The following is a 288,358-nucleotide window of genomic DNA, read 5'->3' as shown; positions in this document are numbered from 1 at the left end:
AGATCTCCTGGCCGGTATGGCTCAGTGGTTGAGTGTTGACCCATGCACCAAGAGGTCACCGGTTCAATTCCTGGTCAGGGCACATGCCCAGGTTATAGGCCAAATCCCCAGTGGGGGGCATGCAGGAGGCAGCCAATTGATGTTCTCTCTAATCGATGTTTCTGTCTCTCTCTACCTCTCCCTTCCTGTCTCTCTAGAAATCAATAAAGAAAAAAAATCTGAACAGATTTTATGTTTGATTTTAAACATTGTGAACAAAAAAGGACAGATTTTTATTTTTCTTCTTGGGTTTTTGCTGGAAACCTGGGGGTTTAATCTCTTGAGGGAAAGTTATTAGAGGAAGAGAGCATACCAGAAAGAAAGGAGCAATGGAATATTATTCAGCAACAAAAAGGAATGAAGAACTGTTACATATTACAACATAGGTGAACCCTGAACACATTAGTTAAGTGAAAAAAGCCAGTGACAAAGGACCATATTTCTATGCTTCCATTTATATGAAATGTCAAGCATAGGCAAATTCAGAGACAGAAAAATGATTAATGGTTGATTGCCTAGGCCTAGAGGAGGATGTGGGGAATGAGGGTATGGAGTTTCTTTGAGGGTGATTAAATGATCTAAAATTGATTGTGTTGCCCAGCTGGTGTGGCTCAGTGGATTGAGCATCATCCCATGGACTACGAGGTCCCAGTTCAATTCCAGGTCAGGGCATATGCCCAGGGTGCAGGCTCTATCTCCAGTAGGGGGCGTGCAGGAGGCAGTCCTGAATTGATGTTTCTCTCTCACATTGATGTTTCTATCTCTCTCTCCCTTCCTTTCTCTCTAAAAAAATCAGTAAAAACATATTAAAATAAATAAAAATAAAATTGATTGTGTTGATGGTGCCCAACTCTGAATATACTAAAAACCATTGACTGTACATTATAAATGGTGGATTGTATGGATGCAAATTATATCAGAATAAATCTGTAAAAGAAAGAGAGAGCAAAAAGTAGAAGCAAAAAGTATTGCATCTGATTTAGGGGGCATAGAATGAATCCGTCTGGCTGGTTTTAAGGAAGCAGTTAGAAATGAAGCTGAGGCCTAATAACAAAGGGCCTAGAATTTCATGTCAAAGAGTTTAAACTTGATCTTACAGCTCTGAGCTGTCAAATATAGTAGCCACTAGCCATATGTGGCTACTGAGCACTTAAAATGTGGCTAGTCCGCCCTGGCCAGTTTGGCTCAGTGGTTAGAGTGTCCACCTGTGGTCCAGAGAGACCCGGGTTCAGTTCCTCCTAAGAGCGTGTACCTCGGTTGCAGTTCGTCCCCGGCTCTGGTTGGTCGTGCGAGTGGCAGCCACTAGACGTGTCCCTTTTACGTCGGTATTTCTCTCTCTCTCTCTCCCTCCCACTCTACCTGAACAAAAAATGGAAAAATGTCCTCGGGTGAGGATAAAAAAAAAAAATGTAGCTAATCCAAATTGAAGTGCGCTGTAGGTACAAAATATACACCAGATTTTGAAGACTTAATATAAACAAAAGAATGTAAAATTTTATTAATAATTTTTATATTGATTACATGTCAAAATGATAATATTTTAATATATTGGGTTAAATAAAATATATTATTAACCTTACTTTTAAAAATAACTTTTTAACATGGCTACTAGAAAATTTTAAATTATATATGTGACTCACATATTTCTATTGGACAGCACTATTATAGATAGTGGGAAGCCATTGAGGGCTTTTAAGTCAGAACAGGGTTTGGCAAATGTTTTCTATCAAGGGCCAGATGGTAAATTTTAGGACTTGAGGGCCTTACAGTCTTGTCACAACTACTCATCTCTGCTGATGTAGTGCAAAAGCAGCACAGACAATGCGTAAACAAATGAGTAGCTGCGTTCCAATACAACTTTATTTATGGATGCTGGAATTTGAAACTCATATGATTCTTACATGTCATGAAATATTATTATTCTGATGTTTTTCTTCAATCATTTAAAAATGTTTTTAAGAATTCTTATTTTGTGAGCCATACAAAAACAGACAGAGAGAGGGATTTGGCCAGTGGGTCATAGTTTGCCCATCTCTGAATTAGAGAGTTAGGCTGGAGTCTCTGAAAATCTTTTGCAACCAGCAACACCTTTGGTGCTCTCCCCACACACAAGCACACAGTGCTTGGAAAACTCCTCCTTTGCAAGCAGCATGGATTCCCATAACATTTGATCTGGAAGGGCCAGTAGGGATCATGTACTCCTACCTTCTCATATTACATTTGAGGAAACTGAGTCTCAAAGAGGTAGACTCACATAAACAAGGTCACATTGCAGCGAAGAGGTTCCAAAGAATGGGAATAATTGCAAGACTATCAGGCAGCAGCTGGCAAAAAAAGGAAGGGTCTAAGGTCAGACCGAGTGCCTAGGCCCCATTCAGGGACTCTAAATTTTAGCTTTTACATCCATCCATTCATCAATTCTTTCATCACTTATTTCTTGAGATGGCCTGGGTGCTAGGCCCTATGTGAGGCTCTGGGGAGCCCAGAACTAGTTAATTTGTTTACTGACCTTGAGGAATACATAGTATAGAAAAAAAAGATACTTTAAAACATATATCCTGGGGAAGGGGGAGGAGACAGGTATCCTGGAAGGGTAAGGGAAAGGACCTCTGAGGAGATGTGGTTCAAGCAGTGATCAGAAGGACAAGTAGGAATCAGCCAAGTACAGGAGAAGATGGGAAGAGTGTTCTAGGGAAAAGGAACAGCAAATGCAAAGGCCTGGAAAGTGCTGGAATGTTTAGGGAACTGTAAATAGATCATGGGTGTGGAACATTAAGTAGGAGGTGAAGTGGGAGAAGTGAGCCTGGAGGTCAGTAGGACCCAGAACATGAAGCTCCTCTGTTTGAACTTTAGGCACTTGGTCTTGATTACAAGGGTGATGAAAAAACTCAGAGAGGTTATAAGAAATGAAATGACACAGTTAGATGGAGTTTTCAAAAAATCACTTTGGCAGTTTATCAGGCAGAGGGGAGAGAAGAGGATTCTCTGTGGAAGAAACAGCCTGTGCAACGGCCTGGGAGAGCGCAAGGACCAGTATCAGCAAGTGATGTGGCGTAACTCAGGCATGCGACGTATGACAAGGACTCAGAAGAGATAAACCTAGGGAAGAAATTGGTACAGATAGTAGAGGGGCTTCAATTCCAGGTGAGGAGTTTGAATTTGATTCTTCAGGTACTAGACAGAAGTAAGAACCTCACAGCAGTAAGTATGAAAACAGAATACAGACTTAAGGTCCAGTTTTCCTAACTCTGCCATTTATTAGTTAAGCATCCATTCCCTCGGAGGCATAATGGAGGAGATAAAGCAATGAGGCTTAAGCAAAAATAATGTATAAAAAGTGCTCATTACTTTGTAAGAACCTGCACAAAATAAGCACTCAAATGTCAGCTCTAAACTTATAGGGACACATCACATCAAAGGGCTCTTAGTACAAGGCTCTGGGGTGGGGTTTCCGTGCCCCCTTATTTTTCAAATTTGGCTAACTTTCCATTTTTTATGTGGAAAAATTATTGTGGGGCCACAGCTAGCCACATTATGGTGTAGTTCAGAGGTACGTCTATTCCTGCCTCTCACATTCTGCACTGCTCCCTCCTAAGCAGAGCGCAGGAAGCCAGCAGCTCAACTAAAGACTGCGGGGCACTGTCCTGGTCACAACATTCGGGTTCTTAGAGTCCTCCCAGCACTGATCATCTGTTCGTTTCATATTCATTTTTACATGGTCTGTATTATAGAATAGTTTCTATATCAAATATGAGAAAGGAAAAACATATTATGCATATTTTCATATATGCATAGACTAGCTCTTAAGAACCTGGTCATTGGTCCTCTCTGGGAATGATGTGTGTAGAGACAGAGGTTGCAGAAGACATAGTTTCTATTCTTTTGTACCTTTTGAAGAACCACATAAATGTATTATCTATTCAAGCAAATAAATTTTTAAAATATAAAAGCATTTTGCTTTTCTATAACAGAGGTATACCAGATCCACGGTTGGTTTAATCTCCAGTTTTGTTTTCTAATTCCTTGCTCTTTAGTCCAAAACCAGAGCAGTGAACAAGAGGGTGAAAGTCTTGATTTCCATTCCCCACTGCAGGGCATAGAACCTTTCTGTGACCCAGGCCTCCCAGCTGGGGAATGAGGAGAGCAGCACTTGCCACATTCCCCACAGGGTAGCACTGAGAACTGGCTATCTATTGGTAAAGGATTTCAGGATCTGGGAATGAAAGAGAATATATTAACACAAAATACTCCTGCTTTTAAACCTCACATAGTCTAGGGAAATCTAATATAAAGGCTTCAGATCCATTTACAGTTGCTGCACTAAAGATGAATGTTAATTAGTGACATTGACAATTGTCATTTTCTTTGTAAACCTACTTGATGACTGGGAGCTGCAGGAATCTTGCTATATGAGCCTCCTTTCTTTGAAGAACAAAGTCTCAGTCTGACCTACGTGAAACAGACAGGAAACCTGCCCACCTCAGTTACAGGTCTCAACTGAGAAGCAGGGTTTGGTGTCCACACAGTCTATCTAGACAGTATTTGCCTAACTGGGTCCAGTGACTGTGACTTATTTTTTAATGAGGTTCTCCTTGTTTCCTTTCTCCAGTGCCCTCGCCCAGGGTGGGATGCACACCAGGTATTTAAAATATGATGGCTGAACTGGTGACTGCCTAGCTGGTTTCGGGAATGCCCTCGTTTTATAGGTAGGAAAACAGAGGCACACAAAACTGCACTGCCTTGCATGAGTTCCATTATGTAATGAATCACTGGTTCAGGCAGGACTCCCAGTTCTACCTCTAAAGCTCATCTCTTCTACTTTCTGAACAGTGAATGCTTGAGAAGCTTCTACATTTCTATCTTCAAAGTCAGGCAACTAGGAGAAGCAGCTGTAACCTAGACAATCCAAGTAAATAACTAAGCCACCATCCCTCCGCGATCTCAGCTTCCCCATCTGTAAATTAACAGTATGAGTAGGATGATCGCTGAAATTCACTCGCATTCCTTCTGGTCTCTGTCCACAGTCCTGTGTACATCAGCTACCTTGGACCATTTCTTCCTCCAAGTTGTAGTTCTCTAATTCTTTGAGTTTCTCAAGAGTTTCAAGGGGGCGCTGTGAAATGATGACCGGGCCACCAGCAGGCTCTTCCAGGGAGCTGCCTAGCTGCTCTGTCTCCCTGCTGGTAACCAAGCCCTGTTCGCCTTTTGAGCAACCCAGCCCTTTCTTATTGTGGCTGTCTGTTTCCATTTGCTCCTTTTATTCTCCAGGTTTTCCTTGACTCTGATGTTTTTCCCCCTGCTGCACAACAAGCTCTTCTGATCTCTGTGAAAGGCAAACCCGTGTCATTCTTCCAAATCATCATTGTATGACATGTTTTTATATCAGCCGGACAAAGGAGCTATTTGATCAGGGGGTATGGTGTGTGATTGTAAGAAATTCAGCTAGTCGGTGGCAACCATTGTTCCCCAAGCGGCTCCCTGACCCCATTCTGTTCCAGGAAAAACTCCCTGAGAGTGGCCTCTATTCATGGAGTAACACCAGTCCCCAGCCGCGCTCCAGGAGCATGCTCAATTCCTAGCGGTGTCACCGATAGCTGCCCGCAGCCACCCTTTAACTCTTTCATCAGCATTAGGTTTCCAACCCCACAGCTGTTATCACGGCCGTGAGCTTAGGGGGTTAGAGATATAGGCATGCTCTCTGCTCTCCCTCTTATCTTTGAGAAATTCAACCTTCCTTTGAAATGGTCATTTGGAAATTACCCGTCTGCTGCTTTCAGCGTGGTAGGCCTGGCTAGCACACCCTGCCCTCCTCAGTTTTCCCGGCCGAGTGTTTGGCAGATTGTTAATCAGTCCCCTAAAGATGAGGAAATACTTCCACACGCTAACAAATATTACTTGCTCAGCCTCCCCTTCCCTTCCTTCCTGTACACACGGGGCTCCTGTCTGGGTAAGGTCTTGTGTTGGGTATCGTAGGAGAGACAGAACTGGATAAAAATTGGCCCTTGGCCCTGGAGACTCAGACATTAGGGGAAATAAGACAAGTAGGCCTGCATCCGCAGAAACATTCATAACATTTTCTCATTGTGAACCCTCTGCTGCTAAAACAGTGTGAGGTATACGCAAACTACTCTGACCTCACTGCCCAGCACACAGACTACCCAGCTGATTGGAGTGCTCAAAACCACACACAGTGTGAGCCATATATATACTTTTTTTTTCATACTCACCTGAGGACATTTTTGCATTTATCTTCAGATAGAGCAGGAGGGAGAGAGGGAGGAAGACAGAGAGAGAAACATCGACTGGTTGCCACCTGCACAACCCCAACGAGGCCGGGGACAAACTGCAACCAAGGTACATGCCCCTAGCTAGAACCCAACCCAGGATTCTCTGGTCTGCAGGCTGACGCTCTAACTGCTGAGCCAAACTGGCCAGGGCCATATATATATATATATATATATATATATATATATACACACACACACACACACACACACACACACACACACACACCTTTTAAAAGGCCCATCCTGCCCTAAGTATGTGGATCTTAGCACTACACATCTACAGAACAGCCTAGAGAATACTGGAAGATTCTGTGAATTGTCTTAAAACCTAATAGCTTGGGATTTTCCTTATCATGGTGCTCATTTTATAGAGACTAGAAATAGAAGGACCCATTCAAGATGGTGCATAGCCAGTGGCTGAGCAAATGCACAAATCCAAAGCCTGGGATTAATTTCTCCCCTGGTTCATTTTTTTTTTGGTACTTGCCCCTAGCAGGAACCGAACCCAGGACTTTCTAGTCCGCAGGCTGACGCTCCAACCGCTGAGCCAAGCCGACCAGGGCTCTGGTTCATTTTTTTTTTTTTTTATCCTCATCCGAGGATATTTTTTCCATTTTTTGTACAGATAGAGTAGGAGGGAGAGAGAAGAAGGGAGAGAGAGTGAGAAACATCGACGTGAAGGGACACATCGAGTGGCTGCCACCCGCACGACCAACCAGGGCCGGGGACAAACTGCAACCGAAGTACGTGCCCTTAGCGGGAACCGAACCCGGGTCTCTCCGGACCGCAGGCTGACGCTCTAACTGCTGAGCCAAACTGGCCAGGGCTGGTTCATTTTTTTAATTCATTAAGTTCTGTTTTTCTCCAAGAAGCTGGCAATAGATTAGGCTGTTGCCAGTTCTCTGTAACTAATCAAAAATGTCCTCAGGTGAGTATATAAAAAAAAAGGTATAGATATGGCTCTCAGGGAGTCAAGGACCTCAAAGCCAATAAAAATGCCAACTCGAGAGTCTAGTATCCTAATTGAGGCTCCTTCTCTGTCTTATCCCCCCTCAGTGTTTCTGTGCCTTGAGCCAACAAAATGGCCTCTCCAGTAAGACAGTATTAGCCTGGCTCCTCTATCTCATTTCCTCTTTGACTCCAAGAGAACACCCACAATGCAATAGCTGCAATATCAACAGCTACGCTTAGAGTGACTGAGTAGTTTATTATTCAAAGTACTAATTCATGTTACAACATGGATGAATCTTAAAAACATTATGCTACGTAAAAGAAGCCTGACACAAAATGCCACATATTGTATGAATCCTAATATATGAATAGTCCAGAATAGGTAAATCCATAAGGACAGAAAGTAGATTAGAAGTTTCCAGGGACTGGGACGTGAGGCAGGGAGAATGGAGAATGACCACTAACAGGTAAGGGTTTCTTTTTAGGGTGATGAAAATGTTCTCGAATTAAATAGTGGTGATGATTGCACAACTTTGTCAATATACTAAAGCCACTGAATTGTACACTTTAAAGGGGTAAATTTTGTGGTATGTGAATTATATCTCAACAACAACAACAAAAATTGGGGGTAAGCAGTGAATACTACCTAAAAAAGAAAGTTTGTCATCCAAGCCAGGACCAAGACACTTTTGAGCTATTAATAATTACCCTAGGAAAATACAAGGTGGGACAAAAGTAGGTTTACAGTTGTGAGTACGCAAAACACAAGAGTTTTTTTTAATATTATTATCTATTATTGTATTATTTTCCATACGAACAAACTATAAACCTACTTTTGTACCACCCCGTATGTATAAACGAGGACATATGGTCACTCTAGCTAGAGACAATGAACCTGAGCTCTGCATGCCATCTGCCTTTACATCTTCTCCAAGGAACCTAAGAATGGCCTAGAGTCTACCCAGTCAAGAATTCTGTGGCCACTGGCAGCCCCAGAGACCATATGAATTGGTGTTCTCAGTTCTTCATAGCTTTTCTGCTCCTAAATCTCCCAAGACATTTGAGATTCTATTTCCTCTTAAATGTACCTCCTCTTTTGTAATAAGATTTAAAGGTTTCTCCACTCTGTGATACTGGACCTCTTCCCACTCACCTGAGACTTATCCATTCATCCATTTTTTCATTTATCAGACAATTGTGTGATGCTTGCTGTGCCAGGCAGTCAGTATACGGGCTGAGGAACTTATAGATGAAGTCAAGTTTCCTTCCCCCCAGGAGTTCACTTTCTACTGAGAAGGCAGACATTTAGGTAAAAGGAAGAGCAACTATTTTTGAGATAGAAGAGTGTATTGGGTACTGGGAGGCCCGAAGAAGAGGAAGTTTGTTTTTCTGAAGCTGGGAGTTTCTAGATGCCCACTGCTTGACTTCCCAGGACTGTGATGGGGCCTTCTTTGGGCATTCCACAGGAGAAAAAAGGATGCTTTCTTTGTCTTTGATTTCCTGTCCCATTCGCCCTGGTTCCTGCTCCTAACTGCCTCTCAGCCCCAGCCGCACATGGGGACACAACCACCAGCAGCCCTGGAGTCTCTTTCCAGGGTGACCTATGCTCCAACTCAGACTCCCATTCTCTGGATCTTTCCTTCCTAAGTACATTGTGTTCTTGCCCATTTTTCTACCCACTCACAAAGGCTTATAAGGTTAAACTCCTTGACTGAGGTCACACAGCTGGTTAGTAACAAAAGCCAAGCTAGAACCCAGGTTCAGTCCTCAAAGTGAAGTCCTTCTGAGCTCCCAGTGAGGGGTTTTATTTTTCTAACACAATGTCTGTAACCTGAAGAGGGAATCCCCAGTCGATCCTAAGTCAGTTTTTAGTTTAGTTTTGTTTTCCTTTTTTTTTATTTGAGCTGTCAGCCTAGGCCATTCCAAGGGTCATAAGTAATGATTAGTGACCTTCCTCCAGGGGTGCATGTCAAGGTCTCAGGACAAACATCGAGCTGGGACTTCTGATCTCTCATAGCCTGCCTTTGCAACCCCAGTCTGTATGCCCTACAGCTCAGAACGCACAGGCCAGTGGTGTTTCTAACTAGGCAGAAGAAACAATGGGGTTTGGTTCCCTTTCACACAGAAGAAAAAGTTTATACTTGGGGGAGTCAGAGGCAGAAAACCTTAGAAATTAAGAACTTGGGTTTTTGCCCTGGATGTTTTTGCTCAGTGGTTAGAGTATCAGCCCATGTACTGAAGGATCACGAGTTCAATTCTGGTCAAGGGCACATATCTGGAGTTGCAGGTTCGATCCCCTGCAGGAGGCAGCCGATCAGTATGATTCTCTCTCTCTCTCTCTCTCTCTCTCTCTCTCTCTCTCTCTCTCTCTCTCCCCTTCCCTTCCATTCTTAAAATTAATGGAAAAATATCCTTGGGTGAGAATTAACAAAAAAATATAAAAATAAAGAACCTGAGTTTGAAAGGCCAATAGATCTGAGTTTAAATTCTGGCTGCATAACTGTGGGAGGAAGAGATCCCATTACTTTTCTGAACCTGTTTCTCCAGTTGTAAGATAGGGATAACAACTTAATTAGGGGATAAAATCCTCACAAGGATAACAACTACCACAGAGTACTGTGGGAATGAAATGAGGCATGTAAGGGGCTTTAGCATAGTCCCTGGTAGATAGTAAGCACTTAGTAAAGAGCAGCTATTACTATTATTTCTTTTTTAAAACTACCGCTAATTTCGAAGGGTCCAAAACTCTGGAGATTGTTGGTCAAGTCTCCTTAATCATGGTTATAGCCCTTTATTTATTTATTTATTTATTTATTTATTTATTTATTTATTTATTTATTTTTTATCCTCACCCGAGGACATTTTTCGATATTTTGTTCAGATAGAGTGGGAGGGAGAGAGGGGAAGAGAGAGAGAGAGAGAGAGAGAGAGAGAGAGAGAGAGAGAGAGAGAGAGAAACATCAACGCAAAACGAACACATCGAGTGGCTGCCACCCACACGGCCGGGGAAAAATTGCAACTGAGGTACGTGCCCTTAGCAGGAACCGAACCTGAGTCTCTCTGGACTGCAGGCCGACACTCTAACCGCTGAGCCAAACTGGCCAGGGATACAGCCCTCTTATTTGCCCCATAATGGCAAGACCAAGCATTAAGGCATTCAGATTGGACTCCATTTATTCATTCACCAAAATTTATGAAATACCTACTATATTCCAAGATAACTTGAAGAATTCTAGTTATCAATAAGTAGTTATAACTCAGTGTTATAAACAGAATAATATGCGAGGCCACAGAGGATTGCATGGGAGACACAATGGGGAGAAGACAGGTTTTGAAGGGTACATAGGAGTTCATCTAGACAGAGGCAACAACATGTGAAAAGATAAAAGCATGAAAGAGCATGGGGCATTTGGGAAATGGTAAAAAGAGATGTATCACTTAGAATCTCCCAGGAAAGTTGAAAGAGATAAGTTTGGAACATTGTGGCCGGACTGAGAAGGGCCTCCTATGCCCAGCTGAGGAATCTGAATTTTATCCCGTGGTCAAGGGGGAACCATGGAGATTTTGAGCATGCTGATGACTTGAAAAAAAATCTTCAGCTTTGTTTAGAAATTTTTGTTCTGGCTGCTTTGTAGTGGAGAGATTGAAGAATGAGCCCCAATCTTTGGGAACAGGGGAGGAGGTCTTGGTCCACAAGGAAAGTGGAGAAAGTTCTGCTGCTGCTCGTCCCCCGAGAGAGAGAAGGTTTTTTTCTCCATTTCCTGCACGTGCCTCTAGTTCATTCAAATTTCACGGAGGTTCTAAGGGACTTCAAAGATTTCAGAATTTTTTCTTTAACAAGACAGAGCTGAGGTGGATTTCTCTCAAAGTTTCATTGTCAGTAGTATTCAAAACTGATATTGATCTCAGATTGTAGACATCTGAATTCTACCTCCGACTCCAGATTAATCAGCTGTATGACCTTGGGCAAGTAAGTCTCTATTCTTCAGTGCTTCTCCCCTTCGACTGGAGCAAACATCCCTCTCCGAAATCCCCTAGCATCATGTTGGTACCTGTCTTAGGTCACTTTTTTCATTAGATTTGCGCTGTATTGTTAGTCATTGGTGTGCTTGCAGAGTAGAAAGACTAGAGTCAGCAGATCTGGCTTCAAATCCTAGCTCAGCCCTGGCCAGTTTGGCTCAGCGGTTAGAGCGTCGGCCCGCAGACCGGAGAGTCCCGGGTTCGGTTCCCGCTAAGGGCATGTATCTCGGTTGCAGTTTGTCCCCACCCTGGTTGGGGTCATGTGGGTGGCAACCACTCGATGTGTCTCTCTCACATTGATGTTTCTCTCTCTCTCCCTTCCGCTCTATTTGAAGATAAATGCAAAAAAAAAAAAAAGCAGATAGAAAGAAAGAAAGAAAGAAAGAAAGAAGAAAGAAAGAAAGAAAGAAAGAAAGAAAGAAAGAAAGAAAGAAAGAAGAAAGAAAGAAAGAAAGAAAGAAAGAAAGAAAGAAAGAAAGAAAGAAAGAAAGAAAGAAAGAAAGAAGAAGAAAGAAAGAATCCTGGCTCAGCCACTTGCCAGTTGTGCGGTTTGGAGACATTATTTAACCCTGTTGACCTCTAATTTCTTCCTCTGTAAATATAGAATATTGAAACATAACACACTGGATCATTAGAAGGTCAATAGAAGGAATACTGGAATAATGTATGTTAACACAGTGACTAAATATAAGGCACTCACAAAAGAATATGTATGTGATCGTACCACACACACACACACACACACACACACACACACAGTAGTCTTGGTACCTAAGCACTTAAAACATTTATGAGTATGGACTCAGTATCAATATTGACATTGCATGTATGTCTTAATTTTCTTATCTTTAAAAGTTAGTGATACTATCTGATTAATCTGCACTGAATAGGTGGGATAAAAGGAAAAAGTACACCCATTCGTGATTGCCCAATTGATATCCAACCGTCATTTGTGTATGTAGTTTCTCTTACTAGACTGCAAACTTCCCAGAACAGGAACAAAAGCATTGCTTTCCCTGTGGATAAGAAGTGAAGTGGAGCCCAGAGCTTGGTGCATGGCAGTGGGAAGAATCTTATTTATTTATTTATTTAAATATGTTTTTATTGACTTTTGAGAGAGAGAGGAAGGGAGAGAGAGATAGAAACATTGATGTGAGAGAGAAACATCGATCAGCTGCTTCCTGCACACCGCCCCAATGGGAATTGAGTCTGCAACCCAGGCATGTGCTCTGACCAGGAATCAAACTGGGACCTCTCCGTCAATGGGACAATGCTCAATCCACTGAACCACACTGGCCAGGTGGAAAAATCATATTTAAGCCCCACATTCCACAGGGGGCCAGCCCCCCAGTAGGGAGCTGCCCTTCTGCCTAGCCTGCTACTCATTCTCAGTTGCCACCTTCTACTGACTGCACAGGCTCAAGCATAGACATCACAAACACTGACTTCAAGTTTGTCTTTGAATGTGGTATCCTTAGTTTCTAAACCCAAGCCCTAGTCACTAATGGCAGCCAGAAGCCAGGTCTTCAAGTAGCCAGATGTTGAGAAGAAGTGAGCAGGAGCCAGAAGGACCTGTACCTGTGGGGCAGAGCCAGTCCTTGGTGCTGGTCCTAGAGGAGTCGGCTGGGAAGCCTGAGCTTGGGAGGCTGCAGGTGAAAGGAGGCAGCAGGACACAGCCTCTAGCTGAGCTCCTGGCCTTTGGCACAGCAAACTACTCCTTTCCAGAGCCCAGAGTTACACGCCATTTAGCAGTACTACAGGGAGTCCCACTCTTAGACAACAGCCCAGTCCTGAGACCCAGCCCTACCACCTCACCTTTGCCCCTTTCTCAGGTCTGCTCAGCTCCAAGGATCCTCCAAAAGGGAGCATTCCGCTGGATTGGGACTGACAGCCTTCAGTGATGGGGAGGGGGGCGGAGTAGCTCAGCTCAGCGCCTGCCTCCCTTACATGGAGGACGTGGTGGCTCAGCCACTGAGGGCCTTGAACTGCTCTGGAGGTGGGAGCAGAGGTTCCCTGTGGGCTTCCAGAACATCTCAAAGGCCTTAGCCCCGTGAGGGGCCTTCTAATCTACACCTGAATACTTAGAGGCAGGGAGGGAGGGCGTTGAGTTTAGGATAACCTACTTGGCCTGCTGAGGGCGTCTTTCTCAGGGCTCTGAGCTCCTGGGGCGAAGGGGAAAGGGAACTCTTCTAACAACAATAAGAGCATTATTGAGAGCTTCCTCTGTGCCCAGCACTGTTCTAAATACTCTACATAGCCCTGGCCGGTTTGGCTCAGCAGTTAGAGCGTTGGCCTGTGGTCTAGAGAGACCCAGGTTCGGTTCCCGCTAAGGGCACGTACCTCGGTTGCGGTTTGTCCCTGGCCCTGGTTGGGTCGTGTGGGTGGCAACCACTTGATGTGTACCTTCACGTCGATGTTTCTCTCTCTCCCTCTCCCTCCCACTCTATCTGAACAAAATATCGAAAAATGTCCTCGGGTGAGGATAAAAAATAAATAAATAAATACATGCGTCGTCTCTTTGGCCCTCCACCTACAAGTAGGCACTTTTACAAATGCGGAGACTGAGCCCAGGAGAAGTGAAATTGCTCTCACAATGTCACAGAGGTCCAGGCTAAAGAAAGAACCACTCATAGCATTTCCTTTGTCTCACAACATGGTTTAAAGAGGAAGAAAGAGTTAATTTGGAAATTCACTAAGGCCCTTGGGCTCTAAGGAGGGATTTTAAGACTGCAGAGAATGGAGTGGCAGAAAACACTTTAGTACTTCAGAGTCCAAAAGCCCTGGGTTCAGATCCTAGGTCTACCAGTAACTAGCTCTATCACTGGGGACAAATGGCTTAACTTCCCTTAGCCTTGATTTCTCCATCGGTAAAATAGGACCAGGAGCACGGACCGTGCAGGGCTGTCATGAGGATTAGAACCGATCTGTGCAGCACCTGGCATGTGATGGGTGCTCGGTAAATGGAACCTATGGTTATTACACTTCTCTCCCCTCCCCTGGGTACACTGACCGCTCCAGCAGCCCACTGGAGTAAGGGGAAGCAGCTGGGAGGGGGTGGGGAGAGAGGGGAAGGGAGGGGGCAGCTTGAGTGACTGCAGGCCAGCCCTGAGGGCCTCACAGGGGATATTGGCCCTGGCCACAGGTGCACCAATTACTCTCCCCTTGAAAAGCCTGGGGGGTGCACTTCCCCCTCATTTTCCCACTCCACTCAGCCCAGCCTTTGGTTCTGCAGAAGGCAGTGGCAGCTCCACAGCACCAGTCCACTGGCTGGTCGTTTGTCTTCGGGTTTCATGGCCTCCCTGAGGCTCCCAGTGCTTTGGAAGTTTTCCCTCCCTTTCCCAGCCACTTCCCAGTCAGCCTGGGAGCAGCTCGGGTTTCATTCCTGGGAGCTTTGTTCTGAATGGAAGTTTCTGGTTAAGATAATCCCTGGGTATGAGTGGTCAGTGCAGGAAGAGACAGGAGCCTCTCTAAGAAGCTGTGGGAACAGCCCTACTTGTCCAGGTGCTCTGAGGAGGGAGCGGGCTCAGCTGCTCATCCTGGAGGCACCTTCCCAGCCGGGCCAAGGGGGTGGCCCTGGACAGGGGTCCTGGAGCCCACCCAGCCCTTCCTTTCTGGAAGGTCCTTGCCATCACCTTACCCTGGATGCCTGAGTGAACCCTGAAGGGCTCAGACGCTCTACCTCCTTCACCATCTGCCCCAGCTGAGATGTTAGACACGAAGGAAGGAGCTGAGGGGATCCCAATCCCTGAGCCCACCCAAACAAACATTGTGTTTTTTTGTTTTTATTTTTGTTTTCTTTACTGATTTGAGAGAGAGAGGAAGGGAGAGGGAGAGAGAGATAGAAATATCAACAAGAGAGAACATCGATTGGCCACCTCCTGCATGCCCCCCACTGGGGATCCGGCCCACAACCTGGGCATGTGCCCTGATGGGGAATCGACCTCTTGGCGCATGGGTGGATGCTCAGCCACTGAGCCACACCGGCTGGGATAAACAGTGTTTACATCTATTTTTTTTTTTTTTTTTTTTTTTTTTATCCTCACCCGAGGATATTTTTCCATTTTTTGTATAGAATGGGAGGGAGAGAGAGGAAGGGAGAGAGAGTGAGAAACATCGACGTGAAGGGACACATCGAGTGGCTGCCACCCGCACGACCAACCAGGGCCGGGGACAAACTGCAACCGAAGTATGTGCCCTTAGCGGGAACCGAACCCGGGTCTCTCCGGACCGCAGGCCGACGCTCTAACTGCTGAGCCAAACTGGCCAGGGCCAGTGTTTACATCTATTTTATGAACTAGGCTTCTATACAGGTTTTCTTCCTGAAATAAGGTTCTGTTGTCAAAACATGTTTTTTTAAAAGAAATAATCTAGTTCAAACCTTCCACCTTCTAGATAAGGAAGTTAAGGTTCAGGAAAGATAAATTTCCCTGAGGATTCCACAGCTGCTCATTCTCAACTCCTGTCTTCTCTGTGATTGCCTTTATGATTCGGTCAATGGGAATACCTGGTGCCAACCCGCCCTTTGCCCACACCATGTGGTATGACAGCTATAGTCTGTGAACCCCAATACATGAGGCACCCGAAGTCAGGGACCTTGCCTTGTCTCCCCTTTATCTCCAATAACTCAATACTCGGCGTGCACGGAATGAAGTTAGGACTGAGATGAGTTGGGCTGATCTCCATCAGAACCAGCAGAGGGTCCTTCACCCCCTCAGGCTGCCTCAGAGCCAGCATGGCCTTAACTCAGCACGGCTGCCCTCCTCCCCTAGAGCCCTTCCTCACACAACCCTTCTCCTCCCGTCTCAGCCTGTCCCACACTTCATTCAAACTGGGGCCATCTGCACTGGATGGGAAGCTTTGGGGGTCAGGGGTCTATCTGGCTTGTTCACCCTTGCTTCCCAACACTCTCTTTAATGCCTGGCATAGAGGAAGTGCCCAGTGAATTTCTCACGTTAGCGCAAGGCCCTAGGGAAAGGAAAAAGTTGGCATTGGCTGGGAGGAAAGATAAGAAGCCTTGAAGTTGACTCTGTTGTCTGTGCTCCTCTCCTTCCATTCTTTCCAGCTCCAGACAACCCAGACTTGACTCTCTCCCCAACTTGTGTAGACTGCTTTGGGGTTTGGGAGAGGGGGAACCAAGCCAGGTCTAAGGAACAGAGTGGTAAGGAGCTGCATCCTGGCCTCTGAGAGTGAGCAGGAAGCCCCTCCCCTTGCAGAACACCATCTATCTGCCCCCTCTGGTCTCCCAAGCCTGCCGGGCCTCAGGTCTTTGGCTGCCACACCTGCTGGGATGAAGTGGGGCTTTAAGAACATGATGGACTTTGCCCTTTATCTCACCCAGCTTCCCAGCTACCTCAGGCCCTGGGGCAGCCAGAGCTGTTTCCTTGGAAAACTGCTCCCTGGAGACTCTGCCTTCCTCCTGGCTCCTCAGGGTGCCACTTGAATGACCACTAAGCAAACCTGGGCTTGCAGGGACTTAGCTCAACTGCCCTCACCCCCCAGAGTCCCTCCCCACAGTAGCCACCATTTGTTAGCAATTGTTAAGGCCCTCTGTTAGACACCGTTCATTCTCCTGGAGACTAACCTCCATGACAACTCTATCGGGTAGGGTGGGCATCCCATTTTGCAGGTGAGGAAACTGAGGCCTAGAGAGGTGAAATGACTCACAGTTTCCACAGTTAGGGAGCCAAGATTCAAGCTTAGTTCTGTCTGACTCAAAAGCCTTTAACCACCTTGCGGAGCCGGAGCTGACCTCTGGCTGCTCCTGTAGTCATTTCTCTGAATTCCTTCTTTGACTTTGCTGAGGCCTGGGAGGTGCCACATTAATGTCACTGCAAAGTTCAGGGGTGTTGGGGACAGTAATGAAGATTCCCTTTCCCTTCCCTCTGTCCACCCACACTACTGGTTGATGGAAGTGTCCCCACGGAGGCCTGCTTCCTGGGACAGGTTCCTGGAAGAGGACCTGCGGCCAACGCCAGCCCCTCCCCTCCCTCACACACCTGTGCGCACTCCCATCTCACCAAGGTCCCCAGGACAAAAATCACAATTCCAGACACCCGTGCTAGGGTTCTCACCCTCCTCACTCTCAGTAGCAACCTTGGGCTTTAGCCTTTGGTCATGGCTTCACCTTGTCTTCCCTCTTTTATTCAGAGCCCCGACTACCAGTCGTGCCTCACCTAGAAGCACCCCTAGAAACCACCTCTCCCTCCCTGGGCTGCTAGCACCTCTCCTCAGGAATCCCAGGCCCCACCCCACCAGAGAGGGTCAGGCTTGGCTTAATGGAAGTGGCTGGAACTTGAGCCCAAATGGAGAAGTCAGCACAAACCTTTAGAAGCCTAAGACCCAGCATCCTTCTGACCCAGCCTCTCCTATCGGAACAGAGATCTGGCAGACCCTACATGGTGTATTACCCACGATGAATGTTTTATGAGCGTGCTCTTCATTACTGCTGGCTGCAGGAGCTGGGGAAGGGGAGGGGAACCAAACCGCCCACTGAGACACTGGGCAGGGAGACGAGGTGGGAGCACAGTAAATGGCCGGGAGTAGGTTGTGATGGGAAAGGGGATTTCTCTGTGAAGAAAGATTTAGCGCCCTGGCCAGTTTGGCTCAGCGGTTAGAGCGTCGGCCTGCGGTCCAGAGAGACCCGGGTTCGGTTCCCGCTAAGGGCATGTACTTCGGTTGCAGTTTGTCCCCGGCCCTGGTCGGTCGTGCGGGTGGCAGCCACTCGAGGTGTCCCCTCACGTCGATGTTTCTCTCTCTCTCTCCCTTCCTCTCTCTCCCTCCCACTCTCTCTGTACAAAAAATGGAAAAATATCCTCGGGTGAGGATAAAAAATAAATAAAAATAAAAAAAGAAAGATTTAGCAAGAGTTGGTGGTGTTTGTCCAACTGAAATGATTAAATGTCGGTGGCTGGAAACAAGAAGCAGTCCAAGAAGGTAGAGGTTTTAAGCCTGGGTTTGGGAGCTGTGAGCCTGTGGGCAGACAGAAGGACAGCTGGAATTTGGTGTTGGCCCTGGCCACTCCCACCCTTGAAACTCACTGGCGGGTTCTCTGGGCAGTTGGCTGGGGTCTCAGGACCAGTGCCCTGGCTCCTCCAGGGCTTGCCATGCTGCCTCTCCCAGGCGCTTTCTGGCACTCTGGGCTCAAGGGAGCAGGAGGCACAACCACACAGAACCTGCGGGCTTGGACTTGCCCTCTCCAAGCAGTGTCAGTCTTGAGCCCTTGTTCTGAGCACCTCCAGCCAGGCCCCACACTACAGTCCACCTGATCCTTCATGATTAGGGGCCTTATCCCCAAGTGCCAGAGCTAGGGACCTTGTTTGACATAGGCTAATCCCCTGACTCCCCTCCTCTTCATGCCCTCCCCCAACCTACCAGTGCACCATCCACAACTGAGGGAAGCAAGGACAAGAAATGCAGCTCCCAAAGCAAGCCAGGGGCTCCAGCTTGTTTCGCTATTGCTGAGAGAGGGACTGTGCAGGGGGAAGGGACTGTAGGACTGAGCCTGAGCCCTTCTCAGCATCTGCCAGCCAGTAGATGGGAGACATGCGTGAGGGTCAGCTCTGGGTCCTGCTCAGATGGACAGTTCATTCTTGAGGGTCAGCAAGAGATTCAGATGGGGCAGGGGGCAACTAAAGGGACCTTAATGGCACAATGCTCCACAGTAATGTGGGACTTGGGGATCCCCCCAGAGTTCCTGCCAGCTCCCCATCTGTCTTGCTACCTCTTACTCCGCCTTTTTCCTCTGCTCTCTTTGGCTCTTAATTCCCCTTCACTCTCTCTTTTGAAGTCCCCTGGTTACTATGGAAACCCAGTGGCAGGGAAGGAAGCAGAATTTTGGGAGGTTCTAAGACGTCCATCCCAACAGTCCCTACTTAGATATTTGTTTGTCCAGGTTTTGGAAACATTATTGCAGTTGAAGAAATGGGGGTGAGCCTGGTCAGACAGCTTTGGGCCTTCTTATTTATTTATTTATTTTTTATCCTCACCCGAGGACATTTTTCCATTTTTTGTACAGATAGAGTGGGAAGGAGAGAGAGGAAGAGAGAGAGAGAGAAACATCGACGTGAAAGGGACACATCGAGTGGCTGCCACCCGCACGACCAACCAGGGCCGGGGACAAACTGCAACCAAGGTACATGCCCTTAGTGGGAACTGAACCCGGGTCTCTCCGGACCGCAGGCCGATGCTCTAACCACTGAGTCAAACTGGCCAGGGCTGGACCTTCTTTTTTTTGTTTGTTTTGTTTTTTTTTTTATCCTCACCCGAGGACATTTTTCCATTTTTTGTTCAGGTAGAGTGGGAGGGAGAGAGAGGAAGGAGAGAGAGAGAGAAACATCGATGTGAAAGGAACACATCGAGTGGCTGCCACCCGCACAACCGACCAGGGCCGGGGACAAACTGCAACCGAGGTACGTGCCCTTAGCGGGAACCGAACCCGGGTCTCTCCGGACCGCAGGCTGACGCTCTAACCTCTGAACCAAACCGGCCAGGGCTGGACCTTCTTTTAGTAAAAGTATGCATGTCTAGATGGGCTCAGAGGGTCATCCATCCCAAGACTATCCTTAAGTCTCCCCTGACCTTCCAGCATTTCCTAAAGCCTGACCCAAGTCCTAGTTACAAAGAACTCCCAAACCACCTCCTCCACTCAACAACCTCTGAGTCTACTCACATTTTATTAGTTATTGCTTCGACCAATGTTGACCGCACACCTGCAATATACCAGGCACTGTTCTAAGCACTGGATAATCATCAATGAGCAAGTCAAAGTCCCCACTCTCTTGGGAGGGATGCAGAGACCAAAAGCAAGTATATAAATAAATAACAGGATAATATCAGATAGTGATAAATATGATAAACATTTGCAACAATATGGACACACTTAGAGGGTATTATGATGCTAAGTGAAATAAGTCAGACAGAGAAAGGCAAATACCATATGATTTCACTTATTTTGAAACTTCAAAAAGCAAATTAAATGAATAAATAAAACAAAACAGAAACAGATCCATAGATATAGAGAAGAAGCTGATGGTTGACAAAGGGGGTGAGAGAATGGAAATTTTTAAAAAGTTTTTAATTAAATAAATAAATAAGATAGTGGTGAAGCCACTATCTCAGGAGTAAACAGAAAAAGAAAACAGCCCAGGCCAGTTGCTCAGTGGTTAGAGCACTGGCCCTCAGACCAAAGGCTCTTGGGTTTGATTCTCAGTCAAGGGCAGGTACCTAAGTTGCAGGTTTGGTCCCTGGCCCTGGTTGGGGTTATTTGGAAGACAACCAATCAATGTGTTTCTCTCACATCAATGTTTCTCTCTCTCTCCCTCCCTCCCTTTCACTCTATCTGAAAATCAATGGAAAAATATCCTTGGGTGAGGATTAACAACAACAAAAAAGAAAAAGAAAACAATGACAGACTTTTCTGTAATGGTCTGTGTAATCATGTGATTCACATTACTAATATATATTATTATATTATATTAATAAAATAAACAAAATAAAGCAGGGAGGGATAGCAGAAATCTACATAATGAACAGTCAGCCATCCAATTACCTAGAAGAACATTCCAAGCAGAGAGAACAAATGCAAAGGCCTGGCTGTTTTCTTTTTTTTATTAATTTTTTTTCTTTCTTAATTTTAGAGAGAGAGAAAGGGAGAGGGAGAGAGAGAGATAGAAACATCGATGAGAGAGAACATCAATTGGCCGCCTCCTGCCTGTACCCAACTGGGGATAGGGCCCACAACCTGGCATGTGCCCTGACCGGGAATCGAACTGACGACCTCTTGGTGCGTGAGTCAACGCTCAACCACTGAGCCACACCGGCTGAGCAAGGCCTGGTTTTTTTAGCTGGAGGGCAGTGTGGCCAGAGGGCAGCAGGTGAGTGGGAGAGTGGCCAAGGAGTAAGGTTAGGGCAGACAGGATACATAGGCCATGGAAAGGAATTTGAATTCAATTCTAAAAGACACAGTCACAGCCCTTCAACCCCTCTAGATATGATGGTAACATGATTAGATTTATGTTTTAAAATTTGTGCAGAGTACAGAAAGGATTGTAGGGGGTTAAGAGAGGAACCAGGGAGAGCAGTTAGGGAGCTGTTCCCATAAACCAAACAAGAACTGAAGAAGGCTTGGAGAGGGTGGTGGCAGTCATGTAGAAGGCTAAATGTATTGAATTTGAGATTTGCTCTGGAGGTAAAGGCAGCAGGGAGGCAAGGGGAGGCTGAGAGAAGAGTCAAAGAGACTCTCAGGTTAAACCAAGTCTATTTTGTTGGCTGCTTTCTCTTGGCCCTGGGTTAGTGGAAGTAGGGGGAAGGGAGACAGTTGATGACAATAAAACTTCACCCTAAGCTCACTTAAAAGTTTCATGCTCAGAGATTGTTCTTTGTCCTATATCACCAGGACAACACATTCTCCTGATTTTCCTCCCACCTATCTCACGGGTTACACTTCCTCAACCTTCTTTGCCGGTTTCCCCCTTCAGCCTGACCTCTAATGTTTAGAGTATACCTCAGGCTTGGAGCTCTCCTATCTCTATCTATGCCCACTCCCGAGGTAATCCATTCCATCTCTTGGCTTTAAAAATCATCTGTGTGCTGAACACTCCCAAATTTATATCTTCACACTAGACCTCTCCCCTGAATTCCAGGCTCATACACAACTGCCTACTCAACATCTCCACTTGAATATTCAGTCAGCTCAGATTTAACATGGCCATCCATACCTACTCTTCCCCTCAGAATCTCCCTCCTGGAGTCTTCTTCACCTCGGGAAATGGCCCCTCCATCCTTTCAGTCGCTCAGGCTAGAAACCTTGGAAACCCTGCTAATCCATCAGCAAATTCTGTCATCTCTACTGGCCAAAAACAAAAGTCCAAAATTCCAGTCTCTTCTGTCACCTCTGATCCACTATTATCTCTTGTCTAGATTGTTGCAATAATTTCATAATTGGTCTCCCTTGCCTCCCTACAATTTTCACACAACGGCCAAAGCAATCTTGATAAAACTTAATTCAGATCATGTCACTCTACTGCTCAAAACCCCCCAAAGTTCTGCTGTCTCATTCAGGGTCAAGACTAGAGTCTTTTCAATGGCCCTACATAATCTGCCCTCCACCCCAACCTCTTTTATCTCTCAGGCCTCACCTCAGCTTCTATCATTCTCTGTACCTTTACCCACCCCTCCCACTATTCTCTCTCTCTCTCTCATAACCTCCCTTCACTTGGCTCACTGGCCTCCCTCCTCTTCCCCTAATGTAATAAGCCTTTGCACTTACTGTTCCCTCTACCTGAATGGCTTCTCCCCCAGATATCTGAATGCCTGACCTTGGTCAGCTGTCTGCTCCAACATTAAGCTTTCAGTGAGTCCTTCTTGGACCAGCCTATTTAAAATTGCTACTACCCTACTCCACCTTTCACACTCAGCCCCTTCTCGGCATTTTTCTCTTTAGGGTTGGCAGTGTCTGCTATACTACACACTGTCTGCTCTGCATTTCCCCCACCCCCTGCCCCAGAACTAGAATATGAGCTCCTTAATAACAGGGCTTTTGTCTCGTATTCCCTGCTTTGTCCCCCCTACCCAGAGCAGAGCCTGGTCCATGATAGGCACTCAGTAAATAGTGAATGAATGAATGGACTTAGTCCTCAAGAAGCAGCCTGGATCTGGGAATTAAGACATGATTTCTGGTACTCGCTCAGGCACTAGTTATGTGACTTGTGGGCCTCACATTTTCTATCTGTACACAGTGGAGAACTCCTGGTCCTTGGCTGCTGCAGCATTCTAGAATGATGCTTAGCCATAGACCGCCTGCTGCCATCTGGCTGAGGGTAGAAGGCAGGGATGGACCGAACCTGTTGGAGTAAAGGGGGAGAACTCTCGCTCCTTTCTAGTCAAGGTTTGGGTGGAGTCTTCATGGCTTTGAAATGAGAGGCAAGGTTCTGTCTGGCTCGGGCTTTGTGCCCTAGTTAGGGAAGAACAGGTGAGGGGTCCAGCCCCACCTGCTGAGTGGGGACAGACATAGGACTGGCCACTAGGCCAGGGCGCCTCCTCATGGGAAATCTGTCCCTGTGAGGGCCTCACAGGAAGTGCTGCTATAAGAAAAGGAGGAGAAGGGGAGGTGGGAAATCAGGATGGGTAAGAACTGAGAAGGGATGACTGGAAAGGGCCTTCTGTGTGGATCACCTGGGCCCGCACACTGGTTTTCAATGGAGTTCTGCCAGATGAAGCCTCCATGCAGACCTCAACCAGTCCCCAAGACTCTCAGAGCCAGCACCCACTCCAAGACAGAGTGGCAGGCCTTTTGGCTGAGGAAAGCCCAGCCCTCCTCCCTTTTTTGGGCTTTGCAACAGCTCCCTGCTTGTTTCCCCGAAATAAATGGGCTGAGCATATTGGGCCGGCAATAACCCCTTGAAATCAGTTGTTATCACAGTTAACAACCAGTTTGGCTTCAGTTCAGGCTGTTAACTATCAAACCACTAAGTGCCGGTAATGATTGATTCTTGGCCAGTTGCAGCTTGAGTGGGCCGTAAAACTCCATTAGCGAGGGTTCTGTGGAGGCAGCAACTCAAAGATAAACAAGGTGGTGGGTGCTCTAGCCCAGCCTAGCCCACTGCTTTGGGCTCTGCCCAATGGCACCTTGGCCTGAGGTCCTACTAGGATTCAACCCCTTCCCAAAGCCTCAGGCAGCCTCATGGACCAGATACCCACCGTCCTGTCTACCTCTACTCTCCCCCACCCCCATTATCATCTCCCTCCTCCCTATAGGCAAGTCCAGCTCTATGAACAGCCCACCTCTTCTCCTTCATCTGAACCATGGTACAGTTCTACCCCACCACTCTGGAGTACTCAGGCATCACAAGCCTAGGGGATTTAGAGGTAGCTTTGGCCTAGCCAGTGACCAGCCTTGGCCCAGCCTGGCTCTACTTTGTGGCCAGGATCACAGGCAGGGAGAGCCTGGCATTCCACCCCACCCCATAGTCCCTCCTATCCTGTGGCTTCCCCCAGAATTGCTCTCAAACAAATGAAATGTGGGTAATTACTGGGCTAGGGGCTGGACAGGCGGCCCTGCAGATGAAAGCATTTCCTGGACGGTCTCTTCATTTGCATGGCATCAGAAGCTGCTCAGAAGGTGTGACTTTTCCCACAGTGAGACCCCAGCTCCTTGCACAATAAAGCCAGGCTGCTCACCCAGAATTAATTAAAGGGGGAGGGGAAGGGATGGAGCAGAGAAGGAGGCACTAAGAGCTGGAGGAACTGGAAGAGAGATGTCCAGAGCCCCCTTCCCCAACCTCACGGTATCTATGAACCAGGAGAAACGTACTCTATCCAGAACCCCTCACCCTCACAGCAGGCTAGAAGAAGTGACGTGGACAAACCCCAGGGTATACCAAATCCCTCAACTCCAAGGCTTGAGGCCTGAAATTCCTGATCCACCTGGATGGCCTGAACCTGGGACTTGCAGTTGCAACTCTGGGAGGCCCATGTGGTTAGAAAGCCTTGGGGTGCTCCCCTCCCAAAGGAGGTACCAAAGAACAGAAGCCCAGAGGGAAGAAGTTTCTGGATTGGCCTAGGAACTGGGCACCCTCAAAGAAGGCAGCAGAAGCAGCTAGCATGAGAGCCCTTAGTTACAAAGACTGGGCCAGCCCTGCCCTCAGACGACCTGCTGCTTCTGGGTTTGGGCTCTTCATCACACCATACAATGGTGTGATAGATGCCAGTGTCACCAGTCCACATCCAAACACACACCTCTCCACCCCCCATAACCTGCTCTACCAGCCTGAGTTCTGCTCTTGACCCAAGAGCTTCCCATTCCATCCCATGCCCAGTTCCTCTCCCTCCAGGCTCCATCTCCCCCAGGGGGGCAGCCTCTCCCTAAACCACAGACCCCTGGGCTCTTTTGCAGCACCTGAGCTCAGCACCTTCTATTCACAGCTCTCTAACCAGATCTCCCCAAGCTAACACTTGTTCTGTGTCACAATTGTCAACACCAGCCTTGGAGGTCCCCCGTCTGACATGCCCCCCACCTGGGACCCTGGCAGTTGCTCTTTTCTTTCATTTTCCAGAACCTGATACTCAGAAAGAATGAACTTTGGCATCTCCTGTCTCCTTCGCAGACCTAGGCACACAGAGAGGCACTTCTTTTTAGACTCAATGAATCTATTATCACAACTCTGGTCCTAGTAGAGTCATCATTCTGTCCCAAAGGTGACTTGGGGAAGTATTAGCAATAACTCCTGTTGAACACTAGGAAGTACAGCCCTGGCTGGTATGGCTCAGTTGGTTGGGCATCGTCTCATGCACTGCAAGAGGTTGCTAGTGCAATTACTGGTCAGGGCACCAAAAAAAAAATTAAAAAATAAAGCTAGGAAGTTCATGTCTCCCAGAACCAGCTAAGAGCCTCTTCTTGCTCCTTTCCCTGCTCCTGTCCTCCCAGGAAAACCCTCCAGTGACAACGATGGGGACAGTGACAGACATGGGTCCTTAGGCTAAAGGGAGGCTATAGCCAGAGCTGGGGCCTGATTCACTGCATCTCTCAGTTCCCCCACCAGCTGGGGCAGGGCAGGGGGAGGGAGATTGACCCCAGCAGGACTCACCCTCCAACACACATTTTTAATATGCAAGTTAAATATTTCAGTCATTTAATAGCAACTAATACACAACCTCCCCACCCCCCCTGACACCCACCCTTAAAACACCTGACCTAAATCCCTACCCTTTCCTCCCCGCCCCCACCTGGGGGTGCAGTGGAGTTCCTGGCTGCCTGGCCAGCTTGCCCTGCAGGTACTGGGGGCTCAGGAGCACCCCTACTGGATTAGAAAAAGCTCCCAAGTCCCGGGTACCCCCCTCCCCTAACCCCAGTCTTGGCCACTAACCGGCCTTCCTGAGAGTTAAGAAGACACCACAGCCAGGTGGAATACAAAAATAGAGCCTCTCTTTTGTTTAAAAAAAAACAAACAAAAAAAACAACAACAGCAAACAATTATCAACAACTAGAACCCCGGGCTCCCCCAGCTCCTCCCCAGCCTTCAGTAGCGCAGACCTCATCTTGCACGAGTTTCTCTGTGTGTGTGCTCCCCCGAAATGGAAATCTCTGCGCTGGGAGCTGCCGGAGGGGCCGGGCAGGCGCCTATCGGGGCTCAGGGGCCCAAGTCCTCTGGCTGCCGCGCAGGCTGCGCGTGAAGGGCGGGTAGTTGAGGAACTCGAAGCGCAGGCTCTGCTCTGTGGTGTGGTGGCCGCGGGGCAGCCGCTTCATGAAGTGAACCTCGCGCTGGTGCTGCCGCGTCTTGGAGCCCTTGCGGGGCCGGCCCTTGCGGGTGAAGGCCATGTACCAGCCCTCGTACTTGGCGTTCTGCAGGGCCGTGTAGTTGTTCTCCAGCACGATCTCCGTGAAGACACAATCCTTGCCTTTGCCGTTGCTCTGCAGGTAGGGGGGCCAGACACAGCGTTACTGGGCTCTCTCCGGAGCCCCCCCCATCAGAGGCAGAGGGCAGGCGGCCCCAGACAGCAGGTGGGCATCCCAGCAGATGGCAGGGTGGGCAGGAGCTGCAGCCCCACCCCCTGCCTGGGCACCCGCTCTCTAATCCCTCACAACCCGCAGCCCACCCGGCAACTTCCTGTCCTCCTGGGCAGCAGTGACACATGGCTATCTACTGAAAGGGCTGGGCCCCAACACAGAGAGGCAGAGAGGGGGCCCAGACCCTGCCTGCCCTGGCCTCCTGCCCACCAGTCTGGCCTGCGCTGCTAGCACCCGTTTCCCCACCTGCGCCCCTCAGGAGTCCAGGGCCAGGGCCCCTGGGCAGCCACCTTATGGGGGAGGGGAGGCCTGTGAGGAGGCGCTGAGCCCCAAGCCCCAGAAGCCCAGGAATCGGGGAGCTCGAGGCTGGAGAGGAGCCGTGACTAATGGGGCCATTTCAGAGCTAGGCCGAGGGGCTGGGCCTGCGGCTTACTGAACATTCCAAATGCTGGTACCATGTAATTGGACATAATAGCAAAGCAATTTGGCGATTTGTTAAAAAGATATATGGAATTTACCAACCTCCCCCCCAGCCCCTTTCCTAGCCTTCCTTCTTCCTCCTTTGCCTTTATAGCTTTTCATCTCTCAAGCAGTTTCTTCCTCTCTCACCTCTCCCTCCCAATCATTAGGTAACCCCAAGGTGGCCCTGTGTCTCTCTGCCCACTTTGTTGATATCCTGCAGGAGCTCAGCCAGCCCAGACCACTCCCCAGGCCCCAGCCCTCCCCCTCCCTGGACTCCTCTCCTTCTGGGGCTTCACCTTGGCAATCAGCTTCCCCTTCTTGTTCATGCAGATGTAGAGGCCCGTCTCAGCTCCTCGAACACGAACCCGGCTCCCAAAGGTATCTGTTTCCACAATGAGCTTTGCTGTCCAGAGGGGACAGAGGAGGAAAGTTATTGGAAGTTCCCTGACCCCCACTGTTCCATGTCCTCACCCCAGCTGGCTCACAGACTTGTCACATCCTAGCAGTAACTGCTCCAAGGTTCAGGTACCCAAGAGGTAGGCTTCGGCCCCCTTAGTAAGGTCAAATCCCCCTTCTGGGCCCCAGGCCCCTCACCTAGGTTTACAGAAGGGGATGGATAAGATCATGGTGTACCAACTGGATTCTGCAGAGGGGTCTTGGGCTATCAAATTAAAAAGATGCTCTTTTAAAACCAGATAGTAATGACTTTTATGTCAAGACTTCATGACTAGGGTTTTCCTGCTAATCAAGAGATCTCTGAGGATCCTTCCAACTCAAAATAGTATGCACTCACAGATCATTAGATACATCTGGGTGCAGTTGTGACCTCCAGTTCTGAGGCTAAACATCAAAGCATTTTCTCCTGTTTCTGGTACCTCAGGTTTGAACTCACAGCCTTGGCCAACCACCTACCCACCTTCACTGCTGCTCTGCTGAGAAGGTGATAGGGATGGGACAGTTCTGCCTAACACATCCCCTAGCCAGCTGCTTTCCCAGAACTCAGACACCAGCTGGGAGGGTTCTGACTCTTCCCCATGCTTCCCAGTCACTGAAGTCCCCAGCCCCAGTGTCCAGAAATCAACAACTCAGTGATCTTTCCTCTTTCAACCTCTATCACAGCTAGGCTTCCTATCCCAGTGACCCAACCCTTTCTGGGGGTGTGGAGGGAGAAAATCAGTCATGCTTGCCTCAGTCTGGAGAGGAAACATAGAGCTGAATTTTGTGCCTTCTTCCCCCTCCTCCTTCCCCTCAGACAGCCAACTTGCCACAGAAGCCAATTCCTGTCCATTCTCTGCATAACTCCTCCCTTTGAGGCTGTCCCCAAGAAGGGAGTGAGGGCTGACTTAGCCCTTTGGGACAGAAGGGGCTGGGTCTCCTGCCCTCCCTACTGTAGAGCCCAGCCTCTTCCCTCCTTGAGAAAGCAGTCCTGGGACTCCCAGAGCTGCCTCCCAGCCTACACGGACAAGGTGGCACCTCCTCTGCTCCAAAACTACTGGGAAGATGGGCATCAAGGTCAGCAAGACAGACCTCAAGGCTCAGCCTGTGACTACCCACCCCCTTCACATAAGCACAGAGCTGGGACCCAGCGGCCAAGTCCTCAGTCTGGCTCCAAGTCAGCTAGGGGAAATGCAGCTGTCACCTCTCCTCCCACCCATCTCCTTTTGGACCCAGTTAGTCTGTTCATCTCCTCCTGGTCTGCCTTCCAGAGCAAGGAGTGGCTGCTGTTAAGGGCCATGAAGGACACTGACATGCAAAGGACAAGAGAGAATCCCACTCAGAGGATTCTGGCTAAATGGGACAGATAGGAATGGAGTAGGCCCCTCTGTCACTTTCTAGGGCCCATAGGAAAGCAGCTAAGACTTCTCTGCTGTTCTTTTCCAGACTCTTCCTGTCCTGGCTACACACCCTAAGTCTCTGCTCTTGGGCCGTCCAGCTTCTACTCCTGTTGGGCAGGTAGGGACCAAGGAACCTGGGAAGCCTCCTATAAATCTAAGGAAAGAAGTAGTCATCAGACCTTTGATGTCTGAAGATGAGTTCTTCTATGGCCAGCTTAGCCTCTTCTTCCCTCCCCAAAACCCAGGATGCTGGACCATTTGTTCTGATGGAGTAAACCTAGAAGGAGCCAGGCAGGCATTCGTTCCCTTTCCTTGGAAGCTGAGAAGGGCAGCTAGCAGCCACTTTGGAAGGACAAAGGGCTGATAGGCTGGCCCTGCCAGCCCAGTGGGGGAGCTCGGCCACCGTGCAGTGCAGGCTGCCCCCACCCCCACCATCAAGAGCCCCCACTCTCCTTCCTGGATGTTTCTGGGGAGCTGGGGCTGCAGTTTACAGCGGCTTTCCCGACCAGGCTTTTGGAAAGCTTAACATTTTCAAACCTATTCTTCCACCCAGTGACAGATTTATCCCAGGAAAATTATGTCTCCTTCTCCAGCTTTGAAGGGAAGTCAGCTACGTCGACGCAGAAAAAATGCAGCGAGACATACTCGATCCCCCAAACTGGCTCGAGAAGAGGAGAAAGTATTCAGGAAATGTTAAAAAAGGTGAAAGTAAGAAGAGTTTTAATCGCTCTGCCAGACGCGGGGGTCTCTCCAGAGATTCATAGAGAACAATCTTGAACCTCTTTTTTTAACATTTACAGACTTGCAACTCTTTTCAAACTCCACATCTGAAAAAAGACTCGTTCTTTTTCTGTTTTATATCATTCTTCATTTTTCTTCTTAGCTCTTAAAATGCCTCACCTTTTTATTACATTTTAATAGAGTCTTCCCCTCTCCTTTCATGCTTGTTTAACTTGGTCATTATTTAAAGGTTTTTAAACTCACAATAATCGCTCTCTAAAAACAACACCAGCCGCCCAGAGGGCTTGCTTTTCTCTGGGTACATCAGGACTCTGGAAATTGGCCTTGTTTCAAGGCAGGAATATTGAATGTTTTAGAAATCAATCAGTCCTCAGCCTCTCCACCCGGCAGTAGCTCCCTGTACTCACCACCCCACCGGGAGTCAGCTCTGACCCACCACCTGGGTTCCTGGGTAAGTGGAGCAGGGAGGGCCCCTTCCCGAGCCTAGTCCCCATGTGTAATTGACCCTTCTGATCAAAACATTTAAAGGTTCACAGCACCCCCATCCCAAGCTGGGAGAGTTGGGGGGACTTCTCTCCCTTCTCTTTCCCACTCTCCTTTTGTGGGCCCTGGCGACATATCCTCTTTCAAGAGCTTCCCTTAAACCTGGCCCCCCTCCTCCTGAACCCTCTGCCTCCACCTGCAGCTGGGGAGGGGTGTATGAAAGGGGGAGGTGTAAAGGGAAATTCCTGGATTCATTCATCTGCTGGGCAGGGAAGGGGCACCTGTGGGCCAAGTACTCCCCAAGGTCCCTTCCCCAGACCTCTCTTCTCCAGATGACCCCCAAAACACTTTTCTGCCTTAACCCCTTGCCTTCTGAGCTGGGGAGCCTGCAGGCCCCTGGTCCGCACAGTTGGGGCTGGCGGTTCCAGTCACAGCAGGCAAGCTTGGGGAAGGGGGCATATTCACAAGCTACCTTTAGCCTACCACAGTGCAGCTCGCCTTACCAAAGGGGTCCCCGTCTTCTGCCATGGCGTTGATGCGCTTGTTGGCCAGGACCTGCACGTGCTTCCCGCTGGTGCGGCTGTAGAGCTGGTAGGTCCGGATGAGGCGGCGGCTGAGCTGATCGGTCACCAGGCTCTGCTCCCTCACATGCTGTGTAAAATTAGGTGAGGACTGAACAGTTACCTTTAGGAAATTGAAAAATACACAACACGCCATTATAATGCTACTCTGCCCAGGGGCCCAAGTGGCCCCCATTGCCCTGTACCCCCCTCTACTGCCCCAAGCAGCTGGCAGGGGATGGGGGTCCCCCCAACATGCCAGCTCAGGCCACCACCACCCACCCATGAAAGTCGGACAGACCCAGCCCTAATATGGATGAGCCCGGGGATGGGGAAGGATCTGGACCCACCTGTTGGGAAACACCCTGGGACTCGCGGCCGGCTCGGAACAGGGAAGCCAGCTCCCTGCCCAGCGCAGGCCCCCCGCCCGGGCCTTCCTAGAAGAGCAGGGCGCTTTTAAGTAGGGAGGCAGCGCTGCCTGACCCCTGACATTTATAAAGACAAATTTACGGAGCAAATGTTGAGAGCGCATAGGGCCTAGGCACCTGATCTTTCCCCCAGACCTGCCACAAGCCTCCCCCAAGAGCCGGTGGAGAGGGTCCCTATGTCCGTCACGGGGACTTCTGACAACGAATGCCCCCTAGCCCCAGCCTGCCCCCTTCCTCGGCGGCCAGGTGTGGTGCCCATGAGTTCCCCATTCACCCCTAACCTGGCTAGAATGCGTGAGAGACAGTGCTGGACTCAGGCCTTGGGTTCTAGCTTCGCCACTCACTGGCTGTGTGACCTTATGCTGGGCGCTATGTCTCTGTTCCTTAGCTCCCGGAATGGGGATAGTTCAGGGTTGGATTTCTAAGGTTCCTTCCAGCCCTGCCGCGCTGGCCGCAGCGTAGGTCCTGGTGCCCCTACCCAACCTGGCCAGCCAGCCCCCTGCCCCCGGTCCCCGCTTCCACGCAGTGCGCCTTACCTGGGCTTGGAGGCAGAGAACCAGCAAGTGCAACAGCCTGTGGGAGACAAAAGCGGGCGGGAGAGAGAGGGGCGCAGGGTGAGCGAGGGGCGCGGCGCGCAGCCGGCGGGGACGGGGCGGCGGTACTCACAGGCAGCTCAGCGCCGAGCGGGGGCTGCCCATGGCGCGCGGCCCGGGGAGCGCGGGGAGCCCCGGCGGGATCACGCCGGCCCGCAGGCGCAGGAGCCAAGAGTGGCAGCGAGTGAGGACTGCTCGAGGGCGGGAGCCCAGCGGCGATGCCGACTCGGCTCCGCGGATCCCGTGGAAGGTCGAGCTGACCGCGCCGAGTCGCTCTGCGCCGCTACCGGAGCCGGTGGCCGCTGGCTACTCAGGAGCCGGAGCAGGCGGAAGGTAACGGGCCTGCAGGGTGGGTGGGTAGGTGGGAAGGGGAGGGGGGGAGGGGTGGGGGCGGGGGGCGCCGCACCGGGCGCAAGGGGGGAGCATGGGGCGGGCGGCCGGAGCCCGCAGCCCCGGCTGGGAGCTGGGGCCGGGACGCAGCCCGGGGCAGGGGCGGGGCGGCCGGGGCGGGGCAGCCGGCGGGTCTGGGATTGGGGGTCTGGGCCAGGGGAGGGGTCTGGGTACCCGCCGGAGGGGCGTGGGCGACAGGAGTGGGCGCTTCCCCCACCCATCCCAGGCCTGTCCCCTCGCGCGGGCGCGCTCGCTCTTTAAGTCTGGACACACGGGGATGGGGGTGGTGCCTCGGGTGCCCGCTCCATGGGGTCCTGAGACCCTCCGCAGGGGCTTCCTGGACCGCCGGTGTGGCTGAGTTGGAAGGTGCCAGGGCTCCACCGAGGGGCCCGGTACACTCATGCCTCCGACTATGCAGCTGAGCCACCTACTGTGCGCTCCTGCTGGCCTGTCCCTGGGAAGTGGCCGCTGACAGTGGACTGAAAGGCTGTGAACTCGGCTCTTGCCGACAGTGTGTGCGCGTGCGACGGGGAATCAAGCACCCATCCTCCTGCCAAGTACCCCGCCTTGCCTGTCTCTCCTGTCTCGCTCAGTCTCCAAGAAACCCTGAGAGAGAAATGTCTCCTTCTCCCCCTTCAGCCCCTGCTCCCCCACCCCACCCCATACAGATACACACCCACGCTAGCCTGAAACTTGGGAAGAACCAGGAGCCACCTATGTGGGAGAGCCCAGAAGTCCCTGGCAAGGGACCCCGGGGTTCTGCCAACCCCCAATGCAGCAGGCATATGGGTCAAAAATAACGACTCTCAGCGGCTTTTCCTGGGGAAGAGAGACTTCATCCAGGCCGCTAGCTTTTCTCTCGAGTCCCATTATTTGTGCACTTGAGGTAATTTACACACCTACTGTATACTAGACAGGGTCTGGTGCTTTGTGTCAACTGGGGCAGGGGAAGTGCCAAAAGAGGAGGTATGGACTTGTCTAAGCCTTTCCCAGACCTTCATTGCTTTCCCCTCCCTGGGGCAGAGGTGGGGAGCTTCTGGAAACCCTGAGCCATAGTGCTTCTTCGGAAGCAGCTTGGGTGGGCAGAGGTGCCCTAGGATAGGTACTTTTGAAGAGCAGGTGGAGCTGCTGATGCCCAGCCAAGGTGCTGCCTTTGACCACACCTCCCCTGCCCTACTGGCCCCTTCATGTCCTTGGGGGTTGGGCTGGAGGGGTTGGGTGGTCTCAGGAAGCCATCAGGCCAGAGGCAATAAGTAAGCAGGCCCCTTTCCAACAGCACAGCCAAGTTCTGCCTACCTCCCCTTTTTCTTTGCCCTACTTCCCCCCACTCCCAGCCATAATGTTAACAATGAGCAATGTACAGATGGGAAAACAGAGTCAGAGGACTTGTCCCAAGATCTCATCCCTCCTCAGAGGAGTGGACTTCCTGAGCCCACCTTTTACCCCCTCTGTTCACTCAGCTGGCTTTTGCCCAGACCTCCAGGCAAAGACCATGCCCTACTAACTCAGAATTTGCAGCTCCTTGCCCCAACAGGTTAATAATCATAAGCACTACCATTTATTGAGCGCTTATATTTGCTAAAGGCTGGGCTTGCTCTATCTCCTCTGAACCCCATTGGGAGATGGTCCCATTGAGTAGGGAGACAGGTGAGGTGGGCTCCAGTGCCTACAACCCAGACCAGCCCTTTTTCTTTATTTCACTCCTCCCTGTTAGAGGCCTGCAGGACACCTGTTTAGTGTTTATGTCCCCAGCTGCACTGTTTCAAGCAGGCATGATACTCACCATTCTAACCTCATGCTTGCACATAGTAGGTCCTTGATAAAGTTTATTTGCATACATCAATTAATGAATGAGTGGAGAGATGGAGAGCAGAGGATGAGAAGGGCTTTCTCCCAACCAGGGACTCAGCCCTCTGAAAATAGTCTGATGGGAACAGGGAGCAGAACCCAGGCATCCAGTCCATCCTTAGTGTGTTGTGCATAGTCCAGGAGTCACAACCAGAGGCACTCTGGGCACCAGCCCTTCCCTGGTATGGGGGTGAAAGCCAGAGCTTCTGGCTCAGGCCAGGGTGTAATCAGGGTTCTGGAGTCCTCAGGAGGTTCTGAAGGCCCTGGGCTGAGCCTCAGTGATCTTAACTCACCCCCCCCCCAAGATGGGCATCTGGGGCCTAAAAGTGTGGAGATCAGGGTTTTAGTCCTACACCTTAACCCTCCACCAAGGTCCTTCCTCTACAGGACCAGAATTCCTTTATATTTGGAGAACTTCCCCTGAACTTTGTCCTCCTCAATTTGGGGGAATTCATCTCATCTCCCCAAAAGTCTGTGTCTCTAGAGGGGGGCAGATAGGGACACATCCTAACCAGGCCCCTGGTATTGCCTGAGCACACTCTGTGAGTGACAGATGCAAATATTCCTTTGGGTCCCAGCAGGCACTCTCTCCCTCCCTCACTCCCTTGCTTGCCTCCCAGCCAGCTCGCTCTTTCCTTTATCTTATCAAAGCCCCGTAATTACAATTGCTATTTTGTTTCCTCGAATCTGCAATCAGAGCTCCCTGGCCCTGATGAGGGAGCGCCTGTCAACCTGATCGCTGAGTGACAGCCCCGCCACCTTTCCCGGACGCCCCCACAATTCGAAAACACAAATACTCTCTCTCTCTCTCTCTCTCTCTCTCTCTCTCTCTCTCCCCCCCCCCCCCTCTCTCCTACAAACACAAACACACTCCTCACCAACACAAACAGCTTCTCTCGCAAACACGCCCTCGCGGAGACCCACACACACACCTTCAGCCTCTTTCCAAACTTATCCCTCACCCCGGAGCCCACTACAGACCCTCAGATCCACACCAGTTTGAGCGGGCGGCCAGTATTACTGACTCTAGCTCCATCGCGTGCCTCCTGTGCCCTGCGTTCAAAGCACCGCGGACTCTCTGCCCACTGTTCAAATGCAAATTGTCGAGACTGGGTTAAGCACCTTGGACACTGAGAGTCGTCCCCCATATCCCCACCAAAGGCAGGCCTGCCCTTCCTCCAGTGGTCTGCAGACCCCAGTGTAAGCCTTCATCCCTCAGCGCTCCGGGGCTGGAAGGCATTGGCAGCGCTCCTACTGTGTGCCGAGGGTGCAGAAAGGGGGATCCGGAAGAGACCTGGGGGAGGAGGATGAAAAAATAATTCCTAGCTCTATCTGCGGGGCACCTGGCCAGCCGAGAAACTCCTGGACGAAGGGGCAGATGTGGATTGGGCCCCCACTGCGGGCAGGAGTGCGCTAGGCGCGGGCAGGAAACTCACTCGCGGAGATCCAGAGACAAAAGTCAAGGCACACAATGAGCCACCAGCGGTGTCGCAGGAGATAAATATTTGAGTGGAGCCACACGCAGGGGGTAGGCTGGGTCAGCCTTCCCTTTCCACTCCCAAGAGATGACTTTTCCCAGAATCCAGCGGGTATCCTGCGCCTCCAACCATTCACATGCGGAGGGCTTTGGAGGCCGTAGGGAAGAGCTCTGAGCTCTAACAGGAGCTCTTCCAGTGAATGATGATGGATGAACAAACGAATGAAGTCGGCCTTAGTAAGTTACTCCCTCGCCTTCCCGCTGAACTTCGGCGGCCCAGACCTCTTGTGAGGCACGTGGCCTCTGCACGCCTAAAGCCCCTTAAAGAGGAGACGTGGGGTAGCAACACAGCCACAGGCGGTTTCAATCTCGCCCACCAGAGGGCACCAGCTTCCCCTTCCCCCTTCCTCTCTACCCCGTGCTGCGGGAAGGTGACTGGTCTCAAGCCTGGCTGAGCCCCTCCACCCTGGTTCCTGGTGGAAGCACTTCAGGAAAGTCCTTCTGGGGAGGAGAAAGGGGCCTGCGACCCCGATCACTACAAAACACAGAGGAATCATCTTCCATTATCTTCAACTTGAGGAAAAAGGGAGGTTAAAAAATGGACCTCTTTTCTCCTCACCACAGAGGGGGGGGAACTCCTTCTAGGGATATTGAAGAGGGAGTGCTTTCCAGAGACATACTCTCCAAAGCTTACCTCAGCTGGCCCAATACCATCCCCTCCAAGTTATCTAGGGACCCCTCTTACTTGCTCACTCATTTGTGGGAGGGAGAGGGCCTGGCCCTACCAGACACTGTTCTCTGTCCATCCTCAGCATGTCTAGCCCCAGGATATCTCAGGAGGTAACCTTTTATTTGTTTGTTTGTTTGTGGGCATTGAGACACCCCCACCCCATCAACACAGCTGCTGAACTACTGACCCCAGAGTTAGTCACTTACACATCAGGCACATCCCTCTCTCCTTGGCATATCAGCAGCCAAGCCCCAGAACCAGAGACCCCAGACCAGGTGTGTGTGTGTGTGTTTGGGGGTGGGGGGGGGCAGAAACTCCTTAACCCAGGAGGCTGAATCCCAGGGGCTCCTCTCTGCCCCCATATGCCAGGCCACCCGGATTCTGGTTTCCCTGTCACCCAATCTGGCCAGCCCCCTCCATCTGGTCCCTGGAATCAGGTTTCTAAGGGCCCAGACCAGCACAGAGACAGTCTGCAAGACTAGGAGGAGGAGCAAAGACTGGCCTCCTCCCTACCCTGAGACTCTTCATGGGGTTAGAGATGCACATTCCTTGGGCTGCTTAAACCCCCTTATCTGTCCCCTGCCCATCAGCCTGAGTGCTGACAGAGGCCCAGACCCCTTGTTTGGATGCTGATAACCTCCTGGGATTGCCCTCCCCCACCTGTAGTAACTGGGAATGGGTTTGGTGTTGGGAGGTCCTCTTTTAGCAAGGCAGTTTGGGCCTAGGCCTGGCCTGAGCAGGATCCTATATTTCTTCACCCTCCCCCAGGCCTGGGGCCACCCTCAGTGCTGCCACAGTGCCACCTGGTGGTCCCTAGGGGAATGCCACCCTAGCAGGGAGAGAAGCCACACAAATAGTTGCAAAAAAAACTCTACACCACTTTATTTCACCCTTTATCCCAAAATGTAATAAGTGTTTAAAATGTGTAGTCCTGAGCTTCAGATGCTGACCTCCAACCTCAAAGGCAAGTAGGGAGAGAGGTCAGGACAGTTCAGAGTTCCTCCCACTCCTGGAGAAAAGGGAAGCCCTAGGCATGGTATAGAATTATACCAGGACCATATGGAGAATGGCTCCCTTTTCTCCTAGCCCAAGACTCTGCCCCCACCCCACCCCTCCTCTTCAATGAAGACATTTTAAATTCTTGATAGTTGTACAGCAACGTGGTGCATGGCATGTATGGCAGGCAGCTAGCTGACCTGAGGAGAGCAAAGAAGAGATCAGCATCTAGGTCCTTATCCACTCTGTCGGGCCTCCCAGACCCTGCTGGGCACCCTGCCCTCCCACTCACCAAGGAGGGCTAGGACCTGCCCCTCTGCTTCTTAGCAGGCAGGATGGGGCACAACTCAGCTTCCTCCGCCTTTTCACTCCCCTCTTCTTCCTCAGAAACATCACTGCTTACAGTAACTGGTGTATACACAAGTAGTAAAGGAAGGGAGAGGGTTAAAGCCAGATCTCTTTCATACCACAGGTCATTTATTCATGCACTGTGGTGCTAGGCTTCCCTGAACACCCTCCCACCCCTCACCCCCCCGCCGGAGTTAATGGTCTAGATGGGAAGAACCTCAGATACTAAACTGGGTGACAAAGAGCCAAAGGATTACACATCACTGGAGCTGAAGAAGTTGGAAACGGTTCCATGAAGGAGGTAGGCATGAGTAGGACAGAGAGTGGAGGACACATCATGCAGAACCTGTATGGCAGCTACACTGGGAGATAAGGCTGGGATGGGGCAGAAGTGTGGAGTGGGGGGTGGGGGGGCCCTGATAGAGAGTCCACTGAAGAAGGCAAAGGAGAGGACTCTCACCAATCTGGTGCCGGCCAGTGATCCGCACAGGACCAGAACCTGACCTCAGGCGGAAGGTTACAGGAGGCTGGAGCTGGAAGTCATCCAAACTGAGCTGGAAGACAAGGATGAAGGCCTAGCCCACTCCTGCCCTCCTCTTTTCCCTCCCTCTCCCCCCAAGGTATGGCCAGGGAACTCACCATGGGTTGACACGACAACTTGAGGTTGGCCACAGGGACTGCAATCTCCTGGTGGTCATGGTTTTGGGCCACAATCTCTACCACATTACATTCATCTTTGGCCCCCTCGGTGAGGCAGAGCTGGGAAAGGTACACAAGGCCTTGAGGTCTCCCCAAGCAAGTGTTGACACCACAGTAGAGGCATCTACCCTAGAACTTGCCCAGCCTCAGGGGTCTCTGAACTACCTGGCAGAGGGTTTGGGAAGAGGAGGTGACTCCCAGTAAAGGAGAGGTTGGGGACCAAGAACAGGAAAAGGCCCACCAGTTGCCTTGCTCAGGCCAAGCTATTCATCGCCACCCCCTTCCCCACCCCTCACCATGGTTAAAGCCAGCACGTGCTCCGCATCATCTTCTTCCTCTACCTTGAAGGTGAAAGAACGGGTGTGGCCTGAGAGCTCACAGCCTGGAAGAGAGAATAGGGAGTGTACCTAGATGTGAGTGTGCATGTATGTGGGGGGAAATGGGGCGTTTCACCGAAACTCCATCACGTGTGGCCATGGGCTGACCACCATCTATCTACACGCCCACTTCTCCAGAACACATGGGGCGCTAAGCCCTGAGCCCCACCCGGCATATCTGGGGCAAGGGTCTCACCCCCCACTTCCGCTCCAGCTGCCGCGTGCGAGCCCTCCTCCGCCCCACCCACGTCGTGTACCCATCTGCATTCCTGTTGCTTGGGCCTTCCTCTTACCGCCCCAGGACTACCCTCATCCCCTCCTTTTTCAGTACCGAAGAAAAAACTGTCCACAGTGACCGGAGCTGGGGCCCGCAGCCCCACAACACCCCCTGCCCGGGCTCGGCTCTCCTGACTTAAAAACGCTAAAGCGGCGGCGGCGCCGGCGGCCATGCTGCAAGGTCCGCCTGGGAACTCCGCCTCCGACACGTACAAAGGAGGGAACTCCGGCCGGCTCTGGCCCCGCCTATTAAAGGGAACGCTAGCCATTGAAAGAGAATCCGAGACACCGCAGGCCCAGGGTTTCTGTGCCCAACCTCGCCCAGGATCCCGTGGCCTCTGCTCAGACCAGTGGGTCGAGATCGCAGAAGCATGGCTTTGGGATTAATGTCCCGTTCTTGCTCATTATAATAACCAACGCTTTCAGAGGGCGGCCCCTACCTCTACTTTCTCCAGTTCCTCACACCTAGTGTCTCCCTCTCTTCCAACCCAGGGTAAACTTCCGTCAAAGGGAAACTAGGTATAAAAATGGAAACCTTTCCAATTCCCCCAGCAAACGTGTTACAGGGCAGAAATTTTATAAAAGCAAAGGAAATGCGCTCAGATTTGGGTTTATATGTACACACACACACACACACACATATAAATATATACTTTTTTTTTTTTTCTTTATTGCTTTTAGGGACATAAGCATCGATGAGAGAGAATATCAATTGGCAGCCTCCTGCATGCCTCTCACTGGGGTTTGGGCCCACAACCTGGGCATGTGCCCTGACTGGAAACCAAGCCGGCGATCTCTTGAACGCATGGATCTTCCCTCAACCATTGAGCCACACCAGCGGGGCACTCAGATTTGTCTTTGCTCCAAGTGAGCTGGGGAGCCTGATGTGACTTTTAGCTCCGGGAATCTTGTTCCCTAATCACTCCATCCTCTCCTGGATATGCTTCCTGTTCCAAGGACCTTGCAACTTACTATCCAGATGACATATCTTCACTGAGCTTCAGATGCTGGCTGCATGCTGGTGCTTGATAGCAGAGAACCAATTCCTGTTCCTGGCAGACACAAGCTTCCGAGCTGGTACTTCCCCATCAGCCCAGAACCATCCTTCCACCTTGGACTCCACTGTCACAATTTGGGTTTCTCCCCCAGTCTTTTAACGTTTGACTAAAGAACCTATTTGATGGCAGGAACTCACTCAAACGAGTTGCCCCAATTTACACCCAAGTTGTAACTGGCAAAAGGGTGGCTAGGCCAAGAACTAGTCTACTTTTCTTATCTTGGGCCCTGCCTTGAGGAAAACCTTAAAGTATTTTATTGGCGGTGGGAGGGGAAGAGGACTGCCTTCAAGAGCCAGTCCCTAACTTCAAACAGTTGTGAAAAGGAGGAATACTTGCTTGTAGGTGAGGCATGACAGGAGAAAAGGCAGGAGGCAGAAACAGGAAGTAGGTTTACACAGTACACCACACACATTCACTTCAAGTTTTATTTTGCCTCTTGCATGATCTTCAGATAATTTACAGTCCATTTTCTACAGGAACTGAGCTGTGATCTAAACAATCAAGGAAATGCCATTCCAACCTTAATAAATATTCATAACCATACAAGGTAGCATAGCACTTGACAATCCTAGTGATGAATGTATAGGCCTAGACATCTGTTTCACAGTTAGCATCTGTGACCAGAAGACCAGCCAAAGTTATCAAAAGCCAAGAAAAAGCTACAAGCAATGCTAAAAATCTTGATTCCATAGGAGGTTGACCCTGAAGTCCTCCAGATAAAATGCCACAATTGTCCACTAATGTAAAAAATGTATTCAAGGAGAAAAACCAAGTGACACTAAGCCATTTAAAACAATATCTTGTAGAAATATTCCTTTCACACCTCAGCCCTTGAAAATGCAAACTTGGTCCAAGCTTTCCAATACTCTTATTCTATCAGTTAGAGGTTTCTACCCTGAAAATGAGGTGGCCTCCTTCCTTCCCTCCTTTCATCTCACCTATTCAGTATATACTCATGGGCCTTAGTTAAAAGTCACTAGTGGTACCAATCTAGGTACGTACCACTCTTAAGACTCTCAAAGCACACCCTGATGGAATTCTATGAAGGAAAATGTTTCAAGTTTCCTTCTCCTTGCCCTTTCTCTCTCAGCTCAAAGTTAAACAGCTGACACAAAACTACAGGGAACCTGATAATAAAATACTGCTATGAATCTATGGAGAAGTCAGCCAGCTATGATGAAAAAAAATAAAGAATCCAGCAGATTACCTGCCAGCCTCATGCTTAGAACCCTTAAATACACCAAATCTAAATTAAAATACATGAAGCTTTCAGAATCTGTGGTTAAAAAAAAAAATCATTAAGTCATTGGTTAAAGTATACTCATTCTTTGTCTCTTAAAAATTCGATACAAACATGCAAGAATTAGACTCTGATTTAATAAAACCAGTAGTAACAGGTCTTGAAATTAATGGACAACTGATCTGAGGGCAAATGGGACCAATCAGCCCATGAACCCTACTTGACAGATGTCAAACTAACATTACACATGCTGACCTCCATTGAGGTTAATTTCTAGAAGTGACTGCACTTGCAACAGATTGATTGAGTCCTATGAAGTTAGGCTCTTGTACCCAAAGTGGTTGTGGCCTAGCCCTAGGTGGGAGGCACTTTAAAAATAAAACTTCTAAAAAAAACAAAAATAAAAATAAAAACCACACACACAAAAACAAACCAGAGACAAAAGAAAAATTTACCTTTCACTGATTTACATTATTGAAAGTGCCATCCTGAATCACACCCTTTCAGAAATTTTCAAAATGAAAAAAAAAATTACGAAACAGTAAACATAAAGTAGGCAGATCACAGCTAGTTTATATACAAAAATTTACAGGTTTGTCATTTTTAGGCTTTTGCCACCAACAAGTGCACATTTGTCCCTACAAAGCACAACATGCCTGACCCAATCATCACTACAGGAGACAACTGGCCATGGCTTTACAAATAGCAGAAAAATTGCCCCAAATTGAAAGCATTTATTCAGCTTAAACTATGCCACAACCATCCCACTTGGAATTTCCACCCTGATGCCTCTGAAACCCACTAAATATTTCTCATCATCTCTTCCATGTCCCCAAAAAATGAGACATTTCATTTAATATGCCAAGGAGGATGACAAATGATTTTGATTAAGGTGAGAAATGCAACCACACTGGATGCAGAAAACAGTGCTGACTACATTTATTAAAGACCCCTCCCTATAAGCCCATGTAAGACGTCTTAACACCTAACACAAGACCCAAAAAGGAGGCCCATATCTCTATATCACATAGGATTTGCAGAAGTACTATCTTCCAAACCAGTGAGTAGTCTCAAAGTATGATGAGTGAATTTTACATTGTCTCTTCTTTGTTTCCAATCCCAACTGGCTGATCTGTGGCCGCTCCAGAGGCTGAACTGTATGAAGACCCCAACCACCACCCACCAGGTGAAGTTAAGAGATTTTCGGACAGTTCATAGTGCCAACAAATGTCACAGGCTCCGACCAAGTATAACCACATCCTTAGGAAATCCTTCCATTTTTGCGATTTCAAAACAGCCTAACTTGCTGTAAAATTCCAGAATTCTTTTATCATCTGGTCTCACTTCACAGAAAGCCCCCCGAGAGCCTAGAAATAAAAACAGATAATCAAAATGTTAATTAGTAGAATTATGGATATAAATTGTGACTAATCTTTAATATATTTCAAACAGATCACAGTGGGAGCTTGTCTATACCAGGACCTAAATTTCATACCACAACTTTTTAAATATGTATTAATATTAAATGAATATTAATAGCCATCATTAAATATTGCAATAACTATCTTAAATTATGATTATGTTAACTAGCTTGAATGTGGATATTACTTCACAATGTATTTCAAATCATCAAATTGTACACCTTAATATATACAATTCTTAAATCAAAATATACCTCAAAAAAATTCAACCATCAGTGAAACTCTTCTCCACAAAGAAAACCTTTTGGAGAAGGGCTGTAAAAAATCTCAAAGCAGAGTACCTGTTTAATGTTTTAATATAAAGTACCTCCGAGGGGCTCACAGAGCATAACCTATTCCAGCGTGTGTCATAAGCCAATATAACCAGAATGTGTATAGTCTAAGACATACTTCACATACCCACCTGCGTGATTCAGTTCCAAGCACAGCACTAAGAATTATGCAGAGCTGTTCAAATTACCCCACAAAGGAACAGTGACTCAAATGACACAAAAATGCAACAACTGCACTCTCATGTATCAACATTCCTTTAGTGCAGTGGTTCTCAACCTTCCTAACGCTGCAACCCTTTAATACAGTTCCTCATGTTGTGGTGACCACCAACCATAAAATTATTTTCGTTGCTACTTCATAACTAATTTTGCTACTGTTATGAATCGCCATTGTAAATAAGTGTTTTCCAATGGTCTTAGGCGACCCCCAAAGGGGCCGCAACCCACAGGTTGAGAACTGCTGCTGTAATGAGAGTTCAAAAAGCTGCCCACTTTTGTATTGCCCAAAGGCTGAACTGTTTTTTACATTTTAAAAATATAATTTTTAAATGCCTACATTAGCCAGGATGGCATGGCTCAGTGGTTAAGAGTCGACCAAAAGGTCCCCAGTTGATTCCTGGTCAGGGCACATGCCCAGGTTGTGGGCCTGATCCCCAGTGAGGGGCATGCAGGAGGCAGCTAATCAATGTTCTCTGTCATCCGTGTTTCTCTCTCTCCCTCTCTCTTCCTCTCTCTCTAACATCAATAAAGGGGAAAAAAAAGATTTTTTTTTTAATTAAAAAAGACTGCAACAGAAACCTTATGTGGCCCTTAAAGCCTAGAATACTTAGTATCTGGCCCTTCACAGAAAAAGTCTCCATACTAATGTAAAGACAAGTATTTTTGAAGGTTGAGTTTAGATAAACTCAAAGAAACTGCTGACTCTGCATTCCTAAATAAAATTTCTCCCCACAGTTCATTTAATTTTCAACTATCATTTATGAGTTTCCTGGCAAAATAAATATAACCCCATGTGTTCACTTCTCATTTAATTGAGGCTCAAAATAAGCATTCACCGTGTAAAAGAGCAGCATTTTTCAATGATTAATACTCATGCAAGCCCTGGCCGGTTTGGCTCAGCGGTTAGAGCGTCGGCCTGCGGTCCAGAGAGACCCGAGTTCGGTTCCCGCTTAGGGCGCGTGCCTCGGTTGCAGTTTGTCCCCCACCCTGGTTGGTCATGCAGGTGGCAGCCACTCGATGTATCCCTTTCACGTCGATATTTCTTTCTCTCTCTCTCTCCCACTCTATCTGAACAAAAAATGGAAAAATGTCCTCAGGTGAGGATAAAAAAAAAAAAAAAAACACTCATGCAATTCTTGCACAATAATTCAGAAGCCGAATCATAAATGGTGGGAAAGGGTATGTAAATTCACTACAATTCACTTTTTATCCTAAAATACAGTCCTGTCCCCACCAACCCAAACAACATTAACTCCACAAACACATACTCACCATTAGCCTTCAATGAAGACAGGAGGCAGGCCATCATGCTTTTGGCTACACTTGGGTCAGTTACTTTTTTGTGAATATCCATCTTTATCAGGGAAGGGAAGTTGGCAAGGAAAGTTTCCGGCAACACTTCCTGCTCTTCATGGAAACTCAACATTATTTTCTAAAAATTAGAATTTTCTAAAAATTAGAATCTCTTTTGACTTTCAACTACCACTCATTATACATCTATATCCAAACTATAGAACTCAGTAATGGGAAAGGAAAATAATACTCAATAACACCTCCAGTCATATAATTATCACACAGAATTAATTAGCTTCTAGTTAGAGCTGAAGCGTTTTCACTTTTAAAAACTTTGTCTAAATATATGGTATATGTTGGATTGGATCCTGAGACAGAAAAAGGACTTTAGTGGAAAAACTGGTAAGTAAACAGTAAAATTTACAGAGTTGCTAGACTTGAACAAATGTAGAAAATGGGCAAGGGATATACACAAAACTCTGGATTATCTCTGTAACTTCTTAAAAACTAAAATTATTCAACATAAAAATTTTAAAGTCTGTATGGCTTGTACATGTATTTAACACTGCTGAACTGTACTTAAATGGTTAAGATAACTTACATGTAATGTTTATTTTACCACTAAAAGAAAGTTTGTCCATTCTTTATGTTTCTATGCTAAAAACTAATTGTCAGATATGGAACAGCAACACATTAACAGCTCAATCACCAGCATGCTACAGTCAGTGTCAATGGAATCCCTTAGTGAGGCCATTCCAAACAAGCCTCTTATTACATAGCCATCTATCTGGTGAGGGGAGAAGGTAAAAAAATAATTTAAAAAACTATAAAGAATGTGAGTCTACTAGTGTGGGGAGAGAGGTAGAGAATTTCAGAAAAGGAGAAGAGGAGCAAAGTAAGAATCCAAATATATACCTGAGAGTATCTATTAAACATAAAAATTGTTCTTAAGAACTGTTTTTAAAAAATACACATGCTGGAGGAAGGGGCAGGAGGCACCATGTCCGGCCGCGAAGGTGGCAAGAAGAGGCCCCTGAAGCAGCCCAAGAAGCAAGCCAAGGAGATGGGCGAGAAAGATAAGGCATTCAATTCAAGCAGCAGCAGAAAGAGGAGCAGAAGAAACTTGAGGAACTAAAAGCCTTCAAGGCTGCGGGGAAGGGCCCCCTAGCCACAGATGAAATTAAGAAACCTGGCAAAAAGTGAGCTGTTTCTTGTGCCTGGCAATGGTGATCCTTAATTCCATTCCTTTTTTTAACATCTGGATTCCCTGCCATAACATCTCTTGCCATCTATAGCTAGAATGAAGTGTTGTCTTGGAGCCTGTTGTACATTTAAGAATTAACTTTTGGCCCTGGCTGGTTTGGCTCAGCAGTTATAGAGCGTCGGCCTGCGGTCCGGAGAGACCCGGGTTCGGTTCCTGCTAAGGGCATGTACCTCGGTTGCAGTTTGTCCCCGGCCCTGGTTGGTCGTGCGGGTGGCAGCCACTCGATGTGTCCCTTTCACATCGATGTTTCTCTCTCTCTCTCTCTCTCTGCCTCCTGCTCTATCTGAACAGAGAATGAAAAAGTGTCCTCGGGTGAGAATAAAAAAAAAAAAAAAAGATTTAACTTTTGTAAAAAAAAAAAAAAGTAATAATAATCATGCACTGGCTCATCTCTTCACTCTGCCATTTCAACCTTAGCTGTAAGGTCAGAGTAAACCCAGCTCAGAATCGTGCCCAAGTGCGTTCTTCAGTCTTTGTTCTATTTGGAATTCTATACCATCTGGAATTAAACTTAACTCATTTGAAAAAGTAATAATAATACACATGCTTCCCTGGCTGGTTTGGCTCAGCAGTTAGAGCACTGGCCCGTGAACAAAGAATCGTGGGTTCAGTTCTGGCCAGGGGCATGTACCTCAGTTGCGGTTTGGTCCCTGGCCCTGAGTGGGATAGTGCAGGAGGCAACCAACTAATGTCTCTCTCTCTCTCGCATCAATGTTTTTCTCTCTCTCCCTCCCACTCTATCTGAAAATCAATGGAAAAATATCCTCGGGTGAGGATTAAAAAAAAAAAAGTCAACCAATGACTGAACAAGTTAAGTGGAACAAATCGATGTCTCTCTCTCTCAAACCAAGTTTAAAATAGCGATGTTGTGAGACTAATGCTAATTATGGGTGAAGATGTAAGTAAAATAGCATTAAAAAAAAAAATGCGCCCTGGCCAGTGTTGTTCAGTGGTTAGAGCAACGGTGGGCACAGAGGGGTCTCGGACTAGATTCTCAGTCAAAGGCTCGTACCTGGATTGCATGTTTGATCCCCTGCCAGCTGGAGCATGTGCAGGGGGCACCCAATTGATGTTTCTCTCTCACATCAATGTTTCTCTTTCTCTCTTCTCTCCTCATATCCCCTCCCTCCTTCCCACTCTCTCTCAAAAAAAAAAAAAAAATCAATGGACATTTTCTATTTTTTTATCCCCACCTGAGGACATTTTTTCCATTTTTTTGTTCAGATAGAGTGGGGGAGAGAGAGAGGAAGAGAGAGAGAGAAACATCGACGTGAAAGGGACACATCGAGTGGCTGTCACCCGCACAATCCAACCAGGGCCGGGAACAAACTGCAACCAAGGTACACGCCCTTAGGGGGAACTGAACCCGGGTCTCTCTGGACCGCAGGCTGACACTCTCACCGCTGAGCCAAACTGGCCAGGGCTTTTTTTTTTAAATCCTGGACATTTTCTTAACCCTTATTTTCACTGTCTAGATTAGCACTGTCCAATATAAATATAACACAAGCTATATGTGATTTTGTAATAGCCACTGGTAATCAGTAAGACTTTGACACAGCTGCCTTAGATCTCTGGAGTCTTACAGATGTCCTCTGTCTAGCTAATCCTTCTAGGTTACTAGTAACCAGATAGTTTGTGATCACATGATTATCTCTGTTCCTGTTATATAGGACTGACTGAAATGACAACTGGATTGAGCAAAAAAGAAAAAAAGAAAAAAGATATCAAAGAGTCAAACTCCGGAGAAACTAAGGCAGTGTGTGGAAGGACTCAAAGCATGTGAAATTCCTTACATAAAAATTTATTAACTTTAGCCCTGGCCGGTTTGGCTCAGCAGTTAGAGAGCGTCAGCTTGCGGTAAAGAGAGGGCCCTGGTTCGGTTCCCACTAAGGGCATGTAACTCGGTTGCAGTTTGTCCCTGGCCCTGGTTGGGTCATGCAGGAGGCGGCCACTCAATGTGTCCCTTTTGTGTCGATGTCTCTCTCTCTTTCCCACTCTATCTAAAAAACATTTTTTAAAAATTTATTAACTTTAAATAGTTGTGCCTATGTTACAAACAATAAAAACCTTTAACATTTTTTGTAAAAAATAAAAATAAAGAAAAATGGAAAAAATATCCTCAGGTGAGGATTAACAACAAAAAAAGCATATGTGATGTATAAACCAAAATAAGCATTAATTGACCTATGTGGGGCAAAACACTTTAAAGAGGAAAGATTCACTGAAGTTGGAACAGACATATAACGAGGAGTGCTTCTATAAGAAAGCAGACTCTCAGAGCTCACCCCTACTGTTGTTTAATTACAATGAGAAAAACATTACTAAGAAAACCAACTTAGCAGCCTGACAACCAAGTAAATGAGATTTTAATCAACTACATTTGCCCTGAGTACCCAGAAAAGAGATCATTAATGCTCTTAAGTTTGGTGCTTCAAAACAGGGAGAAAAAAGAAAGGTCCTTTAATAGTCTATATTGTGTTTTTACTCAAGAAAGTATTACAACAATGCTTCCAAATAAAAAACTATCCTTCCTAACACTGAGGGAACAGTGGAAAATAGCATGCTGAGAATAAGCCTTGAGAATTCTTTTCTGTAAGAAATTCAGAAAGCCCTGAGATTTTAAGAAGTAGCTGCTTTAAAAATATCTGGTTTTTAAGTACTTATTAAATAAAAATTACTATTGTATAATTCTAAACTTGTGCATTACCTCTGCCTCAGAGAGTTCTTTATCACCATTTGGCTTGGTATACTTTTCCTGCATGAAGGGAATCCAGGAAATTTTACATTTTTTAATGAAGGGGGTCACATCTACAGTGCCCAGGGCATAACCACATATGCCATCTTCATCTTCTAGGACAAAGCAATAATCCAGGCTGAGGGAAAGCAGCCCTCCTACTAATCTGCTCAGAAGAAAAGAGGCCAGAATGAGTTTAATATGTTACTAACCACAAAATGCAGACCTCAGTGATGTTAAGGCCCAAAGCACTTGAATGACAACCTATGGAAACTACACTTGGTATAAGAAAAAACTGGAAATATACATATTAATATTCAGAATTTATTAAAAGTCAAGTAGGGCCCAGCCAGTGTGGCTCAGTGGTTGAGCACCGACAAGGTCACGGGTTCAATCCCCAGTCAGGGAACATGCCCAGGTTGTGGGCCCAATCTCCAGTGGGGGGCATGTGGAAGGCGGCCAATGTTCTCTCTCACTGATGTTTCCATCTCTCTCTCCCTCTCCCTTCCTCTCTCTCTAAATCAATAAAGAAAAACTTTTTTAAAAAGTGGGCCCTGGCCGGGTTTCTCAATGGTTAGAGCACCAGCCCTTGGACCAAGGAGTCTCTGGTTTAGTTCCAGTCAAGGTCACATACCTTGGTTGCAGCCTGGTTGGGGGTCAAGCAGGAGGCAACCAGTCGATTTGTCTCTCACATCAATATTTCTCTCTCTTTCTCCCTCCCACTCTATCTAAAGATAAATAGAAAAATATCCTCAGGTGAGGATTAAAAAAAAAAGTAAAGTGGGATTTCTAAAAAACTGTATTTCCAATCATAATCTCCCCTCAATCTGATAAACCTGGCTATGAAATGTCTACTTCCCAAATCCAACAAACCCAAATACTTCATCACATACTTGTCTCCGATAAGGTCAGGCTGACTTTGAAAAGGTAAACCCACTCCATCGTCATACATTTCTCTGCAAATCTTGTACACGGAAGCCTGAAAATATAATCTAGTTAAGTAACAGATCAAGAAATATGGCAACAGAATTTAGTGACAATGTGACTCATAAGTCAGACTGGACTTCTAGTACAGGAAGTAACAAAATGTCTGGCCTGTCATAATTATCACCTTTGCTTTGTTAAATAAAGATTTACTTATTGAGTCATAGTTGTAAAAACAGTTGAAAGCAGCATATAGTAAACACTGAGAAGTGCTTTGCAGGGGATGGTTATAGGCAGTAAGTAGTGGATTCAAAATCCAGCAAACTCTAAGACTGTCTCCGTTTTCTGAGACATGTTTTAACGATGTTATGGTCTTTAAAACAGGCTTGCTTTTCTCTGTAGCTGTCAATAGCCTGTAGGCACTTTCCAACTGAAAATTACAGAATAGTAACACGCTGGAGAAAATCAGCCAAGGACAACATATCATTTAGACACACTGACTGTTTAGTAATTTCAACTCTGAATACATTTCATCTGATTTTTTTAAGGGAGGAATTAAAAAATTTAGCACAAGATGTTAAGAGTCTGAACTCCTCAGGTTTTTCCTTAAATATCTCCCATCCCCCATGATCAATGTTTAGTTAACTCCATCTGAAGTTTGTGTTTTAAGATAGATAGAACTGATTCTTTTAACCAGGAAGATCAAAGAAAAAGTACCAATGTGCACCAGTCATACAATCGGGTTGGTAGGTAGACAAACAATTACCTCATCTTTAGGAAAATATGGTCTGATAGTATAAACTTTGGAGGTAGGAGTCAGGGGGGGTGGTTGAAAAAAGAGATCATTTGCCCCATCAATTGGCAGCAAACGCTGTGGGAGGGAAAAAAAAAGGAGATGGATTAGTGTTGAGAAGATATCCATTTCTTTACATGAGTGTGCACTGCAGATTACCAACTTAATATTAACTGGCTACTGCAGGCAGACCTAAAGAAGAGGGGTGTACTATGCTTTACTAATATAAACACTCTTTGCTGAGGGAGGGGAGTGCTTCTGAATAGAAATTACCCAAACTGAGTTACATAGTTTTAGAGGCTTATTAATAGGGATTTAAATTTACAGTAAAATAAATAAATAAATATCAATTCCAATTATGGACAAATTTCTTTTTTTTTTAAAACCAATCTCATATAGACCATCTTTCTACTAAAAGATGGCAGAACAGAATGTCAGAAGGAGAGGTTTGGTCTGAAGAGGGTTATCTGTCCAGGAGACGCTTTATTCCCAAAGCAATGCGCTTCAGTTTGCTGTGCGCAGCAGAGCACCTGTTGAGGGGAGAAAAGTAGAGCACCTGAAAAGTCCATGAACAAATTCTGATACCAAAGTGCTTTATATTTTGTTCACATTTTCATTAATAGTCTGTTCTTTCGAGTATAAGTTTTATTTATAAAATTGCGAAAGTATCCAAAAGCCCTTTCACCGTTCACTTGCACAATTGTTCATCCCTTTTGCTCATGGAGTTTCCACTGGCAGACGAGCATGCGCGCATTGTGCATTGCGGGCGCAGATTAAAATGCTGTGCGACCTGCAAAGAAACAATGTGAAGTGTACACCTAGAGCCGCTGCGCTTCGCAGGCGCGGGGGGAATTGGCAGCATCTCCTTCAGAAATTACTGTGAAAGAGGAGGAAAATTTGATTTAAAATCCAGCTATGTAACTAAATTGAATTTGGGACTAGAAAGCCTTCGGCAGACCAATCCTTCCAGCCATCTGATGCGCAACATAAGGTTTCTCATAAAACAAAGAAAATGTCAATTCAGTTGTGAATTCATATTGATACCTGGAACTCTCCTGCTAGACCACCTCTAAAGGCCCAGGGTTCTTGGTCTCCAATTAAGAACTGTGCTGAAGAATGACTACGACACCCTGTTGAGATCAGATCCAAGCGGAGAATGTTACGAAAAAGGGGATTTCCTGGGGTCTCAAACGTCCAAAAAACTAACAAACACTTTGTGGAAATAGCTCTCTAACAACAATCCAGGGTTTCAGGACAAGGCTGTGATAATAATTTTTTTTTTAATTCAAAATGGAATTTCAATACTGATGTTCCTTTTTCTGATTAACAAATAATCACTGTTAAGAGTTCCACCCTTTCTTTCATTGTTGAAAGGAAAGCAAGTCTCAAGTTTGTCTGGGCCAAACAAACAGCTATAAAAATCAAGTCAGTTGCTTGCTCTGTAGTGAAATTACAGTAAATATAAAGTGAAATGAATGAGACAGATAATGAGACATTTTATTATCACAGCCCATGAAGGAATTAAACCTGTCTGAAGTCACATTTTACATTTTGAGAAAAGGTACAGGAAAGGGGAAATGGGAAGAAAAGGGGTTAATCTTGTCAGAAGACTAAGATCAGCAAAATAAATAAATTGTTCACCAAGCTGACCACAATGAGAACAATATTTTTTTTCTAACAAGGACAATCCAAATTCAGACTGGGCTAGTAATAATACCAGCCTGATAGAAACCAACAACTAAGGAGAGCCAACTGATGCTCCTAATTTGTCCAGAGCTAAGACATACTTTTCTTACAAGTATGACAGTATCTGGTTCCTCTGATTGACCATTATGATCTCTGCAGTGCACTGAACACATACATGAAGTAGTAGCAGGCTCTGAGGTCTAGAAGGCAACTTTAAGGTTCACCACTTAACCAACTTCATAGTCATATGCAATAAAGACAGTTAACAGTAAGTGATAATTAAAGGCAAATATTTGGAGGCCAAATCAAAATCACCTGCCTAGTCTTCTGACAAGATAAGCAGCGCAATATAGTTCTTTTCCACTTGAAGACAGCATTCTACCTCCTGTTCAAGTTAACAGTCTCATCAGTACAAGGTATAGTGTGCTAGTCAAACAGTCCCAAAGCAAACCAAATTTTTTATTGACAATTCAGGCCCATTAAGAGGTTATATCCAGGTTTGTCATTTTGTAGAGGTAGGGGTACTTAAAAAAAAACATATATAGTGTAATATTTGTAAAATAAATATGATATAGGGTCAAAATTTAGGTTATGAAGAGAACCTGCCCCATTCCATAGCTCAGTGTAAATTTACACTGCAGGAAAAAACTATTACCTCTCGAACTTTAAGATCAGCCAATTTCCCCTACCCCCCACTTTGAGACTACAACATAACTAGCACTTCCAACTATTACAATAAAAAGCTGCATATACGAAGAGCTGTGTAAATGAAAACATGGTTAATGCCTCAGTCGCTGCGCGAACGTGACTTCAGTTCATGTCTATTGCCCTTAAATCTACCTGAGCTACCTCACAGATAGAACCTTTCAATTTAAACTAATTAATCATGACGCGCTGTGAACATCTGCCGCTGTCCATCCAATAGTAGTAGACACTTGTGATGAGGATTCTCCCATCTGTACACAATGGGGAAGAAGATAATAGAAGTCATTAGTAATCAAAAGTACTGCATAGCCACATTTTTTAAAGGACTGAATGCCAGCTGGACTGGAGAGAAGAGGAAAACAAAGGGTTCTAATCAGTAACTCCCTGAAATCACTCTAGAACCATGAAAATACTCTCGTCGTGAGCTTTTTTTGTAAGCTATGAAAAGATAATAATTTAAAACTTCTAAGATGCTCTGACCTTGAGATTATACAACAGCTATCTATTCAATTTTGGAAAGCTGCCCCATAATTGCAAAGTACAAAGGTAAAGTCTGAGAGGAAACACAGTATCTATATAATCAAGAATTTAATTTTTAGCCCTGGCCGGTTTGGCTCAGCGGTTAGAGCGTCAGCCTGCGGTCCAGAGAGACCCGGGTTCGGTTCCCACTAAAGGCACATACCTCGGTTACAGTTTGACCCTGGCCCTGGTTGGGTTGTGCGGGTGGCAACCACTCGATGTGTCCCTTTCACGTCAATGTTTCTCTCTCTCTTCCTCTCTCTCCCACCCATTCTGTCTGAACAAAAAATGGAAAAATGTCCTCGGGTGAGGATTTAAAAAAAAAAAAGAATTTTTAATAATTCTTGAAGTAAAAGCTGAGTATCAAAGATTTTAAGAGATACTTTCTCAAACTCTATAATCTAGATTTCAGAGTGGAAATTTAAGATTTAAATTTCTATAAATCTCTGGCCAGAAGCCTAGATGGAAGGCAATTGCTTTCATCAAACAACCAACATAGAGGTTTTTCCTGAGCCTAAGAGCTGACATCTATCACAGAATACAGGTATCTCTTGGAGCCTTTTAACAAAAGGTCAAAATTCTCTCTTCTACTTGTTGTACTAAATATACAGGAACCCGAAGGTCTATATTTTCAAATTAATAATTAGAGACTACTCTTAGCTGCTAATAAATTGTATCACAGGGAAACTATTATTTTTTAATATTTAAGAACCCAAAGCATAGCCCTGGCCGGTTTGGCTCAGCAGTCATAGCATCAGCCCGCAGAACAATGAGTCGCAGGTTCAATTCCCGTCAAGGTCATGTACCTCAGTTGCAGTTTATCCCCAGCCCTGGTTGGGGTTGTACAGGAGGCAGCCAGCTGATGTGTCACTCTCATGTTGATGTTTCTCTCTCTCCCTCTCTTTCTCCCCCTCCCTCCCACTCTATCTGAAGATGAATGGAAAAATATCCTTGAGTGAGGATTAAAAAAAAAAAAGGAACCCAAAGTATATAGGCAGAAAGTGAGAAATCTCATTGCTACTACTCCTTAGTTAATCTAAGTTCACAGTGTTTTACACATCTACTTAACAACCAAGACCATGTAGCCCATCACAGTATTTGTGACTACTATGAAAACCATGACGCGTCAGTTAGCCTTGCTGCCTGCTGTGTGCTGTATTGTAAGTCCATTATGTATTCCTTACAGCTGGCTTGATAACCTGGAAATGAAATGAGGTCCCTAGAGAAACCTGGCCATGCTGGTGCTTTTTACCAAGTTTGAACATTTCCCAAAATAAAAAAAATTGTTTAAATCGCTGTTTTCAAAGGTGACATACAAAAGTCCATTTAATAAACAGAAAGTTTTTAGGGGACTATAATTTTCATCCCCTGCTAAAACCAATTACTTGGTACAGAAATAAAGAAAAAGCCATGTGAAATAATACTAAGTAGCACCAGAATAGCCCACCACTAAAGCTCGCATGCGCACAGGGCTGGGAGGATGGCTTCCTCTTGCCAGGCCCCTTAGGTCATTTAGGCAATTCTGTTAAACAGCATTAATGTTATCAAGACACAGCAAGCAGCAGAGAGCTTACAGAGTCACAATTCATAGTGTCTCATCTCCAAATCAAACACAAGTGGGATAAAGGGTTCCATCCAGGAAGCATTCAGTCAGAGCAAGTTAAAGTCAGTACTTTCTAACACATTTTCAAAATATGTATGCTGAATTACCCCAAGGGAGAAAAATCAATGTGCTCGATGTATTTACTGAGACTTGCACATCAAGTATGCAACAAAGGCTACTCGTTTGAAAAAACTCTAGGCAAAGAATTTAAAGAGTCTGAAATTTGCAAATTCCCTAAATGTTTTTCTCCCTGTGGGTTAATCTGTCTTTTTTCTTTAGGAGACAATTTATCTGAGAAGACATTATTCCTGGTGCACCTACCTAACCACTGTACAAAAGACTTCACCATAGACATTATACTCTTGATATCCCAAACATAGGAGTACATGTCATAAAGGATTGTCCTGTTGGCACAATTGGAAAGCCGAGTGAACATTCCCATCACTAGTCCGCACATCTCTTCAAACTTGGCTGCACGTGACCGCCATTCTTCAATCTATTGAGGATCAATAAAAAGACTCAAAAATTTGCACATTTAACAAAATAATCTAAAGCATAATTATAAACGAAGCGGCTTGTTATCAGGTGCTTGCAATTTACCCTAACCATTAGAGAATCACTGAGCTTAAACTCTTTAGATGAGCAATAAAAGTTTGTCTGCTCAAACTGACAAATATTCCTAAAATAATCAACTTTAATTTTCCTTCATTCCTAACTGTAAGGTCAAACTATGGTCAAACTATGTATGTACCAGATTTGGTAGAGTCCACATCCACTTTACAGAACATATTCTAAGATCTGGTCAATTTTCTGCCAGTTACCAGTATACTCATTTAATACTTCCTCTATAACATCAACTTGGGGACCCATCCAGGCTAGAAAAGCAGGGAAATTAAGCATACTCACCTTTTCAGAGTCTTTTCCTTTACAATTGACACTGACAACACTGCTATTTGCTCGAAGCCACTGGAATTCACGTAACATCTGTGCTCCTTTGGGTCCATGCTCATAAGGTAGGTAGAATAGATCAGCAAGTAACTGCAAATCCTCCAGAGTCACTGGTTCTACAGTGTACAAAGGCTTTTCATTTGGACCTGGCACAAACTGCTCTTTGTTTGTCTGTTCATCAGTCTGCATAGGGGCAATATCACTGATGCAATCTTCCTGCATAGACATCTCTGGGGATTTTGATTCAGCTAGGCTCTCTTTATCAGTATCCATTGGTTTCAATTCCTCTGCCATTTTAGCTTCTACAATTTCAGTTAATATTTGATTGTCATTCTTGTGGTCTGTTTCTTCTTGTTTTTCCACTACCATGTCCATGGGTTCCTCATCTGGCTGTTTCTTTTCTTCTTCCTTGGTCAGAGCTGTAGGCTCGCCACTCAAGGCTGCTCCCTGGCTCATAATGGGCTCCTGGTAAACTGTTGTAACTACAGTTGTAGCATTTAAAGAGGGTGCTGTAACTAGGGGAGTCCCATCAACTACACTTGCTTTAGCTCCACTGTGTGCAACTTGCCTACCTACAAAAACAAATTGCCACAAAAATAACCAGAATTAGAAACAGAACAAATTAGATCTAGAGAAATGTTTTCTTATTATATCTGTAACTGGAACCTCAATTTGAGCTTTCAAATAATATGAGCCCTGAGAAAAGCACAATTTTTCTAAAATCACCAGGGAAGTAGGGAAAGAAGAAACAGATGATAAACATTCCTAAACATATTAACACCTATTATCTTCTCTTTTGAAGATCTGTATTTAAAAACAGTTAAATGACTATTTCAAAATAAACATTTTAAAAACAAATTAGCATTCCATCAAGATAAAAGCTATTTAAGACCAAAAATAAGATTTAAAATCTTACTTTTCTCTAGATCCCTAATCATTTTGTTCAGTGGGCCTACAGCAAAGCACATCACAAATTTTTTTACTTTGTGACTCAACATATGATCCAACCCCCTTTACAAAAAATGATCAAAACTCACTGCTATACTGATGAGGCACTCCAAAATCCTGCAACCATTCTGTTAAAGCTAACTTTAGAGCCATCTGTGGACTATAAAGTACATCAGTTTCAATATCTTCATCACTGCCTTCATTTTCTAACTTTATTTGGATTGATACAGTACTGTCTTCACTGTCAGCTGCAAAAAAGAGAAAGAACACAAAAACAGTTTTGATTACAAAAGCTTCCTGACAAGTGAGGGGTAGAAATGCAAACAATAGTTGTTACAGTACAACCAGAGAAGCAAAGATATAGAACAAGAACCTTAAACATAAAAATGCAAATGTGACCAAGACCCTTCAATAAACAACTTTACCTAGAATAGTACGGTAAATGTATTGCTAAATGTAAAATCCCAATTGAAATAAAAAACACTAATTTTAGATATACGGGAAAAGTCATTCTTAAATGTCCAGTATGAATTATTGGGAATGCAAGGTTAAAGGCACTATGCTTTTCATAAAGAAAACATTCCCTAGCCCTTCAGGGGTTTATAGCATAGTGGGCAAATAATTATGAAAAAATAATGGACAAATTAATAAATGCATTGGGAAGAAAGAGTAAAATCAATTACAGAGCTCACATATGAGTACAGAAAATAAGCAAATAATAAAGTTCTGAACCAGGATAGTGGTAGAAAAACTTAAGTCTGAACTCTGGCTTGGTATTCAAACCCTCTATTCTCAGCTCTCCTCCTGATTTCCCTGTACATGGCCCAGTCTGGCTAATGTCTATTACTCCTCAACATGCGTCGTGCCCTACCTTAAAAGAGACAGGAGCCAAGTGCCATGAATACAGAAGGCATGGAGATTATATCCCTAATTTTGTGTTTTTTATTGGTTAGAGAGAGGGTAACAATGATTGAGCTGTAAAGGGAGGCAGTAATTCAATAAAAAAAAAATTAGAAGTAGAGGTACAGAACTATATACCAAACATATGATGACAAAGATAATTTGACTGTGGGTGGTGGGCACACAACGCAATATACAGGTCACGTATCACAGAAATGTACACTTAAAATCTATATGATATTATTAACCAATTAACCCCAATTAAAACACACACACACACGCCCAGCCGGTGTGGCTCAGTGGTTGAGCATCAACCCATGCACCAAGAGGTCGCTGGTTTGATTCCTAGTCAGGGCATATGCCCAGGTTGTGGGCTTGATCCCCAGTGGGAGGCATGCAGGAAGTGGTCAATCAATGTTCTCTCTCATCAATGTGTCTATCTCTCCCTCTTCCTTCCTCTCTCTCTAAAATCAATACATACAAAAAAATTAAAAATGAGAATATGTTCCATAAAAGTAAGCTAATTTAAATGATATACGAAGTAACTCTGATAAGAATAACTAGTCATCTAAAATATCCCATTTAGCTCTGGCTGGTTTGGCTCAGCGGTTGGGAGTGTCGGCCTGTGGTCCAGAGAGACCCGGGTTCGGTTCCCGCTAAGGGCACGTACCTCGGTTGCAGTTTGTCCTCGGCCCTGGTTGCCTCGTGTGGGAGGCAGCCACTCCATGTGTCCCTTTCATGTCAATATTTCTCTCTCTCTCTCTCTTCCTCTCTCTCCTCCCATTCTATCTGAACAAAAAAGGGAAGAATGTCCTCGGATGAGGATAAACAAACAAACAAATAAAAATAAAATAAATAAAATATCCCATTTAATAAAAATAACCTGAAAACACAAATTGAATCAGAATTCTGAGGATAACATGAACACTAAATGACTAGTCAGTCTAACAGTCAGACAAAAGCTAAGTCACATTTTAAAACTCCTCAAGAGGACTATCATCAAGTAACTTGTCTAAAGCGACTCAGCCCTTCTTCAATCATTTATGTACACATCTCATTCATAGAACTAAATAACACACCTTTAAAAATACCTCTTAAATTGTGATAATGAACACTTACTTGCCAATGTTTCTAGTTAACCCCAGCTCTTCTCCCAAGGTCAAGGGTTAAGTAGTCTACTTACTCATCACTACATCTTTTCTCACTCCATTCATGTTTGATTTGTACCAGGTGGCAAGGGTATGGATAGCAACATAGTTGGCTTCAAATTCGCAATTTGGATTAGTCAGGACTCCTTTCAACCGCGGAATGAGTTCTGTGGATCTTCCTTTGTATGGGCCCAGGAACAGTCTCTTCTGATCATAATCATTAGCATGAATGTTATCCCAGATTACTGGAGCTCTCTTAATAATCTTAGAAACTTCTTCAATGGACTCTACTGAAATTTCTTTAGAAACGACTTTGGGACCTAGAAATAATGACCACCTTTTGTTAAAAGACTCTCATGGTTCTTCAAAAGATACTGCATACAATATTTTATTGTGTTTTCTTTGTTATTTGTATACTTTCTAACAACTTTTTATTCATTTTATTGATTTGAGAGTGAGAGTGAAAGAGAGAAAGAGAGAGAGAGGGAAACATTTATTTGTTGTTCCACTTTTTATGCATTCATAGGTTGCCTCTTGTATGTGCCCAACTGAACATCAAACCTGCAACCTTGACATAGTGGGACAATGCTCTAACCACGTAAGCTACCCAGCCAGGGCTAACAATTTTTCTTTGTATGTTAATACTGCCTGGCTGGTGTGGCTCAGTGGTTGAGCATCGAACCATGCACCAAGAGGTTGCCAGTTTGATTCCCAGTCAGGGCACATGCCCAGGTTATGGGCCCGATCCCAGTGGCAGGCATGCAGGAGGCAGCCAATGGATGTTCTCTCTCATCGGTGTTTCCATCTCTCTCCCTCTCCCTTCTCTCTCTCAAAATCAATAAGGAAAAAATGTTTTTGTAAATAAATTAACATAGCAATATGTCTTTTTACTCGGTTTTATTCACCCCCCCAACCCCCAATATTCAGACTTCTAGACACAAAATTAGTCAAAAAGGTATGAATATTTAAGGTTTGGGCAAGCTGCCTCAAACTGATGTTAATAAGAAACAAATTTTCATGTAAACAATGTCTTTTTCCATTATAATACAGTATGTCCTTAATTAGATCCCAATTAACCTAAACTCTGGGAGGGTTTCTGACTTCAGTTCTTAGGAAAAACTAACACAGCCTGTTGATTATTAGCTGTCAATCTAGCATGACAGCTTTCATTTTATAAAACAAAACAGTTTCTCCCTGGCCGGTCTGGCTCAGCGGTTAGAGCGCTGGCCTGCGGTCCAGAGAGACTGGGGTTCAGTTCCCGCTAAGGGCATGTACCTCGGTTGCAGTTTGTCCCTGGCCCTGGTTGGTCGTGCAGGTGGCAACCACTCGATGTGTCCCTTTCATGATGATGTTTCTCTATTTGTGTATCTCTCTCTCTCCCTCCCACTCTATCTGAACAAAGTATGGAAAAATGTCCTCGGGTGAGGATTTAAAAAAAACACACACACACACACAAAAAACAGTTTCCTAGGGCTGGTACCAATACCCTTTAACCTGGTTCCCTATAGATTATTTATCAGTAAATGATATTTAGGGTCACTGGAAATCCTCAGGTTATTTTCTATACTAAGTGAAGAATGTATACTTTGTAAAAGAGAATTTTAATAACAAGGTTTCCTCATTAAGGCTCAGGTTTTAAAAAGTATCCAATTAACTAGAACAACCAACTTCTCTAGGTCCTAGTTAATAAAAGTTTCACTGTATACAATTAAAACACTTACCTGTCCAAAGCACCTCAATTCCAGGTAGAAGCTTTTCACCCACAGTCCTTAAATAAGGAGACTGAGACACATTTGGATAACAGAAAGTGCCACAATATTCTGAATGTAAAGGGAAACATAAGTAAAATAGTCAGGAGTAAAATGGTCATGAGTTTTTAAATGGGGGGGAAATGTCTACCAACTCTAAATTCTTTTCAACCAAATGATAAAAGGCCTCTGTGTTATGCCCCAAAGGAAGGAAACACAAGTGGAAAGTTCAGTTAAGAATCAATTCATTAGCCCTGGCCGGTTTGGTTCAACGGTTAGAGCGTCGGCCCGTGGACCAGAGAATCCCGGGTTCGGTTCCCACTAAGGGGATGTATCTTGGTTGCAGTTTATCCCCAGCCCTGGTTGGGGTTGTGTGGGTGGCAACCAGTTGATGTGTCCCTCTCACGTCGATGTTTCTCTCTTTCTCTTCCCTCCTCTCTCTCTTTAGCTCTGATGATAAATGCAAAAATGTCCTCGGGTGAGGATGAAAAAAAAAAATCAATTCATTTAAAAAAAGGTCAATTCATAAAATTTGATATTCTTCCTCCAAGAGTACAGACCAATCCTAGGATCACTCAAGTTTACTAAAGAAATCATCTAAAATGTTAGCATTTTCTACATAATTCTAACTTGTCTACATTTCTTGAGTTACAGTCAGAGGCCAAATAGACTGAATTGATAACATCGTAACAAAGAATGCAACACTATGGCTATTAGTACTCAACTGCAACTAAATCATAATTAATATATGAATTAAGTAATTCCCAGTATAATCTTATTGAACATTATTTGAGTACTCATGTAGTATAGACCACCAAGATAAGGTTCATGGCTCACAATACTCAAGACAGACATATAAAGTTAAATAAATTTTCTAAAATTTCTTATAAGCTCAATTTTGAGAAGAAACTAAAAAAGAGACTAAAATATTTTCAATGGAAGGAACTAGGAAAGGAAAGGGGAGGAAAAGTGGAAAAAATTATTAAGTTTTATATGCTGACTTCTGAAAGTAAGAGCCCAGGAGGAAATGGGAGGAGCAATAAAGGACACAGGTGCATGGGCAGAAAAAAAGAACAAGCAGGAGGAAATGCAAAATGATTAGGTTAAAAGCTATGTAAATTTGCTTTTTTCTCATTTTCATTTTGATAATATGTAATGTTCATATACAGTAGCCACCCCCACCCCCACTTTATCTGCTGGAGGATCTGTTCCAAGACCCCAGTGGATGCCTAAAACCTCAGATGGTACCGAAGCCTAAATATACTATGCTTTATATAAAGTTTAATTTATAAAGTAGGCACAGTAAGAGATTAACAACTAATAACAAATTAGAATTATAAGAATATATTGTAGTAAGTGTAAATGTGGTCTCTCAAAGTATCTTACTGTACTGTATTCACCTTTTCGCTTTAAAGGAAGTACTTTACAGCTTCTCTTTGGTATATCTGAACTGCCAGCATCACTCCTCTTTCCCTTTGGGGCCATTATTAAGTAAAAAAGTAAAATAACAATTACCTGACCACAAACACTGCAATACCTCCACAGTCAATCTGACAATCAGATAGCTAAGTAACTAACAGCTGGGTAACATATAATATTTTCCAACTGTGGCCGACCATGGATAATTGAAACTGAAGAAATCAAAAACATGGATGGGGCGGTGGAGGGACAACTACTGTATTTCCAGCACTAGAAAATACATAAAATATTTTGCCTATTCTGTTGTCATTTATTAGGCCCTAAAATTTCTCCAGTTTAAGACCTTGAGAAATATCTTCTAGAAAAAGTATTCCTACCTTTATACATCCAAGAGAGAGGGGAATGGCACAATAAAGCCCACATATGGTCCTTTGAAAGTTATATATTTCAAGATTAGTTAAATATAAAGCTATTATATACAATACCTGTGGGACAGAAGAGGAAAGTTTCTGGCTCTCCTAGGTACTGATAAATTTCATTTGTGATGGAGACTTGGGCATGAGCAAAAGAACTAAACACCTCTTTGTCTGCTGCACACATATTATGGTCAATATCATCAAAAAGCAAGGCAAATGACCTGCACCCAAACTGAGAAACCTAGAAAAGGAAAAAAGCAAAAGGCCTTACCAGCTCATTTAGAGTAAAAAATACAGGATTCCAAAAGTTAAAGTATATACTTAACAGTTATATTTAGAAGTCAAATGTTTTCCTTAGTAAAATGTTCAAAGCCAAACCTATTGTTTTTATATTTTCTATGTTAAAAAGCTACACAGTTTTGGGACCCACTTTTTTCATTTGGATTTGAATGCAATATGATCCAACAAAGGTGTAACTATGTGGTCTATTTACCCCCTTAACTACTAATTATAAAAGACCAAACTCTCAGAAAAATACAAAAACATAAGTAAACTCAACACATAAAAAACCCATACCTATTCTAGTCCCGAAAGACACATTGATCCTAATTAATCTCTGCACATAAGCTTTAACAAGGCCATGAATCAGAAAGATCATCACAACAGAATTTGATCAAATAGGGAAATAACCTCTTAAAGCTCATTCATGGAATTTACCTTAAAATTTTACCAGCCATTTTAATGTCACAAATAGCATAAACCTTTGTCTAATATATATTTCAGCAAATATATGTATCTGCGAACTTACTTTACAAAAAAGTTGCACAGCTTTTATGTTAAGTAGAATTTAGACTTCAATCTGGTACCAACAACTTACATGTTTACCTAGTCTATTTTTCTTCTCATCTTGGGAAACTAATCATTTCCAGACTGAATTACTTCTCTTGTCCACATAACTGAGCAAACTGATGTCTAACAGGTAAAACCCTCTGTTTCATACTCAGTCACAAATTCAGTCAAGCACCCAATAGTATGTATACAGAGTTTCTCAAACTGTCATTCTGGACCACTTATTGCAGAATCACCTAGACTCAGATAACTCCCCATCCCAAATCAGTATAAAAATCTATTAGTCAGAATTATTTCAAGTATCACTTGTAAGCATTCTTTTAAGGAAGTTCTTATGCAAAATAAAGTTTGAGAAGCACTGATACTTCCAGTAAACTTTAGAAAATACCCCTCCATCAAAAACATTAAAGCAAAAAATCTGTACAGAAATTCCTTTTAGAATCATAAAAGCAATTCAGAAAACTTAGTTTCAGGTACTGTTTCAGAGAAAAATAATAAAAAAGTTAAGGAAGTTTACCTGGTCCAGCTTGCGTTTCAATGTAGAAACTTCCTTTGGATTAGAAAAGGTAATATCCAATCCAGGTGAGATAGCATAGATGAACTCTATCTCATATTCCCGTGCAGCAGAGATGAGAGTCATAAGTTGTTCTAAAGAACAGAGTCCATGTTTTTAGAAAGTAGCACAGAAAACTAAAAGAACCTCACCTTTCAAATGAGGTCATTTTCTCCAATTTATAATGAGTCAAGAAAGGGAGTCCCTTAATTTCACCGAAGTGTCACATTCAATGTGACAATAAAAGAAAAATGTTTTCTTAAAAACCAGGGTTAAGTCATGGCCTTAACATCCTGACCCCTCATCTTTGTAACTACAGATTTCATTACAGATTTTAAGTTTTTAAAACATGATAGTTTTCCTGAGTAAACTGAAATACCTTTCTATAACACGATATATCTTTAAATAAGTTTCAGTAGTATCTCAAAATATATTTTGATTATGGATCACATTAAAATTCATTACCAGCATCTCCAGAAAACAATTAAGTTGAAGACACACTTATATAAAGTAGTAAACAACACTCGATGGAGATGGGATTAAGTTTTAACTGCTTCTTCATAATTTAAGAAAACTTTGTCTTCAGTGCCTTGGCTTGGCTCTGTAACCAAACATCTTGTTAGCTACATGTGTATATCATTTAATTGCAAGTATAAAAATGTTTTCCCCTTCACTCAAGTCCTCCCCCCCACCGCCCCAAAAGCACCATTTGTCTAATTTACAACGAGGTTCTGTGATGTACTACTTTATTTACTAATTTTATATAATTAACTCAACATAAGCACACACATAACAAGGATAGTTTAAGATTGCTTTTCACTTCAGCACAAGCCTGAATTAGGGTGAGGTCTTTATTTTAAATAAAGACAGGATTAATAATAGTAGTCAAGTGGTCAAAACCAAAACACACTTGAGCCTAAAGCAAAAGGATCAAATAATACTGATCCTGTCTTTATTTACAATTTCGGTATTTTTGTTCATGGATTTTTTTTTCTTTTTTTTGCATTAACCTTGGTTTTAAAAAACTGCATAAAATATTATTTATCCCTATTATTATTATTATTTTTTTTAGTTCCATAAAATTTGCACCCGAGATGGGTGTCTCACTTCCCTGGCCCTAGGCCTAGCCCTATTTCATCCAGCGCCCCACTATTAGACCACTGGCAGAAGTTAAAATGTACAATTTATGACCACCGAACAGATGGAGACAGACTAGCATACCCATGAATCACACCATGGCTATGAATTGTTAGCACTCCTCTTTCAATCTGCACTAACTCTAGTAGTTACCAAATAGAAGAAAAGGAAACTACCTACAGTGAAAATAAAATACTGAATAAAATTCTTGTACCACTACATTAAAAAAAACAAAAACAAAACTGTTTTCTTCACATATTCTGAATTTATGAATTAAAAAGAAAAAAATTACCAGCTTCTTCCACTGAATACATCTCTCGCCAAAACATCCTATGTTTGTAGTCATCTTTTGGAGCATACAAGTATGTATTTAATTCCCATTTCTGGAGCCTTAAGGGGAAAGAAAATTACATTATACATAAACAGGCAACATACAAGGCTGTAAATCTTAATTTTTCCCCTTTTCTAAAGCATCTGTATCTCTTAAAAAGCTAATAACATTCTGGGGCAGTAGCTTTTAACCTTTTTGTAATCCGGTGGAATTGTAAAAAAATATTACAACAAATGTCAGCATATTAAACAATGTCAGCATATTAAACAGTCTTAACTAAAAACACAGCTCTGGGTGAGGCAGGTGAAGTCCAAAACCTACTCAGCTTCCCCAGGAAAGTTTGAAAACCAATGGCCTAAGTTTAGAAGAGGTAAAAGACTAACTTCTGCAACTGAGAAACCATCAAATTGCACCTGGCCTATTGTTAGTATTTTTTCAAACAAAAGAAGGAAATGTTAACAGTTTAAGACTATCCATCATAAAATAAAAATGTACCTTCTAAAGAGTTCTTTTCTTTGTTCCATAACCCAAGGTCTTCCATAAAATCCTGGATTCAAGGCAAGAATGAAATTATTTTCAAGTTTCAAAATGTGTTAAACTGTTTGAGAAAAGCAGGTTACAAAACATACAATACAATCCCATTTTGTAAAAATGTGTATAATTAATACCAAAATCTGAAGTGTATTTAGTAAGTAAAACACTAAGGTGTCTTTGGGTGGTGATACTATAAGGGGATTTTTATTCCCTTTTAGCTTAGGCAAATTTTCTGATTTTTCTACCATGAACACATTACTCATAAAGTTATTTTAAGTCAGCTAAACAGCCCTGGCTGGTGTGGCTCAGTTGGCTGGGCATCATCCCATGCATGGAAAGGCTGGCGGCTGATTCCCAGTCAAAGTACATGCTAGGCTCCATCCCCGGTAGGGGGCGAGCAGGAGACAGTGATGTTTCTCTCTCCCTCTCCCTCTTTCCAAAAAATCAATTTTAAAAATCTTAAAAAACAAACAAACAAACATAAAAACAGCTAAACATTGTCTCTTTTCACTGCCAGAAAAAGACCAAATATAATTAAATCTAACTCTTAAAAAATAATCTTAATCTTACAATGGAGGAAGGGGAAGGAAAGCAATCCAAAACACTGCTATTAATAACAATTACTACCTAAGAAGGGAGTTAAACAGCTTTTAAAGAAGGAAAGGAAGCCCTGGCTGGTTTGGCTCAGCAGTTAGAGCACTGGCCCAAGGACCAAAGAGTTGTGGGTCTGATTCTGGTCAAGGGCACAATTCTGGTCAAGGGCATGTACCTTGGTTGCAATTCAATCTCTGACCCTGGTTGAGACTATGGGAGATGCAACCAGTGTGTCTCTCTCACTTTGATGTTTGTCTGTCTCTCCCCACTCCACTCTATCTAAAAAACCAATGGAAAAATATCCTCAGGTGAGGATTAAAAAAAAAAAAAAACAAGGAAGGGGTCCGGCCGGTGTGGTTTAGTGGTTGAGCCACGATCCATGCACCAAGAGGTCCATGCACCGGTTCAATTCCTGGTCACAGCACATGCCCAGGTTGTGGGCCCAGTCCCCTGTGGGGGCATGCAGGAGGCGGCCAATCAATGTTCTCTCTCATTGATGTTTCTGTCTCCCTCTCTCTTCCTCTCTCTCCAAAAAAAAAAAAAAATCAATAGAAACATATTTTTTTTAAAAAGGGGGGGGGGGGACACCAAGAACAGAATTAGAAAAGAATCTGATTGACCTAACTTCATAATCACATTTTTTAAGTTCCCGATTTAATAAAAAGGACCAAAAAAAACCACCTTAAACTATATTCACAACAAATTCAACAATGGAACTGGCCCAACAGGAAGGTCTCAAGCAATCTCAGTTCCAAAGCAAAGGTTTGAATAACTGACAATTCAAGAACATGACTTGCTCCAGTGTCCCAGGAGAGGGTTGAAGGAGCACAAAGCACTAGTACTGCACATGCAGGAAGCAAACATACACACTGGTGACTTACTTAGTGGTATAAGCACCAAACTGGTATTGGAGCTCACTGTTGTGCTAATCACACTTTACTGCTTGCCTAATCACACTTTTCCACTTCTCTCAATCTAATTCATCTGAAAGAGGTAAGGACAACTTCTCACAAGTACCATGAAGATGGTTATAATTGCATTTTGAATACAAAATGGTCTCCACACACATACACGCATGTGTGCACCCGCATCCACACAGTCTACCTACCTAAAAGACTAACTTAAAACGAAAATTCCTAAAATGTATTCAATTCCATTATCTAGACAACATGGTTACTCTGCACCACAAAAAAGGACAACGGCAGACCAAAGAAAAATTCATTACATACCAATATATGACAATGTATTCAATCTTGATAATTCAGTGTTACCCTTTTACAGGTTGGTGATCAGTCTCTTAAGGTGATCTTGCCTAAAATAGTAGGCAAAATTTTTAAAATATTTTTATTGATTTTTAGAGAGAGAAGAATGGAGAGAGAGCAGAACATCGACTGGCTGCCTCCTGCATGCCCCACACTGGGAATAAAGCCCACAACCTCGGCAAGTGCCCTGGATCGGAATCTAACCAGCAACCTTTTGGTGTATAGGACAACACCCAACCAACTGAGCCACACTGGGCAAGGCTAAAATAGTAGGTAAATTTTATACAAGGCCTCATAGCTTTCTTAAACACTTAAGCATTATCATTTTTCTCTTAAAGGAGAGGCATGCAATATCCCGTTAGAGTTGCTTCAATACATAAAAGAATCATTTTCAGAAACTCTATAATCCTCTTTGAGAGTCAGACTGGTTTTGGTTAATTGGCATAACAAAGAGGAAGCAGTGCTGTTATACAGAAGGTAAAACCAACAAAGGTTTGCAAGAGAAAGAAAACAAAAAAGGAATCCTAGCAATATCTATAGTAATTCTATCCTCATTCATTTTAGGAATGGTGCCAACTTACAAGCACAAAAAAGAAAAAAATCAGGTGTTTAGATGCCACCAAGAAAATATAGGAAGGAATAAAATGGAGAAGGGACAACACATAAGAGACAAGATAATTCTACTCTCAAAGTGGAGTAGTTCCCTTTCAATACCATTCTGAAAAACAAATGAATTTATTCCAACTATAACAAGTTTTTATCCATAATTACTGAAGGCAAGTTTCCTTAGACTTACTCTAGTCTTTTCTAGAATCTGCACTCAAACAATGCCAATAAATATATCAATGGTAAGTCACACAAAGCAACTGTGTTTTCATAAACTTTAACTCCAGTCAAATACCAAAGTAGTTTTCCTTGCCCTGGCTGGTTTGGCTCAGTGGTTAGAGCATCGGCCTGCGGTCCAGAGAGACCCAGGGTTTGGTTCCCACTAAGGGCATGTACCTCAGTTTGCCGCCCCCCCACCACGTTGGGTCGGGCCGGAGGAGGCGGCCACTCGACGTGTTCCTTTCACCTCGATGTTTCTGTTTCTCTCTTTCGCTCCCTGGCTCCCTCGCTCCCTCGCTCCCTCCCTCCCTCCCCGTCCCCCTCCCATTCTATCTGAACAAAAAATGGAAAAATGTCCTCGGGTGAGGATTTAAAAAAAAAAAGTAGTTTTCCATTCTGACTTCCCCCAAATTCTGCAACTTTGCTGAACTGTTTCACTCCTTACTGAAAATTAGTCTGTTCTGCCCAACAATTTACCTAAAATACAGTATCACCCATCTTTCAAATGAATACACTATGCCAGTAATTTTTCAGAGAGGAAGGGAGAGGGAGAGAGATAAAGACATCATGAGAGAGAACATCAATTGGCTGCTTCCTGCATGTGCCCCACTGGGGATCAGGCCTATAGCCTGGGCATGTGCCCTGACTGGGATTCGAACCAGCGACCTCTTGGTGCATGGGTTGATGCTCAACCACTGAGCCACACCAGCAGTGTGCCACAAGAATTTTTAAAACATGCAATACCTGACATTTAATCAGGGGCAATAACCCTTTTTCCCTTAGACTGTCAAATAAAAAACTTTTTTTTTTTGTCAGATTGGCAAAAAAATATATTTTGGTGTGCCACATAATTTCAGTAATTAGTTTATGTGTACCATGAGATGAAAAAGTCTGAAAAACACTGCTCTATATACTGTTAACTGGCAGGGCAACTCTTCTTTCTTTTTCCATACCTTTTGGTTTTATAAAGCCTAATTTTTACACACTTTTATTCCCATACATACCATTACATATAGGATAGACTAAAGCAGACAGCTTGGAAACCCTGGGTCGCACAAATACTTCAGAAAACTAAAATACATTTGTATATGCTGTACTCCAAAAAACAGTAACAATGTAATTGATTAATGCTTCCATAGAATATAGGGCCGGATATTTGTCCATTATTTTAATAAATTGTGATACAATGTTCTAGTAATTTCCCCCAACTACCCAAAAAGTCGATCATTCCTTTTAAATGGAATCTCAAGAAGGGCATTTTAAACCTCTTCTGCAGTCACAAAAATTAAAATTACCTATCTCAGGTATTAAAGTCAAAGCTTCTTCCCTCCGGGGCCAAGCACAGTAGCTGGCAAAAGGCAACTTTCAAGCGCAAATGAATCTTCAAAGGGTGGGAGGTGGTGATTGGCCAGCAAAAAAATTTCTAAGCTAAGAGGAAATAGTAAAACTATAGCCCCTCTGTGCTTCTCTTCACTCCAGGAATACAAGAAGCATATATTTTTTCCCGAAGAGTGGCGACAGCACCACTATACACATTTTTCCATTTGAACACTTATTACCCTAGGGAATAACGTCTCAAGGGACAAACACGTAAATACAACTCAAGAGCCTAGCACCAGGCTCCTTACTGACGCCTCCACAGGAGAACGCCTGGCTCCAAGCCCTAGGCGGGTGGGGTCAGGCTTAATTGCCAGAGGGGAATTCGACGCCATTTAATAACGAGGGGAAGACTTGCCCACCTTCTCGCCTCTCCCCTCGTGTTAGCAGGGTCAAATTTCAAACCCAAGGGTGTAACACCTTTTTAGAGCTCCCCCCTCCCCCAGCACCGCCGCCACCCCCCACAAGAGGACAGAACCTGTTAGGACTGGGGCGAGGCGGGAGGGAGAAAGCTCTTGCCCAGCCCGCGCCAGAACGCTCACCTTCCACCACGCCACACAGGAACCTCCGAGCCCCTCCTGACGCCCCGGACACTGCTGCTCCCCCGGCCCCCGTTGGGTTGTCTTCTCCGGGGGCCGGAGTTGCCGGTGGCTCCAACGATGCCCCCGCGGAGGCGGCAGGGTTAGCGTTGAGCTCGTTCTCCCGCTCCTCCAGCGCCGCCTGGCTCTCCTTCTGCACCATCCTCCTGCCCTCGACCGCCGCCACCTCTATAGGTCCTCTTCGGCCTCCGCGTGTTGGGCCGTAGGCCCAGAGCCCTGGAGAGGGCCTCGGCTCCAAGAGCTCGCTGCTCCTGCTCCTGCCCTTCCCCCTCTGCCCTTCCCCCCTCCCACTCCGCAGGGACCCGAATGCCCGGATGAGAAGGGCGGCACCGGAGCGAGTCCTTTGTCAGCTTCAGCCTCAGCCTAAGGTGGTGAGCAGGAAGCCTAAGCCAGGAGCGAAGCTGCACCTCTCGTTCCTTGGAGGCAGATGGCAAAAGCTGCTTTTCTCGTTCTCAGTTAGCCTCTGTTGCCTTCTCTATTATCTTAGTTCTTCCGCTGTTTCCCCCCGAAACCCCAAGATTTCTTCTGCTCCTGCCTCTATCACCAGCTTCCTGTTTATCCGCACTGCGCCTGCGCTGGAGACCGGCTCAGACCGGTCCCCTTAGCCCGGCTCCCCCTCCTTATTTAGGACCAGCCTATTGAGCTTCATTCGGTAGGGAGAAGTAGAATAGAGGAGACGCGAAAAGCGGAAGATAATGAAAGCAATAGGATGTACCATTTATGTTCGCCACCCTCCAGAACGAGCCAGGCGCCCTGGGACGTACCATTACCCCACCCAAAGAAAGGGACTATGGGAGGAGGCAGCAGTCGGTTGGGGCAATTGGGATAAGGGAAAAGAGAGATATTGACTCTCTCAATGCGCAGGCGCGGAAACGAAGCCTCTAGTTCTTAAAGACGTAGGAAGGAACTGACCTATTTCTATTGAAATTCTTCCAACAGGTTGGCTCATTATGATGGCCTGACCCAGGCTTGGTTCTGTAAAGACAACACTACAAGGAGCTCAGCTAACCCCTGTGTCTTGAATCATTTTCCCCTACCCCCAGCTTGTCACTACCCCTTTAAAAAATTCAATCATTCGTTCCTTCCTTCAGCCGACTGGGCTCTTGAGCCACTATGAGCTCACAGTATAGTGGTAAAGACAACCAAGTGCAAGTACACACATACTCCCCATAAGGTGTATCCAAGTGTTGCCGGAGCACAGAGAAGGACCTGATTTAATCCTCTTTTGAGAAGAGGCAGTGTCTATGGATGGTTTTGCTTTTTAGTTGGATGTTAAAGGATGAGTAGGAGTTAGCCAGAGTAAGTACTGAGGAAGGGAAGTGAACACTCCGGGCAAAAGGAACAGGGTACAACTGTAGGAAGGGGTATAAAGGCCTGGCTTGTTTGGCAATGGGGAGCATGAAGTGTGAGGGAGAAGTGAGATCTATTGGGCCTCGGCATAAACGTCAGAGCTCCCTGTAGTCCTGTTATAATGCACTTGTAAAAAAATGTTTTTTCCTTTATTGATTTTAGAGAGGAAGTGAGAGGTAGAGAGAGAAAAACATCTATGAGAGAGAACATCGACTGGCCGCCTCCTGCATGCCCTGCACTGGGGATCGGGCCCACAACCTGGGCATGTGCCCTGACCGGGAATCAAACCCGTGCCTGGGTCAATGCTCAACCACCGAGCCACACCAGCCAGAGTATAATGCACTTTTACATTTATGTTGGAAGATGTCTTGAATTGTGAGGTACAAATGTGAAATAAGCATCTCAGTCTTTCCGATTAGTAAGGCTTCGTATTGTCCTCTTTCACTTCAGTTCCTCCAGTGGTAGCCCAACTTGTAGTTTTAGGGACTCTTATAGTCCATCTTCTTTTCAGTCCTAGAGTGTTGAGATTGGGGTTAAGGGCAAGCATTTAGGGGACTTCCTGTGATGACAATGGGGTTCATAAGCAACTTCACTGGATACTATGATCACTTGGGGGATTTGGTGCTGTCATTCCAGCCGACCCCAGCCCTTAGTCTCATGATACTTTCCTCTTTGCCTCACACCTCACTTCTGCTAGCAAGTCAGAAGCCACAATTTTATCTACTCTCCACACTTCAGACTCTGGGGTCTGTTGCCCATTTTCCATATCTGTACCTCTCAAACTTGAAGGACAGTTCTTTCCACACACTTTCTTTCCATACTATACCTATAATATGAACCAAAGTTTAATAGGCCTATGATAAATATTTGTGTAATAAATGGAATAGGGCCTTGCTCTCACAGAGTGTACATTCTAGTTGAGGAAACAGACCATAATAAATTCATACATAGGAACTCAGTTTGTGATCAGTAATATGAAGGGAAGAAACTGAGAGATGTGATAAAAAACATAACCACAGCAAGGAGGGGCAACTTCAGGTGGAAGAGCACATAGTAATCCAGGTGAGTGATGACAGTGGCTTTGACTAGGGAACAGCAGTGGAATAGGTGTTGCACCTTTGGTGTTGGAATTGGTGACTGATTAAAGGGGGGTAGAGGGAGAGAAAGAAATGAAGACATACTTACACATTTTGACCTGAGCAACTAGGTGGATGGTGTCATTTATTGAAATGAGGAAGACTAGGAAAGCTTGAATCAAAGCTCCATTTTGAATATGCGAAGTTTGACCATTACAGGTCCACATGAATATGTCAAATAGGCAGTTGGATATAGGGGTCTTGGGGCTCTGACAATTCTGGAGCTATAAACTTAGGAGTCCTCTGCATATAGATGGTATTTAAAACATGGGGTTTAGATTTGGAGAAGAGGCTCAGGTCTGAGCTTGTGGGGCCCGACATTTGAAATTCCAGTTGAGAAGAATGAGTCTGCAAGAGAGGGGTTAGAAGGGGCAGCCAAAGATGTAAAAGGAAAAACAATAAAATACTGGAAGGCAAGAAAGGAGGGTATTTTGAGATGGAGCAGCTGACAACATTCAGAGTCCAACCAATGGCCAAAAAAAAAAAAAAAAAAAAAAATCAGAATACTAACCTGTTTTTTTCTGGTTCCCATTTGTGTGACACTTCCTACTTCACTAAAAATTCTCAACTTCAGAATTCAATTTCCCTTAAATTTGGATCTGCCCTAAAATATAGAGAATATCTCCATACTTAACCAAGTTATATACACATACTCACCCTGCTCATTCATCCAATTATACAGTTATTGAATGCCTATTATTTGCCAGGCCTCAACGATAAGATGGGAGGAGGCCTCAGGAGTTTACAGTGTATCAAAGAAGACAAATTATCACTTAAATAAGTACATAGTTACAAGCCAGCTGGTGTCGTTCAGAGGATTGAGCATCATCCTATGGACTGAGAGATCCTGGTTTGACTCCTGATCTGGGCACATGCCCGGGTTGTGGGCTCAATCCCCAGTAGGGGGCATGCAGGAGGCAGCCAATCAATGTATCTCACCTCAATGTTTCTATCTCTCAAAATAAATAATAAATAATCAATAAAACATGTTTAGCCCTGGCCAGTTTGGCTCAGCGACTAGAATGTCGGCCCACGGTCCAGAGAGACCCGGGTTCAGTTTCCGCTAAGGGCAGGTACTTCAGTTGCAGTTTGTTCCTTGCCCCAGTTGGGGTCATGTGGGTGGCAGCCAGTTGATGTGTCTCTCTCATATCGATGTTTCTTTCTCTCTTCCTCCCTCTCTCTCTCCCACTCTATCTGAAGATGAATGCAAAAAAAAAGTGTCCTCGAGTGAGGATAAAAATAAATAAATTTAAAATGTGTGTGTGTATGTGTGTGTGTGTGTGTGTGTAGTTACAAACTGAGAAGCACCATGAAGAAAACGTATAGGGAACCATGAGAGCCTGTCACAATGTAATCTTTAGATTATGCATGACAGGCACAAAATCCATCATTCACACACAAATCTTTACTTTGTCACAAGGCCACCCTGAACAGAGACTTGGGATACTGGGTCTAGTCTCAATCCTATAAATGTGCCTGTTTCACCTGGCCAATGTGGCTCAGTGGATTGAGCATCATTTCATGGACTGAGGTCCCAGTTCAATTCCCGGTCAAGGCACATTGCTAGGGTTGCAGACTCCTTCCCCAGCATGGGGGTGTGCAGGAGGCAGCTAATACATGTTTCTCTCTCACATCTGATGTTTTTCTCACTTTCTCCCCTTTCCTCTCTCTGAAATAAAAATAAAAACAAAAACATTTTTTAAAAATGTACCTGGTTCCTCTTCTGTACAATGGAAGGTTGAAAGGTAGACTAGATCACAGATTCTTAACTTAGGGCCCATGGATGGGCTTCAGGGATACAAGAATAAATAAAATAGTGTGCATTTTTTCCTCCTGGACTGTGGGCCCAAGGTTTTAATCAGGTCCTTCAGAGGGGTTGTGACCTAAAGAAACCCGAGGGCGTAAGGAGTAGATAATTGTGTAATGTGATCAGGGACAGATGACAAAATGATGTACTGTGGAAGTATTTGTTTCTTGGACACCATGCCTCTCCCTTGACCTTTTCAGTGTATACAGTAATAGAAGGCCTGATCCCCCTTTTATGGATGGTTAAGCTTAGTCACTATATAATGGTACCCTTGAGAAAGGATGGGAGGAACTTACCTTTGGTGGCTACCTCTCCAGGAACAAAACAAAGGTTCCCACCCCACACAAGAAGTCTCTAGTACCCTAGTGTCACCTACTCCATGGCAGCCTTCCCTGGATCCACTCCATCTGATCCCCCATCATTCTTGGCTAGAGTATAGACACAAATGTATGTCCATACTGGAGGCATGGTTGGGATGTTTACATGATGAAATTTTCATTAGAAACTAAAGGGAATTCTCCACCTTAAAAGAAAGCACTTTGAGATTAACTGATGTCTATAAATTAGAAATTCTTGATTCAATTTGTAATGTCTAGACAAAAGACAGCTGGTCTGGCACAATCTTCAGGACATCAATATCCTGTCTCTTCTTTGTATCCTCTAAGGGGAGAGATTCACATGGGTGTTTCTCTGAGGTCAGGTAGGTTTCCAACCCTTCCAGAACCTGTGCCTTGGTTTCCTGCCAAGAGTTGGCCATACTATGAGAAAGAGAGGCACTTTCTTTGGGATCGACAAGGCTGCAGGTACATGAGTTAGAGATTGTGAGGTATGTGTGGGTAGGAGGGACAAAAAGGTGGAGACAACAGCCTGTGCATAGCCATTGTGTTTTATTGGATCTGGTGTATTTCTTATTTTACAAAATATACAAAGGAGCCAAAAATGCAAAGCAGTCAACAGTGTTCTGATGGGAAAGAAAGCTTCCTGGGGGCCCTTCCCCTCAGATCATGGCTAATGGGATAAGCAGTTATATTAAGGAGTGGCAGCATGGCAGAGTTGCTGATGATGACGTGGGACCTGGATCCTACGGTTCCTGCCTTCTAGGTGTGTTCAGGGGCATCTCAGAGTAGATTTAATGGAGCAAGAGGAGACCCTAGGTGGGAATTGAGGAGGCTATGTGGGGGGTTGAAATAATGCCATGGTAGAATAAAGATTCTAATGAATGCCACTGGGTTCAGATGCTATGCCTGCCTCCCTCCTTTCCTTTTCTTCTAATGCATCCACTGGATGGTCCCTGACTCATTCCATGCTGGTAGGCTGAACCTTTGATAGGAATCAGCCAGGACGTCTCCCACCCATATTCTCCTGCTGCCATACAAACAAAAAGGAAGGAAAGAAAAAAATTCTAGGGATGAGCCAGACTTCACAACCCCAGACTCTCTTGGGATACTGAGCAGTGTATGGAAAATTTCTGGGGTATTTCCAAGGAGAAAAAGTCTTTGAAAAGCCTGGAAACTCATATTCTGACTGCTTGATGGTAGACCTGTGGAGCTCAGAGTGATAGCCTGGCATGCCTTAGCTCTCACAATCTCTAGGCCTTTCTGCTCTATACTCCAGCTACCTCCTAGGACCTAACCACTGGCTCAAGCCCAAGATTTCTCTCTTTACATTCTTGTCCCTCTCTTACAGAGCTCTCAAAGGCCCTGGTCTAAAAGGCCAATTAGTGCCAAGGACAGAACAGCCTCTTTGAGAAGGGACTTTAGGAAAAATGTTTATGAGATCAGGGATAGGGGAAGCACCATAGCAGGAAAAATTTGTCTAGTGTTGTGGTTTCTAGAGTTGGGGTGGGAGGTGGAAAACCACTTAATTCCTATAGCAGGGGCACCCTTAGCAATGAATGTCAGGAAGGGAGTGGGAGCTGTTGGGAGTTGGGAATACCCAGATGATATACTCAGCCCACCCCTGGCCTCTTCAGCTCCAATGATCTAAACCACTGAATCTCCAGGCTCTTGTATTCCTAAAGGCCCTAGGGCAGGGCTAGGATGAGGAAAGAGGTGGAAAGAGAAGGATGAGGTCCGACTGGACTAGGGCTAGAGCATGTCCCCCCTGGACAACTGATCCCCTCTCCTGGGGAGCTAGATGACATTGTCAAAGAGTTGCATGGACCTCATGATGTTCTCATCCTGTAGCCATGGTATAAGAGAGGCAATTGGAGAAAGAAAAAACAAGAGCTGGTCAGAGACAGGGAGAGAGACATCGAGTCATAAATGGGGACATTCAGAGACACAGAGAGGTAACAACAAGGAAGGAGACACCCATAGAGACCAGAGGTGAAGAATGACAGGCCTCCCCCAGTTGTGAAGGAAAAGGATTGGGAGTGGGGGTGAGTTAAGGAGATGACATTCTGCCCAAAGGAGCCTTCTCCTATATCATTGAATTAGGCCCTGAGTCCAGACCAGAAAAATGTGGAGGGTGGGGACCTATACCTTTTGACAAGACTCAATGAATTCTTCAATGGTCACCACACCATCCTTGTTCCTGTCCATCTTCTGCAAAAAGGTAGTCGGGGGGAGGGAGAACAGGAGGGACGGCAGGAGAGAGGCAGGTAGAATTCAGGTAAGTTCTCTACTGGGACCTCACCTTCTTCCCTTCACTCCAGGACCCTCCAGCCTACGCAGTCCCAAGCACCTGGAAGAAGCTCTCCACATGTTCCCTTGGGGCCTCCTCCCGGAGTGCAGGATACGTATACTTGCCCATCATATCATAGATGGACTTCATGATATCAAGCATTTCCTGTTAGGCCAAGAAAGAAGAGGATCCCTCCTCAGAGCCTCCAGCCTTCAAACCAGGAGGCATAGGGCCTAGGGCAGGCATCACCCTGCTGGTGATGCATATGTGGGTCACATTTCCTTCCTATGGGCCTTTTACACCTCCCCTCCAGCTTTTCAGTTGCCCTGCACACCTCCTTGGTGATGCAGCCATCCTTGTTGAGGTCATACAGGTTGAAGGCCCAGTTCAGCCTGTCATCTATGGTTCCCCGAAGAATCACTGACAAACCAGCCACAAAGTCCTGGGAAGGAGGCAGGGGGGGAATGTATCTTCAGATACCCTTCACCCAACCTCCTCTCTGGGTTTGTTCTATAAATTCTGGCCCTGAAGCCCCAGGCCTCCCGGGCCCATCTCCTCCAGCTCACCTCAAAACTGACCGAGCCGTCATGGTTGGTGTCAAAGGCATTGAAGAGAAAAGTGGCATATGTGCTGGAGTCTGTAGAATAAGTGGGGATCAGTAAGCTTAACTTCCAGATCACAAAGGATTTCCTACCTCTATGGGTCTCCCCAAATACTTCTTATCACTTGGCATTCCCAGACCCTCCAGAAATGTCTCTCTAATTCAACCTAGACATGGACAGCTGCTCCTTTCAGGCCCTGTCCCCTCACCTCCTTGAGGAAAGAACTGAGAGTAAATTTGCTTGAAGTTCTCCTCATTGACAATTCCGCTGGGACATTCCTGTGAAGTGGGGAGACCATACTGTGGACAGAGCTAAAACCCACTTCCACTTACTCCCCTTCCATACCCCTCTCCCCTCCTCGCCCAGAGATTCTCAGAGAAGGACATCTTCATGTCTCCAGGGGGCTCACCATGTAGCTCTTCTAATGGAAGGCAAAACTTCTCCCAGTGCACAAATAAAAAACAGAACTAACCTGATAGTCTACAGGCTCCGCCCCATCTCAAACAGGCCAGAACTCCGGCTAGAAGTTCGGTCTGCTGGAGGGGAGTGGTGGGGTTGGGGGTGGGGTTTCCTCCCTTCTCCTCCCCCCCCCTTTCCTCTCACACCCCAAAGCCAGGCCACCTTTCTGAGAAGTCCTGGATAGGTCCCGCCCCACCTGTCCCACCCCTCTCCCAGTTTGGCCTGGGTTTGCACTCACGTTCTTGAAGCCTCGGTACAGGACCTGCAACTCTTTGCGAGTGAACTTGGTTTGCTCTTGCAGCTGCTCCAGACCTTCAGGTCGGTGACACACGGTGGACAGTTCAAACTCATCCTCCACGCTGTCTGCGGGAGTTAGAGGTGGGGCGAGGGGAGGGAGAGCCACGCCTCAGGACCCATACATCCCCCTTATCTCTGACACTAGAGACCAGCCTGGCTGTTCACTGACCCCAAGCCAAGTACATCAAGGCAAGGGGAGAAGATGCTGGTCAGCTTCAAGATTTATCAGCGGGCCAGGCCCAAGGACAGGTCTGGCTCCAGAGCCAGGGATCCCACTTGGCCCTGGTCCCTGGTCCCTTGGTCCCTGGTTGGAGAGAAATCCTCAAGCCCATCTTCATCCCTGAAGGAGTTGGAGTAATAAAGACAGGCTCAAGAAGAGGCATCTGTGGATCCCAGCTCTGGGCCTTCCCTGACCAACTCAGATCCACCCAGTCCAGGTCTTGCCTCTCCCAGAGCCATCCCTCCCGCTAATCCCCGCCTACCCCAGCCATGCCTGAGCCATGCCCCGCCCAGCTCCAGCCAAGCCCCATCCAGACCCCACCCTTGCCTCCACCTCAGGTTAGCCTTAGCCAAGGCCCCACCCCATGGCCCCATCTCAGCCCCCAACATCCAGTCCCCAGGCAAGTGACCCCCACCCCGTGCTCCCGAAGTCCCCCCCTCCCCGCCCCCGCCCCCACCAGGAGAGTAAGTCACCTGGGTCCAGCGGGCGGGGTCTGTGGGGGCGTAGGGAGGCTGGGGCGGCTAATGCTGAAGGGAGTGAACTGTCACCGAGAAAGCTGAAGACCTGGCCAACTGCAGACACACACCTCGCTCCTCACACTCACTGCAAATCTCACAGACCTGCGTGTTACAATGCACACACCCAAGGCCCGCGCGCAAAAGCACACGTGACAAACGAGCACAGACACACACGAAATGGACCCCACGCACACTCTCGGCTTCCTTGAGGGACTCACGCCTGTCCCTTTTCCGAATCTCCCCCCCAAGTGGAATCCAGTATCAAACAAATACTCTCAAATAACTACAAAATGGGCCTTTATAGATTGAAAAATGGAGTATGATCCTATGACATTGACAAGGCCCAACTGAGGAAATAGACCTTGAGACAAACGGAGGTCATTCAACTGGGAACCAGGCTGCCACCAGAAAATCCAAGCATCCTGGCATCTGGTGGTGGGCGGGCTCCATTCGCATGGGTGACATACATCTCGACAACCAAAATATGCCCAGGGACAGGGCAGGAGGCCAGAGTCGCAGATACTAACCCAGCTAAGCCACGCACAGACCCTCACAGCCGCCTGGCCCCGCCCTGCCACAGTGGCCACAGCACTGGGCTCCAGCCCCAGCCTTACCATACTAGCCGCGCCCAGACACACAGGTCCCGCCTATTTCTCAAACTGGCGACGCCCACAGACACTAGGGACCCGCCCCCAAACGGACCACACCCCAACACTCGGCTTCCTTTGAGAGCAGTAGCTACTATGCCTGCTCACTCTCATGCCAGCCAGTGCCCACCCTACCAGTGGACACAACACATTGTTCACACACACACACACGCACACGCACACACGCACACACGCACGCGCCCCCGTCACACTGGTCCCATCCCACACAATGGGCCCCGCCCCCGGAAATACAGGAGCGGCACTTGCTTTCACTGACTGAGGGCAGGGCTTGGGGCCCGCAGCACGGCAGCAGCTTGAGGAACCGCTGCTTCAGCGCTTTTTTAGTAGGCCCTGGAGGGTGGCCTGGGAAGAGAGAAGACCCAGGAAGGCACATTAACCCCATTGCCCCAACGTTCCCTGTCCCTTTCCCACCATCACAAATTAACCCCGGCTGGGGGCAGGTGTTGGGGGAGGATTGAGGGGAGATTGCCAGGGTAGCTGGAGCTGGCTTAGGGGAGTGCAGTGGGTTTCAGAGGCATGGACCCCCCACCCCCACCCCAGACAGATTGGGCACTTTGCATAATAAAACACAGCTGGGGACAGTGAGGCTGGGGGTGGGGGGGTTGGCAATGGCTTCAGTGTCTGCTGACCCAGTGCCCTGGCCTCCGGTGTCATGGCTGGACCTCTGAGGGTGATGTCCAACCCAAGGATTGGCTGGCTATGAACACCATTCTCACACACACACACACAGATAGGCATGTATAGTGACACACAGAATGATAAATCACAGAGTAATGGTTGCCACACAGTGACAGCCTGATACCCAGTAACTCACACCCGGTGGGATAATTAAGCATTTTTCAACACATGCTCGAACGAGCGCACACACACACACACACACACACACACACAATGCCTTAAAACTCCTTAATACAAACATATACAAATGTGACCTAGGAAAAACATGACACATATACATGAGGACCTCTACAGGCCATCTTACACACTGCATGATCAAAACACACAATGACCCTGGGACATCACGACACAATGTGTTAATGACATACTAGAACCTTATATGTTATGACACATATCAAGGTCACCATGTCACATACCTATTATCATATTGTGACCTATGTGATGTACCAATGGCACCCAGATACCTAAGGCTGCACCTCACATATATAACCTTCATCTTTCCTGGGTACGCCCACCTTTCTGTTCTACAACTCTTCATTCCAAGTCACCAAATCTTCCTGCCAATCGGTCCAGAAGTCCTCATCATCTAACACATCCACCCTAAAAGTGTCCCTTCCCAGTCCTTTCCGATATGGCTTACTCTTTGAAGGTGAAATGATAGGGAACTTTGAGGCAATAACAGAACTTGAGTATTTTGATGTAATGTGGGGCTATTACAATTCCTCTCCCTTCGCCTTATTTACACATATGTCCTACAACTCTAATTGCATCCTAAGGAGACCCTCCACATTCATGTGTGTCTGTCTTCCAGTTGCACCAACCTCCAGATTCCAGGGCCAGTGCCCACAGGTCTTGGCACAGAGAATGAGGTTGACCTCAGTCCATTCCTGGAGGGGCCCAACTTCCTTTGGTTGTAGGTTACTTGGGCATTTTAGCTCCCACACAGGCACTGCCCTCCCAAGTCAGTCTCCACCTCAGATAAGGCCCTGCTCCCAGGAGGTAACTGCCAGAAATTATAGCCTTCTCATCCTCCACTATGTCCTCTCTCCGTCCTCTGCAGCAGGAGCTATGGGGAGGTGGGAAGGAGGTTGTGGGTTGGGTGGGGGATCAATGGCGGCCTGGACCCTTGCCCAGGGCTCCATTAGCCTGGACTTTGGTTTCCCAAAGCCAGATTGTACCTGGGGCCTCTGGTGGTAGAGTTGCCACCAGACTGGGGGGCAGCTCCTGCCCTCTTCCAACCACCTCCTTTTCACACATCCTCCTTACCTGTCCCCAGGACTCAATCTCCTCTATGCTCCTCTGAAGGTAGAAAGAGAAAGGGACTGCCTTCAGCTTACAGGACACTGGATTTCCTGAATGACCTCTTTTCCTACCAAATAGTCCAAAGGGGATGGCAAGTTAGAGCTCAGCTGATTTTATCTTTTCAAGATTGGATGAACCCTAGTTCATCTAGGATCAGTTCCTGGTCCTCACCCCATCCCGATAAATACAGCAGAGGATGGAGAGTGGGCTAGTTTTCCTCTCTTACTGAACACTAGAGCAGACGATTCATGCACCTTCCTCTTGTCCTTAGCTCCTTTCACATCTTTTTTGTTCTCCCCTGCAGTCCTCCTATCATGATTCTGCCTGTTTTCCTGATCCTGGTGAAACTGGGGAGCAGCCATGCTATGAAGCTGCACAGTTAGTTCTTGGTGTAAAGAGGAGGGAGAGGCCAAAACTCTCCAGGGGTGGCAGAACATATTCCCCTCTCTACCTCCAATATCACTCTCCCCACTTGACTTTGGAGTAGAGTGGAAAATTGATTTCCCACCTCCAACGTCTAGGACCTGGAGACCATTCTACCCTTAGATCCTGAGAAGAAATGCAGGTTTTGGAAGCAGGGTCCCTCAGCTGACCCAGGGTCCCTCACCCTCCTGCCAGAACTGATCTATAAATGTCTCATTCACAGTCTTACTATTCCTGTCCCTCCAGAACCTACCTACATCCTAAGTCTTGGGTATAGAGCTAGTATAGTCTCAAAGACCTCTGGGAGCAGCCAGGCACACAATCTGATAACTAGAGAGGCTCAGCCACACACCCTGTCCCCTCAGGCACAGTCACATCCACCATCCAACAAAGCCACAAACCCTGTCACTCTGACACATTAAATCACATCCCTGTCACATACACAGGCTTACACAGCCACACACTTTGTCCTTTCTCATCACATACATGAACACACAGTCACACCCCCTATATCTCTCATGCACTGAGTCCACACACATTCTGTAACCTATACCTGTAAAGATGGAGATGTGGGGAGTCATACACATCATCTTCAGAGCCATTTTGGGCACCTGGACCCAAAAGGGACTCCCCAGCAGTCTAGCGTTATCTCAGGACCCCTAGAACCCCCTTCCTCTATCCCAGATACCCCCGCCTATCTCCAGATCTCTCCTCATGTCTCCCAGACTCCCCTCATCTCCATACCCCAGTCCTCCTACACTGTAATCCTCATCACTCCCTCAGATACCCAGTCCCCTAGATTCCCCCCTCACCTCCCCAGATGCCCTACCCCAGAGTCCCCTTCTTTACCTCTCCTCATGTCCTGTTTCCCAAGCACTCTCCTCATCTCCCGGAGATGTCCTAATCCCATCACTCACCTCAGCTTGAGTCATAAAAGTCAGAGTAGCCCCTCCCCAATGCTGCTGGCAGCTGTCCCTCCAGCCAGCAGCCCAGACCTGCCCAGACACCTGGGTTACCTTCCAAGGAGACAGGCTCAAAGAGTCCAAATTGCTCCAGGACCTTGACAAACAGAGCGAGGACCACAAGCACTGCAACCATCTCCAGCCCTTCCAGGTTCATGGTGGACCTGGGGCATGGCTCCCAATGGCTGAGACTCAGACAAGCCTGCCAGCCCTCCCCTTCAGGCTCCCAACCTGAGTAGGATGCCTGCAGCCTCCCTCCCCTTCTCCCTCCCTGGATCTCCTCCTTCTCCCCACTTCCCTTACCCCGCCCCTGCCCCATTCGCTTCCCAGCCACAACCTCCCAACCACAGCCTCTTCCTCTTCACAGGCCACCTCAGCCTCTGGACTGGCATCTTCTCGGGTGCTTTTGGTGTGACGGATATGGGCCAGGCCTTGCCAGGCCAGAGGAGGGAGGGAGTGACCTGTCTCTGTCCCCAGGACAGCTTCCCCAGACACCTTGTGGCTACTCTGTGCCAAAGGGAGGGGGGAGGGAGGAGCTCAGGGAAAAGGCAGGGAAGGGCAGTGTGTATGAGAAACTATGAGCTGCACATATATAAGGAATAGATGTGTGGGTCAGAATATATTATGGGTGTCTGGGTGTTTTCTTGCTTGTATATTTCTATGTTTGTCTGTATGGAGAATATGTGTCTGTGTGTTTACACGTGATTGTGCACCTATTAGGTGTGTATCTTGTTTATAGGGTTTTGTGACGGGGTGTCTATGGTGTGTGTGTTAGAGTGTATTAGAGTACTTCTGAGTTTGTATGGGGTGTGAAGTGTCTTTGTTTTAGTAGGATTGTGGGATGTGGATCTGAGGACCGGCAATATGGATGCGTCCTATAATTAGGAGTACTTGTCTCTGGTGGTTGTGTAATTGAATCTGTATGAGAATATAAGAGGGAAGAAGGCAGTGACCTCTCCAGTCAGGAGGACACTACCAACATTGATCTACAGTTGCCATGGAGACTGTGGGGAGGAGGGAAGCACTCTCTTCCCACAGGACACAGATAGAGAAACTGAGGCCCAGGGAGGAAGAATTAGATCCAATAGCCTGTACAGGAAAAAGTCTGCTTAGCCCTATCAGGACCCTCTGGGGAGGAAACTTATTTCGGCTGCCTTTGGGACCAAAAGATACAAGTTTCTTGGGAGAGGAGGAGGAACAGTGCTCTTCCCTTCCTCCTGGCTGGGGCCTTGCCCAGGAGCTGCCAAAGCCCTGTCTGCTCCTAGGGAACCATTACTGAGCAGATGGAGAAGCCCAGAGAGAAGAGAAATCTGAACCCTCCGAGGGCGCCACTCCACCCCACCCCCTGGAACGTTCTTGGACCCTCCTCCCCTATCTTCCCAGTTCTGTCTCAGTTAGTGATGGTGGTGGTGGTGGGGGGGAAGGCCCACAGAGGCAGTGAGCTAGAAGACTGAAGCTGCTGAGTTACTGCATAGGTGACTAATGCTAACTGAGCACTCACTATGTGCTAGAAAGAATACTACATGCTTATAGACATTATCATCTTGAATTTTCACAATAAACCTGTGAAGGCAGTACTATTATCCCCACATTACAGGTAGTGAAAGAAACTAAGGCAAAGGGAGGTAAGATCAGTATCAGAGCCTCAATTTTAAACCAGTCTAACTGTGAGCCTGCTGCGCTCCAAACTACACCACTACACTGGCTCCCTTCTTAGACAACTTGCCCACCCAGGAGGCCAATTTAGGGTGATGGACCCCCAGAGGAAGCCCTCCTTCCTGGTCCAGCTCTGGGATGAGTGTGTCTGAGCCCCATTTGTGGGGTGGGGGTTGGGTGGGAGCTGGTCCCATGGCTACATTTGTGTTTCACCGATCTGTAGTTCTATAGGCCACCACTGGGGGTCAGGCCATATGTTACCCCTTTACTTTACCCCACCCAACATCCCTGGAAGGTTTTGAAAGGATTGGGAAGGAAGGGTAGCCTCAGGCAGGCTTGACCCTCTACTTCCCCTCATCCCCTACCCCAAGAAGACTGCTTTCAGATTCTCACGCTTTAGAGATTACAGATTAACAGGTGAAACCAGCAAACACCTTCCCATCACCGTGTAAATCCCCCTTACCCTCATTAGCAGATCCCTTTTTCTTTCAGCCAGATTGGCCTCCTCACTGTCCCCTAAATCCACCAAACTTGGCTATCTCTGTGCCTTTCCCTTTTGCTCTCCCTCTGTCCTACAGTTCTTAACTACCCTTTGGAGGCATCTAAAATTCCTTTCCCTTCAGAGATTCCAGCCCAGGTGCCTGAATTTTTACTGAATTCAATGTTGGGCCCTCAAAACTCAGCACACAATTTTGTAATAGTATTAGTGGGAACAATAAAAGGAGACAGCCTAGCATGCTAGGTAATAGTGTGGGCCAGCATGCTAGACTGGGTTCAAATCCCAGCTTTGCCACTTAATTTAATTTGCAATTAAATGGACAAGTTCTCAACCTATGTGTGACTCAGTTTCCCATCTCATAGGGCTGCTGGTTGGAGTAAATAAGTTAAAATTGGAAAGCTGATAGAATAACTCCTGGCACAGAGTAAGTGCTGAAGTGTTTGCAACCATTATTAATAACATGCCCCCTTACTTTTCTATAGCTCTTAACAATTCACAAAGCATTTCCATATTGTTCTCTCAGTGGCTTCTCATGACGACCCCATGAGGTAGGCAGAGTAACTAGTGTTGTGCCCATTTTACTGATGAGGTAAACAAGGGCCAGAGAGATAAAGGGACTTGCTCAAATTCACCTAGTTAAATGATGCAGATTTGAACCCCGATATTTCTGGATCAATCCTGCTTCATCAAGTAGATTCCAAGTTCCTAGGGTGCAAGAATGTTTAAAAAAAAAAATTGGACCTATACTAATTGAATACCAGGCTCTGAACTGGAGCCTGTGGAACAAAGGTGAATCAAACAGGGCTCTGGCTTCCACTGGGCAGGGAGAGACTGCCCACTGAGAGAACTATAGCCATCTATTCATTCAAAAAATATTTGTTGCATGCCCACTGCATGGTAGGAACTGTTCTAGGCAAGCCATGAAATGAGCTATAGTAAAAACTTTCTAAGTGGGAGGCCAGGCAAAACTTGGAGAGGGTATTTTTTTTTTTTTAATCCGAGGACATTTTTCCATTTTTTGTTCAGATAGAATGGGAGGGGGAGAGAAGAAGAGCGTGAGAGAGAGAAACATCGACGTGAAAGAGACACATCGAGTGGCTGCCCCCCACATGACCAACCAGGGCCGGGGACAAACTGCAGCTGAGGTACACGCCCTCAGCAGGAACCGAACCCGGGTCTCTCCGGACCGCAGACCAACGCTCTAACCGCTGAGCCAAACCAGCCAGGGCTTTTTTTTTTAATCCTCACCCACCCGAGGACATTTTTTATCTTCAGATACAGTGGGAGGGAGAGAGTGGGTAAGAGAGAAACATCGACTTGAGAGAGACACATCGAGTGGTTGCCACCCACATGACCCCAACCCAACCAGGGCTGGGACAAACTGCAACCCAGGTATGAGGTAGGTATGTGTCCTTAGGGGGAACTGTTTTTGTTTTTGTTTTTTTTTATCCTCACCCGAGGACATTTTTCCAATTTTTGTACAGATAGAGTGGGAGGGAGAGAGAGGACGAGAGAGAGGGAGAAACATCGACGTGAAAGGGACACATCGAGTGGCTACCACCCGCACGACCAACCAGGGCTGGGGACAAACTGCAATCGAAGTACGTGCCCTTAGTGGGAACTGAACCCGGGTCTCTCCAGACCGCAGGCCGATGCTCTAACTGCTGAGCCAAACCGGCCAGGGCCCTTAGGGGGAACTGAACCCGGGTCTCTCTGGTCCGCAGGCTGTCACTCTAACCGCTGAGCCAAACCGGCCAGGGCAGGGAGAAGGTATTTTTTTTAGCTGACTCTTAGAGAATGGCTAAAATGTCAAAAGTCCATCTTAACAAAGAGATCAACATTTATTGAGCACATATGTCCTAGATACTATATATATATATTACCTAACTGATTCCTCATAATAAACCTGATAGGTAGGATCTATTATTCCTGTGTTTATAGCTTACATGGTCAGAGTGAGTAGTAATATACCTATTTTGCAGATGAAGGAATTGAGGCTCAGAGAAGTGATTTTCCCAAGACAGTACAGGAATGGATCAAAACTTGAACCAGAACCAAAGATCCAGGGACTCCCTCAGGCTGTCTCTCCAACACATGTGGGTGTGTCAAGGAGTCCTGGGTGACTAGCTTAGTTACCTAGGGGGAGCTAAAAGTGATAAGACCAAAATAGTCAGATTCCACAGAGCCTTGAATGCTAAGCCAGATTATTTGGATTGAAAGAGGCAGCACAGCAACATCTCCCTGATCTCTGATGCTGTTTCACAGACAAACTGACAACCTTGCAGCCAATCATCCTGTCCCTGACCCTCCATTTCCCTCTCCCGCTCCCTCACTCAACCTTCAGAAGCCTTGACCCTCACAGGAACTCAAGGTGGGAAGATCTGTCAAAGTGAAAGAGTGAGGTGTTTTTCAGGTTCTTCCTTCTCCCTACTCAGAGACCTCTCAAGTCTCAGGGCCCTGTGAGAAATTTGCCCAGATCTGTCCTTCTCTATCACGCCCATGCCACTTAGCTCTTTGCTCAAAGGAGTGAAGTCTTAATGGAAGTACTTCAGGCAGAGTGAAGTCTTAAGGGAAAACTTTCTCGAAGCATTAGGTGGACCCTCCCTGGGTCTCTTAAATCTCAAGAGAGATACTCCTATCATTTAATTATTCAAACTTTATGGGGGGACCCACCCTGTGTAACTGTCCCACTTTCCCATCTATCCTTGCTCCCTCAGTGAAGATCCCAGCCACTGAAGAGCCCAAGTCATTCTCTCTGAGTCCTCCGACCCCAGTCTCCCCCAGCCAGGCCAGAAGACACAGCAACCCCCAACTGTATCAGGTGATTAATGAACTTCCTAGGCCTTAGGGCTATTTTGGGGCCTGGAAGTCATGCCTGCTATGATTGAGAGCTGGCCCCGCCTGGCTCTAGCTATCTGTCACTGGAGACAGGCCCAAGCAGTGGGCTTGGGGGACGCATGCTCCCCAAGCGATTTCTAAGTATGGCTCTGGCTCAGCCCCATCTCCCCTCCTTCTGGGGAGTTCATGGCAAGGAGAGGCCTGCCTATACTCCTGGGGCTCAAGTGGATACCATGGAGAGAACCAGAGAACAGCGGGGCTAGGCTGTTTGGGTCTCCCCAGGCCATCTGGGAGGGGATGCTGGGTTCTGTGGGGCCTGCCCAGATAGCCCTAAGGAAACCCAAGTGAAAGTGTGCACAAATAGCAGTGCCATGATATGATATCCATAATACCCATATCATAAATTCCACAAATCCCACACCAAAAGTATAAATTTGTGAAGGCTACACAACCAACTTAGTGTGACTCAGGAACCCCCCAACCCAACTCTAATGCATAAAACTCATGTACATGCAGTTTCACTATCACAGAATCCCAGGGATATGCAACCCAAGGGACACACAGCCCCAGCGATGTTCACAACCTCAGTGACGCATGCACAACCCTCTTAATACAGACTCCTAAAGATAGACAAAACAGTGACATAAAATCTTTGTGCCACACAAGTTTATCCATCCCATCATGCATGAGCTCACTAGCTTAGTTCATGTTGGTCCAGTCCTACCTCAGATATTTTTCCTTTGGACACTCAACCCAGTTATTTTAAGATCCCAGTAAATTAAACAATTCAGTAAAGGGCTGTGCCTTTTCCCTGCTCTGCTGCAAGCTTCCTCCTTTTATCCCTGTGAGGGGCCTTGCCTCTTACATTCACCGGCTTGAGGCCCCCTCCTCCACCATTGTGAAGGACCATGATGCCCCTCTCCTTTCCTCCTTGAGGACCCCTATCTCCTTCACGTCCTCTGTAAGGAACCCTATCCTTAGTTCCACTCTGTCAGGGGTACTGCCCTTTAAACCTTTTTTTTTTTTTTTTGAGGGATACTGCTCCTTCCATCTGTGAGGAGCCCTTTCCCTCCCTACCTTTGTAAGGCTTCTATCCCACTTCGCTTACTTTTTTAGGGGTCCAGCCCCTTCCTCCCTTCCTCATACCTGGCGACAGCGACCCAGTCACCAGCTGGTAGAGGGATCGCGCTGCCTGCCCCAGTGGGCTCCTGCACCTGCGGGAGCAACGGTTCATGATTCCGCTGAGAGCACCAGTGGCCAAGCTCCGCCCCCAAGGTGGTCGGGTCTCCACCGCGCACCCTAGTGGGCCCTGTGTGGGCGGCGCCAAGGACCAGACCTGCAGGACCAGGACCTCAGACCGCAGAGATTCGTTCCACTCCAGGTCTCCTCCGGACCGCACGAGGGAACGGGCCCTGGACCAGCATCTGAATCATTGGACCCCAAAGTTCCTAGACTGAGGCTGAAGGGGAAGGTGGGGTGGAGACCCGGCGTGGACTCTCCTTATAGCCTTCTTTGGGAACATTTTCTGGATTTCAGCTGGGGAAGGGCGGCACCCACGGGTTTTGAAAACGGAGTTGGGGGGAAATGAACCTTATCTTTCATTGCCCTTCTCCAGCCCCTCCTCTACTTGTCACACCCCTCCTCTTTGCATTTTGGCAGAAAAAAGAAGGGGTAAGAGGTAAGAGGACATAGTTGTCATGGCAACTTCCCACACTTCCATACTTCCTGGACCAATGGGAGAGAGAGCAGAAGGGAGGAGGAGGAACTGGCCAGTGTATTGGAGTGGCAAAGAAGAGGTGGCAGGGATGTGCCCCCACTGGTCTGTCTCCTGTCTCCAAATCCCTTTCTCTCATAGGTGTTCCTGTTTTGTGTCCCCTTGTTCCAGCGGGTTCACAGATTCTCCCATCATAGGCTGCCAGCCAAGTATATCAGGAGAAGCGCTCCCCCCCCCCCCCCTTTCTCAGTCCAGTCCCGGTCCTGATCTCTTTCCTGGATTCATCCCCATGCCAAAGTAAGCCCTTTCCATCACCCACTATTTCTTCAAACTGCTAGGACAGCCTACAGAAGGGACATAATTCCAGTCCTTCGACTGGATCCCGTATTTTTTAGCTGAAAATATAACATTTACGAGACGACAGTCACATCCGAATTCCATGCAAATCTTGCCCCTTGATTTGGTGACATCCCCAGTAGGATCAGCTCCGCAAGCATAGCTCCTTTATTACCACACGGGGGCGCCCCAGTCCAGGGAACCATATTTATAGCGTGAAGGACAAGAACAATATTATGGCATGAAGGGAGATCGTAGGCCCAGGGACCCGAGCTCAGGTCTTGGCCAGCCAGGTCCAAATTCTCTCCTCATGTTCTTCAGTCCTTTATTTGCTTCTAGCTAGGAAAGGACCGCCGCTGATCACTGACTTTTCCCGCCGCACTGCCAAGCAGGCCGGGACCTACCGCTTGAGGGATTAGATGTGGAACAGGATAACTCTCAGACCTCCCCCGGCCCCATGAAAGTCTTCGCTGACTGCACAGGGAAGATACTTTGGGCACTCGGATGGCCCGGCAACACCTCCCTCCGGCGAGTTCTTCAGCACCGCGGACAACGACTCCCCTTGAGGCTTCTGCTCAGTCTGCTCAGACTTGTCCAAGCACCCAGTGCTTTAACACAGAGGGTGTCAAAAACCCATTTGTCTCCTGCCACAAGATAAGCTGTCCTTCGAAAGGAGAGCTCCTGGTAGTCCTATTTCTCTTTCCAAGTCGTGTGTATAGCTATCTACAGAGAGGGTGCTCATGACAAGGAACATAATTCTTGATGTTTGCCAACATTTGATCCTATTTCTATTGGGAGGCTGATAGGCAGGAGGTAGTATTCCCCATTTTACAGATGAGAAAAGTGAGGCCCAGAGAGAGCAAAATCATACATAGCTGGTATTCACACTTCCATTCCTGCACCTTCTAGTACAAGTGCTTCCCCACCTTCACCCAATCAATCTCTGATTCAAATAGCCAAGTGGGGAGGGGCTGATTCCATTGAAGGGGAGAATCAATTAAAGCAGGAAGCAAACACTGACTAATGTAGTGCTAATGAGGGCTCTGGGGCCCCTACTACTCTCAAAGGTCCTGAGATGGTGAGAACAGTACAAAGCAGAAATAGACAGCTGGACCTTTGGATTCCATCCAAGTCTGAGGCACATCTAGGGCACACCTGGGGCCTGCCTGAGTGGAAGGGCTTCCCCTTCTGGGAGTCTTGGCTTAGGGACTAGGACCTCCGCAGGGTCAGTGAGTCAAAGAGACACTTTCTAAAGGTATTACATTCTAGTCCTCTCCCCCATCCCAAGTCTTGACCTCATTCCCCTAGGGACAGACAAGGATCATGGCCTCCTTCATGTCCCATTTGTTTCACACACATGGGAGACAGTCTCCCTCCTCCCATTCTCTGTTGGAGTTCTTGAGCAGTCTGCACAATGAGAGACAGAAACACACATGTACATGGAAATGTACACAAGGTGTCACCCACACAAACACATGGATCTGCCTACCAAACCCAGGATTGGGCACAGGCACAGATGTATTGGGCCTCTCATGCCTCCCCAATGGGAAATAGAGGGGATATCTGGGCAGCAAAGTGGTTTGGGGGACACTTATAAGGGGAGGTCACATGGCACCTCCCAGACCTAGAGCTTCTATCTCTGGGTCTGGAAGGGAAGCAAAGGAGTGTTTCTTCCTCTGGTTTAGGGTGACATTCTAGGAGGGTTTTTGGGTGTTGAAAGAGCTTCAGTTGTAAGAATGATCTCTGAATGCTTCATGGGGAGATAGGGGGTCTCACCAAACACTAAACAAAGCCCATGGACAGGGGCCAGGTGCTGCTCTTAGAAGCCAGGCTGAGCATCTGGACACTAGAGTCCCTCCTTGGGTCCATCTGAGCTATTTGTGGAAAACGTGGGGGAAGCAGTGGTGTGTACTAAAGATCCCCTTCTGCGCCAGGAAGCTAGAGAGGCAGCTAGGGTAACACACGTCATAGACACTCACAGAGCCCCACTAAAGACACCACCACATCAAAGTACACAATCAGCATCAAATGCCAATATAACCCATGTAGTCTCACAATCACAAATCACAACACAACCCACTTTAACAAATGCTTGCCCCAGGAAGTTCACAAAGTCTTACAAAGAGACATACCACCATAAAGTGAAGCCCTGACACGTTCTGGTAGTTACATGCCACTTCATACAGAATCACACACTCAAAGCACATAAAACAGAAAGACATGGTCAAACAACTTCATTAGCACAATCAGGGTACTACACAACGTCACTCAAACATCTGACGAGATCATACAATCCCAAAGCCACATACAATCACATTCACCCTGGCCATCTGTCACCAAGCTCAGGGCACATGGCAACCAGCTGTGGGAGGCCACACACATACACACAGACACACACAAAGAATGACAGGCGCTCACGCACGTAACACCTCCCACCAGAACCCTCCTCGCCTTGTGTCATACCGGCCCACACCTGCTGCCTCTCCCCACCTGCCCACCTGCTTTCCTCCCCTCCCCCGCCCGCCCTACACCACCGTGGGATCCAAGGCTTTGAACCCCCGTGTCCTGGGCCCAAAACAGCCAGGAGGGTGCCTGGAAATGGGGCAGAGTGTGGGTAAGGGCTTGGCTAGGGTCAGAGGCTTAAGGGTCTGGAGGGATGGAATCGACCCTCCCTCCTGCAAACCCCGATCCACCGACTCACCGGTGAGCTGGTCATAGGATCCGTCCAGGTCTCGGGAATCGGACAAACTCTCCTTGCGACCCTGGCCCCGCATGGCCCCCAGCAACCCCCTCCCGTCCCACCTGGGCCACGGGAGGGGGCGCCCGGTGACCGGGATAGGGCGCTCACACGGCGCCCCCTGGCGGCGAAGCCCGAGGCCGGGGCTGGGCGCCAGGTGAGTCCGGACTAAGATTGAGTCTGGGGACCCGGAGTGGTCTAGGGCCCACCCAGGGGTCCTGGGGCAGGAACAGAAGGGAGGCTTGGGCAGTGCTGAGGCAGAGCCGAGCTGAGCGCAGAGCTGAAGCCGAGCCGCCTCTCTCCTCCCGCCCCCTCCCAGCGGCTGTCACCGCTGCCTCCCCCCTTTGGCGCTGCCGGGATTGGCTCCCCCTACCCCCGCCCCCTCCTCTTTGCAGCTCAGGGGAGGCACCCGGTGAAAGGGTGAGCTGGAAAGTGCGGGGAAGGCGGCTAGCTCTCTAGAAACACTACCCCCTGAACTTGAAGTCAAGAGTCTTGGGGGAGAAGGAGAGAGCAGGACCAGAAAGACCTTACAGTGAGAAAACCCCGCCCCCAATTCTTTGGCACCCCCCCCCCCCCCCGCAACGCCAGCACTGGTTGGGGTAAGTCTCTGTCTGAGTTGCCTGTCAGTCAGCCTCCACGTAGCCCCTATTTTCCTCTGTTGTTCTCTTCCCATGTATGGGTCTCTGTGCATCGCTCCCCGCCCCCCCCCCGCCCCCCCCCCCCCCCCCGTGCCCACCCTTCTTGAAGGGGCTGGGGATGCGGAGGAGCTGTCAACCTGGCCTCTAATACAGGTTTATCTCAGGCTAGTAGACAATTTTCTCTTCTCTCCCAAGTACCCCAACCCTCAAGCACTCCAGGACCCTTTCTCTGGACCCCATTCATTCTCAGTGTGCCTTCTTTCCTGATCTAATGATCCACATTGGCCAACTGGGGAGAAAAGGAAAAGAAAGTGAAACAGGTCAGTTTTTCAATTCTTTCTTGCTTTTTTTAATGAGAGAGGAAAGGAGAGGGAGATAGAAACATTGATGGGCTGCCTCCTGCATGCCCCCCACTGGGGATTGGGCCCACAACCTGGACATGTGCCTTGACTGGGAATCAAACCAGCGACCTCTTGGTGCATGGGTCCATGCTCAACCACTGAGCCACACCAGCTGGACTTGCTCTTTTTTTTTTTTTCCCTTCAACTTTCTTGGCTTTGTCTATCACCTGCTCTGTCCTAGATTCCTTATGTTTTCCCACAAGATTGGGGGGGGGGGTAAACTGAAGGTTTGGGGATCCAGGTGGGGACCCACAGTGGGGAACAAATGCTCTTGCTATGAGCCCCGTTCCCTTACTTTTCTGAAGCCAGAGGCTAGCAGAGAGCTGGGCTACCTCTGGCTCCCAGGAATGGCTCCTGAATGACTGAGCCTATCTGCCTGATCTTCCCCAAGATGCTGCCTGGCTCTTAGTCCAAGAGCCCCCTGCCCTCATGAGGATGGAGGGAAGACTGGGCAGTGTCTGATGGGTCTGGATGGTATGGTGGCAGTATTCCAGGTAATCCTGCCTGCCCAATAGCTCCTTTGGAGGAATGACCTGTTGAGACTAAAAACTTCAGCTAAAATGACCCCAACTTAATGTCAATGGGGGGAAAAGGAGAAACATCTGTAACAAAAATAAATTAATTTTAAAAATTAAAAGAAAATAAAATACAAAAAAAGAAATGACCCCGACACATTTAATTTCTTCAATTGGATTTAATGTCCAAGTATTTGATTAAATTAACCCAGCAAGAATTATGGTGGAAAACTAGGCATGAGAAGCCAAAGGAACAGCTGTCTTTAGGAGTAATATCCTGCTCCTCTCTCTCCCCTGGCTCTGGAGGGTCCTCCGCAGACCTGGCAGAAACAGTGGGAAATGGACAGAACATGGGCAGCTTCTTTTGAGGTTCAATTCTAGGAAGGGATCGGACTCCTGTTTAGAGTTCTTAGAATAAGGTGTATAGGCCAGCGACAGATGGGCCTTTACAATGGAATCCTTTGTTTATTACCTCATGCTCTTGACCTGTCCTTATTTACTTCATAGGAAAGACTAGCAGGAATCCATAAGCATCCCAAATGGGCTGGCTGTCCTCCTCAATACCAAGTTTGGAGATAAGGGAACTTTCTTCTCTCTCCTTTCACCCAGAAGGCAAGGGAGACTACACCTCTCTGAACCGAATTTGCTTCCTCTGTGGCCAGGAGACTCCAGATGAGAGCCTATAAGGACAGGCAGGGCCCCCCTAGCTAGATGGGATCAGATCCTGGAAGATTACCTTAACTCTGTCTTTGAGAAATGAGTTCTAAGTAAGAGATTAAGGGGGAAAAAAAGACACTAAAAAGACTGTCCCATACAATTAATTTTTAATCATTTCAGCTTGCCACCAGCTTCCAGGTCCAGTTCCTCTAGGATTTATCACTATGAAAAATACTAAATGCCCCAGGTTGAGCGATCCATCTAGTGATCAGAGGTGACCCAGCTGCTGATCTCTTAATCTACATCTGTCCATGGCAGCATTTTGGTGGATTCTCTGGTACTAGTGCATATCTGTCCAATATTTGAGCCAGAACCTTGGTTCCAAGGCTGGGCAAGTATCTCTCCTTTGAAGCTTAAGTGGAACAGCAACCAGGGAGATCCCCAACCTTCTCTCACTGCTGGATTCCTGCACTTATTCCTAGACTTCCTGTGCTGCTTGCTCCCTACCATACCGAGGCTTTAGAAAGTGTTTTAGAAAGGGAGAATCTCAGAGCAGCAGCTACTTAGGAGGCAACTGTAGTGTAGGGAAAGCCTACAGTAGTCCCATGGAGGCTGTCCAGAGGAGGAATCACAGGCCGAATTTCAAATGTCAGGAGATCTGCTGATGGCTGCAGCCAGAATATAGGTGGATGGAATGGCCTCTCCATGATGCTCACCTGGCCTCCTTCAGATGAAGGGTACTCTGCCCCCAGCAGGTTCTTTCCTTCCCAGCCACCAAACCACAGTAGGAACAGATTCCTCCCCAGAGGAAATTCTCAGGCAGGCTGGATGTAAACAACAGCCGAGTGAGGGGGTGGAACTCATGGAGGAGAGCTCAGCAGAGGCAGGAGAGGCTCCCAGAGGAGGGGGTGGCTAGGGAGGTGGGGAAGCTGCTGGAAAGTGAACCAGCAAAGTAGGCACCTGAGGGCTTCAAAAACCTGTCAATGTTTATTTCACACACACACTCACTCACACACACACACACACACACACACACACTAAAGACAGTTTAAACCAGATTGAAAGTGAAAAGCTAAAGTTGTGACCCTATAGTGCTGACAAATCAATGGGTTGGAAGGTAAGAAAAAGCTAACAGATACTCCTGGTACCAAGAATCAAATCCAGAAAGTGGTGGCCAGACAGCAGAGCACTGGGTGGATTCTAATCTTCAGTCTCCCAGAGAAGTCAACTTTGGATTTAGAAAATAAAAAAAGTACTCCATTCCTACCCTACCCTAAACCTGAGCTAAGAGTCCTAATGACTGGACAGAGTGACAGTGCGAACAGGGGAGATAGATTTCAAGCCCAGCTCAGCCCCAGGCCAAGAAAGCAGAATTAGTTCCACCTACATCTGAGAGTTGTCTGTTTTCAGAAGTCTAGGAGAGCCACCGATCCTCAGGGTGCTGGCACCACCCTAAGGCTTACCCCAACACCCTGAAAATTAGTCAGTAGCCACAACTTGTAATTGTAGTTGGAAATGTGAGGGGACATCCAGGGAGCCCACCCTGGACATCCCTACATTCTTGAAGGCTTCTCTCTATGCCCACCCACCCCTCCCCAAAAGACTATCCCTGGCGTGCCCCTCCTGTCCAAGCTCCACTGAAGTTCGGCCTTCATTGAGAGAACTCAGTATCTGTGTTGTTCTCCAATGCTGGGGACAGCCCCTTCTCCCTCACTCCCCTCTCCCTCTCCAGCCCAGAAGCTTCATGGGTAAGGGCAGTCAGTGGCTGCTGAAGTTGGTGTGGCCTCAGGAAATAGTGGAGAACTCCTTGAGCAGGACTTCCTGGCTGAGTGTGTGGAAGGCCAGGTTTCTTCGGACATTGGTGCTAATGGAGCGAACCTGGGAAAGGGTGGGGAAAGGTGGGAGAACACAGGCAGAGAAAAGAGAGGAGAGACCCGTTACAAACAGTAGAGGGCAGTGCCTGAGGCACAAGGCCAAGATTCAGTGCTAGAAGTTTCTCACAGGAATGAACCCTTAACAGCCACTATCCCTGCAGGCAAATGAGCAAACAGTTCTGTGATAGTGGGAAGAGGAGGGGCTGAGAGACAGAATAGGTAGAAGCTAGCACAGACATGGAAGGAGGGCGAGGCAGGCCTTTGTCCTTGCCTCAGCAGTGCTCAAGGGTGACTGGTCTGGTCAGTGGTCTGATGAAGAAAAAACTGATGCTAGTGGACTCACGCTGTGGAGCTACCTCCCTTTGGATGTGTTTCTAGTCTCCTCTCTCCCTTTTTATTTACCTACTATTTTGCGTTGGAAAGAACGTTTAGAAACACAGCCCTTGTCTGGCATAGATGGCAGGAGTATGATCTAAGGAGAACAATGACCAGGATCAGGTCATACAGCTTTTGAGTCCCAGGCCGGGCACAGAACCCAGGTTTCTTAATTCCTAGTCCAGCACTCTTTCCAAACCACAAATATGCCTCCCCACTTTATTTTATTTATTTATCCTCACCCGAGGACATTTTCGCATTTATCTTCAGATAAAGCAGAAGGGAGAGAGGGAGGAAGAGAGAAAAATCGATGTGAAAGAGACATCGAGTGGCTGCCATCCACATGACCCCATCCCGGGCCAGGGACAAACTGCACCCGAGGTATGTGCCCTTAGGGGGAACTCCAGTCCGCAGGGCCGATGCTCTAACTGCTGAGCCAAACCGGCCAGGGCGCTTCCCTACTTTAGAAGAAAGTCTGGGGTGTACCCCTGCTGTGTCCTTTCTGCTCACCTCACATTTTCTACCCACAGACCCAGAACCTTGCAGGAAGTGGTGCCTGTGTCAACAGGGAAAAAGATCAATGGAGAAGGGGTCAGAGGGCCTAACTCCCTACTCTGAGTGCATTCTAAGAGGAATCCAGCAGAGGGGGAGATTCATTCACAGGATATAGATGGGACTGCTGTATGAGAGAAAAGGGAGGGGGCCAGGAAGGAGAAAAAGAGTGTGTATCTGTGCTGGGCCCCAAGGTCCAGGGGGTCGTGTCTTCCTTCAATTTCTTCTTTGCTATGGGAAAGTAAATGAAGCTGTCGGGCTGGAGCCAGAGGAAAGGGCAGCTTGGCGAACAGCAGGCAGCTCAAGCTCTTTAGCTCCAAACCTAACCAGACCCTCTTTGCTCCCCTATGCCAGAGGTACAGATGTAAGGAGAACTGAGTGAGGTAGCAGCTAGGGTCAAAGAGCCTCTAACTTTCTCCTCCACGACCATCTTCATCTCCCAATAACTTACTCTCTTCGATAAGTCTGGGCCCCCAGTAATTCCCCCACATTACCCTAAAGACTTGCCAATCACCCATAAAAATACTCTGTCTTCTTACACTAATGGCTTCCCTTTTCTCAACTAACTCAACCCAGAGGATGTCCTCCTCATCCTGGGGAAGTCCAAAGTCCCAGGAAGATCATGTCAGGGTCAGAGATGGGCTGTGTTTAGCACAAGACAAGACAGATGAGCTAAAATCCAGCACCTTCATCTCAGACTTGGCAGAGATGACATAATTTCTGCCCAGAAGTGGGAGGTCTGAGGACATGGGAAGTAGGTACAAAGGCCTGTGTGTCCTGGTCTCAGCCCCCAGCCAGGACGTTCATGTACAACCAGGCAGGCGGAGTGGCAGGACTACATGGAGGCTGAGCTTTTCCTGAGAGTAGCCTTGAGCATGGTGTAGGAGAGGGACCATCAACAGGGAGAGTCCAGTGGGAGGTGGAGTAGGAGGCAGAGCAAATGCTCACTGGCTCCAAGTGGCCAAGGGTGGAGGCTGCAGGAAGCTGAGCAATTGGAAAGTGGGAGTGGGACAGAGAGCAAAGACTGGAGAACTAGGTGGGGGGAGGAGGGATCGCACAGACAAGGAGCCAGTTAGGAATCTAGAAGTGACTGCAGAAGGAGAAGAAGAATCAATTACTCTCATTAGTTGCTCTGAGGACAGGATAAGGAGTAACCAGCCAGAGCTACCACTGGGAACACATGTCAAACCCCAGGTCCAGCTGGAGCTGTGCAAGGGCTGTCTCTATGGCTACAAAAGAGACGTGGACAATGCTGCCTCAGGTTTTTCATCCTTTCCAACCTGGCACCAGTACCCTGGGGACTATCTTCTCTCACCGCCTGGTCCTGAATTGCTTTGGGAGAGAAGTTGCACACCCAATCCCAGCAGACCCCTCAAATCGTATTTCATCAGCCTTTGGCGAACTGCAGTTGTTCCCTAGATGCCTACCTAAACAGTAGAACCCAGTGGCTGGGAAAGGGTCCCAAAAGACACAGGTAGAGATGGAGGCGGGGCAGACTTACCAGCTCTTTGAAGAAAGCAGCTTCCTTGTGCTGCTCCGAATAGCGCTCATACTGGTCCAGGCCATCCTGCAGCTTCAGTGTGAGTGTGTCATAGTTGGCTCGCACTACCTCCAGCACCTGGGGAGGCCAAGGGCCAGGCAGGGCTTAGTCTAGGCAAACTATAGATCACTGCCCCACCTGTGCTCCTCCTGCAGCCCTACTGCATTGAATATAGTCTGGGGCAATACCCTCAAGAGATATTGCTCACTACTTATCACCCAAAACAAACACACACACAAACCACCCCCCTGTCCACAGGGAGCAATTCCTCAGGGTTCTGCGATCCCTTTCTAATCTCTCCTATTCCCCACTTTTCCTAGTCCAGCCTGGCCACCAAGGATATTTACTCTGAGTATGGTAAAAGAGTGTGAGAAGAGGTGACAAATAGTGAGTGTCTAAGCTCACCAATGTCCCCATACCACAAAAGTGTTCTCAGCCATATCCTACAACTTTCTCTGGCCAGGCTGTAACAGTTGCTCAGTAAGACTTGCCCAATGTCTCCTTCCTTTTTCCTTTTTGGGAACCATATTTCTTTAGTCCTGGGATGTTCCTCAGCACCATCTGCCATTTATTTACATCTCTCAATGCCAACTCAGTCTTCCTATACTGGCCTGGATCGAACTTTTGGGTGTCCCAGTCTTGGGGTGTAGGGAACACTTTCTAGACTAAGTTAGAGGTAATCTATCTTTTGTCTCTCCCCCACCATGCCTCTTTCTGATTTTCTATGGTGGAGATTCAGACCTCCAATGACTCCAGGAACCTTGGATTTCTATGGTTCCAAAAGGAAGGGTCCTGATGTGACTTCAGTTTATAAGACAATGAATTAAAAGCAAGGACAATTAGGAAGAGAGGGACTATATAAAGTTAGAAAAAATAAGCTGGGCAGAAAAGAGAGGGATTGACTGGGCAGAAAGAAGAGATCAGGAAAGGGAATTACTGTTCATTCTGATAATCTGGGTGATAGCTTTTTTTTGTTGTTGCTAATCTTCACCTGAGGATATTTTTCCATTGATTTTTAGAGAGAGTGGAAGGAAGGGGTGGGGGTGGGGGGAGTGAGAGAGAAACATGGATGTGAGAGAGACCCATCGATTGGTTGTCTCCTGCATGACCCCGGCCAGGGATCAAAAACCTGAGAGGGAAGTCTAAAATGTCATGGAGAGCTCCCAGCTCAGTAGGGGGCTTAGGAGATAAGTGAGGAATGAGGGAGGCTTAGCTCTAACAGCAGGTAGGTGTGAAGAGGGTAAACTAGGGTCAGGACTGGTCAGAGAGATTGAGGATGAACTCCTGAGGGGAGCAAAGGTGCCTCTGGGCTGTTCTCACCAATTCAGTCTTGTGCCAGGGCAGACTTCACTTAGAAGCAAATACTTCTGCCTGCCAAGAATTCCTGAGGAGAGAGTATAAATGGAGAACACAGGGAAGGCTGTGACCCCAAGTTTGGGAGAAAGGATAGGTAGGGCAAAAGTCTGACCCAGGCTCTGGGTTCACTACCTCCAGACACTGAACTCCTCAAAGTGACTTTGCCTGACTGTATCCCAAGACCCCAATATGGGCTGGCACCCAGCAATGGCAGTCATCTACAGAGTAATCTGGTCCTCTTATGCACCTGGGCTGTGCTCATGGCTGGAATATCTATAGCCAAGGTCTTGATTCAGAAGCCAATGGCTCAAGCCCAGAAAAAGGCAAAGCTCCTCCAAGATGGAACCAGCTCCCAGAACCCAGGCAGAATAGAATACATGCCTTCTAAAACTATGAATAATGGGCAGCCTCAGCAATGTCTATGGCCCAACAATGTGGGCTCAGCCTTCCCTGAGGGGTTCCAGGTGCCAAAAGACAAATACCATGCTAAAGTCAATTTCTGAGATAAGTGCAGCATGTCAAGAGATGCTACATCCCGAGAGTCTCAGGTCTCAAGCAAGGCTGCCTTGATCACCTAGGTTTTCTCTTCTTGCTAGGGCAGAGTGGAAGGTCTAAGATCTCACTCAGAACAGGGATTTTCCTTTCCCAGTAAAGCTGACTTTTGCCAGAACAGCTTAGTTCAGTTTCTTGCAGGGAGGTGAAAGCAAAGAAGGCCCCTACGCTACCAGCTCCTTGGAAGAAAACCACAGGCCTCACTGGACTTAGTGCATGATCTTAGTTCTCCTCTGTCCAGACCTTTCTTCCTTTTGCTCTGTTTTACCCAGGGGTAAGTTACTCTTCTGTTCACCCAGCCTCTGCCACCTCCTGCCCTCGTCATTACTCTTTTTGTTTTTTTTTTATCTTCACCCGAGGACATTTTTCCATTTTTTGTTCAGTTTGAGTGGGAGGGAGAGAGAGGAAAAGAGAGAGAGAGAGAAACATTGACGTGAAAGGGACACATCTAGTGGCTGCCACCCGCACGACCAACCAGAGCCATGGACAAACTGCAACCGAGGTATGTGCCCCTAGCGGGAACTGAACCCACATCTCTTTGGACCGCAGGCCAACATTCTAACCACTGAGCCAAACAGGCCAGGGCCTCATCATTACTCTTAAATTCCTAAAAGAAGAAGACATTCTAAGCTCAGGTCTGGGCTCTGGCTCATTTAGAACTTTGGAGCACTGGGTACTTTCATAGTTTGCTTTGCTTTCTGTAGCTTCAGACTTTAGGAACATGTCCCATTTGGGCCTCACATTCAACACTGGCCTGGGATGTGGCAAGGGCAGCAGTTAGAGGGCAATCTCCCAGAGCCCTTGTGCCTAACGGCCTTAGGTTTTACCATAATTTTCAACATCACTCTCTAGCTTCCTGGCTCCACCTAGGCTGAGATCCCTCCCTAATCCACAGGTAACAGTCTATCTTCCAAGTATAAGCCTACCTTCTTTCATCAGCTGTTGGGCTTGTGGGCTTCCTAGGACCATGCCCACCACCTCAGCTCAAGGTGGCTCCCAAGTCAGTAAATCACCCATAAGTCATATGCTCTCTAAGGAGTCCATGCCCCTGTGACCCTTACCAGACAGGAAAATGGGTCCTGGCAAGGGGCATGATAGGATGGAACTGGGATTTCCCACTCTTACTATGGGATCTCAAACAATTCACCTAAACTCTCTGAGCCTTAGCCCTTCTCTCTATAAAACTGAACTTGAATTCGTCTTCCTAAAATGACGTGTGAATAAAAGTTTTGAGTTCCTGAAAGTAACATACAATTAATGGATACATTATCATCCCAATGGATAAACAGCTACCTGGACAGCTCTTGGGAGTCAAGAGTAACCGTCTTCACAGCCCATTTCAAACTATCTCAAAGATCTTACGTGCATAAATGATTCTTCACCACAAAGGAACATCTTCTGGATTTAGGTGGAAGGCACAAATGGCCTCAGTTTAGAGAAACAAACTGGGGGATGGGGTAAAACTAAATCCCTCCCCTGAGGTCACTTGAGGGCAAGGGCAGAAAGACCTCAATTTTGGTCCCATTGACACTAATTAGCTATGTAAACATATACATATTACTTAATGTCTTTGAGCCTCAGTTTTCTTTTTTTGTATGTTTGTTCTTATTTATTTTATATTTTTAAAAAATATTTTTTCTTTATTGGTTTTAGAGAGAGAGGAAGGGAAAAGGAGAGAGAGAAAGAAACATCGATGAGAGAGAACATCGACTGGCCACCCCCTGCATGCCCCCACACGGGGGATCAGGCCCACAACCTGGGCATGTGCCCTGACCGGGAATCAAACCGGTGACTTCTTGGTGCATGGGTCGACGCTCAACCACTGAGCCATACCAGCTGGGCTGCTCATCCTTTTTGTAGGACTTATTGTCAGCATCAGAGCTGAGCTTGAACAATCTGCCCTTGAAGTGGAGCCTAGACTGTCAGTGCCAGAGTCACAGACCTGTCAGAGGTAGTGGCCCTCGCCACAGCTGCTGTCTCAGGGGCCCTGCTTTCAGAATTAACTGACACAGTAATGTAAAGTGGAGGAGGTGGTAGACAAAATAGTAGAGACCTTAAATTTCTTCATTTTCCCTGCCTTAAAAGGTGTGACATGATTTCAACCTGGTTGCCCACTCACTGGTTAGTTTTGCAACTGACTCCAAATCACACTTCATGCTACTGGCTCAACCCTGTTATGTGCTTTACATCTGTGGGTATGCCCTTCATGGTGGTTTATCTTGATTCCCTATTTTGCTTTTAACTCCTTAAAAGCAGGACTTGGCTCTGAGAGGTTTAGAAACCTATCAGAGTGCTGAGAACAGTGCTGGGTGTACTGTAATAGCCTAACTCTAATCTTTTTGTGTGACCTTGATGAGAGATTCCTTTCCTTTTTAGTTGGACCTGAGTGTTACTAAATTAGTCCACAAGCATGTTGAATGTTTACTGTTTCTTAGGACTCTGGTAGGCATTGTGAGAAACCTATAATGTAACAGTGGGTCTCTCCTCAAAGTGCTGAGAATAAAGGTGTAACACAATAAGGAAATCAATAGTACCATGTTTGTTTCTCCAGGAGAGGTCCTGCTACTCTGCCTGTCTACACTTGCTAATGTATAAACCATAAAGCAGTGTGTTCTTTTCTCCACAGTAAATCCCTCATTGGTAAGCCTGTAGAGGACAAGTCTCTTCCAGAAAGTCAGGGAGAAGAGCATTTGCTCATTTATGGCAGGAGTTAGCATTTTAGGTCCTGGAAAGCAGTTATTCATGCAGTCATATTAAAATGGAAGAGATAATAATAACAGCTAAGGTTATTAGGCACTTTCTTTTTTATTAGGCAGTATGCTTGACCCTTTATATACAATACTTTATTTAATCCTCACTACTGGCCCTATATGATAAACATTATTATCCCCATTTTACAGATGAGTTAACTGAGGGTCACCCAGCTTCACCCTGCTAGTAAGTGGTGGAGATAGGATATGAGTTCAGGAAGGCTGACTCTAGAGCCACATCATGAACTATGTTATCTTAAAAATTACTAGCTATTGGTTGAAACTCTTTCTCAGGGTCCAGGCACTAGACCTAACAGTGATCCACCAAGGTCTTTACTTGGAAAACATCTTTTCTTTGTAGTGCTTTTTTAAAATCCTTACCCAAGGATATGCCTTTCACTGATGATGATGATGATGATGAGAGAGAGAGAGACAGACAGACAGACAGACACTGATTGACTGCCTCCTGTATGCACCCTGACTGGGGATCTAACCCGTACTCTGGGCATGTGCCCTGACCAGAATTGAACCTGTGACCTTTGGTGCATGAGATGACACTCAACTAACTGAGCCACACTGGCCAGGGCTGCAGTGCTTCTTGTTTAGCTTTAACTAGTTCTGAATCTGGAGGAATAAATATAGATCATGGAGAAAGAAGAATTGGCTTTTTGCTTCTCTGTCATCAGAATTTCCCTTCCAAGCTGTCCAATACCTGACCACTTAACTTAGTTGTGAGAATGCCACTGACAGCCCATCCTTAGACTGGTGAAATTACGTTAGGGACAGACCTTTATTGCTGCTGGAAGAAAAGAGGATTGTTCCTCATTGTTCCTCATAACCAGTTCTGGGGAAGGTCTGGTTTTGGCTAAGTAAAGGAAGGTGGGAGGCTAGATTAGATCCCTTCAGAGAAAAGGAAAGACCAGAGCTCTAATTTCTTTTCAGTCTCTTGTCAAGATTATAGAGCATTTCAGCCCTATAACAAATATAGAGAAGGCAGTTAGGCAATGCCCTGAGTAAGTCATTCTCATTTTTATAGGAAAAGTTATCTTCTTTTGAGTTTGAGGAAGTTTACCAGGTAGTAGAAGGAAAAAGGTTTTTGTTTTCCTGGCTGAGAAAAGGTACATCTGACTTATGTTGTTCCTCCACAGATGATGCGAGGGAGATCTAGGTCTGCATTTACCATCAAAACTGCCTGCAGCTACTTGGATCTTCTCCTTTCTGGCAGTCCCATTTGCCACTGACCATTATTGAAGGACTACTCTGTGCTCAGCACTATTTCTTCTATAGACAGAACATTATGCTAGAGCAATAAACAGTTTAGAGGGATGGCACAGGGAAGAAACCTGCCAATTCAGACCTTGGTTCTGTGGGTACAAGGATAAGTTTGTCCCAAATCTGGAATCATTGTGAGGGACGAACTTCATTTCCCAACAACTTTCTTTTTTTTTTTTTTTTTTTGTTCAGATAGAGCGGGAGGGTGAGAGAGGAAGAGAGAGAGAGAGGGAAACATCGATGTGAAGGGACACATCGAGTGGCTGCCACCCGCACGACCAACCAGGGCCGGGGACAAACTGCAACTGAGGCACGTGCCCTTAGCGGGAACCGAACCCGGGTCTCTCTGTACCGCAGGCCGGCGCTCCAACCGCTGAGCCAAACCGGCCAGGGCCCCAACAACTTTCTATGAAACAAAATCTTTTATTATTTTCTCTATCATCAGCCTGCAGAATAAGCAGTACCCACTCAGCTCACTCTAACTGGTGGGAGAAAGGAGCAAAGGCAATGTCTAGACTTATGACTGGTGATGTTTTTGTTTGTAGTTTCAGAGCTTAATCTCTCAAATTGTACTTTCCTGCTTTGTGGAAGAAATAGGGCCAAAAATCATAATCTCTAATTAGTGAATAAACATCTGAAAGAGATCATATGACCAAAGGCCAGTGGGAGAGATAGATGGAGATCATGAAAAATCCTTTAAAAAAGCCTTCATCTTCTTCCTTCCTTTACACTACTATATCTGTTTCAAATCATCCAGAGATTCATTTTTCTATGATTAGGAATTTGGCTGGATTAAAGTGTGAACAGAGTAGTTATAGTCTCTTTTGGAGAATGGAAAGTTGGCCCTGAGGTATGAGCATTCCTTGTAGAATGGATTCATTGAATCTTTTTAACACCCACCCAAGCCTAGAGATCACCTGACAGCTGTGGCCAAAGAATCCCAATTGATTAAAGACCTTTGAATTTCAAGCTCCTAAAAGGGTATTCAGTAATTAAAACCAGATTTTGCTAATAATAAGTTTGGAGTGGTCTGGAAAGTTTTGTTGGTGGTTTACACCAACTAGGACAGGGTCTTCACCTGCTACTGGTGGAAACTGACAATCCTTGGATCTCTGAGGACCTCGAAATCATTAAAGCTCAAACATCAAACCAACCTTTCCCAGCTCTCCAGAGATCATGCCTTCCACTTCCTAGGAGTGAATTTGATTTCCTTGAATGTTTGTTCTCTGAGAGATCAAGTTTAGTCTGTAAACTTAAGGATGTGCCTAGGCTGCCAGTACAGGAACAGCCCTGGATTAGGAGTAAGAAAACTGTTTTTTAATTTCAGCTTTGTGTCTTTGGGCAGTTTATAATCTTTTTGGACATCTGTTTCTTCCTATGTGAAATGAGGGCCGTGGATTAGTAAGTGATTTCAAAGGTTCCTTGCAGAACTATTATTTCAATGGTTTTATCCCTATGTAACACTCTGCCAAAAAGAAGTATGCTTGCCTTCCATGTCCCTATCCTCAAATATTAGCGATAACTTCATACTTTCCTGGCCACTATTTAACCATCCGATTCATCTTATTTGACTACATCAAATACTTTCTCTTTCCATTTTTCTTTTTTGATTCCATCTTAATAGCCTTCATTCAATTGGCATATTCTATTTGCTAGATAGTATCATTTATATTTTTATGTTTATTTTGTATATTCTTTCTCTTCTTAAAAATGTTTTTATTGATTTTAGAGCAAGAGGAAGGGAGAGGGAGAGAAACATGGATATGAGAGAGAAAAACATAGATTAGCTGCCACCTGTACGCTCCCTACTGGGGATCGAGCCAGCAACCCAGGCCATGTGCCCTGACTGGGAATTGAAGAGGCAACCTTTTGGTGCATGGTATGACACTCAAACAACTTAGCCATACCAGCCAGGTCATATATTATCTTTAATCTTCATAATATTATTGAAAAATTTATGATGATGACAACTATTTTACAGATAAGAAACTAAAGCTCAGACAGTTCAAGGTCATATAACTAGTAAATGATGGTGTCAAAATTTGAACCCAGGTTTCTAATTCCAGGGCCTCTTTTCCATTACATCCCACTACAGTCTTCTTGTTATGTTCCATATTTATTTCCTATTCTATAAGAAGTCTCAATAAGTTTCTGTATTGGTACCTTGTGGTTTCATCCTCATTTGGCAGCCTGGCATAGAAAGCCATACATGTTGTCTGGACTGGGAGTGGGCTGGTAGCAGCCTTAAATACCCTCCCCAGATAGGTTATACTGTAGATGTCAGATCAAACTGAGAAGAAGGAAATGAACACAAGCTTGCTGTCAGGTCACATCCTTTTACTTAGTTGTCCCCTAATTCTCTTTCTGCTGGGAATTCAGTCCAACAGAGATTTGAGACTATGCAATTTTTTAGGCACAGGGCATCCAACCTCTGACATCAAGGTTGGATAGCCATAGTGAGGAACTTTTCTAAATTTAAAACTGAGGAAAGAAGATAATTGACTCTTTAAAGCAAAAAAGAATAATAATGTACTGTGAAATTTATAACAAACCTTGAAGAAAAATGTATGACAACACTAGTACAAAGGACAGGAGGGAGGCAAATAGAAATAAACTACTGCAAGGTTATTATATGTTACATGAAGTCATATAACATTATTTTCGAGGGTATACTGTGATAAATTTAAAGATGCATATTGTAGCCCTGGCCGGTTTGGCTCAGCAGTTACGAGTGTCGGCCTGCGGTCCAGAGAGACCTGAGTTCGGTTCCCGCTAAGGGCGCATGCCTTGGTTGCAGTTTGTCCCCGGCCCTGGTTGGTCGTGCGGGTGGCAGCCACTCGGTGTGTCCCTTTTACGTTTATGCTTCTCTCTCTCTCTCTCTCTCTTCCTCTCTCTCCCTCCCACTCTATCTGAACAAAAAGTGGAAAAATGTCCTCGTGTGAAGATAAAAAAAAAGATGCATATTGTAAGCCCTAGGGCAAACACTAAAAATAAATAAAATGAAGAGGTATAGCTAAAAAGTCGATAGTGGACATAAAATGGGTACTAAGAAAAATTCAGTTAATCCAAAAGAAGGCAGAAAATCAAAATCAAAAAGAAAGAAGAACAGATGGAGAAAGAGCAAAAACAACCCAAAAAACAAAAAATAAAAACCCGCAAGATGGCAGATTTTAACTCAGTGTATTGATAAATTGAATATAACATTCTAACTAAAAGGCAGAGATTGTTAAACTGGATATAAAGTGACACCTCAACTACGGGCTGTCTAAAAGAAATCCATGTAAAATATAAAGACATGTATGTTAAAAGTAAAAGAAGATTAAAAGATATGTTATAAAACACTAATTGAAAGAAAGATTTGCTATATTAATATCTGACAAAGGAGACTTCAAAACAAAGAATTTATCAAGAATAAAGAGTGAAAATTCACAATGATAAAGGGGTCATTCCATTAATAAAACAAATCTATATGTATGTATGTACACCTAGTAACACAGCTTCAAAATTCTGAATGAATCAAAAGTGACAGAACTGAATGTAGAAATAGGTACGTCTATTAGAGTTGTAAGTCTCAATACTTCTCTCAGTAACTGACAGAACAACTAGACAGAAAATCAGTATATATAAAAGATTTGAACAATATTATCAACCAACTTGATCTAAAGGCATAAATATAGAAAATTCTACTCAACAATAGCAAAATGCATATACTATTTTTTTTTTTAAAGATCTTTTAATTGGCCCAGCTGGTGTGGCTCAGTGGTTGAGCACTGACCCATGCAACAAGAAGTCACTGGTTCGATTCCTGATCAGGGCACATGCCCAGGTTGTGGGCTTGATCCCCAGTGGGGGGCATGCAGGGGGCGGCCAATCGATGATCTCTCTCATCAATGTTTCTACCTCTCCCTCCCCCTTCCTCTCTCTAACATCAATAAAGGAAAAAAAATTTTTTTAAATAAGATTTTTAATTGATTTTTAGAGAAAGAGGAAGGGAGGGGTGAGAAAGAGAGAGAGAGAGAAACTGAGAGAGAAGCATTAATGTGAGAGTGGAACATCCATCAGCTGTCTCCTGCACGCCCCTACTGGGGATCAAGCCCGAAACCCTGGCATGTGCCCTGACCAGGAATCGAACCAGCAATCTTTTGGTGCACAGGACAATACCTAACCAACTGAGCCACACCAGCCAGGGCCAGAATACATATTACTTTATTTATTTTTTTAAATGTTTGTAGTGATTTTTCAGAGAGAGAAGAAGAAAAAGAGAGAGAGAAACATCAATTGGCTACCTCCTATATGGTTCCCAATGGGGATCAAGCCCACAACCCGTGCATGTGCCCTGACCAGGAAACGAACCGGGACCTCTCAGTCCGTGGGCTGACGCTCAATCCACTGAGCCACACCAGCTGGGAAGAATACATATTATTTTAAAATTTATATAGAACGTTAAATAAGACAGACTACATGCTGGACCATAAAACAATCTCAATAAATTTAAAATAACTGAAAATGTATATTTTTTCAGCATACCTGGAAATTAAATAAAAAATTAGTAACAGAAATTTGTCTGGAAAATCCCCAAATAATGAAAACAAAACAATACACTTCTAAATATCACAAAAGAAATGAGAAAATATTTTTTAACTGAATGAAAATGAAAACAGAGCATACCAAAGTTTGTGGGATGTTGCTAACATGGAAAATTTACAGCACTAAATTTTATATTAGAAAATATTAATTAAAGTCAATGACTAAGTTACCATCTAAAAAATGAAATAAAGACCCCTGGCTGGTTTGGCTCAGCGGTTAGAGTGTTGGCCTGTGGTCCAGAGAGACCCGGGTTCGGTTCCCACTAAGGGCATGTACCTTGGTTGCAGTTTGTCCCTGGCCCTGGTTGGGTCCTGCGGGTGGCAGCCACTTGATGTGTCCCTTTCATGTCGATGTTTCTCTCTTTCTCTCTCTGCCTCTCTCTCCCTCCTACTCTATCTGAACAAAAAACAAAAAATTGTCCTTGGGTGAGGATAAAAAAAAAAAAGAAAAAGAAATAAAGAGCAAATTAAACCAAATCAAACATAAGGAAATAACAAAAATAGTAATATAAATCAATATAATAGAAAACAGAAAAACAAAACAAAACAAAAAAAACAATGAGCCCAGCCAGTGTGACTCAGTGGTTGAGCATTGACCCATGCACCAAGAGGTCGCCAGTTCAACTCCAGGTCAGGGCACATGCCCAGGTTGCAGACCAAACCCCCAGTCGGGGACATGCAGGAATCAGTCAATTGATGTTGTCTCTCATCAATGTTTCTATCTCTCCCTCTCCCTTCCTCTCTCTCTAAAATCAATAAAGAAAAATAAAAACAAACAAAAAAAACCCCTATAAAACAATGATATCTGACTTCAAATTATACTACAGAACAATGATAATCAAAACAGCATGGTATTGACAGAAAAACAGACACAAAGACCAATGGAACAGAATTAAGAGCCCAGAAATAAAACCACATGTATATGGGTAAATAATTTTTGACAAAGGAGTCTAAAACATACAGTTGAGAGAAGAAAGCTCCTTCAGAGAACATTTTGTTGGTTGCCGTTGGGAAGGGGGTTGGGAGAATGGGTGAAAAAGGTGAAGGGATTAAGAAGCACAAATTCATTGCTAGACTGACAAACCTCAAAGGGAAAGGGGTTGGGGGGGTGGGAAGAAATAAACCAAAGAACTTATATGCATAACCAATGGACACAGACAATAGTGTGGGAAAAGGTGGGAGGGGGGCGGGAGTGGGGAGGAGGGGGTCAATGGGGGAAAAATGTGGAACATCTGTAATACATTTTACATCCAACAATAAAGATTTGAAAAAAATAAAAAAATAAATGGTGCTGGGATAATTGGAAAACCACGTGCAAAAGAATAAAACTAGACTACAGTTTGCCCCCATGTATAAAAATGAATTCCATTTGGATCGATGACTTAAATATAAGCTCTGAAATAAATTACATAGCAGAAAACATAGGTGCTAAACTTGTAGACCTTGGTCTTAGAGAAGATTTTATAAATTTGACCCCAAAGGCAAGGGAAGTAAAGCTAAAAATAAATGAATGGGACTATATCAAACTAAAGAGCTTTTGCACAGCAAAAGAAACCACCAACAAAACAAAAAGGCAACCACTGACTGGGAGAAGATATTTGCAAACAACAGCTCTGACAAGAAGTTAATGTCCAACGTATATAAACAACCATACAACTCAACACCCAACAAATGAACAATCCAATTAAACATTGGGCAGAGGACCTGATCAGACACTTCTCCTAAGAAGACATACAAATGGCCAACAGATATATGAAAAGATGCTCAACTTCATTATTAGAGAAATGCAAATGAAAACTACAATGAGATACTACCTCACAACTGTAAGAATAGCTATTATCAACAAGACAAGTAATAAGTGTTGGAGAGGTTGTGGAGAAAAACCAGTTCATGAGAATGTAAAATGGTACAGCCACTATGGAAAACAGTATGGAGGTTCCTCAAAAAATTAAGAATAAAGTTACCATATGACCCAGCAATCGCACTTCTAGGTATCTACCCCCAAAATTTGAAAACATTTGCAAAGATATATGCACCCCTATGTTCATTGCAGCATTATTCACAGTGGCCAGCAAATAGAAACAACCAAAGTGTCCTTTGATAGATGACTGGATAAAGAAGATGTGGTACACATATACAATGGAATACTACTCAGCCATAAGAAAAGATGAAATACTGCCATTTGCAACAACATGGATGAACCTTGAGAATATTATACTAACTGAAATAGATCAGTCAGAAAAAGCTAAGAACCATTTGATTTCACTCATATGTGGGATATAAAAGTTAAACTCATAGACAACAGTATGGTGGTTACCAAAGGGAAGGGGGTTACAGGAGTTGTAAAGGGTAAAGGGAGCCAAATAAATGACGGAAGATGATTTAACTTTGGGTGGCGGGCATACAATGTACTATACAGATCATGTATCATAGAAATGTACACTTGAAACTTATATAATCTTATTAACCAATAAATTTAACTTAAAAATAAAATAAGCCCTGGCTAGTTTGGCTCAGCGGTTAGAGCACTGGCCTTTGAACCAATTAGTCACGGGTTTGATTCCGGTCAAGGGCACATACATTGGTTGCAATTTGATCCTGACCCTGGTCAGGGTCATGTGGGAGGCAACCAGTTGATGTGTCGCTCTCACATCAATGTTTGTTTCTCTCTCTCTCCCCCTTCCCTTCCTTCCATTCTCTCTAAAAAGCAATGAAAATATATCCTCGGGTAAGGATTAAAAAATAAACACATACGTCCAGTAAATCATGACTAGTCAAAAAAATATATAGCCATGGCAATAAGCTTATGGGTTTTTTTTGGTCTTACTATTTCATTTTTGGGGCAAGAATGATTCATACTGATGTGCCAGTCACTCTGAGCTAAAAGTGCTTAGTGTTTCAACAATGCCAAGAATTCCCCTCATGGTTCTCCTCCCTTCTACTCTTCCACCACTGGCATTCTTCCCTGACAAACTAAATGGACTCTGGGGTAGCAATCAACAATATTTAAAATAACATTCAGCCGGGCACTAGCCACATGAGTTTTTTTTTAAGTGGGTACACTTAACCTGGACTTTCTGGCAAACTCAAACATTTGCCAAGTTTAGGGACTTATATTATGGACATCTACTGAAGATTCTGCTTTTGCCTTTTTAATGAAACTGAGGCAGGGATAAAAGATATGAGATGATCATAGCTCTCCATGTGGAGATTCACTCCAAATAAGGGTCATTAGCTAACCTTTTATGGATTTATAATGAGGCAGTATTTCACCAGAGTACAAGTACAAGGAGAACAGGGAGGTTTATTTGTCCTCCTTAGACCTGTAAAGGGTCACGTGGGGCTAATGCAAGCATGCCAAATACATCACGCAGCGAGGTCTACAGGGGAACACACAGGCAAAGGTCTAAGCAAGAAAGCAGTGATCCTGATTCTTACTGTGAAGTCCTCAAGGTTGGGCAGGTATGATTTTTGTATTTTTATAGCTCCTGGCTTGGCACACAGCAGATATTTCTTATGCACAGAAAAAAATAAAATAAAATCTGGGGAACTTGAAGCTAGGGCACCCATTATTCCTTGTCTTATTGCACTAACTAAGGACATTCAGAAGCAGAGAATTCTCAGATCAAAGCGGGTTCTGAGAGACTCCTTGGGGGGCAAGAATTGGTTCTTTTTCAGAATCAGCACAAGGTGATTGAAAAAAGAAAACAAGCCAATAGCACAGAAATCAGAACAAATAGCAATCTGATAACAAAATCATAGACCTCACTGAGTGAGCATCCCTCCCTCCAGTGGGTGCTTTCAGTGATTTTCTGTCCAAGATAACCTGCATATCTTTCCAGGGCACAATTATCCAATATAATTGTTTGGAAATAAGGATCTAAAATATGGACATCTCTTAAGCTAAAAAATATAATACCCTTTACAAGGGTAACTGTTTCCTCTATACAGGCACCCTACTATAACATGCAGAAGTTTTTTTCCCTTTCTATTTTCATCTCATATACTTCAGGACCAAACACAATTTCAGAACCAATTTAAGTTGTTCAGTTCTCCCAGTCCATCCATGTCTTTCAATCCTGCTATCAAAGGGCTCTCCAATGCCCTGAGATTTATTGATCTGACAGACTGGCTCTGCCCTTCAGCAAGGTGGACCAGATAATGAACCTCACAGTGGGTGATTAGTGAGAGGCCATCAGTTGGTTCAAGTAGTAGTGACAGTGACTTTCTTTAATTTCCCCGGGCAGTTGCCCCACCTCTCTGACTTTATTTGGTTGAAGCCCTAGACACCCTTAGTGAAGCTTTTCTTTGCACTAATTACAGATCCACCATGCCCAGGTCCTTACCCTGCACAAGCAAGGTAAGTAATCACACTAAGAGACAACCAAGATGATGAGGGTGGGAGAGCATAACACTAATATCACATCAGGCCTTCTCATTCTCTGTGGTTAATGCAGGGGGGATACTCTGCCCAATTCAAACCAAGATGCAGATGTCTCTGTTCTCCCCACATGAGGTTTCTTTCCTTGGAAACATATCACATTAATTTTGAGAGTCTTCATTTTGCCTTTTTAAAAAACAAAATGGGCCCTGGCCAGTTTGGCTCAGCGGTTAGAGCGTCGGCCTGCAGTCCGGAGAGACCCGGATTTGGTTTCCGCTAAGGGCATGTACCTCGGTTGCAGTTTGTCCCCGGCCCTGGTTGGATCGTGTGGGTGGCAACCACTCGATGTGTCCCTTTCACGTCGATGTTTCTCTCTCTCTCTCTCTCTCCCTCCCACTCTATCTGAACAAAATATCAAAAAATGTCCTTGGATGAGGACTAAAAAAAAACAAAATGGACCCAGCCAGTATGGCTCAGTGATTGAGCGTCAACGCATGCACCAAGAGGTTGCCAGTTTGATTCCCAGTCATGGCACACACCTGGGTTTCGGGCTCGATCCCCAGTAGAGGGCATGCAGGAGGGAGCCAATCTATGTTTCTGTTTCTTTCTCATTAATGTTTCTATCTTTCTCTCCCATTCCTTTCCTCTCTCTCTAAAAAATCAATAAAAACATATTTTTAAAAAAGTTTTTAAAATGGAGCTACTTTAAAAACAATTAAAATTCAGTGAGCAATATTTTAGATTCTGACACATATATTATCTACTAAAAAAATAAATAAAAATTTTTTAAAAAATCACCATGTTCCTTTGATGTGTGAGAAAGTTTTATTTCTTATTAGTGATCTTCCTGGCATGCTTAGATTGAATAAAGAGACTCTTCCCTCACTTACAAAGTTATCATACTGTGCCAGGAGCCTCTATGAAGGCATTTCTGCCTAAATGGCAGCAAACTCTCCAGACCCTGTGTTCAGTGCTTTTTTTACTCAACTGAATAAGTTCTTCCTAAACCAGGATCTTTCCCTATCTCCCAGGAATGAGCCCTGTTATTTTCACTCTCCCTGCTTCTCCACCCACCTTCCTATCCCTGACTAGCCTCTTCCTTCAGGATACCTGTCAAGATCAGCTTGTCAAACATGCCTCAGCCTAGGGAAAAAAGAGAAAAGAAACAAATGGGACTACATTAAACTAAAATGTTTTTGCACAAGAGAAAACCATCAACAAAATGTAAAAACAACCCACTAAATGGGAGAACATATTCACTGATACATCTGATAAGGGGTTAATATCCAAAATTTATAATTAAAAATCAATAAACATATCCTTGGGTGAGGATTAAAAAAAGGGGGGGGGGGGAGTAGGAAATCTTATCTTTTTCAACAGTATGGGTAGACCTAGAGAGCATTATGCTAAGTGAAATAAGTTGGTCAAAGAGCAGGGAGCAGGGGGTCAATGGAGGAAAAAAGGAGGGACATTTGTAATACTTGCAACAACAAAGATAAAAAAATAAATAAAGGCAAGGGATTGTAAGAATTGGGTATTCTAAAATTCTTAGAAATATGGAAGCTAACTCAAATGCTTTTCAAGTTCATGTGATCTAAGATTCAGTAAATAAAAACTAGCTTAAGTTTGTTGGTTTAAGAAAAAAAAAGTCAGAGAAAGACAAATACCATATGATTTCACTTATATGTGGAATCTAATGGAAAAAAAAACCCACAAACAAACAAAAACAGAAACAGATTCATAGCTGTCAGAGGGGAGGGTAGAAGGGGGCTGGGTGAACAAGATGAAAGGATTAAGAGAAAAAAAAACTCAGACTTTGGTTTCAGACAAACCTAGGTTCACATTATGGTTTTAGCACTAATAGCTGTGTGACCTTGTACAAATACTTAGTCTCTTTAGTATCCTTATCTATAAAATGAGAATAATGGTACCTACCTTAAATAGTTGATGTAAGAATTAAGTCAATAAGCTATGTAAAAGTGCCTAGCTTGATAACCACTAGTTGTTCCTTTCCTTTGATCTCTTTGTCTTTTTAAAATCCAAGATACTTCTCCCCTATTTCTGGTAGTACTGCTTACCTCCTGGTCCACATAAGAAAGTGGCCATCCTGAGCAGCACATAATCAGCTATTACATGAACATTCTCAAGATGCCCTATTTCACATAAAGTTGATTTCTAAGGTTAAGCAGCTGTAGGGAAATGAAAATCCCTCTGCTTCTGACTCTGTGCCTGTCTTGCTTTAGTGGATCCAGTGAACAAACAAGTCACATCATGCTTTTTTTTCTGCCAAACAGATGAAGTGAAATGCCAGAATCTAAACAAAGTCAAAAAGGAAGTCAGGGTCAGACAGCCAACACTTGTGTCACATGCTTGCACTCTGTAAGAGTTCCCACAGCAACCATTACTCAGGGTTACAGAGAGGCAGTGCAAAACTATACACTGTTTACACTGTTGTAGAAAAACATGATGCCAAATACAGGAAACTGAGTTATGGCTACCGTGGGTGTCTGAAATCTCAGCTCTCCAGGATGTCTCTGCCAAGAGCTGCTCTAGGATGAGAAAACATCATAGGGCTCTCGGAGTGGGCTGCTCAGAGGCCTAAATTGCCTGAGAGAGAACTTTACTTGGCTGGGTCCCTTGGGGAAAGTGAACCATATTCACCTTCCTGCTCAGAAATCCCTAACTCACAGTTTTACTGCCCTCTTCTCCCAGTCTTCCTGAACCACCAGTGGTGTGCTGGAGCTGGCTCGTGCGCACTTGGCCTGTGAGAGCTGAGTGTTTAATTTTCAAGCATTGTGAGAGCCACTTGGCTTCACATTGGTTGCCACGGTGGGAGCATTCACATACAACACTACAAATCACTCCCTTCCTGCCACTCACCTCCTCTACCAGTTTAAATATTTACTAGCATGCCTAGGGCCAACAACTCTAAAGCTGAAGTATCAGGCTCCATTTTTCTCATAAGCCTGGAAGCTCTTAGGATATTTCTCCAAGATCTTTCTGGGCTTTCTCCTAGATGTTACCAAGTAATAGGTGCCCCCAGGGCCCCTAACAATGTTTGCCCCACAAACTAGGGCTCTCCTCTTACTCATATATCACTCCTCACTGGGAAGATAAGGCTAGGTTTCATTAGGATTTGTAAACACAGTAGTTATTTGTAGTGGCTCTTATCTTAGGATCAGGGGAAAATAAAAAAGTCTACCAACAGCCCAACCAGTATGGCTCACTGGTTGAGCATTGACTCATGCACCAAGAGGTCACTGGTGTGATTCCTGGTCAGGGCACATGCCCAGGTTGTGGGCCAAATCCCCAGTGGGGGCCATGCAGGAGGCGGCCAACTGATGTTCTCTCTCATCGATGTTTCTCTCTCTCTCTCCTGCTCCCTTCCTCTCTCTCTAAAAAAACAAAACAAAAACCTACCAACAGTCCTGGCTGATTTGGCTCAGCGGTTAGAGCATCAGCCCGCGGACCAATGAGTCCCAGGTCCAGTCCGATACCGGCCAAGGGGATGTACCTCGGTTGTGGTTCATTCCCAGCCATGGTCAGGTCATATGAGAGGCAACCAGTCAATGTGTCCCTCACATATCAATGTTTCTCTCTCTCTCCCTCTCTTTCTACCTGAAGATAAAAATGAATGAATGAATGAATGAATGAATGAATGAATGAATGAATGAATAAATAAATAAATAAATAAATAAATAAATAAATAAATAAAAAGACTACCAACAGATGAAAATAATACTTAGCTTCCAAGGCAACCTTCACACTCATTTAACTGTGAAGCATTTTTTATTTGTTTCTCTAATTTTCTTTAACTTACTCCCCAAAATGAACAATACTCTGCTTTGTCATAATACTTTTGAAGATACCTCTTATAATATATAACACTATATAGGCCTCCTCTGAATCCAAAATCCAAAGCTCTAGTAAGGCTGGAGACTTAAAGAAATAATGGGAGGTGAAACTGCATAAAATTCCTAATGTAGAAACCCTTGCAATCTGGATACAGTGTCCTACGGTCCTTGACATACAAGGGTACCAGCAACCACCTTCTGATCATCCCAGAACATTTCTAAATGTGTACATAGATAAATTTCTAGCAGGCCACTGATTGAAAGGAAACCAGCTCCAAGACAGATTTGACCACTCTTAGAAACAGAAAGAATGGTGGTTGCCACAGGCAAGAGGGGGTGATGGGGAGGAGGAGATGTTCAATGAATAGTCTCAATTTTGTGAGATGAAAAAGTTCTAGACATGAACTGCACAACTATGTGCATATATTAACAATACTAACTGTACATTTAAAAATGGTTAAGATGGCCCAGCTGGTGTGGCTCAGTGGTTGAGTACTGACCCATGCACCAAGAGGTCACAGGTTTGATTCCCAGTCAGGGCACATTCCCAGGTTGTGGGCCAGGTCCCCAGCGAGGCACATGCAGGAGGCGGCCAGTCGATGTTCTCTCTCATCAATGTTTCTATCTCTCTCTCCCTCCCCTTTCCTCTCTAAAATCAATAAAGAAAAAAAAATTATTTTATTTTTAAAATTTATTAAAAAAATTTTTTTTCTTTATTAATTTGAGAGAGAGGAAGGGAGAAGAAAAAGAGAGATAGAAACATCAATGAGAGAGAACATCAACTGGCCGCCTCCTTCATGCCCCCCACTGGGGATTTGGCCCACAATTTTTTAAAATGGTTAAATTCTTGCCCGGCCGGTGTGGCTCAGTGGTTGAGCATCAACCCATGCACCAGTTTAATTCCTGGTCAGGGCACATGCCCAGGTTGTGGGCCAAATCCCCAGTGGTGGGCGTGCGGGAGGCAGCCAATTAATGTTCTCTCTCATCAATGTTTCTATCTCTCTCTCCCTTACTCTCTCTCTAAAATCAATAAAAAGAAAAAGAAAAAAAAAAGATGGTAAATTCTGTTAAGTGCTTTCTACAAAAATTTTTTTAAAAATGTATCCCTCAAATGTCTATCACAATCTTCTGAAGCACACAACAGGCACTAAAAGCTACAATACTGATCCCAAATGAAGGTGCGAAAGGAAGAGTGGGCCAATCATTTACTTGCTTTCCAGTGGGATATTTCTTTTTTTTTTTTAATCCTTAACTGAGGACATTTTTCCATTTTTTATTCAGATAGAGTGGGAGGGAGAGAGGAAGAGAGAGAGAAACATCGACGTGAAAGGGACACATAGAGTGGCTGCCACCCGCACAACCCAACCAGGGCTGGGGACAAACTGCAACCGAGGTACATGCCCTTAGCGGGAACCGAACCCGGGTCTCTCTGGACCGCAAGCTGACGCTCTAACCACTGAGCCAAACCGGCCAGGGCTCCAGTGGGATATTTCAAAGAAGCAAAACCAGTCATGAATGTGACTGAAAGCTTAAGGAACTAGGTGCTCAGAGAAGGGTTTTTTTAAAAAAAATTTTTTTCTTTATTGATTTAGAGAGAGAGAGAGAGAGAGAAACATCTCTTGAAGAGCTCTTTTATTTCAACATAGTTCTATGAAGGGAGCATTGCATCACTAAGACAGATGTCCTCAAAGCATCCAAACCCAAGACTTAGCCTGGGGTCAAAAGTTTCTCTTAAATACTTTCCATCTACATTTATTTATTACATTACATTTATTTAGTACAGACAAAAGGGTCACTGGGATTTATTTATAAAACACAGGTTGTATGACTCAGCTATCCTAGGAAATGAAAATCAGGGTGCAGGCCACTGGTGGGGGAGGAGCATATCAAATGATTCTCTATCTAGGGACAGGTCCTTACCAACAAGCCATATTGGGGAGAGAAAGGAGCTAAAGCTCAGTTGAGGGTGGGCAAGGAGCCTGAAGGGCAATTTTTACAAGATGTACTAGAGACAAGCAAACCCAATAGGGAACAAACTGGGAGTAGTTTCATAGTTCTTGGAAAAACAAGCTGTATCTTCTCAATAATCTTTATTCATAAATGTATGTGAAATACAAAAAGGTCAAATGCCCTTACCAAACACCACATACAAATATTAACTCAAAATGGATCAAAGAATTAAATATAAGAGCTAAAACTATAAAACTCTTAGACGAAAACATAGGAGAAAAGCTTCATGACATTGCATTTGGCAATGGTTTCTTATATATGACACTAAAAGGGTAGGCAACAAAAGAACAGACAAGTAAAACTTCATAAAAATTAAAAAGTTTTGTGCATCAAGTGACACTGTCAACACAGTAAACCAGCAACCCACAGAATGAGAAAAAATATTTGCAAATTACATATCTGAAGAGGAATTAATATCCAGAATATAGAAAGAACTCCTAGAACTCAATAACAAAAAAACAAACAACACAATTAAAAAATGGGCAAAGGGCTTGAACAGATATTTCTTCCAAGAAGATAGGCAAATGGCCAATAAGCACATGAAAAGACGCTTATCTTTATTAATGATTAGGGAAATGCAAATCAAAAGCACAATGAGATACCACTTCACACCCATTGTGATGGTGGCTATATATATAAGAGCCAACAGCAGAAAACAAGTGTTGAGAAGGATGTAGAGAAATTGGGATGTAAAATGGTACAACCACTGTGGAAAACCATATGGTGGTTTCTCAAAAACTTAAACATAGAAATACCATTTGATCCAGCAATTTCACTTCTGGATGTATATACAAAAGACCTGAAAGCAGAGACTCAAAACAGCTATTTGCACATCGAAGTTCATAGCAACATTCTTTAAATAGCCAAAAGGTGGAAACAACCTAAATGTCCACTGATGGGTGAATGAATAAACAAAATGTACACTCTCTCTCTCTCTCTCTACACACACACACACACACACACACAATGCAATATTATTCAGTCTTGAAGAGGAATGAAATTCCAGTACAAGCTTCAACATGGTTGAACCTTGAAGACATTATGCTAAGTCAAATAAACCCAATACAAAAGGACAAATATTGCATGATTCCACTTATATAAGCCACCTAGACTATTCAAATATATAAAGACAGAAAGTAGAACAGTGGTTACCAGGGGTTGGGAGGAGGGGAAATGGGGAGTTATTATTTAATGGTTATAAGATTTCAGTTTGGGAAGATGAAAAAGTTCAGGAAATAGATAGTGGTGATGGTTGCACAAAATGTGAATGTACTTAATGCCATTGAACTGTACACTAAAAATGGTTAAAATGGTAAATTCACACACACACATAATAAATATATTTTTATCAATTTTTTTTTATCCTACCCTAAGACATTTTTGCATTTATCTTCAGATAGAGTGGGAGGAAGAGAGGAAGAAAGAGAGAGAGAGAGAAACATCGATGTGAGACATCGACTGGCTGCCACCCACACAACCCCAACTGGGGCGGTGACAAACTGCAACCAAGATACATGCCTTTAGTGGGAACTGAACCCAGGACTCTCTGGTCCACGGGCTGACACTCTAACCACTGAACCAAACCAGCCAGAGCTATTTTTTTTTTTTTTTAAATCCTCGCCCGAGGATATTTTTCCATTTTTTGTACAGATAGAGTGGGAGGGAGAGAGAGGAAGGGAGAGAGAGAGAGAGAAACATCGACGTGAAGGGACACATCGAGTGGCTGCCACCCGCACGACCAACCAGGGCCGGGGACAAACTGCAACCGAAGTACGTGCCCTTAGCGGGAACCGAACCCGGGTCTCTCCGGACCGCAGGCCGATGCTCTAACCGGTGAGCCAAACTGGCCAGGGCATCAGAGCTATTTTTATCAAATTTTTAGAGAGAGAGATAGAAACATCGGTGTGAGAAAGAAACATGGATTGACTGCCCCTTGCATGCCCCCCCACCCCATGGATTGAGCCTGAAACCCCCACATATGCCCTGACCGGGAATCTAATTAGGACCTCTCAGTCCATGAGACAACACTCAATCCATTGAGCCAAACTGGCCTGGCAATTCACACATACTTTATCATGCACAAAAAAAAGGAGTTAAAATGAACAAGCTTCACAATCAACTTCAGACAAATATGACACCTGTGTATACAGTATAAAAATGCATGCACTTCATTACATTAGTAAATGCACACCATTCAGTCACACTGAGGGTATTAACTGATTAAAAAGCTTTGCCCTCCATGACGCCAATGAGAAATAACAGAAAAATGTCGTCTATCTTTTGGACAACAACAACAACAAAAAAAAACCCATGTGAAAGAATGGACTTTGTCTAATAAGCAATAATAGATTTATAAGCATCACCTTGAAATGCCTCAGAGACTGGAATGTGTCTGGGGGCTGTCAGAACTCAAAAACTCACAAATCTCTTGCCAGAAGAAGTGACAGGCGGGGCAGGCAGATCTAACAAAGAGCCCTCTCTGGTCTGCTATCTTACTAGGTGCCATAGATTCCAGTTAACACCTATTTATGGTCTTTAGGTTTTATTGTAGGAGTCCTTTAGAATCTACTTAGGGATTTAGTTCCTGATTTTTTCTTTCTACTTAGTTTGCTGCTAACAATTGCAGGGCCCTACTGCATCTCAAAGCCAGCTTTTTGGGAAGCTGTGAATACACTTAACATTAAGTGATATTCGCATTAATGTTTATAAGTGAAGGGAGAGAAGTGCTCCAACACATGTTGGAGATTAACAAGGCAGTCAAATACTTCTAATCTGATAGTGCTGAGAATAAAATCAAGTGTATCCTAAACTGTCATGTAGTGCCCTTCAAAGTCAGTTAGGAAAGAGAAGCAACAACTATTTTGAGAGCAGTTTTGCAAAGGGTCCCAGAATAGTATCACCCTTCCCCCACTTCCCAAGTGAAAAGGACTGGTAAGAGAGGTAACGAGTGTACAAAAACACCATGAGAACAAGGACTACACTTAGATTAATCACCACTGTTTCCCACTACCCAGCAACATACCTCGTATACAGCAGACCTATAATTATTTATTGACTAAATAAATCTTTGATAGCTGTTACCCTTTCCCCTTTCTCAAACAGAACTGTCTACTCTCCCGCTCCATAGAAATTGTCTCATCTCTGGTTTGTGGACTCTTTCTGAGAGGCACTTTCATCACTTCATTTAACTTTGAAAGAAGTTGGAGGAGGGTGAGGACATGTGCTTGCTAATTATCCTTTTCCAGATTGCCTCATGCACCAGAATGGATTTTTATTATTGGTCTGTGGCTGCTACTGCTGTAGAAAGATTTCAGTCTGACCTTCCCAAGCTGCTGGGGGATGAATACTGCATGTGGCTGATAGGCAAAATGTGTCTTCCTTTCTTTTTAAAGCTTTTAGACTAACCAGAGCTCACTGTGGTAGGAAAGTCACCCCTTCTCTCACTGAACAAACTCAAGATGCTGAATTCTTTTGTATAAAAGTGGTATAGTGTTCTGGCTGGTTTTGCTCAGTGGTTGGAGCATCGGCCTGCGCATCAGAGAGTCCCAGGTTTGGTTCCCGCTAGGGGCACATACAAAAAAAAAAAAAAATTAGTTAAAAAAAATGGTATAGTAAAACCGATCTGAATTGGTCTATTAGAAAAAAGGTAGCATCTTGAAGCATCTTACTGAGAGCAGTGGTATCAAAGAACAGGATTCAGGACTGCTCCATAGGCAGAATAGAAAGAAAGAAAAAAAGAAAAGAAAATGAAGCCATTTATAAAGATAGTTTAAATAAGAGGATGAATTCTCACATGTGGTTCTCACAAAAGAGAACAAATATGTCAAAGGGAACAATTGATATACTGAGTCCTATCTATCTGGCTGAGGAAACAGCCACTGGTGGGTATACTGAGAAGCTTGTCTGTTAGGAAAAAAGGTTTGTTTGGTGCTTCACTGGGAAAACGGAATAGCTTTTAGGAACACTGGAACACATGGTCACATGGTAGCTGGCTCAAAGAAGGGATACACTGATGCACTGGCAAAAAAGGCAGAGCAGAGTATATGTGGGCTTTTAAAAACTGACTTGGAGTCCTGGCTGGTTTGGCTCAACGATTAGGGCACCAGCCCGCAGACCAAAGAGTTGTGGGAACTCAATCCTAGGCAAGGGCACGTACCTGTTGCAGTTCGATCCCTAGCCCTGGTTGGGGTCCTGTGGAAGGCAACCAATCGATGTCTCTCTGTCTCTCTCTCCCTCCCTTTCTCCCTTCCACTCTATCTGAAAATCAATGAAAAAATATCCTCGGGTGAGGATTAAAAAAAAAAGTAGGCTTGGAGCCTGTATACCTAAACTCTCATGAATACTCTGGCCCTCATTTTGTGCTTTAAAAAATAGGACTCAAGAGTCTCATTCTGAAACATCAAGTTCAAGCCCATGCCATGAACTAAAGTCCCATCTCTACTTTTATATAATGCAGAGCCGAGTGCAGGCACTTTGGGAGATGGGGAAATCAGGCCAGACTCAAGGAAAACAAACACACAATGCTATCTGCATCTCCAATTCAGTCCATACTATAGAAAAGCCTACTCAGAAATAAATGAGGCAAACAGAACTCAATTACTAAGGAGAATCTACCCAATGAGGGCTCATGTTTTAACAGGCCAACAGCATCAAATTAAGCTGAACTCAGGATTTTTTCTAACTGGCAATTTCATTCATTTCTAAGTTTTCATTTCTTATTTTCAAAAATCAAAATGACTCTCTGCCCAAAATATAAAAAAAGAAATGCCTTATCACCCACTCTAAAATAAGAATTCTCCAAATTTTCACCTACATATCTTCTATATAATTAAACAAACCTCTCATATGTTACAAAAGCCAAAGCCATTACTATTTAAAGTACTATCAACAAATCCCTTACTAATTCCTTTTAGCAGCCTGCTCTTGCCACTCCCACTAGAAGCTCAGTCACAGAATCACTCTGCTATTAAAAAGAGGGCAACTACTTGATCCTAGCCACCAAGCAGAGTCACTCTGGAGAGAGTATTGGCTTACCTGCTCCTCTGACAGTTGGGATATGTGATTCACAGCAGCATAAGATTCAATTTTGGGGTTAAAGTGGTTGATGATGGCTCTGAAACAAAGAAAGAATATTAATATAACACCAGATCGAAAAAAAGAAGAAATGGGTTAAAAACAAGTATTGTGTACTCTCCGGTTTAGAGTACCAGTGCATGGGAGTGATTGTCAGAGGGTAATTGTCCTCTTACTGAACATGAGATCACATGGGGGTGAACTAATAACTCTGAAGTGAGAAGGGTTTAATAATGTATAAGAGACAACAAAATTAAGCATTTCTGCTTTGCAAATGAACTAGAGAAAATCTCACAACACAACAAAACAAAACCAAGCATCCTTCAGACAAAAACAGGACCCAGTGAGCTGTCCACTAGGGGGCCGTGGTGTTTCAGTCAGAATGAAAAGCAGTTTGCTCGGCTCTGACTTGGGAGAACAGGGCACTTAGGATCTACATGTACGTTAAATATGGTCTCTGAAGAAGCTGAGCTTTGTCAAAGCCTAGAATCAACCTTCATACTTGTTAGTTAATATTTCAAATCAAAATTTTATTTCCAGCCATTGAAACCAAAATCTGAGTGTCATTTTCAAACGCTCCCTCTCCTTTACTCCCTCACATTCAAGATCACCAAGTCTTATCAAATCTCTCTCTTAAGAAATCTCTGAAATCTGAAAGAAATTTATCTGAAACCAATGCCTTGGCATAGGTCCTTGTCGTTTCTTGTCTGGTGTAGCAGAAAAACACAGGTTTTAGATCTAAGTTTAGTATGAGTCCATATTGTTATGAAAATGATTAAATAATTAGGGAGAAGAGACAAATCTTTCAAACAGAACAATTTCAAATAATATGTGTATATAACATATCCTCTTTATGAGGTGGAGTTTAGTTCCCTTTCTCACTGAAAGTAGGCTAGACTTAGTGACTTATTTCCAAAGAATATAGTAGCAAAAGGGAAAAATAGTTAGCTTTACAGTAAAATATCCTAGAGAACACCACTTTAACCAAGAAATGAAGGTGAACATCATCAGTGATGTCAGGTAACCCCTAGTATGATCGAATGAGAAAGGGAACTTCACTTCTTTTGTGTATTTCCCAAAACCCATAACCTCAGTCTGAGAAAAACATCGACAAACACAGATTTGGGGAGACTGTCAAGGTTGTGAAGAACAGAGAAATTGTCACAGACCAGAGGACGTTTGGGAGACATACAAATAAATGCAATGTAATACCCTGCATTGTATTCTGGAGCAGAAAGAGGATGTTACTGGATGAACTGAGGAAATCCAAACAAAATATGGAGTTTAGTTAATAGTAATGTATTGATGCCAGTTTCTTACTGTTGGTAAGTGTACCATGGTAATGTAAGATGGAGGAAACTAGGTTGAGGGGCAGATGTTGCATTTTTTCTGTAGTTCTAAAATTATTGCAAAATAAAAAGTTTATTAAAACATGTGTGTGTGATAGCATAATACAAGTCAATGTTTTCTTTAAATATAACTTATTGTCAAGAATTACAGAACCATTTAATCTAATAGAGGTAATAAAAGTATAAACCAGAAACTTCACAAAAAAACATGGTTTGGAATCCTATTTTGACCACTTATGATTCTGAATGATTTGGGGGAAGCTATATGTTTCACTAGAAGGGAAAAAAAGGAATAATAATACCTATCTTAGCACTTAGCAAGGTACCTAGGAATAATACATTGTAGGCATACAATAAATGTTTGTTGAAAAAGTAACATCTTAAAGGATTCTGGTAACATTTATATAAGGCAATGTCAAACATCTAGCACAATGCCTGGCACACAGCTGGTGCTCAATAAATATTCAATGGATAAATTAAATATGACAGAAACAGGTCATGGCCCTATGCTTTATGCTGCAGAGCATATATGCTGATACTGTTGGCAGAGGGTATGACAGATTTCCCACTCTGGGAATTTATATTTGAAATGAAGATAAAATCATTCTCCAACCTGCCTGGTGACATTCTCATCCCAGAGCTTCAGCTCTCACCAGGTGATTAAGGTCTCCACCAGGCAATCTGAGGGACTATTTAGAAACCCGAGAGATATGGAACAGTCTTAATCCAGTTAGTAGTCTCTAACTCAATACCCACAAAGGGCATAGAGTGTATGTCTCTGCTTTACTTTTCTTGTTGTTTCTTTGGGACTGTTACCTGAAATATCTGAATACTAATCTGAACTACTAGAAATGCCAGGTACAGGGCACTAGGCTTAGGAGGTAAGAAAAATAGCCTGACACTGGCTGTTCTCCCTTCAGATTCTTTGGCAAAGAATTTGATAGCGGGCTTGGGAGCTTCATACTATTGAAACAGAAATATGTCTGAGATAGCAGAGAGATGACAAAACACTGAAACCAGGCTAAGTCATCCCAAACACTGATACATGCCTTTGCAGTGACTGAAATACTTACTTCTCCTTCCCCAGGAAGTTTGGAGGCTACTAGGGCTCACCTGGGTTGTGATTCCACACTGCCCCCACCTGGCGGTGGCCCTAGACTGGGACTTATGCCTGACTAGCTCTCAATGGAAGAAAGATGAGGTACCAGATTTATGAATGAGGGAGCAGTCTCTCTCTTTTTTTTTAAGGATTTCCTTCCCACTGATATCACCTCCAAAAGAATTTACTACCATCTCTTCTGAACACTGTGCGGGGTGAGGGGTCTCCTGAAAGATTCTAATAGTAGCTCTCTCATTTTTACTGATCAAAACTTGACAGACAGCAACTGTCCAGAGCTAAAGTCTAAAATTTGAGTGTTTCAGCACAGAAGAAAGGACATTTTTTTCTAAAAATGAATGAGCAGAATATGAATTTAATTCCCTCCTACCCATTCTACTCAAACCTCCACTCTACAAAAAGGGCAGGTTCAGAGAAGGTGAATACTCAAGCAGGACATAAGTTCCTTGTCCCTGACTAGCCTGGTATAAAATAAAGCTCAGAAAAGGTAGTTGAAGAGACCAGGAAGAGGAGTCTTGCATGCGAAGGAGACTAGGGCAGACTCTATCAGGGCATTCCCCACTAAATTCATATAAATTGAATATTTGCCCCCCCACCTGCAAATTCATATGTTGAAGGCTTAATCTCCAATGTGACTGTATTTGGAGAGAGGGCCTTTATTGAAGTAATTAAGGTTAAATGAGATCATAAAGGTTGGGAACTGATCTGCGCGCGCGTGCACACGCACACACACACACACACACACACACAGAACAGAGATAATGCCTGAAAGGACAGCATGTCTGGGCATCACCATACATGGTAAAGAGATGCGCATTTTCCCTTTTATTTGCATTTTAAGATTGTTTTTCATCTAATCTCAGCCCTTCAGGTATTTAAACAAAACCTAATTTATGCCAGTCAAAAACTTTCATGTTAAAGAATATTTTGAAAAGGGAGACTTGAAGGGAAGAAGAGGAATAGACAGAAGAAGAAATTTGAGTGGGTAATAAATCATTAAACATAGACATTATGAAAAGATTAAGGCTTCCCTTTGACAAAGGTGGCAAGACAATTAAATAAGGAAATAATAGTTTTTTTCAAGAAACAGTGTTGGGACACTTGGGTAGCTACATGCAAAAAAATAAAGCTGGATCCCTACCTCACACCATATACAAAATTAACTCTAAAATAGATCACAGATCTAAATGTAAGATCTAAAAACTATAAAATTCTTAGAAGAAAACATAAGAATAAATCTTCACAAGCCTGGGTTAGGCAATGATTTCTTGGATAGGACACCAAAAACACAAGTGACAAAGAAAAAGTAGGTCAAACTAAAATGATACCATCAAGAAGGTGAAAAGAAAACCCACAGAATGGGAGACAATATTTGGACATCATACACTGGATAAAGAAACCCAATGAGATACCACTTCACACCCAGTAGAATGGCAATAATAAAAAAACAGTAACAAGTGTTGGCAAGGACATGGAGAAATCAGAACTCTCATACATTGCTGGCAGGATTGTAAAACGATATAGCTACTTTGGACAATGATTTGGCAGTTCCTCAAATGTTAATACATAGAGTTATTGTATGACTCAGAAATTCTACTCTTAGGTACATACCCAAAAGAATAAAAACATTATGTCTATAGAGAGCCCTGGCACGGTAGGTCAGTGGTTAGAGCATTGTCCCAATACACCAAGGTTATGGGTTCAATCCCCAGTCAGGGCACAAACAAGAATCAACCAATGAATGCATAAATGAATGGAACAACAAATCAATATTTCTCTCTCTCAAAAATCAATTAAAAAAAACATTATGTCTACACAAAAACTTGTACACAAATGTTCATAGCAGCATTATTCATAATAGCCCAAAAGTAGAAACACCCAAATATCCATGAATGGATAACTGAAGAATCGGTAAACTGAAGAAAGGATAAACAAAATGTGGTATAACTATAATAAAATACTATTCAGCCATAAAAATAAATGCTACAACATGGATGAACCTTGACAATATTAAGTGAAAGAAGCCAGACACAAAAGGCCACATATTATATGATTCCATTTATAGGAAAGGTCCAGAAGAGGTAAATTATTATACATAGAGAAAGTATATTAGTGGTTGCTTGAGGCTGAGGGGAAGGTGAGAGGAAAAATGAAGACTGGCTGATGATGGATAAAGAGTAACTTTTGGCCCAGCCAGTGTGGCTCAGTGGTTGAGCATCCACCAATGCACCAAGAGTCGCTGGTTTGATTCCTGGTCAGGGCACATATCCAGGTTGTGGGCCCAATCCCCAGTGGGGGGTATGCAGGAGGTGGCCAATCAATATTCTCTCTTGTCAATGTTTCTTTCTATTTCTTTCTCCCTCACCCTTCCTCTTATTTTTAACACTCTTGACCACTTAAAAAAAAGAGAAAGAAATGGCTGAAGCTGCCTACATTACTCAGAGAGCCATCCATCCAGGACTACGAAGAGGGTTTAAAGAAATAAGGCCCGCCCTGGCCGGTTTGGCTCAGCGGTTGGAGCATCGGCCTGTGGTACAGAGAGACCCAGGTTCGGTTTCCGCTAAGGGCACGTACCACGGATGCAGTTTGTCCCCGGCCCTGGTTGGTCGTGCGGGTGGCAGCCACTCGATGTGTCCCTTCACATCGATGTTTCTCTCTCTCTCTCTACCTCTCTCTCCCTCCGGCTCTATCTGAACAAAAAATGGAAAAATGTCCTCGGGTGAGGATTAAAAAAAAAAAAAAAGAAAGAAGGCCCAAGAAAAGGGAAAGGATTCTGGGGGCAGAACTTGGTGCACAAAGGGGGATATAATTTCTAACCAAACTTCTAGCTTTTCTTTTTTTTTTTTCTCACCCGAGGATATTTTTCCATTTTTTGTACAGATAGAGTGGGAGGGAGAGAGAGGAAAGGAGAGAGAGAGAGAAACATCGACGTGAAGGGACACATCGAGTGGCTGCCACCCGCACGACCAACCAGGGCCGGGGACAAACTGCAACCGAAGTACGTGCCCTTAGCGGGAACCGAACCCGGGTCTCTCCGGACCGCAGGCTGGCGCTCTAACCGCTGAGCCAAACCGGCCAGGGCATCTTTTCTTTTCTTTTCTTTTTTTATCCTTCACCAAGGACATTTTTGCATGTGTCTTCAGATAGAGGGGTAGGGAGAGAGGAAAGAAGAAAGAGAGAGAAACATCGATGGTGAGAGAGACACAATGACTGGGCCAGGAACGAACTGCAACCGAGGTACGTGCCCTTAGCGGAAACTGAACCTGGGACTCTCTGGTCCGCCGGCCAATGCTCTAACTGCTGAGCCAAATTGGCCAGGGCTCTAGCTTTTCTTAAAGTGGAACTAAATGTTCCATGAGAACAAGAACCAAATTAATTTTGCTCACCAAAGTATTCTCAGGCCTTTAGCAAAATGCCTGGCATACTGACATATTTTATTTTTAAAGTTAAACAAATGAATGCAAGTCTAAGAAGGTTTCTGTCCAGTCTCACCACAAGCAAGGAGGTCCATGATCACCAGATATTCTCTAAAAGTATGAAAATAACAGTAAATATATTTTATGCCCATCCTGGGTGAAAAGGTGTCTCAGACATGAACAGCTGTATTCCAAAGAAGTAACAAAAGTTGTCACTAAAGACAGTAAAGGTTTTTCATTTTAAGTCATACCAGGAGGCCAGAGAAAAACTTTCTGGCATTTCCTATTAATCTAGTATCTTCTAAAAGTAAAGCCTAAGTTTTTGTTTATTTGGGGGTGGGAAGTGGGAGAGCAGTGGGGGAGTGTGTTACACTCTGGTACTTGGTCTCCTAGTGCAACTGAATTAGTCACAAAGGGGAAAGAGAAAAGAAAAAGACAGTAGCATAATCAAGGAAAATTGTGAAAGCCAGCCATAGTGAGGGATGACTCTGCACCCAAACACCTTTAATGGCAAGAATCTGGGCCACCCTTCAAGCAACTGTCAACTTCTGACTGCTGAAGACAGGGGTCACTTATACAAACTGAAGCAAAATGAAGTGGACAGATGGAATAGCAAGGCCAAGTTGGGGATTTCTTGGTCCATTTTTAACTTATTCTCTCTGACTCATGACTCTGCAAAGCAGCTTTCTTTTCCCTAGTGCTGGATGGATGATGGCTAAAACACATAGTTAAAGCCCAACTTACCCAAGATATGCATGGAAACGTTGCATTAACAATGTAGGCAATGTAGCTTAAGAGAAAATGTGGATTTTTCCTCATATCCAATGTAAATCTAAAACAAATCCTCCAAAGATGCAATTTTTCACAATACCAGCTATCTCCCACAGACAAGGGAAGCATCTAAGGGTCTTTTATGAAACAATAAATAAATAATAGTTTCATTCAGGAGCCCAGAACATGGTGATGGTTTCCTAACTAAGCTATTTGAATGAAGCAAGCTGTGTCTGAAAGCTGCCTATGTAAATCGTACAGGCAGAAAGGAGAAAAACAGCCTGGCCAGGTGGCTCAGGTGGTTCGACCATTGTTCCATATACACCAAAAGGTTGTCAGTTCGATTCCTAGTCAGGGCACATACATAGGCTGTGGATTCAATCCCTGGTTGGGGCACGTATAGGAGACAACAGATTGATGTTTCTCACGTCAATGTTTCTCTTTCTCTCTCTCCCTTCCTCTCTATAAAATCAATAAATATATCCTTAGGTGAGGATTAAAAATATATATGTTATTTAAAAAAAACGAAAGGAAAAAAACAGGAAAAGGTTGTTTACAGGAAAAGGTTTTATAGCTCTTATTCCAAGGGAAGAAACATAACTGGTATACTTAACATGGTGCATACTGAAAAGATTCTTAAATGTTTCACCCTGAAATTACTCCTATAAGGTTACCAGATTTACATTAAAGAGATTATGAGTAAATATCTGAAGTCTGATAAAAAATAAATCTGGATCTCAAGCCTCAAACTCATAAGAGCTACGGCCCTATATTTTTAAATACTTACTAAACATGTACAACTGGATGTCATGCTTTTGTTTACATGGTCTTCTTCACATGGAATGCTCTTTTATCACCACTCAAAAGCCTAAATCTTACTTTTCCTAGAAGACTCCATTAAAATACCACTGCTTCCCTGAACAACATAGTGTGTGTGTGTGTGTGTGTGTGTGTGTATAAAATGTAAAAAGCAAGGCTTTAGAGGTAGTAGATCTGAGTTAAAATCCTGATTACTCCACTTCTAAGCTGTGTGACCATAGGCAAGAGAACAACCTCTCTGAGTACCAGTTTCTTCATCTGGTTGAATTTCCTTTCCAAAGCTTTCGTGTTTTCCTATACAATCTAACATAAGCTAAAGGGAACCCCGCCCCAAAGTAGCTTCCCTTTTTCTAGACCCAAAAGAGCAGTCCAGTGATCTATACCAGAGTATATTCTCAGATAATTTGGAGTTAAAGACAAGAAAACCTGCCTGGCCAGTGTGGTTCAGTGGTTGAGCATTGACCAAGAGGTCACCGGTTCGATTCCCAGTCAGGGTACATGCCCAGGTTGTGGGGCAGATTCCCGGTGGGGGGCATGCAGGAGGCGGCCAGTCGATGTTCTCTTTCATTGATGTTTCTGTCTCTCTCTCCCTCTCTCTTCCTCTCTCTCTAAAAATCTCTAAAAATCAATAAAAGGAAAAAAAGGAAACCATCATATTCATAATTGCTTCTACCTGGGAAACCTTCAAACATACAAGTAAAAGACTGGCTCTGGCCCTGGCCAATTTGGCTCAGCAGTTAGAGCGTTGGCCCACAGACCAGAGAGACTGGGGTTCGGTTCCTGCTAAGGACGTACCTCCTTTGTCCCTGGCCCTGATTGGAGTTGTGTGGGTGGCAACCAGTTGATGTGTCTCTCTCACATTGATGTTTCTCTCTATCTCTCTTCCTCCCTCTCTCCCTCCCGCTCTATCTGAAGATAAATGTACAAATGTTCTCAGGTGAGGATTAAAAGAAAAAAAGACTGGTTTTGGAGAAGGGGTGAAAGTATGACTGAGTAGTATGTGGAAGTGTTTAAAATGGTTCATCTGAGGTTGAGTTACTTAATTCCAAACTAACATTTCTTTTCATCTTCAGAATTGCCTCAACATACTCCCATTTCATGCAGTAATAAGCTTCCTTCTTCATGGAGTCAATGAATCTTCAGTCCATCCAATTCAACAACAACAACAACAAAAAAGCAATTTCCCCTGACGCCTGTTAACAGCAGTGTATTACAAGCCTCAGAGACTCTGCTAATTAACATTAAACAAAATAAAACCTCAAATAAGAATTACCTTCTAACCTTTTCACTTTGAAACTATCTAGTCAAAACTTCAGTGACTGACCTGTTAGGGTTATTCCTCTTATTCCCTATGTATCAGGTCTTAACCCTTTCATGCCAAGTATCTCCTTTCTTATACTGCTGTTTCTGTGGCCATTCATTTTAGGACCAAAGACACAAAAATAGAACCTTACTGTAGAAGCCATTTTGACAACCATCAGGAAGAATGAGCTACTGGCCAGTATATCTAGTTGCTTGCTTTACTCAATGATCTAACTATGTAAATTGGCCCAGTTACTAAAGAGAACTTGATTCATTTGTGTACACAAATTTACTGGTTGAAGGGAGTAGAACAGAGAATGTATATCATTGACTGCAATACAGAACCCTCATATTTTAACCTGGGGAATGATTTGAGTCAGCATTCCTCTTGATTTCTAGGTGAGAAACACAGGTTACACCAGGTGAGTTATTCACCCACTGGACAACATTTTCATCCAGGCACTTGCATTGGACCAATGAAGGCTCAGAATTCATTAACTGAAGTGAAACAGGAAAGAGTTAATGTATATGAAATATACATGCACACAGCCTGAGAGGCAGTTGCCTCATTTTCTGAAGCTATGTGCATCACTATGCATTTTGGCAGTTTGAGCTTTCTACTTTGATGCATGACTTTGTTCACTGTAGGTTTCCACCTCATCACCTGCAGGAAACTGGGCAATTGGTTATAGCTACCTTGCTTGAAAAATGAGTCAATTTCTAGTTACTGTGGCCCCAAACCGCATATTTAAGCCAAGTAAGATGCCATGGGCTTTACACTTTGGTTAAATTATCTCCTCTAGCACTGCCATAAGAGAAGGATAAAATTCTTTCTTTTTAGATACCAACCTGACATTTTTTCACTGTTTACGTAATCACAATGAATGTAAATGGAAAATAAACCACAGGGGTTGAAGGACCACAAAAGTCAAATGTTTCATCTATATTTCCATAAAATATATTACTTACTTCATTCCCCATAGAAACACCTACTATTTTTTTAATGAAAAAATGTTTTACTTTATTGATTTTAGAGAGAGCAGAAGGGAGAGGGAGAGAGAAATAGAAACATCAATGAGAGAGAACATCAATTGGCCATCTCCTGCATGCCCCCCCTCCCCCCACTGGGGATCAGGCCCACAATCTGGGCATGTGTCCTGATCAGGAATTGAACTGGTAACCTCTTGGTAGATGGGTCAACTCTCAACCACTGAGCCACACCAGCTGGACAGAAATGTCTACTTTTATTAAAGCTATCTCTCAAAAAATGAACAGAGGCTCCAAAAGTTTCCCAGGGATAAAAGTTTCCCAGGGATAAAACATCTACAAGATTAGCCTATACCTGGCCCTGGTTGGGTAGCTCAGTTAGATAGAGTATCAACACGATACACTAAGATTGTGGGTTTGATCCCGGGCAGGGCACATACAAAAATCAACCAATGAATGCATGAATAGGCTGAACAAGAAATCGATGTGTTGTTTTTTCTCTCTCTGTCAAAAAAAAAAAAAAAAAAATTAGCCTATCCCTGCTCAGATCCCATTGCTCTGTGCTTCAGCTTCCCTTATTCTGCCTCCAGTGGCAGGCCAAGGACAGGTGTTGGTGGCAGAGTTCCTGGGAGTACGAATGCAAACCTTTGATAGCTTCTGTAATTAGTTTGGCCTTGGATTTCCTATCTCCAGAAGCAAGGCCCCTCTAAACTCTCAAAAATATCTACTGAATACAAAGGAACACAATGGGCCATGTGAAAATGTCTATTAGATTTTCTGTCCCACTTCAGGGCACAAGAAAATCCTAGTACATATGTGGGAAGACATCTCAGGCAGTAGAGATCAGCTCAAAACCCCAAGAAGTAATCTAATTTTAATTAATGGTGAACATTCCAATCCCCTGAATGTGACTCAAAAACTTTTTAAAAACTTGCCCCAGCCGGTTTGGCTCAGCGGTTAGAGCGTCAGCCTGCGGTCCAGAGAGACCCGGGTTCAGTTCCCGCTAAGGGCACGTACCTTGGTTGCAGTTTGTCCCCAGCCCTGGTTGGGTGTGTCCCTTTCACATCGATGTTTCTCTCTCTCCCACTCTATCTGAACAAAAAATTGAAAAATGCCCTCGGGTGAGGATAAAAAATAAATAAATTTTTTTTAAACTGCCATAAGCCAAAAATCTAAAATATGTTAAATATATCTCATTCCCACGAGCACATTAATTTATTGTAAGACATTTCACTTTAAGCAGGAGGGCAAAAAAATTAGCAATTGGCTTAATTAGTCTTTTTTCTTGTCACTTCAAAAATAGAGGTAAATTATTTTAGTGGATCACATGCTGGACTGGAGAGAGGAAAATTGTCTGTGGATCCCATACTAGTTAGAGGAAAAAGGTATATGGATCTCAGAATAATTAGAAGAGCTGTGCACATCCCTCAGTGGTGGTGAAGGAGGAATGGGATCTCATGTGGACAGAGGAGGTGAAAAAGGCTGTCGTCAATATTGCTGAGTGGTCCAGTGTGGGCCATACAGACACCATACTAGACAGGAGAGGTCCTGATGTTCATGCAGCAGAGAAGGGATGGTAGACATATGGATCACATACCAGTTTCCAAGTACTCTAAGTAAAGAATGAAATTAAAAGACACAGAAAGAGGTTTATGTTTCATCCCAGGGGTACCTTTTGGAACTCCTGAGGAAAGGCAATCAGCGAGTCTGCCAAAGTAATTAAGCAAGCGAACATTTACCATAAAGCCCACATTAGTTAAGTGAACAGAGATGAATCTTATTACAGTGCACTGTCAGCTCTGAGCCTGCAGGTACTAACCATTGAGATGTGGCACTACTTGGCCCTGTCTGCTAGCTCACCCACCGTGAAGGAGAGCTTTGCCCTTCTTGTCAGCTCTGAAAAAGCAGGCTGCTTTCACCTGCTCTGGAAGTGACTTATGTTGCCTACAGAGAGGCCCTAGCACTCGTGGTTTGATGTAAGAAGCCTGGCTATAAATATTGGAGGGAAGAGATGTGGTTGGCTAGAGAAAGGAGAAGCCTTAAGAGATAGAGAGGTAGAGGTATGGGAGAGACCAGGGGAGCTGGGTAGTAGTTCAGTTAGTAAGGTAAGGAAAACGGGATAGGTTAGTATATCAAGAAGTAAATGAAGCCCTGGGCAGTGTGGTTCAGCGGGTTGGAGCACCGCCTGTATATCAGAAGGTTTCAGGCTCAATCCCTGGTCAGGTGTGTATGGGAGATAACTGATAGATGTTCTTCTCTCTCCCTTCTTCTCTCTAAACATATCCTCAGGTGAGGATTAAAAATAAATAAATAAATAAATAAGGAGAAACATCTGTAATAAAACTAAATTAATTAAAAAATGTAAACCTAAAAATAAATAAGTAAACAAATAAATAAAATAAAATAAGCACTGCTTTAAAGAAGAAAATAACTTTTTAAAAAAAGGTAATGAAGAATAAATAAGCTGCTCAAAGTATTGAACCATTCTGCTTAGGTGAAGTTGATAGTATCTCTCTCACTAGATAGGAAAAAAAGTAAAACTTCATTGCAATATACTTTCTCTACAGGAAAAAAAATACTACTGAGGCATGTTGCTTTTCCAATGTTAATGGCAGACTCAGTATCAGCTTATTAATGAGTTAGCTCCAAAGCTAAAGGGTCAGATTTTTCTTTTCTTTTTTTTAATCCTCACCCGAGGACATTTTTCCTTTTTTTCTGTTCAGATAGAGAGGGAGAAAGAGAGAGAAATAACAACGTAAAAGGGACACATCGAGTGGCTGCCACCCACACGACCCAACGAGGGCTGGGGACAAACTGCAACCGAGGTACATGCCCTCAGCGGGAACTGAACCTGGGTCTCTCCAGACCGCAGGCCAACGCTCTAACCGCTGAGCCAAACTGGCCAGGGCAGATTTTTCTTAATAACCTAATCAGTATCTGTTATTGAACAAAATGCATTATTTGCTAGTAAAATGGGTATTTATCAATTATCCTGAGATTTACAAATGGCACCTGGCACAACTTTGGGCCCTATTTCTTTCTGAAAATAATTATGAGAAACAAAATGAAAGCCCCAAACTGCCTAACTGGCAGCCCACTAAGTCAGGATACTCACAAGAGGAACACTATAGGTGTACCTGTGGAGACAAATGAATAAATCATACAACATTTAAAAAACTCATCAAAGGCTATGTGTCTATCACTCAGAGGAAAAGGTAAGAGTAGACAGGTAGGTAGGTAAGGCTCCTGTGTTCAGAAACCAATAAATCTCTAACTCATTATAGAGAGATCCTATAGAGATTGCTGGGAGACAGACATGATCAGCCAATTAAAGAAATGACATGAAATAGGCTTGTGATTGAAATTGATGGAGGTCTCACAACAAATACACGTATAGGTGCTCATACATATGAGCTTCTCTCTAGGCCTAGAACAATAGCAAACAAAAGAGCTATGGTAGATGATGATTTGCAACTGTACTTTCTATCACAGAGCTTTGTTTGCAATGAGGCCTGCAATTTCCATACGTTCAAAGGCAGTGGGAGGTGGGAAAAGGAGGGGAGACTAGATGTCTATTATTCAGAACCAAGCAGCACTGCCCAGGAGAAGACTTAATGGGAGGATAAATCTAGGGCCTGACTCTTTGACAGCACCTCCAGTAATAGCTGGTAAAGCAGGGGTGAGAGCCAGCACCAAACATTCATCATAATAGTGCAACAAGATGAACGTCTTTGGGGGAGAGTCTATGAAATTCTGGAGTAAGAAAATGAATCCCGTGTGGAGCGTGAGGCGGTTGGCTATGGCAGATTGTCTCTACAGGAGGCTGGGTATAATTGTTTTATGCTCACGAAGAGGTTATTAGCTGCTTTCTCTCCAATATACCAGAAATAGTGGTAAGTTTTTCCCTTCCTGAAAAGGAGACCCTACCTAAAGGAGAGATTTCATTTTAAAGTGACTACAGAACTTTATATTACCATGCACCATTTTAGAAAGAGAGAACTTCTATGGTTTCTCTTCCTCCCTTATTCTGCAAATTGACTGCTTTCCCCACTTGATCTTAGCCAAAATGCCAAGAAGTGATGACTACTTTCTCATATAGTGAAGGAACACTCTATGCCTAGAAGAAAGTTCTATGGTTTCTGAAGCTAAGGGTTTGCTAGTACAGCCACTGACTGTTGATAGTTCAGTTTGTTTGACAGACATCTGAATATCTCCTATGTGCAGGTACTATGCTAGGAAATGGAAGAGGCAAATGAAATTTGATCCCAAATAGCAAGGAATATATAGATTAGTGAAAAAGACATATGCCACAGACAGGAAATTTCATTATGATGTGGTAAGGGGGTGGACAAGCAAAAATCAGACAAACGGTATCATGGGAACATGGTGGTGGTAGGGGAGTATTTAGCCCTACCCGGGGACTTAGAAAAGGCATCCTGAAGGAGATAGTACTTGAGTCAAGTATTATTTTAAAGCTTTTCCAGCTGAGTCGCAGCAGGATACCTTTGTGCAAGCCACCAGCCTGCCAGGATCCTATTTGCACCTTTTTGCTCAAAGATGCTCATGGAGATAGGCTATGGCAGGTTATATAATTCCTCTCACCCAAAACTAACTGTAAACACAAAGCAGCTATCCAAGCTAAAGGCAGGCCTTTCAATCTCATCTCATATGGGAGTGAATGGATCTCAGCTGTGCTGTGCCCGCCCTCTACAGTGTGTCAGTCTCCAGCTGGTGATGCAGCTGCTTCACTTAAAGCCACACTAAAGCCTCTAGTCTCTGATCTCTACCAAACCGCAATGAAGAGAATAAATGGCTCTGCTTTGCAGCTGCCCGTTAATTATAATAGCCTCCTTGGTCCTCTTTGGCTTATGAGACAATAATATACATTGGGAAGGCTCTCAATAAGAAATACATAAGAGAACCTTTAACCTTATAAAGAGCCTGAAAAAACACCTACTGCCAACAGCAGAAAGGCATCCAAACAACTAAAACAACAGCACGTGAACCAGCATCAGAACACACAGATTCCTTCAGCAGGGTCTCTAGTTTACATAAATGACAGCAACCCATCACTCAGCCAATGAGAGGGTTGTTGTTTTTTAAAGGCATCCTTATAAAATCAAGTTTTAAATTCAGTAGATCTGCAAGATAAAAAAAGCATTAATTGCCTTGACTTGTTACTTAAAAAAGGAAGAAAAACAGCCCTAGCTGTTTCCTCAGTTGAAGCGTCTTCCTGTACACCAAAAGGTCGTGGATTAGATTCCTGGTCAGGGAAGATACCTAGGTTTTAGGTTCGGTCCCCAGTTGAGGCGCATATGAGACACACACACACATCTTCAAGTGAGGATTTAAAAAAAGAAGGAAGCCTGGCTGGTGTGGCTTAGTGGTAGAGCACTGACCCATGAACCAACAGGTCACTGGTTTGATTCCCAGTCAGGGCATATGCCCAGGTTGTGGGCCAAATCTCCAGTGGGGGGCATGCAGGAGGCAGCCAATCAATGTTCTCTCTTATGGATGTTTCTATCTTTCTTTCTCTCTTCTTCTCCCTCTAAAATGAATAAAGAAAAAAAAATTTTAAACAGAGAGGAAAAACAATGCATAATGCTATCAATAATTCACTTCAAAGTGGCTTTGGTTGTTTCAAAGCCCCATTCCAGATAACTGAAACCTTTTTGTTGTCCTCTTGTTACCCTGGAAGGAATTAGAAGTCAGTAAATTCTACTGTGTCGGGATAAACAACTCAACTCATCAATGAGAAAAGGGACTCTTTTGATAATTCCAAGGCATAGTTCCTGGCTATACTAGATTAATTCAGAAACTGCCATGAATGTACTTCCTGTTGTCTATTGTATGATAAATGGGAACACAGGCCCCCTCCCACTCTGTGGGAAATATAGTAAAGGCCACCTGTAAGCAGACTGTGAGAACTTGAGAACCTGACCAGCAACTAGGTCTAAGAAAGGCCAAAGAGAAACTGCTTCTAGATGTGAGCCTGGGTTGTAAACAAATAGTGTTTTGATCTCACAATGCACATCTCCCTACCCTTGCATGCCATTTTCCTCTGTTTTCTGTACTCTATAGAACCTTGTGTTGGGAAAGTCTGGGTGCAGCAAAACAATAGCACTGGTCAGTTGCCCTGGGTATAGCCTGTCTACAGGCTGGATGGGACTTAGCAGGACAACTTCACTGGTGGCAGCCAGTGTGCCAGTAAACTTCACCAGCTGGCCGCCACTGATGCACACATAAGTCCTAATAAACCCATGTCTCTCACAGCCAGTCCTCTAGGTTATTTCTTTGGAATCCACAAACAATACGCTGAGGTTTTCTGGGACCTCAGCACTTTGCATAACATCTATTAAGATCTGAAGCACTGCCCTGGTCGGTTTCGCTCTGTAGTTAGAGCGCTGGCAGGTGGACCAAAGAGTTGTGGGTTCGATTCCAGTCAAGGGCATATACCTCGGTTGCAGTTCGTCCCCGGCCCTAGTCAGGGTCATGCAGGAGGTGACCAGTCGATGTGTCTCTCTCACATCGATGTTTCTTTCTTTCTCTCTCTCTCTCCCCCTCCCCCCAACCCCTCCACTCTATCTAAAGATAAATGGAAAAAATATCCTCAGGTGAGGATTAAAAAAAAAAAAAAAAGATCTGAAGCACTCTTTTATAATGGGGCTCCACAGACATAATCAGAAGGGGACCCCTGAAAACACTTAGGAATCTCAATATCCACTTCCCTAGTGTAGGACCTCAGGTCAGCTGATGACTCTGTAGGTGGTTTCTCATTTGCTTGCTATTAAAGACAATGGTGGCGATAGAAGGCCTTGAAAGATAAAACCATTCATTCCAGCCATCCACTCATTCTTCTATTGTACCATATTGCACTATGCTACGGACAGATTATAGAAGTAAAACAAAACATAGTTTCTGTTCTTAGGATCTCACCATCTAGTGATGAACAGACAGGTAAATGACCATACCACAATGTGACAAGTGCTTTAAGAGAGAAAAATATAAAAGAAGTCCTATGGTAATACAAGTGGGAATCATTTTGCTTCAAAGAATCCAGAAGCCTTTCAAGGAAAGTGACATCTGAGCTAGATTTCAAAGCATAAACAGGATTTTGCTAGGTGAAAAGAAGAATGGGAAGACATTCTAGATAAAAGCATGTGCAGAGGTATGACATTTGAGATTTTGTGGCCGACTCTAACTTGGCCAAATGGTAGGACAGATGGGAAAGTGATAGTAAATAAAGCTAGAAAGAAAGGTAGACTGAAGTCAAGATGTCATGTGAAGAAGTTTAAATATTTTTTCTTTATCGATTTTAGAGAGAGAAGAAGGGAGAGAGAGACAGAAACATTGATGAGAGAGAAGATCGATTGGCCACCTCCTGTACGCCCCCCACTGGGGATTGGGCCTACAACCTGGGCATGTGCCTTGACTGGGAATCGAACCAGCAACCTCTTGGTTTGATGCTCAGCCACTGAGCCACACTGGCCAGGCAAGAAGCTTCCAGACATTATCCTTTCCCTGTCAAAGACAGGGAATCATGTAAGATTTAAAATCTAGTGATTTTTAAAATGAAATATTTCAGATGTGTAGAAAAACGTGCAGAAAAGAATATACTGAATGTTTGTATACCCAATATCCACTTTAAGAAACCATTATAATTACCTTTCAAACCCTCCACATACCTCTTCTTCTTCTTTTTTTTTACATTTATCTTCAGATAGAGTGGGAGGAAGAGAGAGATAGAGAGAGAAACATCAATGTGTGAGACACATCGAGTGGTTGCCACCCACATGACCCCAACTGGGGCTGGGGACAAACTGCAACTGAGGTATGTGCCCTCAGCTGGAACCAAACCCAGGACTCTCTGGTCTGCGTGCCGACGCTCCAACCGCTGAGCCAAATTGGCCAGGGCAACCTCTTCTTGACTGCATATCTGTCATTCTCTTTCCAGAAGTAAACAGTCTCTTGATTTTGTTATTTATCATTCCTATATACAGTTTTATTCTTTTACTAAATAACACATTACCGTTTCTGTGTTTTTAAACGTTTTGTGCACATTATTTTACATTCTACAACTTACTTTTTTATTCAATATTATATGTGTGAGATTTTGATTGATTTGTGTAGCTCTAATCCAACTTCAATGTTGTATAATATTCCATTGTACAAATACACCACAATCCATTCTGTTGATGGAAATGTAGGTGGTTTCTCATTTTCTTGCTATTAAAGACAATATTGGCCTGACCAGTGTGGCTCAGAGATTGAGCATCAACCCATGCACTAAGAGGTTACCAGTTTGATTCCCGGTCAGGGCACACACCCAGGTTGTGGTCCCAATCCCCAGTGGGAGACATGCAGGAGGTGGCCAATCAATGTTCTCTCTCAAGGATGTTTCTATCTCTCTCTCCTTCTCCCTTCCTCTCTCTCAAAAAATCAATAAAGAAAAAATTTTGGATTCCAAAATGGTGGTGGAGTGAATGGAAGCTACACAGACCGTCTCCCAGGACCAAACTGGAATTACAACTAAAATAAAGACAAATTGTAGGGAAAAGGCAACAAAAAAGCAGCTTGCAAGGATCATATAACCAGGGACACTGACTCACTCCTCATAGCATTGCGGAGGCACAAGAAGGGGGCTGGGAGCCCACAGACAGCAGTGGTCTTAGCTGTGAGCAGTGCCCTCTGGTTAAACTGCCAAGCGGCTCCACACTCCAGAGCTGCGAGAGATGCTAAAATAGCCACAGCCACTCACTTTGGGCTCCGGCAGAGGGCGGGCAGACTGGACTGGAACTGTGTGGGGACACTCGGGATTAGGAGGGCACTCAGAGTTTTTGCTGAGTTGCAGCCACGTAGGATGGTGGCCATCTTACTCCTTCCCAGGGCTCTGGGGAGAGGCAGCAGCCCCTCCCTTGGAGATCCAACCCCACCCAGGTGGGGCATTGAAATGCAAATTGAGGCTCATTAACAACCAGCATCTGCCCCACCCTCCGGAAATCCCCTTACACTGAGCACTTCAGGGAGTTTTTCATTCAACTAAGAACCCAAGGCTCTTCAAGCAACCACTACTGATAGCCTCCAGGCAAAAAGCTAGAGGATAACTGAACCATTCCTGGGCTTGCAACTCTAACCAGGAAAGTAAGACTTGACAGTGGTGTTTAATGTGCGTCCTCCTTCACTCATCCAAACCCAGGAGAGGGAGCCACAAACAGCAGAACATCAACACCCACAGTGAATATTTTGGCAGGCTCCAAAGCCCACCGTGATAGCCAAAATGGTGAAACAAAAAAAACAAAAGCCAAATAAAATAACAAGAGACCTCTACTGAATACGAGATAAATGTGGAGCAGTTAAGCAAGTTAACAGAGCTAGAATTCGGAGCCATGATCTTGAGGAAGCATAAGAGCATGAGTAAGGACATCAGCACCATGAGTAAAGACATAGAAATATTGAAAATCAACCAACTGGAAATGAAAAACCACCAAGAAGAAATGAAGAATGACATATCAGAAATAAAAAACACATTGGAAGATCTAAACAGCAGAGTAGAGGAAGCTGAGGACAGGATTAGTGAATTAGAAGACAGGGTAGAAAAAAATGAACCAATCAGAAAACCAAAAGGAAAAAACAATTAGAAAACAGAAAGACAGCTTAAGAGAACTGCGGGACAACTGGAAACATAATAATATTCGCATCATAGGAGTCCTCAAAGAAGAAGAAAATGGGCAAGGGTTAGAGAATATATTTGAAGAAATAGTGACAGAAAACTTCCCTAATTTGGTGAAGGAAGGAGGCATTCAAGTATAAGGAGCACAGAGAACCCCAAGTAAGAAAAACCCAAAGAGGCCCACACCAAGACACATAGTAATTAAAATGTCAAAAATTGCCCTGGCCAGTTTGGCTCAGCAGTTAGAGCGTCCGCCTGCGGTCCGGAGAGACCCGGGTTCGGTTCCCGCTAAGGGCATGTACCTCGGTTGCAGTTTGTCCCCGGCCCTGGTTGGTCGTGCGGGTGGCAGCCACTTGATGTGTCCCTTTCACATCGATGTTTCCCTCTCTCTCTCTTCCTCTCTCTCCCTCCCACTCTGTCTGTACAAAGGATGGAAAAATGTCCTCGGGTGAGGATTAAAAAATAAATAAATAAATAAATAAAATGCCAAAAATTAATGACAAAGAGAGAATCCAAAGAGCAGCAAGAGATAAGCAACAGGTTACCTACAAAGGAACCCCCAAAAGGCTATCAGCTGACTTCTCAACAGAAACACTACAGGTCAGAAGGGAATGGCATGAAGTAATCAAGGTCATGAAAAACAAGGATCTGAATCCAAGACTACTCTACTCAGCAAGGCTATCATTCAAAATAGAAGGTCAAACAAAGAGCTTCCCAGACAAAAAGAGGCTAAGGGAATACATTAGCACCAAACGAGCCCTGCAAGAAATGTTAAAAGGACTGCTGTAATTAGTAGAAGAAATAGGAAGAAAAATATAACCAAACTAAGCTAAAATGGCAATAAATGAGTACATATCAATAGTCACCTTAAATGTGAATGGATTGAATGCTCCAATAAAAAGACACAGAGTAGCTGATTGGATAAGAAAGCATGACTCATCTATATGCTGTTTACAAGAGACCCACCTCACAAAAAAAATACGCACTTAGGTTGAAAGTGAAGGGATGAAAAAAAATCTTCCAAGCAAACAGAAAGGGAAAAAAAAGCTGGGGTAGCAATACTCATATCTGATAAAATAGATATGAAAATGAAGGCCATAACTAGAGACAAAGAAAGCCACTACATAATATTGAAAGGATCTATCCAATAGGAAGATATAACCTTGATAAACATATATGCACCCAATATAGGAGCACCAACATACATAAAAAATCTTCTGGAGGACTTCAAAGGAGAAATTGACAGCAATACAATCATAGCAGGGGACTTCAACACCCCGCTGACATCACTGGATAGATCCTCTAGACAAAAAATTAGCAAAGAAATAGAGACTCTAAATGAAGCACTAGACCAAATGGATTTAAGAGATATCTACAGAGAATTACACCCCAAAACTACAGAATTCACATTCTTCTCAAGTGCACATGGAACATTCTCAAAGATAGACCACATGTTAGGACACAAACTAAATCTATACAAGTTCAAGAAGACTGAAATCATATCAAGCATCTTCTCAGATCACAATGGCATGCAACTAGAAATCAACTGCAACAAAAACATTCAAAGACATTTGAACACATGGAGTCTAAATAGTATGTTATTAAACAATGAATGGGTTGCCAAGGAGATCAAGGAAGAAATTTAAAACTTCTTGGAAACCAATGAAAATGAACACACAACAACACAAAATCTATGGGATGCAGCAAAAGCAGTTCTGAGAGGGAAGTTCATAGCACTACAGGCCTATCTCAAGAAACAAGAGATATTTCTAATAGACTATCTAACCTCACAACTTAAAGAATTAGAAAGAAAACAAAAAGAAAACCCCAGAGCAAGTAGAAGGAAGGAAATAGTAAAGATCAGAGCAGAAATAAATGACATAAAGACCAAAAAACAATTCAAAGGATCAATGAAAGAGATGGTTTTTCGAAAAGAAAAACAAGATGGATGGACCCTTAGCTAGACTTACCAAGAAACAGAGAGAGAGAACTCAAATACACAATATCAGAAATGAAAGAGGAGAAGTAACAACTGACACCACAGAAATACAAAAGATTGTTAACAACTACTATGAACAATTATATGGCAACAAATTCAACAATCTAAGCAAAATGAACAAATTTCTAGAAACACATAGTCTCCCAAAACTGGACTGGGAAGAGATAGAAAACTTGAACAGACCAATAACAACTAAGGAAATTGAAGAGGTAATCAAGACTCTCCCAGCAAACAAAAGCCCAGGCCTGGATGGCTTCACGGGGGAGTTTTACCAAACATTCAAAAAACAACTAACACCCATTCTCCTCAAACTATTTCAAAAAATTCAAGAAGAAGGAAGACTTCCAAACTCGTTTTATGAGGCCAGCATTATTTCAATTCCAAAACCAGAAAAAGACACTACAAAGAAAGAAAACTATAGACCAATATCCCTGATGAACATAAACACTAAAATCCTGAACAAAATACTAGCAAATTGAATCCAGCAATACATCAAAAAAATTATTCACCATGACCAAGTGGGATTCATCCCAGGGATGCAAGGATGGTACAATATTCGCAAATCAATAAATTAACACACCACATAAATAAAATGAATAAAAACCACATAATCATATCAATAGATGCTGAAAAAGCATTAGACAAAATCCAGCATCCATTTCTGATAAAAATGCTCAGCAATCTGGGAATAGAGGGATCATATCTCAATATAAAAAGGCCATATATGAAAGACCCACAGCCAATATCATACTCAATGGGCAGAAACTAAAAGCATTTCCCTTAAGAACAGGAACAAGACAGGGATGCCCACTTTCGACACTCTTATTTAACATAACACTGGAAGTCTTAGCCACAGCAATCAGACGTGAAGAAAAAATAAAAAGGATCCAAATTGGAAAGGAGGAAGTGAAACTGTCATTATTTGCAGATGACTGACATGATATTATACATAGAAAACTCTAAAGAGTCCATCAAAAATCTACTAGACTTAATAAATGAATTTGGCAAAGTAGCAGGATACAAAATTAACGTCAAGAAATTGACGGCATCCTTATACACCAATGATGAACTCACAGAAAGAGAAACTGAAAAAACAATCCCATTTACCATAAAAAAATTAAGATACTTAGGAATAAACTTAACCAAAGAAGTAAAGGACCTATTTGCGGAAAACTACAGGACATTGAAAAAAGAAATAAAGGAAGACATGAAAAAGTGGAAGGGGGGGGGCGGGGACAGTTAGCCTGGGCTGCTGAGGCGTGAGGGGGGAGGCGGCCGCAGCGTGGAATCACGGGATTGTGACCTCCCGGGGAGCAGGGGGAGCGGCCGCGGCTCCCACTCTCCGTGTGGCCCTCTGGGCGCACCCCCTCCCCTGCCCGGGAGGGAGTCAGGGGGCACCCGGGGCCGCCATGAACCCCGGCTTCAATCTGTCTCGCTGGAACCTGCAGGAGGACTTTGAGCTGATTCAGCGCATTGGTAGCGGCACCTAAGGCGACGTTTACAAGATAAAGGGAGAGAGAAAGAAACATCGACATGAAAAGGACACATCTAGTGGCTGCCACCCGCATGACCCAACCAGGGCACGGGGAGAAACTGTAACCAGAGAGGAAGGGCGAGAGAGATAGAAACATCAATTGGCTGCCTCCTGCACTCTCCCTACTGGGGATCAGGCCAGCAACCCAAGCATATGCCCTGATGGGAAATCAAACCTTGGCTTCTTAGTTCATGGGACGATGCTCAACCCACTGAGCCACACCGGCCGGGCAATCATCTTTTAAAGAGATTTGAAAATTAAGAAAATAAATATTTTATATTTACTATAAAGTGGAAGCACATACCTTGTTCATGGATTGGAAGAATTAACATCATTAAAATGTCCATATTACCCAAAGCAATCTATAGATTCAATGCAATCCCCATCAAAATACCAACGACATATTTCACAGAACTAGAACAAATACTTCCAAAGTTCATATGGAACCAAAAAAGGCCCCGAATAGCCACAGCAATCTTGAAAAAGGACAAAGTAGTTGGGATCACAATACCAGATATCAGGTTATACTACAAAGTTACTGTAATCAAAACAACCTGGTACTGGCACAAGAACAGGCATATAGACCAGTGGAACAGAACAGAAAACCCAGAAATGGACCCAAGACATTATGCTCAATTAATATTTGACAAAGGAGGCAAGAGCATACAATCAAGTAAAGACAGCCTCTTTAATAAATGGTGTTGGAAAAATTGGACAGCTACATGAAAAAAAATGAAACTAGACCATCAACTTATACCATACACAAAAATAAACTCAAAATGGATAAAAGACTGAAATGTGAAAAATTCTAGAAGAAAATGTAGGCAACAAAATTTCGGACATCATATGCAGCAAAATTTTCACTGATACATCACCTAAGGCAACAGAAACAAAGGAAAAAATGAACACATGGAACTACATCAAACTCAAAAGGTTCTGCATAGCAAAAGAAACAACCATCAAAATGGAAGGGCAACCCACTGTATGGGATAGCATCACTGCCAATGATACATCAGATAAGGGGTTAATTTCCAAAATATATAGAGTACTTATACAACTCAACAAAAGGAAGACAAAAAACCCAATTTAAAAGTGGACAGAGGATCTGAATAGACACCTCTCCAAAGAGGACATACAAATGGCCAAGAGACATATGAAGAAATGCTCAACATCACTAATCATCAGAGAGATGCAAATTAAAACAACAGTGAGGTATCACCTCACACCTGTCAAAATGGCTGCCATCAATAAATCATCAAACAAGTGTTGGCGAGGGTGTGGAGAAAAGGGGACTCTAGTACACTGCTGGTGGGAATGCAGACTGGTGCAGCCACTATGGAAAACAATATGGTGTTACCTCAAAAAATTAAAAATTAAACTGCCATTTGACCCAGTGATCCCACTTCTAGGAATATACCCTAAGAATCCTGAAACACCAATCAGAAAGAATATGTGTACCCCCATATTCATAGCAGCATTATTTACAATAGCTAAGATATGGAAACAGCCCAAGTGTCCCTTCAGTAGATGAATGGATAAAAAAACAGTGGTACATATACACAATGGAGTACTATGCAGCTGTAAGAAAGAAAGATCTCTTATCCTTTAAGACGACATGGAGGGACCTGGAAAGTATTATCCTAAGCGAAACAAGCCAAGCAGAAAAAGACAAATACCACATGATCTCACTTATTTGTGGAATATAATGAACATAACAGTCCGAGGAATAGGGTAGACCCATAGAAATGGAAGTAGGGTATAGACTGACAACCCTCAGAAGAGGGGGTGGTGGGAAGAGATAAACCACAGAACTTGCCCTGGCCAGTTTGGCTCAGCAGTTAGAACATCGGCCTGCGGTCCAGAGAGACCAGGGTTCGGTTCCCGCTAAGGGTGCGTACCTCGGTTGCAGTTTGTTCCCGGCCCTGGTTGGTCGTGCAGGTGGCAGCCACTCCATGTGTCCCTTTCACGTCGATGTTTCTCTCTCTCTCTCCCTCCCACTCTATCTGAACAAAAAAATGGAAAAATGTCCTCGGGTGAGGATAAAAACAAAAAACAAAAAAACCCCACAGAACCTATATGCATGTACGCATAACCAATGGACATGGACAACAAAGCTGGGGACAGGGTTGGGGGGTGGGGTGGGGAGGAGCATGTCATTGGGGTAAAAAAAGGAGAAACATCTGTAACAAAAATAAAGTTAAAAAAATAAAATAAAATTCAAGAAAAAAATTTTAAATACTTTAAAAAAAAAAGACAATATTGAATAAATGTTCTTATTTATATATCCTTCTGATCATTTGGGAAAGTGTCTCTGGAAATATACCTAGGAATGAAATTATTGTCATAAGGTTTGGGCAACTTGGACTTGACTAGATTTTTGCCAAATTGCCTGCAAAATGATGGTACCAGCATATACTCTCACCAGCAGCGTAAAAACCTATGCTTTTGAAATTCAACTCTAGTGACTGAATAAACTGTAAGGAAAAGACTAGAGGTAGAGAACAGTTAGAAGGCTCTTGTAATGTGAGAGGTTATGAGGCTTTGAACTAACATGGTGGTTGTAGAAACAGAGAAGAATTTAGAAATATTTAGTACTGAAGAAATATTTAGGAGTTAAAGCTGAAAGAACCTACCAACTAATTGGGTAAAGGAGAGAAGGCTCTAAAGCAACACTGAGATTTCTACTTTTACTTTAGGTAACTGAACAGATGATGATCCCATTAATTGAGATAGTCAACATAGCAGGAGATGCTTCTTAAATTGTGGGGTGAGGGCAATAGGTATATTCCTTGGAATATCAAGTTTGAGGTACTTGTGGGACATCTACGTAGGGGATGAAGTTCAAGAAGCAAGACCATGCTGGTAGTAAAAAACTGAAGCTTGTTTATCTAGGGAGCAATGACAAATTAGATATGCAGGCTCAAAACAGTTAAGAAAAAAAATAAAGAGGCCCTGTTTAGTTTGGCTCGGTGGTTGGAGCATCGACCCATGGACCAATGAGTCCGGGTTTGATTTCGGTAAAGGGCATGCTCCTCGGTTGCATGCGGGAGGCAACCACTCGATGTGTCCCTCTCGCATCAATATTTCTCAATCTCTCTCTCCCTCCCTCCCACTCTATCTGAACAAAAATGGAAAAATATCCTTGAGTAAGGATTAAAATGATAGATGATAGATAGATAGATAGATAGATAGATAGATAGATAGATAGATAGATAGATGGATGGATGGATGATAGATAAATAAAACAGCACTTTCATTAGTTAACACCAGTTTCTCTATTCCAGGGGGAAAAAAGTCAGTTATATGCCCCATGAAACAAAGTAGGTTCACTCCCCTTAAACTAACTCTATATATAATATTCCACCTGTCTAAAATAAAACCTTCAGCCTAAGATGGAACAAGCAGGGATGAAAGAAGACAGCCTTATAACACTAGACCTCAAAAGGCTACCAAGCTGTGCTTTAAGTGTTATTATCAAAGAGGAGTTGACCTGACTTCCTCTTTGACAAAGGAAACATGCCTTCACACCTTTGAGTGTATTCTACTCAGGCAGTTCTATAATTTGTTGTGTTTTGAACTCCTTGCTCTTCCAGATATATGAAAAGGTGCTTTTTAAAAAAAAAATCCTCACTCCAGGATATGTTTTTGTTGTTGATTCTAAAGAGAGGGAGGAAGCCCTGGCTGGTCTGGCTCAGCAAGTAGAGTGTCAATCTGTAGATCAAAGGGTCTCGGGTTTGATTCCCAGTCAAGGGCATCATACCTGGGTTGCAGGTTTGATCCCCGGCCCCGGCTGGGGTCATGCAGGAGGCAACCAATTGATGTGTGTCTCTCACATCTATGTTTCTCTCTATCTCTCTCCCTATCTAAAAATCAATGGAAAAATATCCTTGGGTGTGGATTAACAATAATAACAAACATTAGATGTCAAATTCTGAATTTCCTAAATGACTGACAAACAAAAACCCAAAACAAAGCATACTTCCACACGTACACATTATCTCTGGAAGACCATCCAAAAAGGGTAGTGGGGGAAGGAATTCTTGCTCTAGCAGAAAGCCCTTGTTTGAAAGGTCAGATAGAAGGAAGAACATCAACTTTAGCTAAAGTCAAGAAACGCCCCAGACTCTGGTGGGCAAATATTTTCAAGAGAATTGTTTGGTTTAGTACTTAAAGTAACCTCCTCCTTCCTAGAGTGACCTCCATGACATCACAGGAGGGAGGGAACACTTCAGAAACTATCCAGAAGCAAATGATGGGTGATTATCTCATCTCCTCATCTCCTGGAGCTTTTCAAAGGAGCTATAGTGGGAACATCCTACCTCAGGTACAACATGATTAGACCCTGGCCTTCAGATGTCCTTCCAAAGTCTTTTAAAAAAAATCTTCATCAAAGGATATTTTCCCATTAAATTTTTTATTTTTTTAGATAGAGAGGGAGGGAGGGAGGGAGGGAGGGAGGGAGGGAGGAAACGAGAGAAACATCAATGTGAGAGACAGAGACAAAGATTGGTTGCCTCCCACATGACCCCGATGGAGTTGCAACCAAGGTATGTGCCCTTGGCCGGTAATTGAACTCTTTGATCCAAGGGCTGATACTCTAACCACTGAGCCAAACCAGCCAAGGCTCAAAGTCTTAATTATAATGGTACTCTACCCTGTGAAATATTGCCATGTGGTACTCTCAATGCAGGTCAGAGGCTAATGTCACAGGGTTGGTACATAGGAAATACATAAGTAATTACTGACTAATTTAGAGTTAGCCGAGATGGCCCTGGCCGATTTGGCTCAGCAGTTAAGAGTGTCGGCCAGAGGACCAAAGAATCGCGGGTTCAATTCCAGTCAAGGGCACGTACCTCAGTTGCAGTTTGTCCCCAGCCCTGGTCAGGGTCGTGCGGGAGGCAACCAATCGATGTGTCTCTCTCATATAGATGTTTCTCTCTCCCCCCCGCCCCTTCCACTCTATCTAAAGATAAATGGAAAAAATATCCTCTGGTGAGGATTAAATAAAAAATAAATAAAATCATCCTTAGGAAAAAAGAGCCAAGATGGACTTGCATTTCCCAGCTGGATGAAATGCTGTAGGTCTACTACATACAGTCAGTACATTTCACTTTAAATCTCTTCTGGGTAGGAGGGGAATAAAAATATAGGATTAAGATATGATACACTGCCAACATAAGCCCTTACCTACCTCACAGTGTTTCATTATCACCTATTTATCCAGTCAAAAATTTTAAATCTCATTTTATATTTTCTCTCCCTAATAAAACATAATTTTTAACAAGGTTAATTACAGCTTTTTAATTACTACTTACTAGACCCTGCAAGTATTAGTGAACATGTTAAGTCAGAAAAAGAAAACAATATGCCACTTGATATAGATGGCTATTTGAGAAAGTCCAATTTCTGATTAAATTCGTTTAATTCAGCCCTGAGCAAAATGATTAAAGTGTTGCTCCGATAGTAGATTTCATCTAGTATATCTGCATTATTTATCACAATAGAAGGAGAAGAAGGGATAGATTTTTGTAAATAGGAATACAAATCAATATGAGGTTTTAACCAGATGGAGTCTTGGTTGGGGGCCACAGCAGCCCCTTTAGGTCCAGTACTGAAAATCATTCAGCTGTAAACACTGAAATACCCAGAGACATTTGATCAGCAAGTCACTCAGGAAATCAGCATCATGCTAAACGTAATCTTTCCAGTCTGGGTCAGAATGATGGCTACACATCTATCTGCTCAGGGTAGTCAGCACACTAAGCTGCAGCCAGAAAGCTATACTGAATATTATTGCTGCAAGTAGTATAATACAACCACCATACAATTGCCCCCACTGAAATATTTTTAGAGAGACTGAATAGTTTGGCATTCAGGAAGGTGCTTCAAGGTAGACATGAGAAGCAAGCACTATACATACACACAGTTTAGATCATTGAAGACATGGGGAAGAGGGGCAAAGAGGCACAGCAGCTATCAGCATTGGTTTAGTATTGGCGGTTCACCTATCCACGAGTCCCCGACATGGTGCAAACCTGAATTAGACACCCATAGTGTGACCAAACTTTTTGTTCCAGTCCAAATGCAGAGACTTACAGAAGTTGTCTCCGAAGTTGCTCTGGGACACAAATATCCCTGGCATTCCTCTGTGGCTTATAACAATTCAACAGCGGGAGGGACCAGACAGAAGAAATAAACAAAGTTTTAAAACAAAAATTAAATCCACAGAAACCCAACTAATTGGATTTGATCATAAATTAGGGAAATGATCCTCTTGTCTATGTCTGATGGCTATTAACAAGGTCCAAGAGCTCCTTAACTGTGATTTTCTTCTTAAAATAACCCTCTCATCAGTACATAGGTTTATATAACACTGACACCTAAGAAAAACTACCACAACCCACCCTCCCATTTCTGCTTCCACTCAAGAAAAATAAAAAACAAAAAACAAACAAACAAAAACCTTGGAATTTGTAAGCAACATGAGGAAAATCCTCCAATTCCTCCAATTCTAGCTCCTGTTACTCAAATTATCATCATTATTATTATTTTAATCCTCACCCGAGGATATTTTCCCATTTATCTACAGATAGAGTGGGAGATGGGGGGGAGAGAGGCAGGGAGAGAGAAACCAAACCGGCTAGGGCACTCAAATTGTTTTTTAAAAGTTGACATATATGCCCCGGCTGGTTTGGCTCAACGATTAGAGCATCAGCCCACAGACCAGAGTCACAGGTTTGATTCCAGTCAAGGGCACATACCTTGGTTGCGGTTCCATCCTGGCCCTGGTCAGGGTCATGCAGGAGGCAACCAGTTGATGTCTCTCTCTCACATCAATGTTTCTCTCCCTCTCTCACCCTCCCTCCTTCCCACTCCATCTGAAGATAAATGGAAAAACAATTTCCTCAGATGAGGATTAAAAAAAAAGTTGCCCTGGCCAGTATGGCTCAGCGGTTAGAGTGTCGGACCGCGGACTAAAGAGTCCCGGGTTAGGTTCCGCTAAGGGCATGTACTTCGGTTGCAGTTAGGGTAGTGTGGGTGGTAACCACTCGATGTGTCTCTCTCACATTGATGTTTCTCTCTCTCTCCCCCTCCCGCTCTATCTGAAGATAAATGCAAAAATAAAAATAAAATAAATAAAAAATGGCCCTGGCCAGTTTGGCTCAGCGGTTAGAGCGTAGGCCTGCAGTCCAGAGAAACCCGGGTTTGGTTCCCGCTTGGGGCACGTACCTAGGTTGCGGTTTGTCCCTGGCCCTGGTTGGGTTGTGTGGGAGGCAGCCACTCGATGTGTACCTTTCACGTCGATGTTTCTCTCTCTCTCTCTCTCTCTCTCTTCCTCTCTCTCCTTTCCACTCTATCTAAATTAAAAAATTAAAAAATGTCCTTGGGTGAGGATAAAAAAAAACTTGACAGATATAAAGTATGATAGTGATGGTCAAAAGTTGAATTTCCTACCTTTCCATGTGAAGACATATTTTTTTTCTAATTTTTAAACTCAGGTAAAATTCATTTGCAGGAAAATTTACCCTTTTTAGTGTACAGTCTACAAGTTTTGAAAAAATGCATACAGTCATGTAATCAACACCACAATCAAGATACAGAACAGTTCCATCACTCATAAAGTTCCCTTCCCTGTGCCACTCCTCCCAACTCCAGCCCCTAGCAGATAGGAATTCTGTCCTTACAATTTCGCCAGTTCCAGAATGTCATATACATGGAATCATACACTATGTAGCCTTCTGAGTCTGGTTTCTTTCATACTACATAACCCAACTGAATTTATCTATGTTGTTGCCTGGTTTTATGTATGCTATTTCTATACAATAGTTAGGTACTTTCCCAATGGAATATCTGTGATGCTATTTCTGTAATGCTTCTCTTCCTGGTCCATCTATATCATTTTTTTGCCTTCCTGGGTATAAGAAACATCTCCAAATCATTATCACTTGCAAACTTCATTAACACTTTGTTTACCATCAGCCTTAAATCATTAATAAAAATGTTAAATATGCCTGATTTCCTTAACACCCTGCAGCATATTATAAAACAACCCTCATTCCCAACCCACACACACTACCATTTACTTTACACCTGATTTATAGCACACATTGCATCAGTAGCTTCTCCTCTATATTCTTAATCAATTTTCAATTCGCTCACCTTTAATAACTACAGGAAAACCAGAGCTTTCCCCAATTCATTTGCAGTTAGTTTATTTTCTGCACATCATAGACACAGACAACAACCAATACAGAACATACTCAAATATTGGAGCTATTATTCTCTAACTCCTGCCTAAAAGCAACATTGAGCTTTGTCCTGCTAAAACAGTGTCCCACTCTAAAAACAGTCTTTCAAGTAAATGCTGTATTAATTAAACTAGAGAAGAGGAAAAAAATGTCACCATAATTAACACACAAAGCAACAGTATGGCCTAATTAATCACCATGAAGAGCAATCGAATAAAATACTATGCATTTCTATGAAGCAATTTAATATGGCAAGTAATTAATCACAAAAACACTAAGCAAAACAAATGGATTTCCCTTTAAGGAAGTCACATTTATCATCTGTAACGTATCCCAAACTCTAATTTGTTATCCCGACTCAAAATTGTCCAGGAGACAATGAATTGTCAGCCTTACAAGAACACTGATTTCTGATGAAAAAGAAGAACACTGAGCTTTTCAAATCAAGCTACAGTCCCCGAGCAACAAAAGAGCTAAGGTTACAGGGCAGATGTACATGGCAATGGGCATGGAGGTCTTAACCTCAAGAGTTCTAAATCTAGGTCAGTTATCTATAGATAACTGCTAAATGACTCATGGGAAAAACAAAAACAAAAAATGCTTAGCATTAGGAATGACTATTATACATCCCAAATATTACCAAAACTCCAAAGGGAGGGCCCTCAATAGCTGACAACAGAGGTAAAACAGCTTTTGAGCTTCAGAACAAGGGGTGGGGGCGTAGGGGTATACATTTCAATGTAGTGAAATTTAACTCAAAAGGTTAAGTTTCCTGCCCGCCCAGTGTGGCTCAGTAGTTGAGCATCCACCCATGCACCAAGAGGTCGCCAGTTCGTTTTCTGGTCAGGGCACATGCCCAGGTTATGCGCCCGATCCCCAGTGGGAGGCATGTAGGAGGCGGCCAATCGATGTTCTCCCTCATCGATGTTTCTGTCTCTCACTCCCTCTCCCTTCTTCTCTCTCTAAAATCAATAAAAAAATTTTTTGGAAAGAAATCTCCTGTACTCTTTTCTTCTGTCTTTAAACAATGACCCACTTTCCCTGAGCCCCAGTAACTTTACCAGTTTGAAGAATGTCAGCAGGCTGATTTTTAAAATGGCCTCAATTTTCAAAGATAGAATAACACATGTTAGCTAAGAAGGTACAAGAGGCTATCTTCATAACTCCTTCTTCCCTCTCGGCTTAGCTATATTTGAACTGTACCCTTCCCCTGTTTTGTTTTGTTTTGTTTTGTTTTGTTTTGTTTTGTTTTTGGAGGGGGGGACCAAGGAAGCTAATGGCATTTATAAGCCTTTAATATTCCCATCTCTTGCTGACGTTTTCTTCTCTATGTACTGGTCTTCAAAGGCTATGTCTTTCCTTCTCTCCTTTCTCTCTCTGTCTCTCTCTCTTTTTTAGCAAACTCCTACAGAATTAAAGCACCTGACAGAGTCCCAGGCATCTGCTGGCTGCAACCAAAGTGGATTTCTCTTTACTGACCTGCTAGATCTCCAATGCTGGGTCCCCTAAACATTCAATATTTATTCAACTATAAAGAGAAAGATGTGTTTTTCACACTTCCACCCTGACTGTGTTTACAATTTGAGAAAAGCTATCGCCCAGGGCATTTTCCTCTAGATTTTAACCCTTGCCCTCCTTCAAACCGTTTTGCTCTATTATCCTTGGCATATACCAATGACTTATATCTGAACACTTTCACTCTGCCTGGCCCTTCAGTCCATTTCTCTTTTGAGAAGTCTGCCTGGCATTTTTGTTCAGTGATTCTCTGAGAGGCTGTCTCTGAATTGCCCTTATGGGCCCCCTCTATCAGCCCAACTGTATGGAAGTGCTTTTACTCCTAGCCCATTCCAGATCAGGCCCAGCCAGTATCCTGAATCCCCACTTGTCTAAGAGAACAGAACTCTATGTTCAACAAACATTCATTGAACACAGGCACTGTGTCACTTAGAAGAGTAAGGCATGGATGCTGCCTGCCTTCAAAGAGCTCACAACCTAGTAAAGAAGACAAAAAGACAAAGCAGTTACTACTGTAGTATGGCCAGGCCTGGCTCTAAGAACAAAGTGATGCTCAACATGTACTATTTCAGGAGGTAAGCTGACAAGTTGGGGAAGGAAATTCAAGGCAAAGAGGAATGACATATGTACAGGGTCAGGAGTATAAAACAGTTTGTTCAGAAAACTCTAAGTATCTCTGGTTTCTCCAGAGAACTGGAGGTGGTCTGGCATAACTGCAGTAAGGACAGAGATTCCAGAAAGCATATTAAGAGTAGAATTGGATGCCATGCTATAAACTTAATTTTTACTCTGCAGGTGTTGAGGAATCCAGTGAAGAGGACAAGCACAGGAAGGAGCTCAAGAGAGAAAGAGGCAGAGAAAATGACAAGACTGTAGGCTTAAAGGCTATTTACAATAGCTAAGATCTGGAAACAACCCAAGTGTCCATCAACAGATGAGTGGATAAAAAAGCTGTGGTTGCCCAGCTGGTGTGGCTCAGTGGACTGGGCATTGTCCCACGGACTGAGAGGCCCCGGTTGATTCCTGGTCAGGGCACATGCCTGGTTTCGGGCTCCATCCCAGGTGGGAGACGTGCAGGAGGCAGCCAATAGATATTTCTCTCACACATTGATGTTTCTATCTGTCTACCTTCCCCTCTCTCTAAAAAAAATATATATATATATATATATATATATATATATATATATATATATATATAAGCTGTGGTATATTTACACAATGGCATATTATGCCGCTGTAAGAAAGAAAGATCTCTTACCCTTTGAGATGACCTGGAGGGATCTGGAGAGTATTATGCTAAGTGAAATAAGCCAGTCACAGAAAGACAAATATCACATGATCTCACATATTTGTAGAATACAATGAACAAAATGAGCTGATGAACAAAATAGATCCAGAGACATAGAAGTTGGGAACAGACTGACAAACCTCAGAGGGAAGTGGGGGTGAGAGGTGGAGGGTGAAGAGATAAACCAAAGAACTTATATGCATATATGCATAACCAGTGGACACAGACAGTGCGGTGAAGGTGGGCACAGGAAAAATTGTGGCATCAAAAAAAACAAGAAAGAAAATACATGTACAATATATTTTAAACAATTTTACTTTATTATTTTTAAAAATTTAGTTAGTGAGCCCTAGCCGGTTTGGCTCAGCGGTTAGAGCGTCGGCCTGCGGTCCGGAGAGACCCGGGTTCGGTTCCCGCTAAGGGCACGTACCTCGGTTGCAGTTTGTCCCCAGCCCTGGCTGGGTCAGGGCCATGCGGGAGGCAGCCACTCAATGTGTCCCTTTCACGTCGATGTTTCTCTCTCTCACTCTTCCTCTCTCTCCCTCCCACTCTATCTGAACAAAAAAATGGAAAAATGGCCTCGGATGAGGATTAAAAAAAGAAAAAGAAAATGAAGAACAGGCAAACTAATTTATGGTGACAGAAGTCATAAAAGTGTATAGTTCAGAGGAGAAGAGGGTTGGCAACTGGATAAAAAAAAGTGAAGGAATTAAGAAGTACAAATTAGTAGTCACAAAATAGTCATGAGGATGTACAATACAGCATATGAAAAATAGTCAATAATATTATAATAATTATGTATGGTGTCAAGTGGGTACTGGAGATATTGAGGAGAACACTTTGTTTTTGTTTTGTTTTTTTTGGTGTTTCGTTTTTGTTTTTATCCTCACCCAAGTATATTTTTGCATTTATCTTCAGATAGAGTGGGAGGGAGAGAGGGAGGAAGAGAGAGAGAGAAACAACAATGTGAGAGAGATACATCTACTGGCTGTCATCTGCACAACCCCAACAGGAGCCAGGGACAAACTGCAACCGAGGTAACTGCCCTGAGCGGGAATCAAACCGGGACTCTCCGGTTCCAGGCCAACGCTCTAACCACTGAGCAAAACCGGCCAAGGCGAGGAGAACATTTTGGAAAGTATGTGATTGTCTAACTACTACATCTGAAACTAATACAAAATAACATTAAATGTAAACTGTAATTGGGAAAAAAAAAAATGCCACCCTGGCCGGTTTAGCTCAGCAATTAGAGCATAGGTCCACAGACCAATGAGTGACGGGTTTGATTCTGGTCAAGGGCACATACCTCAGTTCCGGTTCATCCCAGGCCCTGGTTGAGGTAGTGCCGGAGGCAATCAATCAATGTGTGCCTCCTGCACACCCCCTACTGGAGATCGAGCCTGCAACCCTGCAACCCGGGCATGTACCTTGACCAGGAATTGAACTGAGATCTCTCAGCCCATGGGATGACGCTCAGTTCACTGAGCCACACCAGCTGTGCTTATTCATTTTTTTTAAGACAGAGAGAAACACTGCCCCAGCTGGGGATCCAACCTTCAACCTAGGTATGTGCCCTGACTGGGAATTGAACCTGCAACTCTTTTGGTGCATGAACCAACTGAGCCACCCAGCCAGTGCAACATTCTATTTCTTGAGGTGAGTGGTTCACTGGCTCATTTTAGGATCAAGCTTTATTACAAATATGTATTAATATAAAGCACTCTTTAGAATTTATCAAACAGATCTTTTTTGGGGGAGGTGGGGGGGGACACTGATGTGAGAGAGACACATCAATTGGTTGACTCCCGCATGACCCTGACCGAACCAGGAACCAAACCGCAATCGAGGTATGTCCCTTTGACTGGAATCGAACCTGAGACTCTTTGGTCTACAGGCCAACGCTCTAACCACTGAGCCAAACCAGCCAGGGCTCAAATAGTTCCTATTTTTAAGGAGAAAATTAGTTCAGATTAAATGACCAAAGGGACAGATTTTAATCTATCCTATCTAAATCCTATCTAGTAAATTATTCCATAAGAAAGATGAGGTATAGTCAAAACCCTGTTCAAAAATCTTCCACCCCCTTCTACCCAGAATGAGCTCCAACTACAGATGGCTATTCCTGCTGCCTTTTCAGAGGCATTACCAAGTTGAATGCAGAAAAGGAGAGACAAATGAGAACCAACTGTCTCTGGAGCTTCCTTGAGACTGAGAATTTTCATCATATGAAAATAGTGTCAAATGAGAGATAAATTAATGTTCTTTGGTGTACAGGATAGTGAAAATACATCAGCACACCCTGTGTTTGACATCCCACTCATGTTATTGGTTTTAAAAGAAATTATATAGAAACCAATTAGAACACAAAAATCTCATTAAAGCTCTTACAACAGGAGCACACTTTGCTAAAGCATGCACAATATATGGGCTCCAGGGAGAAATGTATAATCGAGGTAAAATTAATCAAAACCTACATAAAAAGAACAGCAAGAGACAGTTTAAGAAGAAAATCTTTCCTCAGTGTTAGAAATTCCTGAAGTCTGATCACTGAGTGCATAATTCTTCTTATTATTATCTTCTACTATGTAACACTACATTTATAATTAGGCTGATATCACAGTAAAATGACAGTACAATGCAGACACAATTCATTTAACAATTAATCTACTGGAGCTAAAAATTCTTACCATGTCATTAATTGCCTGCTTAAAACGCTGCCTCAGTTTTAGTTCCAGATTATCACACACCTTCTTTAAAAACCCAGGGGAAATGTGATGCACAAGGCAAGGCTTGTTTAGGGGAGAAATAGCAGGCAGCAGTGAGCTTCACCACACTTTTCCCTCCCAATGGACCCCAACTCAGAAGAGACTTCATTGTGACCACCAAGCTTACTACTGATAAAAAGAGAAAACAGTAAAGAGCATCTTCTTTCTCAGTAAAGCTCTCCCACCCACTCTCACCCAAACTGCCTTTTCACTATCCTTCACCTGTCCTCTCTAATTTTTCAATATAAGAACTAATACTAGCTACAATCTTTTTTCTTTCTTCTTCTTCTTTTTTAAATATTTCAAACAGCAAACCTTTCTGGAGGGGTTTTGGGAGAGTAGGAGGATAGAGAAAGATATGAACCACTTTATGAAGGTTGACGTCTCTGATTTCTCTATAAAAAGATTTTATTTTTCTAGCCTGGCCCTGGCTGATGATTCTCCACCCACAGTTTTTGCTTTGCAAATTTATTCTTTACAAAGAGCTTTGCAGTTGACTCCTAGGGAATTTTTTTTCAGTCTTTGAGTCCATTTTATATAAGAGCAGCAAGCCAAAACCCAGGAAGGGGAGAAATTATTCTCAAATCATCCACCAAATCAGTAGCAGAGTTAGGATTAGATGAAAGCATCTGGACAAGAATTTAGAAGGTATATTTATCAAAAGTGCTGATGATACAAAGCTCAAAGGAAAACCAATATATAAAATGACATAATCAGGCCTCAAAAGATATTCTAATAGCCCTGATAGTGTGTCTCAGTTGGTTGGAGCATCATCCCATATACCAAAAGGTTGTGGGTTTGATTTCTGGTCAGAGCACAAACCCAGGTTGTGAGTTGGGGCTCACACAGGAGGCAACCGATTGATGTTTCTCTCTCTCTTTCTCCTTTCCTCTCTGTTTAAAATCAATAACATATCCTCGGGTGAAGATTAAAAAAAAATTATATATATGTGTGTGTGTATATATATATATACATATATATATATATATCTCCTAATAAACTAGAATGATAGGTTGCAATAAACAAGATATATTTAATAAGAATACAGAATTTCAATAAGGTTGGTTTAAAGAAAAAAAATTAACTAGAGATGTTCAGGAGATTCACCAAAATAGTAATAGTAGTGATCTCTGAATGGTGAAATCTTAGGTGAACTTACTTTATTTTGTTCTTTGTACTTTTCTGCATTATTTAAAATTTCTATATCATTAAAACAAATTAATACAAAGCAAAACATTATTACCAACTGAAAAGTTACAGGATGGGAGAGAGTTAGCTTGATAATAGGTCACTTCCAGCGGTTCTCAAGCTGTTGATCACAACCCCTTTGGGGGTCAAATGACCCTTTCATAGGGGTCACCTAAGACATAACAGTAGCAAAATTACAGTTATGAAGTAGCAAAAAAAATAATTTTATGGTTGGGGGTCACCACAACATGAAGAACTGTATTAAACGGTCGCAGCATTAGGAAAGTTGAGAACCACTGCAAGCAGATTTGAATGTTTTAGTAGGACATAAGCTTGTTTTGAAGCAACAATGTAATTCAGCTGCTGAAAATCTCATGCAATTGGAGGCTGCAAATAAAATATGTCCATATACCAGGAACTAATAGTTTCCCTATAATTTAAGATGCTCAGATTACATTTGGATCCAGTTTTAGATGTCATTCAATTTAATCAACATTTACTGAATGCTTATTTGTTATAAGGCACACCCTAACACCATACTTTAGGAGGTAAATTGAGAAGTTAGAATATATCTAAAAAAACAGTCACAGTAGCCAGAGATTTTGAAACTATGTCATAGGAAGAACAATTGAGGAAGAAAGGATGTTTTGCCTACAGAATGGCAATCATATACATATTAGCTCTCTGAAGAAGTTCACATGTAGAAGACAGGAAAATGGTTGTGCTGCATCTGAAGATAGAAATAGAATCAATAGATTCAGGTTATGAAAAGGAAAATTCCAATGAGGAACAGATTCCCATCCCTTAAAAAACTGAACTGAATAGAGCCTCAAGTATTAAGCACTGATTTACTAAGTGTTCAAGTAGAGGCTGGATATTACCTAACAGCTTTGAGGAGACCAGAGTAGATGGCCTCCTAGGTTCTTTCAATTTTTAAGGTACTGTGATCCAGGCACTGCTAATCTGCAAGATGAAAGTCTGATAAAAAAATTTTTTTAAAAAAGAGGCGATATGGTACCTTAGCCACTCTGGTATAAATCTGAGAATTTAGAATGATTAAGCTTCTATGGAGCCCAAAACACTTCTCTTTTTGTTCACAATAATCCAAAGACATCTAAAGTTTCATCTGCTGATGCCTGTTTGGGTTTGCTGATAGGATAATATATTGCTACCCAATAGTAATGGCTTTTTCCTCCCATTAGCAGATTAATAGTCTACTATTCAACATAGTTATAATACCTGAATTATGTGACCAGAGTTCTGGTCTGACTTTTGGAAAAGATAAATAGAGAGGTGAAAATAAGGGGTAAGATGAAGAACAGCCCACAGTTTTAAAAGACTATTTTATAAAGTACCCTAGATATGAGATGCAAAAAGAAATAAAATTATGGACCTAAATGAAGCCTATTGATCCCATTTGTGGCTAGCCTTTTTGTAAGTTACAACTAGAAACCATCAGTTTGTGAACTAAGCCATGATTAAATGTCTGTATTTCCTACATTTTTTTTTTAAAAAAAGCAACCTTTTTCATATAAAAGCAAAACTTTTTTTCTTACCTTGGGATCAATAATTAGAGAGCAGCACATCCCTTAATAGACCAGGGATTGTTGTACCAGCAAAAGCAGGCCGTCTCCAGAGAGCCAAAGGATGGGAAGAGCTGGCTGGGAAAAAGCAAAGGCCCAGGAATGATAGGCTTTGGACTACTGTAGACTCTGGCCCCTTCTAACCACTATCACCCCATTATATAATGAGTCGATTGGAAATAACTTTCTTCCTGACCTCCTAAAACAGAGAAGCAATTCTAGGTTACCTTGACTGCCCCTTAGTTTTCAACTCCTAGTATTTAAAAACAGTTGTAAAGATAAGGAAGCAGTGACAAGCAGAATAAAGAAATGCTCCTAAAAACCACAGGATTCTAAAGTAAGGATCCCAGATCTGTCTCACACAAACACACCATACTTCCTCTTATTCATTATCTTTCTCTCTCTTCCCAGGTTTTTGATGCTTACCTAAAGAAACTGGAAATAAGATAAGTAGTTCCTGTTGATTAAAAGATCAGCAGAATAAAGGATGTACATTAGATGGCTCATCTTAGATACCCATGAAAAAGTTAATGCTGGCCTGGCCGGTGTGGCTCAGTTGGTTGAGCATCCTCCTGTGCACTGAAAGGCTGCTAGTTCAATTCCTGGTAAGGCACATACATACCTACGTTGCAGGCTCAATCCTTAGTCAGGGTGCGTGTGGGAGGCAGCCAATTGATGTTTCTTTCTCATATTGATTTTTTTTTTCTCTCCCTCTCCCTCTCTTGCTAAAAAAATAAGTAAAAAGGTATTTTTTTAAAAAGTTAATGCTTGCCCTGGCCAGTTTGGCTCAGCGGTTAGAGTATCGGCCCGTGGACTAAAGAGTCCTGGGTTCATTCCCACTAAGGACACATACCTCGGCTGCAGTTTGTCCCCGGCCCCGGCTGGGGTCTTGTGGGTGGCAACCACTCGATGTGTTTCTCTAATATTGATGTTTCTCTCTCTCTTCCTCTCTTCCTCCAGCTCTAGCTGAAGATAAATGCAAAAATGTCCTCAGGTGAGGACAAAAAAAAAAGTTAATGCTAATTTAAAAACCGAAAGTTAATTTACCACACCATAAAATTATAGGTAGGATATCCAATTAATTACTAATGGGACAAATGCAAACCAAAGACTTTGCTATGTAAATAGATATTCACAGAAACAAAGAATGTTGTGAGACTGTGGACCTAAAGAGAGAGGAGAGAATTTCGTCTCCTCTCACATGGGGCCATTCACTCACATTCTGGAGGAAAATGCCAATCATACATTTCTCCTACAGTGCTCTCAGCAATTTCGTTTGCAACTGTCTGCTCAGAACAAAACCCTTCCAACTTACCTCAAGACCCAGGGACTCTTAATTACCTCTCGTGGACAGGAAACAGCTACTCCATTATCACTGGCTCAGTCCAGTCCCTCCAAGTCACCTCAAAAGGCTCAAGTTAGTAGTTCTTGGTATAATTCATTAAGAAAAAGAAATGTAGCCCTGGCCGGTTTGGCTCAGCGGTTAGAGCGTCGGCCTGTGGTCCGGAGAGACACAGGTTCGGTTCCCGCTAAGGGCATGTACTTCGGTTGCAGTTTGTCCCCGGCTCTGGTTGGTCGTGCGGGTGGCAGCCACTCGATGTGTCCCTTTCACGTCGATGTTTCTCTCTCTCTCTCTCTCTCTCTCTCTCTCTTCCTCTCTCTCCCTCCCACTCTATCTGTACAAAAAACGGAAAAATGTCCTCGGGTGAGGATAAAAAAAAAAAAAAAAAAGAAAAAGAAATGTATCAATGTAATTAACAAGCAAAGTGTAGTTGTTTGCCAAAACAACACTCAAAGCAAGGTCACCAGACACACACAAGGTCTTTCCCAACTAATTCACAATTACAAGGTTCCTCAAGTTGGCGGTTCACATCCCTATAAAAACCTAGCTTTTACAAAGAATGAAGCTCCACACTTAGGAGGCCTCAGATGACACTCTCAGAGCATGCACCTGGAACCCACTAAGGAGATCCTATTTCACAGTCCAGTAGTGTGCTTCAGGACAGTGGGCTAGGCTGCTCACGGCTGATTCCTTTCCTCCTAAGAGCCATACTCCAGAAATAGTCCCTTATCTGAGCCAATAAAAACAGGCCACAGTCAACAGCCTCTACTCTGCTGGGAGAAAATGAGATGTTAAAGATATGGGATAGGATAAAAATATCTTCCACAAACCAACACTGACTCCAGACATAAAAGAACACACCTAACAACTCCTTCAACCACTCCACATCAAAGTACTGTGTCCTCTCAAAATTATATACCTCCAAAACAATTATTCACCAATTTGTCCTATTACTTTTGTACCCATATTCTTTCTTTTGTTATAAAACTCAACGTGTAGGCATCAAGAGCCATGAGCTCTGACTGCTCACATTAGTAAAGGAAAAGAAATTGCTGTGTGCTTTTAGCTTGCCAAAAAATAGAGCAGGATCTAGAATGCTGTGTTTAATACCTACATGTGAGAAAACCTCTCAAAAAAGAAAATATATGTATTTAAACTCTAAATATAGATGTTTCCCCCACTATCATCTAGTCCTATCTCCAAATATGATATCGACAAAATTAAGGTCCTGTTTCTAATGCATCCTCATTTTCTCAGAAAATATATTAAATTCTCCTGTTTAGTGTGTTTTTTTTTTGGACAAATAAAGTTTACTAAAGTGAGTGTTGTGAATGTAACTTATTTAGAGCTATGTAAGAATGTTTTTGCCTTGGCCATTGAGGCTCAGTTGGCTGAGCATCGTCCCCTGCACCAAAAGGTAGCTGGTGTAACTCCCAGTTAGGGCGCATGCCTGGGTTTCAAGCTCAATCCCCAGTAGGGCGTGCAGGAGGTAGTCAATCAATATTTCTCTCTCTTTCCCTCTCCCTTCCTCTCTTTCTAAAACTCAATTGAAAATATTTTTTTAAAAAAAGATAGTATAAATATGATTTTGATAAGTTAAGATGTATATGGTAAGCCCTAGAGAAACCATTTAGTGAAAAAAATCATTAAGGAAATCAAAGTGCTACATTAGAAAATATTCACTTAGCCCTGGCTGGTTTGGCTCAGTGGTTGGAGTGTCAGCCTGCGGACCAAAGAGTCCTGGGTTCAGTTCCCACTAGGGGCAGGTACGAAAAGAGGGGAGGGGAGGGGAGGGGAGGGGAGGGGAGGGGAGGGAGGGGAGGGGAGGGGAGGGGAGGGGAGGGGAGGGGAGGGGAGGGGAGGGGAGGGAGGGGAGGGGAGGGGAGGGGAGGGGAGAAAGGAAATATTCACTTATTGCAAAAGAAAGCAATAAAGGAATTACAGAAGAACAAAAAGAACAAGAGACACAGAGAAAACTAGAAGTGAAATGGCATTCATAAGTCCAATTATATCAATAACATTAAATATGAATGGAATAAACAATCTAACCAAAAGGCAGAAATTGTAAGCCTGGATAAAGTAAACAAGATCCATCTACCGGAGACACATTTTATATTCAAAGAGTCAAATAGATTTAAAATAAAAGAATGAAAAAAAGACATGTCACAAAAGAAATGAAGGCAGAGACAATTCAATAATAAAAATTGGAGCCTTCAATACCCATTCTTTAATAATGGAAAGAACAATTAAGCAGAGGATCAACCAGAAGATAGAAGACTTAAACAGCACTATGAATCTATCAGACCTAACTGACACCTATTAAACAGTATACTCAATATCAGAATATATATCTTCCTCAAGTACATATGGAACATCCTCCAGGATAGAGCATATGGTAGGCCATAAAACAAACCTCAATAAATTTAAAATGCTAAAAATAATACAAAGTATGTTCTTTGACCAAATTTCTTTGTTGTTAATTTCTAATTTCATTCTATTGTAGTCAGAGAATATCCCTAGTATTATTTCTACTATTTAAAATTTATTGTGGTTTATTTTATTAAAGAGTAAGTTAAACCTAAAGTGAGCAGAAGAAAGAAAATAATAAAAAAAACTATGGAAACTAATGAAATAGAGAATAGGAAAAAGAAAAGAGGGGGAAAAAATCAATAAAACAAAAAGCTGGTTCTTTGAAAAGATCAACAAAATTGACAAACCATTAGTTAGACTGCCAAAGAAAAAAGGAGAGAAAACTCAAATTACTACAAAAAAAGAGAAAGAGATAACAGTACTACTGACCTTAAAGAAATACACAGAATTATAAACTAACACTATGAACAATTGCATGCCAATAAATTAGACAACTTAGAGGAAATGGACAAACTCCTAGGAAGACACAAATTAATGAGAATGACTCAAAAAGAAATAGACAATCTGAACAGACCTATAAGCAAAGATACTGAATTATTATTTTATAAAAGTATCCATAAAAAAAAAGTCCAGATTGAAGGCTTCACTGATGGACTTGTACCAAAGATATAAGAAGAATTAAGCCCTGGCCGGTTTGGCTCAGCGGTTAGAGCGTTGGTCTGCGGCCCACAGAGGCCCAGGTTCGGTTCCTGCTAAGGGCACGTACCTCGGTTGCAGTTTGTCCCTGGCCCTGGTTGGTCGTGAGGGTGGCAGTCACTCAATGTGTCCCTTTCACGTTGATGTTTCTCTCTCTCTCTTCCTCTCTCTCCCTCCCACTCTATCTGAACAAAAATGGAAAAATGTCCTCGAGTGAGGATGAAAAAAAAAAGAAGAAGAATTAAAACCAAACCTTCACAAAATCTTCCAAACAACAGAGGGACCCCTTCCCCAACTCATTCTATGAGGCCAGTATTACCCTGATATCAAAACCAGACAGACATCACAAGAAACAGAAAACTATGGAGCAATATTTCTTATGAATATGAACATAAAAATTATCAGCAAAATACTAGCAATTTGAACTCAGCAACACAGAAAAAGAATTATACATCATAGCCAAGTGGGATTTATCCTAGGAATGCAAGGTTGGTTTAACATCTGAAAATCTAATGTGGTACAATTATAACAATAAAAAAAAACAAAAAAAACACGTGATTGTCTCCACAGATGCCAAAAAAGCATCTTACAAAATCCAAAACAAAACAAAACAAAACACTCAAACTAAGAATGAAAGGGAACTTAGTCTTTTTTTTTTTTTTAATCTTCTCCCAAGGATATTTTTACATTTATCTTTAGACAGAGTGGGAGGGAGGGAAAGACAAGAGAGAGAGAGAGAAACATCAATATTAGAGAGACACATCGATTGGTTGCCACCTGCACGATCCCAACCAAGACTGGGGATGAACTGCAATGAAGGAAAGTGCCCTTGGCCGGAATCAAACCTGGGACTCCCTGGTCCACTGGCCGACACTCTAACCACTGAGCAAAACCCGCCAGGGTGAGAACTTAGTCTAATAAACGACATCTATCAGAAAAGCTAGTTAAATGTTTTCAATAAATTAAAATATAAGAAAGAAAATTTAAAACCACCTATAATCCCTCCAACCAGAGAAAAGAATACATTGGTTAGTATCCTTTCAGTTATGTGTATACATATTCATTCTGGGCACATTGTGGTAAACACAATGATGGCAAGAAGGCAGACTGCTCCTCTGAAAATAATAAAGCCAAAGTTTTATGGTCAAACATCTCCTCAAAGAGTTGGAAGTGATAGAAAACATAAGCTCTCCCTATCCAAACTGTTTTCCCACAAATGATGCCAAGACACAGGCTGACAGCCTAAGTTACAGTGTTGCCCCTGCTGTCAGCTTATAAATAATATCATTTTTTAATCTTTTGTCCCTTCTAAGTCCATGAGTGGGGCCAAGGGAACTGAACAAAGTTGGACATGGAAGGGACTTGCTTGTCTAGAATGAAGCCCTATACATCATCAGAACCAAGTCTGGTGAAACCCCCAGACTTGCACCTTGAGGACAATTTTTAAAAAGATAATAATAGCCCTGGCCAGTCTGGTTCAGTGGTTGGAGCATAAGCCCGCAAACCAAAGAGTTGCAGACTTGATTCTGATCAAGAGCAGCTACCTCGGTTGTGGTTCAGACCCTGGCCCTGGTCAGGGTCGTGCAGGAGGCAACCAATCGATGTGCCTCTCTCACAACTGATGTCTCTCTCTCTCTCTCTCTCTCTCTCTCTCTCTCTTTCTCTTCTCCCTCCTTCCCTCCCTTCCACTCTGTCTGAAACTAGATGGAAAAATATCCTTAGGTGAGGATTAAAAAAATAAAATAAAATAGATAATAATAATGAACATTTATATAGCACTATATGCCAGGCACTATTCTAAGTTTTATATACATATTGTCATTTAATCTCAACACTGACATGTTCCATTATTATCCTTATTTTGCAGATGTGGAAACTCAAGCAAAGGGTTGTTAAATAACTTGTCCAAAGTAAGTGGTAGAGCTTTTTTTTTTTTTTTTTTTTTTTTTTTTTTTTATCCTCACCCGAGGACATTTTTGCATTTTTTTGTTCAGACAGAGAGGGAGGGAGAGAGAGGAAGAGAGAGAGAGAGAAACATCAATGTGAAGGGGCACATCGAGTGGCTGCCACCCGCACGACCAACCAGGGCCGGGGACAAACTGCAACCTAGGTACATGCCCTTAGCGGGAACCAAACCCGGGTCTCTCTGTACCGCAGGCCGACGCTCCAACCGCTGAGCCAAACTGGCCAGGGCGTAAGTGGTAGAGCTTAGACTCAAACTCATACAATCTAACTCTAAAGTCCTTGCTCTTAAGTATAATATTATGCTATCTCTTAAACAAAAAGAGCAATGAACAACCAAAAAAAAATAAACAAAAAATAAGCGCATACAGAAAAAGTATGAAGTATCCATTTCTAGACCTTATCAGTTAAGTTCCAAAATCAGCCTGATTCAAATTAAGAAATCAGACTTGTAGTTAATTAATTAATTAATTAATTAATTAATTAATTAATTTATTTTATCCTCACCTGAGGACATTTTCCCATTTTTTTATTTTTTTGTTCAGAGAGAGTGGGAGGGAGAGAGAGAGTGAGAGAAACATCGATGTGAAAGGGACACATCGAGTGGCTGCCACCCGCACAACCCAACCAGAGCCAGGGACAAACTGCAACCAAGGTACGTGCCCTTAGCAGGAACCGAACCCAGGTCTCTCTGGACCGCAGGCCAACGCTTTAACCACTGAGCCAAACCAGCCAGGGCCAGACCTACAGTTATTTTAAAAAAGCAAAAGTGGGTGCTGGGAAAACTGGGGATCTACATGTAAAAAACTGAATTTGAACCCTTACCTTACACCATATACAAAACTTTACTCAAAATGGATCAAAGACCTAAGTGTAAGACCTAAAACTATAAAACTCTTAGAATGAAACATAGAAAGCTTTATGATGTGGACTGGCAATGATTTTTTGGATATGACACCCAAAACACAGGCAATAAAAGAAAAAAATAGATAAGTCAGACTTCATAAAATTTAAAACTTCTGTGCATCAAAGGACACTATCAGCCTTGGCCAGTATGGCTCAGCAGTAAAGCAACAGCCTGCAAACCAATGAGTTGCGGGTTCGATTCTAGCCAAGGGCATGTACCTCGGATGCAGTTCATCCCGGGTCCTGGTTGGGGTCGTGTGGGAGGCAACCAGTCAATGTGTCCCTCCCCTGTTGATGTTTCTGTCTCTCTCCCTTTCTCTCCCTCTCTCTCTACCTCCAGATAAATAGAAAAATATCCTCGGGTGAGGATAAAAAAAGGACACTATCAACAGAATGAAAAGGCAACCCATGCAAAGGGAGAAAATCTTTGCAAACTATATATCCAATAGGAGACTGATCCAGAATATAAAAAGAATTCCTAAAAGGCAACAACAAAACCCCAAACAACCCAATTTATAAATCAGCAAAGGCCCTGGCCGGTTTTGCTCAGTGGTTAGAGTGTCGGACTGTGGACCAATGAGTCGCGGGTTCAATTCCAGTCAAGGGCACGTAACTCAGTTGCGGTTTGTCCCCAGCCCCGGCTGGGTCTTGCGGGAGGCAGCCAGTCGATGTGGCTCTATCACACTGATGTTTTTCTCTCTTTCTCTCTCTCTCCCTCTCCCTTTCCCCCACTCTATCTGATAATAAGTAGAAAAATATCCTCTGGCGAGGAACTAAAAAAAAAATCAGCAAAATACATGAATAGACATTTCTTCAAAGATGAAAAATGGCCAACAAACACATAAAAAGATATTCAACACCAAGCACATCAAAAAGGTACCTATTATAGAAATGCAAATCAAAACCACAATAAGATATCACTTCACACCCATTAGGATGGCTATTATCAAAACAACAGAAAATATTGGTGAGGATATGGAGAAATTGGAAGCTTTGTGCATCATTGGTGGGAAAGTAAAATGGTGCAGCTGCTATGGAAAAGGTATATTGATTCCTCAAAAAATTAAAAATAGAATTACCATATAATCCAGCAATTTCACTTACAGGTATATATCCAAAAGAAGTGAAAGCGGGTTCTCAAATATTTGTGCACCTGTGTTCACAGCAACATTATTCACAATAGCCAAAAAGTGGAAAAAATGCAAGTGTCTATCAGTGGATAAAAGAACAAACAAAATATGGTATAAATATACAATGGAATATTATTCAGTCTTAAAAAGGAATTAAATTCTGACACATGCTAAAACATGGAATAACCTTGAGGATATTATGCTAAGTAAAATAATCCAGTCACAAAGGGACAAATATTATATAATTCCTTTTACATGAATTTCCTATAGTCAAATTCATAGGCACAGAAAGCAGAACGGCAATTGCCAGGGGCTAGGGGAAGGAGGAAATAAGGAGTTATTGTTTAGTGAGTACAGAACAGAGTTTCAGTTGAGGAAAATGAAAAAGTTCTGGAGATGGCTGGTGGTGATGGTTGCATAATTATGTGAATGTACTTAATGCAACAGAACTGTAGACTTAAAAATGGTCAAAATGGTAAATTTTGTTATGTATATTTTCCCACACTTAAGAATATAAAATAGAATGGATAAAAAAGCTGTGGTACATATACACAATGGAGTACTATGCAGCGGTAAGAAAGAAAGATCTCTTATCCTTTGAGACGACATGGAGGGACCTGGAAAGTATTATCCTAAGTGAAATAACCCATGCAGAAAAAGACAAATACCACATGATCTCACTTATATACGGAATATAATGAACATAACAGTATGAGGAATACGGTAGACCCAGAAACATGGAAGCAGGGCACAGACTGACATCCCTCAGAAGAGGGAGTGGGGGGAGGTGGGAAGAGATAAACCACAGAACTTATATGCATGTATGCATGACCAATGGACATGGACAACTAAGCCGGGGATGGGGCGGGGGTGGGGTGGGGAGGGGGGTGCCAATGGGGTAAAAAAGGTGAAATATCTGTAACAAAAAAAGAAAAAAAAAAAAAAAGAATATAAAATAAAAGTGGGAAAATATCCCAATGGAATTTCAGGTTGAGGTAAGCAGGTTTCATATGCTAAAGTTACACTCACCTAAAATCATGTTAGGCCCAATTAGAAATCTTAATATTTTATAACAAATATCTGAATCTCCTAAACCAAGATTGCTTTACTACACTGCAATTCACCAAGCCCAGTTATGACCTAATGCAAAACCTCACTTTGTAACATCAACCAAGTTAAGGCAAAACAGAAGATTAGCCACATGAGATTCAGTGTTTGATTTTTCATTTCTAGCTGTAGTTTTAAGAGATTAGGGAATAGCAACTGTTAGAATAATATGTAATGCTCCTAGTCATTGGGGAAGCGATATAGCAGCCTCATTTCAGTGTTTTGCTTTAATTTGCATAATGCTTTTCATTTTCTGTAACAGGAGATCAGTGGATCTGATTAACAAAAGAAAGGGCATTACTGACAGATTCTAACCCGGGGGATAATCTGAGCCTGTCTGCCACTTTACAACACACAACTTGACTAGAAGATTATGTTCATGTACCTTTTGCTACTCAAGTCATCAGTCCAATGTCTCTGCTCCAATCCACTTTAGTCCATATTCACTTTTCACTAGATTAAATTGCAACCTTCAGCTGAAGTGCCTGGCATCAAACTACTCCACTTCTCAATTCATCAGTATCTATTTTAATCAGAAAACTGACTAATTTTGTAGCCTGAATAGGTGCATGGACAAGGGATTCTGGGGGAACTCTGAGTGACTGAGACCTCACATTCCCTTTCCAACCTTCATTCTGTGGCCATCAACAGTGGGTGTACTCTCTTTGATTACTGCCTGAGGTCTTTTATTCTGTGACATTCAGAACTCTATGCACAACCTGCTCCAAAAGGTGTTAAATTCAATGAACCCCCTTATCTCAAGGCTGCTGAGAGCTATTTTTGTTCCTTTGCCTCCCCAGCACAGTGCACATTTAAAGCTTTTCTTCTTCTCCTTTTTTTTGAGGGAATATTTTTTTAGGGTAAAGGGAAATAGCTACAAAAGCAAATAAGCAGGAATGGGGTGGGGTGGACAACCTTAGCATTGGAATAAAGAGACCATGGAGCAAGCAGGGGGACAAGAGGCAAATTCATCTAGGTGAACGCTTAAGAGATTTACAAAGAAATGCACTAAAGTTTCATTTCAAACTCTAGGCTTGCCACTAACCATAGCTACATCCAAAAAGTCATTCTAGAAGAAAAATTAAACTTAGGTTTAAAGCATTCCAAATAAAGAGAAAAATTAATATATTAATCATAGAGTTCAAATTTTATCCGACTTAAGTAATTACAGATCAGGAAAAAGAAATATTTGCAGTGATTCAGCCACCACTTCTATGAGCAACCAGAGAATAGGATTGTGAATCTGGTACTAATAAAATGCTCATTAAGTGAAAAGCATTAAGATGTTAACCTAAAGAGATTCAATAAGGACTTCAAATTACTTACCTTGAAAGTAGTTTGATTAGATAAAGGTCAGATTTTAGTCTAACATTTTTCTTTTTCATTTTTGACTCATTAGTTTAACAGTTAGCAGACATCTACAAGGACCTCACTGGAAGAGCCTGCTAAGTAATGGCAAGATATATTTAGCATAGAGTCTCCAAGCAAAACTTCCCAAATACTTTCTCCTTCTATCCCTGCACATGCGCCCCACCCCACCCCTCAATATTCTTCCTTTGTGAACTAGTAGATCTGTGAAGGCAGCTGCAGTAACAATTCTATCAAGTGGAATTTTAAAGGTGGAGCTATATTTTATTTTTCTTATGGTAAAGCAATGGAACAACCCTTCTATGGGGAGGAACAAATATAGGGCCCTGTATGTTAATGACATCAGGTGTTCCAACAAAAATAGCAGTTTCTAAGCAGTTGCATTTTAAAAATATCTCTGAAGGATCAAGCAGGAAGAGAGAGACAAATTGTTTAAATACAAATACCTTTGACAATTAAAGAGCTAGCATGACTAAGCCAGGAAAGACAAGTGAAAAGCAAACAGTCTGACACTTGAGCAAATTTAGGACCCCAACATGTGTGAGTACTTTTAATTTTCACTATCACAATCTAAACCCCAAAGGACTGAAAAAAGGTCTGCAGCCTTTCTGCTGCCTTTTACATGCTGGCGAGATACTTTGTTAGGGTTGCCATTAGATGTACTGCATTCCAGAAGATCCCAAAGGCATAATTTGTAGCCATCATCACCTGGCAAATCATTCTCAGAGGCCCTCCCAGCTGTTAGGTGTCTGAAAGTTTCATATGCAACCCAATCTCTTCCCATGGCTATCAAGGAACATACTACAGGAGAATTGTATAAGAGTTTGTTTGCTCTGCCTTAGAAATCCTTTCCAGGTGTCGGATCAGCACAAATATCTTTATAAACAACAGAAGTGAATGTTGCATACCATCACAATTTTACTGCTAAGCCTTTATATACTCTGTCCTTGATAATCAACTTGGTGGCCAATAGTTAAATATCTCACAGTATTCCTGGGAGACCCAGAGGACCAATTTTCTGACACAGTCTCCTGTTTTCTAAATCATCCAAATTTAATAGTGTCATGGATGTACAACACAAGCTCTTAGAAAAAAGCAAAGGAGTATAAAAATGCAGCACTTATTAATGCTGTCTCAGTGGAACACAGACTTCTTAGGCATACCACTTTTTTGCCCTCAGCTGAGAAAACACTAACGCTGAGAAAAGAAAACTCCCTGGACCACCCTTATACAAAGCATCAAAATCAAGCAAAATATCTTTTAAGGCTAAGGGTAACATCTTAACTTTTATAGAAAGGACAAATGAAGACATTCTTAGGAAATATTCTAAGGAAGGCTCAAAAAGCTAAACCTGAAAAATAGTATGGCAATTACTCAAAAAAATTAAACAAATAATTACCATATGATCCACCAATTCTACTGCTCAGTATATGCCCAAAAGAAGTAAAAGTAGGGACTGAACAGATGTTTGTACATCCATGCACAAATAACCAAAATCACAATAACCAAAAGGTAGAAGCAACTCACTTGGGGTTTCATCAATGGATGAATGAATAAACAAAATGTGGCATATACACACACAATGGAATATCAGTCAGCCTAACAAGGAAGGAAATTCTGACACATGCTACAACAGAAATAAACCTTAAAGACATCAGGCCAAGTAGAATTACCAGTATTTTATAGTTTACTAAGTGCTTTCACATACATTATATCATGTAATTCTCACAACCATTTCCCTGTGAAACAGTTGATATTGTTAGGACCTCCATTTTACAGGTAATGGAAAGAGGTCCAGAGAAGCTAAATCATTTGCTCAAGGTCATACATTAAAAGACAAAAACAAAAAAATCCAGTTTCTCTAACTCAAATTTTCATATTCCTTTCAATACATCATGCTGAGTTTTCTGTTTACCTCCATGGAAGACTTTGATGCAACTCTACGGAAGGAGGCATTATGGTATAGAGAAAAGAGCCTTGGACTTAGGAGTTAGAAGACCTATGATTAATTCTCAGCTTTGCCACACAACAATTGTGGGACTTTCTGCCATTCACAATATCTTTAAGACTCAGTTTCCTCATTGGTAAAGTGTGTTTTTAAAAAGTTTATAACACAGTCTACTTTTTAGAGTTTGATTTAAGAAGACAGTATATGAAAGAGCAGAACAAAGTTCAGAACTTATTAAGTGAAAATAAATGTCAGAAAAAAAGAAGTAAGCTTTTACTGGCTTAGCATCACCAATATTTCCCCCTGATCTGGCCTTAGTGTGATAAGTGACATTCAAACACATCTTTCCAGGAATCTCCTGAGAAAACTGACTGCATCTTTGATACGCTTGACACATACTCTGAGTCTAATATATTAGCAGCAGTAGAGATGATGTAATAATTATTCTCTGCAGCAAATTCATCAAAAAAGTTTTAGGAATGAAAATGGAGTATAGGACTAAAAAAGACTTGCAAAGAGAAGTCCTGGTTATGGGTATCTGCTAAAAACTTGGCCCAGACTTTTCTGGTCTATTCAGAAAAAGGACAGGCCAAGATCTTAAATCAGTTGTTTGATGGCCCTTGAAAAGAATAAGGACAGCAGCCAAGCCAGAAGCCACTGAAAGGAAAAGCAACAAAGTAGGAGATAAAGCAAGCATAAAGGGATGTGATCAAGGAAACAGGCCCCAGGTGAAAAGGAGCTGCCTGGAAAGCCTAAGTAAATACATGAATAAATAAATACAATATAAATTATTCCCATATGCACTTCATACCCTAACCCAGAATCTAGTGCTTCTTTCAAATACCCACATTTTTCATACTGCCCTTGGGTCACAAAGGGACATTTGGAATAAGGCACTTTGTTATTCCCGATTCTTACAGAAAATCACATTTATCATAGGACCTCACTACCGTATCTGGTTTATTTGCTAGGTGCAGATATATATTTATTTGTGATATTTATAAAACTGTGTTTGCTACAAAATGCCTCTAGGGTCAGGTAAGGCAGATCAACCTTCAGTGCAATCTTGTTAGCACATCTCACCCTCATGCTCCCTCATCCTAGCCCTCCCAACACACATTTCACACTTTTCCTTTTGTTCCCAGATGTGTCAAACACTACAGTAAATCACTACAGGGACAGGACATTTTACTTAAAAAAAAAAGATATGGAAACAAACATTGACTCCCAGCTCTGTCACACATTAGACTATACTAAGTTGTAAATGTATACTACTATTACTGGGAATGTCTGGCAAGGCTTACATCTGGAGCTAAATCAAGTTTCCCCATCTGTTGGGTTTGCCTCATCCACTCAATGTTAATTTTTCAACTGTCTGAAAGAACAATTTAATAACTGTTGCGAAAATAGAAAATGATAGGCACAAAGGGAGCAAGGAATATAAGAAAAGTCAGCTTTAGGTTTCCTAATGCTGAAAGCACACTCTCTCCATTTACAAACAGCTCACTCCAGTGAATGTGTGGTATTTCCTTAAGACCCTAAACCAACTCCATGTATGACTCAGTTTTATCCAATACCTACAGCATTCTGTAAATGTCTTGCTGTTTCATAAGGAACCTAAAATGACAGCCCCACAAGCTCCATTTGCCTCTTTCTTTTGTTGTTCTTTTTATGTTTTTATTGATTTTTTTAGAGAGAGCAAGAGGAAGGGAGAGAGAGAAACATCGATGTGAGAGAGAATCATCGGCATCAGCTGCCTCCTGTATGCCCCTTATAGGGGATGGAGCCTGAGATGTGTCTTGACCAGGAATCAAACTGGGACCTTTCAGCCCAAAGGATGACACCTTAAACCACTGAGCCACACCAGCAGAGCCTATTTGCCTGTTTACCACAAACAGAAATAACCATGTAAAGCAAAATGTCAAAGTTCTAGATTCCCATGAGTCATTCTTTGAACTGAATGGCAGAAAAAATATTCAGAGAAAAGCTTTCAGATGGCCTATACACAAAAAATACTTTGGCAATAAAGATACCTGAAAAGGCCTTGCAACCATCGCTGGATAAGAAAATTCATAGAACAGCACTGTGAGCTTTTTGAATATGACAAAATGAAAGTTTCATGCACTCCTGCTTTTCTTGATCAAGTATGCCAATTTCTTCCACTCCTACAGACATCGGGGCTTAAAATAGTAGTGGTGTTCAACACACTGTACTTGGAAAAGTACAACAAACCTCAAGATGAGCCAAGAAACTCTGAAAGAGAGAAAATCTCATTCCTTACCTGATATTAACCAATGCATGGGTCACCTTGCTAGCAGCTTCTTTCCACTGGCCTGCATTGGTAGAAAGCCTCAGGACTATACAGAAGGAAAGAACAAAGATCTGTCAGACCCCTGGTATAAAACACAAATATGAAGATGAAGATATACGTCAGAATAGCACTATTACAATAACCAAACAGAGCCTGTGCCAATCTTCTGTTTAAAATGACCTCATCCTACAACAGCGATTTTCAACCAGTGTGCTGCAAGAAATTTTAAAACATGCAATACCTCTTTAGTCAGGAGCACTGACCTCTTTTCCCTTAGATTGTCAAATGAAAAAATGACAACAGCCAAAACAACAACAGCTGTCTGGTGTGAATGAATCAAAACTATACTTCTTTTTTGTTAGATCGGCAAAAAAATAATATATTTTTTAGTATGCCTCCGAATTTCAGTAATTAGTTTATGTGCGCTGTGAGATGAAAAAGGTTGAGAATCACTGTCCTAGAGGAAAATATAAGGGCTTATTTTCAACTATTTTCACTTTCTATCAAACCATTTCTCTGCCTTGGGTTCCCTGTCCCCCTCCACTCCCTGCTAAAAGGTTTCCACACTTAGTTTTTGCATTCGTTTATAATCTATACTGGGTCGGTGATATGAAGATAAACTGGCTGCCACATTTATCATTTCCCTAAAGGCCAGGGCTGATGTAGTGTTATTGGTCAACTGAGTTAACAGTCCTCTCCTGCTCCATATATATCTTTCTCCTAAAGGTCTAAGCTGAGTTGAACAGGACAAATAAGCTTGCCAGATAGATGATGGTTATGTTTTAATCAAGAAGTATCCAGTTTTAGCTCCCATGACTTAATTGTGTGACCTGCAATGTGAATCAACAGGAATATTCTTCTCTTCTCTGACTAAATCCTATCTCTTTTCTACACTTACCCACAGGAGGAGAGATGACAGAAATATAGAACATTCTCTTCCAGCTATAAGCTATAGGACCAAACATTATAATATCCATACCATTTTAAAAAAGAGACAAGCCAGCAATGCTCCTTGAAAGAACAAGCACATGGTGGGTACTCCAAGTATATGCTTTTAATGAATGAATAGATAATAAGAGCTAAATATGTAGTGAGTTTACTATGTGCCAGGAACTGGACAAAGTTGTGTTATATGTAATATAGCATACAGATGAGAAAACTGCCAGAAGAGACAAGTAACTGATCAAGGTCATTCACATAGTTATAAGTAATGGAGCTGAAATTTGAACCTGGAGGGAATGACTCTAGAGTCTATATTTATAGAGTGAGTGGTTAAGAGCATGAACTCTGAAGCCAACTGTCAGGGTCCAAGTCCAACCCCTGTCACTTACTAGAGAATAAACAGCAACACTTATATGAATGGATTACTGTGAAAATTAAATAAGTTAATATATATTAAGCCTTAGATTAGTGCCTGACATATAATAAATGCTATATAAGTATTAGCTAGTATTAATTTAAATAGACTGCCTCCTAAACAAATGAATGAATGAACCTTAGACTTTCCCTAAGGAAGGAAAATGGAGCTTAACTAACATTGAGAAATGTGTAACCAATTTGCATAGGAACTTTATATCTGAGTATCATCAGTATCTGCTCCTGATCAGTATTCCTCTACCAAGAACAGTAGTAGTGGCAGCTCTATCAGAGGGAGGGCCTATGGCTGTAATACGGAAAGAAAACTCATGTGGTTGCTCTCCATCTGTTCTAGCAATATCATTTTTATAAATTCATGCAATTTTATAATAGAGAAGATAGAAGCCTTAATAAAACATATTATCAAAGTGCTGCTTTTCTAATTTATAAGATTTAGTGCAGAGGAACTTGGTATAGTTCCAAGTCAGAGCTCTACAGTCTGAACTCAGGTTTCATCCAGTGTACTTGAATACCGAAATGTATTCAAGTATAAAACAAAACTGTTTCAGCAGGTCAGAACTAATTTTTTCAACTCAGTTGTGAAAACTAGATGTGTTTGTTTTTTCATCATAAGTTCTCTGATGGTGCAAACCTAAACAGAGAATTGAACTGAATTTTCCGGTCCTTACCTCAAATAGGTATTTTACTCAGTCCATGGATTATTTCTCTGTAACATCCTGTTGACATTCAACCACTGAACCACACCACCAGGCTCCAGGTTAACATTTTAATTCCCTTGGCAGATTTGAGAATTCCCAGATATCCTCTCTTGTTGCTATAGCTACAAGGGCTTATCTTATTTGACATTGCATATGGCCCGGTTAAGCAGGTATGACAGGTTTCTATTAAATATCTCCCCCACTTCAACTCTCTTTTTTCCTTGAAGGACATCTTTATTCATCTTTTAATGTATGCTGAAGCCTGGAATATATATGCATGTGATAGCTTAACGTACATATACATGTCAAAACTTATCAAAAATTGTATACTACTTTAAATGACTGTAGTTCATTATATACCAATTACACCTCAATAAAGCTAATAAATTGGGGACTTTAATAGACAGCTTTACTAATGAATTTCTGTTTCTGTGCAATCTATAGAAATCTTTCCTGACCTTTCAAACTCCAGGCAGATTTGACTACTCTACTCAAATTTACAAGGATACGTGACACGTGACCTCTTTCAGAAATACAGGGTGGGCCTGACTGGTGGCTCAGTGGTTGAGCATTGATCCATGGACCAAGAGGTCACCCAGAATGCCAGGGCACATGCCCTGGCTGTGGACTAGATCCCCAGTGGGGACCATGCAAGAGGCAGCCAATCAGTGTTCCTCTCTCACATTGATGTTTCTCTCTCTCCCTCTCCCTTCCTCTCTCTTTAAAAATCAACAAAGAAAGAAAAAAGAAATACAGGGTGAGGCAAAAGAAGGTTTACAGTTGTGAGTACATGAAACAGAGTTTATTCTTGTACTATTATTTATTAATTATTGTACTACTTTCCATACAAACTGTAAACCTACTTTGCCACATCCTATAGTTATACTCACTATAGCCAAAGAGTAAATTTTCAGTAAGCCAATCACCAAAAGGTTTGCAAAAAAGATTTCTATCTAATGACCACTTCCTCTTGTAAGTTATGCTAAAAATACATGGTATATTAAAACGCCTTAAAATCCTGCACCTTCTCAAATCACACAATGTTCTTCCTTTGGGATCCAAGCTCTTCTATTTGCCGCTGTCAATTCCCACCCACTCTTTCACTCCCATTTCACTGCATTCACTAAATCCACAAGCCTCCCTATTCTCTCAAAAACATCAAGAAAGAGGCTACAGGGCTGCTAACCAGCTTTCTACTGAGATGAATTCTGAGTTCCTGAGGCAAAAAAAAGTCCACATATTCTTTCCATTGCCTGAGAAGAGACTACTGTATTTCTATGCCAAGCAAGGGCACTAAGCAACTACAGAATCTTCTGTAGTCTTTTCCTCTTTATACTAAAAATCATAGCTGATGCAGAGAGAGGAGCAAAAAGAAAAGGGGAGAAAGGAGTAAAAATAAAAGACAGCTTACCCATGGAGTATAGGTTGTCAAAGCTCTGGTGCATACGGATAATCTCATAGTACAGTTCATCATAGCTGCTGGGGGTGGGCAGGAATGTGTCACCATATGTGATAAACATATTAAATAGGTTCACAATCTAAAAAAGATGCAAAAGCCCATATACAGGTATTAACACTATGAAGACTGGAAAGGTATTATCAGTCATATACTGCAGTCAGTTCTTATTGGCTTGCTAGATGTAAAATTTTCAGGAATTTTGTGAGCTGGTTGTTAAAAAAAAAACATTATTGCCCTGGCCAGTTTGGCTCAGTGGTAAGAGCATCGGCCCGCGGACCAGTGAGTCACGGGTTTGATTCTAGTAAAGGGTATGCACCTCGGTTGCAGTTCGTCCCCGGTCCTGGTCGGGTCATGCGGGAGGCAGCTAGTCGATGTCTCACATTGATGTTTCTCTCTCTCTCCCTCCCTCCTACTCTGTCTGACGATAAACAAAAACATATCCTCAGGTAAGGATTAAAAAAATAGCCATTATTGCCCTGGCCGGTTTGGCTCAGCGGTTAGAGCATCAGCCCGCGGTCCACAGAGACCCGGGTTCGGTTCCCGCTAAGGGCATGTACCTTGGCTGCAGTTTGTCCCCGGCCCTGGTTGGGTCGTGTGGGTGGCGGCCACTCGATGTGTCCCTTTCACATCGATGTTTCTCTCTCTTCCTCTCTCTCCTTCCCACTCTATCTGAGTAAAAAATGGAAAAATGTCCTCAGGTGAGGATAAAATAAATAAATAAATAAAATAAAATAAAAATTAAAAAAAAAAATAGCCATTATTAAAAAATAATTTATATAAACTTAACAATTCAGCAAATTATTTTCAAATGAAGGTAATAAATACTAAAAACTCACCACTTCCTAATTACTTTCTATCTTTTAGTATCATCTATGCTCTTGAGATTAATTTACATCTCTTACATCTGGTGTAGTGGGAATATCATGTAATGATGTGTTTGTTACTGCTCATCTTTTCCCAACTCCGCATTCAATGGTGTCATTTTAATAACTTTGGAATTGGCCATGGTGGGTGTAGTTTTACCATGGAAATCAACAAAAGATGTAAATCAGGACTTTTCCCCAAAAATGTTAAATATTTATGAACACCCTGGGTAATATCCTAAGAATATAGTAAAAAGGCACAATGCACTCCTACTACCCCAAATAACCAGTCAGATAAGCCAGGATCAACAATGTCCCTCAGAAACCAAGTGAAGCCATGATGGAACCACTCATCTGGCTGGGATACCTCTAGACTAGGCTTTGCTTTGTACCGACATGGATACTATAGCAGTGTTGTACAGTCTCTCAACTGGGACCAAGGCTCTACTCATACACAGAGATCTGACCTATACCTGCCCCTACCAGACAACATACTCTCATGAAAGAGAAAGAGTCCTGCCCCGGTCAGTGCTCAGTTGGTTGGAACAAAGGGTCACAAATTTGTTTCCGGGGCAGGGCACACCCAGTTTGCGGTTTAGATTCCCGGTCAGAGCACATATGGGAGGCAACTGATCAATGTCTCTCTCCTATTGAAGTGTCTCTCTCTTTCTCTCCCTCCCTCCCTATTCCATCCTCTCTTTCTCAAAACAATAAAAACATATCCCTGGGTGAGGATTTTTTTTAAAAAAGAGAGAAAGAGTCCCAGGTTCGCCAAAGACGTAGGTGACAACAGTGAGCACCAATATGGAGATTCTGGTCCAAAAGAAAAATAAAGTCCTGGTTCCCCTATGGCTTAGTCTCCAGAACCCAGCTCCCGTTTCAAACCAGCCCATCTCTGCCTTAGTTAAGGTATATTTTCAGAAAAAGAAATATTTTTTTGGTTACTCACCATAAGTGCTAACGTAAAAATGTTGTGTTTGGCCAAAAGTACGGTCTCATTTGACATAAGGAACTTCAGCAAATTTATCAAGGCTTAAAAACAAACAAACAAAAAAGACATCAACAAGCTATTCAAAGCATAATCAATAAAGTTAAATGAAAGCAATGAAATCAGCTAGCTCTACAGAAATCCAAATAGGACTAGAATGAGTAAATCACAGCTACTAAGCACTTTTCAAAAGCAGGTAAGGTGGGTATATTTGAAGAAAGTATTGACCTTCCCAAGCACATGTCTATATGCCCAAAGAAGGTTTTAAAAAATCTACTCCTTTTTGCCACTTCTTAAGTAACAATTAAGCTCAGAAATTTGACTATAAAACACATCTTAAGTATTCCAAATTTACTCCCACATGGTGATTTCCTCATCAAATTTGCTCAATTTACAAGTCAAAATGAGGGTCCCCCTCTCACACTAGACTGCCAGCATTTCATGTCACCAAGTTTTAGTTATGTATCTGTTTCAAACATCACTGCTAAGAGGGATATTTTTCAATTCTAACTGGTTACCAGATGTGTAGAACTTACACCTGGACTTCAGCTCAGGACAGGAAGAGAGCTCATAAAGGGAAGAAAAAAAAGCCCTTAACTGTTCTAACTATTGTCCTTTCTCAACCTTGACAACATTTACCAAAAAGGTCCTCTTTCTGCCTGGCACTCCTTATTGAGGGGAGAGATTGACAAAACCCAAGCAATCTCAGTAGAGATGGCCAAGTCCCTACGTTAGCAGTGCAGCTTTAAAGACATTTTACAAATAAATATTAAGAAATGCCCTCGAGACTTCCAGTCAAGATGGTGGCGTAGGTAAATGCGGTATTGCGTCCTCCCACAACCACATCAAAGCTACAACTAAACTACAGAACAACCATTATTCAAAACCACCTGAAATCAAGCCTAATGGAAGTCCTACAACTACAGAATTAAAGAAGCAGCCACATGGAGACTGGTAGGAGGGGCGGAGGCAGAGGGGCCGGTCGCACACCCATGTGTGGCGCATAAAAATCAGGAGGACACCTCAGCTGGGAAGGTCCTCCCTGAGGACTGAGGGGTCCCTGTCCCACACCAGACGTTCCACTTAGGGTTCCAGTGCCAGGAAGAGAAGTCCCTATAATTTTTGGTTGGTAAACCAGCAGGAACTGAGGCTCAGGGAGGCTGAGGTGGCTGGAGCCCCAGGCAGCTCCTCTTAAAGGGCTTATCAGACTCATTCCCTCTAAGCTTGTAAAGGAGGCAGCTCGAGGGGCGCCAGACATACAGGGAAGAACTTATCTGTTTGGCATTGGAGCGAGGGCTGGAGTGGGGGCTTTCTCCAGGACAGACTGTGCTATCAGAGGCCTTTGTTCCTTTGGTGAGCCCTTCCCTGGGGGGGCAGACAGCTACCATATCTGGGACTCCAGCAACCTGGCTCACACTGGTAGCCCCGCCCTAGTGATTCCCTGAGGCCCCGCCCCACCCAACTTTCAGGCCCACCCAAGCTGTTGCCAGTTGCTTAACCATAGGATTGGCCTGTCTTGGATCCTGCTTCAGGTTTTTCCTAAATTCTTTCAAACAAGCCGCATCTGGTCTCAGATAGCCCCATACCTCTTGTTAAATAATACATAGAAACAAACACAGGGAGGCAACCAAAATGAGGAGACAAAGAAACAGGTCCCAAATGAAAGAACAGAACAAAACCCCAGGAAAAGAACTAAGTGAAATAGAGATAAGCAACCTAACAGATGCTGAGTTCAAAATACTGCTTATAAGGATGCTCAATGAACTTAGTGAGAACCTCAGCGAACTTAGTGAGGGCCTCAAGAGCATAAAAAAGGACCAGTCAGAAATTATGGATGCACAGTCAGAAATAAAGGAGGCACTAACTGAAATAAAGAATAATTTACACAGATTCAATAGTAGAGTAGGTAAAGCCAAGAAGCAAACCATTGATTTGGAATATAAGGAAGCAAAAAACACCCAATCACAACAGCAAAAAGAAAAAAGAATCCAAAAAAATGAGGATGGCGTAAGGAGCCTCTGGGACAACTTCAAGCGGGCAAACAGTCACATCTTGGGGGTGACAGAAGGAGAAGAGAGAGAACAAGAAATCGAAAACCTATCTGAAACAATAATGGCAGAAAACTTCCCTAACTTGGTGAAGGAAACAGACATACAAGTCCAGGAAGCACAGAGAGTCCCAAACAAGATGAACCCCAAGAGGCCCACACCAAGACACATCATCATCAAAATGCAAAAGGTTCAAGACAAAGAGAGAATCTTAAAAGCAGCAAGAGAAAAGCATTTAGTTGCCTACAAGGGAGCCCCATAAGACGGTGAGCTGATTTCTCAAAAGAAACTTTGCAGGCCAGAAGGGAGTAGCAAGAAATATTCAGAGTGATGAAAAGCAAGAACCTACAACCAAGATTATTCTACCCGCAAAGCTGTTATTTAGAATCGATGGCCATAAAGAGTTTCTCAGCCCTGGCCGGTTTTGGTCAGTGGTTAGAGCGTCGGCCTGTGGTCCAGAGAGACCCGGGTTCAGTTCCCGCTAAGGGCATGTACCTCAGTTGCAGTTTGTCCCCAGCCCTGGTTGGGTTGTGTGGGTGGCAACCACTAAATGTGCCTATTTCACATCAATGTTTCTCTCTCTCTCTCTCTCTCTCTCTCCCCCTCCCCCTCCCTCCCTCCCTCCCACTCTATCTGAATAAAAAAATGAAAAAATGTCCTCGGGTGAGGATAAAAAAAATAAAATAAAATAAATAAATAAATAAGAGTTTCCCAGACAAGAAAAAGTTAAAGGAGTTCATCACCACCAAACCGTTATTATATGAAATGATGAAAGAAAAAGATAAAATATATGAACAAACAAAATGGCAATGAATACATATCTATCGACAATTGAATCTACAAACAAAATGAACAGGCAGAACAGAAACATTCTCATAGATACAGAGAACACTTTGTTGGTTGCCAGATGGGAGGGGGGTTGGGGGAATGGGTGAAAAAGGTGAAGGGATTAAGAAGTACAAATTGGTTGCTAGACTGACAAACCTCAAAGGGAAGGGGGTAGAGGGGTTGGAAGAAATAAACCAAAGAACTTATATGTATAACCAATGGACACAGACATCAGTGTGGGAAAAAGCGGAAGGGAGGTGGGAGGGGGGCGGGAGTGAGGAGGAGGGGGTCACTGGGGGAAAAATGAGGAACATCTGTAATACATTCAACATTAAAGATAAATAAATAAATAAATATTAAGTGTAAAAGAAATTATCCACTGTCTTGTACTCTTTCACCAAGGGCTGTGAAATTAATCCTGCTTCTGTGCCCCTCGTGATTACTGGCCCTGTCTTAGCAGACCTAGTTGATGGGAAGCTATAAAGAAAGGGTTCAGGGAAAAAAAAAAGAATAAGGGGTTCGGCAGCTACAAGCAATCGGTGGTCCTCCTGTCTTCTCTTCCTCAACCATCCTCACTTCCATAGACACAAAAAAAGGCTTGACCTCTCCTTTTCTAAGACCATATCTGCTTCTTTGCCAGCAAAGAAGTCCATTCTCCCATGCTGTCTGAGCTTTGTGTGAAGTTTACTACTCTTAGAAAACAGACATGGGCTTTGATTTGAAATAGCAGGGAACAATGAGTAGGAGTAAAACTCTCTGAACACTTGCTGCCTGCCACACAACATCCCTCACTCTCAAATCCTCTAAAAGCACAGGTTCACTAAAGAAGCAGCAGGCAAGAAAAAGTACAAGAGCCTGTCTACATTCTGTTTCTAAAGCCTGAATCTTCCCTTCAAATAGCACAAGAGCCTTGCTAGGAACGAGGGAGGTAGACATCCTCATTTGTGAACCCTTCACTCCTGACCCAACTCAAATTCTTTGAGGTTTCATAATGGAAAGACAAATGATAGGCAGCTGGCCCTTTTGATATGGTCTGTTAACAAGTGATCTGTTGGACTGGACAGAGAAAAAGCTCCATGGGAGGCCATTCTGGATCACACAACCTGCTAAGCTCCTACCAGGAGCTCAGATAATGAGGGGGACTAGCTAAAATTCATACAAAACTAACCCAGACCAAACCTCTCTCATTAATGAAGATCACTTTGGTCAGTTATTTAAGGGCTGCTCACTCCACCCTCTACCCGAGAGCTTAGAAAAGCTCTGTTGATAGATCACCTGACAACTATACTCTATAAACTCACAGGAGAAAAGAGGAATTGACGGGTAGCACACATGGTACTCTACAAAACATAATGGCTAGAGGGAGACAAAGCAGCTTTTGCACAAATCCAATCAATGAGGACTTTTGTCCCCAGCACACACAACGCAAAGAAGCAATTTCAGCAGTGGTTATATAATCATTATGGGACACAAAACCTGGAGAAAAGGAAGTGGAAACAATGATTTATTGCCCCTCTGCTGGACCCCAGTTAGTCTTGATCTCTGGAATTCAGAGTCAGGGATGACAAAGTGATAAATATTAGGGGAGGAAGAGAGCAATTCTGGCACAATCCAATAGGCATCCGGTGTCTCAACTGCAAGAGACATGATCAGAGTCAGAGAAGTAGTGAGAAGTCATCAGTAGTGAGAAGGAGAGTGGCACTGTAATACTGAGAGTCAGTGCCAGAGGATACCTGTATTCTGCCTCTGATAATTTAGGTCAGACCCCCTTCTTCCCCTCCAAAAAAAGCCAAGGTTTTATCACCTAGAAGTAGCCATTCTCCACAGGGAATTTAATAGGCAGCTAAAATGAACAAGGTAGTCTTAAAATTGGTTTCCACAAGCCTCTGACATCAGGGACCACAATTCCTCTCCAACAGAGAATGCCCAAAATATCCCTTGAAATAGTGCTTTTTTCCTTCGTCATCTCCTTGATGGTACTCATTGTATCAACCATTCAGTGTCCTATGCATCACCATACATACATTGTCTTCTATCCTCTGACCTGATGTGATGAGAGTTCTAAGTCTATGAGGCTTCAACACAGTTGATTATAGATTTTTTTTTAGGGCCAGAAAAGACACTAAAAGTAATTTAATCCAATTATTGCACTTTTGTATTAGAGGGCACTCCCTCTCCCCCTAAAATCCTAACGAGCTAGTGACTGACTAGGACTACAACTTGGTCTCGTGTTCAGCATTCTTCCTACCATTCCATTAAGACAAGCTTAAACAAATAAAGGTGCCCAGATGGATTGTTAAAGGGAAAAAAAGCTTACCTATAAATGATATGCTTAGACTTGCTGACTCTACTGTTCTCTGGACTCTGGTTTATAACTTTCTCCACCTACTGGCTGCTCCAGGTTATTTTCATGTATTTGGTTTCCTTTTTCCCTTAGTCCCCCTTAGTCCTCAACTGTTTAGAGTACAGGTATTTAATACCTCATTATTTTTAAAAAATATATTTGTATTGATCTTTAGAGAGAGAGAGGAAGGGAGAGGGAGAAAGAGATAGAAACATCAATTGGCTGCCTCCTGCACTCCCCCTATTGGGGATTGAGCCCACAACCCGGGAATGTTCCCTGACCTGGAATCAAACTGGTGACCTCTTGGTGCATGGGTTGACACAACCACTGAACCACACTAGCACAGCTAATACCTTATTATTAACTCTTTCTACTCCGCACTTTCAACACCAAAGACTTCCAGTAGCTTTTCTCAACATAAACTACCTCAGCAGGCCCTCTATAGCTACTGTCATCTCTCTCCTTTTTATCTCACCTCTCACATACCTCTCTCATTTCTGTTTCCTCTACTATTATCTTAAAAAACAAAAACAAACAAAAAAACAGCAGATAACTGTCAACTAAAACTGTTCCTATTTCCCTCACTCAGGGTTATCACCTTCAAAAGTATATACTGCACATGGAATGTGATTGGTTTGAGATTTTAGAGGAAGCCAAGGTACCCCTTTCTTTACACAAAGTGGGTATAAAACGATTAATAGCCAGGCTCATTCACAGCTATTATGGTATAGAGCTCAGCATAGGGTTTGACTGCAGGCCACAAATAGAGAATAGCCTCATGTCAGGGGAAAGTTCAAGGACAGCAGAGAACTGGCACTAAGAATCTCAGTGCCAACACACAAGTAGCACAGAGTTCATTCTGCCTGGCTCCTGGTTCACCACTACACACACACACATTTTTAGAAAACTGCCCTTCATCCACTTGTCTACTTGGTGCCATCTGGGTACATTACAGCCAAACTGTTCCAAAGATAGTCACAGAAGTAGCAGTACATAGAGGCAAGAGTTAAGATAACTATAATAGATAAGGAGTTAGTTGTTTAAACATAGTATTGTTAATTAGTCATATGCCTAAAAGAATTTGGCATCAAGTACAAGTAGTCATTAAAAAGAGAAAAGGGGGTCCAGCCTGTGTGGCTCAGTGGTTGAACATCAACCCTTGCACCAGGAGGTCACCAGTTCGATTCCTGGTAAGGGCACGTGCCCAGGTTGTGGGCCAAATCCCCAGTGGGGGGCATACAGAAGGTGGCCAATCGATGTTCTCTCTCATTGATGTATCTCTCTCCCCCTCTCCCTTCCTCTCTCTCTAAAAATTAATAAAGAAAAAATTTTTAAAAAAATAAATAAATAAAGAGAAGAGGGGCAGGATGTGCTTTTTTTCTTTTTAATTTAAACCTCTGCCCAGCCAGTGTGGCTCAGGGGGTTGAACATCATCTCATGCACCAGGAGGCCGCTGGTTCAATTCCTGGTCAGGACACATGCCCAAGTTGTGGGCTCGATCCCCAGTAGGGAGTATGCAGGAGGCAGCTGATCAAAGTTTCTCTTATAGATGATTCTATCTCTCTTTCCCTCCCTCTCTCTGAAGTCAATAAAAAAATATATATGTGTGTATGTGTGTGTGTGTATACATATATATATATTTGAACACTTGATTTATTGTTTCCAACTTTTTAAAGAATAATTCTAAAAAAGAAACAGGGGAGAAGAAGTTAATACAAACTCTTCCTCACCAAAGACTTGACCCTTAGTCTGACATATTTCCAAAGAAGAATAGCCTATGTTATAGAAACTCAATACTGTGTAACCAGTTTTGCCCATTAGGTGAGCTATGCCTGCTCATCCCCACAAATCAGAATGGCACAGCTTATTACAGACAGCGTCCTTTTGGATGAGGACTACCTTGGTGGATGAGACCTTCCAGACCTTAGTAGACAATTCTCACTGGCCCTCATCCTCCACAGCCCTAGAAGTAGGCTGCCCCAAAGCACCAATGCCAGACAGACATAACATATAGAGGAATGCATCATATCTTCTTGCTGTGTGACAACAACTCCAAGTTAATACCTGTGTGAAATCACCTCCCCCAAATTGCATTCATCTCTTTTCAAAGGGAGAAACACAATGGGCATAAATGGCAAGTGAGGTAACATTTATTAGATGCCTGCTAGATGCAAGGCATTATGTAAAGCACTTAAAGTACATTATTCTCACTGAATCCTCTTAACTAGCCAATAAAGAAGGTATTATTGGTCCCAATTTACAAGTGACCAAATTGAAATTCAGAAAGGTTATATAAATTACCCAAAGCCACAAAGCTAGTTGGAGCTAAATGGCATTAAGGATGTTGAGTAGGCAAAATTTTACTCAACCCTTCTAAGTTCTTTTTGGCTAGTCTAATAATTAAATTGATATGAGACAGATCAACAGGAGAAAAACAATCAAATTTAATTTAACACATATGGAAACCCCAGAGATATGAAGCTCTAAGAAGTGACCAAGGCAGGCAGCTTTTATACTTTTTTACACAAAGAAACAGTTACTTACAAAGATTTGAGAAAAGAAAGGAGTTTTTGCTTAGAACAGCAAATTAATGAAGTAACGAAGTTTGTTTAGCCCTGGCCAGGTAACTTAGTTGGTTATAGCTTCATCCTGATATGCCAAGGCTGTGGGTTCGATCCCAGGTCAGAGCACATACAAGATTCAACCAATGAATGCATAAATAAGTGTAACAACAAATTGATGCTTCTCACTCTCCTCTTGCCCTTTCTCTCTCTCTAAAACCAATTTTTTAAAAATTGAATTCCCTGCCCTGGCCGGTTTGGCTCAGCGGTTAGAGCATCAACCTGCGGTCCACAGAGACCTGGGTTCGGTTCCCGCTAAGGGCATGTATCTTGGCTGCAGTTTGTCCCCGGCCCTGGCTGGGTTGTGTGGGTGGCGGCCACTCGATGTGTCCCTTTCACATCGATGTTTCTCTCTCTTCCTCTCTCTCCTTCCCGCTCTATCTGAGTGAAAAATGGAAAAGTGTCCTCGGGTGAGGATAAAAAAAAAAAAAAAAATTGAATTCCCTATCTTTGGCAATAAGGCTGCCTTCTGTCCTCCTAGTAAAAAGAGGATGCCTTCATATGGAAGATTTATTTCCTACTTTCAGAGGGACAAATGCAGGTCAGAGTGTTCTTGCATCTACTGTTTCTCAAGTAACTTTTATTCAAAATAATCAATATGCTAAAATGGCATATTTTGGGGTGACTTGCTCTAAACCCCATCAAGGGCAACACACTGGGAAGAAGGTATATAAACTCCTCCTGCTGAGGTCTATGAAGCTGTATTAGTTCCTTCTAAACTTCAATTAAATAAAAAACATTAGTGCCCTGGCCAGTTTGACTCAATGGTTGGAGCGTCGGCCCGAGGACCAGAGAGACCCAGGTTTGGTTCCCGCTAAGGGCATGTACATCGGTTGCAGTTTGTCCCCGGCGCGGATGGGATTGTGTGGGTTGCAACCAGTCGATGTGTCTCTCTCACATTGAGTTTCTTTCTCTATCTCTTCCTCCCTATCTGAAGATAAATGCAAAAATGTTCTTGGGTGAGGATAAAAAAAAAAAAACCCAACAACAACAACAAAACATTTGTTGAGGGTGGAGGGGCTAACTATCTAGGGCTAATACCTATTTTGCTACCAAAACCTTAATTTGAGTCTGAACTCCACTAATCAGATCCTCACATAGCAAAGTGACCAACAAAAACATCCTATAAGTTCAAGTCCATCTCTTGTAAATATCTCAAGATTTCAGTACACTGACCTAGCTCACTTTAACCTATAGACTCTCAAAACAAGAGGCTGAAATCGAGGACTCAAAACAAGTATTTGTATATCCATGTAAAGACAGAAAGTAGAATGGTGGTTGCCAGGGGTGGGAGAGAAGAGAGGGCAGTTATTGGAGTTTCAGTTTGGGAAGATGAAAACATTCTAAAAATGTAAGGTGGAGATGGCTGCACACCAATGTGAGTGTATTTAACACTGAACTGCACACTTAAAAATTTTGTTTAAGCCCTGGCTAGTTTGGCTCAGCAGTTTGAGAAAGCACTGGCCCACCGATCGAAGAGTTTCGGGTTTGAATCCTGGTCAAGGGCCTGTTACCCCGGTTGTGGGTTTGATCCCCAGCCCTGGTCGGAACTGTGCGGGAGGCAACCAATCGATGTGTCTCTCTCACATCAATGTTTCTCTCTCTCTCCCTCCTACTCTATCTGGGGGGAAAAAAAAATCAATGGAAAAATATCCTTGGGTGAAGATTAAAAAAAAATTTTTTTTGTTTGTTTAAAAAAAAAAAAAACAAGAGGTCAATGTTTTTCTTTCCATAGACTCTTTGAAAACTCAGTTTCTGGGCTCTTTCTCAGGAACTACAAATTGACTGCAACTGCTGCCTCTTTTGACTCTATACTGGAGGCAACTGTCAGTCTCACATTTAGCTTTGGCCCAAGCTGCTTTCCTTGGGGAATCTTGTGCATGAAGTATGGCAGCAGTGTATAGCAGTTCTGACATTAGACACAGGTGGAATAAAGGATAGTATGAAGGTTCAGGGAAGCTGAGCCTGGAACAGGTACCCTGATGGTTCCCGGAGTCCCAAGTGAATTCCCAGAGACAACCAATCTATTTTTCAAATGGCAAGAGTTCAGTACCATCATCTGAGAATCCTGCCACCCTACAAATAAGGTCCCCCTCAGCCCACAAGGAACCTTGTTTGCCAAACTGTTCCTAGCATTTACCCCACATCATGAAGACTTTCGCAGATTTTATCCTGCTTTTATTTCAAGGGGAGGGAAAGAAGGTTCCAGTAAATTGTGTTGTCATGTAGGTAAGTAGAATATTGGATATGGGAACTTATCCAGGACTAAAATCTGTCCCCCACATTGAGGTAAACCAGGTGCACAGAGGAACAAGCCAACCACAGAAAGACACAATAAAGTGGTACCTCAGATGCCTGCCTCAGAGAACCAGAGGGGAGGTTTAATTACAAACCCAAGTGAATGACATTTAAATAAGATTAAAAACAGGAAGGAGACAGAGAGCCTCCAGCAGAGCACAAATAAATGTCTCAGAAGAATCAGGCCAGAGAGAGCTGTCTGTTTGAACAGCTTTTACATGCTATGAAGAGAAAGGGATACAAAGCAAAGACAAGACTCTGCCAGGCCTTATTTTGTGGCCTGGCATGGAGCTAGGATGAGATGCCACAGATTCCAAATCAAAATCCGCTCATTAGGGGAAATGGATAAATAATATCACAGTGACTGATAGGAGAAAAATATTAGCAACTCACTTGCTTAGGAGAGAGGTAGATGAACTCAAAGGACAGACAAAAAATAACACTAGTGTAACAAGCCAAAGCCTCCAAAACCCCAGGGGCACTATAAACTTTAGCCAATTGTTGCAACTCTGGACAAAATCACCAATTAACCAGGGACACTGCCAGCAATCAGTAGGCTCACTGTCAATCATCAAAATGGCACCTACCAGTAGAATAATTTAAAAATACACTAGGTGGCTTCTCAGAATTCAGGCATCTGTCTGACTGCAAACCCAAGCACCTCCCTGAAACAGAGGCCATCAAATCAAACCAGAAAATATAATGGCTTTGGTTGCAAGCTATGAACTTCTCCTGATGAAGACTGTACAAAAGTCAGTACATCTGGTGGGAAGATTCTGGGAAGATGGCAGAGTAGGAAGCACCAAGCCGCTCTCTCCCTACCTAAATAATAATTGCATTGGCAGAATCTGTCTGATTAACTATTTTGGAACTCTGGACTCTGATGGAAATTTGAAGCTTCCAGAAGACTTGGATGGTATATTTTGGTCAATTTTGGTCAATTTCAACTCTTAGCACAGTAGCAGCTACCCATCCCCCACCCTCAGCCATGTGGCAAGGACTGTGCACTTGATCCTGGAGCAGCTTGCACACATCTTGTGGAAACTAGAGTGGGCAAAAATGACCTTGTCCTCCTAATGTTGGGGATATGTGCTCTGATGGCTGATTGATGCTTCTGATCCTAGGGGTGCAAAGAAGTGGGCAGCCATTGTTGTTGTACCTCTCCACTGTTGCAAGACCTTCCCCCTCCAGATAAGTTACTTCCAAGAGATTTAAAGAGCCAGTACCTCTTCTCCCCCTTCAGTTTTCACATTTCCCCTTTAGAAAACCAGACATTAAAGACTAGAACTTAAAAAAAATAAAAACTGCACATATAAGGAAAATTAGAAAGTGACTGCACATGCCCAAGAAAAGGTTCAGAAGAGACCCAAGAAGACTAACACAGACAGCCTACAACAATAAAACAACAACAACAGCAACAAACAATAATAAAACCAGCAAATTCTGAGTTAGGGGCAGAATCTGATTTCTTGAACTTTGAGGACACTATGTTAAGTGAAATAAGCCTCACAAAAAGACAAATACTGTATGGGGACCTAGAAGGTAGACTGGTGGTTGCCAGAGGCCAAAGGAAGGAAAGAATGGAGAGTTATTGTTTAATACGCACAGAGTTTTAGTTTGACAAGATGAAAGGAGTTATGTGAAAAGATGGTGGTGATGGCCACATAACATTGTGAATATATTTAATATCACTGAACTGTATACTTTAAAAATGGCTAAAACCCAGCTGGTGCGGCTCAGTGGCTGAGCGTCAACCCATGCACCAAGAGGTCAGCGGTTCGATTCTTGATTAGGGCACATGCCCCGTTGAGGGTGTGCAGGAGGCAGCCAATCAAGGAAGTTTCTCCCTCCCTCTCCCTTCCTCTCTCTTTCAAAAAAAAAAAAAAAAAATCAGTAACAATGGCTAAAATGGTAAATTTTATGTTATGTGCATTTTATCACAAACACACACACCAAAAAGAAGGTCATTATATAAACAGCATAAACAGGCTACTCTGCCTAAAGGCTTTGCATGCCTCTAGATGAACTGAAAAAATAACAAATCCTTTTTTAAAATGGAAGTTAGGTTCTGTCTTACCATTTTCCTGGTTGTTGAAGTGTATCTGCTAAACGGGAAAAATATGGTTGGTTCTCAACTACCTCCAACTTCCCATTTACTTGGAATACCACAATCCTCATAGTTACCACCCACCCTCTTCTTTATCATGAAAATGAGCTTTTATGTTAATTTTTCCATATGAAACTTAAGACTCTTGGGACATGCAGGATCCCATACACCTCATTCCTGTGTAGCTGCCTAAGCATGCTCAGAAGCCATCAGTGCCCAACTGATAGCCAAAATCATTCTATAAGAAAGAGGTTGCCGGTTCGATTCCAGGTTAGGGCACATGCCCAGGTTGTGGGCCAAATCCCCAGTTGGAGGGCATGCTAAAGGCAACCAATTGATGTTCTCTCTCATCAATGTTTCTATATCTCTCTCCCTCTCCCTTCCTCCCTCTCTAAAAGATCAATAAAATAAAAAATAAAAAAAGAAATCTAATAATCAATGAGACCCCATGTCTGAAATAGATCTAAAAATATTACTTTCTACCAAAATGAATGAAAACCAATAACAGACCTGTCCTGCTCACCGAGATCCAGGGAACAAAGATATCAATGAAAATCAAATGATATGTTTCTTTAGAACTAGAATTGGCAAAGCAACAAAAGCATAACTACTCCTTCCTCTGTTTCTTTAAGCTGACAAGATGCTAATGGGCCTCCAGATAGGAAGTGACTTCATGTGCAGAGAAAAGAACAGAGATTGCTCACTCTTTTAGGGACTTTTAGGTGGGTATCTTTTTCTCCCTCTAACAGGCAAAACCTGTTAGAAATTCTTATCTTTTTCTTCTGCCAAGTTTCTGAGGAGATGAAAGATTCAAAATAGTGTAAATTTTGGATTTAGCCAAATTTGGTGATTGGAAGGGGGAAAAAAGGAGTTTCCTGGCATTCTTTTCCAGTCCTGGGGCTTTCTACACTGCTGTACAGAATCTTTCACAACAAAATTATGGAAACAGAGAAATACCTTCTAATGACCTACATTAGAACACTCTAACTCTAACTTTGAGAAGAACTGATTATCCACAGAAGATAAAAGCCTCCATCTTTTTGCACATGGAAGTTAGTCTTAATTAGGTACAATAGTCTTAATTAGGTACAACAAGCCTAGCATACATCATGTAACATATTCCCCTAAATCAGAGAAAATTGGGAGGGAAGAGGAAAAACCATTTAAAAAGCAATTTTAAATACAAAATAGCAATAGCAGTTGCCAAAATCCCTTTTCCCATATACTTTAGCTGTTTACTGCTATGTTCTTTCCCACCTGGATACCCTCTTCAAAACTAAAAAAAGCAATAATGTAGTTATATAAGATGTCACTACTGGAAGAAGCTGGGTGAAGGACATAAAAACTCTCTATACTATTTTTGCAACTTCCTGTGAGTCTATAATTATATCAATATAAAAGTTTAAAAAAGAAGCAGACAATTAAAAGTTCAAAGGATAGTTTCCCAAAGTCAGGAGGGGCTACCAGTCAAAGCTATACCTACCAAATAAATCTATGGCTCAGGTCATTCTTTCTCTTGAAAATGTTTAGTCCCATATGACAACATTTACAGTATAACAAGGTTCCAACAAAACGCTCTCAATTTCCAGTCTTAGGTATACCTAAACCATGAAGTCACAGGCTTCTGCCAGTGATGAGAGAGCTAACTGGATCCAGAAAACTGTGACACTCTCTGGGTTTTCCATTTTCTCACAGGTCAGGCAATTTCTCGTTGCCATAAAGCTGTGAATGCTTTGGATGCTATTTAGCACAGTGGAACTGAACAGATTGTTTGGGGGGCTTTGGAGGCCTTTCTTCCTGCAGGGAGGCAAATGTTGCCTAATGATCTGCGTCTGAACAAAGGAGTCAGGAACTCTTAAGTTCTGATCATGACTCTGTGTTTTAGTGTCTTGGTTCCATGATCCTTAGCAAGTCATTTACCCTTCTATACCTCCACTCCCTTCCCCAACAAATGGTGATAAAAATAATGACTTATCACCTAGGGATGTAGCAAAGTGAAAGAGTAAGAAGGACTGTGATCCATAGATAAATGTCAAATATAAAATGCCAGTATAAATTTGCCTTTCTATCCACCCATGTTTTTAGACTGGAAAGCTACATTATTATTTTTTCTTTTATTGATTTTACAGAGAGAGGAAGGGGGAGAGAGAGAGAGAGAGAGAGAGAGAGAGAGAGAGAGAGAGAGATGGAAACATCAATGAGAGAGAACATCGTTTGGCCACCTCCTGCATACCCCTCAATGGGAATTTGGCCCACAACGTGGGCATATGCCCTGACCAGGAATCAAACCAGTGACCTCTTGGTGCATGGGTCAATGCTCAACCACTGAGAAACATCAGGCAGGCCGAAAGCTACGTATTTTAATGCAGGCTACCTCCCCAGTGCCCCTTTTGCCTGAAGTGGTACTAAAATAAGGTGACTCCTAGAAACTCTGTTCAAAAATTTCCTTCTCCAACAACTATATGCTTCTCTCTAAACATTCTACTCATTCTTTGGTCAATGGCTTAGAAACCATTTTTACTTGGTAAAATGCAATCCATGTATCTGTAGGTAAGGAAGAAACAGACAAAGAAAAGAGTAATTACCCACCACTCCCTTAAACATCAATAACTCAAAAGGTGATAAAGTCAACTCAACAGAAACATGACAACAAACATCCCACTTGGTTCTGTTGTTATTATTACTATTGGTGGTGGTATTGTTTTGAGGCCCAAACACAACACTGCTGCTTTAAGAGAATGCTGATTCATCATTAATGGAAATTCTACATATCCATTTACTTATTCTTTCAAATGTTTTCTGGCCCCTATCATAAGCCAAGTACTCTACCGGGGATGAAAAAATAATTAAAACACATACCTTGCCCTCCAGGAACTTTTTAAAGAATATAGATATTTAAACAAATCATTGTATAGACATATACAAACACAGCAAAACAATGTGATATGCTAAAATAGAAGCTCCAACTGCTACAGGAAAACATAGGAAATAAAGCATAGTAACCTACATGGTCTTTAACCAAATGGCCATTGTGGCTCATTTGGGTAGTGTATCATTCTGTACATCAAAAAGGTTCAATTGTAATCAGGGTACATACCTAGGTTGCAGGTTTGATCCCTGGTCAGGGTGCATGTGGTCAGGGACTGTGTGGGAGGCAACCAATTGGTTTTTCTCTTTTTCCTCTCTCTTTCTTTCTTTCTCTCTTTCTCTTCCCCTCACCCTTCCTCTTTATAAGTCAATTTTTAAAAATTGTTAAAGAAGTTCAGAGAGGAGACTGTTAAGCTCAAGTTCCCAGGAGAAATGCAATATGATCAGTACATACAGAAAATATATTTAACCAGATATTAAGATGGTCTGTGAAAACAGAATTAATTCGGAGTCCATGGAACCTAAAATTAAGATAGGGATTTTTTCTTTTTTGTAATCCTCACCTGAGGATATATATATATTTTTTTATCCTCACCCGAGGACATTTTTTGATATTTTGTTCAGATAGAGTGGGAGGGAGGGAGAGAGAGAGAAACATCGATGTGAAAGGGACACATTGAGTAGTTGCCACCCGCACAACCCAACCAGGGCCGGGGACAAACTGCAACTGAGGTACATGCCCTTAGCGGGAACCGAACCCGGGTCTCTGGGGACCGCAGGCCGACGCTCTAACCACTGAGCCAAACCAGCCAGGGCAGATATTTTTACATTAATCTTCAGATAGAGCTGGAGGGAGAAAGGGAGGAAGAGAGAGAGAGAAAAACATTGATGTAAGAGAGACACATGGATTGGTTGCCACCCAAACAATTCCAACTGGGGCCGGGGGCAAACTGCAACCAAGGTACGTGCCCTTGACCAGAATCGAACCCAGGACTCTTTGGTCCCCAGGCAACACTCTTACTGCTAAGCCATACTGGCCAGGGCAAGATAGGGATTCTTTTATTTCATTTTTTATTATTATTTTTTTTATCTTCATCCAAGAACATTTTTGCTTTTATCTTCAGATAAAGCGGAAGGGAGAGAGGGAGGAAGAGAGAGAGAGAGAAACATCAATGTGAGATAGACACATCAACTGGTTGCCACCCACATGACCGGGCCGAGGACAAATTGCAACCAAGTTACATGCCCTTAGTGGAAACCGAATCTGGGACTCTGTGGTCCGTGGGCCAACACTCTAACTGCTGAGCCAAACCGGCCAGGGAAAGATAGGGATTCTTTTTTTTTTTTTTTATCCTCACCCGAGGACGTTTTTCCATTTTTTGTTCAGGTAGAGTGGGAGGGAGAGAGAGGAACAGAGAGAGAGAGAGAAACATCGACGTGAAAGGAACACATCGAGTGGCTGCCACCCGCACGACCGACCAGGGCCGGGGACAAACTGCAACCGAGGTACATGCCCTTAGCGGGAACCGAACCCGGGTCTCTCTGGACCGCAGGCCGACGCTCTAACCGCTGAGCCAAACCGGCCAGGGCAAAGATAGGGATTCTTAACATGGAATCACGGAGGGGCTCTCAGAAGGTCCATGAACTCCCTGACATTACCTCTGAAATTATAATATGTATGTGCATACAGACATTTTTCTGGACACAAAGATGCTATCTTTCATTACATTCTCAAAGGTAAAGAACTATTTCACTAGGATCTTATCCTAAAAATGACTTTTCTATCTCTATTAGAGAAGTTTTAAGACCTAATCTTTTACTCAAAATAAGAGATCTGGATAGCCTAGAGGTCAGAGAAGAGCTTCTGAACTTTCCATAACTTGGCAAAAAATAGTGATTGCTGAAAAAGAGGGCAATGAGAGAGTCCTTTCCATATTGCAGTTGAAGTTAGCCTAAATATATTTTCCCATATACTCAGATACCATGGTGACAGGCATCATATAAATAGACAGTGGTATCAGGGAGTAGGTCAGGGCTTGTAGTATCTGTAAAACCAACCTATCAGGCAGGATTAAACCCTCAACTAACACAACTGACTTCTTGTCCTTTAGACAAAGCCTGGGAATTCCATATAAGAATTTAGAAGGGGACCTTTGGCTACTTCCCCAATAAGAAAAAGCTACTATAGCCCTGACCAGTTTTGCTCAGTGGTTAGAGCATCTGCCTTAGGACTGAAGGGTCTCGGGTTCAATTTCAGTCAAGGGCACATACCTGGCTTGCAGGTTCAATCCCTGGCCCAGGTTGGAGTCGTGCAGGAGGCAACCAATTGATGTGTCTCTCTCATATTGATGTTTCTCTCGCTCTCTCCCTCCCTCCTTCCCTTCCACTCTCTCTAAAGCACAATAAAAAAATATCCTTGGGTGAGAATTAAAAAAATAAATAAAAAGCTACCACAGTGAACAGTATAGAAATAAAAATTACCACTCAAAGTGCAGGGATATTAAACACCCACATTCCAAATGACAAAAAGCATTTGGATCCTAGCTGACTGCTTCCTAGACACCCAAGGACTTCTGTGTGTCCAATCTAACAATACATATGCCTTACCAGTCTTATTTATAAATAAAATTCAATTAAAGTTTGCAACACATGTATGGGCAAGCATCTATACATGTAAGCATATTTGCCATGATGAGTTTTAATAGCTCCCTCAAATCCCTAAGTCTAGAAGGCAAAGAACGAATGAAAACATGGACATACCATCATATGAGAGGTGGCACCAGCCAATAAGTAGGTGGATCCACCACAGTTACATTTGTATTCATTCACTGCAATATTATACATTATTATGGGCTCTGATGCATATGTAGTGTAATATTTTGCAGCATTCCTTAACACCTGATGTTCTACATCTCACTGTAATCTTCATGTATGAACACATGAAGCCAGAGTTCCAGGAGGGCCCATCCAGTCTATATAGGAAAAGGAGCTAACCTCATTTGGCAAAGAACTCTAGCACAAATGCCTATGCCTTAGAAGCAAGCAGTCATCCAGGCCTCACTAATGGCACTCCTCTCAATCTATCAAGGGTCTTAGAATGCCAATCAATCAGTTCTGAAATGGCTCATAATTACAAACAGAGCTGACATCACTGAAAGTACTCAAAGACACAAAGTCAACTGGCTAACACAGAATGGTCTCCTGCCCCACAATTCCCTTGCCAGATGGGGAAATGTAAGAGCCATAAAAGACATTTTAAATTTTTTTTAAAAGATAACTGCCTCTTTAAACAAAAAATGAGGGCAATGCATTATGGGGTTCATAACCTATGTAAAAGTAAGATGTATGACAACAACAGCACAAGGGATAGGATATAAGGTCGAGAGATAGGAGAGCAATGGGAAGCTCAGGGCCCCAGGAAGATAGTCAGAGTGAACAGCAGAAGGCAATGTGGAAAAGGTAATGTGAACAGTGCAATGAGGAAGGAAGTCAACAGATGATAAGGATGGGAGAAAAGCCACAGAAATCCCAGGGGCCAGAGATGGGACAGCTAGGATAGAAAGGAAAGAAAATAGAATGAAAGAAAATAAAACCAGAAGAGAATCAGAAGCAAGCAGAAACAATCAATACCACCAACTCTTTAGTACTATAATATATAACTTCATCTTAGCTACATAGGTACATACATAAACCATATGTACTTGTTATAAATCCTACAACTGTACTGACATCCACAGATTTGCATCATTTTCATGTTTCTCTCTAAAACTAAATTTTTAGAGCCTAATAATCATATAACTAACTATTCATAGGCAACCATAGTAGTCCTTTATATTAAAAAGAACTATTCCTACCTAAGAAATTCTACTAACTTTAGTCATTTCAATATCTTTTGATCTCTCTTTAGCTCTTCTGACATTCTGAAACTCTCACACAATCATCACTCTTTTATAAAATACAAAAATGCTACTATTGCCATTTAGTGTTATTCTCCTACTCCCCTTTCACCACCATAGGCATTAACTGCAAAGATCTTGCTAATCCATTAATTAAAGATCTCTACTTCCCATTATGGAGGACTAAATTTAGAAAGCCAAATTGGGTTGGGAGGAAACCAAGGAACAACAAGTCACAACAAGTGAGAAGAATTCCATAGAAGGGGGTGGGGTTACTGGCCCTTTTCTTAAAAAGCCTCTGACACTAACACACACCCCTCTGCTGAGAATACACAGAAGCTCTCCCATGGGTGGGGTAACCATTCATCACTATAATTATCTGGAGAAGACTTTATTGTACCATCAGGTCATGAAAGCCACAGGACCTATCAGCAAATGAATGCCTTAGGGAACAAGTCTCTTCTCTGTTTTCCTGTAAGCTCCAATTAAATTGCACCAAAGAAAGGGGTGGCAAGCCAGCATTAATTATACCCTTAGAGAAGAGCCACTTCCCGCCTGCAGGGGTGGCAGTGACTTTACTGGGCTACCAAAAGGATACAAAGACAAAAGTAAACACTGTAATTTGCTGTTTTTGTCTCTGGTACAGGGGGAGTGGTACAATTGACACTGTCTGTAAACAGTTATAACACCAGATGTAACAGAAAGAATAGGATTCCCCCATCTCTCCACCCCCTCTCCCTATGACATTTCTCCTGAGATTACTCATCGTGAAGAAACACACAAAAGCCTCCCTATAGTCCATATGCTGCTACCAAATGGAATTGAGGGAGAATCCAAGTTTGAACTGACTACTCTCTTACTCAAAGGAAGAAGCATTGGAACCCAAGAAATATTCAACTGTTTCTAAGAGCAGACAAAAAATATATATATACATATATATTCAGGGAAGAGGTGGAACAAGAGAATATGGACTAGATATGTGACATGCTCAAGTCTGGATTAGAACAAAAAATGACAAAAAATATAAATGAAAACAGAAGCATCCTAAGCAATCTAAAAAGTTTTTAAAAAATTCATCTTGTGGTCTGGCCAGTGTGGCTCAGCGGTTGAGCATTGACCCATGTACCAGGAGGTCGCCGGTTCGGTTCCTGGTCAGGACACATGCCCAGGTTGTGGGCTAGATCTCCAATGGGGAGCATGCAGGAGGCAGCCAATTGAAGTTCTCTCTCATTGATGTTTCTCTCTCTCTCCCTCTCCCTTCTGCTCTCTCTAAAATCAATAAAGGGGAAAACAAATTAAAAAAAAAAAATTCATCTTGTGCCCCAGCCTAAGGGCTCATAAAAGATATAGAAAAAGAGGATGAATTAAAGACTGAAAGTTACCTGACCAGAGTTCCCGCCAGGTGTAATGTAGGCGTACTCTACACTTCTTCTGGTAACAAAGTAGCTTATGTACTACCTGAATGCAGCGTCTGTAACAGAGAAAGTAAAACTGGAATAAGCCTAAGAATATGGTACAACTCATCAAACATAACCTTTCTTTAGTGAGGCAGCTTTGCTAAGGCCACTAAAGATGCTGGATATGAATCTGTACACATGCAAAAGAAAGGAACTTCTACCTGCAGCCTTAAGGTGGATAAATATCCGTGACACCCTCCCCACCACACATACACAAATATAAACACTGCTTGTACTAATTCCCCTTATCAGGAGGAAAAGAGGGCTATAACCACATATAGATCAATAGTCAATTAGGCGCTACTGATACTATTCCCTTGAATATCTTTCCTTGGAAGAAGAATGCATCAGTGGACCAGAATAAGACTATTCCATCCATTCAAAGTCGCAAACATAGGATGCAACATCACATTAAAGACCATAAATCTTTAGATCTATTTAAATGTTTTTGTTTTGTTTTTTTATCCTCACCCGAGGACATTTTTCCATTTTATGTTCAGGTAGAGTGGGAGGGAGAGAGAGGAACAGAGAGAGAGAGAAACATCGACATGAAAGGAACACATCGAGTGGCTGCCACCCGCACAACCGACCAGGGCCGGGGACAAACTGCAACCGAGGTACGCGCCATTAGCGGAAACCGAACCTGGGTCTCTCAGGACCGCAGGCCAACGCTCTAACCGCTGAACCAAACTGGCCAGGGCTATTTAAATGTTTTACATTTAAATCAAATTCTAAACAAAATTTAAGTTAATTACAAATTAATTAAAATGTAAATTTCATTTACATTAAAAGTTCAATTAAAAATTCACTTCTTCACTTTCACTAACCACATATCAAGTGCTCAATAGCCACCTATGGCTAGAGGCTACCATACTGGACAGCACAGATATCTGAAACCTTCTTATCATCACAAGAAAATTCTACTGGACAGTGCTGTTCTAGATCATAGGAATATTCAACAAGATTCACATCCCAACAATATATATGTTTTTTAGAATATTTCAAATAAGCAGTTAGTAAGTTGAGATGAAAGACATTTTTAAATACTATAAACCTAACAAAAAAATGTTTTTTCATCTCTGGGGAAGGGTTTTGAAAGCTAAAAAGCTATGGATGAAAGTACAAAGAAAAGTACCAATGGCCCTGGTTGGTTTGGCTCAGCAGTTGGAGCATCGATCAGCCTGCAGACCAGAGTCTAGGGTTCCGTTCCCACTAGGGGCACGTACCAAAAAAAAGACAAAAAAAGTACCAATGAAATTTACTTCCTAAAAATAAAAAATCTCATTTGATAAAAAAAAAAAGCTTTAGCCCAGCCAGTGTGGTTCAGTGGATTGAGCATCATTCCGTGGACTGAGAGATCCCGGTTCAATTCCCAGTCAGGGAACATGCTTGGGTTTCTGGATCTATCCCCAGTAGGGGGCATGTAGAAAGCAGCCAATCAATATATCTCTCTCAAATTGATGTTTCTCTCTTTCTAAAAAGATCAATAAAAACATATTTTCGAAAAAAAATTTAATGAAATTAAAAGCCAAACAATATGGAAAATTATATTTGCAGCAAAAACATGAAAGGGTTACTCTGCTTAATATATATACTTATATATATATTTATACAAATTAATAAAGAAAAAATAAATATTCCTAATAAGAAAGATGGGCAAAGAAATGGTCAGTGAATTCCCCCAACCCCATAAAAGAGGCAAAATATGGACAGTTAACATTTTTCTACAATGTTCAATTTCATTTTAAAAATAACATTAAAACAAGATTCTATTTTTGCATAGCAAATACAGATTTTAATGCTGACAAAGATATAGCAAAATAGCCTCTCATACATTATTAGAGAAAGTATAACTGGTACAGAGCCCTTTTAAGAGACAATTTGGCAATCTCTATCAGTAGTTTTTTTTATCCTCACCCGAGGACATTTTTCGATATTTTGTTCAGACAGAGTGGGAGGGAGAGAGAGAGAGAGAAACATCAACGCGAAAGCAACACATCGAGTGGCTGTCACCCGCACGACCAACCAGGGCCGGGGACAAACTGCAACCAAGGTACATGCCCTTAGCGGGAACCGAACCCGGGTCTCTCCGGACCGCAGGCCGACGCTCTAACCGCTGAGCCAAACCGGCCAGGGCTCTATCAATAGTCTTATAATGTTTATATCCTTTGACCCACTTATACCACTCCAGAGAATTTAGTTTTAAGTCAGAATGGAAAAAAGAAAAAAGCTTTATACAAAAATATGTTAATCATAATCTTATTTATAATAAAAGAAAATTGGACAACTTTGGAAAAAACATCCAATACTGAGAGAATAGAAAATAAATTGTTACACATGTTATATACTAAATTATGACCCTCCAGTCCTGGTTAGGGTTTAGTGCACCAGCCCATACACCAAAGGGTTGCAGGTTCGAATTCTGATCAGGGCACATACCTGGGCTGCATGTTTGATCCCTGGTCCCAGTCATGGCGTATGTGGGAGGCAACCAATCGGTGCCTCCTTATTCACGTTTTTTTGTTTCTCTCCCTATCTCTCTCTCCCACTCCCTCTCTTCCTTCCACTCTCTCTCTAAAAATCAATGGAAAAAATATCCTTGAGTGAGGATTAACAAAAAAAAAAAAAAAAAAATTATGACATTCCAAAATTCACATGTTGAAGCCTTAACTCCCAATGGGACTATGTTTGGATATAAGGCCTTTAAGACGGTAAAGTTGCCCTGGCCCTTGTAGCTCAGTTAGTAGGATGTCATCTGTGCACCAAAAGTTTTCTGGTTCGATTCCTAGTCAGGGCATATGCCTGGGTTGCAGACTTGATCCCCAAGAAGAGGGCATACAGGAGGCAGCCAGACAGTGTTTCACTTTCACATGGATGTTTTTTTTCTCTCTCTCTCCCTTCTGCTCTCTCTGAAAATCAGTTTATTTTTTTATTTAATTAAGTAATTTATTTTTGTTACAAATGTTTCTCCTTTTCCCCCCACTGATATCCCCTCCTCCACCCTCCCCGTGAAAATCAATTTTAAAAATCCTAACAAAAGAAGAAGAAACTGTCACCCTGGCCCAATAGCTCAGCTGGTTAGAGAGTGCCTTGATACACCAAGGTTTCAGGTTTGATCCCTAGTCAAGGCACAAACAAGAAGCAACCAATGAATGGATAAATAAGTATAACAACAAATCAATGTTTCTTTCTCTTTTCCTCTCTCTCTAAAATCAATAAAAATTTTAAAAAGAAGAAATTGTCAGACTTATCATTTATTCATTTATTCAACAAATACTGACTATAAACCAACTAAACATCTAGTACTTAAGTCTTCCTAGAATTAAGTTGTCAAGTTCCTAGAAACTGGACACAGAAAGTCTTCCCAGAATTATCAAGTTCCTGGAAACTGAATGCTGATAATCTGCTAGTCTCAGGCAAATGAAAAAGACTCTTCATCTTGAAACTGTTCTGCTATGAAAGAATTAGGCAGAGAAAAGAAATACAAGAGACAAAATAAGCAATGCAAAAGGGCATAGCAAAAAGTGGCTCCTTTCCACCTAATATGCCCAGTTGCAATTCAACTAAATGGCAGCTTCAAGTAAAGAATATTTCTGGAGGCGGGACTGAGACTCTCTCAGCTTCTATGGCTTTAATCTGAGACAAAGAGTATCCTGAGATCCTACTACAGTAATAACTTCAGCAGAAACTATATCAATCTTTAGGGTACTGATCTGAGAGTTCATGGAATCAAGCAAAATGGGGGTAGCTCATTACTTGGACCCTTAGCAGAGGGGGAAAAAAGGCAAAACAGAAAATAAACAACAAAAAACACTACAAACCTTCCTCTGTGGAGAGCCAAAGACATTAGCTAGGGAAATGACATATCAAAGACACAAATAAAAGTAAGCTAAATTTGTGAGTTAAAATCCTAGAAGTTTTCAAAATATTCCCAATAATGGACCTACACTGCTACCTTACTTCTTATTCTCCTTGTCCCCTAGTCACATCTCTCTGTTCTTCCCATGACCTAGCTCTAAGCAGGAGTCTTTCAGATATAATTTTATGAGAGAACTATATAACAGACCTTTCCTGAAAGACTTCAGTATCTTCAAGAGTGATATTAAAAATATTTTGCAGCTCTGGCCGGTTTTGCTCAGCGGTTAGAGCGTTGGCCCGCGGACCAAAAAGTGCCTGGTTTGGTTTCTGCTAAGGGCACGTACCTCGGTTGCAGTTTGCCCCTGGCCCTGGTTGGGGTCATGTGGGTGGCAACCAGTCAATGTGTCTCTCTCACATCAATGTTTCTCTCTCTATCTTCCTCCCTCTTTCCCTCCCACACTATCTGAAGATAAATGCAAAAATGTCCTTGAGTGAGGATAATAAATAAATAAATAAATAATATTTTGCAAGCCATACAGAAATATAAATTAATATAGAAATATATACATTAAAAATTTTTAATTCCTGCCCTGGCCGGTTTGGCTCAGCGGTTAGAATGTCAGCCTGTGGTCCAGAGAGACCTGGGTTCGGTTCCTGCTAAGGGCACGTACCTCGGTTGCAGTTTGTCCCCGGCCCTGGTTGGGTCGTGCGGGTGGCAGCCACTCAATGTGTCCCTTTCATGTCAATGTTTCTCTCTCTCTTCCTCTCTCTCCCTCCCACTCTATCTGAACAAAAAAAAAAAATGGAAAACTGTCCTCAGGTGAGGATAAAAAAAAAAATTTTTCAAAAAATAATAATAAAGTTTTAATTCCTTTAACAAACTATATCAAAACTACTTATCAAGAGATAAAAATTGTAGTGTAAATCATTGTAATAGTTTCCAAATCACTTGTTTAGTTTTAGAAATTGTGATGTGATCTCCTGTTTATGCAGTTGTCACTAGCTACAGGAGCCCTTATTTGAGCCATGATTTAACTTAGGAACAAACAAACTCTCTTATCGATTTCCCCATTAAATTGATAGTCATTAGGTCCCTGGTGCTGAAAGCTTTGCTGCAGCCAGCAGGGTGGCTGGATGCTGCCAATGTATAACAACCCATGAATAGTACATTCCTAGATGCCAGCACTTCTCACATGGCCTAGATCCAGACAGCCTGCCTGCACCTTGCCTCTTTTGACAATGCCATCCCAACACTGAGCCACTGTGGAGCAGCAGTGAGAAACTACTTATGTCCCCCACCCCTGCTGCCACCACCCTCTGGTTAAAGGCTATTGATATCCACTCCTACACTGTTCCTAGGCTCTGTTCCTGCATCTGCAGCTACCCAACAAGTGACACCATTAGCCTTGTGGTCTCAACTTACACTATTTACCAAGCAGAATGAAAATTTTAACACTGTTACAATCTTAAAATTATATACTGGCTGAATGACTCCAAATTTCTTTCATGCATGTTTCAACACAAGATATTTCCACTTTAATCTGAAATTTTCTTGTGGGATCCAGTGAAATCTCTACTTTATTCTGGTGCCTACCCATAGATTTGGGAGTCTCTGATTTAGAAAGAGTCCAAGTTTCCCATGTAAGAGTAATTTAAAGGAGAGTTTACTCCTCAAAGATTATTTCCCCTCAATCCCAAATTCTATGGCAGCAGTGGAGGTGACAGCAAGAATCAAGTAGTACAGCCTGGTCGGTGTGGCTCAGTGGTTGAGCATTGACCCCATGCACCAGGAGGTCACCAGTTCAATTCCCAGTCAGGGCACATGCCCAGGTTGTGGGTCCAATCCCATGGGGGGCATGTAGGAGGCGGCCAATCAATGTTCTCTCTCATCAATGTTTCTTTCTCTCCCTCTCCCTTCCTCTCTCTGTAAAATCAATAAAGAAAAAAAAAAATTTTAAAACAGTGCAGCCAAGAGTAGAAACTGGTTGGTTTTTCCCACCTCTTTTCTTCCTCTCTTCTTTTCTTCCTTCCTTCCTTAATTTCTTTCTCCCCGCCTCCCCCTTGCTCTTCCTTCCTTTCTTTCTTTTTTTCCTGTATACATACCTTCTCTCATTATTGCCTTATCTATAGCATTTATACACAGATATGAAATTATTTTGTTTCTGACCCAGATTCTGGCTTTGAGTATTAAGTCTTTCTACACTCAATATTTCTACATATTTCACCAGGAGGATTATAAACTTATCTGAAATGGTTGAAATTCATTTTGCTTTCAACTTCTCATTCTGCCGTATGCTGCTGAAAAGCAGTACATGATGAAAAGTAGAGCAACAACCTGGCCTGATGCCCAGCTGGGAGCAGATAAGTTCGCCTAAAAAGGACTTGATGCTCCAAATGCCAAAAACTGGAAAGAGGACTGAAAGGGGGGAGGAAGATCTGGAAATACGCCCATAGGTAGTAATGAAGAAAGTGAATTCAGCCTGAGGGAGGGACCTTCTGCTCAGCCTCTGTCAGCTTGATGCCTCATTATCTTCTCCATCTTCCCTAACCTCAGGATATTAAATTAGGGAGCAGAAGGAAAAAGTAACTGAAAAAGCAAGGCAATACAGAAAAAGTTAGGCACTAGCGGGAAGTGGGTGTTAAAGTATTTAGTGTAGACCAGGTTTACTGGCTGGAGATGTGAAGGTTTGGGTGGACAGATACATACCTGCAATTCTATGTATTGAACATACAATCTTATCATGTCATCCCCATCTTCAACTGTTCCCCATCATCCATTTAATCTCAGGCAATGTTTTTACTACTCTACTATCCTTCTTCCATGCACCCTACACTCTAACTATCCTGAATTACTTTCTGCTCTCCAAATATGCCACACTTCCAAACCCTTGAACATGTTGGTCTCTTGCTCGGTCTGTCCCTCTCCCACTCCCTCACATAGGAAACTCCTACTATTTCTTTATGACTCAGGTCAAATGCAACCACCTTTAGGTATCTTTTCTGATGCCCCAGTCAGCATTAGTCACCCTCTGTCCCTTATCACAGTAGTGGTTAAGAGTACAGCCTCTGGGGTCAGAGAGACTTGAGTTTCAATCTTGGGGATACGACTTCACTAGGTGTACAACTGTGGTAACCAGCCTGTAAGATGGTCCCCACTTCCTGACATTCAAATCCTTATTTAGTCCCTTCCCACATTGTATCAGGGCTGGTCTGTGTGCCAAACAGAAATGGCATGTCATTTGAGATTAGGTTATAAAAGACACTGTGGCTTCCATCCTAGGCTCTCTCTTTCTTGGATTACTTGCTTTGGAGGAAGCCAGCTGCCATGTCAAGCAACCCTATAGAGAGGCCCAAGTGGCAAGAAACAAGTTTGCCAACAACCATTAAGTGACCTTGGAAGCAGATCCTCAAACCCTAATAGAGCTTCAGATGCATGCAGCCCCAGCTAACACTTTGATTGCAGCCTCATGAGAAACCCTATACTAAAAACTATCCAGCTAAGCTGCGCGTATATTCCTAAACCACAGAAACCAAGATAATACATGTTTGCTTTAAACCACCAGGTTTTGAAGTAGTTTGTTACACAGCAACAGATAACTAAAATACCTGAGAAAGGATGGTAACAGACTAGAATTTATAGTAAGAAAATTTGGGTTCAAGTCTAGGCAATGATGCTTACTAACAGAATGAACCTGGGCAAAGCATTTCCAAAGTCTGAGTTTTCTTACTTGGAAAACAAAAAAACTGAGACTATAATAATATACTACAAAGTAAATAGCAGCATATCCTAAAACTAGAACATAAGATAATCAAGATAGAAATAAAGTATCTAGCAAAACAAATCTGATTCCTAAGGTACTGAGGTTCAGAAATCCCATCTAAAATAAACAGAAAACTCATCTTGTAAGTGTTATAAAAAGCATCTTTACACCCTGGCTAGTTTCTCGGTGATTAGAGTGTTGGCCCTCGGACCAATGAGTCTTGGGTTCGATTCTAACCAAGGGCATGTTTCTTGGTTGCGGTTCATCCCTGGCCCTGGTTGGGGTTGTGCGAGAGGCAACCAGTCAATGTGTCCCTCTCCTGTCAATGTTTCTCTCTCTCTCCCTCTCACTCTATCTGAAGATAAATAGAAAAATATCCTCGGGTAAGAATTTTAAAAAAAGAAAAAAAAAAGAAAGAAATGCAGCTTTTCATCATCTTTGAATTGAAATAAAGAATCAGGCTGCCCTGACCCGTTTGGCTCAGCGATTAGAGTGTTGGCCCATAGACCAAAAGGTCTGTGGGTTTGATTCTGGGTCAAGGTCATGTACCTGGGTTGCAGGTTCAATCCCCGACCTGGTTGTGTGGGAAGCAACCAACCAATGTGTCTCTTCGATTTGTCTCTCTCATATCAATGTTTCTCTCTCTCTCTCCCCCTCCCTTCTACTCTATCTAAAAAAAAATCAGTGGAAGAATGTCCTCCAGTAAAGAATAATAAAAAAATAAAATTTTAAAAAAGAATCAGGTCTACTCTATTCTGAGCAAAATCCTTTATATTCCCTAGATTGCAGGCCTGGCATTAGAATGAGGTCCACTGAGCCTCCTTTCTGTGCACCAAATTGCTCTCTTGCTCAAGAAAATGGAGGCACCAATTCTGTTGTCAGACTCAATTCAGATGCTTTTTAAGGAAAAGATAATATACATATTTGGGATCACACTAATGTGGCACAGCTATTCTTGGGAATTAAAAATAAGGTAGCCCTGGCCAAGTAACTCAGTTGGTTACAGCATTGTCCAGATACACAAAGGTTGCAGATTCAATTCCCAATCAGGGCACATACAAAAATTAACCAATGAATGCATAAATAAGTGGACAATAAATCAATGTTTCTCTCTCTCTCAAATCAATAAATAAAATTTTTAAAAAAAGAAAGTGTTTCTCTCCCTTCCTCTTTCTCTCTAAAATCAATAACAAAAATTAAAAATTAAAAAAGAAGGCAGAGACAGGAAAGGCGAAAGAAAACCTTAAGGCTAAACTTTATTAAAATATGATTTTCAATTGCCTCTAGTTGTACTGGTTGTCAAGAATTATGAAAGATCTCCTCAGGGGGCAGGAATCTCCAGCCAGGCCACTATACACATAATCTGCCCCACTATATACATAATCTGTCTAGTTAGCAGAGTTCTGGCTAGGCTGCTAGGACAATGTAAGCTGAGTGAACAAGAAACTCTATCCCTCTGGCCTTTCTCTACCTTCTAACTACTGCTGACCATTTTGATGCCAAAGCCCAGGGATGACTAAGAGGTCTACTGGTATTCCATACCTTTGGATTAAAACAGCCACCCATTATCACTGCTTCAATGCATCAACCTCATACAATGTACCTACAAGTGATAATGAAGATATGTGCAGAATCCAAATTGTGGTTGTACTTTTTCCCCCTTCTGGAAAGGCATATAATATAAAGCCAGGCCACAAAATGCTCCCTGACACTTCTCCACACCCAAATTTGTTTTCCCTGAAGTGAGGTGACTATAAATTTCTTATCATTCAACTCTATAAAATAGATTTACACATGTTAAATGAACCACAGTACTTACACATAAAGATCCATAGGAAACTCCTTCATCATGTGTGTTACAATAAACTCTACCATCAGGTCTGAATCGGGAAAGGAGAAAAATCAAATCAATCAGAATGAAATTCATCCCTTGCCTTTGAATTGGAAAAAAACATCTGAGTACATCTTGCACTCATGCTGAATGACATCCACTAAGCACATCTTATTCACAAGCGTTTAAATTTATTTTATATAAGGCACTTTTACAACACGTTTCACCCCCTGCCACTTGTAAAGTAACAAGAAAATCAGTTCACTCTCCAACTTCCAGATGGATGCCTTGACCTGTCAATAAATTCAGATACAGGGGAGATTTCACTGCACAGGTATTTCATATCATGGTACTAATGCAAAATGCTAGAGGGGAATCATATTCTGAGAACCGAGTGATAAAGAAAGCAGAGAAGAAATTATGGATTACATCCATGTAAACAGAGACTCAGCTCTATGTCGGTCTATTTCATCTCACTATCATGCTCAGTTTCACAGATATTGACTGAAATGGTCTATGGGGCTTTGGGTCAATAGAAGTTTATGATATAGTCTTAATCCATTTCTAAAATCAAGTAGATTTAGGAACTAGGGCTAAATATCCATATGAAATGGCATTAAGAGTTCAGATCATTCCCCTGAGGAAAATGCAGCACTCTGACAAAATTACCTAAGATAAAGCCCCCTACCTGTCAGCTCTGTCAGCCGCATCTCAGCTTAATTTACTCGAGGAAGTTTTGCATGCCTGAACTTGAACTTCAAGCCTCCTGGCCAGCTTACACATAATTTGAACCAAGAAAGAAAGCCCAACCAATGTGGTTCAGTGGTTGAGTGTCAACCCATGAACCAAGAGGTCGCCAGCTGGATTCCCAGTCAGGGCACATGCCTAAGTTGTGGGCCAAATCCCCAGTGGGAGGCATGCAGGAGGCGACCAATCGATGTTTTCTCTCATTGATGTTTCTATCTCTCTCCCCCTCTCCCTTCCTCTTCTTCTGAAATCAATACAGAAAATTTTTTTTTAAATAAACAAAGCAAGGGAGGGAAGCCCTGGCTGGTTTGGCTCAGCAATTAGAGCATCAGCCCACAGACCAAAAAGTCGAGGATTCAATTCCGGTCAAGGGTATGAACCTTGGTTTCAGTTAGGTCCCCAGCCCTGGTCCGGGTCATTTGAGAGGCAACCAGTTGATGTATCTCTCTCACATCCATGTTTCTCTCTCTCTGAAGATAAATACAAAAAAAAAAAAAGTCCTCGGGTGAGGAATCAAAAAAAAAAAAAAAAAAGAAAGGGAGAGAAGAATTTGAAATCTTGATCAAGAGTAAGATATTTTACAAATGTAAATCATGTACCAAGCTTAGACTTAGCCATTTGTCTCCTTCATTTTTTTTCTTTGAACAAGAGCACCCTTTAATTAAGCATTTTATTCATTGGAGTTGCTTTACCAAACTCAACAAAAAACATGGTTTCTTATGCCAGGGAAGAAACACTACTACTTAAAACTTCTCTGCAGAAGACGTATATCAACCAGGATCTATCCCTCATCTTAATCATAAAAACCTGTCACTGACAGAGAAAAATGCCAATTATGATGATACTCACCCAGGACTGCACATACTAAAGGACGGCAGGGAAGGTTCTTGTCTGCTGCCTTCTTCCGGTGTCGCATAGGCTTCAAACAAAAAAGAAATAAAACAGGCACCTGAACTGACATCCAGTGGCTCATCACTATGGTTTTCATGTAAATAACATCACTACTACAGAGATGCTACCTTTTCTAGAGGTGGGGGTGGTGTGGGGCAGGGAGGACTTGTAAATGCTTCTCAGTTATCAGTGCAAGCCTGTGACAAAAACACAGTTCACAGCAAGACAACTGCCCCAAAGGGTGCTGGAGCATACTATACAATGGGAAAGCTGTTGTATTTCACTTAGACTTTTATCGATGAAAGTGACGTTACTAACAACAAAAGAGGTACACTAGTATTTTTCTTTGATAAAATAATAAAGGAGAAAAAAGAGGACAAAGTGACTGTGTAAACACAGCAACAGTGGCAGGTACAAAAAACAAAAGTCTCAGATATAAACCTCTGTGATATTTTCTAACATACCTCCAAGTTTTAGGAAATTTCCTTATCCTTTATATTCTATTTCCCCCACTACTCAGATGAATAAACAAAGCAGTACTTAGTCTTAACTAATCAAAGACCATACTACATTTTGAAAACAAAAGGCTTAGGCCCACCTCCCTGTTAAAATCTATGTTACAGATACATTCTAATATTACTATCATGGGTATATATTTGTGGATCTTTCCATCCTCTCTTAAGTAAGCTCCATGATACATAAAAAGTTCCCAACAACAGGCATGGGTCTGTGAACAGCAGTTAAGTAAGAGCCCGTTAGCACAACATTCCACCCACATTTGTTCTAAGTAGGATCAATTTCATCCACCCCGATCCTGCCAATACACAAAAATTTTCCTCTAAGAAAAAAAAAAGATACAAAAGTTATACCTACCATTTTATGTAAGTTTACTCGAAAATTCATGTTGTCGTCATGCAAAAATGCATTGGCATACTGATCCTAATAAAAATAAAAATATAGAGAAAACTAAGAAATGAGAGCAACTTAAGAACTACTTTCAAGGACCAGTTGGAGAGGTAAAAGGATGAGCCTAGAGCCTTTATGTCAAGCCCTACTTAAGCAATGAGATTTTACTTTGGAGTAGTTCTCAGTGGTCCAAAATCTCCAAGCAAATTATCAACAATAAAAATTAAGGCACAGGGACTTGAAGCAAATGCTGAGAGGAATCTGTTTTCCTGTTCTCTCTTCCTTACCATCTGCTCAAGGAACCTGCCCTGTTTGTGACAGCTTGAAGGTTTTCATAGGGGCTGCAGGATGCATGAGCAGGCTCCTCATGAGGATCTATAGTTGAGAAGAAAGGTCTGCAGTCCACCAGGAATGGGCTTGGCAGAGCAAGAGAAAACTACTGCACAGGCAGCATGGAAGTAGGCAAGACCCCATCTATCTCTGGCTTCACTAAAGACCAATGGAAATAAAAATCTTCTCACCATGGACAGGTAAGAAACATCCCTTGGCCCTTTCCCAACAACTTAGCTGAAGATCTGACATGACAACAGACTCCAATTACTAAGAACTGTTACAATTTGTGAGAAAAAAAAACTCCTTTAAATATTTCCTTAGAAAGATTTTTGAAAAGCAATTACACCAGGCCCACTGCTAATCAGCAGCTCTATAACCAACTACCCCTAACCTGGGGAAAAAGTAGGTCATCTTTTCACAGTGAACATAAAAGGGAAAAGACTGATAGAGATCTCTCTCAACTTCACATAGACCACCTTTAATGTTTTAATGAAGGGGGTGGTTAAAGCTACAAATTTAGATCTAAACTGACTCAAGTTTTGCCATACCTGTGTTGCCACCAAGATGCAGAATGAGTTCAGGCCTAATTAACCTACTCTTTACAAAGTGAAAGCACCTGTTAACTCCTCAGGCTCTTGTTCACCAAACTGCACTCAGCCCAACTTCACTCACTTTCCAATTACCGTATTTGGCTTTTCTCTCCACTTCCCCCCACAGAAAACCTGAATTCCTTTTTTCATTTTGTGAAGTGGAAAAGACTCAACATGAACAACTTCAAAGGGGTAGGATTAGTCCAGTTGATGTGGCTTGGAGGATTGAATGTAATCCCATGGACTGAGAGGTCCCAGTTCGATTCCTGGTCAGGGAACATGCCCAGGTTGCAGGCCTGATCCCTAGTAGGGGATGTAGAGGAGATGCTTCCCTCTCACATCGATGTTTCTCTTTTTCTCCCTTCTTCTCTCTCTCTAAAATATCAATTAAACGGGGGCGGGGGGCAGGATTATTTTTTCTAAGGAGAGTTAGATCTCAAACTATTAAGAGCTAGAATCTTCCAGTTCTCAACTATAGCAGTTATCATATCATAATTCATTAATTCATGCAGTAATATTAATTAAGCCTCTACTATGTGCCAGACACTGAGAATAGACTGGTGAGGGAGACAAAATATCTGCTATCAGAGCTTACATTCTAACAAAAGGAAACAGACAATACAAAGGGGACATATTTTCTCTCCCAAGCTTTAGGACTCTAAAAGTCAGGAATTGGGCAAGAAACGCAGAAAAAGACATACTTTGTAAGGAGTGAGCTAATACCAGAAGACTGGTGAGACCTACCTCTGCAATACATGTGAGGATAATCATACAGAGTTTGCCACTATGAAGCCGGTGCTCATCTGTAAAATAAAAATAAAAGCCTTCTCTCTAAATAATACAGACCATGTTTCTGTTAGAAGAGAATAAAGATGTGTATCATCAAAAAGAACATTCACACTTTGTTTCCCCACAAAAGTTCATAAAGGAGCCCTGGCTGGTTTGGCTCAGTGGTTACAGTATCAGCCTGAGGACCAAAGAGTCCCTGGATCAATTCTGGTCAAGGGCATGTATCTCAGTTTCGGTTCAATCCCTGGCCCTGATCAGGGTCATGTGGTAGGCAGCCAATTGATGTGACACAATGCTTCTCTCTCTCTCTCTCTCTCTCTCTCTCTCTCTCTCTCTCCCCCCTTCCCTCCCACTCTATCTGAAAATCAATGAAAAAATATCCTCAGGTGAGGATTAACAAAACAAAACAAAAAAATTCATAAATGAAAATCAAGATTCTACTAGAATAATTCTTGCTTTTCTTCTAGGCAAAAGAATTCCCCCAGAAATTTTTTTTTCTTAAATATTATGGTAGTCTGATGGACAGCTAACTACCTACCTGAGAACCATCTAATTACTGTAATGATTCTACTGTCATGACCCAAATCATACCCATGCCCTTTGCTTCCGTATCAGCCCTTTGCTTCTCAATAGTCAGATCCATTCCCTTTCTAAACCCTCCTCATCCACCTGCTATAAGCACCACCATCTATACCCACCTAACTATTCAAAGCAAATTGGCAATGGAATCAGAAAGAAATTAATTGGAGACCAGGGTCCAGCCCATGCTTCTCCTTGCATTGTGCACATCATTTATAAACAGGAAAGCTGTGAACTCTTGATCATTTTTCTTCTTTCCAAACAAAGTCATGTTGTTCACAGCCACCATAGCTCTCTAACACCTACGCCGCCTCCAGCTTGTGAGCTCCAGCTGAAGCAGAAGTGGGGTAAGTACAGAGGTCTCTATACCATGGCTCCTACAAAGCAGACTGCCCGCAAATCCACCAGTGGTAAAGGATTGAAGAAACAACTGGCTACCAAAGCAGCTTGCAAAAGTGCGCCCTCTACTGGAGGGGTGAAGAAACCTCATCGTTACAGGTCCGGTACCAAGGCACTTCGTGAAATTAGACATTATCAAAAGTCCACTGAACTTCTGATTTGCAAACTTCTCTTCCAGTCTGGTGAAAGAAATCGCTCAAGACTTCAGAACAGATCTGCGCTTCCAGAGTGCAGCTATTGGTGCTTTGCAGGAGGCAAGTGAGGCCTATCTGGTTGGCCTTTTTGAAGACACCAACCTGTGTGCTATCCATGCCAAACGTGTAACAATTATGTCAAAAGACATCCAGCTAGCATGCCGCATAAGTGGAAAACATGCTTAAAAATCCACTATGATGGGAAACATTTCATTCTTTAAAAAAAAAAATCTCTTCTTCCTGTTTTTGGTAGTTCTGAACGTTAGATATTTTTTTCCATGGGGTCAAAAGGTACCTAAGTATATGATTGCAAGTTGAAAATAGGGGGCAGAAATCAGGTATTGGCAGTTTTTCCATTTTCATTTGTGTATGAATTTTTTAAATATAAATGCGGGGACATAAAGCATTAATGCAAGTCAAAATGTTTCAGTGAACAAGTTTCAGCAGTTCAACTTTATAACAATATAAATAAACCGGTTAAATTTGTCTGGACAATGCCAGCATTTGGATTTTTTTAAAACAAGTAAATTTCTTATTGATGGCAACTAAATGGTGTTTGTAGAGTTTTTATCATACAGTAGATTCTATCCATTCACTATACTTTCCCAATTGAGTTGTCCTACATGCAAGTACATGTTCTTTGTTTATTGTTTTTTTTTTTTATTCTTCACTTGAGGATATTTTTCTACTTATTATCAGATAGAGCGGGAGGGAGGGAGAGAGACAGAAACATCGATGCAAAAGGGACACATCGAGTGGCTGCCTCCCACATGACCCGACCAGGGCCGGGGACGAATCGCAACCGAGGTATGTGCCCTTGACCAAAATCAAACCCTAGACTCGTTGGTCCACGGGCCAATGCTCTAACCACTGACCCAAACTGGCCAGGGCGCAAGTACATGTTTTTTTGGGGGGGTTTTTTTGCATTTATTTTCAGATAGAGCAGGAGGGAGATGGGGAGAGAGAGAGAGAGAAACATCAACATGAGAGAGACACATCGAGTGGCTGCCACCCACACGACCCCAACCAGGTCCAGGGACAAACTGCAACCAAGGTATGTGCCCTTAGCAGGAACCGAATGCGGGCCTCTCTTGTCCACGGGATGATGCTCTAACCACTCACCCAGACCGGCCAGGGCAACAAGTACATGTTTTTAACATTGTCTGTCTTCTGTGCTGTTCCTGTAAGTTTGCTATTAAAATACATTAAACTAGCCCTGGCCAGTTTGGCTCAGCGGCTAGAGCATCAGCCTACAGTCCAGAGCAACACGGGTTCGGTTCCTGCTAAGTGCGCATATCTCGGTTGCAGTTTGTCCCCAGCCCTGGATGGGTCATGCAGGTGGCAACCACTCAATGTGTCCCTTTCACGTCGATGTTTCTCTCTCTCTCTCTCTCTCCCCCTCCTACTCTATCGGAAGAAAAAATGGAAAAATGTCCTCGGGTGAGGATAAAAAATAAAATAAAAAATAAAATAAAATACATTAAACTATAAAAATAAAAAAAAATTTAAAGTTATTCACTCTATAATACTTACTTAGTACCTACTATAAAGCAGACATTACACTGGGCACTGAACAAAACAAAGGATCCTGGTCTCCCAGAAATCACATTCTAATTATAAAAAAAGAAGAAAAGAACCTTGATAGTAGGACTCAAAGCCCACACTCGTGACTGAGAAAGCTACTCCATCCCCTCCAATTACCAGAACCATTAAAACTTATTTGGAAAACTTATGGAAAAATGTCCTCAGGTGAGGATAAAAAAAATTAATGCTCCATTATACCTAACCTTGCCCCTTGCCTTATTTAGGCTGAACATTGACAAAGACCTAATCTAGCTTGTTTATGAGAGACAGACTGAGGCAACCCATACTGCAATTAATCTGCCCTCAATTTTGCCTTCCATTTTATGAATAGCAAAGTGACCAGGACAAAGAGGTTTATAAAGCTAAAAATGAGTTCCCAGGGCCTCCATTCACTGTGTTATATCAAGCAAAGCTAAAAGATCATTTTCAGGGTCACATCTACAGTTTCTCTTTGTTGCGATATGTCGAGAGAAAGGAAAAGGTTACCCCTTTCCAAAAAGGAGAAGCAATGGCCTCAGGAAACACTGATACACAGGACTCTTATTATCCTTGCCTGCCTAATCTCACTTACCAAATCTCAGAGGTTCACCATTGCTGGAGCTCCCAATGGACTGCTCTATGTTAGGAGTTTGTGACACAGACTACTAGCATCTATCTCATCCCTGTATATAACTGTCTCTCTTGAAAGAGCACACTCACAAGGCATAAAAGAAAAAAGTCTAAGTTTGTAAGGCAGTAATCTCCAAGAGCTAATGCAGTATGTCTGAGTGTAACAGGATTTAGATTCTGCCCACCCAGCCTCCTTTTAACTCTGGCAATTTATTTCCTGTATTTATCTTTAGGTTCTCTAGTTCTGTCTACCATTTCCTTCCAACTCCAAAAACCCCCATACTCTGGTCTTACCCTCTTATGTAGCTCTATTCTGGAATTCCTGAAAATCCTTATACATACCAGAAACCTGCCCAGCCCATTTGGCAAATACTTTATGCCTAAGGGAATCTTAAACTACATACAAAGCATTAGTCTCTCCTCACAGAGAGTAAAGTGACAAAGGCAATAGTATTTTAGCAATTTTGTTTTCAAATGGAACTGATTTTTTTTAAGATCTGGGAATCTGAAGCTTATCCATGGACCATAATTTAAGAACCCAAACTTTAACCACTGAGAAGAACAGTTGGTTTCTAAAATAGGATTTAAAGATTCTTACAAGAAAGGCTTATTAAAAAAAAAAAAAGAGTATACACCAAATTGTTAAGAATAATTAATTCTAAAGAGCTTAATTCCAAAGAAATTTCACTTTGTTAGTTAAACACTGCTAGAACAAATACTATTCCAATTACTTTTGTAGTTAGGGGAAAAAAATTCTTGTAAATGGGAGAAGCTCACTGAATCAACCAGTAGGTACTAAATAAAATGCTAACTGAATAGTCATTAAAATGCTAGGTGTGGTGCACTGGCCAGTATTGCTAAGTGGTTAGAGCATGGGTCTGCAGACCAAAGAGTCACAGGTTCAATACTGGTCAAGGGCACGTACCTTGGTTGCAGTTTGGTCCCCAGCCCTAGTCAGGGTCATGAGAGAGGCAATCAGTCAATGTGTCTTTCTCACATCAATGTTTCTCCCTCGCTCGCTCTCTCTCTCTCTCTCTCTCTCGCTCGTTCTCTCTTCCTCCCCTCCCTCCCTCGCTCCCTCCCACCCACTCTATCTGAAAATAAATGGAAAAATATCCTTGGGTGAAGATTTTTTTAAAAATGCTAGGTGTGATTAAGGAACTAGCAGTTATGAAAAATATTTTTGGGACAACTAGGAAAAACTAAATGTGGACTGACTATTACATGATATTAGAGAATTACTGTTGATTTTCTTAGCTATAATAATGCATATATTGGAAAATATCTTTAATTTTGAGATACATAACAAAGTGCTTAAGGTGTGAAGTAGAGTGATGTCTGCAACTTATTTTATTTTATTTTATTTTATTTTATTTTATTTATTTATTTATTTATTTATTTTTTTATCCTCACCCGAGGACATTTTTTGTTCAGATAGAGAGGGAGGGAGAGAGAGGAAGAGAGAGAGAGAGAAACATCGACGCGAAGGGACACATCGAGTGGCTGCCACCCGCACGACCAACCAGGGCCGGGGACAAACTGCAACCGAGGTACGTGCCCTTAGCGGGAACCGAACCCGGGTCTCTCGGGACCGCAGGCCGACGCTCTAACCGCTGAGCCAAACCGGCCAGGGCTCTGCAACTTATTTTAAAACGATTCAGCCAGCCCTGGTCAGTCCGGCACAGTGGTTAGAACACTGGCCCGTGGACCAAAGAGTCGTGAGTTCTATTCCCAGTCAAGGGCATATACCTAGGTTGCAGGTTGAATTCCTGACCCCAGTCAGGGTTGTGCAGGAGGCAATCAATCAATGCATCTCTCACATTCAATGTTGCTCTATCTCCCTCCCTCCCTTGCTCCTTCCCACTCTAGCTAAAAACCAATGGAAAAAATATCCTTAGGTGAGAATTAAAAATAAAACAAAAAACACAATTTAGCCAAAATAATAACACACAAAGAAATTTAGAGACAAACCAAATATGGCAAAAGGTTAATGGGTATATGAGTGATCACTGTATAATCCTTTTAACTTCTCTGTATATTGGAATTTTTTCACTTTAAAAAATTGGAGGAAAAATGCTACCTAAAAGGTTTATTTCCACAGAATCTTTTTTTCTATCCTCACCCGAGGACATTTTTTTTTCCAATTTTTGTACAGATAGAGTGGGAGAGAGAGAGAGGGAGAGAGAGAGAGAGAAACATCGACGTGAAAGGGACACATCGAGTGGCTGCCACCCGCACGACCAACAAGGGCCGGGGACAAACTGCAACCGAAGTACATGCCCTTAGCGGGAACCGAACCCGGGTCTCTCCGGACCGCAGGCCAACACTCTAACCACTGAGCCAAACCAGCCAGGGCTATTTCCACAGAATCTTAAAACTGGGATATGTTCTACTTATATGGGGTACCTAGAGTAGTCAAATTTCTAAGGACAGAAAGTAGAATGGCTGAGGGGGAGCGGGAATAGAGGGGATACATAGTGATAGGAAAAAATAAAATAAAATAAATGGTGGGAACTGAGTTTCTGATGTGTGAGAACCTCTCCCCACCCAAAAGAAAGTAGAATGGTAGTTGCCACGGGCTAAGAAAAGGGGAGAAAGGAGAGAGTGGGGAGTTAGTGTCTATTGGGTACAAAGTTTCAGTTTCAAAAGATGAAACGAGCTTGGGAAATGGTGGTGATGGCTGCACAACAATGTAAATGTTAATGCCACTGAACCGTACACTTAAAATAGTTAAAATGGTAAATTTTATATTATGTATGTTTACTACAATAAAAAAATAGAAATAAATAAAAATTGTAAACACAGATATATCTAGTATAAAGAAAAGACTGAGCCCTGGCCGGTTTGGCTCAGCAGTTAGAGCGTCGGCCTGCAGTCCAGAGAGACCCGGGTTCGGTTCCCGCTAAGGGCACGTACTTTGGTTGCAGTTTGTCCCCGGCCCTGGTTGGTCATGCGGGTGGCAGCCACTCGATGTGTCCCTTCACGTCGATGTTTCTCACTCTCTCTCCCTTCCTCTCTCTCCCTCCCACTCTATCTGTACAAAAAATGGAAAAATATCCTCGGGTGAGGATAAAAAAAAGAAAAAGAAAAGACTGAGTTAAAAAAAAAAAGACAAACAGATATATACTGAATAGAATTTTCTGGGTTTCCTTCCAATCCCTTCTCACTCCTAGCCCAAATATTCTACTACCCTATCACCAATTAAAAGACCATAGGAAAACCCTGGCCGGTTTGGCTCAGCGGTTGGAGCGTCGGCCTGCGAACCAGAGTCCCAGCTTTAGTTCCCACTAGGGGAATGTACCCAAAAAAAAGAACATAGAGCACTGGCCGGTTTGGCTCAGCAGTTAGAGCGTCAGCCTGCGGTCCAAAGAGAACCAGGTTCGGTTCCTGCTAAGTGCATGTACCTCGGTAGCAGTTTGTCCCCGGCCCTGGTTGGGTCGTGAGGGTGGCAACCACTCAATGTGTCCCTTTCATGTCGAGGTTTCTCTCTCTCTCTCCCCCTCCTACTCTATCTGAACAAAATATGGAAAAATGTCCTCGGGTGAGGATTTAAAAAAAAGACCACAGAAAAGTCATAAACAGGAAGAACAGGAGCCCAAACAGAATTAATGCAAACTTCCTCATCATCCATTTTTCTCCCACCTTCCACTCTGCATTTCTGGGATGGGTATTGACACTTCTTTATTTTTAAATCCTCACCCGAGGATATTTTTCCATTTTTTGTTCAGATAGAGTGGAAGGGAGAGAGAGGAAGAAAGAGGGAAAGAGAAACATCGATGTGAAAGAGACACATCAAGTGGCTGCAACCGAGGTACGTGCCGTGCCACTAGTGGGAACCAAACCCAGGTATCTCCGGACCGCAGGTCAATGCTCTAACCGCTGAGCCAAACCGGCCAGGGCAGTACTGACACTTCTATTTTAAGTGTCAAGGAACACAGTCCCTCTGAATCTCACCTCTTCCTACTGTACTCTGTGCAACAGTCCTTTAATTCTCACCACAAGCTGGTGCTTTCAGTTCTTGTCCTCAAAAGGGAATTCCCTGACGCATGCTAATCCCTTCACTTCCCACACAAGAGAGTTTGCATCTACTTACCAAAATCTGCTAAGAAGACTTGCTAGTTTTTGTAGAGGCCATTTTTTTCCTGTTCTATTTTGGAGCACTCCAGCTCCAGGTTTTCCCAACACCACCTAACTGCAATCTGGCAGTGAGAAATCAGTTTTCCAATAATCAGGACCATCACCCTGCACAGGAGGCCCCAGTAGTTCATCTTGTGGAAGCTTCAAAATATTAATGCTGCTCCTTGATTCTAGCTAAGCAGCTGCCTGCCACACATTCTGCTTCCTGAGCCCCCAAAGTAGCATGCCTTACCTTTGGTGTCCTGCATGACAATCGAGCTATACTTTAAGAAGGTTATTAGCAGGTTACTGGTCTGTACATCTGCATCCAGTGGGAGTTCCACAGCACTTATAACTGCAATAGAACAATAAAATGCAGTTAGCCTATACTACTTAACACTTCTATCTCCAAAGCCAATTTGCCAGCAGATAAGGAAATCACTAAATAAGGTTTTTCCTCAACAGAGGGAGGACCAAGAGCTTATCATAAAACCTTCATCTAGTCTTCTTAGGCCCCTGGAGCCTTCCTACTTCCAAGATTAAGTCCAATGCCTTCTCTCACATCTAGGAGAGCCAGTCTCCAGAAACACTGCTTTTCACCCAACATCCTAAAAAGGGTATTTTTTCTTTTCTTTTCTGTTCTTTTTGTTAATTCTCACCCGAGCATATTTTTCCATTGATTTTTAGATAGAATAGAAAGGAGGAAAAGAGCAAGAGAGAGAGAGAAAGAAACATCAATGTGAGAGAAACACATACATTGGTTGCCTCCCGCACAACCCCAACCAGGGCTGGGGATCAAACCTGCCCTTGACCAGAATCGATCCTACGACCCTTCAGGCTGCAGGCCTATGCTCTAACAACTGAGCCAAACTGGCCAGGGCAGGGTGGTGGTGTTTTTTTTTCAGTTACAGTTTATATTCAATATTATTTTGTATTCATTTCAGGTACACAGCACGGTGGTTAGACAATCGTTTACTTTACAAAGTATTCCCCCTGATATTGCCAGTACTAAAAGGGTATTTTGATTCCACTTCTAGCTCCAAATAACCCAAAAAGGTTCAGGGTCCTTCCTAAAGGCACTTTAATGTGTACCTAAGGAAAATTTCTGTACTCCATATAAATGAGTTTTGCTTTGATGAGTCTCCTGCTTAAAATAAATGACAATTCATCCCTAATAAGGAAAAATCTTGCTCAATTTTGAGAATAAGCCTTTAGGCTGGAAATACCCAAAATAGAAGGGAAAAAAGTTAAGGCAGAACTACATTCAAATTGTACTCCTTAGTCCCTTACTTTTAGTGAAAGGGAGCCTAAAAGAAAATACCAGACTGGCCTGGCTGGTGTGGCTCAGTGGTTGAGTGTCCACCCATGCACCAAGAGGTCGCCAGTTTGATTCCTGGTCAGGGCACATGCCCAGGTTGTGGGCCCAATCCCCAGTGGGGGGCATGTAGGAGGCGGCCAATTGATGTTCTCTCTCATCGATGTTTCTGTCTCTCTCCCTCTCCCTTCCTCTCTCTCAAAATCAATAAAGAAAAAAAAATTTATAAAAAAAGAAAAGAAAGAAATAGCCCTGGCCAGTCTGGCTCAGCAGTTGGAGCATCGGCCTCCGGACCAGAGAGTCCCGGGTTCGGTTCCCACTCGGGGCACGTACCAAAAAAATAAATAAATAAATAAAAGAAATACCAGACTGAAAATAGGAGGACATTATTGTCTGGGACAGCCTGGGAACTGACTTTTATATACCCTGCTACTTGCTGTTTCCAACAGAAACTACCCTGCCACGGCTCCCATTCTCTAAGGCACCGTCCCAATGAACAGTGAGGGACCAGAACAGGGCTGACACACACAGAACAATCTTACATAGATTCCCCAAGTTTCTAGTACTTTAAATTAGACTTAGACATTTTTTTAAGTGTTTTACACTGTCTAAGACATAATATATAAGCAAAAGGAGGCTCATAATGGCCCAGACAAGCTAGAGAATCTATAGTTTTCTGCTGTATTTCCACCCATGAAGACTCAGCTGAGTTTGGGATATTATTCATAATATGTATTCATACCATAATGGGTCCCTCTGGAGTTATTATGATATATGCAGAGAACAGTTATTAACAATGGGAAACGTTTGAATATTATGGATCTATAATAAACAGCAAGCACAGCAAAAAGCTTCATGAGAAGAAATCAGCATGCCCAACCCCTGGCTGTTTTCCCACAGTCCAGCTCCCAAGAACTAATAAAAGACAAATATATTTTCATGTTGAAATACTAAAAGTTCTTAATTCATGCTATGGGCAAATGACCTGAGACTGTCATTTCAAACTACTACAGCCTATTTTGAAGCTTAGAGCCCATAATTATTCTTTTGTCCAATGCAGAAAGGCATCTAACTGGTAGGTGGAACTTTTTTCCCTACTCTCACACAACAATAACTGAAAAACAGTCTTATCTGATATGTAGAGATATAAAAGTATATGTATTTTGACTATACCAGAAAGTCCTCTTATTCCAAGGCTGAGTTGTCCAATGTCAAGTCTGAGCTGAGAAAAAAATGTTACAGCTAAACTGTTGGCTTTCAGTGATATACCTTTAAATATAACTGGGCTACTAAGCACCACTATAATTAAAAACCAAAACCTGAAAATAAGGTTATAATATTCAGGACCCCTACAGAAAGGAAACGAGTTAGGAGAGGGGGGAAAAGAACATAATAAAAGAGAGAGAATAAAATCCCTCACAAATGAAAATCTCCTTCCTAAGGAAGTTATTCTTTGATCTTTGGCTTCATAATTCTTCCTGGCAGCCTTTGTGAAGGGAGACAATCATTTGAAAGTGGGCTGACTCCATCTTCCCACAAGAAAAAACAAAAGCTCACTAGTTGTAGGTATGTAAGCACAAATCTTGCCATTGCATAATCAAGTGTGTGGGTGGAAGTGTTCACAATGAACAGTTTGAAAGGCAGTTCTCTGAAGCATCCAAAACCCTATATCACATGGAACTCAGATGTGTGTGTGTGTGTGTGTGTGTGTGTCCATGGTAACCAGGCAGGCTTTATCCTTAAAGAGAAAGAAGAGTGTTTCCATTGGATTACTCAGTGACCTCAATAAGCACAGACAAGTAGACAATCCTCACTACTTGTTCTTTCTCATTAAAATAATCTGGAATTTGTCTTTCAATTTTATTTATTTATTTATTTATTTTTAATCCTCAGTCGAGGACATTTTTGCATTTATCTTCAGATAGAGTAGGAAGGAGAGAGGGAGGAAGAGAGAGAGAGAAACATCGACTGGCTGCCACCCACACAATTCGAACCGGGGCCGGGGCCGGGGACAAACTGCAACCGAGGCACGTGCCCTCAGCGGGAACCGAACCCAGGTCTCTCTGGTCCGCAGGCCGATGCTCTAACTGCTGAGCCAAACCGGCCAGGTCTGTCTTTCAATTTTAAACAGGTCCAATTTGCTACCACAGACCTGAATATCACCGGCACCTCCTTGTCATGCTTCTGTACCAATACCACTTGTACTACCTTGAAATGCTATTGCCACAAGTCCAAAATGAAAAAAAAAAAAGATCAAAGAAGGTCATTTCACATACAGATGGTAGGGAGGCACAATGAAAGTTAGATTTCCTGTATTTCTTTACCCAAAATGAGGTCAACATTTGAGGTAAAACATCAAGTATTAACAAAGATTATTTTTTGGTTAAGGTACTCTATCAAACATACTCAGCTTATAGTAGAACCAGCTCAGGTGACACAAATCTTATTAGACAAAATTCAGTTTCTTTTCTGTTACCTTGTTCTTAAGTTACAGCCATAAGACTTATAAAGTGGACATTTTTGTTGTTATTATTTTTTCAGGGGAGAAGTCTTAAATACCCACCAAACTCCCAATGATAATACACTTAAAGCTTGTCATTTTCTAAGTGGGAGTGGCTAACAGACACATAACAGTGAGTAAATCCCAGGTTCACTCTCTCATTTATTCAACATATATTTACTAAGCAATGACCAAGCCAGGTACTATGCTGGGCAGATAGTAGTGATAGAAATAGACATGGTTCCCTGCTCTGATTCATGTCTTGGTTCTTAGTTGCAACTCTCATTAACCTTAGACAAACCACTTATTTCTCTGGCCTCAATTCCCTCATTTGTCAAATGGTAACATGAGATAACATTACTCTTTTACATTTATGTTAGTGAGATATTAATAAACTATCTCATCTGAGCCTCACAAGTACCCTGAGAGTTTGGCAGGACAGGCATCACTGACCTCTGAGGTCCTTTTAAGATCTAGCACTTTATGATTCAACCTTTTCCTGAGGAGGATATGTTGTAATTATGTAGCTTCTTATACAGAGAAAAGTACTTAACTATCTTTTCCAAAGTCTTCTATGGAGCTTCAGGAGTCCTGAAGGACAGTATTTTTCAGACAATTTCTTAATTGAAAGAATAGACAACTGTGTTCTTTGTTCAACACAACTATGCTCACCCTGAAAGATTCATAACCATATTAATCAATAAAACAAAAGAGGCTGTAGGCTTACCATCAGAGGAGGGCGGTGTGGTACCAAGTGGTGTGACTGGGGTTGTTGGAACAGGACTGACAGGGGTTGTCACCAAGCCTATCTCTGGATGACTCTGAAAAAGAACACAGATGGGTAAGGAAAGAGAAAATCCAGTTCCAAGTATCCTGATTAATATCCTTTCTGGTATCCCTGGCCTCAGAGGCAGAAAGCTCACTGAGGAAGGACCGCTTCTACATTTAGTTCCCATGACTACCAATTACTGTTGATGCTTGCTAAACACTAATAAGAAGCTCTGTGGGCTAGTTCTTTCCAAGCAACTAAGTTCTCATATAATTTTTTTCTGCAGAACCATACAAATAAAAAATTGCACTGAACAAATACAGAGGATTATTCTACAAAAAAGGGGGAGGCATTTGCAGTCCTATCTGAACCTGGGAAAGGAATACTCTAATCAGATAAACCTCATCTACAGACTATTCTGATGACCACACAGTTGATAACAAATGCAGGTGAGTCAATGGGATAACAGGTACTATGAAAAGAGCTATGCAGATGACAGCCTTCCTGTTCCACAACAAACAAGAGTGTGTGGGATGGGGAGGTAAAGACATGGGGTACACATCCACTGGGGACCAAAACAGATGGCTCCTCTGTCCCTGACTTTCTTTAGCCATCCCTGCCACATCAGCTCTTGAGAATTAAGCTGAGTGGAAGTTACTCCCTCCTCCTCCCTAAAAGCTTTACCTCCCTTTTATCTTCCTTTAAAATCAGTTACAGAATTCAGAAAGTGGACAAGGAACATATTGAGAATAGTAAATTAAGTCTCTTAGGTTATCGGTCTGAAAAATTATGTGTCCTCCTAGGCAGACCCTAAATCAGCACACTGCTTTTTTTTTAATGTTTTTTTTTTTAACCCCCACCCAAGGATATTTTTCCATTTATCTCAAATAGAGTGGGAGGGAGGGAGGAAGAGAGAGAGAAAAACATCAGTGTGAAAGAGACACGTCGACTGGCTGCCTCCTACATGACCCTGGCCAGGGCCAGGAACAAACAGCAATCGAGGTATGTGCCCTTGACTGGAATGGAACCCATGACTCATTGGTCCATGGGCCAACACTCTAACCGCTGAGCCAAACCGGCCAGGGCACCAGCACACTGCTTTTTAAGCATGACTTTGTTAAACTCAATCTGTGGATCCCATACACATCTGCCCTTTGAGAAAAAAAATAAAATAAATAAGCAAACCTTCCTTTAAAAGAAACCTAATACATATTTTAAGCAGTCTGGCTTTAAAATGAAAACACTTTATCAATTTTTTAAGACAGCTTTCATGTACAGCACTTGGGTTCTCAGCCTATTTCAGTCCCCTCTGTTCCAACTACTGAGGCTATCTCTTAGGCAAATGACCCAGCACTCAGTATTGACTTCCTGCTTATATTTGTAGACCATTTTTTCTGTTAATAGTTAACCATATGCTAAACAGGATATTTTTTTTTACTTTTCTTCTCTAGAAATTGGTAAAACAGTAAGTGACTTGACCTATTTTATCTCCAGTTGTAATTCCAGTGGTTTAGAAAGCAGAGAGACTGATATAAAAATTCATATGGGCAGCCCTGGCTGGTGTGGCTCAGTTGGTTGGGCATCATCCTGTGCACCAGGAGGTTGCCAGTTCAAGTCTCCATCAAGGGCACATGCCGATGTTAAGCTCTCACATCGATATTTCTCTCTCTTTCTCCTTTTTCCTCTCTCTCAAAAGTAACCATTCTTTTTAAAAAATTCATATGGGTAGATAATACCAAGGGATTTCCAGGGAGCCAAATGAAGTAATCTCAACTCATCTGGGTTAATAGAATCAGTAAACTGGTCAAAACTATTAACTTTACATGTTATCAGACCCACTTTGCACCAGATGGAAACATACATATTTGAGAACAGCATGAAGCAAAGGCAACTGATGCAACTCTTCGTTACCACCACTTACCAATGCAAAGCAGGGCTTAAACGGGCAAAGCCAGAAGGCTTGTCAAGGGAGTGAATCTGTATGAAATTCAGGAAGAAAAAGGATTGGAGTGTTTAATATAACCAACCTGAGCTAACACTGTGATGAAGTTGCGATTTAAATGAACAGCTTCATAAAGTGCCAGAAGGATAGCCTCATTGGTTCTAAAGAAAAAGAGAACAAATTGAAGAGGTTCATATAGTGGAGGAGTTAGAACAATATAACCATCAAGATAAGATTTCACACCAGCTCATTATCAATCCTTTTAAGTTTCTAATGCTTCCTTTACAGTCAAACCTCTGTTCTCCAAAACGAGACCCATCTCGAACAATGCAGTTCTCGACTAAGTTGTTCATGGAAAGATCATGTTGTTCATGGAAAAAATGTCTCAATTGTTGAACAAACTTCAGGTCTTGACCTAACAACCCTTTCATGCTGATACATCAGCATGACAAAAAGCATCTCTCAGGCCACAAACATAGGAGAGAAGCACCAGTATGAGTCAGTTTACTGCTAAACATCTCAGGAAATTGTGCTGTGAATATTTTTGTGTATTTTGCTTTTGTTACTGGTGAACTGGACAAATATGCCAATTTTAAAACATAAAGAGGCCATCAAGAGTGCTAATGCACCTGGCCTGTGTGGCTCAGTTGGTTGGGCATCTTCCCTGTGCACTGAAAGGTTTCCAGGGGTTGTAGGCTGGACCCCTAGTGGGAGGGCTGTGTAGGAGGCAGCCCATTGAAGTCTCTCTCTCCCCCTTCCTCTCTCTCTAAAAATCAATTAAAATAAAAATAAAAAAAGTGCTAATGTTGATAATGATGTGAAAGAAACAGTGATCACAGGCAACTGAAGAGGTAGAAAAACTGTTGTTGATTTGGGAGAAAGAAAAGCAGTTAGCCCAGCCAGCGTGGCTCACTGGTTGAGCATCGATCCATGCACCAAGAGGTTGCCGGTTCAATTCCCGGTCAGGGCACATGCTCAGGTTGTGAGCCCAAACCCCGGTAGGGGGCATGCAGGGGGCCAGTTGATATTCTCTCTCATTGGTGTTTCTATCTCTCTCTCCCTCTCCCTTCCTCTCTCTCTAAAATCAACAAAGAAAAAAATGTACAAAAAAAAAAAAAAAAAGAGCCCTGGCCACTTTTGCTCAGTGGTTAGAGCTTCGCCCTACGGACCAGAGTCCCGGGTTTGGTTCCTGCTGAGGCACGTGCCTTGGTTGCAGTTTGTCTCCAGCCCTGGGTGGGGTTATGTGGGTGGTGGCCACTCGATGTGTCTCTCTCACATCGATGTTTCTCTCTCTCCCCCCCCCCCAAATCCCCACTTCTACTGTCTCTAAAAATTAATGGAAAAAATATCCTCAGGTGAGGATTAACAATAAATAAATGAAGTGATATAGGCAAAGAGGAAAGACATTCCAAAGCTGGGGCTCAATACACAAAACCAAAGTAGAAGTTTCTAAGAGCCTATTCTCAAGAAACATTTGATATTATCACCAGAAAAGTTTGAATCTGTAAAAGATTAACAAGAGGTAACATTTCACACTCTCATATCCAGTTGGTGAGCCCACATTAAGTTCAAGTCACCACTGTACAAAAATATCAGGCACTTACTGTACTGAGATTTTCTCATGAGCATCTGCTATGAACATGTTGCCCACCTGTGGAAGAAAAGGGGAATTGCACACTTACAGCAGGAAAATACAAGAGGAACTCTGCCTAAGAAGCCATTAATCAGTAAAAAACAAGCTATTTGCTACCCAAGGGAATTTGGAACTCTGGCCCACCAGTCACACTCACACCACAATCAGCCCACTTTGAAGATCTTAAAAGAATCATAAGTAATAACTGAAATAATGAGAACTGCACTAAATCATGTCTTCTTAAAGGAGCTTAAAAACAATCCTAGTACTTTTGTCCAGCTCTCCTTTTCAATGGGTAAGTTTAGTAATCGCTGACAACAAGTTAATGTTAGCCTAGGCATCCTCATCATTCTGCATCTTTCCTGAAAGTTGCTTTGTTAAAGTAAAAAAACTTATTAAAAAAGAACATCACAGAAAGTAGGCTAGTTTCATCCAACATAGAGCTGTCTTCAGGGGAATACTTGAATTTCAGCTCAGAACTGTCTATATGCAATCCATTGTCCATCTTTCAGATCACAAAATCTTTAGTTTGTGTCTGAGGCAGGACAGCCAAATAAGTAAAAGTTTCCTCCAATATGTATAATATCAGAAGCACTGAGCCCTGGCCAGTTTGGCTCAGCGGTTAGAGCGTTGGCCTGGGGTCCAGAGAGACCCAAGTTCGGTTCCCGCTAAGGGCACATACCTCGGTTGCAGTTTGTCCTGGCCCTGGTTGGGTCATGCGGGTGGCAGCCACTCGATGTGTCCCTTTCATGTCAATGTTTCTCTCTCTCCCCCTCCCACTCTATCTGAACAAAAAATGGAAAAATGTCCTCGGGTGAGGATAATAAAAAGAAAAGAAGAAGCATTGGGAAAGATGCCCATCCCTCTAAAAATACCTTTCCACCTATTTACTGATGTCCAATCCAAAACTATGCAGCTGGAGCGTCATTTGTTTGTTACAAAATTTTTCTTCTTGGATAAAAGGCAAAGATCCCTGAGAGCAACATATTTATATCTAAGTCATTTAACCAAAAACCAATATAGCGTTCATACTGCTCTGACCTCTGAGAGACTTTAGTTACTGATGTTTCAGAGTTAAAGAGCTTATCAAGCCCATCCTGAGAGTAGGCTCTAAGAAAGGAGGAGGAGAAAAGGCATAGGCATTGGGGGCGAAAATTGCCTTTTGGGGAGTTGAGGGATGACTGTTTCTTGCAATGAACTCAAAATGATTTTGCCCTAGTGCTGATAACTTAACTACTAACACCCAAGAAGACTTTCTGAATCTGCCTAGGTTCTAAGATCTGCTATATTTACCTCTTAAAAATTAGTTGCAGATTATCTGGCCCAAAATGCCTATGATGCCAAGGTTGAGAAACCTTGCTCAGCAATCTGACAAAATGAACCAATAACTTTCCTAGACAAATAGACCTCTCAGCCCATTAAGCCTTTAGACGAGTAACTCAGATCCCCTGCATCAATCCCTCAAATCCAGGACCAGCTATGAGGAAACAAGTGGCCACAGCAGACAGCCAAGGAGTGTTAGATTGAGATCTAAACCCTCCTATTCTGCGTTCCATAGGGTTAGTCCTCTAAAAAAGTCAGCTTTTTTTTTTTTTTAATCCTCACCCGAGGACATTTTTCCATTTTTTGTTCAGATAGAGTGGGAGGGAGAGAGAGAGAGAGAAACATCGATGTGAAAGGGACACATCAAGTGGCTGCCACCTGCACGACCCAACCAGGGCCGGGGATAAACTGCAACCGCGGTACATGCGCTTAGCGGGAACCAAACCCGGGTCTCTCAGAACCACAGGTCCACGCTCTAACCGCTGAGCCAAACCGGCCAGGGCACAAAGCCAGCTCTTTAGAAAGCAGAAATCTAACTTAATATGTACCTTTATTGTAGCCTTTAAAAACGAAATGAATTAATTTGAAAAAAATCTGTCTCAGAGAAATCAGAGCTCTCCTTTCCCCTATCTCACTTAGGTTTGAAAATCACTAAAAGAGATATAGCTCTCAAAATAATCTGTTCTGGTCCGGCCAGTGTGGCTCAGTGGTTAAATGTCGACTCCATGCACCAGGAGGTCACCGGTTCAATACCTGGTCAGGATACATGCCCAGGTTGTGGGCCTGATCCCCAGTGGGGGACATGCAGGAGGTAGCCAATCGATGTTCTCTCTCATCGACGTTTCTATCTCTCTCTCTCTCCCTCTCACTTCCTCTCTCTCTAAAATCAATACAGGAAAAAAAAATTTTTTAAATAAAATAGTCTGTTCTGCCCGGCCGGTATGGCTCAGTGAACTGAGCATTGTCCGGTGGACTGAGAGGTTCTGGTTCGATTCCTAGTCAGAGCACATGCCCAGGGTTTCGGGCTTGATCCCTAGTACAGGGCATGCAGGAGACAGCCAATTGAAGTTTCTCCCCACCCCACCCCACCCCCGCCTCTCTCCAAAAAAAAAAAAAAAAAAAAAATCAATGAAAACATATTTTTAAAAAATAGCAAAAATCTGCTCCAAGCAACCCTCTCTGTCTCCCTTCATCATACCATCACCTCAAACATCTAAACTTCTGAGTCCAGATTTGTCTACCTCTACAGATCTCTTACATTTCTGAGCAGGAGAGAAAAAACAAGTAAGACTTACCATATTTGTTAAGGCAGAGAAAAAACTGCTCTGGTGTTCTTCTTCCTTGTCTTTATACTGCCTAAACAAAAATAATTAAATTAAACTTTAGTATTATTTTACTATTATTTATCAAGTATGTCTTTGTCCTTAGCATTCTAGGTAATGAGGGCAGAGGACTCATAGAATTCACTGACTCCAGAAAACAAAAACACTATGACAATCTAGTCACTGCAGTTTCCCCTGTAAACTAAGAGGCACGCATCTGCTCTTGAGGTAGTGTGTACCAAAGTGCCTGGCTACTTTGGTAGAGACTTAGAAAGCAAGCTGCAAAAGTGTGAAACTGCTCTAACATATGGCTGATCCAGTTATTTCCCAAACAGACTATTCCTTGAAAAGTCTGACAGTGAAATTACTTCAAGACTGTAACAGTGAAAATTTTGTTTGTTTCTGAAGGAAGAGGATGGATGAAATCTGTGAGCTAAACTATTTGTGGAGATGAGACAGATCTGAAATTCCAATATCCAGTTATGTGTGAGGAAAGTATGGAAAGAAGCAAGAAAGATCGTGCCTGGCCCTTGCTAGGACTGGGGACACTTCTGGTTTCCATTCATTGATTATCATATCCTTCCCCATCCACAACAAGAGGAAAAGCAAACACCAATGAAGACAGCCCCCAGTAGAGACAGGGACTCCAGGAAACCACAGTTGATCCCTGATGAAAAAGAAGCATCTGGCAAATCAGACCTAATTCAATGTTTTCTCCTTTTATTTATTTTTTTAAGCATACAAAAAAAGCAGTGCCTCACAACTTTTTTTTTTTTTATCCTCTCCTGAGGACATTTTTTCTATATTTTGTTCAGATAGAGTGTGGGAGGGAGAGAGAGAGAGAAACATCGACGTGAAAGGGACACGTCGAGTGGTTGCCACCCACACGACCCAACCAGGGCCGGGGACAAACTGCAACCGAGGTACATGCCCTTAGCGGGAACCGAACCCGGGTCTCTCAGGACCTCAGGCCGACGCTCTAACCCTGAGCCAAACCGGCCAGGGCTTCACAACTTTTTTTACATAGAAAATGATATTTGTGTGACATGCTGGGCTGAATGGAAGAGCCTGCTTGTGGATGAAATACCAGTTAAAATGCTCTACAACAAAATACTAAAGGTTGCAAAGAGTGTGCCTAATTGTTTAAAGAAAAGATGGACACTAACCTGGTGGCTTCTCTCCTAGTATCAGAAACAACCCCTGCTAAAGCCATCCAGCCAAGCTACAGCAAAGACATCTACCAGCAGCTGTACCTCTGAATACTCTTCTAACACAGGTAAGCCAAGTTCACCCAAACTCTAACAAACCTGTTTCGTACTCAACCAATTCAAATGAAAATTAAACCCTTCTCTTCTGGAAAGGTGGACTTACCTGTTGTACTCAGATAAAGCTTGAGCAATCACAAGCCCCATTCCCTAGAAAGAAAAAGGACAGCACAGGTGAAATAAGGAGCTGGTGGTGATGTTATGATTAGGCCAGGAAAAACACTAATTACATCCCCCTGATCCAAGCCCAATAAGTTCTACCTGAAAGCTGGCAAGGAGGACAGAAATTCTGAGAGGCATTGCCAAAGCATCAAAAGGAACTTCTTTGGAGATATCTCTCTGATCTAATTATCTTACTGTTACTTAATAGAGTAACGGGGTGAAACAGACAAGTCCAGATCACTAACAATTTCACTGGGTTCATTTTCATCTCAAAAGAGAAGACTGAGTTAGAGGCTTCAAACAAAAAAACTTTTATGTCTCTAAAACAACCACAATAAAAGTGACAATGAGTCCCATGCTAAATGAAGGTGCATATAGACAAGTCACTCTCTTTCAGGCCACAGGAATATAGGAGTATGATGAGAAGAAGCATCCAATAAATGTTACAGTAACTTATCAACTTTCCTTCCAGAATCTGCTAAGCACAACACAAAGATCAATTAAGGCCACAAGATGAATCATGTGCACATCTATTCATAAGGGAAATTAGAAGAATGAAGAGGACAAGATGGAAAGAGAATAAACCAGACACCTGGTCATCTTTCTCCTCCCTATATTCAGAGATCAGATGTTATTTCCCAAACTTTCAAGGATATATTGTAGCAGATATATACCATCATCCATGTTTCAGATTCACCAAGTCAAGTTATAAATATCATCTAGCTAGTTCTATAAGAAGGAATATCCTATCATTTAGTCACCTGAGCCTTCTTTATTATTTTCTAACTTTAGCTTTAATAGGATATAATTGACATATAAAATTATAAGCTATTTATAGTATACAGTATAGTATTTTGATATATCATCTAAGTCTTCTTATTCTTGGAAATGTAACTTATTGACTCTGTAGGACAGTCAACCTCAGCACACTACAACATAAAATATAACCAACTATTTCATCATGATTAGCAAGCAAATGTCCGCTCAAACCTTCCTTCCATGATATGAGAAGATAGAATACAATAAGATAGTTTCAGTAATGCTCTAAAAAGAAACACCGATTCCCTCTTTTATAGTCAGATGAAATTAACACAAAAGCTCTCTGCTTTCTAAATATCCACTGCAAGTAAGTCCTCTGAAAGTAAGTCATCAAAACAATACACAAAGATCCAGATACTCACATTGAGCGTGGCCTCATCATCCACAATAGACAGCTTCACAATATAAGGATTCACAGACTGTTAAAGAAGAGAGGAGACTTAAGGTGAGTATGACCTACTTAAGAACCCATTAACATCCTGGCCAGTTTGGCTCAGCGGTAGAGCATCGGCCTACAGACCAATGAGTCGTGCAGGTTCGATTCTGACCAAGAGCACGTACCTCGGTTGTGGTTCATCCCCAGCCCTGGTCCAAGTCCTACGGGAGGCAACCAGTTGATATGTCTCTCTCATGTAGATGTTTCTCTCTCTCTACCTCTCTCTCCCTCCCACTCTATCTGAAGATAAATAGAAAAATATCCTTGGGTGAGGATTAAAAAATAAGAAGAACCCATTAACTAGTTAACAAAGTGTTAACAAAAACACACCTATCAGGCCCTCTCACTATGGCAATGCTCCTACTACCCAGACCCAACCCATCTTGCAGAATGACTGCCCCCATTTCCAGTAAGTCTCTCAAAGTGCATGGGCATTCACCAAGCACGCGCAAGCGCACAACATACACAAATTCTGTTCTTCCTGCATTTTCCTCTAGGTTGAATCAGCTCAAGCCTATGTCTGCCACTTCTTCCATCTTTCCCTCTTGTTTCTAAAACATAAGTGAACACTCCACAAAACTCACTTTGTCCTATCCTGCCAACAATTTACTGAGTCCATAGGGACGACTGTCTTTTGGGGGATATAAAAGCTTCTTTGCCATAAGGTACAAATTTGTAAGTTGCTAACTTACTTTCTCATCCCAAAGGCTCCCTAACCATTCCACAAACAATATGCAAGGACTGATTCACCCACCCGTAAAACAAAGCCACCTGGGGGGTGGAAAGTGGCAGCTGCTTAACAGCCAGAGAGGCCATTTATGGATCCGATACCCAAATAACACTGCAGGGGAACTGAAAAAAAAAAATGATGTAATTACCCAAACTACAATCTGGCCAGGACGCTGGGATTTAATGATTGTCCCATCACTTATAGCATTGGAAGATTTCCTGAGTTTTTCCAGACCCAATCTCAGCTGGGCAGCATATGGAAATGAACATATATTTAAACTCATTAAGCAGTTAGGCCATCTCCTACTGGTGAGATGAGAACCAATGACCTGCTCACCTTGAAAACATCCCACTCATGGGATGTGAGGAAAGACCTCATGTAGATCAGGCACCAATTCTAACCCAAGGCAAGCAGGGAACAATAGTTCTCAGATTGGCAGTTTTTAGAGCAACTAAGAAAACTCATTACAGAGAAACTTGGAAACCCAACTAAAAGGCTAACCCCCCACACAGACCTTATTTAATCAAGTTTCTGAGGGCATCTTTTCGAATGTCAACTGGGAATGGAGAAAGAGACAGCTTTGCTTTCTTAACAGTCCAAATGTTTATAAGGTTTTCTCAACACAACTCAAGGAGGTAAAATCTACTCCCCATTTGTTACTTGATCTAACACAGGAAAGCTTTCAACAACACTTCTTCCTATAACCAACAGTCAAATCCTGCTGATGCTACAGACTTCAGATAAGATCCAAAGCAAGTGAATGTCTGAAAAAGAAAATCAGCAAGAGGCTAACCTAGATATGCCACCATGATGAGAACACTAGAAGGAAAAGGCCACTGTTTCTTGGCATACTTTTTTAAAGTCCTAGTCACTCAGCTTCCCAAAAGTACACTGCTCTAGGTAATAAGGATCATCTGATTACCAAGAATAGTCTGTGCGTTAGCAGCAGTTGCGGGGAAGGCAAGGTGGCTAAAAGCAAGAGTTTGAATTCTAGCTCCTCTACTCATTAATTGTGGTAAGTTAGGCACACTAATTCACATGAGCTCAATCTCCTCATCTGTAAAATGGAGATAATATTTTCTTCCTCGAGGTTTCTATGACACTTAAGTGAAATATGATGGAAAATTCTTAGCATAGTATCTGGCATATGGTAAGGGCTCAATGATTGTTAACTATATTTTTTTCTCCTTTGACGTTTTTATCACATTCTAAGGAAGTTCTTTAGGAAAGAGAAAAAAGAGAGAGAAAGAAAGGGAACAACTTGAAACTGGACATAATAAACAACTTTGTAATTTCTGAAAAATGTCATGTTCAACTAGCAGCAGTTGGGGAGTGAGTCACTTCATTTCAGGAGATGGGGCCAACCTAGAAGGCCAGGATATTAATGCTGTAAAAATTTCTATTCTGCCCTGGCCGGTTTGGCTCAGCTGTTAGAGCGTCGGCCTGCAGTCCGGAGAGACCCAGGTTCGGTTCCCACTAAGGGCACCTCGGTTGCAGTTTGTCCCCAGCCCTGGTTGGTCGTGCGGGTGGCAGCCACTCGATGTATCCCTTTCACGTTGACGTTTCTCTCTCTTTCTCAGTTCCTCTCTCTCCCTCCCACTCTATCTGAACAAAAAATGGGAAAATGTCCTCAGGTGAGGATTAAAAAAAAAATTTTTTTTATTCTTTATATACTGATACTCCTTAGCACCATGTACCTGTTGTGCTGGTCACGTTTTAAAACTAGAGGCATTCTACTTTCAGCCACAAAACAGAATTACAAACTCAGTGAGCCATCACGAGATCACTCAAATAGCATCCTGCCTCTATTTGATCTAAATCATTCCATACTTACCATTTTTCAATGCACTTCCTTAGACCTTTTTTTTGGCCTCCTCTATCTCTTTAGATAAAATGACTAAATGGAATGCATTATTTGAGGTGAGGAAGAACTATTTTATATATATATAAATACATATTTTTTTAATCCTCATCCGAGGATATTTTTCCATCCATCTTCAGATAGAGTGGTTGGGGGGAGGGGCGGTAGAGAGAAACATTGACTGGAGAGGGACACATTGACTGGCTGCCTCCCGCAGGACCCTGACCAGGGTCAAGGACAAACTAAAATCGAGGTATGTGCCCTTGACTGAAACCGAACCCGCGACTAATTGGTCCACAGGCCCATGCTCTAACCACCAAGCCAAACTGGCCGGGGCAAGAACTATTTTTTATATTTACCATGTGACATCTTTTCTATCACTTCCATTTCTTTTTATTTTTTATTTTTATTTTTGGTATGTGCCCCTAGCGGGAACTGAACCCAGGACTCTCTGGTCCGCAGGCCGACACTCCAACCGCTGAGCCAAACCGGCCAGGGTTCACTTCCATTTCTTAAATCCAATACCTTATTTAACTTCTCTGTGTTGAGCTAGACACCCAGCCTCTCTGGTGTCCTCTGCACCTTTCTAGAAAGGTTACGACTTACTGCTTGGGTCATGGGATTGATTGCAGTATAGCTAGAATTCTGTTCTCCGCAGCACACACCTTCTCATACTAGTTTGCGTAAAATTTTACCAGCTTTTGGTTTTGCTATTCATCTGGAATTCCTCATGTTTCTTCAAAAACCTACCTCCTCCATGGTCACCAGGATTCCTTAATGTTTTCTGGTGAGTGACTTATATCAAAAGCTGCAAAGCCCAGATAAATTATGCCCACCAGCTTGACCTTGCCTACTATATTAATTCTTCTGGGGCTTCTGACAAACTAGAGATACATGCCTCACTCCAGAAATATTATTTTCTCCAATTCCTTGGCCACATCCAATTTTTCAGGCTGATATTTCAGAGAGCCCTACTGGGCTGAGCCAGATTTCAGTTCACATTCAGAAAAGCCAAGCCACTGCCCCAGAGTGGCCTGCATTCAACAGAATGTTCCAAAAATATTCATTCCTGATGATGGTGCTTTCCTATCACATATAACTCAACTCTCTTTAAGTATCTTCAGCATTTTTCCTCAGCTATTTTTTTTTTTGCTTTTGTAATAAGGCCCCAGAGGCTATTATACTTGATAGAGATAAAATTGGCTACCATGCCAACCCCTCCAGATTACCAGTAAAACAGGTGTTGGTGATAAATTACATATCTATTAGTCGCTCTAAATGCCATTCATCAGTTCCTCCAAGACAATGAAAGCGATCAGCTCCTAGGATTTATAACACATTAACGTTGCTCCACATATTCCAATTCCCCTTTAAGTATTCCTTTCTCACGGCCTCCCCTTCTTCTATATCACTCTGTGTAAGAATAAGCTCCAGATTTTGTTAACTCATCACTTTTGACCTGGCTAGGAATCATATCAAACATCACTAAGCAAGGATCCAGAAGTTCAGAAATGACAATCCTCCCTCCAATTGGCCCACTTTTCCTAGCATTGCTACTTATTAAGTGAGGAAAGTCAGGTTGCCTCCATGTAGTTCCTGACTTCTGGGTTTAGTAAAGTACTCCTAGTGTCTAGGACTGAGTGCTAAATGCTCCTTATTACTCCAAAGCTATCCCCAATAAGGTTCTGGTCTTCCCTAACTGGACTCCTTCCTTTTCTTTTTTTTTTATCCTCACCCAAGGGCATTTTTCCATTTTTTGTTTTAGATAGAGTGGAAGGAGAGAGGAAGAGAGAGAGAAAGCGAGAGAGAGAGAGAGATCGATGTGAAAGGGACACATCGAGTGGCTGCCTCCCGCACAACCCCAACCGGGGCTGGGGACAAACTACAACCGAGGTACATGCCCTTAGCAAGAATTAAACCCGGGTCTCTCTGGACCGCAGACTGACGCTCTAACCACGGACCCAAACTGGCCAGGGCTGGCCCTCTTCCTTTTCCATGTATTCTGCCTTTTGAGGGGAATCAAGTAGACACACCAACCCAAGTAGAAATCTCTCTGAGTTCTGCTCTTCATCTCAAAAACCTATAAATCTGTCCCTAGTTAATTCAGGGGCAAAATTAACTCCAAAATTAACACAAATAAGTTTGTCTTCAATTTCCATTAAAATAAGAAAGTTTCCAGACCAACAGTGATACATTAAGAAAACCCAACATATAAAAGTCCAATCTTTCAAAACAAATGCATTAGGTCAGTGGTTCCCAATCCTGGCAAATCATCATATTCAATAGAGGATCTTAAAAAAATACAGATTCCCAGGTACCACCCCCAAAAGATTCTGACTCAGTGTGTTGAGAGTAAAGCCCAGAAATTTCTTCTTTTTAAAAAGTTCCTGGCCCTGGCCGGTTTGGCTCCAACAGCGTCGTCGGCCTGCGGTACAGAGAGACCCGGGTTCGGTTACCGGTAAGGGCATGTACCTCAGTTGCAGTTTGTCCCCGGCCCTGGTTGGTCGTGCAGGTGGCAGCCACTCGATGTGTCCCTTCACATCGATGTCTCTCTCTCTCTCTCTCTCTCTCCCTCCCGCTCTATCTGAACAAAAAATGAAAAAATGTCCTCGGGTGAGAATAAAAAAATAAATAAATAAATAAATAAATAAAATAAATAAAAAGTTCCTGCCTGGCCCTGGGCAGTTTTGCTCAGCAGTTAGCGTAAGCCTGCAGACCAGAGAGTCTTGGGTTCGGTTCCCGCTAAGGGCGCGTACCTCAATTGCAGTTTGTCCCTGGCCCTGGTTGGAGTCGTGTGAGTGGCAACCATTTGATGTGTCCCTTTCACGTCGATGTTTCTCTCTCTCTCTCTTCTTCCCTCTCTTCCTTCTGCTCTATCTGAAGATAAATGCAAAAAAAAAAAAAAAAAAATGTCCTCGGGTAAGGATAAAAAGATAAATAAAAAGTTCCTGCCCAGCCAGTGTGGCTCAGTGGTTGAGCATTAACCCATGCATCAAGAGGTAGCCGGTTTGATTCCCAGTCAGGGCACATGCCCCGGTTGTGGGTCAAATCCCCAGTGGGGGGCATGTAGGAGGCGGCCAATCGATGTTCTCTCTCATCAATGTTTCTATCTCTCTCTCCCTCTCCCTTCCTCTCTCTCTAAAATCAATAAAGAGGGGCCCTGGCCGGTTTTGCTCAGTGGTTAGAGCGTTGGCCTGTGGACCAGAGAGTCCCAGGTTCGGTTCCTACTAGGGGCACATACCTCAGTTGCAGTTTGTCCCCGGCCCTGGTTGGTTGTGCGGGTGGCAGCCACTCGATGTGTCCCTTTCACATTGTTGTTTCTCTCTCTCTCTTCCTCTCTCTCCCTCCCATTCTATCTGAATAAAAAAGAAATGGAAAAAATGTCTTCGGGTGAGGATAAAAATAAATAAATAATGTTGCTATTCTTTAAAAAAATTTAAAAGAAAAAAAAAAACAAAAAAAACAGCTGTATCATCTGCCCCATGCATATTTTCTTTTCTTTTTTATCCTCACCCAAGGACATTTTTTTTGCATTTATCTTCAGGCAGACAGGCAAGAAGAGAGAAAGAGAAACATCGATGTGAGAGAGACACATCGACTGGTTGCCACCCATAAGGCCGGGACCAGGGACAAACTGCAACTGAGTACCTGCCCTTAGCGGGAACCAAACCTGGGTTTCTATGGTCCGCAGGCCAACGCTCTAACCACTTAGCTAAACTTGCCAGAGCTGCTCCATGCATTTTATATCGGATTTTTAGAATTTGGTGTATCAAAATAAATCCATATACCATTTACCAAGAGCATGTCTTCCATATTAAACAAAGTCTTCTAGCCCTGGCCGGTTTGGCTCAGCAGTTAGAGCGTCGACCTGCGGTCCTGAGAGACCCGGGTTCGGTTCCCGCTAAGGGCGCGTACCTCGGTTGCAGTTTGTCCCCGGCCCTGGTCGGCCGTGCGGGTGGCAGCCACTCGATGTGTTCCTTTCACATCGATGTTTCTCTCTCTCTCTCTCTGTTCCTCTCTCTCCCTCCCACTCTACCTGAACAAAAAATGGGAAAATGTCCTCAAGTGAGGATAAAAAAAAAAAAAAAGTCTTCTAGGAGTAGCCACATGTAGGAAGATAATAGAAAGATAACAACTTATCAATTAAAGGGCCCACTTACCTCATATTTTCTGTAGTTGACCAGCAAAGCCAAGAGGACTACAGCATCATACCCATGCACCCTACGACTTGGGGGGTGGGAGAGTATCTATAATAAGAACCAGAAATGTGTGAGAGTGCTAACTCCTACTTCCTAGGAAGGCAGACAAAGAGTATTTGAGGAGGTAGTTTACCCAAAGAAGAAAGAGGTGACAAGGGAATTGACCAACCTGTAAAATTGCTTCAAATATGCTGTTGATCATTACATACTCCAGGATAGTGTTCTGGCTGATGTTATCTGTCACCTGAGTGCAATAAAAAGCTTTTTAAAAACTATACTGAGATACTCTAACATTACTCTAACATATATCTCCTCCACTAGTATCTGAGAGAAACAGAAATGTTAAAACATTCTACTAGATATTTACCAGACCTTTTATAATCTCCTTCAAAGCCACCACAGCCTACATAGACACTAGACTAAAACAGACATTAGATGGGTAAGAAATTAGCAAATTAAAAATCTCTAAATTTTTGTTTGTTTGTTTTTATTAATCCTCACCCCAGGATATTTTTGCATTGATTTTTAGAGAGAAGGAGTGACCAGGAATTGATTCCGTCACCCTTCGGTGTGTGGGCCAAGGCTCTAACCACTGAGCAATTAATGCCAGGGAGGAAACTCCCTAAATTTTTTAACTTCTCATAGTTCCTCTCATAGCCAACACAAGCATTTGCTTAACAGTTTCTTGGGTATCAGTCCTCAAATGGCATAGGAAGAAGTTTATGATCCAGAAGTCTTTGAGTGGTGGCAAGGAAAGGTTCAACCACCTGAAGTAAATGAACAATACCTTGCCCTCCTCCCACCAGAAGGCACAGGCCAGCTTCAAGCTACAAAATCTAAGTCAGAACAAACAAAAACATTCAGAATCACAGAAACTGTTTCCAAATGAGACCTGATGAGAAGGGCAAATCTGCTAATCCAGAAGAGAGTAGATCTCCAGGAATGGTACCTCTAGAGTAACAAATATTCCATATCCTACAGGCTAAAGTGCCAGGAGTTTCTCCAAACAGCAACTTCCAGGAAACAAAAGCTCATGCAACTAACTTCCTCCTACACATTCAAACACAACAGAATGATGTAATGCCCCAATAGATGATTTATTTTTCTCTATTCCTCTCTAGTTTTGTGCTCAAGTATTCAAATAAGTTTGCCCCTGCTGTCAATTAATATCCTTGAAAAAGAAATATATAATGAGTTACTTACAGTCACTAAGCAAAGGAGAAGTTTCAAACATAAACTCTTCAGACTTTCAGAACCTTCTGCACAAAGCAACGAATCCAAACTCTCCATCAAGTTCTGAGAAAGGAATGGTTAAGTGTTAAACCATATCAAATAATATCTGCACTGTGTCTGCCCAATTCTGGGTTATGTTACACAGTGTAAAGTGAATTAACACACAATGAAGTAAGCATATCATTCCCTGAGGCCCAGGCCTTACAAAATTAGACAAAGTAAAGGAAGACTTCTAAGTCTAGCTATTTTTGGAAAAATGCTTTAGAACAACTATATAGAATAATAGAATTCACTATTCTACCAAGTAAATATTTCTAGCCTGTCATCCTCATATAAACCTTTAGTTTAGAATGAAGTAAATTTTTAAAAGATCAATAATAATGGTTAAATTAAATAAGTATATGAAATAATATATAAGCTAATAAATTAAAATAATAAATAAAATAATTAAGTTCAAGGTTAATAATAATAGTTCAATAACTAGATATGTTTCATTATTTGATAAAGAAAATATATCACTTGAGAAAGGCACACTGAACAAGCAACACTGAGACAGTAACACTACTGGCTATCACTGGCATAGTTATGCAACAAAGCTAGCTTGTGTCCATCCTGGTCAATTCCACAAGATAATGTGAGTGGAGTTTATCACTTATACTAACAACCAGCTGTTAGACACAATGTAATCAAAAGATAAAATCCTTAGATACTACAATAGAAGGAAGAAGAAAAGAAGTATCTTACATTAAATGAAGAAAGAAAATAAATGAATAAGAGTTTAGCATGCTGAGAAGTGAAGGTTCAAAATAAGCTACTTCAGTTCAATTCAACAAATATGTAGTGAGGGTCTACTATATGCTAAATATTGTGCTTTCAAAAATACAAAAAAAAAAGCCCAGCCGGTGTGACTCAGTGGTTGAGCATCGACCCATGCACCAAGAGATGGCCGATTCAATTCCTGGTCAGGGCACATGCGCAGGTTGTGGGCCTGATCCCCAGTGGGGGAAATGCAGGGGGCAGCCAGTCGATGTTCTCTCTCATCGATGTTTCTATCTCTCTCTCCCTATCCTTTCCTCTCTGTCTAAAAATCAATAAAGGAAAAATATTTTTAAAAATAAAATAAAAAATACTAAAAAAGCCTGGTCGGTGTGGCTCAGTGGATTGCACGGCATCCCATGGACTGAGAGTTCCAAGTTTAATTCCCAGTCAGGGCACATGTCCAGGTTGTAGGCTTGATCCCCCATGGCAGGTGTGCAGGAGGCAGCTGATCGATGTTCCTCTCTAACATCAATGTTTCTATCTCTCTCTCTCCCTTCCTCCCTCTCTAAAAAGTCAATAAAAACATATTTTTTAAAAAATATAAGAAAAACACTTCTGAGATCTTGCTTCCTGGCATTGTCAGTTTTGTCTCAAATAAACACTTATTAAAATTAAAAAAAATAATAATAAGGCAATGACTCTTGCTCTCAAGGTGTTTTTAGTCTAATGGGAGAGAAAAATAAGAAAACAATTTTGATGTAATTGTTACTATAACAGAAATATACATGGAGGAAGGAAAATAGTTCAGATGTCACCTATTCTAGGACTCCTCAAGTTTGGGTTGTATTTTGAAAAATTAGTAAGAATTAATTAAAACTTGAGGAGGAAAGAAATTCTAGACAAGCATTAGCATGATCAAAGACACAGGAGGAATGAAACAGCTCTGAATACAAAGTTGGAATACAATTAGTTTTTTATTATGGAATAATGAGTGAGAAACAGTGGTGAGAGATGAGACTAGAGAAATAAACAAGGAGCAGGTCATGCAAGTTTTAAAAGGCTAACTAGGAGTTTGGTCTTTATCCTATTAGTGATAGGAAACTAATGAAGGGTCTTAAGCAGGAAAAATTTGAGTGTAAGATACAATACCTCTGGTGTCCATGTGGATGACAGATTTAAAGATGATAAGCCTGGAGGAATGGAGACAAATGAGGACTAATCTATCAGTTTTCAGAAAATAGTTGCTATGTCTTATTTGCCTCTGTATCCTCAGTGCCTGGCACACAGGAGCCTAACAAATGTTTGTCAAAAGTATGAATGTAGGCATCACTGCAACAGTTCAAGTGAGAGATAATGGGGACACTGGCAACAGGGGGGGTGGAGGGGAGGGGGAAGGTATGAGAAATATGAGCTGAGGTAAAATTCGCTGAACTTGGTGATCATCTAGAAATGAAAAATGAGGAAGAGGAAAGAGTCAAGGATGACTCCCAGGCTTTTTGGCTTTAGGGACTGAGAAGACAGGTGCCCCTATTCTGATAGGGAATGAATGAGGAAGAACAGATGTCAGGAAAACAATGAGTTCCATTTTGAATATGTTAAGCAACAGATATTTAGGGATGTGTAAGTAGTATATTCAGCAAGTGCTTATACAGTACATATACAACTCAGACTCATGAGGGAATGTTAAAACTCAAGTTAGAGACTTAGTAATCAGCAGTATACACGCAGTAGTTAGAATGATGACAATGAAAGAGAAATATGGGATTTTACTATGATACATACATAAACTGTATAGGCTAGAATTTAAAAAATGATTCCAGGTAGTAAATCTTTGTGTATTCATAATTGTCTATTCATAACCTTTTAAAATAACTTAATCACTATAAGGATTCTTTGGCACACAGATTTTATATTTTAAATTTACTGAGTGACAGAAGACTAGTTCCTCAAATATGTTGTTCACATTGTAAACAACATTCATTCAAGATATTGTCAAACACTGCAAATCTGATATCTGATAAGAGACTTATATCCAAAATATGAAAAGAACTCTTATGCCCTGGCCGGTTTGGCTCAACGATTAGAGCGTTGGCCCGAGGACCAATGAGTCGCAGGTTCGATTCAGTTGCGGTTTGTCCCTGGCCCAGGTCAGGTCCTGTGGGAGGCAACCACTTGATGTGTCCCTCTCCCATTGATGTTTCTCTCTCTCTCTCTCCCTCCCTCCCTCTCTATCTGAAGATAAGTAGAAAAATATCCTCAGGTGAGGATTTAAAAAAAGAAACAAAACAAACTCTTACAACTCAACAATAAAAAGAGACAAATAAATCAATCTATAAATAGGCAAAGGATCTTAATAGCCTTTTCTCAAAAATAAAAACAACAAATAAAAGCTATTGTTAACGAGAATGTGAAGAAACTGGAACCCTCATACATTGCTGGTAAAACTGTAAAATGGAACAGCAACTTTGGAAAATAGTGTGGCAGTTCCTCAAAATGTTAAACATAGAGTTACCATCTGACCCAGCAATTCCACTCCTGCATATATACTCAAGACATCTGAAAACATATGTCCACGCAACAACTTATACATGAGGGGAAAGCAGGAGGGGGGTGGGAGAGGGGAAGAGGGATCAATGCGGGGGTGGACATTTGTAATACTTTCAACAAAAAAGATTTTTTCAAATAATCTTATACACGAGGCTGGGTGGAAGGGGGCAAATGGTGCGGGGAACAAAACAAATATAAAAAACATAAATGAATGTTCATAGCAGCATTATTCATAATAGTCAAAATGTTGAAATAGCCCAAATGTACATCAATTGATGAATGAATAAATAAAATGATATGGTACATTCATAACAAAGGAATACTAATCAGCCATAAGCCCTGGAGGGTTGGCTCAGCAGTTAGAGCGTGGTCCATGGACAGAAGGATTACAGGTTCAATTCCCAGTCAAGGGCACATACTTGGGTTGCAGGTTTGATTCCCTAACCCAGTCAGGGTCATGCAAGAGGCAACCAATCGATGTCTCTCTTGTATCGATATTTCTCTCTCTCCCTTCCATTATATCTAAAAATCAACGGGGCCCTGGCGGTTTGGCTCAGCAGTTGGAGCGTTGGCCCATGGACCAGAGAGTCCTGGGTTTGGTTCCCACTAAGAGCACGTACCTCGGTTGTGGTTCGTCCCAGGCCCCGGTTGGGGTCGAGTGGGTGGCAATCACTCGATGTGTCTCTCTCTCTCTTCCTCCCTCTCTCCCTCCCACTCTATCTGAAGATAAATGTAAAAACATCCTCGAGTGAGGATAAAATAATAATAATAATAATAATAATAATAATAATAAAATAAAAATCAATGGGAAAACATCTTCAAGTGAGAATTAACAAAACATAAAAAGGAATGAGGTATCGATACATGCTATAACATGGATGAACCTTGAAAACATGCTAAGTGAAAGAAGCTAGAAACACCACATATGATTACATTCATATTAGATGTCCTGATCAGGTAAATCCATAGATACATAAAGCAGACTGATGGTTACCAGAGCTACAGAGAAGGGAAATGAGGAATGACTGTTAATGGGTATATGTTTTCTTTTGCGGGTGATGAAAATGTTTTGAAATTAAAAGCAGTGATAGTTGTACAGCTTCATGAATATACTAAAAACCCCTTAAATGACACACTTTATTTTTTATTTATTTTATTTTTTTTTTATCCTCACCCGAGGACATTTTTCCATTTTTTGTACAGATAGATTGGGAGGGAGAGAGAGGAAGAGAGAGAGAGAGAAACATCGATGTGAAAGGGACACATCGAGTAGCTGCCACCCGCACGACCAACCAGGGCCGGGGACAAACTGCAACCGAGGTACGTGCCCTCAGAGGGAACCAAACCCGGGACTCTCCGGACCGCAGGCGGACGCTCTAACCACTGAGCCAAACCAGCCAAGGCTTAAATGACACACTTTAAAAGGGTGAATCAGCCTGGCCGCTGTGGCTCAATGGATTGAGCATCATCCAATGGACTGAGAGGTCCTGGTTTGATTCCTGGTCAGGGCACATGCCTAGGTTTCTGGCTCAATCCCCAATAGGAGGCGTGCAGGAGGCAGCCAACCGATATTTCTCTCTCTCATTGATGTTTCTCTGTCTCTCTCTAAAAAAAAAATCAAGAAAAAACATTTAAAAAGATAAATAAAAGGGTGAATTATATGATATGTAAAGTATACATCAATAAAGCTGCTATTTTTTAAAGTATCAAACAGAAATAAAAATTCTGATAGTCATTGTGTTAAATAAGAAAGCTTAAAGCTTAGAACTAAAGTTACCCTTGTATGTTTTATTACATTTTATTTAAGTTCATAAATGTTTTTAAGACTGTATGATCATATGATATAAATCATACAATAAACTGCTCAGTCTTTATCCTGCAGAGAAAGGATGGCTGAATTCAAATTTGAACTTCAAATTTTCCTTTATTCAGATAAACCAAATCTGTAAAATAAAAACATCCAAATTCAAGGCCAAATTCAATCATTTATTTCTATTTGAGTCCAAATCTTCTAGTACATTTAACTGTCTGCAGATGGCACCCGTGAATAGCTCTCAGAAGCATCCATACACAGGTACAGCTGCAGCTTAAGCCTCACCTTCATGCACAGCTCCGCCTTGTCAAAGCCCATCAGCATGTTGATAATGTCAAACCCAGAGGTAGACTTATTCTTTTGATGTACTCCTCGAATGAGTGCACACAAGGTCTGCAGAGATAAGAGAAAGAATTCATTCTAGAGAGGAAGTCTCAAAATGAAGGGCACTGGATCTATAGCCTCACATTGCAACCTCAGAACCTCCTACTTGCACAGCTGACATTCAAGTGCTTTCATACTTGAGCTCCAAAACTCAGTCTGAGAATTAATATATACAAAATCCAGAAATCAAGAGGAACAGCAACTAAAATTGTTGTTATCCTCTTTTTCTGTTGCTTTTCAGCCATCCTCTTTTTTTTTTTTTGGTACGTGCCCCTAGCCGATAGGGCCTAGCGGGAACTGAACCCGGGACTCTCTGGCCCGCAGGCTGATACTCCAACCACTGAGCCGAACCAGCCAGGGCGCCATCCTCTTTTTTATTTATATATTTATTTTTATCCTCGCCCGAGGACATTTTTCGATATTCTGCTCAGATAGAGTGAGAGGGAGAGAGACGGAGAGAAAAACATCATTGTGAAAGGGACACATCGAGTAGTTGCCACCCACATGACCCAACCAGGGCTGGGGACAAACTGCAACCGAGGTACATGCCCTTAGCAGGAACCGAACCCAGGTCTCTCCAGACCACAGGCTAACACTCTAACCGCTGAGCCAAACCGGCCAGGGCTGCCATCTTCTTTTTTAAAACTACACTGCAGACAAAGACTAAGAGGTGATATTCAAAAATAAAAAACAGTTCCTGAGGTTGTGTAGTGAAATTGCTGAAATTATCCTATATTTAAAATTAATTTTAGTATTTACATTATAGTTTATCATTTTTAGTAATTATTTTTAATAACTACAAGTTCTTTAAGTCCCTATATGATAACAACCAATTGCTTCAAATCTTAAATTCATTACATTCCATTATTTGTAAGCTGTGTGAGCCTGGACAAATTAGTTAACTTTTCAGTGCCTCAGTTGTTTTATAAAATGGGAAAGACGCCCTGACCAGTTTGGCTCAGCAGTTGAGCGTCACCCTGTGGACCAGAGAGTCCCGGGTTGGGTTCCCGCTAGGGGCACGTACCACAAAAAAAAAAAAGGGGAATGACAATAATAGCACCCATCTCACACGAATGTTGTGACAACGATGGGAATTAATACCATAAAGCACTTAGAACAGTCCCTGGAACTTTGTTAAAGTTCCAATAACAGTATCTGGAATGTTGTTAAAGTTCAATAAGTATAAGCTATTACAATAATATACTATATTTTTATTGGTCACCAAGTGACTAATGTCAATTTATTTCCACTGAACTAAAAACAGCTTACAATTCATGCCCCAACAGTGAACCACTGCAATTACGGAAGTACACTTTTCGACTTTCACTTCAACTTTCAATGAGCCCCTACAACTGTGGAATTTATTGTGCCAAAGATTAAAAGAGTTACAGGATAAACATAGTCCTTCTTTCTGGGGCATCAACTCAAGAGGTAATTTCTATATTCTACAGATGAGAAAACTGGGGCTCGCAAAATGGAAACTTAAACCCAATCAACCGAAACTTCCAATAAAATCCTTTATGCTGTCTATCACTGCCCTAAGTCTGTCAATCACTGACCTAAGTACTCAGCCCTAGAAAGGCTAACCTTGGAACTACTAGACATAAACTTTAGAAATTCTGCCCATCAACTGGCTGGTGTGGCTCACTGGTTGAGCATCAACCCATGCACTAAGAGGTCGTCAGTTCAATTCCTGGTCAGGGAACATGGTCAGGTTGTGGGCCCAATCACCAGTGGGGGGCATGAAGAAGGCAGCCAATCAATGTTCTCTCTCATGGATGTTTCTCTCTCTCTCTCTTCATCTCTTTCTAAAATCAATAAAGAAACAATATTTTTTAAAAAAAAGAAACTCTGCCCATCATTCATTCAATAAAAATTTACTTCTAGAGTGCTATTTGCCAGGCACTGTTCTACACACTAGGAACAAAGTTTTGAATGAAACTATCAGAGTCTTTGCCCTCAGGAAGCGTACAATGTATCCCCATGAGCCCAATGGTTGGCACATAAGAGTCATCCAAGAAATAATTGTTCAGTGAATCTTCCTCATAATCATGCCACCTAGCATTAAGAACAATGTTTTCAGAGTTACAGACCCTTTTAAGAATCTGATGAAAACCCTCGCTCCAAAAAGATTATACATATACACATAAAATATTATATATAGCCCTGGCCGGTTTGGCTCAGCGGTTAGAGCATTGCCCTGCAGACCGGAGAGTCCCAGGATTGATTCCCACTAAGGGCACGTACCTCAAGTGCAGTTTGTCCCCAGCCCCGGTTGGGGTCGTGTGAGTGGCAACCACTCGATGTGTCTCTCTCATATCAATGTTTCTCCTTCTCTCCCTCCCACTCTATCTGAAGATACATGCAAAAATGTCCTCAGGTGAGGATTTTAAAAAAAAGAATCTCCTCTGATTTTTGCTGTAGACTAAGCAACCTTGCCTCAGTTTCCTCTCTATCTCTTCCTTTCCTTAAGTAATATTAAGAATTTTATCAAACAATCTGCCTTGGCACTAGATCAGTTATACAAATAGACAAGAGTAATACCATAAGCATCAGTTTGTTTAACCAGGAAGATGACTAAACAAGTATGACACAGACATTTGATTACTTAAAGAAATAAAGAAAATAGCCCTGGCCGGTTTGGCTCAGCGGTTAGAGCATCCGCCTGCGGTCCTGAGAGACCCGGGTTCGGTTCCCGCTAAGGGCATGTACCTCGGTTGCAGTTTGTCCCCGGCCCTGGTCGGTTGTGCGGGTGGCAGCCACTCGATGTGTCCCTTTCGCATCGATGTTTCTCTCTCTCTCTCTCTGTTCCTCTCTCTCCCTCCCACTCTACCTGAACAAAAAATGGAAAAATGTCCTCCGGTGAGGATAAAAAAAAAAAAAAAAAAGAAATAAAGAAAATAGAAAACCTCACATCTAAGGGCAATTCTAGGTTCCTCAGGTCCCAACAGATGTGTTACAATTTCTCTCTCCTGTCAAACAAGACTTCCCAGTCTCCCAGCCTGGTACCTGTAATGCATTGACAACTCGAATTGGATGTTCCTCTCCCAGAGCCTGGATGCAGTGTTGAAATAAACAATTAATGTTGTCCTTGATCTTCATTAACTCCTCACCATCAAGAGATTCCAGCTTGCCTTCTAGGTACTCTAAATTAACCTACCAAGGAAACAATAAGGGCCTGAGTTCACTTTTAGTACAGCAACTAGAACACATGAGAAGGCAATCTCAGTTACCAGGAAAATCCACAGATGTCACCAAGTCTTACCTTCATGAGGAAGAGCTCTTCCCAAAATCGAGGACTGCACTTACTGGGATCCTCTGTCTGAAATCAAGATAAGCAGGTTCAATATCTGCAACTAAACACCAAATCATTAAGAATACATTTGAGCCCTGGCCGGTTTGGCTCAGCGGTTGGAGCGTCGGCCTGCGGTACAGAGAGACCCGGGTTTGGTTCCCGCTAAGGGCACGTACCTCGGTTGCAGTTTGTCCCCGGCCCTGGTTGGTCGTGCGGGTGGCAGCCACTCGATGTGTCCCTTCACATCAATGTTTCTCTCTCTCTCTCTCTCTTCCTCTCTCTCCCTCCCGCTCTATCTGAACAAAGAATGGAAAAATGTCCTCAGGTGAGGATTAAAAAAAAAAAGAATACATTTGAGCCCTCAGCGGTTAGAGCATCGGCCTGCAGTCCGGAGAGACCCGGGTTCGGTTCCCACTAAGGGCATGTACCTCGGTTGCAATTTGTCCCGGGCCCTGGTTGGGTCGTGTGGATGGCAACCACTCGATGTGTCCCTTTCACGTTGATGTTTCTCTCTCTCTCTCTCTCTCTCCCTCCCACTCTATCTGAACAAAATATAGAAAAAATGTCCTTGGGTGAGGATTAAAAAAAAAAAAAAGAATACATTTGAAAAGGTCACTATACTTAATCTTTCAAAATTAACTTTTAAAATATTTTTTAAGCCCTGGCCAGTTTGGCTCAGCGGTTAGAGAGTCGGCCTGCGGTCCTGAGAGACCCAGGTTCAGTTTCTGCTAAGGGCACGTACCTCAGTTGCAGTTTGTCCCCGGCCCTGATTGGGTTGTGCGGGTGGCAGACACTCAATGTGTCCCTTTGACATCAATGTTTGTCTCTCTCTTCCTCTCTTTCCCTTCCATTCTATCTGAACAAAAGAAAAAAGAAAAATGGCCCTGGCTGGTTTAGCTCAGCGGTTAGAGTGTCGGCCTGCGGTCCAGAGAGACCCGGGTTCGGTTCCCACTATGGGCATGTACCTCAGTTGCAGTTTGTCCCCGGCCCCCTGGTTGGTCATGCAGGTGGCAGGCACTCGATGTGTCCCTTTCACATCGATGTTTCTCTCTCTCTCTCTCTCTCATTCATTCTCTCTCTCTCTCCCACTCTACCTGAACTAAAATGGAAAAATGTCCTCGGGTGAGGATAAAAAAAAAAAAAGGAAAAATGTCCTTGGGTGAGGATAAAAGTATAAATATATATGTATATATGTGTGTGTGTGTGTGTGTGTGTGTGTGTGTGTGTATATATATATATATATATATTTTTTTTTTAAGCCCTGGCCGGTTTGGTTCAGCAATTAGAGCATCGACCTGCGGCCCAGAGAGACCCGGGTTCAGCCCCCGCTAGGGGCATGTACCTTAGTTGCGGTTTGTCCCCAGCCCTGGTCCAGTCATATGGGAGGCAACCAGTCGATGTGGCTCTATCATCACATCAATGTTTCTGTCTCTCTCTCTCCCTCCTTCCCACTCTATCTGATAATAAGTAGAAAAATATCCTCGGGTGAGGAATACAAAAAAAAAATTTTTTTAAATACGTTTTCATTGATTTTTTTAGAGATAGTTGCCTCCTGCAAGTCCCCAATTAAGGATCAGGCCCACAACTAGCATGTACCCTGACCAGGAATCGAACCAGGACCTCTCAGTCCATGGGACAATACTCAATCCACTGAGCCCCACTAGCTGGGATCAAAATTAAATTTTAGCTTGGTCAGTATAAACTACTGTAATGGGGAACAACAGTTTTTCAAGATTTTTTTCCCAAATGGAAGGCATTTTACATATATATATATTCCCTGAACTAAAAGTTAAATATTGGCTCAAAGAATCTCCCTCAAATCTTTCTCTTCTACAAGAAGTGAACCTAATCATCTAAATAAATAAGTCAAATATGTCCCCATTGCATTTGTATCATGTCCAGTTTTCAAAGCCCATTCACATACATAAAATATAATGACCCAGTGAGATATAACCACTACCCTCCTTTTAGGAAAGAGGATCCACAAAGTTAAGTGGAGTGCAGGAGCCAAAACCCAAATCATGAGTGCAGGAGCCAGAATCCAAATCATCTCAGTAATACTGCCATGGTTTTTACAACATCCTGTGTTGACTACTTCTACTTGCCCTCATATATGCATTTAGTCTTCTCTACTGAGTTTTTGTGTTGATTTTGGGTTTTTTTCTTCATTGATTTGAGAGAGAGAGGAATGGGGAGAGAGAGAGAGATAGAAACATCAATAAGAGAGAACATCGACTAGCCGCCTCCTGCATGCTCCCCACTGGGGATTTGGCCCACAACCTGGGCATGTGTCCTGACTGGGAACCGAACCTGCAACCTCTTTGTGCATGGATCAGCACTCAACCACTGAGCCACACCAGCTGGGCCTCTGTACTGAGTTTTTTTTTTTATCCTCACCCAGGACATTTTCCTACACCTATCCCTAGATAGAGCGGGAGGGAGAGAGGGGTGAAGAGAGAGAGAGAGAAACATCAATGCAAGAGAGACACATCTACTGATTGCCACCCGCATGACCCCAACCAGGGCCAGGGACAAACTGCAACCGAGGTACATGTCCCCAGCAGGTACCTCTCCGGTCTACAGGCCGACACTCTAACCGCTGAGCCAAACCGGCCAGGGCTATACTGAGTTTTTAATATGTTCTTTCCTTAAATTGTTCTAAAAGTTTAGCAAAATTATAGTGCTAAGATACAAAATTTCTCAGCAATTATATTCAAACAGAAATTCTAGAAAGTCAGAGGCTTTTGGTTAATGAGTGAAATAAGAAAAAGATAACCCCAAACCCCACTTTACAGGAAAGCTAACAACAAAAATCAGTAGATCGATTGTCTACTATCACTTTACCTAAAGTTAACCTTTTATTTTATTTTTTTTAATATGTTTTTATTGCCCTGGCCGGTTTGGCTCTGCGGTTAGAGTGTCGGCCTGCGGTCCAGAGAGACCCGGGTTCGGTTCCCGCTAAGGGCACGTACTTCGGTTGTACTTTGTCCCCGGCCCTGGTTGGTCGTGCGGGTGGCAGCCAGTCGATGTGTCCCTTCACGTCGATGTTTCTCTCTCTCTCTCCCTTCCTCTCTCTCCCTCCCACTCTATCTGTACAAAAAATGGAAAAATATCCTCGGGTGAGGATGAAAAAAAAAAAAAAAATTTAATATGTTTTTATTAATTTTTTTTTTTTTTTTTTTTTTTTAGAGAGAGAGGAAGGAAGAAGGAGAGACAGATAGAAACATCAATGAGAGAAACATTGACTGCCTGCCTCCTGCAAGCCTCAAGTTTGGGGATGGAGCCCACAACCCGAGCATGTACCCTGACTGGTAATCAACCCCAGGGCCTTCTGGTGTATGGGTCAACACTCAACCACTGATCCACATTAGCTGGGCTTAAGTTGACCTTTCTTTTTAATCCTCACCCGAGGACTTTTTTTCCATATTTTGTTCAGATAGAGTGGGAGGGGGAGAGAGAGAGAGAAATATCGATGTGAAAGGAACACATCGAGTGCTTGCCACCCGCATGACCCAACCAGGGCTGGGGACAAACAAACTGCAACTGAGGTACATGCCCTTAGCGGGAACCAAACCCGGGTCTCTCTGGACCACAGGCCAATGCTCTAACCGCTGAGCAAAACCAGCCAGGGCTTAAGTTGACCTTTGAAAATTACTATCAAGCCCTGGCCAGTTTGGCTCAGCGGATAGAGCATTGGCCCACTGACCAGAGAGTCCCGGGTTCGGTTCCCGCTAAGGGCACGTACCTCAGTTGCAGTTTGTCCCCGGCCCCGGTTGGAGTCGTGTGGGTGGCAGCCACTCAACGAATGTGTCTCTCTCTCACATTGATGTTTCTCTCTCTCTCTTCCTCTCTCTCTCCCTCCCACTCTATCTGAAGATAAATGCAAAAATGTCCTCAGGTGAGGATAAAAAATAAACATAAATTAAAATTACTATCAAGAACTAATGTCTTCATTAGTTAAGAACTCCTGGTCTAATAAGAAAATATACTAGGAATCTCTTCTGGATTTTTAATTGGGGATGACATAGAGAAGCAATATTTCTGGCCTTCTCATAAGGTCCTCATTTAGTCTCTTTCTCTCAAGTCCTACTCCACAGGAGAGGTCACACTTTGACCCTCACATTTCTGTAATGTCATTTTGTTGTCTATATATGAAACTCAGGGGACTAATGGAGCTAGCACTTCCCATCCTCAAAGCTCACTCAAGCAGGAATCATATGTATACCAAGTTTACTTAACATAGAAAGAGCCCTAATAGAATCCTAGTACCTGCTCATTTTCTCTGTATAACCACCTATACTGACCTGGGCAATTCTGTATTAATGTTCTGCATGTCAAATTCTATCTCTAAGGCTTTGCCAAGAGTTAGATGTTTTACTTGACTGAATTATTTATCCTGAGCCATGTGGCAAAGTTAAACAAGTAAGGGCTCTAGAGTCAAACACTAGGGTTCAAATCACCTTCTAGCTGTGATCCCCAGTGTTCTCATCTATAACATGATCTTTTACTTGACATACATAAAAAACATGGCCCTCTTGCACTATTCTTGTCAGAATTAAAGCTAGTGTATTTAGTGATACATTTACAGTAATGCCAGGCACATAGTAGAAACTCAATGTACAGTAACTCTTATTAAAGGTATTCTTCTATTTCACATGTTCTACTTATGACCTAGACTTCAGAAGGCAAGTACCCCTGCAAAGCATCTAATTAATCTAACTTTCCCTGACTGGGTACATTTTACAACAGAGGCCTGGAATATGATCAGTCAGCAGTTATGAAGACCCAAAGAAATCCAACTGCTAATATTCTTCAGTTAACTCATATAGAGAATGAGATCATCTAATTAGGCAACTGTTCTGTCTACTAATAACTTGAGATGGAATATAATATAGCAACTTTTTAAAATATCTGAAGTATAGAATTGTAGAGCCAAAAGGAACTTTAAGAGACATCTAGGATAGAAGGGTTCATAAGGAAGACAAGTCTTAAAGATATTCAGAAAAGAAGCTTCCCCAGCTTCCCTTCCTCCTTTCAATTGTTTAACCCAGCTTATGGCAACAATTTATATTAACTAATACATGATCATAATTTCTACTATGAGAGAGCTCATTTTCATCCTTGCTCTTTCTCTTTCACCCTCTGAAGAACTAGAAGGTAGCAGGCAGAGGTGAGGTTGTCTTTCATTTTGGAACAAGAAACCAAGGAATCAAGCCATGCAGAATATCAGGGCTTCAGGCCTTACCATGAAGATCTCATCATACATCAGTACCACTTTTTCCTTCAGTGGTTTTTTGGAGGCTGAAGATTTCCGGAGCAAACCCCCCCGTTTCTCAACCTGTGCCATGATTATAGAATCTGTGAAAAGAATGCCAGAGTTAGTGCCAGAAACACTCTCCAAGATTCTAGAGACTCTACTGAAATACCGCTAAATGGGAAATTTTTTAGAAAGAAATGATAAACAGCCATGCTATAGGTCTTGCACATCTGTTTCAACACCCGCTCCCCTGACCAGGTAATTTCAAGGTTTAAATCGTTACTGGCCTACAGCACAACACATTTCACATCCTTAAAATTTTCCAGTGAACAAGACTTAATGCAGATCCAAAACCAAGCAGGAAAGTGTAACTAGCTCCATCTGTAATAGGTCTGACTATATATTTGAGATTGATGGAGGGAAGGCTGCAAAGTACACACTGCCCCAGACTGATGGTAAAGTTAAATTTCAAGTATTGATCAAGCTTAGGACCATTAAGACAGGAAGTGTGCTGCAGACTGATGTGCTCCATTGATTTTCCCCAAAGTAAGTAGGTTCTCGTCACTGCAAGGCCTTCACTGCCTCATAAATCACAATGCACTTGACTGTCTTCAGAAATTCCTCTGGAAAGAGACCCAAGGTAGAAAACAGCAGTTAAAGACCAAAAATTTAACTTGATTTCAAAATAACTGAATATAACAATACATTCCTTTAGAATTTAGTTATACATGTATATATACAAACGGTTTCAGATCAAACCTCAATGTATTTTTCAATTCTATATAAAAACAGTTCCATGAATCATGCCCAAATTTCCCCATCTTGCTTCAAGGAATTCTCAATTTTTTTTTTTTTTTTAATCCTCACCCAAGGATATATTTATTGATTTGAGAAAGAGAGAGAGAGAGAAAGAAACATCCATGTGAGAGAGAAATATCAATCAGTTGCCTCCCTTACACACCCTGACCAGGGATTGAACCTGCAACCTAGGTATGTACCCTGACTGGAAATCAAACCCACAACCTTTTGGTGTACGGGACAACACTCCAACCAACTAAACCACCAAGCCAGGAATAGGAATTCTCAGATTTTTAAATAAGAGCTTGAAATCCAACAGGATTTCACTGTGGATTTACACATATTCCCTTACTCCCTTGATTCTTCCTACCTGGAAGAGACCAAATTCCTGTCTCTCTTAAATTCTAGACTCTAGTTGTAAAACAATCTCAACCAATGGTAAGTATGGGGGGTAGCAAGGAGCCTGATTTTTTTTTTTTTATCCACACCTGAGGACATTTTTGCATTTATCTTCAGAAAGAGCAGGAGGGAGAGAGGGGGAAAGAGAGAAGAAGAGAGAGACAGAAACACTGATGTGAGAGAGACACATCGACTAGTTGCCAACCCACATCGACTAGACCCCAACCGGGGCTGGGGAGAAACTGCAAGGGAGGTATGTGTCCTTAGCGGAAACTGAACCCCGTACTCTCTGGTCTGCGGGCTGCCACTCTAACCGCTGAGCCAAACCGGCAGCCAGAGCAAGGAGCCTGATTTTTACTTCCAGACAAAACCGAAGCAGCAGAACAAAATTAATTTTGTTCAGTAACTTTTGGAAAATATGCAATACCTTTCAAATAAAAATAAAAATTTTATTTAAGGAACAGATACATCAAATAGCATAAAAGATTATATCTCAGACATTGTCTTTTTCTAATACACATAGCAAAAAAAGAGATTCACCTCTGAACACAAAACACACAAAGCACATAAAATTTGCCCAAGTAGATATTAGGAATCTTTAGCAAAGGGAGTACATCTTATACTTTTTTTGTAAGCCTCTGGCTCATGGTAAATGTATAGTGTATGCTCATCACTGACTGATTCTGAAATGAGGTAGGTGAGGGGAGACCTGAAAAGTACTAGATCTGACATAAAATTTTAGTAAGACCTATCTTTATTGAGGCCTCACTAAGCCCTCAAATTCCATTATAGTCTACCGAAAACAAGGGAAAAATACCAACAACAAAGAAAAGATTCTTGTGGGCAATTATTTTATATTGATCATGCCTTTGCCTTAAAGCATGAAATACAGCCTCTGTTCAAAACATTCCTGTGTCTTTTAAATAGGCTGTCAAGAGAAAGGTGTCTTTATAGGGGAGAAAACAAATTGGAAATCAAGAAGATCCTATTAAAATAAATCAAAAGCAATGCTATTCCAAGCTTAGTACCAGTTGATTAGCAGGAATAGCGGGAACCACGAGTTCCTGGATGTGAAAAGCACATGTTTACAAATATCTCCCGCTGAGGATTTATAATTGGGTTACAGCTAATCAATATCTACCCCAAATCTAATAAACTCACTTTCTCTATATCAGAATCAATACTTTCTAATAAGCAAAAGGGAACAGGAGAGGAGGGAAAAACAATCCCAATCCAAAATACCAAATTTCCTAAGAAATTAAATTCTTTTCATCATTCTCCTTCAATTGGGAGCAGGGGGAAAATTCAACCAAGGGCTTCAACTCATTACTCTCTGTCATCATCACAGGCAACTGGAATTTACCACCCAGGCTGTCAAAAATGTGACCTGAAATCAACAACATAAAGTCTCTTCCTCCTCCAGCACTTCTATCCATGAAACAAAGCAAAAAAGGATATGTCTAGGATATGTCTAGGGTGGTGGACTGAGAGAAATGTAGAATTCTTATAGAAGTTTTTGTTGAATTTTTTGGGGGGGGTGGGGGAGGGAGGTGTCTCAGAAGTTAAGCCTGTGCTCCTAAATTTGAAAGTGAAATATCTGACTGGTAGAGCAGTTAACTGCAACACATCAGTAATGTGGGTGCAATCTGTTTACATCCTCTCTGTGCTTTTTTCCTCTTTCACAATCCTCCTCTGTTGTAGAGAGAATCAGTACCAGCTGAGGAGCAGCAAGGCCAATTGGAACAACCAACCAGCAGAACCAAGACTAGAACACAAGTCTCCCAACCAACCAGATGATAGAGTAAGTACTTCTCAGTTTCCTTACAAGTAAAACAAGGAGATTGGACTAGACATATCATCTAATGATTCTCTCAGCATCACTTAAATACCATAAACACATAAGGAACACCTAAATATTATAAAACACTAGTTTAGGCACTAGGGGGTTACAAAGAGCAAACTCCGCCCTGGCCAGTTTGGCTCAGCGGTTAGAGTGTCAGCCCGCGGACCAGAGGGACCCGGGTTCGGTGTCGGCTAAGGGCATGTACTCTCAAAAAACCCCAAAAAAACAAAGAGCAAACTCCATACCTGATCCTCTGGGAGCTATCTATTGACAGAGACAGACACATAATAATGCATAGCACAAGGTAAATAATGAGATACAAATAGAGTAAAAGTACCAAAAAAAAGCTACGGGAACACAGGAAGGGAAAGAAACATATGATCTTCGTTGATTCAGGCTTTTAAATCCTTGTGGTGAAAAGCAAATACAGCAAAGCCACAGTAATCCCACAGAAATACCATTTTAGGCTTAATACAACTTCTCAGAAATAAAAGAGAACCAGGAAACTTTTTAATACTAATTTCATTTACCACCAAACTTAGGAATGGCTTCAGATTTCCCCAACTCAATAGTAAATAAATTAAGTATTTTATTCCTAAACCTCCAGGACTGCTGGTCCCATGACCTGCAGCACAGCTTCTCTCTGAAGATCCAAGTCATGCAACTTCTTAAGAACTCTATCTTATTGATTTTTTTTTCTTTTTTTAGAGAGAGAGGAAGGGAGAGATAGAAACATTGATGTGATTGAGCCCACAACCCAGGAGTGTGCCCTGACCAGGAATCAAACCAGGACCTCTCAGTCTATGTATGGGCTGATGCTCAATCCACTGAGCCACACCGACCAAGCTTAAGAACTGTATCTTAAAGCAATCCAGCCACTTTTTTTTTTAAATCTTCACCCAAGGATATTTTTCCATCTATCTTCTGATAGTATAGGGAGGAGAGAGAAACAGAGAAACATCAATGCGAGAGAGACATAGATTGGTTGCTTCCCTCACGACCCCGACCAGGGCCAGGGACCAAACCCCAACTGAGGTACATGCCCTTGATCAGAATCAAACCTGCGACTCTTTGGTCTTCAGGCCGACGCTCTAACCACTGAGCAAACCAGTCAGGGCCACCTACTTCTTTGTTTTGTTTTTTTATCCTCACCCGAGGACATTTTTCGATATTTTGTTCAGATAGAGTGGGAGGGAGAGAGAGAGAGAGAGAAACATCGACGTGAAAGCGACATATCGAGTGGTTGCCACCCACACGACCCAACCAGGGCTGGGGACAAACTGCAACCAAGGTACGTGCCCTTAGCGCGAACCGAACCCGGGTCTCTCCGGACCGCAGGCCGACACTCTAACCACTGAGCCAAACCGGCCAGGGCCCACCTACTTCTTAATATGCATCACTTCACATTCCTACAGGATGAAAAAGCCAAATATCCAGATTTAAAACCTAAAGCCAACTCTTCCAATGTCTGATATGCAAAGAATGCTAGTTACACTTAGCTATTCATTTATTTTGTCTTCATAAGTACAATATATGCCAACTCTAGAATCAAAAATAACTTTTTTTATCCTCACTGGAGTATATTTTTCTATTTATCTTCAGATAGAATAGGAAGGAGATAGAGTAAGAGAAGGGGAGAGAGAGAAACATCGATGTGAGAGGGTCACATCAACTGGTTGCCTCCTGGATGACCAGGGCCAGGGATGAACCGCAACCGAGGTACGTGCCCTTGGCCAGAATCAAACCCACGGCTCATTGGTCCAAAGGCCAACATTCTACCAAACCAGCAAGAGCTCAAAATTAATGTAATAGAAATTCACTCTGATTTTGAGAGAGCTGCCACAGTTAATCTATCAAAAGTCTTGGGCCCTTGCTGGATGGCTGGGTTGGTTGGAATATTGTCCCGTACACCAAAAGGTGGCAGTTTGATTCCCGGTGAGGATACATACCAGGGTTGCAGGTTCAATCCCCAGTCAGGGCACATATGAAAGGCAATCAATCAATTCATATTTCCTTCTCACATCAATGTTTCTCTCTCTTCCCCTTCCTTTCTCTCTGAAAATCAATAAAAATATATCCTTGGGTGAAGATTAAAATAAATAAGTAAATAAATAAAATTTTAAAAAGAAAAAGTCTTGCCCTGGCCAGTTTTTCTCAACGGTTAGAGCATTGGCCCACAAATCAAAGCATCTTGGGTTTGATTCCGGTCAAGGGTACATATCCCAGTTGCAGTTCCTCCCTGGCCCTGGTCGGGGTCATGCAGGAGACAACCAATCAATGTGTGTCTCTCCCATCGATGTTTCTCTCTCTCTCCCTCCTACTCTATCTGAAGATAAATGAAACATTATCTTCAGGTGAGGATCAAAACAAATATGTGTGTGTGTGTGTGTGTGTGTGTGTGTGTGTGTGTAAATAGAATTACCATAAGATCCAGCAAGCCCACTTCTGGGTATACAACTGAAGGAAATAAAATCACTATCTAGAAGAGATATCTGCACCCCCATGTTCACTGCAGCATTACTCACAAAAGCCAAGACATAGAAACAACCTAAGTGTCCAAAGATAGATGACTAAATAAAGAAAATGTAGTGTATATATAATGGAATATTATTCAGCCATAAAAATAAGAAGGAAGTCCTGCCATTCACAACAACATGGATAAATCTTTTTATTTTTTAATCCTCACCCGAGGACATTTTTCCATTTTTTGTTCAGAAAGAATGGGAGGGAGAGGAAGAGAGAGAGAGAGAAAGAGAAACATCGACGTGAAAGGGATACATCGAGTGGTTGCCACCCGCACAACCCAACCGGGGCCGGGGACAAACTGCAACCGAGGTACGTGCCCTTGGTGGGAACCGAACCTGGGTCTCTCTGGACCATAGGCCGATGCTCTAACCGCTGAGCCAAACCGGCCAGGGCAACATGGATAAATCTTAAGGACATTATGTTAATCGAAGTAAGACAGAGAAAGACAAAAGCTGTATGATATCACTTATATGTGGGCTCTAAAAAAGCCAAACTCATAGAAACAGAGAGTAGATTGGTGGTTGCCAGGGGCTAAATGGTGGAGAAAATGGAGAGATACTGGTCAAAGGGTACAAACTTCTAATTATAAGATGAATAAGTTCTGGTGATCTAATGTACACCATAGTGACTATAATTAACAATACTATATTGTATACTTAAAAGTCGCTAAAAGTGTAGATTTTAAATGTCCTAACGACATACCAAAAAAAAGTAACTATATGAGGTGATGGATGTGTTAACTAACCATATTGCAGCAATCCTTTCACAATATATATCAGATCATCAAGATGTACACCTGAGCCCGGCTGGTATGGCTCAGTGGTTGAGCGTCAATCCATGCACCAAGAGGTGACCAGTTTGATTCCTGGTCAGGGCACATGACCAGGTTGTGGACCTAACCCCAGTGAGGGGTGGGCAGGAGGCGGCCAATTGATGTTCTCCCTCATCAATGTTTCTATTTCTCTCTCCCTTCCTCTCTAAAATCAATAAAGAAAAAAAAAATTTTTTTTAATAAAAATCAATGGAAAAATATCCTCGGGTGAGAATTAACAAAAAGAGAGAGAGAATACAGGGTATTCCTCCAAATCTCAACTCTTCTTTTCTCAAACTAGTTTCTAATATGTCTCTTCATTTCTTTTTTTTTTTAATTCTCGTCTGAGGACATGTTTAGAGAGAAGAAGGAAGAGGGAGGGAGGGAGGAAGGGGGGGAGAGAGAGAGAGAAAGAGAAAAAAACACTGATCAGTTGCCTTCTGAACACTCCTGGACTGGTGATCAAGCCCAAAATAGGCAACCTTTCAGTTCATGGGACAGTGCTCAACCGACTGAGCCACTCCAGCCAGCTGCCTCTTCATCTCTGAAGGCCCCAAGGATTTACCTCACTTGCTGGTCCACCTGATCCAGATTGGCCTTCTAAATTTATCTTTGTCTGAATCTGTATTTAATTCACTTTCCAGACATACAGTGGGCACTGTATTGTGTTGCTACTATTCCACATGGTTCCTTGCCACAGCATCTTTCAATAGACAGGACACCTCACTGACTGGCTCTAAAACAAGCATACAACGCCTTTCCATTTTAATGTTCTTGGGTTTTTTTTATCCTCACCCTAGGACATTTTTCAATATTTTGTTCAGATAGAGTGGGAGGGAGAGAGAGAGAAAGAGATACATCGACGTGAAAGGGACACATCGAGTGGTTGCCACCCATGCGACCCAACCAGGGCCGGGGACAAACTGCAACCAAAGTACGTGCCCCTAGCAGGAGCCTAACCCGGATCTCTCCGGGCCTGCCCGACGCTCTAACCGCTGAGCCAAACCGGCCAGAGCTTTAATGGATTTTTAATGCTAGTCACTCCAGGTCTTTTATATCTTCCAAATGGCATTCGTAAGGACTGCATTCTTTTTTTTTTTTAAATCTTCACCGGAGGATATTTTTCCATTGCTTTTTAGATAGAGTGGAAGGGATAGAGGGAGGGGGAAAGAGAGAGAAACATGATGTGAGAGAGACATTGATTGGTTGCCTCCCACACGATCCCCACTGGAGCCAGGGATCAAACTTGCAACCCAGATACGTGCCCTCGACCAGGAATTGAACCTTCAACCCTTTGTTCTGAAGGCCGATGTTCTTATTGCTGAGCCACGCTGACCAGGTCAGGCCTGCATTCTTGAAGCCACCTTTCTGATTCCCTCCTTTCATGGAGAGAGCTCCAGGACAGGCCACCATCCCCTTATTTTACCACTTTTCTTTTTTTAACTCCTGGGGATGGAATGCATCCCTTATTCCTCCAAATATTTCAAAGCACATCAGAGTGATATATAATAAATAACACAACTGAGTACTCACCATACACCTGGCACTATTATTCTAAGTGCTTTAAATATACTATATTTAATCTTTACAATAACCCGATGAAATAGGTACTAGTACCATAATTTTACAATGAGGATTTTACTTTGCTTAAGTTAACACAGCTAGTAAGTGGTAAAGCCACTAAATCTTTCTCTCTGATGGCTGTTCTCCCTATCAGAATACCCTGTTAGTGCAAAAATTCAAGTGTTGACTAGTAAAACATCCAAAGTCCTGATTCTGTTAAAGTTCTGTTGAAACTCCAAACTGATACCCAACCCATAATCTCAACATTCCCACTTGACCCAAGAAAAGCCAAGTCAACTCAAGATATTGTCTGACAAGCATCATCCCTACTTTTTAGATACTAAACCAGAACCAGCCTGATTCAGTTAAGTACATGAGCCACTATGGGGCAGCATCCATATCTTTTGTGTGCGCTGGGCAATGCTCACCTCAGAGTGAGTGTTTAGCCTATACTTAAAAGTGGAAATAATTCAGGGATTTTTCCAAGACTAAGCAGTAAGTGGCAAAACCAGGAATTTCCCAATCTCCACTTTAGGTATCAACTACTGTCTATACCTGCTAAAGGTGAGCTAGCTTCACAGAATTCAATCCAGTCTCATCAGAATTGACTGAATCTGCCTACTTTCATCAACTACTAATACAGACAAAGAGGTTTAAATAAACATGACTACCTCAGGTTCCCTTTCAAATTACTTTACGCAAGAAGGAATGCACTTGCACCTTCAGAAGGAGGAACCAACTCCAACTTGAAAGGAGTTCAGAAAACTCTGATTGAAAATCACATTTTTCTGACATCTCCCAGAATGAAAATTCATTGTAAGATTCTCTTTTCAATGAGCAGGAGCTTCTTGTAAATTAATACTGTCTATCTCCTGTTCAAGCCCTGAACTTCCTCAAGCAGCACAATGTCATTCATGTGTTCTTCATTTCCTTTCCTATTGAACCATACAAGTCTCATGAATACCACCTAAGTATAAAATGAAAATTATAAGACAGTCTCCCATAATCCTCTTAAAGAAAGCCCAAAAAGGTAACTGCAACCTTGCAAAGTAAATTGATTTCGTGCTAACTTAATAACATTTATCAATACCTTATAATAACATGGGCATAGTGGAAGACAAAAAAGGGACCTAAAATTACATTATGGTCCCTGCCTTGAGAAGCTCACTATTAAATGGAAGAGTATATATTCTAATACTTCTTTAAAACAAACAAATATTTTTGCTAGGATTTTTTTTCATATATGCCCTCACTTACTCAGAGCTACTGTCAATATATTAAGCTCATCAAGCCTCCTTACTTCCAGCTGCCTACTAACATCTCCATGTGCACATCCCACAAGCAACTTGATCTCAGCATACCAGACTATCTCCCCTATACCTCTTTGCATAGCCACCGCAATTCTTCAAAAAATCTGCTCTACTTTTTCTAGCCGGTACCCTGGCCAATGGAATTTCCATTCACCCAAATTAGAAACCTTAGCCCTCGCTCTCTCTCTAGTCACTAAGTCCTGTTGCCTATCTCCGAATTATTTCTAAAATCAATTCCCCTCCTCTTCATTCCCACTGCCACACTCTACTCAGACTCTCACTCAACTGCAACAATTCTAATTAGTCTCACTGCCTCATTTCTCATTAATCCGCACTTCCGTCACTCTCTAACATAAAAAACACCTCCTGACAACTTCCCCACCACACATCCTGACGGGGACAAATTTCTGACAACTGAACGTCACGCTATTTTTTTTCCTCACACTATCACCACTTCTATGTACATACTGTTCTCTCCAACTAGAATGCCTTCCTTTACTTGTGCAAACTCCTACTCATCCTCCATCACCCAACTCAAGTATCTCCCCCTTGTGAAGGTTTCCCTCATTCTCCCAGGCAATGGCAGTTGTCCCTTCACTGTATAAATTCCTCTATAAGGATATGTAACACAGAGAACTTCAATTTCCATATGTCTTTCTGATGTCCTTGAGGAAAGATACTCATATTTCTTTTTTTATAATTGACTTTAGAGAGAAAGAGGAAGGGGGGGAGGAATGGAGAGAGGGGTAAGGTGGGAGGGAGAAAGGGGGAGAGGGAGAGAAAGAGAAAAGATGGGGTGGGGGGAGACATAGATCTGTTGTTCCACTTATTTGTGCAGTCATATTGGTTGTTCTCATATGTGCCCTGAGTGGGATCGAACTGCAACCTTGGAGTATGGGAATGACACTCTAACCAACTGACTGACCGGGCCAATTACATAGCAAGTGCTCAATAAATGTATGTTGAATAAACAGTTCACCTTCATATATGCTGAATTAATTGATTTGAATATTTTCCCCAAATATTATGAATTCTTTAACTTGATTCTGTGAAATTTCAAGTTTTATAACAAATTCTTTGAGTTTTCAAGTTTTTTAAAATTATTATACAAATGTTGAACAAGTGAATACATTATAATGCCTAAACTTCCAGATAAAACACTTTAAAGGCTCCTCTATTCACTAAAAGAATGGTAATTCCTCCTTTACAATTCTAACAAGAATCCACCTTCCTTTAGACTGATTATCTGAAAAGCCTTCACATAGGAAGTACTGTGCACACAAATCCAACTGAAGGCACACCCAAATAATTCCAACTAACTTGTGCTAGGCAGGTACACAAATCATATTTGCCCTGGTTTACAAAGTCACTGAGAGCTCAGAATAGCAAAGAAACAGCTCTCACTCAGCTCAAAACTTTCTGTAGAGGAATAAATGAGGAGGGTCTGATGATCAAGAACCATTTACCTGGGCCTGGCCCAAATTTCTACTTCCCCATTATGCAGAGGCAGCACTCCACAGCTTCTTCTGATAGCTCTCCTTTCTCAGTTTATTCCCCACACTTGCCTGGGAATGGGTTCATTTCCCAGGTTCGAAACAAGTAACTCAGAGAATACACAGTTGCTTCATTGATTTTATGTGAAGGGTGGGCTGAAGCCCGTAGGTCAAAGACTAAAATGAGGGACAGGATGGAGCCCTTCAGGGATACCTGAAGACTGGCCTCCCCCTAGCCCTTCTCAGAGGTCTGGCCCCAAACCCTCAACCCAGGGCCAGGCTGGGCTGAAGGCCACCCAAGGGCTGGAAAAATCTGTGGAGGGGAGGCAGCTTTAGGGGTCAGGATCAGCCTCGTGTTGGGGTCAAAGATCGGCTGCCAGGAGAGCCAACGGGGGGCTGGAGGGACGTGACAGGTACCGGATGTTCCGAGGGAGAGGGACCCGCTGCTGGAGAAGGGAGGCGCTTCTCGCACTGCTCCGCGGCCCCGGGCCCAGCCTCCCCTCCTCCAGCAGCCTGAGCCCGCCTCAGCAGCTGTCCTTCCTCCTCTCTTCCCCCTCAGTCACCCCCGTCGTCCCCTAGGCAGGCGCAGGCCCCGCCCCCAGAGTCGCCTCGGGGCCAAGGCCTAGTACGGCAGGACCCGCAGGGGTTCGCCAGGTTCGGGGACCGGCCCGGACCCGCGCCGCTTACCGAGCCCAGGGCTCCTCCTCCACCACCCGCACGGCTCCTAAATACGATCGCTCCCAACGCCACCGTCGCCGCCGCTGCTCCAGGCTCACGGCCTTGCTCCCGACCTCCCCAGACCCACAGTGACCCGCTGGGTCCTAAAGCCCGCCACGTAATAGGTTCATCCACTCCCTGAGGCTGGCTCAGACCACGACTCCCAGCAAGCATCACAGACAACTCCCGAAATGCACCGCGAAAAAAATTAGCAAAAGAAACATCTATTGAGGACCTACTGGATGCAAGTTGCAATAGCAATGTTTTTAAATATGGCCGACTCTGAACAAGGCAATACACTGGCAGAATTTGGTAAGATAAATATTACAAGTTTTTATGGCAACTTTGTAAGTGAAAGACTGGAAACAAAATCATTCATTTAACAAATATGTATTGTGGCCCGGCAGGTGTGGCTCAGTGGATTGAGCTTGGTCCCATGGACCTAGAGGTGCCCACTCCATTCCCTGTCAGCGCACCCATGCCTGGGTTGCTGGCTGGATCCCTAGTAGGGGGCGTGCAGGTGGAAGTCCATGAATGTTTCTCTCTAATGAATGTTTCTATCTCTCCCTTCCTCTCTCTCTAAAAAAATTAAAAAAAAAATCAATAAAAACATATTTTAAGAAAAAAATATATATATGTATTGTGTGCCTACTATGTGCAAAGCACCGTTTAAGGCTGTGTTAACTTGACAAGTAATGTGAGTGTTTTCTCATATGCAAAATGGAAGATTAAAGAAGATATGCTGGGCCCACCTGGAGTGGCTCAGTTGGTTGAGTGCTGTCCAATGCACTTTCGATTTCCAGTCAGGGCACATACCTGTATTGCAGGTTAGATCCTGGGTCGGGTCACGAAGGCAACCAAGTGATGTTTCTCTCTCACATAATGTTTCTCTTTCCCTCTCTCTAAGCATGACCTTGGGTGAGGATTAAAAAAATGAATTAATTAATTAATTCGTTTTTTTAAAAAGAAATGCCCTGGCCGGTTTCTCAGTGGTTAGAGCGTCGGCCCATGGACCAAAGAGTTGTGGGTTCGATTCTGGTCAAGGGCACATACCTCGGTTGTGGTTCGTCCCTGGACCTGGTCCGGGTCCTGCAGGAGGCAACCAGTCGATGTGTCTCTCTCACATTGATGTTTCTCTCTCTCTCTCTCTCCTTCCCACTCTGTCTAAAGATAAATGGAAAAAATATCTTCGGAAAAAAAAAAAAGAAAAGAAAAAATATCTTCAGGTGAGGATTTAAAAAACAAAAATTATATCATGGGCAGTGACTTCAGTGACTTTATGAAACTGAGCAGAGATAAATATTTTGGATTTATTAGCTTAGTGGTAATGGTACAAGCCACGAGAAGGGAGGGAATGGTCTAGGAATGGTCTAGGAACCCAGAAACTGACCCAAGTCATTATGCTCAATTACTATTTAACAAAGGTGGCAAGAGCATACAGTGGGGTAAAGACAGCCTCTTCAAAAAATGGTGTTGGGAAAATTGGACAGCTACATGCAAAAAAAAAAAAAAAAGAAACTAGACCACCAACTTACACCATTCACAAGAATAAACTAAAAATGTATAAAAGACTTAAATGTGACTTGTGAATCCATAAAAATCCTAGAAGAAAATGTAGGCAACAAAATTTCAGACATCACACGCAGCAGAATTTTCACTGGCAAGAGAAAGAAAAGAAAAAATGAACACATGGGAATACATCAAACTAAAAAGCTTCTGCACAGCAAAAGAAACAACCATCAAAATGGAAAGGTAACCCACTATATGGGAAAACATAACTGCCAACGATACGTCAGATAAGGGGTTAATTTCCAAAATATACAGAGTACTCAACAAAAGGAAGACAAAGAATCCAATTAAAAAAGAGGACCTAGCCCTGGCCAGTTTGGCTCAGCGGTTGGAGCGTCGGCCTGTGAACCAGAGTCCCGGGTTCGGTTCCCACTAGGGGCACTTACCAAAAAATAAAAAAATAAAAAAGAGGACCTAACTATACACCTCTCTAAACAGGACATACAAATGGCCAAGAGACATACGAAAAAATGTTCAACGTCACTAATCATCAGAGAGATGCAAATTAAAACAACTATGAAGTATCACCTCACACCTGCCAGAATGGTTGCCATCAACAAATCATCAAACAACAAGTGTTATCGAGGGTGTGGAGAAAAGGGGACTCTAGTACACTGCTGATGGGAATGCAGACTGGTGCAGCCACTATGGAAAATAATATGGTATTACCTCAAAAAATTAAAAATTGAACTGCCATTTGACCCAGTGATCCCAGTTTTAGAAATATACCCTAAGAAGCCTGAAACACCAATCAGAAAGAATATATGTACCCCTATGTTCATAACAGCACTATTTACAATCACTAAGATCTGGAAACAGTCCAAGTGTCCATCAATAGACAAGTGGATAAAAAAACTGTGGTACATATACAGAATGAAATACTATGCAGCTGTAAGAAAGAAAGATCTCTTATCCTTTGAGACGACATGGAGGGACCTGAAGAATATTATCCTAAGTGAAACAAGCCAATCAGAGAAAGACAAATATCACGTGATCTCACTTATTTGTGGCACATAATGAACAAAACAAGCTGATGAACAAAATAGACCCAGAGACATAGAAGTACGGTCCATACCGACAAACCTCAGAAGAGGGGGCCAGGAGAGAGAGAAGAGATAAACCACAGAACTTATATGCATGTATAACCATGAACATAGACAACAATGCTGGGGGTGGGGGGGTGGGAGACGGGATTGGGAGTAGGGTGTCAATGGGGGGAAAAGGAGAAACATCTGTAACATAAATAAATAAATAAATAAATAAATAAATAAATAAATAAATAAATATTTTTAAAATAAAAAGAATAGGGTCCAGCTCGGCTGGTGTGGTTGAGCGCCGACCCATGCACCAAGAGGTTGCTGGTTCAATTCCCAATCAGGGCACATGCCCAGGTTGTGGGCCAAATCCCCAGTGGAGGCTATGCAGGAGGCAGCCAGTCAACGTTCTCTCTCATTGATGTTTCTATCTCTCCCTGTCCCTTCCTCTCTCTCTAAAAATCAATAAAGACAAAAAATTTTTGTCAAGAACAGGTCCAGCCCTGGCTGGTTTTGTTCAGTGGTTAAAGCGTCAGCCTGCGGACAATGAGTTCAATTCTGGTCAAGGGCACCTGCCTCAGTTGCGGTTAGTTCCAGCCCTAGTCCAGTGGTGTGGAAAGGCAACCAGTTGATGTGGCTCTCTCACTCTCTCCCCCCCTCTCTCCCTCCCACTCTATCTGAAAATGAATGCAAAAGTGTCCTCTACTGAGGGGAAAGAAAAAAAAAAGATGGTGGAAGAAGATGAACGAACAGCAAACTAAATTCTAAAGTTAGTATTATCTAGAAAAGAGGAAAAAGATGCCATGGAACCATAGGAGGGACTTTCAGGTAAGTGGTTTGGAATAAATGGAAGAAGTGGAGGCAGGAAAAGCTAGAGGATCTTTGCAAGAAACTTGAGGATCTTTGCAAGTAACTTGGCTGAAAGGAAAGGGAGAAGGAGCAATAATAGGGCTAGAGGTGGGGAGATGATGAAAGAGTGACTTCTAAGACAGGACAAACGGAGGTGTTTCTATGCTGAGAGCAAGAGGACAGAATGAAACTGATGAAGTAGAAATGGATGCAGGGTCTCAGGGAATTTGTGGGGGAAGAGAGGGAAAAGCAGGCCACACAAAGAGGGACTCGACTTTCAGGGAAAGCAGTCGGGGGTGTAAAGAACCCCTGCATATCAACTGGCACTGTTGCTGGAGAAATTACTCACAGACTCAGTGCTTCTAAATTATGTTTTAATTTTGTTTTCTAGCAAGCTCTTAGTTTTGGTGATGAATTGTTAACAAAGTAAAGTGGTTTGGTGCACTGACTCTGGACTCAGATTACCTGTGGTTGAAGACCCACTTTTACCTGTATGTACTGCTTAATAGCTGTGTGATCTTGGTCAATTTACTTAGTCTCCCTGTGCTTTATTTTCCCTATCTGTAAAAAGGGTTTGTTGTATAGAAGTATTAGCTATTATAATTATTTTCCACTAAATTGTCATCTCTATAAGGTTGAGGGTTTCTACTTTGTTCAAGTCTGTCTACTCAGAGTAAGTGCTCAATAAAATTTCATTAATAAATGAGTGTATACGGTAGGTGAGAGAGGGAGGTTTTGAGGGTAGAAAAGCCTTGGGAAGGAAGCTTTCAGTTCAGGGCTCAACTGAACTGAAATTCCTGGGTCAGACTCCGACCATTCCGCGGCTTCCTACGACCTGGGGCAGTGGGCCTACACCCGGGTTCTGAGAGCGTCCCTAGGATTGCGAGGTCAGAGGCACTGCCCAGAGGGTGCTCCGAAAGCTCCGCCCCCGCGAGGTTCCTGTGGCTCCTCCCCTAGCGAGCCGCGTCGCGCGGGCGGGGCGTGACCAGGGGCAAGCCCTGAGCCTGCCAGGCGGGGCGGGCGGGGCGGAGCCCACTCTCAGGCCGGGCCTCAGCTCACCTCATCGACCCGGGACGGAAGTCTTAGCTCCATTGTCGACCGCCCCTGGGAATCCCGGACTCAGAGCCGGGCCTCGCCCCACAGGGCGGCCGGGCCTGAGCGTGCTCCGGGGCAGGCGGCACCATGAAGCGTGCGGCGACTCTGCGCCTGCTCTCGGACCTGAGCAACTTCAGCGGCGCTGCCCGGCTCCGGGAGTTTCTGGCTGCGGACCCAGCGGTCCGAGTCCGCTGCAGCCCGGACGGACGCCACCTGCTGCTGCTCCGACCCCCGGGGGCGCCTGCCCCGCAACTGCTGGTCGCAGTGCGTGGACCCGGCGAGGAGCTGGAGCGTGCCTGGCCGGCGGGCCACTCCTCACCGCTAGACGCCTTCTTTCTGCCGTGGCCCGTGCGACCCGCGCTGGTCTTGGTATGGGAGAGTGGACTAGCGGAGGTGTGGGGCTCCGGCATGGGGCCTGGCTGGCGGCTGCTTCAGAGCACCGAACTGTGTCCGGACGGTGGATCCCGCGTGGTTGCCGTGGCGGCACCTCGAGGCCGCCTGGTGTGGTGTGAGGAGCGACAGGTTGATGCCGAGGGCCGGCTACGGCCGCCCTCCGCCGCTTTCAGCCACTGCGTTTGCGTCAGGACCCTGGAGCCCAGCGGGGAGGCCGGCACCAACCTGGGCCGCACGCACATCCTTCTACACCACTGCCCAGCTTTCAGGCTACTGGCCTCCCGCAAGGACCTCTTCCTGGTGCCCACTACCACCACCTTGCCTGGCGTGGACCACATTCTGCTCATCTGGAGTCCAGGTAAGGGTAAGATGATGGTGGCTGCCCCAAGTCTTCACCTCTCCCACAGTAAGAGCCTGAATCCTGGACGAGGGGACTCATGGGACTTCCGGACCCTGCTCCGAGGCCTTCCTGGACTGCTGTGCCCCAGGCAGCCATTGACTGTACATACCTGGGCCCCAACTCCCCAGGGCTTGCTGTTGCTTGACTTCAGGGGCACTGTGAGCCTGGTGCAGTCCCACGGTGGTACCCGGGCTGTGGGCACCCTGCAGGAGGCACCTTTAGGCCTAGCAGGGTCTGCAGCACTGGGAACATTTCATGGCACTCTGGCCTGTGTGCTGGGCTCCACATTGGAACTCTTGGACATGAGCAGTGGGCAGCTGCTGGAGAGGAAGGTCCTCAGTACAGACCGAGTACATTTGCTTGAACCCCTAGCTCCTGGCACAAAAGATAAGGAAGAGATGGAGACCCGAGGGGGCCTTCGTTTGCTTTCAGCCTTGGGTCTATTTCAAGTAGGGTGGGAAGTCCCACAGAGCCTTGAGCTGCCTTCAGCTGAAGATCTGGTGTTTGAGGAAGCCTGTGAGTACTACCAACGGCGGAGCCTGCGGGGTGCTCAGCTCACGCCAGAGGAACTGAGACACAACAACATATTCCGGGCACCTCAGGCCCTGGCCTCCATCCTCCAGGGCCATGTGTCCCCATCTACACTGTTGACCACTTTGAGGGCTGAGCTTCGGGATTACCGGAGTTTAGAGCAACTCAAAGCCCAGCTGGTGGCTGGGGACGATGAGGAGACTGGCTGGACGGAGCTGGCAGAGCAGGAAGTCACACGTCTGCTGAGGACTGAGTTGATGGGAGACCAGCTGGCCCAACTCAACACCATTTTCCAAGCCCTTCCTACAGCAGCCTGGGGTGCTATCCTCAGGGCTCTGCAGCTCCAACCAGATGGGAATGGCAGGTTGAGGTCCCAAGCTCCCCCTGATGTGTGGAAGAAGGTACTAGGGGGTACAGCTGTTGGAAAGGAACCTCCCAATGGAGTACTGCCCCCCTTTGAACTCCTGTGCCAGTGCCTCTGCCAGCTAGAGCCACGATGGTTGCCACCCTTTGTGGAGCTGGCACAGCAGCAGGGTGGGCCTGGCTGGGGGGCAGGGGGCCCAGGGCTCCCCCTGTATCGCCGAGCACTGGCAATACTAGGTAAGGAGGGGACCAGGCCTGAGGCACTAGAGCTAGAGCTGCTTTTGGGCAGTGGGCGGCCCAAAGCTGTGCTCCAAGCTGTGGAACAGCTGGTGCAAAAGGAGCAATGGGAGAGGGCCCTAGAGGCTGGCCTGGCCCTGGGCCCCTCCAGCCCCCTGCTTCGAAGTGAGATCTTTAAAATGCTATTGGCCGAATTTGCCCGGCACCGCGGGCTGGATGCTCACCTCCCCCTCCTGTGCCGCTTGTGCCCACCAGACCTAGCTCCAGCTGAGCTCCTGCTGCTACTGCAGACACACCTCCCAGATGATTCGGAGCCCCTTACTCCATTCCCTGAGGCTGGTGTAAAGCCCCCTCTCACAGTGGGCTTGCTCAGAGTTCTACTGGAGCAGACTGGGGCTCAAGGACGGCCCTCGGGTCCAGTTCTAAGCCTATATGAGGACATGCTCTGGGACCAAGGCACTCCACCCCCCACCCCACCTCGGGGATCTGTGACTGCCCTCCAGGCATCAGACCACCCAGGGCCAGGGGCCTGGGCACCATCTGGACAGGGCCTCTGTGTGACTGACACAAGCTGAAAATCGCTACTGTGATAAGGGAAGGATGCCTAGGAGATGGACAGGGCCAAAGTGGGACCTGTGTGTGCAATTCTCTTCTCACTTCTGGAGCAATGTTAAAATATATATGTATGTTAAATATTGTGGTGTAATAAATATGTTTGGTCTTTATCCTCAGGTTTTTGTCCTGGTACAGAGCTCTCCTAAAACCCTTGGACTTTCCTGAGTGATAGGCATGTCTTTTGTTATTCATAACAAACCCCTTTAGATCACACCTGCCTTTATGCTAATGGAGTGTGGCCCCAATCCCCAACCTCCTGGGAAGGCAGTGGGTTAGAGACAGCTCTGTAAAAACTCCTGAACAGGGAAATTTGATGAGCTTCTAACTTGGTGGACTCATCAAGGTGCTGGAAGGTGACACTCAGAGAGGGCATGAAAGCTACCGACACACACCCCCACCCCATGCTTTGCCCCATGCATCTCTTCTACCTGGCTTTTCCTGAGTTGTATTTCCCAGAGTTCTGTGAGTCATTCTAGCAAATTATCAAACCAATTTATAACATGGGAATTTTACAATTTATAATCAGTCAGTCAGAAGTACCAGTGACTTGCAACTGGCATTTTTTCTTTTTTTTTTTATCCTCACCTGAGGACTTTTTTTTATTTTTGTTCAGATAGAGTAGAAGGAAAAGAGAGGAAGAGAGAAAGAGAAACATCGACACGAAAGGGACACATCAAGTTGCTGTCTCCCGCACGACCCCAACCAGGGCCAGGGACGAATCGCAACCAAGGCACATGCCCTTGACTGGAATAAAACGCGTGACTTACTGATCTGCGGGCTGACACTCTAATTGCTGAGTCAAACTGGCCAGGGCACATTTTTTTAAGACATATATCATTTTAGCCCTGGCTTGTGTGGTTCGGTTGGGTGTCATACCATGCACTGAAAGGTGGTCAGTTCAATTCTCTATGACGACACATGCCCAGGTTTCAGGATCCATCCCTGGTAGGGGGCATGTAGGAGGTAGCTAATAGATGTCTTACTCTCACATGGATGTTTCTCTGCTCTCCCTTCCTCTCTCTAAAAATCAATTAAAAATCTAAAAATGTTGCCCAGCCAGTGTAGCTCAGTGGATTGAGCATCATCCCATGGAATGAAAGGTCCCAGTTCAATTCCCAGTCAGGGCACATGCCCAGGTTACAGGCTTGATCCCCAGTAAGGGGTGTGCAGAAGGTGGCCAATCAATGTTCTCTCTCGTCGATGTTTCTATCCCTCCCCCTCCCTTCCTCTCTCTCTAAAATCAATAAAGAAAAAAATATTTTAAAATAATAATAATAAATAAATAAATAAAAATCTGGCCCAGCCGGTGTGGCTCAGTGGTTGAGCATTGACCCATGAACCAAGAGGCGATTCCCAGTCAGGGCACATGCCCAGGTTGGCCAAGCCCTAGCGGGGAGTATGCAGGAGGCAGCCAATCAATTTTTCTTTCTCTCCTCCTTTCCTCTTTGTCTAAAAATCAATAAAGAAAAAGAAAAAAATGTTTTAATCTGTATTAGCCCTGGCCAGTTTGCTCAGTGGTTAGAGCACCGGCCCATGGGCTAAAGAGATGAGTTTGATTCCTGGTCAAGGGTATGAACTTTGGTTGCAGATTTGATCCCTGGCCCTGGTAGGGATAGTGCAAGAGGTAACCAATTGATGTGTCTCTTTAACATCTATGTTTTCCTCTGCCTCTACCTCTTTTCCTCCCATTATCTGAAAAATCAATGGAAAAATATCCTCGGGTGAGGATTTTTTTTAAAAAGTATGTTCACCCTGGCCGATTTGGCTCAGTGGTTAGAGTGTCGGCTTGCAGTCCAGAGAGAACTGGGTTCGGTTCCCGCTAAGGGCATGTACCTCGGTTACAGTTTATCCCTGGCCCTGGTTGGTCGTGTGGGTGGCAACCACTCAATGTGTCCCTTGCTCGTCTATGTCTCTCTCTCTCTCTTCCTCTCTCTCCCTCCCACTCTATCTGAATAAAAAAAATGGAAAAATGTCCTCAGGTGAGGATAAAAAATAAATTAAAAAATAAAAATAAAAAGTCTATGTTCAATAGAATAAAATTAAAAAGTCTATGTTCTAACCCTGGCCAAGTAGCTCAGTTGGTTAGAGTGTCATTCCCATACACCAAGGTTGTGGGTTTGATCACCAGTCAGGGCACATACAGGGGTCAACCAATGAATGCATAAATGAGTGGAACAACAAATCGATGTTTCTGTTTCTTTCTTCCTCACCCTCTCCATCTCCCCCTTTCTCTATTTATTTAAAATCAAGAAATAAAAATTTTAGACCTGGTGAGTTTGGCTCAGCGGTTAGAGCGTCAGCCCAAAGACCAATGAGTCTCTAATTCAATTCCCGTCAAGTGCACATACCTCAGTTGCGGTTTTGTCCCCAGCTCTGGTTGGGGTCCTGCGGGAGGCAGCCAGTCAATGTGTCCCTCTCACATTGATGTTTCTCCCTCCCTCCCACTCTATCTGAAGATAAATAGAAAAATATCCTCGGGTAAGGATTTAAATAAATAAATAAATAAATAAATAAATAAATTTAATCTATATTTTTTTTAAATATGTTTTTATTGATTTTAGAACGAGAGGGAGAGAGAGAGAGAAACATCATTGAGAGAGAGAAACATAGATTGGCTGCCTCCTGCTTGCCCACAACCTAGGCATGTGCCCCAACAGGGAATCAAAACAAACCAGCAACATTTTTTGGTGCATGGGATAACGCTCAGCCAACTGAGCCACACCAGCCAGGGATATATGATTTTATTTGTATTTATTTTTTATGTGACTGGCACTTGAAATGGAGGCAGTCTTGTGGGACTGAGCCCTTAACCTGTTGAGTCTGAACTAACTCCAGGTAGTTAGTGTCAGAATTGAATTGAGTTGTAGGACACCCAGTTGGAGTCCACAGAGAACTGGTTGTTGGTGTTGGAAAATACTCCAGAATTATATACACAGTTTGTGTGTTTTTGAACAGCCAAGGATCTCAGGATTGTGTGTTACAGAGGGAGATGAACCTAAATCTGTTGGCTAAAGCGGCCATTTCCAATAATAAAATTAATTAACACTTATGAGTATTTAATATGTGCCAGGCACTCTGCTGGTCTTTAATAATTCCTCATTTAATGCTTCTAATAACCCCATCAAGAAAGTACTAATATTATCCCCATTTTACAGATGAGGAAATAGGTTTAGAAACAGGAAATGAGGTTTAGAAAGATTACTTGACCAAGGTCAGTCAACCAGAAAGTAGCAACTCTTAAGATTTGAACCACTTTACTGTACAGCCCAGTAGCTGCTAGCTGCTTAGGCTTGAATGAACTTCTTATTCCTGGATCAATGCTAGCTTCTCTAGTCTATTATGAGGAGGAGGATCTGCAGAGCTACACCCTTTCCTCAAGACTCTTCTGTTCCCATGTAGGAACTGTGATGTGTCCTGGGCCCATGCTTTTCTCCTTCAGGATTCCTGGAGCAGCCCCTGGTTGAGTGAAGATTTGCCACAGACAGGAAAGCTACCTGAGCAGGATTGCTTGGAGTACCCCACATCCCTGTTGACTCCCTAGGCCAAGAAACAAGAGCATCTCACACAGATTTCTGTTTTCTGAATTTAGTAAGACCACCTTCAAAGAGACCTTGGCCCTATGCCCACTTCTACCCAAGTGATCCCTCAGCCTGTTTCTGGGTTTAGGGTAGAACCCCAGCTACTGCTACTTAGCATCATCCTGGGCCCCTAGCTATCCCTTGTCCAAGACTTGGGACAAAGGTATAAACTGCCACTCAGCTTTGTCCTCAGCTGATACCTACAGCCTAGATTTTGCTCAGCCTCACCCTATGTTTAAGGTGGTCCTTTAGTTTCATATGGGACTAGGGATAGTTCTTCAATCTCTTAATGAAGTGGGGCAGCCTCTCAGATTTGTCAAGACCTGTTGTTACCCTTCAGCTTCATGGAGGTCCCTAAGTGGCTCATCTGCATGGCCAAAACCTGGGGTGGTTCTTCAGCCTCACTGAGGTCTAAGGACGATATCTTGGCCTCAGTCCAGGACTTGGATGGCCCTTGTCCTGGCCCTCAATCCTGGTTATCTACCAACACCAGGAGTCATGCAACTAGCCCCTAAGCTACTCCTCCTCCCAGAGGCCTAGAACTAAGGAAAGGTGGTCCATCATCACTCAGCCTTCTCCTCAGCACACACCCTACTGGGGATTGAGCCCAAAACCCTGGCATGTGCCCCAACCAGGAACCCTGCTGGGACCTCTCAGTCCGTGGCGCATCACTCAATCCACTGAGCCATACTGGCCTGGCCCTCTTCTTGGTCTTGAGGCTGGGCCCAATATGGCTCCTCATTGGGAAGCTGGGGATCAACAAAAGCAGGAATCTGCTTCCTGTTTGTGATCTTGCTGAATTGTGGTTGTTTCTTTGCCTGAGATTTGCCTTAGAGCTCCTTTTGTGCTCAGAGAGGAACTATACTCAGTGGGCCCCTGGGGCATGGGGAAAAGAAAGGGACCAGGTTATTCCTTGGAGTTGTATGTCTCAAGGAAGTTCTTCAAGGCCACCCACTAGTAGAGCCTTCAGGTGGGGAATGACCCAGCTAGCAGCTCTCAGGGGAGCAGGTGGGCTGAGTCAGAAACTTTCACCTGCTCCTATTTACAATAGATAAGATCTGGAAACAGCCCAAGTGTCCATCAGTAGACGAATGGTTAAAAAAGCTGTGGTACATATACACAATGGAGTACTATGTAGCTGTAAGAAAGATCTCTTATCCTTTGAGACGACATGAAGGGACCTGGAAAGTATTATCCTAAGTGAAACAAGACAAGCAGAAAAAGACAAATACCACATGATCTCACTTATTTGTGAAATATAATGAACATAACAGTCTGAGGAATAGGGTAGACCCAGAAACATGGAAGTAGGGTATAGACTGACAACCCTCAGAAGAGGGGTGGAGGGGGGAGGGAAGATATAAACCACGGAACTTATATGCATGTACACATAACCAATGAACATGGACAACAAAGCTGGGGATGGGGTGGGGGGGTGGGGAGGAGTGTATCAATGGGGTAAAAAAGGAGAAACATCTGTAACAAAATTAAAATTAAAAAAGAAAAAAAAAAACTTTCACCTGCCGGGACCTCGATTGCTCTCATCTTTGCTAATGCCTCACCTCTAATTTGTGGGGGGTGGGAGTGACCCCAAACTTGTCTCAGGACTTTGGTGAATAGCTCACGCATGCAGATATCATCATGTGACTGGATTCTGGTGGAGTGTGTGAGAGGGCCATCATAAAGATGGCCCAGTGTGGTCCACCTAAGTCAGAGGACTCCGAACTTTACCAAGGAATCTGCTGTTTGAACACAGACCACATTTTCTTTTTAAATATGTTTTTTTTGTTGTTTTGTTTTTTTTAATCCTCACCCGAGGACATTTTTTTCCATTTTTTGTTCAGATAGAGTGGGAGGGAGAGAGAGAGAAACATCAATGTGAAAGGGACACATCGAGTGGCTGCCACTCGCACGACCCAACTAGGGCCGGGGACAAACTGCAACCGAGGTATGCACCCTTAGTGGGAACGGAACCCTGGTCTCTCTGGACAGCAGGCCGATACTCTAACCACTGAGAAAAACCAGCCAGGGCTTAAATATGTTTTTATTGACTTTTTAGAGAGAGAGTAAGGGAGAGAGGGATAGAAACATCCATGTGAGAGAGAAACATGGATCAGGTGCTTCCTGCATGCCCCCTACTGGGGATCCAGCCCGAAACCTGGGCATGTGCCCTGACTGGGAATGGAATCAGGACCTCTCAGTCCCTGGGATGACACTCAATCTACAGAGCCACACTGGCTGGGCCAGATCATAGTTTCAATGCCACCCAATGACTGGACCACAGGACTACAGCAACCATTCTGCAAAGGACAGAGAGATCAGAGTCTCTCCCCTTCTTCTAAATGTGGCCTCTGGGAAGCAGGGTAGGCCAGTGTCCAAACCAGCCCTGCTTTCCTCCCATGTCCTGACCCAGGCCTAGGCCTGGCCCTGGCCACCTGTCATTGAGACTGTTGCAGTGAGTTCCTAGTTGGTATCCCTGTCTTCACAAATCTAACCTTGCTTACCCAGAGTATTGTAACAAACAAATCTGATCAAGTTCAGCACCTACTTCACTACTCAGGGTAAAGGTCAAATTCTCAACAAATACATCTCTTCATGATTGGACCTGCCTCTCTTTCTAGTCTTCTCTCCAGTCATTCTTCCTTCTCCCACCTTCTGAAGGATATATTACACTTTGAACTACTTTGTGGTTCCCTGAATTCACTAGATTTCTCATCCCCGTACCTTATGCTTGGCATGCTTTCCACTTTTTTTTTGCCTGGCCTAAACCCTTTAAGATACATTCTTTTTTTGAAGAGAGAGATAGAAACATCAATGAGAGAGAACATCAATTGGCCACCTCCTACATGTGAGGATTTGGCCCACAAAGTGGGTATGTGCCCTGACAGGGAATCGAACCAGTGACCTCTTGGTGCATGGGTCAACACTAAACCACTGAGCCTCACCGGCCAGGCCCTTTAAGATACATTCAAATGTCATCTCCTCTCCTAAGACTTCCCAAAAATGTAGTTGCACCTTCTGTTATCCCACGGTTCTTGGCGCATACCTCTAAATCAGTATTTATGAAGTTAGGTTGTGATTGCCTATTTATTTGCTTTTCTCCATGTTCAGTAAACAAATTTCCTGAGAACAAAGACCATAGTTATTTTATTATTATTATTATTTTTATCCTCACCCGAGGACATTTTTCCATTTTTTGTACAGATAGAGTGGGAGGGAGAGAGAGAGAGAGAAACATCGACATGAAAGGGACACATCGAGTGGCTGCCACCCGCACGACCAACCAGGGCCGGGGACAAACTGCA

General features: G+C 43.1%; 6 protein-coding genes across 24 annotated transcripts; 1 reads left to right on the top strand and 5 right to left on the bottom strand.

The window, feature by feature from the left end:
* Positions 1 to 26,195: 26,195 nt before the first annotated feature.
* Positions 26,196 to 32,203, bottom strand: FGF8 (fibroblast growth factor 8). Of its 4 annotated transcripts, none has more exons than XM_036265450.1 (6): positions 31,975 to 32,203; positions 31,845 to 31,881; positions 31,231 to 31,317; positions 30,824 to 31,004; positions 27,558 to 27,664; positions 26,196 to 26,703 (listed from the first exon to the last, which is right to left on the bottom strand). In XM_036265450.1, exons 1-6 carry the CDS (start codon positions 32,004 to 32,006, stop codon positions 26,413 to 26,415), a joined length of 735 nt encoding a protein of 244 aa, XP_036121343.1. In that variant the 5' UTR covers positions 32,007 to 32,203; the 3' UTR covers positions 26,196 to 26,412. The 4 variants fall into 4 exon arrangements, with proteins under 4 accessions (XP_036121343.1, XP_036121345.1, XP_036121346.1 ...); XM_036265451.1 differs by having other exon boundaries at positions 26,218 to 26,703; positions 30,824 to 30,971; XM_036265452.1 differs by lacking the exon at positions 31,231 to 31,317.
* A 5,023-nt stretch (positions 32,204 to 37,226) lies between these two features.
* On the bottom strand, positions 37,227 to 39,223 carry NPM3 (nucleophosmin/nucleoplasmin 3). Its single transcript, XM_036265657.1, has 6 exons — positions 39,098 to 39,223; positions 38,686 to 38,771; positions 38,330 to 38,449; positions 38,151 to 38,244; positions 37,635 to 37,750; positions 37,227 to 37,542 (listed from the first exon to the last, which is right to left on the bottom strand). The coding sequence occupies exons 1-5, from the start codon at positions 39,213 to 39,215 to the stop codon at positions 37,644 to 37,646; spliced, it is 525 nt and encodes a 174-aa protein (XP_036121550.1). The 5' UTR covers positions 39,216 to 39,223; the 3' UTR covers positions 37,227 to 37,542; positions 37,635 to 37,643.
* Positions 39,224 to 39,755: 532 nt separating this feature from the next.
* OGA (O-GlcNAcase) lies at positions 39,756 to 71,048 on the bottom strand. 3 transcript variants are annotated; one of them, XM_036264564.1, is made up of 16 exons: positions 70,365 to 71,048; positions 65,726 to 65,777; positions 65,192 to 65,289; positions 63,727 to 63,857; positions 62,430 to 62,601; positions 60,499 to 60,597; positions 58,813 to 59,097; positions 56,819 to 56,977; positions 55,740 to 56,353; positions 55,155 to 55,329; positions 51,365 to 51,450; positions 50,294 to 50,398; positions 49,497 to 49,582; positions 48,577 to 48,769; positions 44,585 to 44,744; positions 39,756 to 42,707 (listed from the first exon to the last, which is right to left on the bottom strand). In XM_036264564.1, the coding sequence occupies exons 1-16, from the start codon at positions 70,561 to 70,563 to the stop codon at positions 42,571 to 42,573; spliced, it is 2,751 nt and encodes a 916-aa protein (XP_036120457.1). In that variant the 5' UTR covers positions 70,564 to 71,048; the 3' UTR covers positions 39,756 to 42,570. The 3 variants fall into 3 exon arrangements, with proteins under 3 accessions (XP_036120457.1, XP_036120459.1, XP_036120458.1); XM_036264565.1 differs by lacking the exon at positions 70,365 to 71,048 and adding an exon at positions 67,588 to 67,654 and having other exon boundaries at positions 39,757 to 42,707; XM_036264566.1 differs by lacking the exons at positions 65,192 to 65,289; positions 65,726 to 65,777; positions 70,365 to 71,048 and adding an exon at positions 64,228 to 64,455.
* Positions 71,049 to 75,642: 4,594 nt separating this feature from the next.
* On the bottom strand, positions 75,643 to 93,511 carry KCNIP2 (potassium voltage-gated channel interacting protein 2). Of its 3 annotated transcripts, XM_036264630.1 has the most exons (10): positions 93,213 to 93,511; positions 80,350 to 80,445; positions 79,391 to 79,489; positions 78,639 to 78,763; positions 78,150 to 78,219; positions 77,906 to 77,976; positions 77,674 to 77,781; positions 77,400 to 77,504; positions 77,198 to 77,260; positions 75,643 to 76,894 (listed from the first exon to the last, which is right to left on the bottom strand). In XM_036264630.1, the coding sequence occupies exons 1-10, from the start codon at positions 93,283 to 93,285 to the stop codon at positions 76,847 to 76,849; spliced, it is 858 nt and encodes a 285-aa protein (XP_036120523.1). In that variant the 5' UTR covers positions 93,286 to 93,511; the 3' UTR covers positions 75,643 to 76,846. The 3 variants fall into 3 exon arrangements, with proteins under 3 accessions (XP_036120523.1, XP_036120521.1, XP_036120522.1); XM_036264628.1 differs by lacking the exons at positions 79,391 to 79,489; positions 80,350 to 80,445; XM_036264629.1 differs by lacking the exons at positions 77,400 to 77,504; positions 79,391 to 79,489; positions 80,350 to 80,445.
* A 3,559-nt stretch (positions 93,512 to 97,070) lies between these two features.
* On the bottom strand, positions 97,071 to 274,457 carry ARMH3 (armadillo like helical domain containing 3). Of its 12 annotated transcripts, none has more exons than XM_036264616.1 (26): positions 274,360 to 274,457; positions 262,918 to 263,030; positions 257,643 to 257,699; positions 257,387 to 257,533; positions 254,279 to 254,386; positions 248,845 to 248,937; positions 247,811 to 247,885; positions 247,603 to 247,689; positions 240,778 to 240,834; positions 239,541 to 239,584; positions 238,143 to 238,203; positions 235,496 to 235,542; positions 233,977 to 234,052; positions 231,908 to 232,001; positions 227,619 to 227,720; positions 219,840 to 219,898; positions 218,140 to 218,205; positions 217,225 to 217,294; positions 215,617 to 215,677; positions 206,104 to 206,192; positions 185,673 to 185,755; positions 183,813 to 183,939; positions 180,297 to 180,372; positions 125,596 to 125,674; positions 99,762 to 99,878; positions 97,073 to 97,337 (listed from the first exon to the last, which is right to left on the bottom strand). In XM_036264616.1, the coding sequence occupies exons 2-26, from the start codon at positions 263,017 to 263,019 to the stop codon at positions 97,245 to 97,247; spliced, it is 2,070 nt and encodes a 689-aa protein (XP_036120509.1). In that variant the 5' UTR covers positions 263,020 to 263,030; positions 274,360 to 274,457; the 3' UTR covers positions 97,073 to 97,244. The 12 variants fall into 12 exon arrangements, with proteins under 12 accessions (XP_036120510.1, XP_036120509.1, XP_036120508.1 ...); XM_036264615.1 differs by lacking the exon at positions 274,360 to 274,457 and adding an exon at positions 263,422 to 263,569; XM_036264617.1 differs by lacking the exons at positions 247,603 to 247,689; positions 274,360 to 274,457 and adding an exon at positions 263,422 to 263,570 and having other exon boundaries at positions 97,071 to 97,337.
* Positions 274,458 to 278,935: 4,478 nt separating this feature from the next.
* HPS6 (HPS6 biogenesis of lysosomal organelles complex 2 subunit 3) lies at positions 278,936 to 281,568 on the top strand. The gene has a single exon (XM_036265257.1). The coding sequence runs from the start codon at positions 279,024 to 279,026 to the stop codon at positions 281,433 to 281,435; it is 2,412 nt and encodes an 803-aa protein (XP_036121150.1). The 5' UTR covers positions 278,936 to 279,023; the 3' UTR covers positions 281,436 to 281,568.
* Positions 281,569 to 288,358: the final 6,790 nt, after the last annotated feature.

This window comes from Molossus molossus, unplaced genomic scaffold (genome assembly GCF_014108415.1).
Source record: "Molossus molossus isolate mMolMol1 unplaced genomic scaffold, mMolMol1.p scaffold_m16_p_17, whole genome shotgun sequence".
NCBI classification, from domain to species: domain Eukaryota; kingdom Metazoa; phylum Chordata; class Mammalia; order Chiroptera; family Molossidae; genus Molossus; species Molossus molossus.
Note: the sequence above shows the minus strand (reverse complement) of the source record. Positions and strands in the feature narration are given on the sequence as shown.

What these genes read in the sequence shown, in the direction of transcription:
- OGA (XM_036264564.1), bottom strand. Translation starts at nt 70,563, where the DNA reads ATGGTGCAGAAGGAGAGCCAGGCGGCGCTGGAGGAGCGGGAGAACGAG. An exon ending in AATTGAGGTGCTTTGGACAG is followed by an intron (nt 59,098 to 60,498) that starts GTAAGTGTTTTA and finishes CATTATTTCTAG; the next exon opens with GTCCCAAAGTCGTTTCTAAA. An exon ending in GTCTTTTGTACAGTGGTTAG is followed by an intron (nt 51,451 to 55,154) that starts GTAGGTGCACCA and finishes TGATCTCAACAG; the next exon opens with GGTGTCGTAGTCATTCTTCA.
- HPS6 (XM_036265257.1), top strand. Translation starts at nt 279,024, where the DNA reads ATGAAGCGTGCGGCGACTCTGCGCCTGCTCTCGGACCTGAGCAACTTC.
- FGF8 (XM_036265450.1), bottom strand. Translation starts at nt 32,006, where the DNA reads ATGGGCAGCCCCCGCTCGGCGCTGAGCTGCCT. An exon ending in TTCTCTGCCTCCAAGCCCAG is followed by an intron (nt 31,318 to 31,844) that starts GTAAGGCGCACT and finishes CTGCTCTTCTAG; the next exon opens with GAAGGCCCGGGCGGGGGGCC. An exon ending in CCCAGGGTGTTTCCCAACAG is followed by an intron (nt 31,005 to 31,230) that starts GTGGGTCCAGAT and finishes AATTTCCTAAAG; the next exon opens with GTAACTGTTCAGTCCTCACC.
- KCNIP2 (XM_036264630.1), bottom strand. Translation starts at nt 93,285, where the DNA reads ATGCGGGGCCAGGGTCGCAAGGAGAGTTTGTCCGATTCCCGAGACCTG. An exon ending in ACCCCGCCCGCTGGACCCAG is followed by an intron (nt 78,764 to 79,390) that starts GTGACTTACTCT and finishes TAACTCCCGCAG; the next exon opens with ACAGCGTGGAGGATGAGTTT. An exon ending in ATGGCTGCATCACCAAGGAG is followed by an intron (nt 77,505 to 77,673) that starts GTGTGCAGGGCA and finishes TTGGCCTAACAG; the next exon opens with GAAATGCTTGATATCATGAA.
- ARMH3 (XM_036264615.1), bottom strand. Translation starts at nt 263,461, where the DNA reads ATGGAGCACATCAGTCTGCAGCACACTTCCTGTCTTAATG. An exon ending in TATTTGAAGCAATTTTACAG is followed by an intron (nt 247,690 to 247,810) that starts GTTGGTCAATTC and finishes TTCTTATTATAG; the next exon opens with ATACTCTCCCACCCCCCAAG. An exon ending in TGTCATGCAGGACACCAAAG is followed by an intron (nt 219,899 to 227,618) that starts GTAAGGCATGCT and finishes TTTATTTTACAG; the next exon opens with ATGAGCACCGGCTTCATAGT.
- NPM3 (XM_036265657.1), bottom strand. Translation starts at nt 39,215, where the DNA reads ATGGCCGCCGGCGCCGCCGCCGCTTTAGCGTTTTTAAGTCAGGAGAGC. An exon ending in TGTGGACAGTTTTTTCTTCG is followed by an intron (nt 38,772 to 39,097) that starts GTACTGAAAAAG and finishes TCTCTCTTCCAG; the next exon opens with GCTGTGAGCTCTCAGGCCAC. An exon ending in CACTGGCCGGCACCAGATTG is followed by an intron (nt 37,751 to 38,150) that starts GTGAGAGTCCTC and finishes TGTATACACCAG; the next exon opens with TTACTGTAAGCAGTGATGTT.